At 33.6% G+C, this 281,863-nt stretch overlaps 54 protein-coding genes and 7 long non-coding RNA genes across 94 annotated transcripts in view; 34 read left to right on the top strand and 27 right to left on the bottom strand.

The window, feature by feature from the left end:
- The window catches only part of Gat (sodium- and chloride-dependent GABA transporter), an 11,517-nt gene extending 9,876 nt beyond the window's left edge, over positions 1–1,641 (bottom strand). For 2 of the 6 annotated variants that reach the window (XM_075730137.1, XM_075730131.1), the window contains exons 1-4: positions 1,278–1,641; positions 986–1,087; positions 342–905; positions 1–248 (exon numbers count right to left, since the gene is read on the bottom strand). The exon at positions 1–248 is cut by the window's left edge. The gene's annotated coding sequence lies outside the window, so the exon portion shown is untranslated. Of the gene's footprint in view, positions 249–333; positions 906–985; positions 1,088–1,186 lie in introns of all 6 variants that reach the window. The other 4 variants (XM_075730133.1, XM_075730136.1, XM_075730134.1 and 1 more) reach the window with 4 other exon arrangements.
- A 2,795-nt stretch (positions 1,642–4,436) lies between these two features.
- Positions 4,437–7,386, top strand: LOC124490459 (uncharacterized). The gene is made up of 4 exons (XM_075730140.1): positions 4,437–5,102; positions 5,158–5,731; positions 5,827–6,279; positions 6,355–7,386. Exons 2-4 carry the CDS (start codon positions 5,448–5,450, stop codon positions 6,584–6,586), a joined length of 969 nt encoding a protein of 322 aa, XP_075586255.1. The 5' UTR covers positions 4,437–5,102; positions 5,158–5,447; the 3' UTR covers positions 6,587–7,386.
- Positions 7,387–7,455: 69 nt separating this feature from the next.
- On the top strand, positions 7,456–10,171 carry LOC124490457 (uncharacterized). Its single transcript, XM_047052954.2, has 3 exons — positions 7,456–8,130; positions 8,192–8,538; positions 8,610–10,171. Exons 1-3 carry the CDS (start codon positions 8,015–8,017, stop codon positions 10,067–10,069), a joined length of 1,923 nt encoding a protein of 640 aa, XP_046908910.2. The 5' UTR covers positions 7,456–8,014; the 3' UTR covers positions 10,070–10,171.
- On the bottom strand, positions 10,032–12,060 carry LOC124491256 (A disintegrin and metalloproteinase with thrombospondin motifs 9). The gene is made up of 6 exons (XM_075730139.1): positions 11,443–12,060; positions 11,240–11,378; positions 10,979–11,180; positions 10,817–10,908; positions 10,455–10,750; positions 10,032–10,398 (listed from the first exon to the last, which is right to left on the bottom strand). The coding sequence occupies exons 1-6, from the start codon at positions 11,596–11,598 to the stop codon at positions 10,261–10,263; spliced, it is 1,023 nt and encodes a 340-aa protein (XP_075586254.1). The 5' UTR covers positions 11,599–12,060; the 3' UTR covers positions 10,032–10,260.
- On the bottom strand, positions 11,755–22,175 carry LOC142597455 (A disintegrin and metalloproteinase with thrombospondin motifs 20-like). The gene is made up of 7 exons (XM_075730130.1): positions 20,966–22,175; positions 19,338–19,945; positions 16,719–17,024; positions 16,199–16,656; positions 15,940–16,119; positions 12,151–15,873; positions 11,755–11,884 (listed from the first exon to the last, which is right to left on the bottom strand). Exons 1-7 carry the CDS (start codon positions 21,270–21,272, stop codon positions 11,767–11,769), a joined length of 5,700 nt encoding a protein of 1,899 aa, XP_075586245.1. The 5' UTR covers positions 21,273–22,175; the 3' UTR covers positions 11,755–11,766.
- Positions 22,176–26,936: 4,761 nt separating this feature from the next.
- LOC124491201 (uncharacterized) lies at positions 26,937–35,077 on the bottom strand. 8 transcript variants are annotated; one of them, XM_075730128.1, is made up of 6 exons: positions 34,257–35,077; positions 33,722–34,182; positions 33,112–33,648; positions 29,691–30,711; positions 29,135–29,623; positions 26,937–29,075 (listed from the first exon to the last, which is right to left on the bottom strand). In XM_075730128.1, exons 4-6 carry the CDS (start codon positions 30,658–30,660, stop codon positions 27,199–27,201), a joined length of 3,336 nt encoding a protein of 1,111 aa, XP_075586243.1. In that variant the 5' UTR covers positions 30,661–30,711; positions 33,112–33,648; positions 33,722–34,182; positions 34,257–35,077; the 3' UTR covers positions 26,937–27,198. The 8 variants fall into 8 exon arrangements, with proteins under 8 accessions (XP_075586243.1, XP_075586240.1, XP_075586236.1 ...); XM_075730125.1 differs by adding an exon at positions 32,405–33,028 and having other exon boundaries at positions 33,112–35,077; XM_075730121.1 differs by having other exon boundaries at positions 33,112–34,182.
- A 163-nt stretch (positions 35,078–35,240) lies between these two features.
- LOC124490934 (uncharacterized) lies at positions 35,241–38,769 on the top strand. The gene is made up of 3 exons (XM_047053522.2): positions 35,241–37,539; positions 37,612–38,028; positions 38,091–38,769. Exons 1-3 carry the CDS (start codon positions 36,454–36,456, stop codon positions 38,649–38,651), a joined length of 2,064 nt encoding a protein of 687 aa, XP_046909478.2. The 5' UTR covers positions 35,241–36,453; the 3' UTR covers positions 38,652–38,769.
- On the bottom strand, positions 38,759–41,033 carry LOC124500586 (uncharacterized). Its single transcript, XM_047064676.2, has 3 exons — positions 40,862–41,033; positions 40,173–40,759; positions 38,759–40,103 (listed from the first exon to the last, which is right to left on the bottom strand). Exons 2-3 carry the CDS (start codon positions 40,293–40,295, stop codon positions 39,189–39,191), a joined length of 1,038 nt encoding a protein of 345 aa, XP_046920632.2. The 5' UTR covers positions 40,296–40,759; positions 40,862–41,033; the 3' UTR covers positions 38,759–39,188.
- A 139-nt stretch (positions 41,034–41,172) lies between these two features.
- On the bottom strand, positions 41,173–42,773 carry LOC124490358 (methionine aminopeptidase 1). Its single transcript, XM_047052835.2, has one exon. The coding sequence runs from the start codon at positions 42,623–42,625 to the stop codon at positions 41,465–41,467; it is 1,161 nt and encodes a 386-aa protein (XP_046908791.1). The 5' UTR covers positions 42,626–42,773; the 3' UTR covers positions 41,173–41,464.
- A 214-nt stretch (positions 42,774–42,987) lies between these two features.
- On the top strand, positions 42,988–44,914 carry LOC124490356 (uncharacterized). Its single transcript, XM_047052833.2, has 5 exons — positions 42,988–43,144; positions 43,217–43,275; positions 43,347–43,388; positions 43,450–43,573; positions 43,633–44,914. The coding sequence occupies exons 1-5, from the start codon at positions 43,031–43,033 to the stop codon at positions 44,890–44,892; spliced, it is 1,599 nt and encodes a 532-aa protein (XP_046908789.2). The 5' UTR covers positions 42,988–43,030; the 3' UTR covers positions 44,893–44,914.
- Positions 44,555–53,694, top strand: LOC124490354 (methylcrotonoyl-CoA carboxylase subunit alpha, mitochondrial). The gene is given in 4 exon segments (XM_075730842.1): positions 44,555–45,975; positions 46,039–48,285; positions 52,119–52,665; positions 52,668–53,694. Coding segments are annotated over 4 exon segments (3,330 nt in total). The 5' UTR covers positions 44,555–45,931; the 3' UTR covers positions 53,160–53,694.
- GluRS-m (putative glutamate--tRNA ligase, mitochondrial) lies at positions 51,538–54,811 on the bottom strand. Its single transcript, XM_047052830.2, has 2 exons — positions 53,165–54,811; positions 51,538–53,105 (listed from the first exon to the last, which is right to left on the bottom strand). Exon 1 carries the CDS (start codon positions 54,789–54,791, stop codon positions 53,172–53,174), a length of 1,620 nt encoding a protein of 539 aa, XP_046908786.2. The 5' UTR covers positions 54,792–54,811; the 3' UTR covers positions 51,538–53,105; positions 53,165–53,171.
- A 72-nt stretch (positions 54,812–54,883) lies between these two features.
- LOC124490359 (ribosomal RNA-processing protein 7 homolog A) lies at positions 54,884–55,973 on the bottom strand. The gene has a single exon (XM_047052836.2). It carries the CDS (start codon positions 55,865–55,867, stop codon positions 54,932–54,934), a length of 936 nt encoding a protein of 311 aa, XP_046908792.2. The 5' UTR covers positions 55,868–55,973; the 3' UTR covers positions 54,884–54,931.
- A 77-nt stretch (positions 55,974–56,050) lies between these two features.
- Positions 56,051–59,384, top strand: IKKepsilon (I-kappaB kinase epsilon). Its single transcript, XM_047052828.2, is given in 6 exon segments — positions 56,051–56,932; positions 57,000–58,183; positions 58,185–58,520; positions 58,600–58,914; positions 58,984–59,055; positions 59,127–59,384. Coding segments are annotated over 6 exon segments (2,553 nt in total). The 5' UTR covers positions 56,051–56,308; the 3' UTR covers positions 59,149–59,384.
- A 635-nt stretch (positions 59,385–60,019) lies between these two features.
- Positions 60,020–69,850, top strand: LanB1 (laminin subunit beta-1). Its single transcript, XM_047053232.2, is given in 16 exon segments — positions 60,020–61,911; positions 62,728–62,793; positions 62,924–63,073; positions 63,157–63,510; positions 63,737–64,660; positions 64,734–64,922; positions 64,990–65,279; positions 65,348–65,971; positions 66,040–66,232; positions 66,291–67,361; positions 67,434–68,490; positions 68,492–68,767; positions 68,836–68,977; positions 69,040–69,216; positions 69,281–69,437; positions 69,501–69,850. Coding segments are annotated over 16 exon segments (5,958 nt in total). The 5' UTR covers positions 60,020–61,763; the 3' UTR covers positions 69,641–69,850.
- Positions 69,836–79,754, bottom strand: LOC124490693 (uncharacterized). The gene is made up of 13 exons (XM_075730838.1): positions 79,375–79,754; positions 79,083–79,294; positions 76,806–77,788; positions 76,518–76,667; positions 76,327–76,449; positions 75,998–76,247; positions 75,835–75,929; positions 75,508–75,757; positions 75,191–75,438; positions 74,542–75,127; positions 71,084–71,941; positions 70,892–71,010; positions 69,836–70,826 (listed from the first exon to the last, which is right to left on the bottom strand). Exons 3-13 carry the CDS (start codon positions 76,812–76,814, stop codon positions 70,047–70,049), a joined length of 3,468 nt encoding a protein of 1,155 aa, XP_075586953.1. The 5' UTR covers positions 76,815–77,788; positions 79,083–79,294; positions 79,375–79,754; the 3' UTR covers positions 69,836–70,046.
- On the bottom strand, positions 71,923–72,898 carry LOC142597515 (SCY1-like protein 2). Its single transcript, XM_075730841.1, has one exon. The coding sequence runs from the start codon at positions 72,739–72,741 to the stop codon at positions 72,322–72,324; it is 420 nt and encodes a 139-aa protein (XP_075586956.1). The 5' UTR covers positions 72,742–72,898; the 3' UTR covers positions 71,923–72,321.
- A 116-nt stretch (positions 79,755–79,870) lies between the features above and the next one.
- On the top strand, positions 79,871–82,578 carry LOC124491298 (long-chain-fatty-acid--CoA ligase 4-like). The gene is made up of 2 exons (XM_047053944.2): positions 79,871–80,763; positions 80,835–82,578. Exons 1-2 carry the CDS (start codon positions 80,193–80,195, stop codon positions 82,484–82,486), a joined length of 2,223 nt encoding a protein of 740 aa, XP_046909900.2. The 5' UTR covers positions 79,871–80,192; the 3' UTR covers positions 82,487–82,578.
- An 84-nt stretch (positions 82,579–82,662) lies between these two features.
- LOC124491254 (bis(5'-adenosyl)-triphosphatase ENPP4) lies at positions 82,663–84,279 on the top strand. Its single transcript, XM_047053889.2, is given in 2 exon segments — positions 82,663–83,303; positions 83,305–84,279. Coding segments are annotated over 2 exon segments (1,356 nt in total). The 5' UTR covers positions 82,663–82,823; the 3' UTR covers positions 84,181–84,279.
- A 134-nt stretch (positions 84,280–84,413) lies between these two features.
- On the top strand, positions 84,414–87,151 carry WASp (WASP actin nucleation promoting factor). Of its 2 annotated transcripts, none has more exons than XM_075730840.1 (6): positions 84,414–84,890; positions 84,951–85,091; positions 85,153–85,239; positions 85,304–85,403; positions 85,467–85,610; positions 85,689–87,151. In XM_075730840.1, the coding sequence occupies exons 1-6, from the start codon at positions 84,774–84,776 to the stop codon at positions 86,858–86,860; spliced, it is 1,761 nt and encodes a 586-aa protein (XP_075586955.1). In that variant the 5' UTR covers positions 84,414–84,773; the 3' UTR covers positions 86,861–87,151. The 2 variants fall into 2 exon arrangements, with proteins under 2 accessions (XP_075586955.1, XP_046909902.2); XM_047053946.2 differs by having other exon boundaries at positions 85,467–85,619.
- Positions 87,009–88,253, bottom strand: LOC142597516 (uncharacterized). Its single transcript, XR_012832224.1, has 2 exons — positions 88,085–88,253; positions 87,009–88,024 (listed from the first exon to the last, which is right to left on the bottom strand). It is a non-coding gene; the product is annotated as an uncharacterized LOC142597516 (long non-coding RNA).
- A 6,894-nt stretch (positions 88,254–95,147) lies between these two features.
- LOC142597494 (uncharacterized) lies at positions 95,148–98,071 on the bottom strand. Its single transcript, XR_012832211.1, has 3 exons — positions 95,523–98,071; positions 95,242–95,441; positions 95,148–95,182 (listed from the first exon to the last, which is right to left on the bottom strand). It is a non-coding gene; the product is annotated as an uncharacterized LOC142597494 (long non-coding RNA).
- A 7,964-nt stretch (positions 98,072–106,035) lies between these two features.
- LOC124490401 (uncharacterized) lies at positions 106,036–122,401 on the top strand. The gene is made up of 3 exons (XM_047052890.2): positions 106,036–108,173; positions 118,777–118,835; positions 118,901–122,401. The coding sequence occupies exons 1-3, from the start codon at positions 107,645–107,647 to the stop codon at positions 120,827–120,829; spliced, it is 2,517 nt and encodes an 838-aa protein (XP_046908846.2). The 5' UTR covers positions 106,036–107,644; the 3' UTR covers positions 120,830–122,401.
- An 18-nt stretch (positions 122,402–122,419) lies between these two features.
- On the top strand, positions 122,420–123,905 carry LOC124490407 (histone-lysine N-methyltransferase SMYD3). Its single transcript, XM_047052896.2, has 2 exons — positions 122,420–122,718; positions 122,786–123,905. Exons 1-2 carry the CDS (start codon positions 122,603–122,605, stop codon positions 123,765–123,767), a joined length of 1,098 nt encoding a protein of 365 aa, XP_046908852.2. The 5' UTR covers positions 122,420–122,602; the 3' UTR covers positions 123,768–123,905.
- A 560-nt stretch (positions 123,906–124,465) lies between these two features.
- LOC124490406 (serpin B6) lies at positions 124,466–129,175 on the top strand. Of its 4 annotated transcripts, none has more exons than XM_075730835.1 (3): positions 124,466–124,770; positions 127,158–127,894; positions 127,952–129,175. In XM_075730835.1, exons 2-3 carry the CDS (start codon positions 127,174–127,176, stop codon positions 128,689–128,691), a joined length of 1,461 nt encoding a protein of 486 aa, XP_075586950.1. In that variant the 5' UTR covers positions 124,466–124,770; positions 127,158–127,173; the 3' UTR covers positions 128,692–129,175. The 4 variants fall into 4 exon arrangements, with proteins under 4 accessions (XP_075586950.1, XP_075586948.1, XP_075586951.1 ...); XM_075730836.1 differs by lacking the exon at positions 124,466–124,770 and adding an exon at positions 126,288–126,361; XM_075730833.1 differs by having other exon boundaries at positions 124,468–124,770; positions 127,158–129,175.
- LOC124490405 (uncharacterized) lies at positions 124,689–126,936 on the bottom strand. The gene is made up of 4 exons (XM_047052894.2): positions 126,584–126,936; positions 126,398–126,526; positions 125,670–126,326; positions 124,689–125,608 (listed from the first exon to the last, which is right to left on the bottom strand). The coding sequence occupies exons 1-4, from the start codon at positions 126,790–126,792 to the stop codon at positions 124,816–124,818; spliced, it is 1,788 nt and encodes a 595-aa protein (XP_046908850.2). The 5' UTR covers positions 126,793–126,936; the 3' UTR covers positions 124,689–124,815.
- On the bottom strand, positions 129,035–131,374 carry LOC124490408 (lysosome-associated membrane glycoprotein 1). 2 transcript variants are annotated; one of them, XM_047052898.2, is made up of 4 exons: positions 131,231–131,374; positions 130,425–130,689; positions 129,691–130,362; positions 129,035–129,622 (listed from the first exon to the last, which is right to left on the bottom strand). In XM_047052898.2, exons 2-4 carry the CDS (start codon positions 130,465–130,467, stop codon positions 129,483–129,485), a joined length of 855 nt encoding a protein of 284 aa, XP_046908854.1. In that variant the 5' UTR covers positions 130,468–130,689; positions 131,231–131,374; the 3' UTR covers positions 129,035–129,482. The 2 variants fall into 2 exon arrangements, with proteins under 2 accessions (XP_046908854.1, XP_046908853.1); XM_047052897.2 differs by lacking the exon at positions 131,231–131,374 and adding an exon at positions 131,004–131,206.
- Positions 131,375–131,788: 414 nt separating this feature from the next.
- Positions 131,789–133,132, top strand: MED4 (mediator complex subunit 4). The gene is made up of 2 exons (XM_047052899.2): positions 131,789–132,166; positions 132,233–133,132. Exons 1-2 carry the CDS (start codon positions 132,105–132,107, stop codon positions 132,993–132,995), a joined length of 825 nt encoding a protein of 274 aa, XP_046908855.2. The 5' UTR covers positions 131,789–132,104; the 3' UTR covers positions 132,996–133,132.
- A 13-nt stretch (positions 133,133–133,145) lies between these two features.
- LOC124490403 (uncharacterized) lies at positions 133,146–135,321 on the top strand. Its single transcript, XM_047052891.2, has 2 exons — positions 133,146–134,733; positions 134,795–135,321. The coding sequence occupies exons 1-2, from the start codon at positions 133,244–133,246 to the stop codon at positions 135,294–135,296; spliced, it is 1,992 nt and encodes a 663-aa protein (XP_046908847.2). The 5' UTR covers positions 133,146–133,243; the 3' UTR covers positions 135,297–135,321.
- Ddx56 (putative ATP-dependent RNA helicase DDX56) lies at positions 134,811–137,418 on the top strand. The gene is made up of 2 exons (XM_047052893.2): positions 134,811–135,620; positions 135,680–137,418. Exons 1-2 carry the CDS (start codon positions 135,434–135,436, stop codon positions 137,335–137,337), a joined length of 1,845 nt encoding a protein of 614 aa, XP_046908849.2. The 5' UTR covers positions 134,811–135,433; the 3' UTR covers positions 137,338–137,418.
- Positions 137,419–139,897: 2,479 nt separating this feature from the next.
- On the top strand, positions 139,898–144,765 carry IntS6 (integrator complex subunit 6). 2 transcript variants are annotated; one of them, XM_047053440.2, is made up of 5 exons: positions 139,898–140,565; positions 141,183–141,260; positions 141,323–141,746; positions 141,820–144,036; positions 144,103–144,765. In XM_047053440.2, exons 1-5 carry the CDS (start codon positions 140,449–140,451, stop codon positions 144,354–144,356), a joined length of 3,090 nt encoding a protein of 1,029 aa, XP_046909396.2. In that variant the 5' UTR covers positions 139,898–140,448; the 3' UTR covers positions 144,357–144,765. The 2 variants fall into 2 exon arrangements, with proteins under 2 accessions (XP_046909396.2, XP_046909397.2); XM_047053441.2 differs by lacking the exon at positions 139,898–140,565 and adding an exon at positions 140,621–140,941.
- Positions 144,766–145,609: 844 nt separating this feature from the next.
- On the top strand, positions 145,610–150,379 carry LOC124500578 (cytosolic purine 5'-nucleotidase). Of its 4 annotated transcripts, none has more exons than XM_047064667.2 (6): positions 145,610–146,110; positions 147,740–148,299; positions 148,393–148,539; positions 148,598–148,706; positions 148,771–149,574; positions 149,669–150,379. In XM_047064667.2, the coding sequence occupies exons 2-6, from the start codon at positions 147,947–147,949 to the stop codon at positions 150,137–150,139; spliced, it is 1,884 nt and encodes a 627-aa protein (XP_046920623.2). In that variant the 5' UTR covers positions 145,610–146,110; positions 147,740–147,946; the 3' UTR covers positions 150,140–150,379. The 4 variants fall into 4 exon arrangements, with proteins under 4 accessions (XP_046920623.2, XP_046920620.2, XP_046920622.2 ...); XM_047064664.2 differs by lacking the exon at positions 145,610–146,110 and adding an exon at positions 146,514–147,102; XM_047064666.2 differs by lacking the exon at positions 145,610–146,110 and adding an exon at positions 147,184–147,499.
- A 225-nt stretch (positions 150,380–150,604) lies between these two features.
- Positions 150,605–152,043, top strand: LOC124500580 (uncharacterized). The gene is given in 2 exon segments (XM_047064670.2): positions 150,605–151,205; positions 151,207–152,043. Coding segments are annotated over 2 exon segments (1,314 nt in total). The 5' UTR covers positions 150,605–150,651; the 3' UTR covers positions 151,967–152,043.
- LOC124500579 (RCC1 and BTB domain-containing protein 1) lies at positions 150,623–154,353 on the bottom strand. Of its 2 annotated transcripts, none has more exons than XM_075730829.1 (3): positions 154,218–154,353; positions 153,673–154,164; positions 150,623–153,601 (listed from the first exon to the last, which is right to left on the bottom strand). In XM_075730829.1, the coding sequence occupies exons 2-3, from the start codon at positions 153,678–153,680 to the stop codon at positions 152,047–152,049; spliced, it is 1,563 nt and encodes a 520-aa protein (XP_075586944.1). In that variant the 5' UTR covers positions 153,681–154,164; positions 154,218–154,353; the 3' UTR covers positions 150,623–152,046. The 2 variants fall into 2 exon arrangements, with proteins under 2 accessions (XP_075586944.1, XP_075586945.1); XM_075730830.1 differs by having other exon boundaries at positions 153,673–154,112; positions 154,166–154,337.
- Positions 154,354–154,406: 53 nt separating this feature from the next.
- On the top strand, positions 154,407–156,205 carry alpha-PheRS (phenylalanine--tRNA ligase alpha subunit). Its single transcript, XM_047053550.2, has 2 exons — positions 154,407–154,948; positions 155,021–156,205. The coding sequence occupies exons 1-2, from the start codon at positions 154,478–154,480 to the stop codon at positions 156,134–156,136; spliced, it is 1,587 nt and encodes a 528-aa protein (XP_046909506.2). The 5' UTR covers positions 154,407–154,477; the 3' UTR covers positions 156,137–156,205.
- A 262-nt stretch (positions 156,206–156,467) lies between these two features.
- LOC124490811 (uncharacterized) lies at positions 156,468–165,948 on the top strand. Of its 3 annotated transcripts, none has more exons than XM_075730831.1 (2): positions 156,468–157,239; positions 165,230–165,948. In XM_075730831.1, the coding sequence occupies exons 1-2, from the start codon at positions 157,032–157,034 to the stop codon at positions 165,946–165,948; spliced, it is 927 nt and encodes a 308-aa protein (XP_075586946.1). In that variant the 5' UTR covers positions 156,468–157,031. The 3 variants fall into 3 exon arrangements, 1 of the variants encoding a protein (XP_075586946.1); XR_012832222.1 differs by lacking the exon at positions 156,468–157,239 and adding an exon at positions 162,697–163,933 and having other exon boundaries at positions 165,230–165,349; XR_006958894.2 differs by lacking the exons at positions 156,468–157,239; positions 165,230–165,948 and adding exons at positions 162,697–163,933; positions 163,995–164,226.
- Positions 157,289–159,074, bottom strand: LOC142597514 (uncharacterized). Its single transcript, XR_012832223.1, has 3 exons — positions 158,473–159,074; positions 157,437–158,410; positions 157,289–157,347 (listed from the first exon to the last, which is right to left on the bottom strand). It is a non-coding gene; the product is annotated as an uncharacterized LOC142597514 (long non-coding RNA).
- On the top strand, positions 165,610–181,541 carry LOC124490787 (uncharacterized). Of its 9 annotated transcripts, none has more exons than XM_047053344.2 (12): positions 165,610–169,384; positions 172,757–172,929; positions 174,323–175,019; positions 175,104–175,395; positions 175,453–175,856; positions 176,041–176,367; positions 176,502–176,688; positions 176,757–177,997; positions 178,069–178,645; positions 178,715–179,553; positions 179,614–179,681; positions 179,736–181,541. In XM_047053344.2, the coding sequence occupies exons 1-12, from the start codon at positions 167,279–167,281 to the stop codon at positions 180,598–180,600; spliced, it is 7,776 nt and encodes a 2,591-aa protein (XP_046909300.2). In that variant the 5' UTR covers positions 165,610–167,278; the 3' UTR covers positions 180,601–181,541. The 9 variants fall into 9 exon arrangements, with proteins under 9 accessions (XP_046909300.2, XP_046909295.2, XP_046909296.2 ...); XM_047053339.2 differs by having other exon boundaries at positions 165,956–169,384; positions 172,760–172,929; XM_047053340.2 differs by having other exon boundaries at positions 165,956–169,384; positions 175,456–175,856.
- Positions 181,542–181,641: 100 nt separating this feature from the next.
- Positions 181,642–197,720, bottom strand: LOC124490786 (trio Rho guanine nucleotide exchange factor). The gene is given in 15 exon segments (XM_047053338.2): positions 181,642–183,162; positions 184,019–184,692; positions 184,747–184,903; positions 184,961–185,334; positions 185,423–185,836; positions 185,913–186,262; positions 189,080–189,500; positions 191,267–191,468; positions 191,532–192,151; positions 192,153–193,787; positions 193,789–196,480; positions 196,546–196,663; positions 196,757–196,831; positions 196,911–196,985; positions 197,330–197,720. Coding segments are annotated over 14 exon segments (8,487 nt in total). The 5' UTR covers positions 196,978–196,985; positions 197,330–197,720; the 3' UTR covers positions 181,642–182,474.
- mRpL40 (mitochondrial ribosomal protein L40) lies at positions 192,909–198,514 on the top strand. The gene is made up of 2 exons (XM_047053360.2): positions 192,909–193,007; positions 197,749–198,514. The coding sequence occupies exon 2, from the start codon at positions 197,850–197,852 to the stop codon at positions 198,408–198,410; it is 561 nt and encodes a 186-aa protein (XP_046909316.1). The 5' UTR covers positions 192,909–193,007; positions 197,749–197,849; the 3' UTR covers positions 198,411–198,514.
- LOC124490791 (myotubularin-related protein 9) lies at positions 198,419–206,095 on the bottom strand. The gene is made up of 5 exons (XM_075730828.1): positions 205,919–206,095; positions 205,058–205,864; positions 200,160–200,310; positions 199,638–200,084; positions 198,419–199,569 (listed from the first exon to the last, which is right to left on the bottom strand). Exons 1-5 carry the CDS (start codon positions 205,978–205,980, stop codon positions 198,511–198,513), a joined length of 2,526 nt encoding a protein of 841 aa, XP_075586943.1. The 5' UTR covers positions 205,981–206,095; the 3' UTR covers positions 198,419–198,510.
- Positions 200,393–201,276, bottom strand: ATPsyndelta (ATP synthase, delta subunit). The gene is made up of 3 exons (XM_047053362.2): positions 201,030–201,276; positions 200,819–200,972; positions 200,393–200,768 (listed from the first exon to the last, which is right to left on the bottom strand). The coding sequence occupies exons 1-3, from the start codon at positions 201,147–201,149 to the stop codon at positions 200,557–200,559; spliced, it is 486 nt and encodes a 161-aa protein (XP_046909318.1). The 5' UTR covers positions 201,150–201,276; the 3' UTR covers positions 200,393–200,556.
- alpha-Cat (catenin alpha) lies at positions 201,306–205,056 on the top strand. The gene is made up of 4 exons (XM_047053345.2): positions 201,306–203,794; positions 203,860–204,341; positions 204,410–204,529; positions 204,592–205,056. The coding sequence occupies exons 1-4, from the start codon at positions 201,760–201,762 to the stop codon at positions 204,754–204,756; spliced, it is 2,802 nt and encodes a 933-aa protein (XP_046909301.1). The 5' UTR covers positions 201,306–201,759; the 3' UTR covers positions 204,757–205,056.
- A 21-nt stretch (positions 206,096–206,116) lies between the features above and the next one.
- LOC124490802 (uncharacterized) lies at positions 206,117–207,579 on the top strand. The gene has a single exon (XM_047053359.2). It carries the CDS (start codon positions 206,215–206,217, stop codon positions 207,577–207,579), a length of 1,365 nt encoding a protein of 454 aa, XP_046909315.1. The 5' UTR covers positions 206,117–206,214.
- LOC124490793 (uncharacterized) lies at positions 207,553–209,453 on the bottom strand. The gene has a single exon (XM_047053349.2). It carries the CDS (start codon positions 209,001–209,003, stop codon positions 207,735–207,737), a length of 1,269 nt encoding a protein of 422 aa, XP_046909305.2. The 5' UTR covers positions 209,004–209,453; the 3' UTR covers positions 207,553–207,734.
- A 495-nt stretch (positions 209,454–209,948) lies between these two features.
- LOC124490799 (uncharacterized) lies at positions 209,949–215,497 on the bottom strand. Its single transcript, XM_047053356.2, has 2 exons — positions 213,942–215,497; positions 209,949–210,964 (listed from the first exon to the last, which is right to left on the bottom strand). Exons 1-2 carry the CDS (start codon positions 214,192–214,194, stop codon positions 210,309–210,311), a joined length of 909 nt encoding a protein of 302 aa, XP_046909312.2. The 5' UTR covers positions 214,195–215,497; the 3' UTR covers positions 209,949–210,308.
- On the top strand, positions 215,418–215,957 carry LOC142597513 (uncharacterized). Its single transcript, XR_012832221.1, has 2 exons — positions 215,418–215,524; positions 215,755–215,957. It is a non-coding gene; the product is annotated as an uncharacterized LOC142597513 (long non-coding RNA).
- A 1,794-nt stretch (positions 215,958–217,751) lies between these two features.
- On the bottom strand, positions 217,752–218,509 carry LOC124490809 (fatty acid-binding protein). Its single transcript, XM_047053366.2, has 2 exons — positions 218,280–218,509; positions 217,752–218,217 (listed from the first exon to the last, which is right to left on the bottom strand). Exons 1-2 carry the CDS (start codon positions 218,344–218,346, stop codon positions 217,886–217,888), a joined length of 399 nt encoding a protein of 132 aa, XP_046909322.1. The 5' UTR covers positions 218,347–218,509; the 3' UTR covers positions 217,752–217,885.
- Positions 218,510–221,991: 3,482 nt separating this feature from the next.
- Positions 221,992–224,205, bottom strand: LOC124490797 (uncharacterized). Of its 2 annotated transcripts, XM_075730823.1 has the most exons (5): positions 223,698–224,205; positions 223,474–223,628; positions 223,200–223,386; positions 222,781–223,106; positions 221,992–222,708 (listed from the first exon to the last, which is right to left on the bottom strand). In XM_075730823.1, the coding sequence occupies exons 2-5, from the start codon at positions 223,486–223,488 to the stop codon at positions 222,124–222,126; spliced, it is 1,113 nt and encodes a 370-aa protein (XP_075586938.1). In that variant the 5' UTR covers positions 223,489–223,628; positions 223,698–224,205; the 3' UTR covers positions 221,992–222,123. The 2 variants fall into 2 exon arrangements, with proteins under 2 accessions (XP_075586938.1, XP_046909310.2); XM_047053354.2 differs by having other exon boundaries at positions 222,781–223,386; positions 223,698–224,195.
- A 2,089-nt stretch (positions 224,206–226,294) lies between these two features.
- LOC124490796 (uncharacterized) lies at positions 226,295–228,215 on the top strand. The gene is made up of 3 exons (XM_047053351.2): positions 226,295–226,634; positions 226,708–226,896; positions 226,953–228,215. The coding sequence occupies exons 1-3, from the start codon at positions 226,623–226,625 to the stop codon at positions 227,979–227,981; spliced, it is 1,230 nt and encodes a 409-aa protein (XP_046909307.2). The 5' UTR covers positions 226,295–226,622; the 3' UTR covers positions 227,982–228,215.
- On the bottom strand, positions 228,037–229,287 carry LOC124490800 (uncharacterized). Its single transcript, XM_047053357.2, has 3 exons — positions 228,937–229,287; positions 228,605–228,880; positions 228,037–228,543 (listed from the first exon to the last, which is right to left on the bottom strand). The coding sequence occupies exons 1-3, from the start codon at positions 229,245–229,247 to the stop codon at positions 228,252–228,254; spliced, it is 879 nt and encodes a 292-aa protein (XP_046909313.2). The 5' UTR covers positions 229,248–229,287; the 3' UTR covers positions 228,037–228,251.
- An 826-nt stretch (positions 229,288–230,113) lies between these two features.
- Positions 230,114–231,973, top strand: Pgm1 (phosphoglucose mutase 1). Its single transcript, XM_047053346.2, has 2 exons — positions 230,114–230,356; positions 230,419–231,973. The coding sequence occupies exons 1-2, from the start codon at positions 230,114–230,116 to the stop codon at positions 231,865–231,867; spliced, it is 1,692 nt and encodes a 563-aa protein (XP_046909302.2). The 3' UTR covers positions 231,868–231,973.
- LOC124490795 (rRNA N(6)-adenosine-methyltransferase ZCCHC4) lies at positions 231,871–233,159 on the bottom strand. The gene has a single exon (XM_047053350.2). The coding sequence runs from the start codon at positions 233,122–233,124 to the stop codon at positions 231,883–231,885; it is 1,242 nt and encodes a 413-aa protein (XP_046909306.2). The 5' UTR covers positions 233,125–233,159; the 3' UTR covers positions 231,871–231,882.
- Positions 233,160–233,232: 73 nt separating this feature from the next.
- Positions 233,233–234,475, top strand: LOC124490798 (TIP41-like protein). Its single transcript, XM_075730264.1, has 2 exons — positions 233,233–233,933; positions 234,003–234,475. Exons 1-2 carry the CDS (start codon positions 233,302–233,304, stop codon positions 234,397–234,399), a joined length of 1,029 nt encoding a protein of 342 aa, XP_075586379.1. The 5' UTR covers positions 233,233–233,301; the 3' UTR covers positions 234,400–234,475.
- A 507-nt stretch (positions 234,476–234,982) lies between these two features.
- Pex16 (peroxisomal biogenesis factor 16) lies at positions 234,983–236,956 on the top strand. Its single transcript, XM_047053348.2, has 4 exons — positions 234,983–235,512; positions 235,585–235,703; positions 235,768–235,901; positions 235,966–236,956. The coding sequence occupies exons 1-4, from the start codon at positions 235,308–235,310 to the stop codon at positions 236,846–236,848; spliced, it is 1,341 nt and encodes a 446-aa protein (XP_046909304.1). The 5' UTR covers positions 234,983–235,307; the 3' UTR covers positions 236,849–236,956.
- On the bottom strand, positions 236,881–237,752 carry LOC124490805 (uncharacterized). Its single transcript, XM_047053361.2, has 2 exons — positions 237,636–237,752; positions 236,881–237,562 (listed from the first exon to the last, which is right to left on the bottom strand). The coding sequence occupies exons 1-2, from the start codon at positions 237,645–237,647 to the stop codon at positions 237,020–237,022; spliced, it is 555 nt and encodes a 184-aa protein (XP_046909317.1). The 5' UTR covers positions 237,648–237,752; the 3' UTR covers positions 236,881–237,019.
- A 1,805-nt stretch (positions 237,753–239,557) lies between these two features.
- Positions 239,558–240,739, top strand: LOC124490801 (uncharacterized). The gene is made up of 3 exons (XM_075730265.1): positions 239,558–239,717; positions 239,783–239,930; positions 240,009–240,739. Exons 1-3 carry the CDS (start codon positions 239,715–239,717, stop codon positions 240,635–240,637), a joined length of 780 nt encoding a protein of 259 aa, XP_075586380.1. The 5' UTR covers positions 239,558–239,714; the 3' UTR covers positions 240,638–240,739.
- Positions 240,740–240,993: 254 nt separating this feature from the next.
- Positions 240,994–242,045, top strand: LOC124490810 (uncharacterized). The gene is made up of 2 exons (XR_006958893.2): positions 240,994–241,152; positions 241,465–242,045. It is a non-coding gene; the product is annotated as an uncharacterized LOC124490810 (long non-coding RNA).
- A 23,427-nt stretch (positions 242,046–265,472) lies between these two features.
- On the top strand, positions 265,473–266,463 carry LOC142597499 (uncharacterized). The gene is made up of 2 exons (XR_012832216.1): positions 265,473–266,221; positions 266,278–266,463. It is a non-coding gene; the product is annotated as an uncharacterized LOC142597499 (long non-coding RNA).
- Positions 266,464–275,791: 9,328 nt separating this feature from the next.
- Positions 275,792–276,167, top strand: LOC142597500 (uncharacterized). Its single transcript, XR_012832217.1, has 2 exons — positions 275,792–275,925; positions 275,982–276,167. It is a non-coding gene; the product is annotated as an uncharacterized LOC142597500 (long non-coding RNA).
- Positions 276,168–276,372: 205 nt separating this feature from the next.
- LOC124498584 (uncharacterized) lies at positions 276,373–281,439 on the bottom strand. Its single transcript, XM_047062362.2, has one exon. It carries the CDS (start codon positions 280,676–280,678, stop codon positions 278,108–278,110), a length of 2,571 nt encoding a protein of 856 aa, XP_046918318.2. The 5' UTR covers positions 280,679–281,439; the 3' UTR covers positions 276,373–278,107.
- Positions 281,440–281,863: the final 424 nt, after the last annotated feature.

The following is a 281,863-nucleotide window of genomic DNA, read 5'->3' as shown; positions in this document are numbered from 1 at the left end:
CAGCAACAACAAATCCGGTGGACTAATTTTTTCTCTCTTTGTGTGTGTTTGTTATTGTTTCTCTTGTAAACTTTGCATCATTTGTTTGTAGACAATTTGTTCACACCGAACACACAAGAGAATCCAAGAAACATGTAGTGAATCGTGAAACTATCGAGTAAGCTTTTAGCGCATCCAACATTATTCTTCTTGTTCTATATACACATCGAGACAATTTAGCTTATAATAGAATCATTGGATTCTCTAAACTAGAGAGAATATGAAGAGAAAAAATTCCATATCAGTATGTCAAAATGAAAAGCTAAAATCAAAATCGAAGGTCGGACTACATACATACATACCATCATCATCATATATTTCTTTGGGATGATGGTTCCAAATACTGCTGCTGTAGTTTTTCATTCGAGATGGCGAAAGCAAGAAATGTATCAAACAATAACCGTAAATTTCTTCTTGTGTTCAAGTTGATTCGATCCGGGATATTACTATCCATACAGTCCTGCGCAGCAGATATATAACAATAATAATACTTCAATTGTATTGAGTCCCTGATAATAACAAGGAGAGAATGTACAAGAAGCTTTTTCTTCTATTTCGGATTCGGTGATGTGATATGATGTTTTTTTTCGTTCTTATTATTCTTCGGTTTGATTCCTGTATTTGACTTTGAATCGAATGAATTTTTGGCTGCTTAACTTTACTTGAATTGATGGGTAGTATTATTATTGTATTCGACTAGGCCAGCGTTTCCAATGGCACACCCCACACAATCCACCCATCCAACACAAAATGACAATCAATGTATATACATCAAAATCGTATATTCTTTGAGAAGAGGGGGTAATATATAATTCTTTTTTTCCTCATCATCATCATCATCATCTTTACAAACATTTGGGCTGAACCTAATTGAATAGTAAAGAGAAAAGAAAGAGAATCAAAAGATTCGAAAATAGAAAAAAAAATGATTCATTCAGATACATACATAGATGTAGGCTTTTTTTGTTGGTTTCTGGATACTCACATGCTCATCATTATCATCAGAACATCCGACGGAAGAAAAAACATACTAAAAAAACAAGAAAATCTAAGAAAATAAATAAAAAAACAAAACAAAAGAAATTTATCAGAAAAAAAGATAAAAATTTTTCGATGTTGTTGTTGGAGAGCAGAACATATTACATACATTCGAATTCGAACATTCGATATAGAAAACAAAAAACAAAAACAAACAAACAAAAAACATTCGATTCTATAATGACATAAATTGCCGTTACCGATTCGCGTACCACCGATATTGGCCAGAATTGTTTATTTATTTTTTGTTTTCTTTTGGTCCATTTTCGATCCAAGAAAGAAAATAATAATAAATTATTATCATTTTGTTTGAAGGAGGAAGCAGCAAGCTGCTGTTTCGACAATAACAAACGAAGACAAATAAAATTTTCCTGGCTTTACAAACACACACACACACACACACATGATGATGAGATTCAAATATCGATGATGTTTATTTTTATTTTTCTTTTGGCTGGTCAGAAGTTTGGCTTCTCGATGTCATGGAAACTATTAATTTCAGTATGTTTTTATGTAGTTTATTGGCTTTTTTTGTTTGTTTGTCTTGTTACACACGAAATTTACTTTTGGTTTTTTTCATTCATTCGTTCATCAATTGATGATGATGATTTTTTTTCGGTCAAATTTAGGTGTATATAGCCGCAATCTATTCGTCAAGTTTTTTTTTCATTTGTATTTTAACACTTTTACTTCCATTGAAAATTTTTTTTTCTTCTTTCTTAAAACTTTTTTATTTTTATAATGCTCAATATTATTTGGGGAGAAGAAAAAACCTCAGGGCAGCAGATTCCATTCAGAATTTTGTTTGTCAGAAAAAAACAAAAAAAAAATAGAAGAAAAGAAATGATGGCAGAATTCTGTTTTTGAAACGAAATTTCAATTTTTTTTCGCTTGTTCATTATTATTGTAAAATGGAAAAATAAAATTGATTTTTGAATCTTTTTTTTATGTTCTTTTCAATCAATTTGAATGAATTTTTTTTTTGTTGAACCCAGAAAAAAAATTGGAAAAAAGAAGATGAGTAGAAGGGAGAGAAGAAGAATATTCTCCAAATTCAAATCCATTGTTGTTGTCGTTGTTTTTGAATGTTTTTCTCACGCCCCTTTTGCACATGTGATTACCATGGTGATGATGATGATGATGATGATGATAGAAAGTGAATGAATGAAAGAGAGAAAGAGACCTTGACCAGAAAGCACAAAGAATAACGACAAACAACCACAATGAGGAAGAAAGTTGGAATAAAAATTCTAAATTCTGATGATATGCGCGCATGTGTTTATTCTTTAAAGAGAGAGAGAGAAAAAAAATATATTTGATATGGAAAATTAAATTTAACAAAAAAAAACTTGGAAAAACCAGAATGTGGAACTTTACTAGACTACATCGTGACGAGGTGTGTGTGTGTGTGTGATGCACGGAAATGAAAAAAAAATTCTGGATTCTCTTTTAGCTGGTTTGACTGGTCGGTCGGATGGTTTGATTGAACATTAAATCCCAAAGAAAAACAATCCTGAAAACAAAAATAACGGCCATTCTTTTTTTTCGAAGAGAGAAAAAGAAAAAAAAGTTCAACAACAACAACAACAGCTAAACAGAAATTCAATCAACCGGAAGAAATTTCAATGTTCGATGAGAGAATAATTTCCGTTGATGATTTTGTTTTTTTTTCATTTGATCCACCCACTTAACCGTTTTTTTTTGTTTTCATTGGATCAGAATTTTCAAATTAGCCAAAAAAAAATTTTTTTTTTTTCACTGCTAATTAATCATCTTGCCTCTCTCATCCACCGACACATATTGAATGATCAATTTTTTCCGCTGTTGTTGTTGTTGTCGATTTTTACATTTTTATTCGTAATTTAATTCTTCAGCTCTTGAACTCTTTTTGAATGTGGTTTTTTTTCCCAACCAGGATCAGTTATCTCTTAATTTATTACCACCATCATCGTCATTGGTCATCGGGTAAAAAAAATTGATTTTGTGAGAATGAATACAAGAAAAGGGCAAAAAAAAAATAAATTGATTTTTCTAGCTATAAATCGATGGCCAGAAATTTGATAGTGGCAACACCAAAAAAAAAAAAAAAAACTGTCGCCGGTCAATGGTTTAGGATTTTGAGGACAAAGAGAGAAAAAAAAAATTCGGTTTAAATTATTGAAAATTATCGATTTTATCAATATCGGTCATCAATGTATCGATATAATGACGATGATGATGATGATGTGTGTGTGGTATTATCGATTTGAATCAAATCGAATGAAATGGATTTCATTGTGTGACCACACAACACACTGGATAAAAATTCAATTGAATTTCGACAAATCTGCTCGGTTTTTTTCCTGATCCATAGTAGCAGTTTATTTATTTTACATTGGTTCTGAATTCAGTGAATGCTTGAAGGGAATAGAAAAAAAAGAAAAATTATCATCATCATCATAAAAAAAAAACTGAATTCAATTCAAAACAATCATGGGTCTTGTCTTGGTGGTGATGATTTGTGGCCTAGATTTTTCTTTCATCATCCACAATCCACAACCCAATGAATTTGGAAAAAAAAACACGAAACAGAAAAAAAGAAAACAAAATTTTCATTTCCAAATGATGATGAGCAATCGTTGGAGCAAATTTTTTTTTTCATTTCGGTTTCATTTTCTCTAATATACAGCAAACATTACGTTCGTTGTCATCATAGTTTCAGTCTATATCGATGTAGGATGTTGTCGTCTTTGTTGTTGTTGTTGTTGTTGCCGGATATTATTCAACTGGAACATGTAAAACGAAAGAGAGAGAGGGGGAACGAAAAATGTAATTCTCTCTCTCTCACTCACAACAACAACAACAACAACAACTCACTATCACAATCATTGTATCCCATTTTTTTTCTTTTTGCTTGGATATCAGAAGCAGACGAACCAAATGGTGGGAAGGAAAATTCCATTCCAATGATGATTATGATCGACGAGCCATGAATGAATATTATTTGCACACACACATATAAACACCAAACATTCATGAAGCATCGATATGATATATTTTAGCGTTCAGTGGATTTGTGAAATTCGTTTGTTGGAGCGCGTTTATTCATTTAACAATGATGATGAGAAAAAATTCCATGATTTTCATCTATGGGCGTTTGTGTGTGTGTGTGTGTTGTGGCTGTAAATGAGTATTTTTTTGGCCCGTTTTGAATTCTAGAATCCAGGTCACTAAGCTACCGCCCATATAGTATTTTAAAAAAACCGCCAAGCAAAAAAAAACCGAAATGTTTTTTTTTTGATGATGGAGATGACTTCCTAGAAGATTTAAAAAAGAAGAAAATTTAAAAAGAAAAAAAATTTCAATGACTAACTTGAATTTTTGAATTTTTTTCTTTGGCGCATGTATGCAAGTTACATCATTCGTTAGTTGTTTGGGTTTCTGAAATTTGCCAACAAAAAAAAGAAGAAATTAGGGCCATCATGATAGACAAAGTTATTGTTGACCAACGACAGTTAATTTCGTCTCAAAGTTTTATGGACCTTGAATTTTTTTTCCTCTTTGGTTCGGCTGCTACAGTATCACACATTAAGATGTAATTAATAATCGATTTGGACAGTCAACAATATATCGATCTTCCGGTTTGTCGATATAATGAGATCAATTTACGAGTTGCGATGATAATTAACATGATAATTGAATGAATGAAAAAAAAAATTATTAAAATTTGAATATCACTTAATTTCGGGAATCAAAAAGTTTTCAGAAAAAAACGAAAAAAAATTACTTCAGTGCATTCCTTTGAATCGAACAAGCAAACACAAAAAAAAATTCATTCGAATCTATTTCAACGCAAAGTTCATAAAGCACCGTCGTCTATTGTCACCCAGCTGGTTTCTGTGATGAAAACACAAACAAACATTGGTGAAGTTTTTTATTTGGCCTAAAAAAGTCATTTTCGAAATTGTAAACATTTTGAATTTGTTGTTTACATCATCATTCCTATCATTTGCTCTGTCGTTTGTAGAATCTTTAGTAATAAAAAGGTTTGTTTACAAATTATTTATGATTACAAAATATTTTGATTTTCATTATTTGTAGCCAAAAAATAAAAATAAAAGCTCTGGCAAAAAAAAAAGATGATTTATTCAACATAATGATATTGATGATGGTGATGATATAATGTAATGACAACTGCCAAATGGATTAATTGTGATTTATGGCCTTTTTGTGGCAAATTTTCCGATTTGTTTATAGTTTGTTTGCCAATCTCGGTGTTTTCCCTGTTCTAATTTAATTTAATTTTTTATACACACACTCACACTATAATTCCATTCATTCATTCGTCATCATCGATTGATTGTTTCATCATCATCAATTGAATTCAAAAAATGAAACACATTTTCCATCAATTTGCTTTCAAATATCTAATGAAAATGAATAATAATAATAACGATAACGATTTCTGGAACGGATTCATCGAAATACTTGTACCACCAATACTATTATGTACAACGATTGGTCTATCAACATTTAGTCGATCAGCAACAATCATATTTCTAATTCTATTATTGCCATTATCATTACTATTATTTGATCGTTTTATTTATTATGGAAGAAAACATCAAACAAATTTTTTCATATCATGGGCAATTTCATCATTTCTCATACTTTTGTAAGTGTTTCATATAAAGAAAATTGAACATTTATATAATCAATTAATTAACATGCAAAATTTCTTTTTTCCAAAAAAATCCAAACATACAATAGATCTGTATTTGAATTTATAGTTGTACCATTTCTTGAGATTACAATATGGGAAAATTATTCGTTATTATCCATGGTTACTATTGCTATTTTGATGCTTATTTATCTACGAAAATGTTCCAAAAATCATCATTCACATGACATTTGTATCGATGAATTGATAATGAACGAGAATAATAACAACCATCATCATCATCATCATCATGATTATCGTGATCGAAATGATGATAAAATATTGTTTTCAATGAATGATTGGTGTAAATATTGTCATTGGATTGGTGCAACAATTCACGGTTGGAATGGTTGGCATATCTATCTAGCAAGCCATGTCTGTTTAATATTTGCCTTATTATTTGATATTTATTTAAATATAACAACAATTTGTCATACAACATATACCTTCAATGATATCATTCTAATTCCGGACGATTGTAGTGAAGTTTATTTTGATATCAAGTAAGTATCGTCATTATATTTATTGTAATCAAATATTTACATTTTCTATTTTTGTTTTTTACAAATTCCTTTTAGTTTATCATTATCATTCATAACTGCAATATATGCTGGACAATTGGTGATATTATTATCATACTCATTGCTCAAATTATTATTATTATTATTGTCCACTACTCGAACGTCATCATCGCCATTGCCATCATCTTTGAATTCTTCAACAATGACCACATCAACAACTTCGGCAATGGTAATGACCACAAAAATGACCAACAAACATAATAATTGTTCTTATCACCTGCTTCAATAGAAATTAAAATTGATTTAGAGCAATAATTTTTAATTTAATCAAGATTCAGATTGAGAAATAATAGATTTGTGATAACTTCCATTATTGCTTCCACTCATGGTTTAGTTACAAAAAAAAATTTTTACTCAGTCCGCTATTTCCCTCTTCTCCACTAACACATGATTCTTGAATGAATCGATTTTATTTCTTCTTCAGGTAATCGAGATAGACAAAAAAAATGAAATTCAAATTCAACTTTCGATTTTTTTCATCATCATCATCATTCCTGGTTGTGTGTTGCCATGAAACAAGTTCTTTTGGATTCGATTTTCACTCTTCTCTCAACAATTTCGCATAATTTTCAACAACGGCAATTGTAACCACCACACACACAAGACAAGAAACAAAAAAAGAAAACGCAAATTATTATTGTTGTCGTTGGAAAAACTCCCATAAAAACAAGCAAAACATTCGAATCAAAATCGGCCAATACACACAGACCAAACACACCTTCTATTTGCTGTTTTTTTCCTGTTTTCTTTTTCTACTTCTGCCATTTATTTCATAATAATAATCATAATATTCAACAAATAAAAACCTAACTCACTCACATAAAAATACAGAAAGAAATAAAATGTTGTCCTTTTTATTATTTAATTGATATATCGTTTTTGTTTGTTTTGCTGTTGTTGTTTTGTTTTATTTATCACAATAACTTTGCCATACACACACACAAACACAAGATTAAATTGTTTGTCATGATTTTTTTTGGGCTCATTTTCATATATATGAATAAATTGATTATTTGACTTGCGCTCAAATTTTTTTTCTCTTGATTTCTTTTTCAATTTTCTTTTTTAAAAAATGAAAACAACTTGTAATTGATGATCACAATTCCCGGGAAATTTGAGCTGTAAAGTTTTTAAATGTCAATTTTGTTTGTTTGTCATCATCATCATTCATAAGGTTATTGCATCGTTAATCCAATAGTTTTTACTACAAAATTGATTTTTCGTGTTTTTTTTCTTGGCCATGAATTTCATTTGAATATGTTCAAAAGATAATATCGTCAGATGATAAGATAACATTGTGTGTGTGTGTGTGTTTCACATGGACATGTGTGTTACAGATACGAAAATAAACGAATATATAATATATGATTGTCATTGATGATGGAATATGACACGAAATTCCTCGATTCCATCGTACACAATTGTCATTTATATGAAAATGATTAATATGAATTGCTTGAACCAAAAGATAGAGAGAAAGAATGAAAATCATACATGCAAATAATTTTGTGTAAACAAACACCTTCACAACGACGTCAACAAAGACTAAACAATTTCATTTTTTTTTCCAGAATTATCATTTCAGTGATCATTTGTCTTTGTTGTTGTCGTCGTCATTTGTTAAAATTTTTTTTTTCAGCCACCACCACACAACATAATGATAAATTCAATAAAATTGAATGGTCTAAATGTTGAAGATCAGCTACCACCAACGTTACCGACATCATTACATCAATCAATCAATTCGAATAATTATAATCGAACATCAGTTAGGTATGTGACACAGAAAAAAAATCATCACGTTCGAAATTTTTTTTTGTTTTTTCTCATACAGACACAATAAATTGGCTGAATTATTACGTCGTTCTACTAGTAATCAATTACAATGTTCAATGTTTTGTGGTGGCCGTCGCTGTAAATATGATAACCGGGATGTGTGGCCAATAAATGATCGTGCTATTGAACCATTGTATTCACATTGGATAACGGACAATATATTGGCAATGGCACGGCCAAATTCAGATATGATTCACAATGATAATCTTATTGAACTGTTTCATCAAAATGGAATTCGTACCGTTATCAATCTACAGGAACCAGGTGAACATGCAAACTGTGGACCGCAATTAGAACCGGAAAGTGGTTTTACATATGATCCAAAAATATTTATGGATAATAATAGTAAGTGGAAAATTTTAAGTAAATTTTTTTTTTTTGATTTTGATTTTGATTTCTCCACCAAAAAATTCTAGTATATTTCTATAATTATAAATGGAAAGATTTCCTCGATATCAGTGAAGAATCATTGACCGATATGGTCAAAGTGCTGACATTTTCCCTATATCAAGGTCGTGTAGCTATACATTGTCATGCTGGCCTAGGAAGAACCGGAACATTGATAGCCGGATTTCTTATCTATACATTTCGTTGTCGACCTATAGATGCAATAAATTTTGTTCGATCACGACGACCACATTCGATTCAATCACGTAGTCAGATAACTAAATTGTTTAAATTTGCCAATTATATTGCACCCTGTTTTATTGTTTATAATAATGTAACTGCATCGATACAATTCACACAGAATACATTGGAAGAATTTCTTCGACGACAAAATCGTCTATTACATGGACAGGAATTACGAATATTACGTTATATACCGAAAATTGTGTTTATTATTTGTGAAAAACTTCTTCAGCTTACAATAACAACATCGGCAGAGGATAATAAAATAAATCGAATCGATTCGAAAGAAGAATGGGAAAATTTCACCAATAATTATCTAAGTCATCCACAAAAATCTTTATTAGAAATTGATTGCGATAAAATAATGACTATGGGTGATCCAAATAATGGCACCAAAAAGAAAAGTCCAAAAGAACGACGATCAAGAGCACAAAGTGAATCATCATCAACAACAATGACATCACGACTTCGAACAGAAGAATCAATGGATGAACAACGTTTAATTGATGCATTAACCGATAGTGTTACAACTACTGCCCGTATACAGATGACAGATTTGGAACGAAACATTAATGATTCAATTCATATGGACGAATCGAAATTACTTGCCGAACATCGTGCTAGCTTAATATTTGACTCAGATTTATTTCATTCATCATCATTTGATAATACAAATGATGATTCAATGAGAATATCACGACAAATGATAATTGAAACGTTGATTGAACAACCAAAAAATAATGATCGTCAATGGATGAAGAAAATTTTCGATTATCAACGTGAAATTAACAATAAACCAAGTGGCTGGAATCGATTACGATCGGAAACAGATTTGGAAATATTATGTTCATTATTAATGACTTGGTTGGAAAATTTTGATGTTCCAATATTGAACAATAGAATTATTGTTCAATTGAATAATCGAAAGATGGCAAAACAAAAATTTCTTGATAGTTTTCATTCAATCAATATCGGCACACGATATACTTTGGAATATTTGGCACGTTTTCTTATTAAATTATCATCATCACCATTTGATATGGATAATTCACGGTTGGTAGCTCGATTTGTTGCTAGTTTGGCAATGAGAAAAATTCGTTTTACACCAACAGAAATATTACCACATGATGCTAAACGTACATGGATATTCATTGATTGTCGTAGTCAAATTTTATTGGATTATTTCAATGAATTAATCCGAATGATTATTATTCATGATCGTAATTTATTCAATGATAATAATTAGAAAAAAATGCACTATTTAGCTGGTGATGAATATCGAATGTACAAACACGGATAATAAGACTAGTCCATTTTGATGAATAAACGAATTTTTCACTGTACAAAATATATTTACAAAATATCGTACTAAATGTGATCAATTAATAAAATGTGTGATATATTACAATCATTTGGAAAAGAAACAAAAGAGCTAGTTCATGGTATACGCATACGAATGATATCATTGATTGGTCGACATCCGATACGACAATTTAATGATGGTGGTATGTTCGTGATTTGCATTGGCAGTTTTTCCGTTTTAAAGCTACAATATCCAATTATTTTTTCACCATTCTGGAAGAAAAAAAATAATTTTAAAAACATTCACTAACAACTTAATAAACACTTACTGGACTAATTTGAACGTTTTTCTCCAATAAATCATTATTGCCATCATCAATGATCCATTGATCAATATCATCATCGATAATTAATCCAGTCTTTTGTAGATTAATACTGAACATTGATTGAACAAGATTAGTATTAGGATGATAGGGATTTTGTTCAGGATTTGAAAAATAACAATTAGTAATACTGTTATGATGATGGCCATTTAATGGACAGCCATGTATGAATGCTTGGCCATAACCGATTGGTTGCGTGTCGAAATTATTACTATCGGTCATTGAAAATCGAGTATCATTTACTATTTGATATTCGATAAGATTATTAATAATGAAAACATACAGAATGAATACAACAAAATACATACCAAAAATTTGCATAGACAATGCATCGAATCGAACATATTTAAAATGTATGGATGATTTTCGTCTTTGTTGTTGTTGATATCTTGAACAATCACTAGAATAATAATAATTTTAATCAGATCATGATCAAAATGTATACAAAAAAAAATAATTTAGAAACATACCTTGAACCATAAATATTTGATGATTCAGAATAATTATCATCATATGTATTCTCATTCAATATTAGGTATTCCAATGGTTTTTCCAGGAAATTCATTCCATAACAATAGACACGAATCATTGTACCTTGTATCCATAATTCATAGATACCATCATTATTTATTCGTGCACGATCACGACGATCTTGACATGAGATTACTTCGCCTATTTCAGAATCAATTACTCAATGATTAATTAAGGAAATGAATTGATGAGAAACATACAGCTACGTAGATTACATTGGCGGCGTTTTTCCGGCTTTGATCGTACATCACAATGAGAACGATCAACGCGTGTTTTCATACGTTGTGAATAACAATATACTTTACGACGTTGATAGCCAAAACCACAAGGTGATGAGCACTAAACAAAACAAAAAGATTAGCTATTCAAATCATTAAATTAAAATTGAATCATTAAATCATACAAATTGCCATTCACCGGTACGCCATACAAATGCATCGGACAGTATCGATGATGATTGTTGAAGACATGGACCCAAATTACAGGTTTGTGATTCCGATGGTTTATCATTTGGATCACACCAATAATCATCATCATAATCTGAATTATTATTATGCATTTGATAGGAATAATAGTAATTTTGATTTCGATTTAATCGTCGTTGCCGTCGCCGTAGTCGATTTTTTGTTCTTTTTCGTTGTTTATTACTACTTCTGCTACTACTATTATAAAACTGTTGCTGTTGTCTTGTTCGGAAAACGTTGTCGTTTACGTCGTAATATTGAATTCAAATTATGATGATAATGCTGGTGATCCAATGGTCTTGGATCAATAATACCAAACTTATTGATACGATGACAAGTAACGGTGCGTAATTGTTCACCAAATCCGCATGATTTTGTACACTGTATTTGTGGTTGATTTATTAGTTGGTTGGTGAAGCAGCAAATTCAAAAAAGCAATCGATTATGGTAAAGCAGATGTTGACAGCATATGCAGATAGTAGCGGCAAAAAAATTGCATTCATAAAACAAACAAACAAACAAAAAAAAAGAAAACAAAACAAATTTTAAAAAATGAGAAAAAAATTTAGAGGGAAGAACAAGAAAGAGAGAAAAAATTGTAGAAAAAAAAATTTTCATTAATTTTTTTTGAAATAATAAAATTTAACCTGATTATTGAATTTTCACTTTCCACTACCTCTGACCATTGACCAGTACGCCAAACTAGTTTATTACAATCCATACGATGACATTGTTCTTTTAGAATGATCGATGTCGATTGATGTTGATCAAGATTTTCACAAAAATGATCCGAAACACGAGTGCCGGTCCAATCATGACATTCAGCTTTTCGTGTACGGATACCATTTTGGCCACATTCAGCTTGACATGGTGACCAATCTGAATAATGCCATTGAAATAAATCACACATGCGATAACAGGAACGATATTGTCTTTGTGGTCGTTGTCGTTCATCACATGATGATGATGATTGATTGGATTCAATTATCGAACATTTTGGTTCACGTGTCTGTACGCCATTACCACACTTGACGGAACATTCACTCCAATCATACCATTCTGTCCAACCATCATCATCAATGATGGATGGTGATGATGTTGTTGTTGTTGACATTTCAATAATTGAATTCTGAAGATCAATTGTTGAAGAATGAAGAATCGATTCAGATTTAGTTGAATGATGATCAAATGAATTTGAATAATGTTGTTGTTGTTGTTTTTGCTCCTGTAGTGTAGTTTTAGCAACAGGCAGTATAGGCGTCTGTTGATGATGATGTGAATGTTGAACATTGGAAGATGTAGTTTTAAATGAATCAAAAATAAAGGAAGACATTTGTGGTGGTTCGGTGGTAGATGTTGTTGTTATCATGGACGGTTTTATCGAGGTAGTTGACGTTGATCGAATGTCATCATCATGATATCGATAATTTATTGTTGAATAATTGGATTGATCAATTTCGGTTTGTTCTTGTAACATTTGTCTTGAATATGGATCACATTCATTCACAGCTGCTGTCATCATCATCATCATCGTTGTACATTCTTCAATTTCATTTGGTTTCATCAACAGTGGCTGATTATGATGACAATATTCATCACGAATATTGTTTCCATCAGCCAATCGTATACAATAAACTGAACGTTTACGTATATAACGTCGTCGATTTGGATCACAAAAACACGCACTCCATTCACTGGTATGCCATTCCATTTTTTCAATATATCGTGGTTGTTGTTGTTGTTGTTGATATGGATTCATTGTGGTTGTTGTCGATGATGATGGACAAAGATGAACATTAAATTCTGGCATTAATCGAAGTAAAGATTGTTCAATAGGACAATATTCTTCAGATTTTGGTTTTAGATTCTCATCACAATCATTATCGGTCATTACTTGTTGATTTTTCGTATTAACACATGCAACATAACGACGGCGTTTTAATTTTGCTTCATCTAAACCAAGTAAATGTGCAAGATCTGTATAGGCGTGTGAATATAGACTATTATTTAGATGAAAAAGTGGAATAAAACGTTCACGAAGTATGTTAACTTGTTCAATAGAATCAAAACAATTGGGTAACTGAAAATTTTCCGTAAAACGATTATGATATTCTTTAACATATTGTGTAAGTATATCACACGAAGACCATTCACCCGATTGCCATGATGATGACGATGATGATGCAGCGATATTATGATGACGAGATTGATGATAGCCATAAATTTCATTATGGTTAATCATTGATTCTTTATCAATGAATCCCGAAGTAAAATGATAAGCTTTAGCTTCATTTGTTCGATTATCTAATTGATGATATAAATCTGTCATCTTTTTTTCCGATACTCGACAATCGATTAATTCACATGATGTTCGTTCCGATGGTTTTGGTTCCAATATTCGACAATAAGCATCAGCAACTTTTTGTTCACCATGCATACAATCGACTTTTCGATGTCTTTCACCGTTATTATCGTTCGCTGTACAGCTTCCTTTACATTCACTCCATTGATCAACACGCCAATGTGGACATTCAATTTGACATGATTGTACAAGTATGATTGGTTCAGATAAATGTTGTTGACAAAGTTCTTGACCAACATTTGTATGTATAACATTTGTTGGATCATTATCTAAATATGTAGTCGATATACAATGTGCAATACGATTCTGTTGTCCTTGGCCACAAGTATGGTGTTGATGTTGTTGTTGTAAAATTGTACATTGTGACCATTCTGAATATTGCCATTGATAAGTGATGATACAATCATTTCCAGTACAATTTTGTACATCAGCTGGTTTGGGGCCCAAATGATGACAATAAAAATCATCAATATAAATACGTTCATTATGATTAATAAATGTTTGTGTACAATTAATTTGTCGTTGCAGAAATCCATGACCACATTTCGATGAACACTGGCCTAGTTGATGGATATGCCATTCTAATTCACAATGTACATTACAAACACGATATTCTGTTGATGGCAGTGATTGTTGATCACAATAATCATCGATAACTTTGATTTCATTAATCTGTGGTTGTGAATTGTCCATTAGCCATGATGACCGCATCGTAGCCACACAGAATGATTTACGTTCCTGTTCACCATTACAAGCTTTACTACATGTTGACCAATATGGATCAATCATCCACTTATAGCTAATAAAATCATTATCGGAAGTAACGGCAAAATGATAATTAATAATCGGTATATGTAGTTCACCAACACAAAGTATTTCCAAATGTAATGGGTTATGTATTGCACGTGTGATTTTAATACGTTCATAGCCATGTGATTTTGTCCCGGAATATTCTACTGTAGTGCCACCATAATACCATTTACGTTCATAAACATTGACGGTAAAATGACCATTTAAAAGATAATTGCCATATTCACCACGTAATGCGAGCCAATTATCTGCTGAAGTTGATGATGGTTCTTTTACGATTTCAACATTAGTTGCACCAGGTGGAATCGATAAAACAAATGTATAACCATGTTGAACTGTTCGCGGTTTGAATTGTCCATTTATTTCACGACATGTAGAATTATTGCCACCACAAACACCACAATAATCGATACGAAGATTACTACCCAAGATACGATCACAACCGGCCATTAAACATTTTCCATTCACACAAATATCGAATGATTCCGGTGAACAAGGTGTTCCATCGATTACTCGTGATTTCAATTTATGTGATTCACCAGAATTTGATTCACAATATAAGGCACAAACATCCGATGATGGCATACCATCATATTTAGGTGTCCAAGTTATATTATAACGATTATATTCGGCACATTGTTGTGCACGTGAATCTTCATTACGTGATTGATGTTGACATGGTTCTAGATTACATGATTCATAACGTACACGTTCACCAATACAAAATTTTCCACCATATCGTGGACTTGGATTCGTGCAATCACGTCGTGATCTTTGAATACCACCACCACAATTTAATGAACATTCGGACCATGGTGACCAATCGCCCCAACCACCGTCGATTGGATGCAATGCAGCATGATCAATACGCACACATTTGCCTTCTTGACACCAATAACCATTTCCACATTCGGTACCATCAGCCCATGGCATATGTTGTGTACGACAACCACCAACCGTATTCGATGTACACCATAATTTTCGACAATACGGCATATCCAGACAGATACTTGAATTACGATCAAATACAAAACGACATTGTTCATCGGCATTATACAGAGCACCGGCTGGTAATTTTGAATATTTAACATCAATAAACGATCGTCGACGAAATGTTTCATAGACACGTGAATCATCCGTTGATGATTGTCGTATATCCACGGAATTATTATCCAAAAGACAATCTCCATGTCCTGAACTGTTTTTTTTTGAGGGAGAAATTGTTGAAAATAAAATGTTTTCATTGAAAAGAAAAAAGTCTTACTCAAGAAATTCGGTTATAAAATGTTTTGAACATGATGACCAGCTCCACATATGGCTATTTGAATCAATCATTCGGACCATAACATTAAATTCTGCTCGTTTATTAGCTACTTGGTGATCAGCATTGGTTTGTGCATAGAATCGTTTACATTGTTCCTCATCGTCATGTGGTACACCAAGCCTGTTGTTGTTGAAAAATGAAAAAAGAAAGGAAATTAACCAAAAAAAAACTTTTTTTCAAATGAAAATCATCAACATACAAATGTCCCAATTCATGAGCTATAGTAAATGCAGCACTAAGGCCATTATCTTCGACAATTGCACAACTAGTTTCTGGATCACAAATTTGTCCCGAATGTGCTAAACCTAATGTATCACACGATGAACGTGGTTTTTTTGTCATTGTTCGTCGATTTTGCCAATCATAATAATAATGATGATGATCATGATTATCCATTTCATTGTTATGATGATTTGAATTATAATCATTTTTACTGCATAAATCAATTTTTGTCAACAGTATAGCCGTATCATAATGAAGTGGATTATCATCGGCTGGATGATTATGTTCAAATTGCCAACGACAAAAATGCCTTAATGTTTTATGTGCTGAACCATACCAATTTTTTTCTTGTTGTTCATCGATTAATGATGTTAATTTGACTAGTTTAATATTGATTTCATTACCAATACTTGAATGTTTGAATAGATGTGATACCTATTGGAAAAAAATGATGATCAATTAAAACACGTAACCAGTGTTGAACAACGACGACTTACCATTGCAATTAATGTAAAAACATAATTACGTAATGAATTTTCATGATATAAATACATCGAAAGATCAGTAACAATGGACATTTCGATTGTACGTTCAGATGAATAGGATCTTTTCAATCTTTGTCGTTGTTGTTGTTGTTGTTGATTAAAATTTCCAATAAATTGTATTCGATGTTCACATGATGAATATAATAATGTTTGAACATCAACAACAATAACATTCATATGGTGGCAGTATTGTCGTTGAGCATGTTGTTCTTCAATCAAAATATGACCATCCATATGATCAAATGTTATGATGCCATTCTATTCAGTAAGACAAAGAAAGAAAAAAAAGAAAACATTTTCGTAATGATTTTTGCATAACAATAATCTGATGTATCTGCATATATATTGAAATGAATTCGAATGATTGATTGATTGATTGATGAATGGATGAATGAATGAATGAATTTTTTTTCCATTGTAAAACTATGTGTGACTATTATTATCACCATCATTATATATTATTATTATATTATGGCAAATTTTATATTATTATTTTTATTTAAATTTGATTGATTGATCGATCGATTTGTTACTTTCAACAACAACAACAACAACAAAAACTTTGAAAGCCACCCACTAATATTTTATAAAATGTAACAATTTTTTTCATTCTCTCTTTTCATGATGATGATGATGGGAAGTAATTGTTTTTTTTCTAGAAATTCTTCTTTTAAAAGGGGTCATAAGGAATGGTAACCATCATCATCATCATCATCGAATGATCACATAAATCAGTCTTTGGAAAATTCATTTATCAAAAGTATTGAATGTCATGGCAAAAAATGATGAAAAGAATGAATGAATGAATGGGTTTGTATGAACCAGAAACCAAACAACAAACTAATCACCATCATCATCGATAAATAAATTGAAAATGAATGATACGGGAAGAACAAAAGAATCATTTACGTAGATTGGGTGGGTGGGTGTTGTTGTTTGGATAAAAATAGAGTTCAATTTCAGTTGTGATTGAGATTTTTCTGGTGTTTTTTTTTGGTAATTGTAAAAATCATTTTCATGATTTAATGTTGATGGTGTTTGGTGGTGGTTATAAAAAGATGTGGGTGGGTGGGGGATAACAAGGGGTAACAAGTAGCACGAATATGCAAAACATGAATTCAATTTTGGGTTAAATTGATCTTGAATTTTTTTTCCTCGTTTTTTTTTTTGTTTAATATCTGGTTATTTTTTCAGACCAGGAATTCATATTCACTAAATGGGTGGTTGCTTATAATTGGATTGTAATTAACTTTTTAATTTGATCAAATATAAAGACAGCGGGTTTGAAAAAATTTTGTTCAAAAAATTCATCAGATCTTGATGATGACAATGATAATGATCATTGACCTTGTTATTATCAAATTGGACAAATCATTAAATTTTTATAAATAAATCATTCAATCAACTTATCCGTGGTTTTCAAGAATGACAAATTAAATTGAATCGTAAATAAAACAATCACCATCATCATGATATATGGGGTTAATTTATTTCAATTAAAGAATGGGTATAAACAAACAAATTTGACAAAAATTGAAAAAAAAATCCATTCAGGCCATTGTCATTGTCGATTATTGATTGCGATTATATAGAATATATCGAAAAAAAACAATGACATTAGAATGACTGAATAATGTTTTTTTTGTTCTTTTATAAAACATAAAATTCAATCAATCATAGAATGAATAAATACACTCCAGACAACAGAGAGAATTACAATTCATTACATTCAATTCATTACAATTCATCATTTCAGGTCAAAGTTAATGGCAATGGTGAATGAATGAAATGTGAACATATCGATAATATCAAAATTTATTGGACATAGCCATAAGAATTGTAAAAAAAAAATTTCTAGATTCCAACTCGATTTTCATTATTTATTTGCGCACACAGACAGAATTATTCACATCCAATCAATGAATGTGAATAATTCTCATTCGGTTCAATATAATAGACATGGAAAAATAGACAAAGACAACCGGCAAAAAAATATTGGCAATATAATTAAAAATTGTCTATGGCGTGTATATATTTGATTTGGGAATTGTGCCAATCACTACGACAACCGCCACCGCCACCACCACCAACACCACCAAAGAAGATGATGTTTGAATATTTAGGAAAAAAAATCCAGAATCATTAAAAATAGAGATACCAAACACACACACACACACACAAGATATTCTTATTCATTTTGATACAGCATCGAACACAACAAACGAAAAACAAAAATCTATTCATTTACATGTCTGCTGGTCTGGTCTGATCTGGCATGGCCTGGGATGGATGATTGGTGGTGGTGGTGGTGCTATAAATGTCCTTGGATACAAAAAAAAAATACACTGGCGCCTTTTTTTGTATACATACAGGAAAAACTAAACTCTACTGTTGAGTTTTTCTTCGACAAAAAAAAAGATTTTTTTCCGTATGTCTAGTAAACAATACACGATTCTCACTAAATAAGAATTTTCAAAAGATTCTGAGATACATGTCTATTTGTTTTTCTAGTTGAACAAAATAAATAAATTGAGGAAACACAAACACAAACACAAAAACAAACAAACTTACCATTGAACCATCTGTACATATTGTTATTGTTGCTGTTAAATTATCATTGCTGTTGTTGTTGATCATTTGATGACCAATGAATAATTGACATAATTTTTGTCGTTGTTGTTGTTGTTGTTGTTTGGCTGTTTGATGTCGATAATTTTGAAACGTTTCCAATAAATTATCCGTATAAAATGATGAATAATTATAATGAATTTTTTGTTCGATTGTTTCATAAAAATCATTTTCATCAGGATTTTTTTGTTGTACAGCATAGATCAAATGTTGATGGTGATGATGATTTTGTTCGATAAATTTTTGGGCAGTTAAATTGATTGATAATTTGAAAAATTTTCTATCGGCAGTCATTAATAATAATGATTTTGGCAGTGTCATTGATGATTGATTTTCTAGTTGTATGATCAATTCTAAAGAATTTGTCGTCGTTATCCTTAATCGTGGTCGAAACAAAAGAATTCGATTTCTATTTTGATCCAAATGATTATTTGGAAATTGTTGTTGTTGTTGATGATAATGATGGCTATTTCGATCAACACTGTTGTTGTTGTTGTTGTCGTTGCTGGTAGCGGTGTTATCATCATTCGAATTTATTATCGGCCACCAATCTTGAAAAAATTTGTTAAAAATTTTAAATTAAAAATTGTGGGTGTTGAGTGTGGGATTAAATGAAATGCAATTAACATTGATTAATATATAGCTAAAAATGCGTTAAAGGTTTTAATCAAATCAATCAGATCAGAAATGATTATCACACATCTCATTATTTTTTCTATTTCTAGTTAAACACTGCTAATCTGCTGTTGCTGCCGTGCAATATGTGAAAAAAAAATTAATTTCAAAAATAAGTCCATTAATTTTCATTCCGGGTGGTGTGTGTGTGTGTGTGGTGGGTGGGTATTTGTCATTCAAAATGAAAAAAAAATTCGGAAATTAAATTAACCACTATCCATCTGTTTGACCTTCGTTATCGTTTGTCATCTTAGTATTAAATAGAATGGGTCGAATTCCAAAGTTTTTTGAACCTCGGAAAAAAAAATTAAAATTCAAAACGGCCAATGGTCCCGAATATTTTGCATTATTAATTCATCACATCATTCTTTGTTTGTTTGTCTCTCTGTGTATGTTTTATTCCATTCATTCATCATTGTTTCTAATTCTAATTACTGTCTGTGTCTCATCTGTTTTTTTTTGGCCAAAGACAAATAAACAATATTCATACACTGACAACACAAGACATCCATTCAGCCCATTCAGACAGATGAACCGAGAATTTTCTTCATGCAATTATTCTTGGTGTTTATTGATGATGAGACCCGGAAATATGGAATAATTTTTTCTTCTTGAACATCGTTTAACTCAAAACAACAATAACAATAACAACAACAACGAAAAAGTGACAAATTAACACATTTACACAAATTAAGACGAAAAAAATCATAATCATCAAACTACGGCTGTCTAAGTAATTACAAAGTTTGCATTTTTCATGTTCTAATGCTCATAATAATCCTTATTATTCCTTAATGAATGAAACGTAATGAAAATTTAAAATCAGGCTAAAGTAGGTCGTTGACATCGATTTTTTAAAAAAAAATTCATCAATTTTTAATTCTGGACATACATACCATTCGAATGTTGATCAATCGATTTTTGTTGTTGTTGTTGTTGTTGTGGTAGAATGGTGGTGAATAAAGTTGTTGAACAATTTCCAATAAACATCAACAACAACAATATCGATAATAAAAAGGAATGTTTTGATGATGATGATGAACGAACATTCGAATTATTCGAATTAAAATGATGATGATGATGGACGAATTTTCGATTATATCGATTATCGATCATTCTGATAGCTGCCATTATCATTGAATGATGATAGGCCGATAGCCTTGTTGTTAATAATACTATCCTTTTTGTTATTGATTCAAACATTGTTGTAAGGGAAAATTTTTTGATGATGATTTTTGAAACAACCGGACATAACAAACAAACTAGAAATTATTTTTTTGTGTTGATTTCACACACACACACACATTTGAACACAATCAGATGACAGATCGGATTTCCGATCAACAAATCAATATCATTTTGATAATGGCATTTTCTTTTATCAATCGATCTAAATCGATCGATTCAAAATCGAATCCAGTTCAAGTTCAGTGATGATTTTGATGAAAATCGATACTATCGATATTTATTAAAACATTCGAATTCCAAACACCGGATTTGTGTGTGTTTACACAAAAAAAATAAATACAAATTTTTGATCATCATCATATTTACCATCATTTCAGAATAATCATCAGAATCGGAAAAAACAGTCAAGTCATAATTTATGTGTCAACGTACTGTCAATGGCCATCACCATCACAACCACAACCATCACCATTATCATCATCATCGTTTTTGATCAAGAATAAAGATAACCAAAGAATCAACACACATTTAGAAAAAAAACTTAAATTTCTACAACAACCACCACCATCATCATCACCATCATCATCAACAATCACCGAACGACTAACGAACCAACAACAGACACAACAACCAGACAAAGATGAAAACCAAACAGACACTGGAAGATGAAATGATGAAAAAACATAAAATAGAAAAATGAGACGCCCGAAACAACATCATCGTCGTCGTCGTCGTCGGTTAGACTTGCGCGAATCACACAAACACACACACACACCACACTAATATACAGACGAATATTCGGTACAAATTTTGGTTTTATGATGATGATGATCATGTTGAAGATGTCGATGTCGTCTTCCAAAGATGATCATGATGACGATGATGATCTTTTTCAATGATGGATTTTTTTTTGTGTGTTTTGATAGAATTTACAGTTGAAAAAGAAAACGATGAAGATTTTTTTATTTTGATTGGTGGTACTTAAAAATTATATTTTCAATGCAGCAAAAAACAACAACAACGAAAGAAAGACTTAAGATTTTCTCTCTGTGTGTGTGTGGTTTGTTTATTATTATGATCATGGTGATGGCGTAATTGAAATCCATCAAAAATTTACGATGATGATCGTTTTTATGAATTTTTTTTCAAGCAACAAGATGATAATGAAAACTTATTGTCAATTTTTTTTTTTGAAAAAAAATTATTAATCGTTTTTTTTCCTTTTTCTTTTCTCATCTAGCAAGGAATTTTGGCGAATCAAAATGGTGTTGAACAAAACAAATAAAAAATCAATTAGCAAAAACATCAAATATGGAACCAGATGTGTGTGTATGTGTGTGTTTGATTTTGATGATTTAATCTCTCACAGTAGGATTAATGTCGTGATGATGGATCATAATCAAAAAAAAAAAAAAAAAACGAACATGAATGCATGTGGTTGATGATCTGGTTTTTTTTTGTGTGTGTGTGTTGGGAAAAAACTCTCATCAAAATTCATAGAAACCAGACGATATAGAGAGAAAAGAAATTACCATCATCATCATGCTGAAATTCAATTCATTTGTTGAATGATAAAAATCGATTGACCAGAACTGAACTGGTCAATCGACAATCGGTCTAATATTTCATCAGAGATTGATCGATTGAATTGAATTGAATTGAATGCTGATGATGATGAATTTTGCTCACAACCACCAGTTTCAATACATAACACACACACACACACAGACAAAAAAAAACACGAAATGGACAAATTACATTGACACAAACACAAACACACGCACACACATTGCTCCCATCAGCCAGAAATGGCTTTGTCAGTTAATTTTGGCGTCTGTTTTCAGTTTTATTTGTTTGTTGTTTGTGTGAATGGAAATGATTGACTGACTGAGTTAACTAGATGATGATGATGATGATGCTGGTTTTGCCCCGAAGATTTTTTTATTCTTTTTTTTTAATTTACAAAAATCAACATGATGGTGGTGATTGAAAATCAACATCATCACGATCAATCAATGAATTGATAATAATTATTATTGATCATCATCAAAATTCATTTCAAAACTCTTTCCTAATGATGATCTAATGATATTCAATAACAAGTTCAAGTTCAATCAATTTTCATTCATTTGTAGACAGGTTATTATTATTATATTTCATAGTCACAAACTATTACAAACAGACATCAGACACTTGTTGTTGTTTATTCACAATACGGGAAGTGAAAAAAAAATAAAACAAAACAAATCAGGAAATCCAATATCGATTATGGTAATCCATGAATCTTCACATCCCAAAAAGATCACCAATTAATTGAATATAACATTATGTGGGTGGATGATGATGATGATGATTATGACGAATCAAAATTTTGTGGTCGTCGCCGTCATTGTTGTTTTCAATCATCAATGATAATCAGGAAACACAAATAACCAGAAAATGATATTGTCATTTTTTTCTGGTTTCTCATCATCATCATCATCAAACATTATCATGGTGATGATCTTTTTGATTTTTATATATGTGAAAAAAAACGTCATCATCATCTGAATGAATGGGAAAAAACAACAACAACAACAATTTACACAAACAAGGGCCATATATGAATTTTACGATGATGAAATTGCTCATTTAAAATCAATAATTGTTCCAGTTTTTTGTTTTGTTTTTGTTTTTCTTTGGAAATCCTTTTTGTAATCAAATCAAATCAAATCGATCGAATTGATTGATGAAATTCGATTACAATTTTATGAATGAAATCATTTTTTTTCTTGTTTGATTTCATTTCCTGTTTTTATTACGAATGATTGATTGATTTGAACACCACAACAATACGATGATGATGATGATGAGTCACAATAAAATTTGACAATTGAAAAGGATTTTTACACACAAAAAAAATAAAATTTCGAAATTCATTCCTGTGTGCTTTGTCTGAATTCTTGAAATGGTCATTTCATTTTGTCCATGCAATAATAATGATAAAATGGATATAATTCCATTTCGTGTGACAATCTTATCATTTGTTTGACAGATTTATTGCCATCATATGCACACATGCACACACACACGTGAATAATTCATTATGACAATAATGATTACAATCTGCTCTTAAAAAATTAATTTTCAACAAACAAACAACAATCTAACCTGAATAATACAAAGTTCACTGAATTGGAAAGGAAATTATGAATGAAATTTGGCAATTAATTCAGGAAAAGATACATGAAAAAAAAGATTGATGAGGGACACACACACACACACACACAGGCATTTAGTTAATAAATCGTCTGGTTGTTAATTAATCGATGTGATGATGATGATCCACTCTTTGTCCATTTATCGATGGGGCTAACCTAACCTACCTATTTTTTTTACTATGCCAGATAATGATGTGCAATGTATTTTTGGAGAACCTCTTTGCCACTTTTTTTTTATTCTTCTGTCTAGCCTAGTCTCTTATTGTCTAGTCTGATCTGGATGTAGTTGTATATGTGTGTGTGTAAGCGGGAAAAAAATCAACAAAACAATTTCGCAAATTCGCAAACAAGGTCGGTTGGTTGTTACCTTGTTATCATTCATCATTGTTTTTAGCAACAACAAATAATTGAAAAAAAGATGAGGCCAAATTGCCTAACGAATAAAATGATTGGGATGTCGATGATTTTTTTAAAAAAAAAAATCGTGATTTGTTAATTGTGAATTTGGGCGCCGGAAACAACAAACTTTGTTCTTTCTTTTGTCTCTGTTTTTTGTAAAAAAAATGTCAGATAGTAAGTTGTTTCAGAATAAAAAAAATGAAATTCAGAAGCCAAACGTTCGTTTGTTTTTGTGTAGGTTTTTTTTTATCATTTTCCAAGAAAATATAATCTTTCTTTCATCATTCAAATAAATTAGCTGTGTGTTTTAGTTTTGGAGGGTTTAACAGGATTTTATCGTTTAAAAGAAATTTTTTTTCTCTTCAACAAATCCAATCTTTACCACCGCAGGTGTCTTTTGGCTTTTTTTCCTTCTGTGTGATAAATGTTAAATGGTGATGAAATTGATTTTTTTTTCTCAAACAAAAAAAAAATTAGAGATAATATTCGATAATGACATTTTTGTGACAACAATTTGTTTCGGTAATTAATCGTCGAATCTTTTTTTTCTCTGTTTCCTTATGGTTTGTTTTGTTTTGTTTTTTTTTTGTTCGTTTATTTGTTTATTTGTTTATTCTGCAAAATTCATTGGCATGGCTTTCAACAGGCTATATCATCAGGCCAGTGGCCGATAATGATCATGATATAATCATCATTGGCCATAATTTAACAAACAACAACAACAACAAAAAAAACAGTGAAAAAACTACCACATTTGTATGATGGACACGAACTTTGAGTCATAGCTGTATTGTGTGTGTGTGTGTTGGTGTCAATGGCACCCAAATCAACCAGAAACAAATTGACTGACCAAAAAAAAAAATTGAACAAAATTTTCCTTTGATCATAAATTGTCAGAAAAGAAAGATAAAATTAACCGTAAACAATTTTGAATGTCAAAAAAAAAAAATGAAATGAAATGAAAACAAAACAAAGAAAAATTTCATCAAAAATGAAAAATGTTGACTTGTCATGAAAAGGGTTGTTGTTGTTGCTGCTGTCTCTCTCTCTCTCTCTCTTTTTCTCGGTTTTGACCGAGTCGTCATCATGCACACACACACACACAGATGACCTGAACCAGAAAAAATTGCAAAATTTGCATATTTATCGTACGTAAATATTTCATTTCTTTTCCTCGTTGTCTAATCACACACACGAACAAATAAACATAAAGATGATCCAAATGGGTCATTCGCCTCTTTATGTTTATTGTTTAATTAATTTAGAATGAAAAATCACCAGGATGAATGTGAATACAAAACATGATGACATAATCAAAACTACCGTGCATCTGTGCTTGTATAATAATCATATATATGGAAATCAAATGTGTCAACCATCCAAATATCCAGACTAAACACTGAATGAATGAATCAACTAAAAATCAAACCATCATTCATTCATTCATTCAGCAAAGATCAAACACATTTTCTTTGATGAAAAAAAAATAATAAAATTATTACCATTGCCATTCAATGATCCAAAAATAATTCTCCTACCAATCACAACATAGAACCGGCAAACAAATATATGCAGACAATTCAATAGACTACACTAAATTCTAGTTATTCGTTTTGATTTTGAAATGATGAAGAAATGAAAAAAAATAGCCATAGTATGTATGAAGAGCCATAATAATAATAATAAATTACAGAACAAAAATGCCAACAACCAACCAACTATATATACACAACATACTATATGATGATGAATGGTAAAAATTCCATCCACCATTTGGTGGTTTTTTTCACAATGTCATTCACCCTGTGTGTGTATGTATGTTTGTTCATCATCATCATACTAGAAAATCAAACACTGAAATGGATTCACTTTTTTTTCTGGAATCTATAGACATATAAATTCTGGAAAAAGAATATTTTGCATTTGTTGAATGTTTCTTTTCTTTTCATTTTTATTTTTATTGACATTATTTTTGTGTGTGCGTGTGACCATCATTTGCTACTGGCGTCATCTATCAATGAAAATGGGCAAGCAAGTTATTTTAAATTTCGCGCTTTTTCTCTAAAAAAAATGTACAGAATTTCGAAAAAAAGGAGAAATTTTTTTTATATATAAAATCGTAATTGTACAAATGAGACAAACAATAAAGAGACAAAAATGGATTAAAAAGATGGTAATAACATGTGAATTCAAATATGAAAAAAAACGGAAAAATGGAAAAAAAAGAAATTAGAGCTGCGAAAGAAAAAAATCACGGTTTTGTTTTTGCGAAAAACACAAGTAAAAAAAATGCTGCCCAGTGATTGTGGTGAATTCAATGTGAAAATATACACCACTCTCATTTACAAATCGGTAACAGGAATACCACCACCATTTGATGTATTCTTTGTCATAAAAGTTGTTGTTGTTGTTGTTGGTGGTGGTGGTGGTGATGATGGTGTATCAAATAAATCAGTGGACATTGGATCAAATGTTTGACTATTCATTGTTTGATGATTATTGTTGTTGATATGATTACCCGAACTTAGTGTTCGTTTTGCAACATTAACATCTATCAATGTTGTTGTGGATGTATTACTACCAAGAATATTTAATGGTAATGAATGTTGTTGTTGTACCGCTGATGATGATATGGGAAATGTAGTGGATCTATAAACCGATGTAGGTGAATAATCATTCATCATAATATCATCTTCATCATCATCATCATCATCATCGTATTCATCATCTTCAGCACAAGTATCATCAGCAACATATGTTGATATAGTACGGGCACGTTCCGATGTTACTGTTTCAGCTGTTGATTTTAAATCGGCTGTTGCTTCATCTGCCGATGAAAATGATGATTGTAAATAACCGGCAACACCAGTAGCATTACCAGTACCAGTGCTATTTGCTAATTTTGAACGGCTACCCCGTTGTAATAATCTTGCATTTGATGATGATGATGATGATGACGATGATGCACCACCATTCAAATTCGAACCGATTGTAATGGTAGATGGATGTCCATTTGTCGAAGTTGTTGTTGATGATGATGATCCACCATTCAAATGGTGATGATGATGATGATTACTACCAAAATGTGTAGATAACATGATATTTGTTTTGCTTTGCCGATGATAATAATGACCAAAATATCGTTGCCAAACTTTACTATTCATTCTTCGTTGCCGCCAACGACAAAAAGCAATCATGGCAATCGTAATGATAATGAATAATAAAATGAAAATGATGATCAACAAAACCAGCAATGTATTTGAGATTGCTCGTTCTTCATTATCCAATAAGTCATCATTATTATTGTTGGATTCGGATAAATGTGATGAACTATGATGTTTAGGATCAAATGTAGTCGAATGACGATGATCATGATCATCAGTCGATATAATCATTCGTACAACACATCGTGGTAATGGAGCACTCCATACACCGTTCGCGTTACAATTAATTGTTGTTGGACCATCCAATTCATATTCATCATTACAGGTGAATAATGCACGTGTTTCATTAACAATTTTTACTGTTCCATGTGAAAATGTTGTGATAGGTGCACATTTAAGTGTGGAAAATTCATTCATTGGACAATGTGGTATTCCCTGGGACCATTCACCATCATCACGACATTTTGCCGTTAATTTCATACGATTTGACATGCAACTAAAGATGATTATATCGCCTGGTGTGAATACATTTTTGTTCATTCGTTGTTTACGATTTACATCGACAATTCTCAAGCCATTATGTGGCCTTACTGGTATTGGACATGTGACAGGCAAACATTGATATGTTTCTGTAGTTGAATTTTTAGTAATAGCAATGGTAGAATTAATGCCTACTGTGGTTGTTTTGAAATATTGTTCCAATGGACTCCAACGATCATTTGAACCACAGAGACGTGTATTGGAAATGGCATTTAAACGATAACCATGATCACAATAATAATTAGCACGTGAATGAATTCTTCTTTCCGGATCTGAATATGAAATTCTTCCATTTTTCAATTCTGGTAATTGTGGACATTGTTTTAGTCGACATTCCGGTGGTTGACGATTCCATGTACCATCGGCACGGCAAGTAAGAACAGGAAATCCAATTGTTTCATATCCTTCATCACAAATATATTGTACATTTGAATTGAATGAAAACAATGATGTTGCACTTTTATTATAAACCATTGTAGAATGTGGAATTTCTAAAGGTTGGCTACAATTTACCGCTAGAAACAAATAAAACAAGAATTAGATGATGTTGTCGTTGTCACAGTCAGGAACTTACGTTGACAATTCAATGTAACCAATGGATACCAATGTGCACGTTGTTGTTTATTATTAATATTAGCCATACTATCTAGATCATCAATATCATCATCATCATCATTTTTACGACTCATTTTATGTTTATCACCAAAAAATTTACTATCATCAAATCTTGATTCATCTATTGTTGCTGAATTTAAATCATGTTCTTCATCATCAACATCACTTAGACGTTTACTATTTTTCGAACGATTCGAACCATTTCGTCGTATGTTTGGTGAATTTGAATGATCCGCATTAAAAACATCAGGAAATAAAACATGACCAGCACTTGGTAAATGTATACCATCAATTGTACAACGGGTTTGTGCAATACCATCATTAATAGGTCGAAAACCTTGTTCACATTCATAGCTAGCTTCTTGTCCAATGGGAAAAACAAAATGTTTTTGATGTCGATGAAGATTAGATTGAGCATTCGGGACTAGTGGTGGATCACCACAAAATACTATCGAAAAAACAACAACAAAAATCAGAATTTAAAGTTAAATTATTATTATTATAATTACACTTACAATGAGGACTATTGAATGCATGTTGTTTGATTGCCTGATTATAATCATTGAAAGTATATGATGGTTGTGTTGGTGGTTGCCGTTTAATACTCATCGTAGTCGTCGTCGTCGTCGTAATGTTAGAATCAATTTTCAATGTTGCTGTGGTCGTAGTATTTTGATTCGAATCAATTGGATGAGTATTACATTGCAATGCTAATGATAATATCATCATTATGAAAAATAGCTTGTTGAATGTTTTGCATGATTGTTTTATCATCATCGTCATTGAATATAATTTCTTTGGACTATAAATCTTGTCGAAATCATTGAAATGTTGATTTCGATGATAAGAAAACGTTCGCCAATAATCACTATCTATTCGTATCATCTGTCTCATCATCATCATCATCATTATGAAGATCATTGTCAATGAAATAAAATTTGAAATAATAAAATCACATGAAAATGGAAAATAAAAATGTAATATGAAAGGGTAAAATATCATCATCATTGAATAATAAGATGACATTGGTGATGGTGATGATGAACAACAAGTAGATTGATGATAATCGTCATCATCATCTTTATGAGTTTGAGTTTTTAATTTTAAATTCAAGCTGCTGGTATCAATAATGCAATTGGAATTTGAATTTGACTTGAACGATTTTCTTTTTGTTGCTGCTACTGTTGTTGTTAATGATGGTGAATATGAATCATATTGACCAATAATCTTAACATCAAAATCATCATTTAGATGCAGTTGTTTTTGTTTTTGTTGTTGTGGTTGGCAACCATAATCATGATTGCTACTTGTTGAGATGTTATTATTAAGATACAACGACAAACACGATAATCTTGTGTGACAAAAACCACAAATATTTAATAATGATGATGATGATAATTTTTTTCTCTTTACATTGCAACCATTTGTGATTATTCTTTTATTTTGTAACGATTGAGCTGCTGTTGCTGTTGCTGCTGCCATCATTTTCTTATTTATTTATTTATTAATTTTCATTGATAATTTCCAATAATCAACCTAAAAAAAGAGAAAAGAAATTTTCTGATAAATAAAATGGTTTCCCCGCATTTTTTTCTACTTAAGAAAATCATAAAAAAAGTGAAAATAAAACAAAACAAAAAAAACGTTAAATATTTGTTTTCGTCAAAAAAACAAAGAAATAAAATGAAATTTACGACATTGTCAAAAATGTCAAAGTAAAAAAACAGTGAGTGAAAGGAAAGAAAAAAAAGGTCATCACTATTCACACACATAATCTTGTGACAATGAGTAAAGTACAGAAGAAAAAACAAACAAACGAACCTTAAACACATAATATTAAACATAACGCAAAAGAAATGATGAAATCCAAAAAAAAAAAATGAAATGAAATAGACAAATACAGGAAATTCAATTATTGTGTATATGAATCAATCAATCAATTGTGATTGTGATATGGTTTTGTAATCATCGTCATCAGGTCAAATCAATATATATATGTGAATAAACACATAAACACACGAAAAAAAATGAAAATGTTGTTGATTATAATAATAATAATTTGTGAAATTTGTTGTTTTAGGATCGTATTGTATATGTGATGAACAACAACAACAACAAAACACAAACACGCACATACTTGACAATCATCATCATCACCATCATCGTCGTCGAAGCCAAAACATGTGGGACAAATTAAACTTTTTTTGTTCTGTTGTTGTTTAGTGGTTGTTCACTTGAAATGTAGAAATTTTCAAATGAAAAAATTCTTTCAAATATTCAATTCAAAACACTGACAAATGATGAAAACAGAAATAAAATGAGCTGTGTCAATGATGAAAAATGGAAATTTTTTTTTCTCAATCCAGATTGGAAAATAGTCGAGAAAAAAGGTGCGCCTAATATTAATGGCGGGCGTCACCACCATAAAATTCGGACAAATAATCTTGGGATTGGTATACACTCCGGGAATCGACAATAAAATTTGGGACTAAGTTTTTTTATTGCATAAATTTCAAATACAAAAAATCGTGCAACACAAGATCATCAGAATCCAATATATGAAACCAGACAACTCGTTTGTTTGTTTGGGCGAAATCTAAACATTCGCAAATCAATATCTATCTATCTATCATTTACAACACACACACCATTAGATTAGAATAAAGAAAAAAAACTGGTCGCCATCGTGATGGTTGACAAAGAACCCCCCTCTCTCTTGCAATGTCTCGGGCGCAAGATGTGAATGACATTTTTCTTTTCATTCTCATATTCATAGTAGTTGGGTAGTTTTTTTTCTAAATGAATAATAATAACCGGACTACAACTACATCATCATCGTGTGCATTGTAATGGAACGCGAATTATCATTTTTTTTCATCGTCATCATCATCAATGATGTTCAATGACCGGAATATAATATAATTATTTATATTCCAACCACAACAAAAAAAAAATGAAATTTCAAGATTCATCATGAGAATCTAAAACAGGTAATGTTTACATATATCACACACAGAATGTTGTTGTTGCAATGTAAACAACCGATCACAAATCAGTGTGTGTGTGTGTGTGTGTGTGTGGTTTGAGCCAAAGGTAAGATATATGAATGTTAAAGGGTTATGTGACACCAAAAAAACGTTGACATTACGTTTTTGACAACGAAAACGAAAAAATTCCATTCTCACACAAAACAGATATTTTTGTATATGGTAAAGATCAAATAACTTACACATTATAAAATGATGATGGTAATAATAGTGGAATTTTAAATATTCAAAGAATAATCCAGAAACACAAAGAAAAATTGGAAAATTTCAATTGTGACACAAACACATTTTGATTCAAAAGAAAATATGCGTTGAGATCAAAAGTCAATTAAGTTGATGTGCTCAATCACACATTGTCTTCGTGTTCATATATATAATCAATGTGGAAAAATATAGAAAAATCTCTCTCTCTCACCACTTCACTTTTTCATTTGCTGGCCAATTGTGCCAATTGCACATTGATGGATAGAATTGAAAATTAAAGATGAGAAGATCCGAAATATGCTACGCATTCAAAAGAAGAGAGAAAGCTACGAATATGTCTGTGTGTTGTTGTTGTTGTTGTTGTTGTTGAAAGACGGGTTTTTTTTTTGTTTCTCTCACCAATTCTTCAATTTTCCATTCTATCTAAATGGCAAGCCCAACCAAATGTGTGTGTGTATTGGATCACATGCACACACCACTGTGTATACCTTCAAAACTAACCATTTATACCATACCACTAGAAGATAGCTTGAATTGCAATCCAAACATTTTCAACACAAACACATTGCAATGATTGAATGACAGAGACTGACTTAACCATTCTTTTGTTCAAAATTGGATCCATCCAAAGAAATAAAACAAGAGAAAGAGAAGGAAATATTTCCATGAACAACATAACACATACCTGGTGCGAGGGATAATTATGATGATTAGTGGATGCAACAATCTTTTTTGATGAAAAATAAGAGGAAGAATTTTGAAGAAAAAATTGCAGCAAATGACCTATTGAAATTTTGTGAAATAATCAATGAAAATCACCACTTGTTGATGATAGCCATATGCTGCTGTAGCTGGTTATTTTTGGACGGGCGGAAACCTTTTCATTTCACAAAAGTATGCATCTTTGAACGTGTGTGTGTGTGTGTGTGGTATAGATTGTGCATTTCGGGTATTTGAAATAGTCGATGGTGGTTTTCTTTGCTTTCTTTTCATTTGATGTGATTACAAGCTGGCTTTTTTTTCGTCGTTTACAAGTTTGGAAAGTCCCAATGATGAATGGGTGTCACACAAACGTTGATTGTTGACCATATGTGTTGTTGTCGTTGGCCTAGATTTTCATTTTCATTCTCCAAGGTCTTTGCACAATATGTGTTGTGTATGTGTACCAAACAAAATTAGGGTCGTCTACAAAACGCGGATGTCTTAAATTGAAAAGATGTGTCTGTGTGTCAAAGGGAAGCAGGATTAAAATCTGGAAACAATCCAATACTCAAGTGTTCTGGTGAATGACCCACCGTGACGTGACGAAACGAATTTTGTTTTTTTTTAACAAAAATCGAGCGAAAAAAAATTGTTCCGTTTCAATGGAAAAAAATGATGAGTGGATGAGTCATGATTCATGTATGAATTTTTTGTTTTTTGTTTTGTGGTATGTTTAGTTTACTTAATTAAACACAGAAAATACGCACACACACACACATTTTATGGAAAGCAAGAAAAAAAAAACAAAACAAAGATAAACACCATCAAACGGTTCATCAATGAGATAGAGATAGATGATTTGAAGTGGTTTTGAAACGATAAAAACTGAGTGAGTGAGTGAGTGCAGAAAAAATTTAACCAACCAAATCTTACTACTTGAATAGGAAAAAAAATTGTTTGATAAACGCAGATAAAATAAAATACACTTGGGCAAATAAAAATAGAAGTGTGTGGTAATTTGCAAAAATTTTTTCTATTGAAATCCGATTTCCACCTAGAAAACGAAAAAAAACAAATGAAAAAAAATTGATTTTCAGCTGAACGAACAATTCATTCGAATATTCGAACGTTTTTTTGTTGTTGTTGTTGATATCCGGCCATTAAAATAGGACGTAATGATTTTAAAATCCGATTAATTATCACAAAAAAGCGATCAAGAAAGAAAAATGATCCGAAGATTCGTTTCCAAGTAGATGATGATGAAATGATTCACATACAATTAATTATGATTATCTTGATTTGTCATATGATGATTATGATGATGGATAAACATGGTATTTGGATAATAGAAAAAGATTCGATTCGGGAATCATTAATATGTTTGACATGTTTGAAATACTTGACCGACGACGTCGTCATCCTTTTTTGATTGATTATGATAAAGGTATTGTTGTTAATGGCAGCCACCACAAACCAGCATTCAAACCAAATGATGAATGAATGAACTGTGCTGGTTGAGAATGTGCAAAAAAAAAAATTTAGAAAATTCAAAAGACGACCGTTGAGGTGTACCGAATTTTTTCAATTTGACCACCAATACCACCATAAAACATGAGCATCATCATCATCATTAATTTGCATATATGTGCTATCTTATTGATCTTTGACCTACTTGTTACTGTTGTAAAAAAAATGTTGCCGTCGTCTTTCGGGATTTAAAAAAATCTATCTAAAACCGAGAGAAAAATAAAATATAACTGGACACCCGATAATTCAAACTACATTGATGATGATGTGCTACCCACTTTAGTTCACACAACGATGATGATGTTGATGTTTTTTTTTTGAAATTCGAATAAAAAGAAAAACAACAAAAAATTGACGACCATGACGCGATATTCGTGATATCGAACGTGATTATTTTGATGAAAAAAACGAACGAACGACCGATATACATCACATTATCGATGGATGAATGACTTTTTGAAAATGAATAAATTCCGAACAATTTAACTCCTTTTTCCCTCTTTCTCTCTCTCTCGAAAAAATGTTGAACAACTCGACCCATGTATATATGGCCGGAATTCAAACATTCGAATTGACTGAAACTGGGAAATTTCCCGAAAGAGTTAATTTCTAAAAATCAGAAAAAAAAATTTTCCCGAAATTTATTTCATTTTCAGCGATATCGATGTTTTTTTTGCAGCTGATTTTTGTTTTATTTTAATCTAATAATTTGAAAAGAAAAATTTTTTTTTTTTGACGTAATATAATTATTATCAACAAATTAATGACACACATTATCTATTTCAACGAAACGAAGCCAATCCAAGTGATGGGATGATTTTTTGTTGATTGATCGTTCGATTGATTTGAAAAAAAAGGTTCTGATAAAGCACTTTTTTATCTCTCTCGAAAAAAAAGATTTAACAAAACCCTTCCAGACAGACACGTGGCCTCTACCACCATCATCATCATCATCAACAACAAGAGCAACAAAATTCGAAAAAAGCAAAGAAGCAAAAACATATATGGCCCATTTGGTTGGCATATTCGATGACAAAAAAAACCTTTGCCAGATTCATTAATAACCTAATCATAATCTTGGCCAAAAACAACAACGAAAAAAAAAAAAAATCTCAGCCACTTTTTTTAATAATAATAATAATAAATATTCCTCATTTTTATATATCAAGAATTCAATCAAAATCTAAAAATAAATTTTCAACCAACAAGCAACAGCAGAACAAGAAGAAGAAGAAGAAACGAAACCACCGTATGCAGATGATAATCACCATTTTCTATATATTACATATTAACTACTATCATCATCTGAATCAATTTTAACCAAGTCGTCATTGTGTGTGAATGAATAACTAAAAATTCATTCCAATTCATCTCTCTGTTTGTGTGTGTGTGTAGTTGTTGATTAATTCTGTTGAAGAATTGAATGTGTGTGGCTATATATCATGTCTTGAAAAAGTGGGAAAAAAAATTTTCACCGCATTATCATCATAAGCAAAGAAAAACTCCTGGATGGTGGTGATGATATTCGCCATCAATGCCATCATCATCATCGACAAAACAAAACCACGAATCAAATCAACCAGCCAACTACTGTGTGTGTCATTGTTGGAATAAAATAATTTCAATGCCAATTCAATACACAACCATAAAATATACCAAGTCGAATCCTTTTATAATATTCTTTAACAACAACAAACAAACAAAAAACAACAGCGGAAAACTTTTTTGGGTATATTTATTTAGTTTTGTAAAAATACCACATAGCTATCCGGATTGATTTTTTTTCTGGTTTTGAATTATGTTCCATAATAATCATCATCATCATCGTAGTCATCATCGATCATCATCACTATTGAAAATAATCTCAGCATGCACTACTACTACTGTGACGACGACCATATTGATCATCTTGATGATCATCATCATATCAACAACCACCACCGCATCATTCATTGTTCAATGCCAAAATATTGTTGATAATAATGATATTTCTATGCTACAATCGTCATCACCACCGATAACGAATAATGATCAACCATCGTCTTCATCTATTTCAACATCATCATCATCTATTTCGACTGATAATGATGATCAAAAGGTTGTTGAAAATGATCAACAACAACAAGAACAGCTAAAATCAATATCGGAATCGGAAACATCATCCATCATCATCACCAGTAAAAATATGTCTAATTATTATTATTATGATAATTTCATTTCAATAATGTGGCCATCCATTGTTGATATTGTAAATTTTTCATATGAAAATTTTCATTATTTTCTAACAAGAACGTTGACATTTTTTTCACCATCATCAACAACAATCAATGATTATTTGCCCGTAGGAAATAATAATAGTGATAATAAATCATATAATAATTATACAATGATAATCAATAATCTATTTGTTGATCCATCAATAGCAACATTGACGGTATTTATGTTTCGTATGGAAACAATATTTACCATAATCATTCTATTCATTCTATCGTCATTCATTATTCATCATCATCATCGACGAAATGTGATCCAATCACCATCAACATCACCATCACAAACAACAACAACGGCTCAATCTTTAAATCAAAATCATTCACCAACAACGACAATGACATTTTCATTTAAAAATTTTCTATCGAAATTATTTCATTATCTAAACGTGACGATATTATTTGGTTATCTATTCACGGCGGTCGATTCGACAATTCGATCATATTTTGAACAACAACAGACCGTTGTAAATCAATTTCATTCTGGACAGGCTGGTGCTTATTCAATGCAAGGTCGTCGTCATAATATGGAAGATTGTTTTTCCATTCACAATAATATTGGCCATGAATTAGGTATCGAATATTATGCCGTATTCGATGGTCATGGTGGTCCGGTATGTTTTTTTTGTGTTCGATTTTTATCCAATGTTCATAAATGACATATCATTTATCTATTTCCATTTCAGAATGCCGCATTATATGCTGATAAAGAAATATTCGATTCAATTGTCAAACGAATTAAAAATCATGTTTATAAGAATAATGATAATGATGATGATAAACTGCCATTACAATCTTGTACAATGAATGCTTCTTTGGCCCGAAATTCCGATAAAAATACCTGTGCAAAAAACAATCGTTTTGAAACATTAACAATGTCAACAATGAAAACAATATTGAATGATGAAGTAATAGACGTCGATAAACGTTTATTGGAAACATTTCAACGGCGATCCGATATATCTGGTTCTACGGCATTGATTGCCATTCGTTTATTACATACGAATAAATTATTAGTTGCAAATGTTGGTGATTCACGTGGTATATTATGCGATTCAAAAGGCGCCACCATACCATTGTCATTTGATCATAAACCCTATCAGGTATTGATTTTAGATTTGTAATCATATTTTTTGTTTGACATTTTTTTTCATTTTTTAAAAAGTTGAAAGAATATCGCCGCATACTTGAAGCTGGTGGTTATATTAGCCTCAAAGGTGTTTATCGTGTAAACGGTATACTGGCCATTTCTCGGGCATTAGGTGATTATCCATTGAAAGATAATCGATTAATAATACCAGATCCAGATATATTATCATTCGATTTGCGAGAATTGAAACCAAAATTTATGATTATGGCATCCGATGGTTTTTGGGATACATTCACCAATGAACAGGCCGTACAATTTGTTAATAATGAATTATCAAAATATCATGATAGATCATCATATGATTCGAATGATATTTCATCATCATCATCACAATCATCGATTGCATTGGCAATAGCAAAAAAATTGGCCAAAGAATCATATAATCGGGAATCATATGATAATATAACCGTCATTGTTGTTTTGTTTGATGAAAATTATGATGTCTGTTCAAAAGATTCTGTTTCTTTGTCATCATCATCATCATTGATAAAAAAATCTAGTCCGATAAAGAAAAAGTTTTCATCGAATCAACAAGAATCATCATCATCGAAGCCGGCCATTCATGAAGAATCATAACCATGAATCATCAGCTATTTAAATTGTTAAATTATTTCTTTCTTTTCATTTTTGTTGTATTTTTTTCGTCAATTGTTTTTAGCAAAAGAGAAAACATTAAAAAAAAATTTCAGAAAAAGGTATTCAATTTATTCAATTGGCAAAAAAACAAAACAAGCAAAAAAAAAATCATTGATCAATCAATAAATCATTACCCCATTGAAAGAGAAAGTAGATGAGAGATATGCATTAAAGTTAAATTATCAAATTGTTCGATTTGCAGATTATCTTGTTCTATAGATTCGATATGTGGATTATTATTTATCGGAATGAAAATTGGATATGATGTTGATGGTTTTTTTTTGAGAGCGAAAGAAATTGTACGATATGTTTGTGTGTGTGTGTGTGTGTGTTTAGCTGAAACAAACAATGTTGGACAACAGGGAGTAAAATACGTATGTTGGTGTGGGTCGGAGGCTGGTTAGAAAAGAGAAAGTTAATTCAATTGTTGACATGAATGTTGGCACATAAAAGTAGTAGTCGTCATCATCATCATCATTATCGTTGATCATGATGATTCGATGAAATTAAAAGTTCTTTAACCTGTTCACAATGGCTGAAACCAAGATTTTTTTCCAATTCCAATATCTTTAATTTCATATAACGATTTTTCAGTATTTTATTCTCAATCTCCAATTCAAGTAATCTTTGTTCACTTTGATATTCATATTGATGATCATTATTAATAACATTTTGGATTATTGGTTTCGATGATGATGATGATGGTTTACCATTACCATTAACCATTGTTGTTGTACCATTATTATTATTATTACGATGATGAATAACGTGTGGTTGATTTTTAACATTATTTTTCATATTTGATGATTCATTGTTGGTCATTGAATTAGATTTATTGTTTGGATGATCATTGATGACAATTTTTGGTATGAGTAACATTTCATCCATAATAAATTGCGAATCTTCTTCATCCGAATCAATCATGTATTCATCATCGGATTCAATCATTTCTTCTTCCTCTTCTTCATCAACTTCATCTTCATCGTCATCGATTTCATTGTTATTTTCATGTTTAATAGTTGTTTTCATTTGTTGTTGTTTGAATCCATTTTGAATTTTTTTTATCATCGATTTATCTGGTGTTTGTCCCAGAATATCTGATATAAGAAATTCACATTCATCCATATTCAGACGATAACCATTGGATGCCAGATATTTCAAACGTTTATGTGCACGTTTACGCCAATTTGAGAATGATACATCACGAACGTAGCGCCAATCTTTTTCCGCTGATACCATGCCAGAATCACGCATCATTATGAATATTTCACGCCATATATGTTCTTTTTCGATTTTGTATTTTTTCTTTGTGAATAAAATGTCTTTTTTTTCATTGATAAATGTCAAAATATTCAATCGTTTAAGTTTATTTTCACTCAGCATTTTCATTATCTGTGGGGTGGAGAAAAAGTTTTTTTTCAAATTTCAAAAATGTAAAAAAAAAAATTCGAATAAACTTACTTTTGGTCCTCCTTTCGTGGTGGTGGTGGTGGCGGTGGCGGCGGTAGTGGTAGCAGTAGCGGTTACAATCGAATTGATTTTATTATCATGATGATGATGACCACCATTATTGTTGTCCATCATTGTTGTTGTCGTCAAAAGAATTTATTCACTTTGATTAATGTCGAGAATTTATTGAAAAGAATGATATGAATAGATTTCGATGATGAAAGGATTGGAGAATTTTTTTTTCCCCAATAACAACGGCTAGTCACTCATCATCATCACTCATTACTAAATATCCAATCGTGAATAGATCACAAAATAACATTCGAGCACACACACACACACACACACACACAATACACATTCTCGGGTTTCGTCACTCGATAGGTTTTTTTTTCTTCACTTTGGTCATAATAACCGAATCCGAATAACCATCGCATAGTGATGAATAACAGTGGAGCAACGAAGAAAAAGAAGAAGTGAAAAAAATGAACCAGCGATTAAAATCCAAAATATTCTATACGCATCCACAGAAAACAGGAAAAAAAGTGATGGAAAGTGAGAGAGAGAGAGAGCAATCTGGAACCCCATAACATAGAATTCTGAACCATAGAATTGAAAAGGCGAGAGTGAGAGAGAGAGAGAGAGAGAGAGAGAAAGAAAAAAAAACCAGAGCGAAAAATAACAAGTAGAAGCCGTCTTACTTGACTAGGTAGAAGTTGAATTTTTGTGACTGGCACTCTGTGTGCGTGTGTTCCACAGAATCCAATGAAAACAGACCAAAAGCATCCATCTCATAAAATCGCCTATAGAGATGGAATGCATCTCTCCACTATATCTGAAATAGAAGAAGAATAGTAATGTAATGTAATTGTTCGAATTGCAAACCATTCGATGATGTTTGTTCCATCCAGGAGGATTTTTTTCTCATTCATTTTGGACCAGAATTGAGCAATAACACACACACACACACGTAGACAGACTGCAGCCATCGAAAATAAAATTTTAATCAATGTTAATCGTAAAATGGAAAATTTTATTCAATTTATTCACATGAATCAAAAAGAAAAAAACAATTCAGCACTAAAATTTGGCAGAAAAAATTCACAATCAACAAATCTTAAAAGTGCGAGGGTGATGATGATTTTCATATGGCTAAAAAGCAAGACAGACTAAATAATTTTTTTTTCAAACACTAAAAAATATTCAGATGAGACGACTTAATCAATCAATCAATCATTTTGCTTTGGGACTAAAATATCGATTTTCTTCATACACACACAACCACAGACAATCGATAGATTCGTTCATTTTTTATCCATAAAATACGGTTGTCCATCATTTTTCCTTCGACGAGTCATTATTTCACAGCCAATATCTGTGACTAAAAATGTTTGTTCAAATTGTGCCGATCGACGACCATCCATTGTAACGGCTGTCCATTCATCGGGCCATGTTTGATCACGCCAATTACCTTCCGATATCATTGGTTCAATAGTGAATGAATGACCAGATTTCATTATACCACAAGCTTTATTCTTGGCATAATGTGGTACCTGTGGTGCTGTATGAAATAATCGATGTATACCATGGCCACAATAACTTCTGACAACAGAATAGCCATGTGCAGATACATGTTTCTGTATAACATTGCCAATTTCACGATATTTTTCACCTGGTTTTATAATGGCAATTGCTTTCTGCAATGCTTCATACGTAACCTGGACCAATTTTCGATGTTGTGGTGCCACTTCACCGATGAACATTGTTTCATTCAAATCACCATGAAAACCACGATGATACACGGTTATATCGACATTTAATATATCACCATTTTCTAATGGCCGTTGATCGGGTATTCCATGACAGATGACTTCATTCACCGATGTACAACATGATTTAGGAAAATTATAATAGTTCAACGGTGATGGATAACATTCACGTTCAATACAAGCTTCGTGAACAAGACGATCAATTTCATCGGTAGTAATACCGACATCTGCTGCTTCATAGGCAACATCCAAAACTTCACGTGCCAATTTACATGCTAAACGCATTCCTTCGATTTCTTCATCATCCAACACACGAATCTGTGTACTGCCCTTGACACTTTGTTCACATGCTGATTCACCCAATGGATGATCAGCATAATCTGGACGCATTATATGTTCGGGTACCGTACGTTTTGGTGACAATGGATACATTGGCCGCAATGGCCCGGTAAAGCTAAACATTGGCCATGGATTATATGGACAATTCGTTACTGTTGCTGAAGCTGTTGGTTTCGTTTGATTTTTCGATTCTTCATCCGGAAATTTTCGGTGTAAAAGTTTATGTTTTGGCCATGCTGTACGGAAACAATCCTGTGAACAAAATACCGATGTTTCAATACCTAATTTCAAACATTGTGGGCATTTCAGTGTCGATGCTTCACCACCACAACCAGAACATGTAATAACAGCCGTCATTTGTTGATCGTTTGAATTGTGTAAAATTTATTTTTCTATAGAAAAAAAAGACAAAAAGGACACTTGAATAATAATTTGTTTAGGAATTAAATAGTGAAAAAAAATTGACCGAATTTTTCTCGGAAAAATCATGTGCAATACATCTATCGTATCGTTGTATCACGGTTACAAAACACGGCAAGCTTGAACGAAAAAAAAAACAAATAACGCCATTCATAATGAACGGAATCTTTACTTTTGTCAATGTTTCGAATTTTAGAACGATGATCGCGTGAATGAACGGTATACATTTTTTTCACATCCATGCATAGAATACGTTACATTTAAGTGAATTTTTGTTTTGTGAAAGAAAAAGGATTTATAAAACACTTTAACCAAGTCAAGTCTTTTATCATTTGGATAACGATGAAACAAAAAAAATTGTCAATATTTCGTCTATTACAAGAACGTGAATTAGGCAACTATCACCAAAGTCCATGGCTATTTCAGGAACATGTGCAAAAATCATTGATTCGAATGGTGCGTTGATTTTTTTTTTTTGGATTTCGAAATTTCAATTTTTTTTAATTTACAAAATCTTTATTCATACAGCCTGGTCATTACAAATTCAGCAAAAAACAACAATATTACAGTTTGATTGTGGTTGATGAGTGAGTTTTTTTTTTGTTAAATTTGAATCAATTTTTTTCATTTTAATGTTTTTTCCCGAACAAAAAAAAAGTTTATCCATTTATTCCAATCGAATGGCTGAACGTTATACATTGTAAGTTTTTTTTGTTCTCCATTTTAAGGTTTTAAATTTTTTTCTGTTTTCAAATTTCCAGAACAAAAAACCCTAATAATAATGATATTCAACTGCAACCACTTTATCCGTCAACAACGACAACACAACAATCATTTCCATATAAACGTTTTTTAGATTATATCCTCATCACTTCATTGTTATGGGTATGTTTTCATGATTCTGTAAATTTGATTGAATTTCAATTTTTCAACTTTTCAATCAGTCCTGTGATAAAGTACCGTTACCGAAACAAGATTTTCTTGATGGTTTTTATTGTCTTGTATTGAAAAGAATACCTGAATTGAATACAATGTCCACCATTCTTTATATACAATCACATCGTACAGGTGAAATTCTTCAATCATTACCATTAACTATTGATTCCAATCGTCAACACAATTTTCGTGAACTTGAATATGATTTCAATAATCAACAATTAATTATTCATACACGAAGTACTCAAATTCTTTCAAAGCGTTTATTGTCAACAACACAGACCATTATAACATTTTCATTGATAATTTTCAAATTATTTCCATTTCGATTACGTACATTTATCGATTTTACACGAAAAGCAACTGGCCATATAACCAAATGGATGATTTCCATACAAAATAATCTACTTATGTTCATTACGGCCAAAAACACTTTTTCCATATATGATTTGGATGAAATTCTTAAACTTAACGGCTATGATCCTTCAACATTAATGAATATAGATTATCAACAACAGCAATTTCTAAAACCAAATTGCTGTGTTCAACAAATGCCAACATGTTTATATCGGTTCAAATGTGATCATATTGAATTCATACCGCCGATACCATGGTTATTTTTTGCACAAATACAAAGATCTGGATTTTCATGTTACTATGTTTATGAATTTCCGAAAACCGGAGAACATTACCGAGGTTATCGTCAATATCTTTTTGATGATAGTCCTAGTCTAAATGCCGAACTATTTGAACAACAAATTTATTTTGATGGAATACAACGATTAATTTATTATGTAACAAGTGGTTATCTGGCCATTTATCGTCATCATCCACATGATATTCAGCGTATTTATGTTGTTCCAAAAGAGATTGACATGGAAAAAATACAAAAGATAAAGGTATCCGAATTACGAATGAACAATTATAATGATAATTTCGAACAAACAGAATCCTCATCATCATCACTATCTATAATTATGTCCGATTATCTGGATCAATTGGACACAATGTTATTGTTGACAATTGATGTAAATCATTCAAATAGTATGCAGCTACATATCGTCAATGATTTATCATCGTCAACAATAACAACAATAAAAACCAGTCAAATTCGTCATATAGAATTGAAGGAAATTGAATATTTTGAAGATCATGAATACAAAATACATTGGCGAAATAATTTTTTAATAATGATCAGTGAACGACGACAATATACACAATGTTTATATGTTTATCAATTTGAATCAGATTCAATAATCAATCAATAAAATCTTCCCCATTATCAAAATATGAATCCATATAATCATTATCTTCTTCCATTGAATCGGGATTTGCCAATTCTTCATCATTATCATCATCATCGTCATCATCGGTTGTTGCTTCTCCTTCTTGTTTGGTTTTTGTTTTATTCACCACCGTTTGATCATTTCTTTCAATTATATCACCCACAAGTGTTGGTTGATCATCATCATCATCATCAATGTTATATCGTCGAATAATGGTTTTCTTTTTTTTGGCTTTAATTTTTTTCTTCCTTAATTCACCATCACCATCATTGATTGTATCGGAATATTGATCTAGACCTAATAATCTTGTCATTAATCGGGCATCATCATAAAGACTTTTTCGTTGTTCAATTACATCGGTCATAAATGTAGATGTATCATCAATATTTAAAATATCTAAACGTTCCAATTTCAATGAATATGGATCATCATTATTTGAATCCATAAGCATTGTTGTTGCCGCTGTTGACGATGATGTTGATGGATTAGCATATCGTTCCATTTTTCTACCACTCATGGTGGAAAAATATTTTTAGATTCGTGATTCAAAAACAACAACAACAACAAAAAAATTGAAAAATTTTTTAAACACGTGAGTTATCAACGTATAAACACGACGAATGAAGAAGAACCCGGTTTATACGTTGATAACTGGTTTTCGATTTATTCATTCGCGAAACTGTGTGTGAAAATTTTTCTATCCAATATTCAAATCAAAAATCGACTTGTTGCTTGTTTGCTGTCACGCCATTTGAAAATATCTTGATTATCGATACTTAATACTCACTCACATAATGTATACATTGCTGATAAACGATGATGAACATCTCTTTACTGTTGTTGTTGATGATGTTTATGTAAAGTGTTACCTCAAGGCTATCGATGGGCATCAACAACAACAATTTATCGATTTGAAAAAACCTCCTGATGATCATTGCAATCATTAGCAAGGAATTTTTTCTCAAAAGTTTATTTGAATTCAATGTCCAAATTAAAAACAAAAACCTAAATCATCATCATCATGATGTCCGGTATAATTCGAATGAGAAATTATTCATTTCTGAGGTAAATGGTGCAATGGCAATTCATTGAGTTTTTCTCTTTTATCATTCAAATGTTTTTTTATAGGCAACCATTTTCATCGATTAAAAATAGAATTCAATATTCGCAATCTAAAGTTGAATTGGAACATATTGGTCAAAGGCCAGAAACGTCGACGGTTAAAAATATTGGTAAATTATTGATTGCGAATCGTGGTGAAATTGCTTGTCGAATCATACGTACAGCACGACGTTTAGGTGTTGAAACGGTTGCCGTTTATAGTGATGCTGATCGTCATTCAATGCATGTTGCTATGGCTGATGAAGCCTATCATATTGGACCATCACCAGCAGCTAATAGTTATCTTGTGAAAGAGAAATTATTGAATATCGCTCAGCAATCACGGTCCGATGCCATTCATCCGGGTTATGGATTTTTATCGGAAAATTTTGAATTTTCACAACTTTGCACTGATAATAATATAATATTCGTGGGACCAACATCTGATGCCATTAAATCGATGGGAATAAAATCATTATCGAAATCTATTATGATCAATGCTGATGTTCCAGTGATACCAGGATTTCATGATGATCAACAACAGAATAGTGAACGATTATTAGAACATGCTAAACAAATTGGATTTCCCGTCATGATCAAAGCAGTTCGTGGCGGTGGTGGTAAAGGTATGCGTATAGCATTGACAGAACAAGAATTTCTCAATCAATTGGATTCAGCACGTCGTGAGGCAATGAAATCATTTGGTGATGATATTGTTCTATTAGAAAGATTTGTGCAACGTCCACGTCATGTTGAAGTACAGATTTTTGGTGATAAATATGGCAATTGTGTTTATCTTTTTGAACGTGATTGTTCCAGTCAACGTCGTCATCAAAAAGTGATTGAAGAAGCACCTGCACCACATATAACCGAAGAAATTCGCGAAAAACTTGGTACATCAGCTGTAAAAGCAGCTAAAGCTGTCGATTATCATGGTGCTGGTACCGTGGAATTTATTTTCGATAATCGTGATCAAAAATTCTATTTTATGGAAATGAATACACGATTACAGGTTGAACATCCTGTCACTGAAATGATTACCGGTTTAGATCTTGTTGAATGGCAACTACGTATAGCTGGTGGTGAACCATTGCCAAAACAACAAACCGATTTCATTAATGGTCCAATTGGACATTCATTTGAAGCACGAATTTATGCTGAAGATCCAGAATCGAATTTTGCACCATGTACCGGTTTTATCGAATCATTATCATTACCAAAATCATTTATGCCACATGAAATTCGTATCGAAACAGCCGTACGACAAGGTGATGAAGTATCTGTCTTTTATGATCCAATGATTGCTAAACTGGTTGTATGGGCACCGGATCGTTCTACGGCCCTTAGAAAATTATGTCAAGCATTACGTGAATATCATCTGACTGGTATGAAAACCAATATTGATTATCTATTACGACTGGCTATGCATCCGAAATTTCAATCTGGTGATGTATACACAGATTTTATAGCCGAACATCAACAAGATCTTTGTCGACCGGCCATCAAGGATGAAAATTATCGTCACCTGATTCAGTCTGTGGCTGCCATAGCATTTGTGTATAGACAAAAATCGCGTCATCAACAATCATATCGCCACCGTAATAATGATTGGACATCACCATTCAATTCGATTGAAGGTCCATGGATGAATGGTTCAATAGATTCATATAGTTCTATTCATGATATTCAATTGAATTCGATACAAGGATTTGTGGATGACGATAATTCTAAAAATTCAAAACTTTGTATTCAATGTCGTGGTCATAATCGATATCAAATCGATATTTTCGATGATGGTGGTGGTGGTGATAACAAAAAACCATTACAAACATTAGCTATTGAAGCAGAATTTTTGAATGATGAAACAAAAAATCCAGTATCGATTATAACAATTGATGATGATGGTCATCGTAAAAAATTCGATATTTCGCTACATGGTGATCGTTCCGTTTCGATTTATGATCATAATTTTGGTACATTCACATTTGAATTACGATTACCGGATTTTATTCAACAACAACAACAATCATCTGATTCCTCAACGACAATTTTTGATGGCAAAAATATTACCAGTCCAATGCCAGCTGTCATAGAGAAAATTGCCCATAAACCTGGTGATACAATTCGTAATGGTGATATAATTGCCATTCTAACAGCTATGAAAATGGAACATGTAATTACTGCCAAATTTGATGAAAATCAAACCGAAAGAGTTGTGGAACAAGTTTTCTTTAAACCAGGTGATAGTGTGTCGAAAAATGCCGTTATTTTACGATTAAAATCGATTGAATCGATCTAATAAAAAAAATCAATTATCAACTGTCTTTCATTTTGTCGTTTTTTTAAATAAAAATAAATTTTAAAGTTTATTGAATCGAAAACTAAGAAAAAAAATTGGGCCCAGCCGAAAAACACCAGAATTTTTTCGCTGTAAAAAACAATTTAATTTTAAAATGTTTCTTTCAACAATTCAATCACGATTAGAGTCCGAACTTCGACCTAACTTTGTTTCAACACAATTTATCTTGAATCATTTTTTGAGATTAGATAATCGTTCATTAAAGGAAAAAAATTGCATTTTTTAATTAATGAATTACAGTATTACCCCGCTTAACGCGGGGGGTTACGTTACAAAAATTCTGAACGTTAAGCGAAACAGCGCTAAGCGAGGCTATTTTTACCCTTCATATACAATGTAACAATGTAATGTAATGTAGGGTAATTGTACAGCGTTATATCGAATCAGCGCTAAACGGGGCAGCGTTAAGCGGGGTATTACTGTAAAAAAGAAAACGGGGCCTAGCCGGGAATTGAACCCGAAACCTCACGCAAATTAGTGGGCGGAAATCGGGATTAGTGTGTGTTGCACATAAGCCCGAATTATTTCTTTCTTGATATTTTTTTTCTCTGTGTTCGATAACATAACACATAAAAACAACTTGCAGTGTATAAACCCTAAGCATGAATCATACCATTAGACCACTAGGCCGAACATAACGAAAGTAAGCACAGAAAAGAAAGTAGGGTTAGCACTCCCCGAATTGGTTAGGGCAGTGATTCCCAACCGGTGGTTCGCGAACCCTTGGGGGTTCGTAGGATATGTAAAAGGGTAACTTTGTATTTACTCGTATTTTTATTTTGGTTCGCGAAGAAAAAAAGGTTGGGAAATACTGGGTTAGGGCTAACCCTAAAAACTAATCAAAATGGGTTAATGCTAACCAAGAAAGGTTAGCACTAAACTGCAATGCTCACCCTCAATGGTTAGCACTAACCAATTTGGATTATTTTCATACACACCATACAAGTACTTTTCATGTATAAACCTATCAAAATAATTTTAAAAATTGATAAAATAAAATTTTACACTAAAGTTTGCAAAAATCTATATTCTGTGGCGCTCTTGGCGTCACAGCCTTGATGAACGACCCGTGAGTCGGGCATGTTTTAATAAAGTAAGTAATCATTCTTCTTCCTCAAGTGATGCATCGCTACATAATTGGTAACTCAGTGATTTTTTTTTTAATTTTTCGTTAATAATAATCAAAAATGATGAAAAAACGGTTACAAACAAAGTTGAATCCGTATCGGTCAAATTACAAGAATTTTGGGAATCCGATCCCGAAACATGGTTGAAAACAGCTGAATATCAATTCCGTTTGGCTGGTATCGTAAACGAAGAAACGAAATACTATCATATTGCATCACGATTACCAAGCACATTTTACAAAATTGTAAAGATTATGAACAATCTCTTTGTTTGATCTGCATTGAATTAGTGGCTCCAGAGAGTATAGAAACATAAAGTTTAAAACATGTGTGGATGATTTTACGTTGTACTGGTTTTAAACCATCCATCAAAGATGATATTGATCGTCCATTTTTCATTATACAGAAGGCTAGCAATGCCTTGCAGATGAAATCTTTGTAGGAAATCTCTCGTGTATCCTGTTCATAAAGCTGGATTTTATTTATCCAATTAACAGGATCTCGGCAACGTTTTTTAATTTCTTCTTCGATCCAAATTCTTCAATCATTCCTTTTTTTTACTGAAAGCCATTTCAATGGCATCATCATCATTGTTATCCATATAACATAATTTTATTCGATGTTCTTTAATATTCGAAAAATATTTTTTAATATCATTTTCTGCCACTCCCCCTAAACCTATAGACAAACAAATGATTGATAATGAAAAAATAGAATATTCAGAAAGAAAATCAAAATCAAAAAAAAAAATACCTTTATTATACTTTGTTTCGTATAATTTGATGTTTTTTTGTCCATTGTTCATAATCCGGTAAAGAATAAAATTCGCGAATTGAACTTCCTCTACTCACTGTAACAATTGGTGTTATAAACTTTTCCAGAAAATGTAATCTTATCAATGTAGGCCAGTTAAAATGAATGGCATTTATAATTAGCCCGGCAATGTGTGTTCCATCATGGTCTGGGTCAGTCATAATCAATTTGCTAGAAGTTATTTTATTACATGATATCTGTAATTAATCAATTGCAATTATTGCTTGAAGAGGATTATTGTCAAGAAGATTTTGAATGTGAAGACAATTATTGTGATTTGAAATTAGCACTGGATAAAAATATCATTAACGGTGATAATTCATTTGAAAATTTATTGATTTGCGACCTTACAGCGACAACGTGTGATGCAAATAATGTTAAAACTAAGCCAAGCCGCTGAATTTTATAAGATACGGAGGCGCAACCTTCGTCTCGCAGTTTCAGTTTTACACTCTCAAAACACCCTCGGAAATGATAAGTATAGAAATGAACGTTCAGAAGATTCAAAATCACGTGAAATAGATAGATCAATCATCAAATAGTGAACGAACGTATGTGTACATTCGCCGCAATATCTATATACACAGAGAGAAAAAATCGAAAATGATTTACCCAATATCCTGTCAATGAACAACGTTACCATTGAATTTGTACGCTGTTTATTGACAGGATATTGGGTAAATCGAATTTGATTTTTTCTCTCTGTGTACTCGCAATTTTTGCGTGTACTTTGATTATATCCACACAAAAAGTCGCTAAAAAATAGCCGAACCGTCAGATTCTGGTTTTAAAGGCTGAATCCGTTTCCTGATGTTTTATGATTATGATGAACAAAAATTTCGGTTGCGATATGAAATAGCAAAAGCCGAAATTCCTTTTTTATTTTATTTATTTCATTCTTATGTTGAAATTTGCATTGATTAATTTAAATTAAATTGATTGATTGATATAAAAATTCATTTTTTTTTTTATTTTGTTGTCAAAGGAACATTCATAAATAAAATCATAAGTTTATGTTTGATCACTTTCGCTCTTTTCGTATGCGTATTTTCATTCGCTATTTTCGTCAGTCGCTATTTTCGGCTATCGCTATTTTAAGCCATCGCTATTTTTTTTCGCTGTTGTTGGTCGGAACCTGAAGAAAAACATATATGTTGTTGATGTTATTGGCTATTTTGATCCATTCGAACCTAATGGTGTTGAAATGAGGTGATGATAACTCACGTGTTTCAATTTTTAGAATTTTGACGATCTTGAGGATTGATTGTGTCTGTCTTTGTCATATATAAATCAATCCAGGAAAAAATGTCACGAACTGTACCAAATTGTAATCGAAGTTTTTTGATCGAATCACTTCTTGAAAACAAACGAATCGATAATCGAACATTTTATCAATCACGTGATTTACAAGTAAATTTTGGCCTTACATTTGGCTCATGTTTTGTTCAACTAGGCAATACAATTATATATGCATCGACAGAAGCAACATTGGATGAACCACGAATTACACGACCATCGGAAGGGCGTTTCAAAGTTATCATCAACATTGGTGCTGGTGGTAAAGAAAAATGGCTTCGAAATATTGAACGTTCACAACCAACCGAAGCAATATTGACGACAAGATTGTTGGAGAAAATTATTAATCGTATCAATGTTCTTGATCTAGAATCGCTATGTCTTGTTACCGGTAAAATGGTATGGTGTATTTGTACCAAATTGGTATTGCTGAATTTCGATGGTAATCTCATTGAAGCTGCATCTATTGCTACGATAGCATCATTAATGCATTTCAAACGTCCGGATGCAACCGTTTCACCTGATAATGGTGATATTATTGTACATTCATATGAAGAACGAAATCCAATACCATTGACATTATTTCATTATCCACTGTGTGTTACATTTCAATTTATGGATCGTACACATTTGAAAAAAATTCTGACGGAAAACCAGGAAATTTTACCTGAACAACATGAACATTTGGTACGTAAAGCAACACAACTGCTTATATGTGATCCAACTGAAGAGGAAGAAGATTTTCTTCACAATGTATTGATAATATGTGCAAATGTTTATAAAGAAATTGTTGCCATACAATCAATTGGACCATTATCATTACGTTCATTTTCACAACGTTTATTACGTTCCTGTACGGACAAAGCATTTGAACGTGTACGATTTGTAACCAATTATTTAAAACAAACATTGGAAATGCATGTCAATACCAGTGGACAAAAACAACAACCATTTGAACGGTATGGTTTCTATGAAGCAATGCTCAATGGTGATCTATGTATCATACGTGATTATGATCGACATCCAGTTCTTGGTGATGAACAACATAATGATCATCATCAAATAATGGTGAAAATGATAATGAAATTTTGGAAAAAATTCACAATATTGATATTGGTTTTGGTGGTCCATCCAAATGGGCTATACAGATAAATGAACCATTAGATATGGATGATGATGATGATTATGAGGACAAGGAACATGAAGAGCAATCAAAAATTGAAATAATTCGTACTGCACAATTGACTGATCCACGAATGGAAAATAATGATGATTATGATATGGAACAAATAAAGTCAACAAATCGAAATAAAAAAACGAATAACATGAATAAACAAAAATGGACAGTGGTGGATAAGAAAAAAGCGGCAACCGATTCAGATATACGAACAACAATCAAAAAATTTAATGAAAAAACGAAAAAAGAAAAACGAGCTATTATAGCAGCAGCAAATGTTGCCGATGATGATGATGATGATGAAGAATCTGCAACAGTACAACTTCAATGGGAATTTAGTAAAAAAAGTGGTAAAAATTCGAAAAAGAAAAAATAATTTACCCATTCATCATTGATCGTTGTTGTTGTTGTTTTTGTTTCGTAAATGCTCAATCGAATTTGTAATATATTGAATGGTACGATTTTTTCCAAGCAATGATATTGATTCAGCAACAGGTGGACCTTTTGTTAGATTTGTCAACGATAATCGAAGAAGTTTCATGTATGCACTGAATTTCATTTGCTGTTCATCACTACTATTGAATATTCGAAGTTTTTGTAAAATTTCATCTTTATCATCAAAATCTTGTTCATTCATTTGCCATAATAAATCAATTGTTGCCTGTAATGTTTGCTGAATTTGTTGTTTCGTGCCACCAAATGAAAAATTGTCTTCCATCACCCATGTTGATTTTGGTTGTGACCAAAGAAATAGAAAATCATTTGTAATCAAATCATTTATCGTATATATCCGTGTTGAACTCCATCGAAGACATTTATCGAAATAATTTTTATCTTGATTATCGAATTGTTGTAATGATTGAAATTTTTCTCGATTCCGTTCGAGAAGGCAGATTAAATCATTTCGTATACGATTTGGATCATTTTCAATTAGATTCCGTATGTGTAATCGATTTAATAGACGAATTTTTTCCACATCTATTTTACAATTATTTTGATTAACTGATTGTAGATCGAATGCAGCGGCTAATTTATCAATTGGATAGATTTTATCACAGTCTGCTGTGTTCAATTGACCAAAACCGCCACCCATTTGTGTAAGGTAATTTATTACAACTTCTGGATAATAACCTTGATCACGATAAGTAGAAATACGAATATGATCATGACGTTTCGATAGTTTTGATCCATCTGTATTGATCAACAAAGGAAGATGTGCATATTTTGGCCTAGGCCAACCGAATGCATCATATATCATTAGATGTTTTGGCGTCGATACAAGCCACTCAACACCACGAAGTACATGTGTGATTCGCATATGATAATCATCGACAACATTGGCAAAATGATAGGTTGGTAATCCGTCGGATTTAAATAGAATAGGATCACCTTCAATAAGACTAAGATCATATGTAACACGACCATACACCAGATCATTGATATCCATTGGTCCTGGTAAAAGTTTTAATCGTACCGTATATGGTATATTTTCGGCTAAATTCTGACGAATTTCTTCATTACTCAATGATCGACATCGATTATCATATCGGGGTGTTTCACGATTTTTCACGGCTTCACGACGTAATAATTCCAATCGTTTATGGGTGCAAAAACATCGATAAACAGTATCGGTTTTCAATAATTTTTCAATCATTTCTCGATACAATTCTACACGTTCTGATTGAATATATGGGCCATAATCGCCACCGAATTCAGGACCTTCATCTGGTTGAAGATTGGACCAATGTAAAATATCCATAATGCTTTCTAATGATCCAGGAACTATACGTTCACGATCAGTATCTTCAATACGTACGATAAATTTACCACCATGTTTACGAGCAAATAAATAATTGAACAATGTAGTACGTAAACCACCAAGATGAACGAAACCAGTAGGACTTGGTGCAAAACGTAACCGTACGGTTGATGAACATTCGGATCGAATGGATAAAATGGTCATCCATTTTGGCCGTAATAACCACAATTGTGTCTTTTTTCGAAACATTTGAAAACAACAAAATTCAAACATTCGAATTATAAACATGTGACAGAAAAAAATCGGTCGTTCATAAACGACATAACAGAAATTCAGATTCAAAAAAATATAATAAAAAATTTTATTATTTTACAAAAAAATTTCAATTATTAAAAACTGTTGTATGTAGCACGAGGATTTTTCTTTTTCTTTTTCATCGCTGCTTCAATGATTGGTGCAATTTGTTCATCAAATTTTTGTTCCATCGATTTTCGTTTCATTTCACGATCTTTATATTTTTCTTCAATTTTTTGATCATGTTGTTGATTTGCGATTAATGCACGACGATCACGTCGTAAACGACGATTCACCGTAATCCATCCATCTGATTGTCGTTGTTGTTCATTCAATTGTTCAGCTTCCATCTGTTTCTGTTCGTCTTGTTCATCCGAATGCATATCACATTCAGCTACAAATTTTTCAGCAATTTTTACCAGATGATATTGTTGAGCTATTGAATGATTATATTGTGATTGCCATAATTTCATACCAGTGAGCCAATGGCTATCACTTGAATCATCAATTTCATCCGGTACAAAAGTATAAATTTGATCATCAGTTTGGGCCATCTCTAAAGCATTCGAAAGACCACTTGATTTACCAAAAACAACATAACAAATTTTATAGGCAATGATTTCATTTTCTTTCGTGAAAAATTCTGCAATTGATGGTGCTGCTGCTGATTCATTCGATTGTTTTCGATTCATTGTGGTGGAATCTAATTTTTTTATTTTTTCATACATTAATGTAGCTGTTGAATATGATGGCTTCTCTTCGAAATAAACCTTTACAATTTGTCCACAATTACGGAATAAATATCGAATATGATGTTCATTTATGAATGGTGGTATATTCAACATGAACAATGTACGATTTTCAGGTTTACATTCATCGTGTTGTTCTTGATCAGAATTTTTCTGTTGTTGTTGTTGCTGCGATACGGCATTTAAAACAAAACGTTTCATATATAAATGTCGTATAACCGATGAATTCTTGTCATACTTAATCTGTAAAACATTGAAGCCTTCATTTTTGACAATCTGCATTATCTGATTTTTTATTTAAATTTTTTTTTGTCTTAAATCAAAATCAAAAAAATTTGAAACACATCATCCACACACGTGAGTTTAATATTCCACTATTTTCACACAGTTAATGTTTGTATGTTGTCTATAATGTTAAAATGGGTGAAATTAAGAAATTCATCGATTCAACCTGTTTGACAGGTCGAAACAATTGTTTTGTTTTGTTTTTTCGTTTCACTAAACATTGACAATTTTTGTCGAATGAAAACAAAACAAAAATAAAAAAAAAATCAATTGCTCCAATTATCTTTTAATTGTTATGACGAAAACAATGATAATTACGGCTCGTTGAAGAACGATATAAAAAAACGAAGAAATGTAATCGTCATTTCTAATTTTGTGTTGTTCTGTGTGCGTGTGTGTGTGTCAAAATAATATTTGGGCCAAATAAACAAATCCAAGATGTCTAAACAAACGATGAAACAAAAGATTGCCCCTACATCTACCGGTAGTGGTTTATCATCATCATCATCATCCTTATCAAATTTTAAAAGTTCACAAAATTATTTATGGAATACAAATGCTGTCCTAGGTAAAGGTGCTACTGGTGCTGTTTATTTTGGCCATAATAAACATAATGGTGAAACCGTAGCGGTTAAATGTTTCAATCATCTTAGTCATATGCGTCCATATGAAGTACAGAAACGTGAATTTGAAGTGTTGAAAAAAGTGAATCATGAAAATATTGTCAAATTATTGGCCATTGAAGAAGAAAATGATACAAAACAAAAAGTTCTCGTGATGGAATTGTGTACCGGAGGATCATTGTTCAATATTCTTGATGATCCAATGAATAGTAATGGTTTAGAGGAGAAGGAATTTCTTCTCGTTCTCAAACATCTTGCTGCCGGTATGAAACATTTACGTGATATGAATATTATACATCGTGATCTTAAGCCGGGTAATATTATGAAATTCGTATCCGAAGATGGTACCTCGATTTATAAACTGACGGATTTTGGTGCTGCACGTGAATTGGATGATGATCAACAATTTATGTCACTATATGGAACAGAAGAATATTTGGTATGGTTTTTTTTTGTTGTTGATGAAATTTTCTCATTTTTCGATTTCATTTTTTTTTCTTTGATAGCATCCAGATATGTATGAAAGAGCCGTATTACGAAAACCAGTGGGAAAATCATTCAAAGCAAATGTTGATCTTTGGAGTATTGGTGTAACATTGTATCATATTGCAACTGGCAGCCTGCCATTTCGACCATATGGTGGTCGTAAAAACAAAGAAACAATGTATAAGATAACCACGGAAAAAGCATCCGGAATCATTTCTGGTACCCAGACATCTGAAAATGGTGAAATTAAATGGAGCAGAAATCTACCGGATTCTTGTTTGCTTAGTCCATCCGTACAACCATTGGTTACGGAATTATTAGCCGGTCTTTTAGAATGTGATGCACATCGTATGTGGTCATTTGAAAAATTTTTTTCAAGTGTTACAAAAATTCTTGAACATAAAGTAATATTTGTCTATTATGTTGGAACATTATCGTTGCATTCAATTTATTGTTATCCAAATGAAACAGTTTTGGATTTGAAATCAAGATTTGATTCATTGTATAAAGTGGCACCAAATGATCAGATTTTAATGTGGCCCAATGATAATCTTAATCATCATCATAATCTTGTTGGTGGTCGTCACAATGACCGACAACAACAAATGCCATCGATGATAAATGAAACAATGTTGGCACAACAAACTAAATTAATTCCATTACTACAATCAAATCAACGACGATCATCATCCATATCGACAGTAATTGCCATTTTATCTGATGATTTTATCATCACTGATATTCATACTACAGAACATTCACCACTGTTTTTACTAAATGGTCAAATGAATTCCAAGATTCGTTGTACAACTGGTCCAATTGCACCGAGTAAATTTCCTGATATTGCTACCACAATTATAAATACAGATGTTGATGCACAATATGCAAAACTTTGTTCATCACTTGCATATTCAACGTTGCGACAAATTGATAAATTTATTCACAATTATAAATTAGCCTGCCAGATTCCTTGTCATATGCTCCGATTAATCGATCATAATATGAAAATTTTGGACGAAAAATATGGTTATTTTAATTTTCATTTAAATATCCTGAAAGAACGTTTAGATAATCTCATGCAATGTAATAGTTATCTATCACAATTGATAAAACTGTTGATTGATTCAATTATTAAGCCAAACACGGCGATCACATTATTTAATTTCAATGTAACCGACCAGATATTGAAACAATATGATAAAATTCATTCCAAATTTTAAAAGTCTTTCATCGTCATCAATTATGGATGAAAAATTGGAACAACTACGTGATCTGTGGCCAACATCTAAAGAATTGGAAAGTATTCGCCACTTGTTGTCCATACAATCTAGAGCTAAAATTTATACAGCGAAAATACGTGAATCATGGCTAATGTTACATAAAGATAAACAAATTAAATCACTGAATCATCACCATGAAGAACAGCTACATCAATTGGAAAAATTAAAATTGGACAATCATTGTAAAAAATTGAATGATCTTGTTGCGAAAGAAATAAATCCACGTGGAAGTATTGCCGATAAATTGGAAGAATGGTATCAGTAAGTAGGCTATTTTAACTTGAATTTGAAACTTTGAATTTTTATTTTCATTATTATTTGATTGTCTGTCAACTGTCAGAGGTGCACAGGTTGCCTATGTTAAACCACAGCTAATCATTACTGAACTTTATGGTTTTCTTCCCGTTATTGCTGAAATTGAAATGAATATTTGTTCAGCATATGAAGATCATAATAAAATGTGGATGAATCTATTTAAAGAAGTGAAAAATTTCGAAACAGAATGGTCAGCAGCTGCAATCGGTTCATTGGAATCGACCAACGTTTTACCATCATCATCAGCGATGGTTAATCCAACGGCAGCAGCAGCAATTAACCATACTCATACAACATTTGAACCATCCAATCTGTCACTTACATCGACCATTTTTAAAGAGTATGTTGATCTGTTTTTGATTTCTCTTGAAGAAAATTAAACGATTTTTTTTCTCTTTGATTTTTACAGATTAAATAGCCTACATGAAGATTCACAGAAACTGAAAGAAGCATATAAAGATTTTGTCATGATTTTTTCCGAGTAAGTATTTTATCTGTAAAATTTTCATTTGTTTTCTAATTTTTTATAATTTATTAAATATACACACTTAGAGTACAATCGATCAACAATTGATGGCACCACGTGTTTCGTAAAAATTTTTTTCCATTGGAATCATTTTTTTTTAAAATCTTTTTTGATTAATTTTTTCTCTTTATCATCATCATTATGGAATGTCTCTCTGATGTGTGTTTGTGTGAGTGTGTGACCACAAAAAATTTGATATATTTGGCAATATTGCCTTATTTATAAAAATGTTGAAAAAAATAAACGAAATATATCATGCATGCGTGTAGGCGGCAATATCAAGTTTATCGTCATTTCATGGATGTTTTTGTTGTTTTTTCTTTCGCTTACAAAAGCTGGGCTTGTCCATATGGTCGATTTGTGTTTTGGCATCGATACATCGCTAATCATCTTTGGGAATTAATTTTGAATTTATTTAACGAATCGATAAAATCATTGATGAATGGGATTCATTTCAATTAAAATTTTTTTTTTTGAGTGTTGTGGTCATAACTGGTTCGCCCACACACACACATTATCCATTGAATTTTGTTGTTGTTGTTGTCCTTATTATTTTCCACCATTGAATGTCTGACCAAAAAAAAACAAATTCTTATTCACAATTTCTTATTCTGGCTGACTGAATAAATTTCAAGTTTTTTTTTGTTTTGAAAAATTAAAAAAAATTTTAAATTTTTCCTATACTTTATGAATGGGCCACCACCAATACTATCCGGCATTCATATTCGATCGAATGTTGTGTGTGTGTGTGTGTGTCTGTGTTTGAATATGAATATTTTTAGCTAATTCAGATCAATAAACTATTTTTGTTTGTTAGTCCAAAAAAAAAAAAATGATTATCAATTGATTTTCGCTATTTATATAATATTATCATCGTCACATTGTCACTTTCAATAAAATCGAACGACGACAATCTTTGTACGGACTTTGGTTCATTTATTTTTTTTTCTTGTTGTCCCTCATTTTTCAATCAATCCGTCTCTAAAAAGACTAGGATATATCATCGAAAACAAATAGACACTACACGACCATTATTTTTTTTGTCCTAAACTAAACAAGAACCAAATGTTGGAAATTGATACTACTGAACCATCATGGCTTTTTTATCATCTTCAACAAAATTTCACAGTCATCGTTTGAACGTCGTTTTCACCCACATGTGTTCTCGTCACATTCATTCATTCATTCATGGTGTTATGCTTCAAGCAACAAATTCGACCAAACAGATTTTCTTCATTCATCAAATATATACAAACCATTTCTTTCGAAAGTCAAGACAAGACAAGACAAGACCATCTTCAAGTGAGAAAAGCGAAAAACAAAAAAAAAAATCAAATGAATGTTTTGGTATACACAACATATTAGACACAGCCATTTTCTTTTCGTTTTATATGTGTGTGTGTGTTTGTGCATATAGAATCTTATTATATTCATCACAACCATTTGAAACGTATGGCGTGGTTTTGTCGTCATGTTCGTCGAATAATCAACCAAATCTTTATACAAACAGTTTTTCCTTTTTTCTTTCTATAATCCAATAATAGCGGTTTAGTGTGGTAAAATTATCTTGTTATTATTGCTGCTCTTTTTTCTCTTTTTCTATTAATGATTCGATGATTTGATTGATATTCTCTATTATTTATGACACGCCCGCGTTCAATATCCCATTATGATCCACTACGACCACGAAATGATTTTGTACAAAATGTATGTCTCTTGTGTGTGATGTGATAAGTGTGTGGATTCAACCGACGCCTCCATAAATTTGTTTCTCTATTTCACTAATAATCATTGAGATGAATATTTTCATTTTAAAATTTTGTTCAAAGTCCATACAATCTTATCTATACACATAGAGGCTATATCATCAAATAATAATATACAGTTCACACACTCACACATACACCGATATACAGACACCTACACACCCACTTTGATTGATTGAACAATCGGTAAAGTTCCATAAGAATAACTGTGAGTATGTGTGTGGCTGTGGCTGTGGTTGTTGTTGAGGATGTTAATACCTGTTTGATGTATCTGTTTGGTTTATTTTGTTATTGAAATACCAACAAAGGGTGTGTATGCGTGTGTGTGTGTCTATCAATCAAATGGTGAACCCGTCTTCTCGGGAATGGTTAAATGTCACATTTATACAATAATACACCCACCTATCTAGGTGAATGACAATAATTTCATCATCATCATTATCAGCAAATATTCATCATTTTGTGCAATTGTTAACAACAGCCATCCAAAACTTTGACAAAATGACCATACGATCTCATCAATAAAATAACAAATCGACGATAATAATATTCATTCTGTTCCATTTGAATCAAAAAAAAAAAAAAAAAAAATAGCCCAACGATACTAGCCAGAAAATTTTTTTTTCAGTGTGTTCATTTCATTCATCAAAAAAATAAAATATATCTCCATTTTGGGTTAAAAGTGAATCTCCCTCATATCTTGATTAAATCATCATCATCATCATAATCGCATCATCCAATTATAATAACGTTTTCTAATCATTGTTTATCAAACACACACACACCCATATTGTAAAATAATTTTTTGTACACAACATTCGGGTTTTATTTGATCCGATTTTTTTTCCTAAAATTCTAATCACATTCATTCAACAAATAATCATCGAATTAATATAAATGTCAACTATTAATAATCAATTAAAAATGTCATCACAGACAACAACAACTACTCCAAGTACTAGTTGTAGTTGGTCATCATTGATCCATTCATTTGGAACCAAATTTATTCATCTATTTATTGTGTTCTTGTTTCTATTCTTGTCATGTGAGTTAATTATTTATTAATCGATTGAAATAAAAAGAAAGAATTTATTCAACATTGAGGATAAAATACACAAGTCATTGACATGTTGGATTGACATTTTAGAAAAATACCCAAAATGTAACAGCCAAATTTCGACATTTTATTTGAAGAATTTTTTCTGAAACAATTTTGATAGAATTCCAAACATATATAGAGATTTGTAGTTATAGAGCTAAGTGAAAAAACAAGGTAAAGCCATATCCTTATCCGGCAATGGAATGAATGGAACAATGCTGTTGATACTGTTGATGATGATGATAGGATTGCCTTTTAGGGCATTCTATACATCATCATCATCCATGAAAAACGTGTTTAACATCCACAATTTAAAGTTGCAATTTTTTTTCTCTCTCTCTTCCATATGGCTGAAATGATTAATGAAATTGAAAAAAAAATACAAAAACAATCAAAAGAGGATTGGAAAGATTTACCTAATGTAGAAAATAGCACATACACATGCACATAGTAACAAAAAATTTTCCATTTTGCATTCGGAATTCAATTCCAAAATTAAAAAAAAAAAAAATAAAAAGGAAAAAGAAACAAATCTATTTGAATTATGATTTTTCTGGTTCGCTTTACTTTTTTATTTCATTTATTTTTAGACTAAACAAAAAAACGAAAAGAATTTCTAAATTTAGATGTTGCATGCACACACACACACACAATAAAAACATTTGTCCTTAATTGAACTTTGACATTCATTCAGGTCATTCCATTCCATTTTATTAATTTTTTTTCTTTTTTTTCATTTGAATTTTGTATAAAAATTAACAGTAACATTATGCCAAAGGTATCCTGACCATCATCACCAAAGAGAATATGATGAATATGATCGTAATGGTAAGCATAAATATTCCAAAAAATAATTTTTTTTTCCAATGGTGAATGGGACTTTTTGTTGCAAAAGTGGATTGGGTTGGTTTTGTTATATATAAAAAAAATGAATTTGAAATTTTTTCTTGGAGAATAGCTAGACAGCAACGTGTCGGCTATAATAGTAAACCATATTCACATGATGTTTCATATTTTAAATTGAATGAAACATCCATCACCAGTACCAGTAATGATCATCATGATTCACAACAAAAACAACGACCAGTGCCCATAAATCCTGTGAATGGTAGGTTTGTTTTTGTTGATTTTTTTTTTGCTTTTTTTTCTCACTTCTTTTTTTTCTTTTGGATTGTTGATAATTATTAATAGGTCGTTCATCATCATATGAATGGTCACGTAATAGTGGTTATCCACAATCATCATTAAATCATCGAAATTATTATGAATCACATCATAAAAGTCGTGTTACCGATGATAATCGTAATCAACAGATTGTATCTAATCGACCATCGGTTATTGGTGATGGTGGTAAACATATGCCCGGTCCATTTATATGGTATAATGATACATTTCATTGGGCTGAAAATCGTTCTCGTGGTTATGATCCAGATCTGGATGGTCCAACACTGGCACCACCCACAATTGAACATACATATGATGAAGAAGATTGGGATGGAACCGACCTCAAAAGTCGACATAAATTCGATGATCGTCATCCGATGGGTTTGATTGTTTTTTCGGAAGAATTTCAACTATTGTTTTGGGGTCCATCACTAAATTTTTCATTTTATTTTCCAACTAATTCTTTTTGTGGGAAAATGGGAATCACTTTTTTATTCTTAAAAACTTTTTCTTTTTATTTATTTATTTTCTGAAAATATTTCTGTCACTTGAAATTTACTAATCAAGTTTTTTTTGAACATTTTTCATTTTCAAAATATTTTTTTAGCCATTTATCCATCTGGTCGTTGCGATGATTTTCAAGCTTGTTATCCGGCAACCGGTAACCTATTGATTGGTCGTGAAGATCGATTAAAAGCATCATCAACATGTGGCCTACGGCAACAGGTCCGTTACTGTGTCGTTAGTCATTTGAAAGAGAAGAAAAAATGTTTCTATTGTGATTCGAGAGATCGATTCAAAGGAACGGCAAGATATCATGGAATTGAAAATGTTGTATCACGTGTTGGACAAAAACGGCGACAATTCTGGTGGCAAGCAGAGAATGGTGTGGAAAATGTTTACGTACAATTTGATTTGGAAGCAGAATTTCATTTCACACATTTAGTAATGACATTTAAAACATTTCGTCCAGCTGCAATGCTTATCGAACGTTCACATGATTTTGGCCGCACATGGAAAGTATATCAATATTTTGCCTATGATTGTGGTGCATCATTTCCTGGCATACCATTGGGTCCTCGTAATCGTATTACCGATTTGGTTTGTGATTCACGATATTCAAATGTCGAGCCATCCACTGAAGGTGAAGTGATTTTTCGTGTGCTGCCACCGAACATTCATATCGATGATCCATATTCGAAAGAGGTTCAAGATATGCTTAAGATTACTAACCTACGAATTAATTTCACACAATTACATACATTGGGTGATAATCTATTTGATCCACGTATTGAAGTGAAAGAAAAATATTATTATGCTATCTATGATATGGTTGTACGTGGTTCTTGTTCCTGTTATGGTCATGCTAGCCGTTGTATACCAAGTAATCATGAAACCATACCAGATATGGTTTATGGGCGTTGTGAATGTACTCATCATACAAAAGGATTGAATTGTGAACTTTGTGAAGATCTTTATAATGATCTTGAATGGAAACCGGCTATCGGACGTCAAACAAATGCCTGTAAAAGTATGTTGTTGTTGTTTTTAATATTCTTTCTCGAATAATTGAATTTGTTTCCATTTTTTTTTTGCTCGTTCAGAATGTGAATGTAATAATCATGCAAGTCGATGTCATTTCGATATGGCTGTATATCAGGCCAGTAATAATATTAGTGGCGGTGTTTGTGAAGATTGTCAGCATAATACAATGGGTGTTCATTGTGAACGATGTAGGCCTTCGTTTTTTCGAGATCCAAATCGTCGTCTCGATGATCCTTATGTTTGTCAACGTAAGTTTCGTATTGTTTTCCGGATTCGAATGAATTTTAATTTGATTTGATTCTACAATTTGTCTAGAATGTGATTGTGATCCACGTGGTTCGAAAGAAGAAGGAAATTGTGACCCATATACAGATCCAGCTTTAGGTCTAGAATCTGGTCGTTGCAGCTGTAAAAAAAATGTTGAAGGTCGTCGTTGTGATCATTGTAAACCGGGTTTCTGGAATCTACATGAAATTAATCCAGATGGCTGCGAACCTTGTTCATGCAACCAGATGGGTACCGTCGGTAATCATGGTTGTAATATCAACACAGGTGAATGCGTCTGTAAACGCAATGTTGTTGGGCGTGATTGTAATCAATGTGCGGTAAGTGTATTTTTCGGCTAGTTTCAAATGGTGGGGTCTTATTTTCTGAGTTTTTTTCCTCTTTGTAGCCTAATTATTATGGTTTGGGTGTGGATGAAGAAGGTTGTAAATTCTGTGATTGTGATCCAGGTGGATCATATTCACCGGATTGCGATCAGGAAACTGGCCGCTGTAATTGTCGTCCACATGTAACCGGTAGACGCTGTGATCAACCTGAACCTGGTTATTTTGTTCCATCACCGGATTATCTTACATTTGAAGCTGAAGACGCTAAAACAATACAAGGTTCACCGATAATAACACCACGAAATTATGATGAACGTATGCATTGGACTGGCGAAGGATTTAATCGATTACCACCATATTCAGGAATTGAATTCACAATCGATAATGTACCTATTTCGAAATATTATGATGTAGTTGTTCGTTATGAACCAGAAACATCGGGTCGTTTCAATAATGCTCAACTTATGATCAAACGGCCATATGGTACAGATGTATATGGACCATGTGGAAATTATTCCACAACAAATGATATTCGTACCATAAATTTATTGTCAAATGAACGTACAGCAATTGCCGATTCTATTTGTCTGGAAAAAGGTCAACGTTATCAGATGGAATTGAATGCAAATGAATTTGAACGACCATCATATGGTAATGAACAAAGTCCTTCCATTCTAATTGATTCGGTATGGTTATCAATTGTGTGTTTTTTTTAATGAACAAATTTCTAAATTTCAAATCATTCATCGGCCAGATTATATTGATTCCGAAAGCAAACGATATACCATTTTTAAGTGGTGGTACACCAGAAAATCAACGAAGACAATATGAATATGAACATCGTTGTCTAATGCCCTATTATAATTTGAATCGTGCACCAGAAGTTGATGAACATTGTCGTAAAACATTGATGAGTGCTGGATTCTATACGTTCGATGGAGCACAACGTAAGTTGGCTATTTTCATATTTTCAAATCTGTACTAATGATTTTCGTAATATAATAGCATGTAGTTGTAATCCAACCGGATCATATAGTGCTGATTGTCAACAATTGGGTGGTCTTTGTCAATGCAAACAATATGTATCACCACGTACCTGTGATCGTTGTCATGTTGGTTATTATGGTTTTGGTCCCGATGGCTGTAAAGCTTGTGATTGTCATCGTATTGGTGCATTAGATAATGAATGTGACCCAATTACTGGACAATGCAATTGTCGACCGGAAACATATGGTCGGCAGTGTGATGAATGTCAGCCAGGCTATTGGAATTATCCGAATTGTCAACGTTGTGATTGTAATGGAATGTCTGATATGTGTGATTCGAAAACAGGAAGCTGTATTGATTGTCGAGATAATACAGCCGGTGCTCATTGTGAAGAATGTGTTGCCGGTTATTATGGGGATCCTTTAGGTCGAATGACCGGAATGGTCGTTCCTTGTCGCCCTTGTCCTTGTCCAGGTGTTGAAGATTCCGGAATGTCACATGCACATACCTGTCAATTAGATCCACGTACACAGAATGTTATTTGTCATTGTCATCCGGGTTATGCTGGGGAACGTTGTGATCGCTGTGATGAAAATTATTTTGGGGATCCCAATTTACCTGGTGGTCAATGTGTCGCCTGTAATTGCAGCGGTAATACTGATATCAGTCAACCTGGAAATTGTGATCCAAAAACAGGTGAATGTCTTCGTTGTTTGTACAATACGGGTGGACCAAATTGTCAAGTATGTAAGCCAGGCTATTATGGTAATGCACTTGACCATTCTTGTGCCGAATGTGTTTGTCATCATTTGGGAACGGATCCACGATCTGCATTTTGTAACCAAACTACTGGACAATGTTCATGTCTGCCCAATGTTGAAGGAATTTCCTGTAATCGTTGTGCCGATAATCATTGGAATTTAGCCTCACAACAAGGCTGTGAACCATGTGACTGTGATCCACAAGGTGCTTTATCAATGAAATGTAATGAAATCGATGGACAATGTCATTGTAAAACAACATTTGGGGGCCGTGCTTGTAATGAATGTCTTCCTAATCATTATGGAAATCCAAGACTTCAATGTAAACGTAAGTTATCCATGCCGATATTTATTTTCCATTTTTTTAATTTATTTTTTTTTGCCCTTCCTTTATATATAGTTTGTGAATGTAATTCTGCCGGATCAAGTAGTATGCAATGTCATAAAGTTACAGGCGATTGTGTTTGTATTGATGGTATATCCGGTGCAAAATGTGATCGATGTGCACGCGGTTTTACCGGTATGGTACCATATTGTGAAGCATGTGGTGAATGTTTTGAAAGCTGGGATAACATAACGAACATATTGAAAACGGAAACATTCCATTTGTTGGATAAAGCACGTCAAATTAAACAGACTGGTACTACCGGAGCATATACAAAACAATTCACACAGATTGAATTGAATTTAGATGAGATAAACAAAATTCTTGAAGGACAAAATATCAATAAATTCGATTTGGAACGTGTACAGCATATGATTGAAGAAGCTAAATCCAATCTAGCAAATCTACAGGAAGCATTAAATAATCATGAAAGGCAACTTGAAGATACAAAAACGAATATAATCAATGTAAATTTCAAATTAAATGCATTGGCAAATAAATCCATGGAATTGGAATTGGAAGCAAATCAATTGAAGAATGAAACATTTGCTCTACAAGAAGCAAATGTTGAAGGTGCATATAATATGACAAAAGATGCACAACGTCGTAGTCGTGCATCAAGAAATATGGTTGAAGAATCAAGTAATATATTAACCGATTCACAAACAATTCGTCGTAATACTGAACAATTGATTGATCAACCAAAAGGACAACATAATCTAACCTATCATGAGAATGATCGAATTCTTCGTAATATTCAACAGGAAATATCAGAAATGGAAAATGGCCTACCAAATATTAATAATCTTGTTTGTGATGGATTCTCTACCATTGATCAATGTGACAATCTTTGTGGTGGTGCTGGTTGTGGTCGTTGTGGTGGTATAAGTTGTACACATGGTGCAACAACAAAAGCATCAACAGCTGTTGAATTAGCGAAAAAAGCGGAAAAAGATTTGCAGGAAAAAGATCGTCACGTCAAAGATGAACTCCGTCGTATTAAAGAAGCACGTGAAAAATCCGATGAAGCATTGGAAGAGGCAAAAGCTGCATTCGAACGAATAATGTTGGCTAAAAACATCAACAAATACGGCTGTCGAAGTGAACAATCTGTTGGATCAGATTCATAATTTCCTCAGCGATGATGTTGCACAGGCTAAAGATGTACGAGAAATTGCCGAAAAATGTCGACAAAATACAATATCATTGGATGAGAATGAAATTCGCTTACTTGCATTAGAGATTAATAAAACTATTGCCGGATTAAAAGATATTGATCGTATATTGATAGAAACACGTGATTCGTTGGAAAAAGCTGAACATCTCAAAATCAAAGCCGATCAGGTCAAGTAAGTTAAATCAGAGTTTCAATCCATTTTTTCATTCAAAAAAATTTTTTATTCAATCAAAATTTAAGGAAAAAAGCCAACGACATTCTATCCGTTGCTGAATCAGTGAAACAAGAATTGAATAAAGCGTTGGAAGCACAACGAAAAGCAAAAAATTCAATTGATATGGCAAATAAATCGATTATCGGTATCGAACAGGATCTAAAAGAGGTAAGCAATATTCATTTGGGTATCCCCGATCGAATTCAATCATTCTGTTATTATTTTAACAGGTAACAGGTAAAGCTGAAGAAGCCAAAGATAAAACAGAAGAAGCGAAAGGCAAAATTGGTTCCCTAAATGATCGATTGAATAATTTGACGAAAAAATTTACTGGAAATAAATTCAATATTGAAAATGCTGAAAAAGAAGCAATGGCTGCTTCAAGCAGTGCTGAAGATGCTAACAAAGTAAAATGAATATAATTTAATTTTTTTATAAATTATTAATTTATTCCGTTGATTATTAATTTAGTATGTCGATGATCTGGAACGTAAATATCGATTAGCAGCACAGAAATTGGATCAAAAATCTAAAGTTAGTGATGATCTAAAGAAACGTGCTAAAGCTTTAAAAGATAATGCATCAACATTGTTGAATAATGTATCAGTGAAATTAAAATCAATCGAAGGTAACCACGACAATTATTCTCTTCATTGTCTCATTTTTTTTTGTCCATTTTGTTTTACCATAGATTTCGAAAACGATATCGCTAATAATGATCAAAAATTGGATGATCTACGTCGTAAGATTGAAGAATTGGATAATGAAATGAAAAATCATCTAGAAAATATTGAACGACAATCGAAATTTTATCGTGATTGTCAAGCTTAGATGATAATTATTCCAAAGAATGCAACAAAAAAAAATTTCAATGTTTCTTCCGACCAAATAAAAACAAAACACACAACCTATACATCGCCATACATATAAACTTTTTTTTATATCTATTCATCTTATCAGCTTATCTTTTTTTTATATCATTATATAATGAATGATGATTGATTGACTAAAAAATAAAATGACAACTTTTTTTGTGACAAATTTTTTATTTCGTGTTAATTAATTAAAAAAGTTTATTATTTGAGTAAAAACAAAAATGACGATGCAAAGATGAAACAAAGAAAATTTATAATAATAATTATAAAATCCATATCAACATGCCGAGATCAAATACTTGAAATGTTTTCGAGGCCATTAATAAATTCAGAGATTAGAAAGAAAGAAATTAAAAAAAGGATTAATTGAGAAATTCTTCCAATTCACTTTTGGATAATTGTTTTGTCGATTTTGATGATTGAATGTTGCTTTGAACGGTATTCATTGTTTTCATCGTTCGTATCGGACTTAATGATTGTGTATGATGATGATGATTAATGGTCGATTGTTTCATTGAATTTAATGTTTGTGGCGTAGATTTTGAGCCAATATTCGGTATGGAAATATTATCCAATGCCGAATAATTGGGTTTTTGTTGTTGTTGTTGTGACGGTGGCTGTTGATTAAATTGATGAGCTGGAAATGATGAAAATACATTACTCAATTGTCCATTAGTTGGAAATGATTGTGTCGAAGGTTTTGACATAAGATTAAGATTCGAATTGATAAGCAAATCGGTCAAATCTTTTGTAGGTAGTGGTTTTGAATTTTGACTAGATTTTAATGGTTCAGAATTCTGTGCCGATACATTGTCCCCCATCCATAACATTGTATGTTGTTCATTCATTTTTAAACGTTCCGATTGTTCTTTTTCAAATGCTAAACGTTCTTTCTCATCCAATGAAAGCGGTCCATGACTATTGACAGTTGTTTTATCACCATTATTATTAGCTGGTGTATCATTCAATTTGAATGGATCAAATGATTTTTGATCACCTGTTCCATTCACTTGTTGTTGCTGTTGAGCGGTAAAAAATGAATCTTGTTGCACTTTAATCGAGTCCAATTGTCGTATTTTTGCTTGATGTTCTTCTTCAATTTTATTCAGAATTTCTCTTATTAAATTCATTATCGTTGTATACTATGGAACAAAACAATGGAAAGTGAATGAATGAATTTGAATGGATCTGGATTTTCAAAACTTACCTGCAGTAATGATAATCCATTTTCAATGGATAATGGAACCAGAAATGGAATAATTTTCGTGGCCAACATTTCTTTAGGTATACCAAGCTTATTACTATTCATTGTTAATGTGAATATTCCTGCAATGTAAAGAAAATGAAATCAATTAGAAAACAGGAAACAAAACAAAACAAAAAGTTGTTTAAATCATACCAACTGAACACATAATGACAGCCGGTTCACGTGATGGCATCATCATAACCAATGGTAGCACTTCATCCAATACAAGCCACTTATCTAGATGTTCCAATATTTTTCCCAAACAAATGAGACAATTTACTCGTACAGATAATAATTTTGTTTCCAATGCTAATCGTTTGATTCGAGGTAGAAGCATATTCTTCGATCCAGAAAAATCAATCAAATGTATGATACTTGGTACGACACTTAAACATAATTCCTGTATTTGATAGGCATCCGATTCAAGAAATCGATATATCAATGGTATAATATGTTCTTTTAGTGCATCGGGTTTGGTTTTGAATTTAGCCACAAGAAAATCCATATTTTTCAATAAAAATAGACCAATTTGAATTGGTTCTTTATAACGAAAAACCGGTATCAATTCCGGTAAGATCCACATATGAAATTCTTCATCATCAGTTTCTTTAGCTATTAAAAACATTGGTGGCAATACGAATGGTACCATTTCTGGATTGACAAATTCTTTTGCCAAACCATTGACAATTCGACGTAATTTTATACGTTTCGGTATTCGTTGTAAAACTTCAGGAAGATTTCGATAGAATTGTGTTTTCTGTGCACTATCCCATTGAAATAGACAATCAAAATATTGCAATGTTCGTACGAGAACATCTTGAAATATTTGTAATTTCGATAATTGTTGTGCATCAGGCCTTAGTTGTGGATCGATGCTTAATAATAGCCGAAAATGTTTACGAAAATCTTCCGGTATGCAGGATAATGATGTGGTCGTGGATAATTTATCCCTTAAATCGGTGACAAATTTTTCCGGACGATATTGATATGATCCATTAAATGGTAATAATGGTTTCCCTTTATTATATAATGTGAATGCAACCATACCCAAAGAGAATATGTCCGAACTTGTATCGATAATCGAATCGGATGATGTAAAATGTTCTGGCGCTGAATAGGTAAAATTTGCCTGAATTTCTAATGATAAATCTGCAATAACTTTGAGCACCGGGAATTTATATGGCTGTTCATTTGGATTCGTTGTTTGAACACTGAAATCGAATCCAGCAATTTTCCATATACCATTACGATTGACGACAATATTCTCTGGACAAATATTTCGATGAAGAATACGAGCATCTTTATGAAGAAATTGAAGTCCTTCAGCTATCTGTAATAGGCCATATTTAATTTCAATATCATAAAATTCAAATTTTCCATCTTTCGACTGATCACGGACAAAAGGATTGGTCGAAAAAATTTGCTAAACTACCCAATACAGGTTCGGTAGCGAATGCAATTAGATCACGACTTTCTTCCAGATTATGTTGTACGGTAAGCATCGATGGATGACGTAGACGTGTAAGTTGTGGTACACCATGTCTGATCGTTTCGAATAATTGTTCTTTCTCTTTCCGTTCGAATCGATCGGTTTTCTTTTCCAATATGAACAATGATACCTGTTCTTTGGTACTTTTTTTCATTGCTTCATAAATTTTAAAACATAAACCCGGACCAGCTGAACCAATCTGTCGTAATAGTTCATATTCTCTTGTCAATGGATTACCCGGCAATGCAGTGGATAGATTATTGGTAACTTGATAAACGGTTGCCGATACTGTATCACGTAAACGATTCAACATTGATTCCATTATTTTCTTTTCGATTAATTGATTGACGATTTATAACATATCTAACGAAGAAAAAAACAATTTAAATAATTTTCTTTTCTCGCAAATTCGTAATCATTCAAATGGATTGTATCGTTTGATTCACAAAAAATTATCGACAACAAACGAAACAAAACAAAACAAAACAAAACAAAACAAAACAAAACAGGTGAGCTTCTCTCTCTCTCCCGTTGAAAAAACTGTTTATAACTGTTCTTTTCATTGAAAAATGTTGCCCCTGGATGGCAGCATTATTACCATCAGATTCAGTCTTTTTTTAGATTCGAATTTGATTTTTTTGCGAAAAAATGAGATATTCCAAAAGGGATTATTTCACAATTTTTTTTAAATTTTAAAATTTTAATCAATTAAATGCATATTTGTGTCTGTGTGTGTTTGTAAATCTTTTGAGTAATAATGAAACATATGGAAGAATTTTTTTTCTTTGCTTAGAAAGCCGAAAATGAATGAAAAACAGAAAAACAACAAATAAAAATTTAAAATCAACATTTTTCAAATAATTCACAATGAATAGATAATTTCAACAATGGATAAAGTAGCAGAAAAAAACAAACAAATTTCTTTTTTCATTACAAGGTAAATAATATAACGACTGTGTTCAATAGGTGTGTTGTATGTTTACGGAAGCAGAAAAATTGAAGAAAAAAATTGGCTGATTGTGACCATCATCAACAGAGACACAACAAAGCAAATAAAAACAACAACAACAACAATAAATATATGGTAAGTGATTCAAAATTGTCAATTCATTTAAACAATAAATAAAGTAAAACATGAATATAATTGAATTGAATGATGAGAGATCGAAACATGTTCAATAGATATTCTGATTATAGATAATTATGTTTGTTTAAATTTTTCAGTTTAAATCGATTGAAAAAACAACAACAACAATTTATAAGGCAAAATACAAATATTTAGTTGTTGTTGAATTAAAAAACATTTTGTTCTGATCACCATCATCATTATCATTATAGCAAAAAACATATGATCGAACAATCGATAGACCGATCAAAAATTAAACAGTGTGTGTTTTCATCATTGACATGGGTATATATGACTAGAACACTTTGAATTTGATTGATAATTTAAAATCTGAAAAAAGTTTCTTATGAAACAAAACCAAAAAAAAAAATCCAAGATAATTTCTATGAAAAACTTATTTTGATTTGGCAAAAAAAAATTCATCTATCATTTCTAAGTTTTTTTGAATTTTGAAAAAAAAACAGAAAAGTATTGCAAGTAGTGGGTAAAATTAAATTCCTAATTCTGGTTGTTTCGTTTCGTTTTCGGATCTCATTTCTTTATCTGAATTGCTGTGTTTTTCGATGTTTAAATTCAAAAAAGGAAAATTCAAACTTAAACACACGCACATAGTACACACTCAAAATAGATAAATTCGTAAAAAAATTATCCAAAAAAACACACCAGGATAAGAAGGAGACACAAAAAAGAATCCGAAAATTTACAATTTCATTTTTGGACCAACGAGAAATTCATGCCCTTTTCGCCAAAACAACAACGGGAAAAAAGACATACATCAAACGCTCGATAAACAATCAACAATAATACCTCCACATCATCGAGAACAAAAAATGACAGGAAGAAACCCGTTTTTTTAACTATGTTTATCATCACCAATATATGGTGGTTGTAATTTTGGCGGTGGTGATGTTGATGTCGATGACGATGATGATGTCGATGTTGGTGGTGATGGTGTATGAAGATCAACGGCCAAATGATGATGATGATGGTGGTGATTGTTATTATTTTGTGTATCCATATAATGATCATTATTACGGGTAATAATCCATGCATTAGGATGTGATGATTGTGCGATCGTTGTTGTTATATGGTTATGGTTATGGTTATTATTGTTGTTGTTTGTAATTGGTGAATAATTGGAAAGTCTTGAATCATGAAAATATGATGATGACACTGAATCATCGTTAGTCGTGGTCGTTGCCGTTGTTGTTGTTATTGTTGATGTTGGGGAAAACAAAAGATTCGTTGATGTTGGTTGTGGTGTTGTTTGTGCATCCATTGCATAATTAACATCCATCGGATCAACCGATGGACCATATGCACTGAAATTCAATGGATATGACATGTAATTATTCGGATCATATGTAGATAACATTGTTGTTGGTGAAAATATTGTTGGTGGTGGCATTGATGGTGTAGTTGTACCACCACCACCACCGCCACCCGAAGCATCCATCATTAATTGTGGTTCAAATAATGTTGTTGTTGGATGTGTTTCACGCCAATATTGTTCCAAATAATCGGCTAAATGTTGACATGCCTCTTCAAGGTGATTTTCATCCAATATTACATCAAACATTTCCTATATTTGAAATTGTGAAATGAATGAAGATGAATACTCATTATTATCACCACTAAACTTTACCTTTGGACATTGTGCCAATTTTTCAGCTGCAATCATTTGTACGTTTAGATTTTTACTTTGTCCTTTACCACGAGATTTAATTAAACGTTGTAAAACTTTTGGCGATGATACTTTTATATAGACAAAAATTGGTGCTAATGGAGTTTTAGCTAAACGTGTTGGATCATTGATTGTATCACAATCAAGTACAACTAGCTGCATCGTACGTGCTAATTCAAATATTCGTTCAATTTCTGCTTGTACTTGAGCTTTAATTGATTGAATAAGAAAGAAATTGGAGATTAATCCTGATAGACATCATCAAAACACACACTTACCAAGACTGGCACGATTTTCCATTTTACCATATTCAAGTAAATTTTTCTTTGCATTATTTGCCGATCTTTTTGCCATCGATATATCGATCATAACACGTGTTATAATTATACGTGATTCAAAACGATGTTTAAGAAAATCAAATAATGCTTTTTGCATCATATCCGTCACTTCATAACCTTTTAATGATGGACCAACTAGAACCACTGGTCGCATTGATGGTACAACATCATATGGTGCCATATGTTCAGACTGAATTTTGGGAACAAATTTTCATCAAAAAAAAAAAAAAAAAAAAATCACTGGAGAATATTCCATTGATTGCAAACCTTTTTGAATAGAATTTTTCGCCGCTCTTTAACAGTAGGTGTCGATACTGATGATTTAAAATGTTTCAACTGTATATCGTTATCATCGGGATTTTCTGGAAACAACAAATTTGAATCATTAGAAAAAAAACATTAAAGATGAAAACCAATGAAGAAAGCTTACCCGAATTAGAGGCATTAGAATCACTGAGATTTGATTTCGAATGTGAATTCGAATTGATCATTGAATTAACGAAATTTGTACCGCCACCACCACCACCACTTTGTGATGATGATTTTGAATGTACTTTTGCTCGATTCGTTATCTGACTCTGCTGGGTTCGAAGACCTTCCAATTTAGCTGGACTTGGTATAAAACCGATATCACAATTCTCTTTCACTAGACGTCCAATCCACCAATCATTATTGTATTTCTAATTTTTGTTTAGAACAAAAAACACGCACACAATCAATCATTGATCGAAACAAATCGAATCGAAAACAAACACATACCTCTTTGATATGAAGAAAATCTTTAATACCGAATGAAATGGCGTATCCATGTATGGGCGAATCATCATCAACACTGCCATCGTATGAAACATTTGTACGAACTGCAAATGCAACCGGTTTTGTCTGGTTTTTTTAAAAAAAAAAAATTAGTTAAATTTCATCATAAAAAATTCGATTAAAAATTAACAAACCTTGGCTTTTTCCAATTGTAACAATGCTAAACGTTCATTACGTGCACGTTGTTCACGATCATCAGTCGATTCATGATGATGATGATGTCCATGATGGTGACCATGATGATGATGATTATGATTATTATTATAATTCGAATTGATTGGATCCTGAATCATTTTTTTATGGTTATCGATCAGTGGCAATTTTCGGGTACATCCGTTCATCATCATCAAAAATTAATTAGAAATTAAAAATTAAAAAAAAATCTTTATAATTCATCATCGATCATTAAAAAAAACACATACCAATTTCATGATGCCAACAACAAAAATAAAAGAAAAATTATTTAGTTGTTTCTTAATGATTAGGAGGCATTTAGCTGTTGTTTGTTTGTTTGTTGTTCAAGATCAAGGGAAACAAATTCTTGGAATTTTCTTCTTTTTTTTTGGTTTTTGCCGAAAAAAAATGAAAAATTGATCGATTGATTAGATTCAATAATAATAATAATAAAAATCCCAATGATTCTTGAATTTGGATGATGGCCAAAAAAACACAAGTATTCGAGATTCGATTCACGAACCACCCATGGATGGATGTGGATAAAAATCAATCAATAATTTGTAAAGAAGAATGAAAATCTAATCAAATCTTAAAGATTTATTACCATTGTGAATGAATCTGAAAACACACAAACAATGGTTGATTATTAAAATGATGATGATGATGATGTTTCAATTCTCGTTCTTTTTCATCATTCGTACCCGCCGTTCACTTACACAAACACACGAACAATTTGATTAAAAAAAATTTCATCAATCCATGATGATGAACACACACACACACATTAAATAAGTAATAAAAAGAATGCAGAGCAAGAAAGAGTGAGAGAATTCTGTATATAAAGATTTTTTTTCTAGCAATGATGGCAATGAATTTCAATGTTGCAAACAAAACAAGAGAATAGAGAATTTCAATGCCAATATCATTCAATAAATGAATAATGATGATGATGATGATGATGGTAATGGCAATGATGTTGATAGTGGTGGTGAATGAAGAATGAAAATTCAATTCAATTCAATTGTATTACATGATTAGATTTTTTTTTTCACATTTTCAAAGTCGAGGTTTTCTCTTCATAAAGATATGGCAAACCTTCTTCTTCACCCCAGATGACTATTGTATTTTGTTTTTGTGTCTATAGAGATGGCTAGAGAAATTCATGTATTTTCATCATTGTTCTGGGCATCATGTTTCATTCGTCGTCATTTGTTTTCTATAATTTTCACTGGAAAGAAAACAAAAAAACAATCAAAACAAACTTCATAATAACCAAGAAAAACAACAATAACAAAAATAAAATTGTTTAAAACTTTCTGCAAAAAAAATAATAATAATAATCTTTCAATTTTGCTCACAACAAACAAAAAAATTTGTTCAACGATTCGTTTTCGTTGTTGTTGTTGTTGTTATTGAATTCTGTGTCTGTCTATGTGTGTGTGTTGCAAAATGTTCAGTTAAAAGTGTATATAATTTTTTTTCTTGCTTGTTTGTTTCTTTTTTTTCGGTATATTCTCTGGATGCCCGGATATATTCTAGTTTTTCTTTTCTTTTTTTTTCATTTAAATCTACTATATTCTTCACATACACACACACACAAGCACATCTTACTGCTGCTAGTTTGCTTTTTTGGCTTGTTAGCCTGGAGTGTATATGTGTATTCTTGCCCTAGTTCAATTCATTTATGATTCTGCTCGAATTCTTTAGTAGTAATTCTGCATATATAAAAATTTACCCAGAATAATAAGTTAAGAATGGATTCAATCTGTGTCTGTGTGCATGGAAAAAAAGTTCTGGTTTTTTTTCGAATTCAACTAGAAAAATAAAAATAAAAAAATAAGTTTTATTCGAATGGTTAACCCTTTTTTATTATCGGGAAAAAAACTTTTGAAATAAAAAATTCATTCAAATGTATTAAAGAGAAAAAATCTTTATGTTTTCAGAAGAAACTTTTTCGGGTAATGATATCTTGAATGATGATGATATTCAGGCAAAAATCTACCAAACACCACCATCATCCTATCACCAATGACTGATAAAAACTATTTTTATTTTTGTTTTTTTCTTTTGGTCATCATAAATGATTGATAAGAATAAGAATGTTTATAGAGTTTGTTTGTTTGTTTTTGGAAACAATGTTTCAAAGTCAGGTGATGATCACATGATCACAGTGTGTTATAACTTGGGAGAAGCTAATTTATCCGATTAATTTCTAAATTATTCATTCATCTGTATCTGCTCTGTTGAATCATCATCATCATTTTCAACATAATCATCAAATGGAATGACATGGCCACATATTTTTGTTTTTGTTATTCCATTTCATTTGAAAGATACGAAACGAAAACAGACACAGAAGCAAAACAAAAAAAAGAGAAAAAAAACGATTCTGAAACAAACAAAAAGAAAACAAAAAAATGATAATTTCTATATGACCTACTTTGATTCTAATATGTGTAGAATATACTATAGAATTTACTGTTTTGTTTTGTTGTTTCTCGTTTTTCACTCACAAAACATACCTGCTGTATTGATGACGATGCATATAGATTGTTTATTTGTCCATCATCATCATATTTGAATAAGATGAGATGAACGTAAGAAGAACATTCCAGATAAAGATTTTTCTTTGATTTTTGAACTTGATTGTCGTTGCTGTTATTGATCATTAGCATTCTAATGAGATGGTGTGAATAGTGATCCGTTACCACCACCACAACTACTTTGAATTTACCTTGAAATCACAATAATTAAATGGAGATTGAAATGGGAAAAAAAAATTTTGTGGTATTTTTTTTACACTTACTTACTTACCTTACTTCGTCGAGAATGGAAAAAAGGGAAATTAAATTTAAATTAAGCTTCCAGTTAAAATTACCTTGATCGATCAGTTGAGTGTGTGGAATAAATTCATTCATGATGGTGATTGGGTAAATGTACTGTAAATTTTCATGATTATTATAAGTACATTCCTATTTTGCTATTTTTTCATCAATGTCGTTGTCGTCGTCGATGAAAAAAAAAAATTCATTTTTGTGGTTGTTGCTTTTGTTGCAATATTGTAAATATATCGAATACCGGAAATGGTGGATTTTTGTTAAAATGATAAAACAATCAAAATTGATAAATAGTTGAAAACGACAACATTTCCGATGATTTTTTGATCATAGTCATCGCTAAAACAAAATTTGATGATGAATATAATAATAACTGCTAATTATGGATTAAATCTATCTATATAATAATAAATACTGATGATGATGATGATGATAAATATTAAAGAATAAAGAAGACAAATCCTTTGATTGATTGATTGATCAATTAAATAATTTCGTCAATCATTGAATGGGCTGTGGCCATTCGTTATCAGCTGCCCATTGCTATTGCAACAAGTTATTTTTTTTTGTAAATTTCATTTTTGAGGCAACCACCATTACCACCATCACCTCATACATTACCAGGAAGATGTATTTGTATTTCACGTTTTGATTTTGATCATTGGATAGATTATAATAAAAAAAATTTTCATTCATCCATTCTTCATTTCATCGTCGTCGTCGTCGTTGTTGTTGTTGCAAAAATTTTTGTCATCATCTTTGTTTTTGAATAAATTAACCAGAAAAAACGAAACGATGAAACCTAAATTGAATAATCAACAAACATTATTCATGATCTTATTTAAGATTATAATACAATTATATACATGGATTACATTACCATTGTATTTTATCATACAACAACCATGGAATCATCGTCGTCGTAATGAAAATAATCGTCTTCGTATTCATCGCCATGAATCGGACAAATCAGATATGACAGATATTTATATTCGTAATGATTCCGGTGTTTATGATCATCCAATATTTGAGCTGTCAACATTAACAAAAATGTTTCAAGAAACGATACGAATAAATCGTCATGATCAACCATGTCTTGGTTATAGAAAAATTCTAGAAGAAATTCCTGATGAAAAAAGCGGTGGTGGTAAAGTCAGAAAATATCGTCTATCATCATCATATAAATGGCTTACCTATATGGATGTGGATAAAATTACCAATAATCTTGCACAAGGTTTAATGGCGAATGGTGTACAGAAATCCGATCGTATCTTAATATTTGCTGAAACACGTGTTGAATGGATGATTTGCTTTCAATCTATTTTACGTATCGGTTCACCGATAGTGACTGTTTATGCGAATATGGGTATGTTTTTTTTTTTGGATAGTGTTTTTGAGCATGGAGAATATTCCAAATTTTTCTTCAAAATTCTTCAGGTATCGAAGGTTTAAAACATGGAATTGAAGAAACAAATGTTCATACGATCATTACATCATTGAATTGTGTGCCGATGCTTATGAAAACATTGAATCAATCACAACAAAATTCAGTCAAACAAGTTATCTATATGGATGGTCATCAAAAACCGAATTCCACAATTGATTTTGGATCCAATATTCAGGTTTTGCCTTTAAGTACCGTAGGTGATGTTGGGAAAAAAATTATTGAAAATAATCAACAACAATCATATCCTGATGCAAATATTGATGATCCATTAGTAATAATGTATACATCGGGTACAACCGGCACACCGAAAGCGGCCACAATAACACAAAGACAATTTTGTGCATCAATTCGTGCATTATACACAATCGTACGAAATGTTGCTCATAGTGGTCCATTGCATACATACGTTTCATATCTTCCAATGGCACATATTATGGAATTAACATTGGAAATATTTTTCACATTATTCGGTGTTCGATTAGGCTATGCAACACCATTCACATTGATAGATTCGGCTACAGGTTTAGCAAAAGGCCAAAAATCTGATCTTCAATCACTTAAACCAACAATAATGACATCGGTACCATTAGTATTGGAAAGAATTCTCAAACAAATTGATGAAAAACTTCGAAACACTTCGACAATATCTCAAATGGCCATTGAATATCTGATTGATTATAAAGCTAATTGGACTAGTCGTGGTTATCAAAGTCCATTGATTACGTATTTAATTTCCTCGAAAATTCGTGAAAAATTTGGTGGAAATCTTCGTGTAATGATATGTGGTGGTGCAGCATTAGATCCGATTGTTGAATCAAGAATTCGTGCCGCATTAGATGTTATCTTAATGCCTGGTTATGGTGCAACAGAAACAACCGGTGCTGCATTCTGTATGGATTTTCATGGATTAGATTATGGATTTGTTGGTGCACCAATGGGTGATGTTTACTTTCGATTACGTGATTGGAATGAAGGTGGCTATTCTGTACGTGATAAACCAAATCCACGTGGTGAAATTCTTATCGGTGGTGATCTAATTGTTATCGAATATTTTCGTAATTCACCATTGACTTCGGAAACATTTCAAACCGATCAAAATGGAATTCGTTGGTTTCAAACCGGTGATATTGGTGAATTATATCCAAATGGATATCTTAAAATTATTGATCGTCGAAAAGATTTGATTAAATTACAGAATGGTGAATATATTTCATTGGGTAAAGTTGAAGCTGCTCTAAAACGTAGCCAATATGTAGAAAATATCTGTGTATATGGCCACATTATGTCCGATGATCTGGTTGCATTAATTACACCGGAAAGAAATTCCTTGAAACAATTGGCTAAAGATCTGAATAAATCAGATGATGTGAATATACAAGATTTATGCAATGATAAAGATATTGAACGCACCGTTTATGAGGATATCACGAAAATGGCCATACAATCTTTGCTGGGCCGAAAAGAAATTCCACGACGAATACGTTTAGTACCAGATGTTTGGTCCAATGAAACCGGTGTATTAACAGCAGCGTTAAAAATGAAACGTCGTGTTGTTGAGAAAATGTATCGACAACAATTGGCTGATTTATATTCCAATCATGATAATAATAATATTGATGCAAATAATAATGTTGCCAAATAATAGTCTGTTTTTTCGAAAAAAAAATTGTACAAGATTAGATTGATAATTGATAATTATTTTTGATGAATAAAATTGATACTTTGAAATCAAAATAATGATAAATCGAATGGTGACATAATTCATGGATTCAAATTACCATTGTCATTGTCAATGCTAAAAGGCAATCTTTGTGTGTGTGATTGAATTTCGGATTTTTGAAGATTGTCGATTGATTGATTAATGAATTTGATCGAATTGACATTGTTAAAACATAACATGACATTTCCTCGTTGTTGTTGATCAATCCAAAATGATGAATATGATGATGGTTTCAAGATTTTTATCCATAATTCTCATTATGGTCATGAACATTTCGATTCGAACAATTGTTTTCATATCTGCTATTTCCACTCAATGTTTGGAACAACAACCACCACCACGATTAGTTGTAATATCATTTGATGCATTTCGTCCTGATTATATGAATACAACGATAACACCAAATTTGATGAAAATAGCTGTAAATGGTGTGCAAGGAAAAATGCGTTCAACATTCGTTACGAAAACAATGCCAAATCATCAATCAATTGCAACTGGATTATATGAACCATGGCATGGTGTTGTGAATAATTATTTTATCGATCCGATGAATCTAACCAAATTACCATTCTCTACCGATACGGGTGCATCGATTTTCTATTGGGATATGTTCAATCATACGGTACCAATTTATATTGCTAATCAATTAGCCAATATTGATGATGATAATGGTAATAGTTGTAGATTCAGTGGTTCAATGCAATGGCCTGGTTCAATTTCATCATATACTGATGGCCTAAAACAATGATCGTCGTTATAGGATTCATTATCAACGAACATTTCATCCAAAATATGATTGGCAAAGTAATATTGAAACCGTTGTCAAATGGATGAACGATGTGGATCAGCCGGCCAATCTGATAATGATGTATTTTGACCAACCAGATAGAAAGGCACATGAATTCGGACCATTCAGTATGGAAGTACGGGAACAAATCAAACATATCGATTTGATTGTTGGACATTTTTTAGATCTATTGGATCAAACAAATATAACATCCGAAACAAACCTGATCATACTTAGTGATCATGGTATGAGCGATATAACGATGAATCGTGTGATTTACTTGGAAAAATGTCAACATTTATATCCAGGTCTAGATTTTGAGTTGATCGGTCGATCACCAGTATTTTCCGTCATACCATTGTCAAAACCAAATAATAGTGATAATGATGATATCGAACTTATCAATTCAGTACAGCAAGCTCTACGAAATTGTTCACAAAAATTATATGGAAATCATTTTCAAATCTATCAACAGAATGAAATACCTGAACGTTATCATTATCGTGGAAATCGTCGCATTTTATCATTGTTTATGATTGCCGATGAAGGTTATGAATTAGTGGACATGAATGCAGCAAATGATTGGCAACCACGTAATCATTCATGGGGTGACCATGGATTTGATAATTATCTTGAATCAATGAGACCATTATTCATTGCTGATGGACCAGCATTTCGTCATGGATATATCCACCCAATCGAATTCGAGAATATTGATCTATATCCACTTATGTTGACCATATTGAACATTCCATCGGAACGATTCTTAAATCATAATGGTACATATTCGAATGTTAAACAGATGCTTAATGATGATGAAAAATTATAGAATTTTTTCAAATTTTCAAATTAATTAATTATTTGAATTAATCAAGAATAACAATAATAATGAACTATATTAGGAAAATAAAATTTTTAAAATAAAAAATTTTCATAAAATTCTAAATCGACTCGACAGTGTTCAGTTCGGTAGAAATAGCCGTTACAAAAACAAAGGCGGAGTCGAGAATGGTATTGAATGAATGAATGTAAAAAAAAATATTTAGGTTGCCTAATCATTGACGTCTCGTTTTTTTCTTGATGATGGTTGCGATTATCATCATCAAATCATAAATCAAACAGCAAAAAAAAACATACAAAATTTCATTGAAAATTTTGAGCTGTTTTTCCAGTTATTTTTTTTCTTTTTTCCGTTGTTGTTTGTCGAGTGTTTTGATTGTCGTCGTTGTCAAGCTCCAAATAGCCACAAATTAAAAAAAAACAAGTGCTGATCATCATCATCAATTGATGACGAGGACAAATAAAATCGATCGAAATCTCAATTTTATCATTGAAAAAAATTTTTCAATCATCAGATCAGATTTTTTTTGAAACAGATGATTACGTGTGGATAATTCAAATGATTCATCGAAAAGTATTCAAATGACGAAACTAGAACTGCAACAACAACAATCAACGATTGTTGAGAACCGTAAATCATTACTATTATATGATGATGAAAATGAATTGGTATTTAGTCTATTAGGACGAAAATGTCTGGTATGTTCATCATTTGATTGTTTTTTTTTAAATTTGAATTTGAATTAAAATATTTTTCAGTCACAATCAACAGCGGTCATACAATTGTTGATAACACGACCACCGGATCATATACGATGGCAAATCAAATGTACGGGTGTTGTTTGTTTCGTCAAAGATAATCCAAAACGTTCCTATTTTATTCGTGTTTATGATTACGATGTAAGTGAATGTTTTTTGTTGAAAAAATTTGAAATTTTTCAATTTTTCAATTTGAAATCAGAAAAAGACATTGGCCTGGGAACAGGAATTGTATACGACGTTCGAATATAAAAACGTTCGACCTACATTTCATATGTTCGAAGCACATGTAAGTGAGGGTTTTTCGGTTTTTTTTTTTGAGAATCATCAGTTTTTTTTTCATCTGAAATTAGGATTGTATGGCTGGTCTATATTTTGCCAATGAACAAGAAGCACAACATTTTCTTGAAACTGTTCAAGGAAAGTTGGAAAACCGAAAAAAGAAATCTCAAGGTTTGGAAATTTGTCTTTTTTTTGCTAATCATCTAATTATCGATATGTGAAAAACTTTGTTAGAGAAAAAAATGACGATGAATCATCCAACAATGGCAATGCAATCACAATTTCAACAACATTCATCACAGAATCAACAACAACGACGTCAACAACAACAACATCAACAACAACAATCGTTACATAATCTACAGCCAACTGATCAAGGTGTTTCATGTAAGATTCGGAAAAAATTGATTTTTTCACAAATTTGACTTCAAATTTCTTTTTTTTTCTCATAACTAGTATCAAGTAGTCGTAATAAATCATTTAATCGTATCTATAAACCCTACAAAGATAAACAACAACGTAATCGTGATAAAAAGAAGGGAATATCCAAGACGGATATTGGAAATCCAACAAATTTCCAACATGTACAACATATTGGTTGGAATTCACAGACACGTTCATTTGAAATGGATAAAATTATTGATAAAAATCTTATATCATGTTTACAAGCACAAGGAATCACCCAAGAACAATTGAAACATGAAGCAGAATTCATTAAACAATTTGTTCAAGATTGGAATCATGGTAATAATAATAATGGTACGATAATTAATCAACCACAACAACAACGGCCAAACGTAACTGGTGGACGTCCAGTTGGTGTACCATTACCACCACCACCACCACCATTATCGCCACCATCGATACCATCAGTGCCTCCTGTTGTAGTTTCGCCTACAACAACAAATTCGAAATCTAATTATAATAAAAGTCAACATCAGCAATATAATGGTGGTCATCATAATAAACAACAACAGCAACAACCGGTAGTTCATTTTCCACCGCCACCACCACCATCATCATCATCATCATCATCAAGCCTTTCAACAACAATGGGTAATAATAATCGAAAACAAACAATGGCACCGGCTATTCCTGCTCCAGCTTTAGCGCCAGCACCACCGCCACCACCTCCTCCTCCCCCTCCATCATTGAATGAAATGACATCGTCACCGGCTGCAGTACCACCACCGCCACCACCACCTCCACCACCGCCTTCATCTTTAATTGGTCCAGGTGGTGGTGGTGGTGGTGTTTCCGTTAATAAGCCATCACCATTACCATCAACAAATGATAATCGTTCAGCATTATTGGAGGAAATTCGTCGTGGGGCACAATTGAATCATGTAGATCCAACGGAACAACGTCAAAATGGAAATGGAAATAATAGTTCAACCACTGATGTACGTGGTCAATTATTAGATCAAATTCGTCGTGGTGTTGATCTAAAAAAGGTTGATACAAACGCAAATGCAAAACCTAGCAATGAAATGATTGGTAGAGGTGGTGCATTGGCCGATGCATTAGCACGTGCATTACAGGAACGTGCACAAGATTGGAATCAAACAAGTGATTCAAGTGATAATGATTCAAATGATACAGATGATGATGATGATTGGGATGATTAATTCGATTCGATTTGATTTGGATCTACTTAATTATTATTATTATTATCATTATTGTCATTATTATCATTATTAACTACCTACCTACCTACCTAAGTAACAACAACACCAATTGACAATATTCAATTTTGAAAAAAATACTGCAAAAAAATTTATTATTCAGAAATATTTATTCATTGTTGATCACTTGCTCTCTCTTTCTTTCCCGTCCTTGCTTACATTTATCATTAGTTTTGACAAATGAAAAAAAAACCGAAATTTTTTTTTGGAAATAAAAAAAATTCCAATGTTAAAGGATTTTTTCTTTACAATTTACACACTTGTTGCATATGCTGTCCATAAAAAATGGATTTTGCTTCTTTTGTGTCAATCCTATTTGAATGGTGAGCTGGGCTAATTTGGAATTTTCACAATTCAAATTCATTGGAAATGTGAATGAACTGTTGCTGTTGTCCACCACCACCACAGGTACATAGTGGAGGTTCATTGGACCATTGTTGTTGTTGTCGATGGCGGTGAAGGTCTTTTTTACTAGTCTAGTTTTCATTTTGTTTTCTTTTAAATGTTTGACCATGGTCTTTGGTGATCTGAACAATAATGAAAATATTTTCACATGAAATTAGAACCAGCCAACTGGTCCATTCGTAGTGGGTCGCGTTATTTTTTTTCGCGTGTGCGTCGGTTGTATGAAAATGTGGTGATGACGAAAAAATATATTTACTCCTCTGAGGCTTTTCAATGATGAGAAAAAAATTATTGCCGCTGAATGAATTTGAACATGTTCTTTTTTGAATGAAAAATTTAAATTCGCTCTCGATCTCGTTCATCAATGAATGAATGAATGAATGAATGATGATGATCGAGATCGTGTAATGGGGGTCACTGGTAGTTGGCCATGGAACACACCTGCTGCTGCTGTTTACGGTTTTTTTTTGGGCAAAAAGATCCTGATAATAACTGCATCATGTCAAAGGTCGTTTTACAGACGAGGTCAATCATTAATCTAGTTTAGGTCGTTTTTTGGACAATTTTTTTTCGTTGTTGTTATCGTAGGAAAGCCAAAATTTTCAGTGGGAAAATTTTTATTTAGCCGTGGTGTTGGTGTTGGTGGTGGTGGGTGTAAGATCGATTGATGATTATACAGACCAAAAATTGAATCGGTCGACTCTATTCATAGGAAAGAAAAATTTTTTGGGAGAAAATATTTTTACTTTGACTGTTCCTTACCCTTTCTCTTTTGGCAAAAAAATTTTTTGCTGTTGTTGTTGAGAAATTTCATGAGAATGAAATTTTTTGCAAGCACAAATTTTTTGGTTAGTCAAAATTCAAAAAAGATCCAATCCACAAATAAAATTCGAATATCAATAATGATATTGTTAAAATCGTCCGATGGAGGGCGCTGGTTGTCCGATCATTTTTTTAGTTCAAATAAAATTCGAATTCGATTCCATCCATTGATCTATTATTTGTTGACCAAATATTTACTTGAATTTGAACTTTTTCAGCAATTGAAACAAAAACCAAAGAAGAAACGGAATTTCATTGGAAAAATAAATAGATGATATGTGATAATGTCATCAAAAAAAAAAAATTGTTCCAAAAAAAGAAAATGAAAAAGTTTGTCCCGGATTTTCCCAACAGTTTTCAAATTCAACTGAATTGAATTTCTCAATGAATGATGAAGATCATAGAAAGTACCAAATGATTTGTTTATTCAATTCAATTCAAATGTGGTTGTAAACGGCAAAAAAGATTTTTATTTCTGAATTCGTGTAATGACGTATCAAAATTAAACATCGTAAACACATCAAATGTGTGTAACCATGGTCATGGTCAGACCAAACAACATGACATTTGGCCTTTATTTGTCCGAAACAAATCTTTTACAATTCTATAGAAATCCAATGATGACGATCAGATTTAATGTGATCGGCTTTTTTTTATTCCAAAATCTTCACTTTGTTTATATAATGCACACATCTACCATACTTTGCATGAATAGCCAACAAGTTTTTTTTCCATCGTTAAATGTATTTGATTAGCAAAGCAAAAAAAAAGCAAACGAGAAAAAAAAATGATCACCATCTTCTTTTTCTTCTTATTAAACACAAACACATCTCTTAAGTCAAGTGTTTGACTTGAAGAATGTGTTTATTATATATTCAATAAGCCGGATACGACTGAAATGATTATGTTGGCCATTGAATAATGGTGATTCGTCTGTTTCTATCTAAAGGTTCACCCAAATTAACGAGCAAAACGAAGAAATTTTTTTTTTATTTTGAATTTTGCCTGCCAAACATGTATTATATTGTGAAAACCAACAAGAAACCTTCGGTCAATATGTTACGATTACGACGAAGAAGAAAGACAATGAAAAAGGATTTTAAAGAGAAAGAGAGAGAGAAAAAAAAACCATTCACTCAGCATTTGCCAGAAATTCTGTTACAAGATTAATTTGAATCGTGAAAATTTTCAAATTAAGAAAAAAAAATTCAAAATTCTCAAGAAAACAGAATGGTGAATCTATTGTTTTTTCTTTTGGTAGGGTGGTATATAATCTCATGTTAACATTCTCAATCTATTTTTGTGGTTGAATTTTTAAGAGATTGAATAAAGTGAATGTAAACAACAAAAACACCCACCACTATATTCTAGAATCTAGATATATAAATAAACATTTGAATCTTTTCACAAAAAAACCAGCAAAAAATGCCATCATTGATTCAAATCATTCATTTCCAATTGATTCACATAACATAAGTCAGTCAGTAACACACACACACACACACACACATGGTTCATTCAGAGTAAGAAACACTGAATGAATGATGAAGAAAAGAAAAATCCCGAATATTGCGAATCCAATTCTTGAAAAATTGCTTGTCATTGACTTTTCATCTGTGATTGTTGATGTTATATATGTGCGAACATTATTCTCCTCTAAATCAGAATAACGCTGGAACAATGGTTCGTTTAGCATATAAAATTATTATTTAGAGAGAGAAAGAGATTTATTAAGAGCATTGAATAAATTGAAATGCGGGAAACAACAAAAAGCACCCAAAGAAACCACTATATTCTAGAATCTAGATAATATAAATAAACATTTGAATCTTTTCAATTGAAAAATAAACACCAGCAAAAAAATGCCAATCATTGATTCAAATTATTTCATTCATTTCCAATTGATTCACATAACATAATATTGCAGAAAGCCACAGCGGTTGACGATTCAATGTCTTCATGCGATACAAGGTTATCACACACAAACATCGAATGGTTCCATTCAGAGTTTAGAAACAGCTGAATGAATGATGAAGAAAAGAAAAATCCCGAATATTGCGAATCCATATTCTTGAAAAATTGCTTGTCAAAAATCCTAATAATCTGAAGATTTTTGTTTAGGAAATTGAGGGGAAGATCAACAACGACCACAGTTCTATACAAAAAATATCTATTTCTTCAACTTATCGATTAGCATTAAGTTTGCTGTTCGGTGTATGTGAAAGGTGTTGATGTTGCAATGCACAAGTGATGGCTCCTCTAAATCAGAATAACGCTGGAACAATGGTTCGTTTAGCATATAAAATTATTATTTAGAGAGAGAAAGAGATTTATTCATGTTTATATTATTCGCATGTTACAATTCTATTGGAATAAATTCTTTTCATTTTTTTTTGGTACATCAAAACAACCACACACAGGGTTAATAACCCTAATCATAATCATAACAACTGGATAATGCCAAATGAACGAAATGAAATGCAAAAAAATCGGTTAATAGAAGAATTTCGTCATTTTTTTTAGTGCATTTAGTTGGTAAATACACGTATTACATCCAGGCCATGTAAAGTATGGAAAATAATCCGTTTCCAATGTATAGTCAGTAAAAGAAAAAACTAAAAAAGCCCAGAAGCTGATGCATAATGACAACACATCAATCAAGGATGAATCCAGGTGGACTATAACTGTAGTGAATTATCTTGGTTTTTGTTTTCAACCAAGACAAGAGTATGGTAATAATGAAGATGGTTTTCAACCAAGCCCGTATTTCATTCATTCATTCATTCAGTTGAATTTTTGTTTCTTCAATTTTCTTTTGTTTTTCATATTGCACAATAATAAACAACCACATAACATAAGCTTACCACCCTAATAAATGTGTGTGTGTGTGTGTCTGTGTGTTTAAGTTTCAAGTCTAAAGTTTATTAAATACAATGATGATGATGGTTATTATCATTCATTCATTCATTCAGAAGAAATTAAATCTTTTCATCATCGCCATTATCATTTTAGACATTGTATCTGACAACAGACAATGAAACAAAAAAAGATGAATGATGTAAGCATGGTGATGTATGTGGACAAACAAAACAAAAACAAAAAAAACACAAATAAAATAATGGACAAAGAGATCGGAAATCTTCATCATTCTACAGAAAATCATCCATTTGATTGTTGGCTGCTGGCTGATGATGAAAATAATCAGGTAAAATTGGGACATGATTTTTTTTTGTCTTGTTGTTCATCAACATCATTCATTCATGTATGATGAACTTGTTGTTTTTTTTGTCAACTTGAAAAAAAATTAAATTAAATTAAATTTAGCACCCACGACCAACCAATAATTAGTCAAAAAATAATCATTCATTCGTATCAGGCGAAAGAATCGAGAAAAAAAACACCGTAATCAAAAAAAAAAAAATAAAATGATGATGAATTTCACTGTCATTATCGAACCACCACATCTCATCATCAATGATGGTGTGGTGGTAGCATGCATGAATAGCCAATATCGAAAATAAATTCATGTGTTTTGTGTGTTCAACCATGAAAAGTAGAAAAAAAATCACACATCAATAATCAGTGAACCATAACATTATTATCATCATCATCATCATCATTGATTGATCAATGTAGATCGATTATTTTGATCGAAATAATAATAACAAAAAATAATTATTAGTATTGAGAAACGAATTAAAGATGAGTAGACTTAGTTGTCATTGTTGTTGTTGTATCACACGTTTTTTTTTGTCTTTTTTTTTATCATTGTTATATATATTTTCTTTCTTTCAGATTCATAAAAATTTGATTCGATTGATTTTGATTTACGCTTTATATATGTTTATAAATGGACAACTCTCTCAGTAGAATTGATACCCCTCTTTGCCTGGCCATGTATATAGAAATGGAAAACTTTTACTTTTGTTCGACTTTTCCACAGTCATCATCGTCGACATTTATAATTTTTTTTTCTCTCGTTTTTTTCAACTTTTTCATTAAAACGATGATAATAATGACATGATGATTGTCCATTTTTTTTTATCTTGATAGATGTTTGGTGCGAGTGAGTGGGCGGTGGTTGTTTTTTCAAAAAAAAAAATTCTGCTTCATTCAAAGAATTTAAAAAAAAAGAAAATTGAAAACCAAATTAAGCCTAAAGCTATGATAATTTAGTTTTTTTTTTTGTTGAAAAAAAATGAAAACAAACGACCCATAAACATCTCATCATTGGAAATGCAATGGATCATATATGCTCTGCCTTGAACTTTTTCTTTCTTTCATTTTTCGATGATTTTTGTTTGCATCAAAAGAAAAAAAAACTTTTCAATTTATCCCCTTATGGAACAAACAAATCCAATCCAATCCAGCCATCATATTCAAATATTATTTGGAGGAAAAAAAATCTTTTTGTCTGTGTGTGTGTGATTGGATTGTTGATTTCAGTGTCAAATATGTGATGATGATGATGATTTGATTCCAATCGTTTTTTTTCTTCATTGATCTCAATTTCCATTATACACATAACACACACACACACACACAAACATTTGATAATTTGATGACACATTGCTTCAGGTCTCAGATTTCTTCCTTTTTTTAAAAAAAAATTTCTGTGTGTGTGTGTGTGCTATATGCTTGATACAAATGTTTCGGTTTTTTTTCGTATCTTTCTGGAATAAAATCTAAGACCTAAGAAAAATGAAAGAAAACAGAAATGATTTCGAAACACTAAATAAGTAAATGATGATTAACATATGTATGTGTTTAGTGTTGTTGGGTGTTGCATCAAGATTACGGTCCATGGACCATGGTTTCTTTTTTCTTTCTTTTTTTTGTTGTTTTACATGGTTTTTTCGTATGGCAAATAATAATAATTTTATGGCTTTTTTCTTTCTCTCTCTCTCTGTGTGTGTGTGTGTGTGTTATTTGGTTAATATAAGAATCAATAAACAAACAAACACGAAAAACGAGCATACATAATCAAATAATAAACACGCATGAAACATTTAGGAAAAAGAAAAAAGACAATTTTCGAAATGAAAACAAAAACAAAAACACAGAAGAATCTTCTCTTGTCACCAGAAAATTTCAATCGAATTGAAATTCATAATGATGATTATACCGGGCCCAAAAAAAATCGATTCGATGAGGCCCGAGAAAAAAACTTTAATTTCAAATTAGATTACTAGGGTACTCACTTACTTAGTTTTGAATAAACCATATGTTTGAGAGAATCAATATCAAAATATACAACACCAACATTATCATCATATCAGATGACTTGATTAGGATGAATGGATCGAATAAAGAGAAAGAAAAGTTTTTTTTTTGTACATATCCCACTTGTCCGATTCGACGACCAAATGATGATGTTCTTGATTGGTTTAGTTGTATTTTGACTTTTTTCACTTATATTTCATTTTCCAAACCATTCATCCACTTGGCAAAAAAAAAAAATTTTTTTCTTCTCGCTGTGTTGATATGATGGTCGTGACCGTCTTCTGCTTCTTCGTCGTCGACGATATATATGGCCACATGTTGAATGACCTTTTTTCATTCATCCATCCATCCAGGGGTTATTCATTCATTCATTCACTAACTCTGTACATTTTTATTGTGTTTGTTCATTTTTTTTTTTTTTTTTTGAACAAAGTTCAATGACTATGCGTTGGTGACATCGTTTTTTTTCAGTGTAAATCTCAAAGATGATCTTTCATCAGTTTGTGATTGAGAAAGTTGAACAAGAGGAAAAAATTATACACAAAGTTGTCGTCGTCGTCGTCGTTGTCATGGAAGTTTTCAATATAGTCATTTGCACTTGTTGTCGTTATTCTATGCAGTAGACTTCTTGGTAATAAATAATAATCATATGTTAAGTAAACACAGAAAAAACTGACAAACCAGGAAAATAATAATAAAAAAAAACTTTGAATTTCGTCTCATCATTTATAGTTTTTTTTTGAAAAAATTTGAAATCCAGTGACCAAAAAAAAAAAAAAAAAAAATAAAAACAAAAAAAAACAGTGACCAAAAAAAAAAATTCGAACCTAGCAAAACATTGATAAATATCCAAGATTTCACAAAACAATAACAGCAACTATATGGAAATAATACAATCATGAGATAATAATTAGAGATTTATGAATTTCAAAAGAAAAAAAAATTTTTTTTTTGTTACAAACTTTTCTTTGGACAATCATTATTTGAATGAAAGGCGTTGGCATGAAAAAAAATTGTGTTTAGTTGGTAGTTGTGTGATCATTATTTCTGGAATTAATAGAAAAAAAGCCTCTATATTAATCTGAAAACAAACCAGGGGAAATGAAACGTGGAACATGGAGAAAGAATGGGAAAAAAATTGTAATAATCATAATCACAATGATGATGATGATGATGAAAGATTGAGTGATCAAAACCCAACAGATTCAGAGATTATTTATTATTATTTTTGAACTATGACACTTTTTTCTCATTGATTTCTTTCTTTTCTTTCATTACACACACACACCCATGTTTTCATCACCTATTGTCGACATTTTGAATATATTTATATTATGCTCGTTTATAATCTGTTATTTATATCAAATGATAATGTATCGAAGAACAACAAATGGGCCTAAAAATGAATTTGTCAATGTGACATTTTTCATTATCATTGTGTTAGTGGATCGGAAAGAAATTTCTATTTTCTTTCATTCTGGTTTTCTATCATCGATAATGATTTTGTATTTTGTTTTTCTCGATAACGTGAAAATATCAAGAAAGAGAAAAAAAAGATCAAAGTTTCATTTCATCAATTGCATGATTATCCGGTTGATTAGTAAAATTAAGTGTGTGATGTGGGTGTGAATTTAGATGAAACACCTACACACACACATTGTGAAAATGTAACATTGACAGTGATGCAAAAAAAGTTACAAAGTAACCAACATTGAAAGAATTATCGAAGAAATTGTATAATTTATAAATCGTGATTGGAAAAAAAATGTAAAAAACGTCATTTTCCATCGAAAGGCTGATGACCAGAACGAAATTCTGGCAAATGGGCAAAAATTTAATTTAATTAAGACTTGAAATTGAAATGGAATACATACATCATCATTACAGATTAAAAATGTCCATGTTGATTATAAACACATTATGACGGTCGTTTGATTTTATTTGTTTTTTCGAATTAAGCTCGAACAACATTTGTTACATTGATGTTTTTTTTCTTCATAATGAAAAAATTCTCTTATAAAATTCAAGCAGATTAATCAAAAGGTGAAAATTCTTTTCTTCAATAAAAATCCTCCTAAATGTTTTAAAGTGAAAAGTCAAGTCAAGTCAAAACAAAATGATATTTATTTTGATTTCTATTTAAAAAAAAACTCACCAATTTAAATAAGCTTATTATAGGCAATCAATCAAATGGAGAGAATAAAAAGTAGACAACAACACAGCAGCACGATAATCGGATACCTGAAAAATTTTCCGAGACTACAATGTTGTCTTATCGCCATCATCTCGATCTTATTAGAGATGCACACACACACCCGGACAGAAAAAAAAGCATTCGATGAAGTCGTCATATATGTCGTAACAATAAAAAAAAAGATCAAAATGATAGCTACATCATTTCATTGGTTATTGATGAATAAAAGAAAAAAAAATAAAGATTATGACCCTCTGTTCATTCATTCGTGTTTAGAATCGATTTTTTTTATGACCATAGTTTAGTTCTGCACCAACGACACAACATTCCGATACAAAATCCGAGAAAAATAAATAATAAAAAAAAACGAAATTGAAATTTGATCTACAGAGGAAAAAAATACAAAAATTGACACATTGAAATTGATGTTATTGATAGAAATGTGAAACAAAAATGTAAAGTTCAATGATTCAATGATTTGGTGATGTTGTAATGATAATAATAATTTGGTCTAGTGCTTGATTGGAAAATATTTTGACATTCAATGACAATCTATGTCAAAACAGAATCGAATTCGAATGGAATGGAAACGAAATTCCGTTTGGTGTTTGATTTTGATTCGAAAATCACTTATTTAAAGCGTAAAAAAAATTTGTTTTTCGTTCAATTCGAATGAAAATGTAATTAATTTCCATCGTTGGTCGTTTCGAAAGTAAAACATCAACATCATCAACAAAGTGAAACCAAAAATGAATCTCAAAAGATTTGATGCCGTCGTCTCCGGCTGTTTTTTTTTCTTTTTCTTCTTCTCTCGGATGATGATGGTTGATGTAAATATATAAAAAAAAACATTTACATTGCCATGGTGATCATCATTATCGTGATCATGATGATGTTGATGAAGATAACCAAATAAAATTTTTGATTTCTGTTCATTCATTGCACCAACAAACAAACTCAGTGATGATGATGGTATTTAATTTCAAATAGTACCGAATAGAGAAGTTTTCTTGGCAATTAATTTGATTTGAACATTGAAGCATCACATTCCATTCTATGGTCAATTACCTTTGCCCTTTTCACCATCGCCATCACTATCAGTGTAAATTGAATAAAGTTGATGGGGGAGGTGATCGAATCATAAAATTACAATTTGTTACACATGCAAGCAGGTAATGGTTCGAAATGGAGACATTTTAAAAATTGATTACGATTTTTTCTTCTACTTTTTATCGTTTTTGGCCATTTTATTTTCAGTTTTAATTGCATCCATTCATTTAGGTATGTGAAAAATCAAATTCATTGCCATGAATTTTCCCCTTCACCTCGATTCAATCAAATCGATTATTAGACAATCGACAACATAAAAAACCTAAATGGCGACTGACTGGCTTAGATCACACACACATACACACAAGGGGAGAGATTGAGTGATTTGAAATTCAAAATTTCCAATCAATCAATCGATCAGTCCACCAACATAATCCAGCAGACCCTACGGTGACTTTAGATTCAATCAAGTCCGGTTCTGTGTGTGTGTGTGTGATTGAAAACAACAAAGTGTGAATATTTGAAACGAAAAATAAAAAACAAAATAAAATCTCAGCATGATCCTTGTGGCAACAACAACAAGTCAAGTCACCAAAGTCACATTCTTCTATTGTTCTCCCGGTTAACAATCATGTCTCATGTCTCGTCGAATTTATTCAAAAATTTCAAAAAAAAAGAAAAAAAACATTTAAACGTCGTTATCGCTTTTTTTGTCGTTGTCGTTGTTGGTGATTTTGGAATGAAAATGGAAAACCAGACTTGGCCATTGTTCATTGATGATCAGATCTCGATCATTTGATGACCACTAACCGAAAAAAAACCATAATGGAAGAAAAGACAAAAGACAATCATTATCAAGGTCCTTAACTACCTCGGTCCCTATATGTTGCAACAAGTTTGCAAAAACAGCAACGTCATTCGATTAGAAAGAAAAAAATGTTAATTATGGAACTACCACCACCACCATTGTTCACAAAAAAAAATTTCTCAATCCACTTTAAATTCGCTGAAAAAAATGTGAAATGTCATTCTCCAAAAAAAAAACATAATCGATTTGTCATGAGATTATTGCACACACACACACAAATATACAAAAATTCTGCAAAAAAAATCGAGAAAAAAAATGAAATCAATTCAATAGTCAATACACCAAGATAGATTGATGGGAATGTTTTTTCTTTTTTCTTTCTTTACCTTGAATTTTTAATCACATGGAGGCGTGTGTGTGTGTGTGTGTGTGATTGGTAAAAACACTTTATTATTCCAAATACACACACAGGTGCATTACCTACCTACTAAAACAACGTCATCACCGAAAAAAAAACATCAATCGATAAAAGGAATCAACAATCGAAAATAAAAAAAAAAAAAATAAAAGAAAGAATTTAAATGTAATGTAAAATGTCACTGAAGAACAGCAACAACAAAAACAGCGAAAAAAATGCACGTGTTATCTTCTTCAAATGTATACATTTTCCACTACAGTTGGCCATAATTATTGTTGTTGTACTACAAACAAAGTTTGTTCAGCTGCGTGTGAGAAATGGAAAATCTGTTCTAGATTTTTTTTTTATTGTGGTGACAATTTAAGTTATGGCACACTCACACTCACACAGAGACACTAAAGGGCTATTTTTTTCGAAAAAAAAAGAAAATTCACTTGATTTACACACAGTAGCAATGCGAATTTTTTTTTACAATGTTTACAAAGTCTTCATCACATTAGAATCATCATCATCATAATAAGTGAAGACCTTGAAGTTTTGAGATCTGAAAAACGGGCAACAAACAAAGACCATGCTATAATCATCATCATTGGTAGTAGAGAAAAGTATGGATCATTTTTTTCTGGTTCATAGATCAATCAATCGATCGTTTATAATATCAAAATTCAAGATGACTATTGGCTACTGTGTGTGATTGACCTTTTTTTTCTAAATTGTTTTAATTAGTTTTTTTTTGTTGTTGTTTTCCCGTCATTCATTCTTTCATTCATTCACATTCGTTTCATATTGTATCATCTATGTAGAACATGAAATGTTTCGAGGTCATCAAGAAGAAAAGAAAAGAAAATTGGCTAGCAACAACAAGAAAATAACAGCAAAACTAATTACCATAATGCTAACGTTGACAAATTGAAAATTGATAGAAAACAAGAGAGAGAAAGAAAAATGAGAAAACAACTGCCGGTCTATTTTTTGCATTCTTTCAAGAATTCAAAATTTGATTTCAAAGAAATTTCACAAGACTAATCGTCTTTTGTTATTTCGTCAGATTAAGGTTCTAGTAGAGAATGCTAGACATTAAAACATTGACGTTAGCAAAAGTTTCTAATTTCAAATAATCTTTGAGAAGAAAAATATGAATTAAATTTCCACAAATTTGAAAATCAATCGGCAGTTCATTTGATTCAATCCAAAATAAAAATGTGAACAATTCACACCCACACACACTCTTCCCATTTCAATCGAGAATTGAAAAAATCATTCCAACAGTCAATTCTGAACACACACACACACTTACACGACAAGCATAGACACATCAAATTATAACAGAAAATGATAATTTGGCAGGGTAATAAAAAAAATACTTCAAGATCAATCTCACCACCAACATCATCTTAATCATTGATGGCTTCAGGGCACATCGATCCTTTTTTCCTGATGACATCTTTTTTCAAAAGATAATTAGCCTGAAATTTGAAACAAGATTTTTCATGTGTAATTAAATTACCCTCCCTCCCATCTTTATAAATGATTTTTTTGGAAATATTTCGGGAAAAAATTTACTGGAAAATTTTTTTTCTCGTCAAAAAAAACACACTGACCACAACATATGTGTGTATGATGAATGAATGGCTGAATTTATGGTTGAATTCATCCAGGTAAGATTCACAGATTCAGAGGGTCGAGGGTTAGTGTATGTGTGTGTGTGATCATCGAACCAAAGATCCGTCTATAGCTATTTAAATTTTCATTTTCATTCAAAAAAAAAAGAAATCATCATCTAAGGAAAATGAAAAAAAAATTCTATGAATGGAATACGAAACGAATTAAACACACGTGAATATCACGTACCATTCTAATGATGATGAGCCAATCTTGGTTGATTGTCATCAGAAAGTCTTGTGTGCGTGTGTGTATCACATCTGTCATAATTTAACAATACATAATGATTGTACACGCGACGAGAGTGGTTTTTTTACAGCAACGAAACAGAATTTGTCCTTTTAAACGAAAATCTTATTGTTATTTAAATGTTTTTTCCATCTATCTATCTTTGATCATTACCTGCACCAGAAAAAAGGTCAAGACCTGGTGATCAGTTTGGTCGATATGGTCGAACGAATCTGAGAAGAAATGGGAGAAACTTGGCCTTTTAAATGACATCCGGTTGGTTGAAAAAGAAATTGATGAACAAAACAAAACAAAAAAGAAAAAAATTCTTGAATTAAGGAAAATTAAAGGAATTTTTTTCCCCGAGAAATTTCTTGTTATTTTTTCATTTTTTTCTTATAAAGTGATGTTTTCTTTGGTTGGCCTAGAAAAACCGAGAAAAAATCCATAACTATCATATATCACAATGATTGTCTTTCAATAATCCATTGATCATCATTCCAAATGTCACACACACACACAAACACACTCGGTGACATCATTTCATTTCATTCAATGCAACAAAACAAACAAACAAACAAGTGACAGAGAAAAATAGCCTGTGTATCATTTCATTTCATGGTTTATTTTCTTCGAGAAATGGAACAAAAAACGAAAACGTCAAAAGTCAAAGGTAGCAAGCGTCATCATTGAGTGTGTTCCAGAAAACGTTTTGTTTTCAAATTTGTTCATTTGAAAACAACAATAACATGATATAAAACATCTGCATCTGTCATTAGCATGTTTTTGATCCATCACACAAATCACGAAGTTATGTGTGATAAATATGCACACATTATTGATGGCCAATGACCGATATTAAAAATAGTGTTTCTCTCTCTCTCTCTCTTTTTCTCTTCTAATCACCAGTTCAATGTCCATTTTAACGTTTTTGGATTAACATTTGGTCCACATTGACACCTGATGATGATGGCCGGTTGCGGTATCGGATGATTACAATGGCGTCCTGGAACAAAATAATGAAACGTAAATGGAACGCACATTAGAGAACAACAACAAGTTTGGATCATCAGGTTGACCTTGAACAACATAATGGTGATCATCACAGATCAATGTCATCACGACATTTCATTTTCAAAATAAGCCAAGTTTTGTTTTGTTTTGTTTTGTTTTTTTTGTTTTGTTTTTTTGTTGTTGTTGTTGTTCCATTAAGGATCATTTCAAGACGTCTCTTTTTTTTGCTCAAAATTCCATTTCCATCATCATTAAGCAGGATACATTTTAATGAAGAAAGAGAGATTCTTTTCAAAGGAAATTCAAAATTTGAATTTTAAATTTTTTCTTGTTATAGAATAAAAAACGACAACCAGAAAAATCTAATCTTCATTTGTCATCGTCATTATCATCATCGGCTTATTTTTTTTCTTTCTTTTTTTTTCTTGTTCCTGAAAAAAAATTTCACTCAAATTCTCGGCATTAATAATCATGATAATGAGACCAAAAAGAAATGAATTCGTATGAAACAAAACAATAATAACAACCAAATAGAAAGCGAAAAGCAAATTTTCATTCATTCGTACGTCATTTGATACCTGAAAGAATCCTGAGGAGAAAAAAAAACAAAAACGAACAACAACAAGAATTAATGACGTATTGCACAAATTATGCAAACACAAACATAGACAAATTGAAAAACAAAGATTTGGGCAAGTCACCCATATCATCATGAATAAAAAAAAGTGATAACATTCTAGTGTGCTGCTAAAAAGACGTCTGTAGAGAGAAAAAAAAACCTGAAAAAAGTAAAGAATTTTCATTTTCATTTTCATTTTCATTCAGCCAATCAATCAGTAAATGAAAGCCACAATTTTCATCCAACAAAAAAAATATAGAGCAAGCATCTACAACAACAACAACATCATTTTCATTCATTCATTCGATCAAAGAAAACATGACAAAAAAAATGATGATGACGATGACGTCAATCTTTGTTGTTTGATTATCATCATCATGATCATCAACATCGTTATTGTCGTCGTCGATTATAAAACCAGGACATGGGTAATAATAAAAATAAATAATAACAATATTGCAATCACATGCAACAACAACAACCGAAACAACCAAAAAAAGCATCGCAATAGCGCACACACACATAAGGATTCACAAACAAACGAACAAACGAAAAACAGTCTATATGGACATGACTGTAAAAAATGGGTATTGCACAATAAACCTAACCAAAAACAAAACGAAACGAAAAAAATCTCAGCAATTCTATACATTTTATATACACTAATAACAGGAATAACGTCATGATCATGATCGTCATTCGTGGAATAGCAAAAAAAAGATCTAGCCAACGACAATACACATGTTCCAAAATGACTTTGACATTGATAAGAAGATAATGGATGGCATGTGCAGGCACAACATTGAAACTACTAGAAAATTCTCTGGTCCCAATTCTGTGCACACATGAGCATACCTTTTTTTGTTCTGCTGTTGCTGCTGCCATTCTATATAATATAAGTGTGTTCATTGAATTTAGAATTGCACGATAGATCCCAAGACCTTGGCCATGAAGGTGGTGTTTGCTGCTGCTGTTGATAAATAATTTCAATGTCAATGTCAATTATGATAATAACAAGTACATCGTTGTTGTTGTTTAGTTCATTTTTTTCGGATCATGTTCATCGTTATTACCGTTTCGTAATGTTGTTGTTGTTATTCAATTTTTCACTTTCTAATTGATCGTCAATGGATGGATATGTTGCACTATTAAGATGAAATTCAAATTATTTATTAGTTGCAGTTAGTTAATAACATGAGAAAATCAATAATCAATCAATCGATCTATCGAATGAATTATTCTCATTCGGAAATAAAAATCCTGATAACAGAATCTGTGGTTTTTCGTTGTTGTTGTGGTTGCGAAAGAAAAATAAATTAAATTCCAGTCGTGAATGAAATGAAAAACATCACCTGAATTAGCCATCCGAAACCAGAAAGCGAAACGAAAAAATACGGACAACCCGGTCAATGATGCGTGTTTGCGGGATTTTGTTCATGATTTTTCTTTAAAAAAAAATTCAAGACAATGAAAAATTGACCAAAAAAAAAATTGAATTAAATTAAATTTTCAATTTGAGAAATCGCATTTTTTTCTCATGAAAACAATAATTTCATTTCCAACACTAGAACCAACATAAATCAACAACATGTGCACTGTGTCAATTAGATAAATATAATATACTAGTAGATTTGTATGAATCTCTCGATCTGAAAGTCAATATCAATGTCAAATGAAATGGAAGATTCGCCACCTAGTAAATAAACACGAATAATTCTCAAAAGAATAAATCCACACCAAACACACACAAAGTAATTATGAGTGCAACTCGAAAAGAAAAGAATATCCAATAATCCACATGTCTGCCATATATATTGCAAGAAAAATAATAATTTTATTTATCCTCTATCGATTGCAATTATTTCATTGAACATTCATTTATGTGACATTCAAATTTAACAAGATGACGAGAACGATATCAATAATTCAAAATACAGACAAAATGAAAACTTGTGATTTATCTACACACACACACACATGGGTATATGGTCATCCGAGTATTGCACTAATAAATTGATGCTGGTAATGATATTCATTCTCCGAATAAAAAACATTCACTAATCATTGATCATCATCTTTACTAATTTGATTCGATCAAATGATGAATATTTCATCAGTAACACAAAAAAAATTGTGCAATAAGGATATAGAATGATATAATATTTCTACCCAAACACACACAGACACAGACACACAAATAGATTAGACTATTGATTAGGTGTAAATAGTCCAATCAAACAAACGAAAAAAAGAGAAAAAACAAATAGCCAATTTTCTCACACCTTTCTCAAACACACATACGCAACAATAACTGGAAAAATGAAGATTTTTTTCTTTTCGGTTATTTCGGTTATTCCCACCAAAAATAAAAGAAAGATTTCATTTCGTTTTTTCTTCTTTTTTCTTTAATATTTCAACAAAACCGTCTTCGTTATCGTTGTTGTTGTTGTTTCGAGGTTAAATAGTGCACAACCATTATATAACACACACTCATTTGGTTGTTGTTGTTGTAACACTTTGGATTTCCTCCCGTGTTTTTTTCTTTCTTTCACCCCTTTGTTGTTGTTGTTGTTGTTCCATTGGCATTCATCATTTTCTTCTCTTCATCATCAAATGATGGTGTGACATTTTTACATTCTCATTATCATCATCATCATCTTTAACAACAACAACAACAACACGAGCAACGAAGCGAAAACTTTTTTTTTAACGAAAAAATCAAGAGCAAAATCAAAACCTTAAAATAAAATGTATCGCCCTGATAATGATGATTCAAACATATTCATCAAATCAATCGATTGATCTGGCCAAAAAAACCATCGATCACTCATACACAACACACACACATCAATTAATCCGAAATAATGAGAGGGATTCGGGATCAATCGATAATTGTCACGCAAGTTAATCACCAGAAAACAACTAAAACAACAACAAAGAAGAAGAAAAAAAGAAAATTCTTGTCATGTCGATAGTGTGACATATGTATGTCATTCAAAGAAAAAAAATGACAACAAGAAATCAAAACGATAAGACACCTTTTTTTGTTTTTTGATAGCCGAATTACCGAATTCTCACGGGTTTACACATGGATAACTTTCGTGAGTGTGTGTTGTGTGTTTGTATCTGATTCATTCATGGATGACTTACTTTTTTTCACAACAATCGGTCGGACACCATACCATACCATACCACACACATACGGATCATATATTACCGCAATCATATAATTCACTGAATCTTCACATGATGATGATGATTACTGAAGCCGAGAATCTAGGTGAATCTCTCTCTCTCACTCACTCAGTTTATTTCAATTGGAAAGTTTTTTTTCTTCTGTCCAAATGTGACACATTCACAAACAGATATTCTAAATATCAGACACTAGAAAATAAAAACCAAAAAAAAACCAATGAATCCAATAAAAAAACATACTAACTTTTAGGTCGATGCGACGAAATATAAATACCATATCGATCCAAATGTCCTGTTACTGGTCCTGTCGTCAATCGATCGATCCAATAAAGATCACAAATGAAAGAATCGAATGACCAGGTTGACAACTCAATTTAATTTTTCCATTATCTCTCGATTCTAGGTGAATAGAAACAGAAACAAGAAAAAAAAATGATTAGACCAACAAAAACTTGACAACGAAAAAAAAACATTCACATTCAACGAAAAAACGAAAAAAAATTAAGGTGAATGACAATCGGTGTGAAAACAATGTCAAATGATACAATTGGCTGAACACATACATGCAACCGGTATAAACAAAATGTGTATGTATCGAATGAACCAGAAAAAAATCGAATCCTATTTACCCCAATTCAATTCTTTCGAATTATTGATGAACGTTGAGTAAATTCATTCATTTCTGGATCGATTCATTTGTTGTTCACCATGTTATTGAATTCTTTTTTTTTTGTTCAATTGACTGAATGAGTTATGAATTATGGAATGGAAATATCGATGTCTAAAAATAGAACAATTTGTTCAATTTGATGATGGTGTTGTTGTTGTTGTTTTCGAAAATGGAACAAGAATCAACGAGTGGACACACACAGAACCACATTGAATGATGATTGTCATTTGAAATTTGTTTTCATTTTTGTGGTCATTCTTCCTCGATGATTGATCAGGTTTTTTTTCGCTGTTGTTTTGTTGTTTATAGTCGTGAATGATTATCAATTATTTTTTTTTGATAGTTATCGTGTAGGCGTATTGTTTTGTTTTCAGCTGCGTAGGTGTTGTTGTTATCATTTCGGGAGGAATAAATAATTTTTTTCCTCTTGCCATCAATTCATTGATGTTTGTCCGAAATTTTGTCTCATTGCTGGAACACATAAACAAGGGCAAAATTCCTTGTTTCTGTAGAAAAACAAGGAAAAACTCAAGAAAAAAAATAGAGTTCGATGATCCATACAGACAGTACGTACACGACACGCCAGTCGAATATCAAAACACGAGATGTTTGTTTTTTTTCCTATTTCCTTTTTTTCATAAGCGACAAAAATAAGAATTTTTCTATCCAATCAATCAATCATTAATCATTCGATCAACAGAAATGACAAATCGAACATCAATCAAGCAGCTGTTTCTTTGTTTTATTTTTTTTACTTGAGAAATTTTTTCGGAATTTAATCAAGAAATATGAAATGTTCCAAGGAATCAACAAAAAATTGTTGTGATTCATTAATCGAACAAATCGAATGACGATGACGATATGATTATTCTTCTCTCTTTTTTTTGGCTCAACTTTCAAACATTTTCTCTTTCCAACAACGACAACTACAACATTGTCTCTGTCGTTGTTGTGGCTAATGATTTTTTTTTTGTTTCCAATTGTCAACAACCGAAAAAACAAGAAACAGCAGCAATAAGAAAATGAAACGAGGAAAAAAATTTTTTTTTTGCTCTGAATTTCATTTCTGAATTTTCTGTTTTCATTCATTCATTTTGTGTTTGAGTGTGTGTGTTTTGTGTTTTCTCAAATCTCTAAAAATCCTGGTTTGGTGGTACAATGAACATTTTTTTTTTGATCATCTTCATCAACCTGCGTTCCAGCAACAATCAAACAAGAGACAAGCCTTTCCTTTCTCTCTCTCAATTTCATCAAATAACTTTGATCCATTAACTGTTGACAGAGACACAGACACGATTTAGGTCGATCCAAATGGAATCATCCCATTCATTCATTCATTCATTCAATGATTCGAAAGTCAAGTTCATTGGCAAATTATTTATTTGTATGATGATGACCTAAGATTGATGTGTGTGTGTGTGTGTGTGTGTGTGTGTGATCTCAACAGGATCCATCATCATCATTTATTTGGAACCTTTGTCTCTCTCTTTTTTTATGGTGCTGTTCCATCATCTTCCATTCATTTCTCTCATTCAATTTCTTTCTCTCATCATCATCATTATCATTCAAGTTTCGCTTACATGTTTGTTTACTTGTGTTCTACATTTCTTCTGCTTTTTTCATCATCATCATGAAAAAGATTTCGTGGTCAAGTTCGTGTCCATGAGATTTTGTTGTTGTTGAAATGAAATATTTTTCAAATGGATTTAAACACAACAGTTATACAGAACAAGAAACGACAAACGACAGACTGTCGGATCATTGGATTTCTTGATTTTTTCGTTTTTCGCTCCAATCCGTGAATGATGATGATGATCTGATCATTTGAAATCATAGTGTCAATGTGTCTGTGTGGATGATGAATTTGTTTTTTTTTTTGTTTTTTTTGGTGTAAAAAATGATTAACACCAGAAATGAATTCATTTTTTGTTGTTGTTGGTTTTATTTTGTGCTACTTACTGATTCTGGCTGAGTGACTGGATCTTCTGTTTTTCAACATTTGAATTGTGATTTCTGATTTTCATGTGGATAAGATCAGGTTTTTCTGTGTTCACTAAGTGTCGAGAAATTTCACATTTTTTTCTCTCAATCTTCAATGTCAATAATAATGACGACGACAGTGATGATGATGATGATGATGATGATAATTAATCGATCTGTGATGGATTGATCCACATAGCAGCAATATAACATCACACATTTTGTGCAAGAAAGAATGATTGCAACAAAAAACGGAACATTTTTTTATAATTAATCATGAAATCTCCAAATCAAATGTGAAATTCAATGCCAATCATCATCAATTGACATTGACATTGATCTTGAATTTCGTTTCGATGAAATCGAACAAATTCGAATGTTTGAATCGTCAGCTACATCATCTATGAACAAGATACAATAATCGATTCTTTTTTCGAAAATGTTTTCGCCACAATTACTTCCGTATGCACAATTGCATCCATTTTTATTGAAACAATTTTTACATTCATCATCAGAGTATTATCGTAAACATTATTTACAACAATCATTATCACTTGATCCCCAACAGAATCATCATGAATCCTCATCATCATCATCATCAACAGAATTATTGGCTGAAGCCGCCATGAAATTGTCATCATCATCATCATCATTTAAATTTGATTTATCAACAGCAATGGCTGTTATTCAACATCAGCAACAACAACAACAACAACAAATCATATCATCAAATGGATCATCACCATCGCCACCATCATCCACATCATCGCCACCATCATCATCATCGATAAATGATAACGATGATGGCTCACCATCAATTCACCACCACCATCATCAGCATACTCACCATTCAACACCAATACCATCATCTTCATCATCATCATCAATAATTGGTTCGAATCTAACATCATCGATACATCATAATTTATATGGCCATTATGGCAATGGTCACCATCATCATCATACAAGTAAGTGTTGGACAAAAAGTAGATTCCACCAGATAATTATCATCCGACACTCACACCCGCATTCATTAATTATGTCCAATTAGTTTCAAATTACTTTGAAACTTTTTGTCTTTTCGATTGTAAATTAATGAATGCGTGTCCCATTTGGTTATTGTTGTCATTCAAATTACAGTATTATATATGGATGATACACGAATCTAATTAGAATTTGAATGGCCCAACAAGATTTGTTCATAAATCTTTCGTTTGTTTGTTTCATCATTCAGGATTTTCAGATGATGATAATTGTTTTCAAGTGTGTAGTGTCGTTGTTTTCACCTTGATCATTATCATCATCATCATCATCATCATGATCATTATTAGGATGATTATAATTTGACCATTGTTTTTTGTTCATAATTTACAGATAAGATATGGTGATGGTGATGAGATTTTTTTTTTTGTTGACGCAATCAGACTCGGTCATTTTGTATCATCATCATCATCATGATCATTATCACGATGCCTATCTCCTGTCTGTTTTTTCTTCCAGCTAACACACACACACACTAATCCAGGGCATAAATAATTTTATTTGGCACGTGTTACACGTGTTTTAGTTGTTTGGTGGCCTAAAACAATGGCATATTGATTATTATCATCTCAACCACTTTTTGTTCCATCGTTTCAATTGTTTTCTTGATCATGGAATAATTTTCTTGTCTCACACTCTCTAACTTTTTGTATTCGGAAGAAATGGCATGAAAACTGAAACTGAAAACGCCTTAAAAAAAAGTAAAAAAATGGTCCAAGTCAAGCACACACACACACGCACATACTTTTCCTTTTCCTTCTTTTATATGTTATTAGTTTTCTTGGATTTCATTTTTTTTCTCTTTGTGATGCATGTGTGATATTGCAGTTGAAAATTGCAATAATAACGTTATGTTGACGATGCAATATTAACACATTGGTGGTGGTTTTTTTTTTGCTTCTGTCTGCGTGTGTCATTGTCATGTTTTTATCATGATTATGGAATACAGGTAGCTATGTGCCTTCCCATTCGTGTGTGTGTGTTCCAAAAACATCATTCCATTGGACAATGTCAATGTTTTGTCGATTGTTCCATCGTGATTTGAAAAAGAAGAAGAAAATAAAAGGATTTTTTTTTTGAAAGTCAAGTTCAACTATGAAAACAATGAAAGAAAAAACACACGATGACATCTTGAGAAGAGAAAAAAAAACTCGGTCATAATCATTATATAAAGACAGACATAGTGAAAAGGATTTGGGCGCCATTTTTTCCCTAATTTTTCTTTTGCCAATAATCCTCTCGTTGATTTAATGATTTGAAATAAACGGGTATTTCTTTCAATTTCAATTCGTTTATTGCATCATTTCGATGTAAATGTTTTGCTAATTAATTGATTTTTTTGCCAAGATTTACATTTATTTTTAGAATTTCATTTCCAATGATTATTGTAATCGATTAGATCACATTGATAGATTTATTATCAGGAGGATTATGATAATTTAATTCAATTTTTCGCTGTTGTTGTTTATTTATTTCATCCATCTTCAAACAACAACATTGAATGTCCATCCTGTGTTTGTGAGTGTGTGTGTGTCCATTTATTTTTTGCCAAATATGATACAACACACGCACATTTATATATAAATACATAGGTCAAGGGCATTATTATTATCATTGAAATCGAAATCAAAAACGACCACGACACAACAAACATTCAGCAATCAAAATACCACTCTTTTTTTCATCATCATCATCATTTTGATTGTGGATGACTTCGACAGACAGACAGATGCAGATGCATCCCATTATTATATGTTGTTGTTTTTTGATCGATTTTCACTATCGTTTCGCTGTCTTTATAACGAAAGGAAAAGCAAGTTTTCAAATGAGAAAAAAATGAACTTTTAAGAGACGGAAAATGAAAAACCAGCTTTTTTAGGATCGTCATCATCACGATGATGATGATGATGGAATCATCCTAAACATCATCATTCATAGGTTATATAATCATTCTGTCCTGTTTGTGTGTGTGTTGCGACAAGTGTTTTGTATTATGATTATAGTAGTGGCTGATGTGTGTGTGTTGACCTTAATCTAATCTTTCTCGCTCTCTTACTCTCTAAGGATGACTGAATGTTTTTACTTTTTCTCATTTTAGATTTTTACCTTTGAACTTTGTTATTGTTGTTGTTGTTGTTGTCGATCATCATCATTAGAATCGTGTTTGATGATGATGATCGACAACAACACACACCCAGATTGGAGAAATGGAGGAAAAAACGAGATAATTTTTTCAGAATATCAATGTCCATATATTTAATGTAGTAGTCTGTTTGTCTGATCATTTGAAGAAGAAAAAAATGATCAAAAACACGAACAAGCCATTTTCATCTGTGCATTGTTTGTATCTACGATGGATCAAAAGCGAAACAAAACAAAAATCCATGGTCTAACATATCACACACACACACCTGATGAACTTGGAGCTAGTTTTTTCAAAAAATTCAAAAACTTTTTTTTTTCTTTCTCATCATTATTTATAATCATCTCACCTGGCCTTGATTTACTTTCTTTTTTCCCTTTGTGTGTGTGTGTGTGTGTTTCAGGTTTCTATGTCAATGTTGATTGTATGTGTCGGAACTTGTTGTTGTTGTTGTTTGTTGTTGATTGATCCCGAACAAGAAACATAAATCTAGAGAGTGAGATAAAGACCGAGAGAGAAATGCAATACATCCACACACAGGTTTTTCTCTCAATCTCACTGTGTCTGTTTTTTTGTGTTTTCCGTATTTTTCTCATTTTTTGTTGTTGGATCATACACACACACACACATCCATCGGACAATTGGTTTTTGGATCTCAATCGATTTCAGATTTCAAATTTCGTTTTTTCCTTATTTTTCATAATTGATCAAGATGATTATGAAGAAGAAGACAAGGTCAATGTTTCTCTTTGTATCCAATCATGATGATGGTGATGATGAAAATGAATAAAATTACTTGACCTTGATGTGTGTGTGTGTGTGATTATGGATGAAAAAAGAAAATTCAAAAAGGAAAGGAAATTTTCTTTTTTCTTTTCCTTTCCTTTTCGTTTTCTTTTTTTTTCATTCATTTGAACTACCATTTGTGTATGTAGGTTTCTGGAACACCTTGTGTCCTTGAATAAATGTTTCTCTTTGCCTTTTGGACTTTTTTTTCGTTTTACCTTGTGTGTGAATTGTTTGATAACACACACTCTGGGTCTGTTTATGTGACAATGTTTACGAGGCGTTTCTGGTGGTAATGACCATTTGTTATTGAAAATCATCCCATCTTCCTGTTTTGTCCAAGTTTTTTCCCTTTCATTGTAAATATTCCTTTGAATTTTGTCCCCTTTTCCTTTTCTCCACCAGTGATATTTATCTCTTTTTTCAGTAAATATTACACACACACACACACAGACAATGGAAAAATCAAAATTGACCAGAATTTTCATCATCATCCTCTATAGAGAATGTGGAGAATCAATGTAGATCACACACAGAGGATATACCACATTTTTCAAAATGAATCATACCATTAATTTGTGTGTATGTGTTGGTTCGATACGTTTGATTTTTTTTTTGCCTTTCATTTGTTGATGTATGTAATAAAATGGTTTCAGCTATTTAAATGGTAATATATTGTTGTTGTTATTGAATTTCTTGATGTTTTTTTTCTCTCTCTCTCTGCCATTTCCGCTTCCGTTTTGTATGTGATCATTGTTGTCGTTGTTCCTCATTTTCTTGTTTATTGTTATGACGTTATAGTCGTTTTGTTATTATTAAATTTTTTGGCCCAACCATTTTGTCGTTATATCCCACCTACGCATGAAAATCCCCCCCTCGCGTGTCTCACTCAATGATCAGGATGTTGACGATTAAATGTTTTTTTTTCTTTTTTTCGTTAATATCCATATATATTAAGTATGTCGATGGCGAATTTTAGATTTTTTCGGATTTGAAATGACAAAAAAGTGTTAATAACTGTATGATTAGCCTGATTGGTCATTTTTTTCAATGCATGCATGGATGCCAATCATTTTTTTCTGGTAATCAAAGAGTTGTACGCAGAAAAATGATAAAACACTTTGTATTGCTTCATCATATCACAAGATAACCAAACACAGTCAATTTTCGATAAATTTATCATTTTAAATGTGGGTGGGTGTTGTGCGTTGTGTGTGTGTGGGTGTATTTTTCATTCATTCCATTAACATACAATGAGTACATTTGGGAGAGAAGAGAAAGAAATGATTCCAATGTTGTTTTTGTTGTTGATCATCATTATCGTTTTTTTCTTGTTTGTCTTGGCCGTTTTGGTTGTTCACATTCAATTTTTAATTAATTATATTTTTTTCTTCTCATTGGATCTCTTGATCCTCTTCATTCAGTTGTTGTTGTTGTTGTTGTTGATCGGCAACAATAATTGCGATTTTTATAATTTTTTTTTGGAAATTTTCTATTTATAGATAGAATCAATTTATATAAATAGATGGATAGATTCTGTTTCTGTTGTTGGTATTGGTTGTTTTTGTTTTCGTTGTTTTTGATCATAATGATGAATGGGATGTGCAGAAATGTGGGGAGTGACACCGGTAATTTTTTTCGTTTCATCAACATTGAAAGCTCTTTTTTTTAATAATTCTGATGATGATGATTCGTGCTATTGCATTGATAAATTTTATTAAGGACTGGCAGCGGTTTTCTGTTTTTTTTTCTCTCTAATGATGATGGTTGTGTATTAATTATGCCATGTGATGTTTATTAGTTGGTTCGGTTTTGTTTATCTTTTTTTTACATAATAATATTTTTCAATCAATTTCGAAAAAATTCGAATCGATTACGTTCTTCCTTCTTTCGTTCATTTTGTGCATGTGTGTGTGTGTGTGTGGAGAATACCTGGCCAATTTTTTTTCAAAAAAAAAAAAAAAACAGATCAAGGTAAATTGGTTTCTTTTTTCGCTTTCAACCTACTGTATATTTACACTCACGCACACACAAATACAGGTGAACAACTACAACAAGATTCAATCATTAAAAATCTTGAATCAAAAAAAAAAAAAAAAAAAAATGCTGCCCGCTGGGCATTCTAGAACTCCTGATAGATACTACATACACTTGTATATGCACCTGACCTTTTTGTGTGCATGTGTGTGAAAGGTAAGTTTCTTTATTTTTTTTTAATTTTGGATTCCCATGGCCATGGCTGCTGCAGCTTTACATTTCAAACAAACAAACCAGGTTGTAATTCAAGATTTTTTCCCTAACCTTTCGCGATTCAAAATGATGTGTTGTTGTGACGGTGATGGCCTTCGTCCTTCATTTTATTTCGTTTTTTTTTCATTGGTCTATCCCTCGGGCCATACCATTCTTGTTTTTCGTTTTTATTGTAAACTTGAACTTTTTTTCTGTATTTCACTTTTCACGTTCGAATCATATCATCGATCGTCTTAGTTTTTTTTTGGCTTGCTTGAATTCGATTTACCTGTCCTGTGTAATTGTTGGTCGTCGATATTTATACAGTATATCCTCACACGCACACACACACACAGAAATCATGGATTTTTTTCGGTTAAATTGTTTTTTCTCTAGTCCATCCATTATCGATTTATGCATTTTTGTGTACATATTGAAAACAAAGATAACTAGCTTTTTCTGGTTAAAAAATTTTTTTTTCATCGAACGGCTGAAAAAGATCTGATTCTTTTTGTTGTTAACCGATTTGTTGCTTTTCTGTGGATAACGATGATGATGATGATGATGACGACATCTCCCAATAAGTGAACGCAAACGCAATTTGAAGAATTCATTTGATGATCATCATTGACAATGACAATGAAAATGAATGAGAAAAATATATAATTCTCATCAATACGGCCTTGGAACATACACACACACACACTAACCAAGTGTAGTTGTACTGTAAACGCAACACACACGAACACAGACATTGAAGCATTTTTTTCATGAAAAAGGGACAGTTGTTGTTATTGGACCCAGAAGAATTGATGACCAAAGAAGAAGAATAGTGAATGAGGGGAAAAAATGGTAAAGAAAATGAACCGGCTTCATCCTCTCACCCTCTTTGTGTGTCTCACTGTCTGGTTATTCAATGCTACTACTACTACTTGTATTTGAATGACTGAGGAGGAGGTAGAAGAAGACGTTCAATATGAATGATGAGATAATTGACGTCATGTGATAGTTTTGTGATATACCACTACTATACTACCCCTTTCAATTATTAACTTTACATAATTACTGCTTCCAATTTATTTTACTTCTACTTCTTAATGCTTCTTTCTTCGTTTTTTCTTTCGGTATTGACCCCGCCACCATTACCACCACCATTCAAGTAGCAGCAACACTTGTGTGAACACCAAAAGCTAACTTGAGAAAAAAAACAAACATTTTTTTCGATTTTATGTGTGTTGTGAATGTGAAATGAAATTCATGCACTCACTACATGCATGTTGTTTTGTTGGTCGATTATTTTTTTTTGGTTGATGTATGAGAAAGTTGTATATGGATACAATACACAAAAGACACACACTGCATTTTCATTTTGTACTTTGTTCTGTGCGCATACTACACACACACATTATATTTAATTTATACGGTAAAAAAATGTAATTCATGTTTTTTTTAACAATGAAAACGATTGAATCATCATTGATTGTTTGTGTATCTACCTGAATCGACAACCACCTAATTTTTTTGATAAATAAACATCATCATCATTCAATCGAAAAAAACCGAAAAGGAAATATCATTGACCAGAATTTGGTAAATTATTCTTTTGCTTGAAAAAAGTCCATTTGTTCAATCTGTGTGTGTGTGACTGTGATGTTATTTTTGTTTCATTCGATTCTGTTGTGTGTGTGTGTGTTTTATCCACCTGTGTGTATAATGTTTTAATTGAAAACAACAACAATAACTAGCAAAATTTCCTTTGGTTCACTGTGAATTTCAGGATTTTCTTTGGACGTCGTAGTAATAGCATCAACTGTATATGTTATTCTGGTGTGTTTTGTTTCTAAAAATTTTGTCTATTTTTTTCTGTTTTGTCTCTGTATGTGTGAATGTCCCTTTTGCTTGTCGTTGTTGTGGCTCGAATTTCAAAAAAAAAAATTCATTTGGTTAAACTTGAAATCGAATTTCAATCTATCGATTCGATGATGATGATGTTCGATTTCTTTCACCCCTTGTTGAACAAACCCCAAGTTGTTCAATTTTCTATGCTTGAAAAAAGAAAATCAGCATTGTCATTGTTGATCTCAATTGAAAATTCTTTTTGTTTTTGTTTTTTTTTTAATTACAATTTTGCACCGAAAATTCTGCTCACCCATCCATCCATTTCATTCATTCTTTACACACAATGTATGTGTGTCGTCTTTGTCGTTTGTTTTTTATCATTTAATTTCAATTTGAGTGATTATCACAATTACTACGACACATACATGACATATGCACACTATATTGAAGCATGTGATTAATCAATAACCAATTACTTGTGTGTTTCTCCAATAATAATTCTTTGAATAATTTGTCGTATTGTTTGGATTAAATCAATTCATCAGCTTCTACATTACATTGTTTTTTGTCTTTTTCAATGTGTGTGTGTGTAATTGAAAATTATGACAGATTTTTGACGATAAAATGTTTTTTTCTCTCTCCTTTTTTTTATGTTCGATTGATTGATTAATCTGAAATCATCAAATGTCAGGATCTATTGATGATGACGATGTTTTTGGCATCATCATTGAATTCCAAATTTTTTTCTGGTTTCTGTTTTTTTTTGTTGTTAAATTGAGGGTATATCAAATTAGTATTAGCGTGTGAATTATTTACATTTTTTCTTTCTCTTTATCATTTTGGTTTGATTTTTTTGTCATTTTGATAAAGAACCAACCCATTGGCTTAGTACAAATCGATGCTGTGTTTTGTGTGTGTGTGTGTAAAAAGATATTTTTGGAATAATCGAACGAAAATTATTGACTTGTTTTTTTGGATTTTTTTCGATTAGTGATGATGATGATATGATGAATCTCGATACATGTGTATGCGTGCGATATGATATGATGATATATTAAAATTTAGTGCGCTTGATGGATCAGATTTCGACGATGTTTCGATTGTTGAGAGAGAGAGAGAGAGAGGAGTATGGATTTTGTTCTTGTTCAAATTGACAATTGTGTTTGTTTTTTAGTTTTTTTTTTCGAATAAATCATTTGGTCATCTTGTGTGTGTATCGTTAATTGTTGCGCCATCTAGTTGTTGTCAATTTCATGATTTTTTTTTATTAATACACCAACCTCACCTAGGATCCGGTTCATATTTTTTTGGATTGAAAAAAATTAAATTAAATTTAGTTCTTAGTTCCTGTTGATTGATTGATGACGGATAACCAATTAAAATTGATCAAAATTGAGGGATTAGTCATCAAAATCATCATTAACCATGATCTGAATGGATGGCAATTTTTTTGTCTTTTTTCTGTAATCGTCGGTATAGATCGTACTTTCTTTTTGTTCTCTCTCTCCCTCTCACTGATAGTTACCACGGACATGATAATAATGATGATGATGAAAAACATTTGGTGATGAGAATTGCATTGTTCCAATATGTTTTTTTTTCTAGTGTTTTTTCCGTTTTTTTTTCTTCAGAGAGATTTTTTCTTGTCATCATCTAGTGTATGTTGACCACAACACAATAAGCAACAAGTTCCGTTGATTCAATGTATTGTATGTTAACCAAACTTTCTTTTTTCCCTTGTTTTTTGTCGATTGGATTTGATTTTTATTCATCATTTATTACCTCTGTCGTTTTGATTTTGCTTTGTTTTGTTCTGCTTGTGTGGAATATTTGTGGGTTTCGATGTTAGCTGGTCGTTGTTGGGGGCTTTCAATATGATTGAGTGAAAGAGATTGAAATCATCTTTGTCATCACCCATTGGATAATGGGTGATGATAATTGGATATGTAGTGAGAGGGAACAGAGAGAGAAAGAGAGATTGATGATAAAATTCAATTTTTCTTTTTTTGGTTGGCTGGGTTTTCGGGTTTGGTCGCGATTTCTTCTCTTGTGTGTCGTTATCGTTGTTGTGGTCGGATTGATTAAGATTAGGATTTTATTATAGAATCATCATCATAATAGGATGGTGTGTTGTTTAAAGCCAAATATTGGATTTTGTAGCCTGCGTGTCTATTTTTTTCTGTTTTTTTTTTTAATATTTTCTCTTCCTTTTTTGTGTGTTTGGTGTGTAAATATGTAACACAGACACACACACAAAACCTAAGATAACAAAAAACCAGCCTGAATTGGAAAAAAAAGACATAGACAAACATACACACACACACGTCGACATTTTTTTGTTTGCAAACCAGAAAAAATAGGAAGATGATGATTTCTGGTTTCTCTGATTACCATTTCATTGAATGATTGATTAATTTGATTTGTTGTCCCAATATATATTGATAATGACAAGAATGATGATTGAATAATTATCGAATATGTTTAATCACCAGCATCATGATTTAGTTCCGGTTTGTTTTTTTAGTGTGCGTATGATTTAAATTGTTGTTCTGGAGGAAAACAAAAAGATTTCATATTTTTGTCATTAAAAAATTTTTCATCACACCAGACTAGACGATAATAATAAAAGAAGATTATCATTTTTTGTGTTTGTGTGTGTGTAATACAAAAGATTTTCTTTGTTTTTGTTTTGGTGTTTTGGTGACTGACTTTTATTGTATTGGCCTATGACAAGAATCATCATGAATCATCATGGAAATCAGTCATTTTTTTCAAGAAAAAAATTCTATTTATACAAATTAAATTATTATTATTATTATAGGTTAATTGTGATTGATTCTTTACCACACATTTTTTCGATGTTAATCACTTGTTTTGTTTGTTGATTAGATTCCATTCATTCATTCATTTAAAGAATAGCTTGTTGTTGTTTTTCTTCATCATTCTATTCCGAAGGTTCTTTCCTGTTTGAGGCGCCAAAAAACAAAACAAAAAGTGATATTTCTATGATGATGATCGTAGGATGTGTGTGTGTTTGTGTTTTTAGCTTGTATGATGCAGTTCTTGTTGTTGTTTTTCATAAGTTAGTTATGTGCTTAAGATGGATATATATTGATGTTGAATCATTCGATGGAATGGTAAGAAAAAAAAAGACAAGTTATGTGTGTGTGTTGTGTGTATTTTCCCTATTTAGAAATGATGTTTGTGTGTATGTTGTGGATAAAGAGAAAGAGAAGGCTAGCCACAACCACACCATCACCACCACCAAAAAAAACACGTTGAAATCCTATTTGGATTGAATTTTCAATTTTGATTTTTTTTTCTAAATTCTGTACAGTCTGGTTTTGATTTTGTTTAATTGTTTTTTGTTTTTGTTTTTTTTACTTGATCTCTACGGATTCTCCGATTCCTCGCTTGTGTGTGCGTGTTGTTGTTGTTGTTTGGTTGATTGAAAATTGTACATTCTTTTTTGTTTTTGTTTCAATTTTTCTAATTGAAAAAATGTTCTTTTTTTCTCGTTCATTTTGCAATAGGAATGGAGACCAGTATAACATTATGGCAATTCCTATTGGAATTGCTTCTCAATCATGAGGTATGTGGATGGTCAATTTTTTTGTCATTGAAAATTTTAACTTTTTGTTTTCATTTTACACACAGTATAAAGATATCATAACATGGACAAACAATGATGGTGAATTTAAATTGGTCAACGCCGAAGAAGTCGCCCGGTTATGGGGATTGCGCAAGAATAAGCATAACATGAATTATGATAAATTGTCGCGAGCATTACGTTATTATTATGACAAGAATATTATCAAAAAAGTTTTGGGACAAAAATTTGTATATAAATTTGTATCATATCCAGATTCACAAAAATTGGATACGGCTGCAACAGCTGCAGCGGCAGCCGCATCAAACGCTGCAGCAGCAGCGGCGGCAAAAATGGCTGCATTTAATCAGGCCGCACAAGCTGCTGCCATGTCGAAAACATTATCACAATCACCATTGAATCCATATAGTTATTTAGCCGCGGCTGCCGTTGCGTCATCATCGATTCCACCATCGCCAACATTGGCACAATCATTTCCGGATATCAAACTTGAACCACTATTAACAGCAACATCGATATCATCTGCCGCATCATCGTCGACAACAACAACAGCAGCGGCGGCAACATCAACGACATCGATTAAAAAAGAGCCCAATTTTTTCAATTTTCCTGTTTTACCAACACATCATCATCATCCATTGTCACACCATTCACATCACCATCATCATCCATTGAACCATCTTCCAATATTTGGTCAACAAACAACAACCACAACGACGTCAGCTTCGACGCCAGGAACAACCACAATGTGTGAACCGAATAATAATAGCATTTATATGCCATCAATGGAACCTACAGATCTTTCATTTAAAACTGGAAAAAATTTATCCAAAAAACGTAACAACAATGAAGCAACAACCGATAATAATGAATCACTATCATCTGAAAGTGGTGGTTGGACAGAAAATTCTGACAATTGTAATAATAGTCATTTCAATTATATGAATGGTTCATCAATAATAAAATCCACCAATGGTGGTGCAAATAATAAAAGAACTAAATTGATGACAAATGATTATAATTTAAAAATACAGTCCTCACCATCGAACATTTCATCATCTGCATCTGCATCATCGCCATCACCATTATCGATACGTTCACCATCGCCATCATTGACAGATGTATATTCAAATCTATCGAATGATTGTTCACCAGTAAATCTAAGCCAATCGGCACATTCTTCTGCATCATCCGCATCATCATTGTCGGATCGTGATTCAGATAAAAATCCTGGTTCATGTTCATCGATTGAATCGATGGCAATGGCAAACAGTGGTAATAATAATGATAAATTGAATGATATTACATCGTCACCATCGAATGTATCATCATCATCATCATCGACAACAACGTTGATGAATAAAATTAAGCAAGAAGTTATTATTACAAACTCACCATCATCAGCATCCAATTTATCATCAAATGGTGGTGGCAGTAATACCAACAATAGTGGTAATGGTGGAAAATCCAAACATAAACCACCACCAATATGTGCTATACCAAATAGTCCAACACGTAATAATTTATCGTTTGCACAATCATTACAGACACCAATCGTAACATATACATCACCATTTTTGGCTAAACATACACCTGGTTTGTTTAATTCCACATATTCATTTTTCAATTCATTAAGTCCATTACTGTTACAAAGTCCAAGATATGCAAGTGGTGCTAATCTGTTTCAATTTCCACCACATATTAATAGTAGTATTGCCAATAATAATAATAATAATAATAATAATGGTGGTGGTGGTAGTTCGACCACAGGAAATATTGGCAATGGAAATGTAATTGGTAACAGTGGTGGTAATAGTGGATCATCCTCGACAACAGCAACAACTACAGCACCACCATTAACACCAACAATACCGATTCCACCATTATCACCATTTACACCAGCATCATTTTCATTTTATGACCCACAATTTTTATTGTCACCACAATCAACGTCGATACCTGTATTGCAAAGTTGAAAATTTGATCGAATGAAACAAAATTCAGGAAAATGAATATCGAATCAGTTGTGCTCAAAAAAAAATTGAAAAATAATCAACCACATCTACATACACAAAAAATCGCTATTTTTTTACCATTTTTCAAACACACAAAAGTGATCTCTTTGTATTTTTTATTATTATTAATTCATTCTTTTTTCTCTTTTTTCCCTTTTTCATATTCATTATCACTCACACACGCAGACAATTGAATTATTTTTCTACAACAACAACAAATTCTCTTTCTGTTCCAATGATATGATACAAGTCCATTTTTTCTGTCCCTTGTCCACAATGATCCAGATTTATCCAAACAAATACACACACACACACAAAGAAGCAATAGATGCCTGATTGACCAAAGTGCCTTTTACTTGCCTAGCTTACCTAATCTACCTACCTACCTTAAAGACCTTTCAAATGATGTTGTTGTTGTATATCAAATGCCTACCTTTGTTACATTTTTTATTAGAGATTAGAGATCCACATCAACAAGCAAACACACACACATGACAAGCGCGTGTAACTGGCAAATTTGCAAAAATTTGCCTTCGACAATTGTTTGGTGTTTTGAAAACTTTTTTTTTGACAATTTGTGATGATTGTGTGTGTGGTTGTGTCATTTTCTTTCCACACACATCTTCTTCGAATTCATATATGGGCGTATCGCTCTGTTAATTATACTGACCATTTTCTTTTTCTTTATTTTAATGATTAATTTGTTATATTTTTTCTTGTTTAATTTCTCTTTTTCGCCACAAACACACACTTTCCCTTTCATACAAATGATGAGCATACACACACACACACGCAGAGCATATTTTTTTCAACTTCATCATCTACATTTGCATCAAGACTTTTTTTCGAATCAATACTGATGATGATTCAGCTGATTTTTTCTGTCTCATCATCATCCACACACATAATCAAAAATCATAAAGTTAATTTTGTAGTTCTGTGTTTGTTTGTCTGTCTGTTTTTATTTTTGTTGTGTAAATTTTTTTTTCTTTACTTTTTCCCTGTTCCAATAATTTTTTTTTGTTGTATAAAATCGCCTATCCCCATTTTGTGTAACACATTTGCATTTGCCTTTCAAATAATGAATCTTCAACATATAACTACTATCCAATCACCCGTTTGAATGAAAAATGATCATGTAATCAAATTCGGTGAGAGAAAGAATATTTCTCTCATAATTCTGAAAACCTGGAAGAACCTACTTTTCTATTCAACCAAGTGCTGCTTTTGTTGTTTCCATTCAATTTCACTTTCCCTCGATATAATTCATCATTGTAATATTTTTTTATGCAAAACATTTCACACAATTTATTTATAATATAAACACATTTACACACACACACACAAAAAATATATAAACGGTGATGTTTATTTAATTTAAAAATAAAGTATAAAACACAACATTCAACTATTGCCACAAATATAAATTGACATACCACATTTAATTATATTTTAATATGATCATTATAAATTTGAGTTATTATTATTGAAAAACAAATGAATACGATGAATAAACAGAAAAGAAAATTTAAATTTCTTTTGACAAATTCAAATCAATTTTTCGAATGATGTAAAAGATTTAAATGATGTAAATTTAAAAAATAATGAACGATGAACGAAACTATCGATTATGAATTTTGATTGTTTCTTTTACTGTTTAATTTCTTTTTAGACAAAATTTCAATTTTTTCCCTTTATTGTTTGAATGTAATTTTTTTTCATCTGATAACGAAAATGACAAGTAATCGTGATTATAAAATTGGTGATATAATCAACGTGGATACGCCATTCGTACATGTTTTGAATCTAGATCAAAAGAATCAATATTGTGATTATTGTTTTTCAAAATGGTATGTTTTTTCTTTGTTGTGAATGTATTCTGGATTCAATCCAAACAATTTTCATTCTTTTCTCTAGTTTCGAACTGAAAAAATGTAATGAATGTAAACAAATGTATTATTGTAGCAAAACATGTCAACGAAAAGATTGGAAAAAACATAAATTGGAATGTCGAATTTTTAGAGAAAATTTCCCTATCATCCAAAAAGATTTGGATCGTTTTTTATTGCGGCTATATTTGTATATCGAAAACAATCCTGATTCGTTATGTGAACGAAGAAAATTTCATGATGATAATCCAGATTCCAGTCGATGTTTCACGGATCTAATGACACATCGTCCACAAATCGAAATGGACGCTATTCGAACCAATGTTTTTCAATCATTATTTGCAAGATTTAAATCGTTGAATCAAATCCAACTCAACCGTAATAAATTATTCGAATGTTTCTGCCGGCTATGTATCAATTCATTTACGATAACAAATTGTGAATTGAATGAAATTGGATCAGGCCTTTATTTGGCTGAATCCCAAATGGATCATTCCTGCATACCGAATGCTGCACCTGTATTCAATGGTCATCGTGTTGTAATACGTGCTATAAAAACAATCAAATCTGGCCAGCCGATCACTATCAATTATGTGGACATGAAACAATCGACAAATATTCGTCAGAAAAAATTAGTTAAACAATATTATTTCACCTGTAAATGTAATCAATGTGAATCGAATGATTCGATCGATTATGAGAGACTTGGCCATCTGATCACCAAGATGGATGATGCTATCGATACGAATAACTGGATCGAAGCCTATGAAATGGGTATTAAAACAATGCCCATGTTTGAAAAAATTTATGGTGATTGCCACCCAGATCTAACCGTACAAATGATACGTATGTTAAAATTACATTTACAATTAATACCAGATAATAATGGTCAGATTGATGCGGAAATTTCGAAAGAAATCCAACAAGTGAAACAAGCAATCGAACGTACAAATCTTTATGATGATGAACTTTATAAAATATTTGTGTCAATAATCAACGATATTCAATAACCATTTGTTGCATTCTTATCGTCGTTTCTTTAATAATGAAAATCAAAAAGGTAACTCAATTCCAACCTTGTCACCTGGAATTTGATGTTGTTTCTATTTTCAAATTGAAATAAAACATATCAAAACACTAAACAAAAACAAGTCTCATTCAATCCATAGCTATTTTTGGATCAAAAGTAAAAAAAAACTTGGAATCATTTTATTGTATCTGAAAATTTTGCTATTTTCTTTGTGAAAAATAAGGTCATTCCTATTGTGGTGATTATTATGATAGTGTCCATCATCATTTGATCATCGATCTTATCATTTTTTTCATTTCAGGGCTGAAATATTTTATTTTCTCTCGCTATTGGTTTTCACCTAATTTTTTTTCTCTCTCTTTTCACATATATCATTCCTAAAGATTATCTATCGACGTGACTGAGTCAAAATTTAGTCCTCGATAACAACAACAACAACAACAAAAACCCGAGAGAAAGATTATCACTCGGGAAACACAACCAGAAAACCTCCTCCCACCACAAATCTTTTCAAGAAAATTTAGAAAGAGACATAGATTCCCTAAGACAAGACAAGTAAATCAGGTTTCATTGGGTTTTTTCTGTTTTTCGTTCGTATATTTCTTCTTCGAGTTTTGTTGTCTTTTCTCATTCCCCCCCCACACACACAGCAAATCAATGGATTTGATGATGATCATCATTGTAAATGATATCTCTAAACAAAAATAACAGAAAAAGGAAAAAAGAGAAAAACAATTTCAACCATCAAGCATTATCGTTCCTGTGTACACTGTTAATAACCACTATCAAATGGGAAAATACTACTGAATTGATCAACAAACGGGAAATTTCTTTCTTTTACACTTGTTATTGCAATTCATAATTGTCAACAATTTTGAAGAAAACAAAAAATTCATTGTATGTGTTTTTCATAAGTTTAATTCACGTAAATTCTTTGACAAAAAAACGAAACAAAAAAAAAGAAAATAACATCAAAGTGTGAGGTAAGTTTTGTTGAGAATATCCATAAAGAGAGAGAGAAAGAAAGACTAGTCATCATTATCATCATGATCATTATGATGATCAGAATCGCCAAATGTTTCTTCACCATCATTTAGATTTAGACGCCATTTTAATTGATTCGAATCACGCATTGCTAAATTGAAATCAAATTGAAAATTCAATCCCATTAATGGTGTTGTTGATTGCTGTTCATGTTGTTCGAGAAATTGAGAATTGATTGCTGAGGCTGTTGTCATTTGATGATCATTATCATCATTGATCATTAATTGTTTTGGTATCGTTTGATTATCCATCAATGATTGACGATATTCATTCTCAATTTGTTCACGATCCAATTCAATTCCTTGTGCACGTGCTTCACGCATACGATGTTCAATATGTTTATCTTTAAGTGCTGTTCGTAATTCAAAGAACATATTATTTTCAGCATCTTTCATTTGCACATCTGTTTGATCGTCGTCGTAATCATAATCGTTTTCCCAAATAGTATTTCTAGATCTAGAATCTTCAATAAATGCTTCGAATACTTCATCTTTTGGTGGTTCACATTCATTGATTAAACTACCACTAGTACCGGGTTTATTATCATTCGAACCGATCATTTCATCATTGATGGTAGATAGTTCCAATTTATCAGTTATATTTGCTTTACGATGATTGTGTTGTAGTAGTGATCGTCGTATAGCCTGAATCATTTCATTGGCCATTGTTGTTGTTTCAATCATTGTTTCAAATTTGCAATCTAAATTTTCCTTGATTTTCTGATCCAATATTGCTGTGGTGTTTGATTGATCTAGTATTGTTTCACAATCATCGATTCTAAAATTTTTTTTTTAAATTTTAAAATTAAATCAATAAAAAAAATTGCTTTTTAACTTACATTGCCATTGATCGATACAAGGCCTTACGAACATTACGACAATTTTGCCATAGCATTCTGTTTTCATTTTTCAATTTATCTTGATTATCATTATCATAGCTTGATGATAAATAAAATGATTTATAAAATGATAAGATTGTCATCAATTCCTGTTGTCGACATTTGGAATTTTCCAACATTTTTCCTAGAATATTGTTCAGAGTATCGATTATAATCTGATTGGAAAGTTTTTCCGGAAAATTCGATGGAACGTCATAATAATTTTGGACATAAATTAAAAGCAGTCGTTTGAAAAATTCCGATATCTGTAGACGTATCAATTGTCGTAATGATTTGATTATTCGAACATTATCCACATCACAATTATTATATGAATCATATAGGTCATCTGGCATGGATGAAATAAGATTGTCATCAATATCAGCTTTCAATGGTAATAATTCTTTCAATGCTAATGTTTGTTGACGAAAATCCTTGGCACAACGGATGCCAATATCCCGGAAACTTGTTGCCAATTTCGATATGGCTGTAATAACATTGAATACTTCAAAATCATTATCTTCAATCAATTCTTTTAATTTTGTCAATAATTGACGTTCATCATCAATTTGTTTGGCTAATTTGATTATTGATTCATCACATTGACAAGTTTGATTTCTATTTCATTGTTGATCATATATTGGTTATAAACTGTAAGTGTTGTTTTCATTATAATCATCGAATATTACCTTTTTAGCCATAGAATTGTGATTGAAATTGAAATGGCAAACAAAATGATCAAGGAACTAGTCCAGGTTAATGGGCCGGCTATAATTAATGCAGCAAACGCGATCACAGCAGATAATGAGTATATTTTCCTTCATGATAATGAATCGATAAATATTTAGTTTATAAAGAAAAATAAGAAAACTTACTTGCAATTATCAAGCAATTTTTTCGAAAATGTTTCTAACAATAATGAATCATGATGATCATTATCGAAGCGAATTCGATCCAATTCTATTTGATGTTTGAAAGCACTATGAAGTAATGACAAATCTTCATTGATAAATAATTTTTTCAATTTTTCATTGTTTCGAAAATACTGAAACAATCGCATTCCCGTACGATGATTAAGGCACATTTTGTTTTATATTTCTTTTATTGAAATTCTTTTGTTGTTGTTGTTGTTGAAAGAATTCCAATAGAATACTCATGTGACAATAAAAGAAAGAATCATTCATAAAGTACTGTGCAATAGCCTTGGCTGAATCAACAGTTAATTAGAATTGTGTGCAAATTGAAATGTATTTCACAATGATGACATTTTAACTTTTATTTCTATATACAAACTCCAAAATTGATTGATTGATTGACCATGAAATTGTTGACATTAATTTGACGTCATTTTTTATTTTTCAATTTTTTTTCTGCTGATTCATTCACAGTAATTTTTTTGTCATTTTGTTTTCAACAAACATTTTTTTGTGTTTTCATTAAAAATCATAGACCATCATTATTGAAAATGGCTGTGAAAATTTATCCCGTTTTACTATTGTTAATTTCAACGTTTGGCTCATTAAATTGGATCATCATCGTTTCCTGTCATCCGAATAGTGTGGTGTTGTCATCACCTATGATGGATGATTCTGGTGGTATGAATCTAACCAAAATGTTTGGTGGTGAAGAAATTGCCCGTTGTTTGATTCGTGGCCAACAAACAAACCAAACAAAAACGACAACAACGGATCTTATGATGATGGCAAATATTGATGATGTTAGCCGTATAATGTTGGATGGTGCAAAATTTTTTGCTATTCGTTTATTCAAAACATTGAATCTATTTGAACCAAAACAAACATCAAAAGGTCTGATCTTTTCACCGGCATCAATTTGGTCGACAATGATTATTGCATATCTTGGATCCGAAGGAGAAACAGAACAAGAACTGAGTAGCCGTTTGAAATTGAATCAATTGTCCAAATCACAGGTTGCATTAGCATATCGTGGTATTAAATGGTGGAAAGATTTAAAAATGATTGCCAATAATAAAAATAAAACCAACGGTAGTGGCGTAGGATCAACATTAGTATCAAGTGCAAACAAACTTTATATCGACGACCGAATTCCATTGAATGATTGTTTTGAACGAATTTTTCATGATGAAATTGAAATCAAACCATTCTCATCACAACCAGATCAATGTGTACAGGAAATAAATTCCTGGGTTTCTGATCAAACTAAAGGTAAGTCTATGGAATTTTTTCGTCTGAAAAAAATATCAAAATTATTTTCATTTTTAGGAAAAATAAACGATCTAATCGCACCGGGTACAATAACACCAATGACCAGAATAATGATGGTTAATGCCATTTATTTCAAATCATTCTGGGCACAACAATTTGATTCATCACGTACAAAACGACAATTATTTTATGTTAACCACGACGAGCATTTAGAAGTCGATATGATGACAATGGATTCAGCTAGCATTATGTTTGGTCTATCCGAATCGTTAGGTGTTACCGCTGTTGAAATTCCATATTCAAATCCTGATTATTCAATGTTGATAATGTTACCGGATCAATCACGATCATTGGACACGCTGATTAGGGATTTATCATTACCAAAACTTCAAGAATTATTCGATCAAATGTATGATGATGAAGTTATGTTGATGATACCACGATTCCATGCTGAACAAGAATTCGAATTGGCTGGTGCATTATTTTCTTTGGGCATAAAAAAATTATTCGATCCACGTTATGCGAATTTGGCCATGATATTTGCCGGTAAATCAAATCAAACATCTTCATTGAATAAGATTGCATTAGATTCGGTTGTACATAAATCATTTATCGCCGTCAATGAAGAAGGAACCGAAGCTGCAGCTGCAACCGCAATGATATTTGCTCGTAGTGGAAGGCCAGCATTTCCTACGGAATTTATTGCAAATCGTCCATTTTTATATATGATACGAGATGTATCCACTAATATGATTCTATTCCTTGGTACAGTTCGACGGCCATCATCATCATCTTGAATTTCTTTATTTTCTCTCCCATGATTTCTGAACATTCCATTGTTTTTTCTCATTTATTTCGCTGTAAATATGACACACACCCACACACAAACACAAACAAACACACTTATTCAATTTCTTTACGTTTCGTTTAAATCTATCTATAAGTAGAAAAGAGGTTGACAATCCGATGATGATCATTATTATTCATTTATTTCAAAAACAAACATCACAATGTTCACCAAAAAAAAATATGAAATTGTCAAAAAATCTGTTAAAAGATGGTAGCACTTTTATAAATTGAAATTGAATGAATGAAAACTGTCAAATTGAGAATCATAAATTCAGTGAGACCCCTTGTAAATCATTTTTATCACAGTTTTTTTTTATTTTTTTCAATGTTTTTTGTTTGTTTTTTTGTCTGTTTACTTTTCACATTATTAAAAAATTATTAGACTAATTGAAATAGATTATTATGATTAAAAAAGAATTTCGAATCATGTAATAGATGTGTAGCATGTATGAATATAGAAAAAATCGAGGCCAAGCATGTAGTGTGTCTGAATTTTTACGTTGATTTATACGACAATGATTATGTGATAAAATTAAAGCAGGTATATGGGTGTATGTTTTAAGGTAATCGATAATAATATGGAAAAAGATAAAAATAACTAAAGATCGATAAGATGATGAAAGAGAATAATGTTGGTTGATGTTTGGACAAAATGGTAAAGGATGAAGAAATCATCCTTAGAGAACAAAAACGTTTTTCCCATTTATCCATTCATTATTATGGATCACTGCTACACACATTAAACCGATTGGTAAGATAAACGTCGGCTAACACGACGTCCAATAAAATAGGCAATCATCACAATAATAACCAATACAGTAAGTGCAGCACCAACAGCAATCGGTACAACATCATTGATTTCATTCTGGCAATTGTGTTCTATGGGTTTAAAATTGAAATTAATTTAGAAAAAAACAAACAATCAATCAAAAATCAAATCAACTTACCTTCACTGAATGAACCTTTTTGTGATGGTTTCATGAATGCTTGCATGGTAAGATTTGAAAAAAGAAATTCCGATGTAGTATGATGATCATTATTATCCCATTTGATTGTAACATTATTGGCACAAACATATGAATGGGATTTATCCACGTTAAAGTTTGGATTCGGTTGTGTAATGTTGACACTAACCGTTTCATTACTTTTTGGTAATTGTACACTTGCATAGATGGAAGCAAGATAAACGGAAGCTTCATTTTGTTCAAATGTCAAATTCAATGTAGAATTATTATCGAATACAAACCAAAATGATTCCGATTTATCACGGCCACAATGATCTGAATCGACAAGAGCACTTTTCGGTAACCAAATATCTTCTACTTGTGTCTTATTATTTTTATCCATATAACCAAGACGCATTAATAAGGAGAAATGATAACGTAAACAGATATCATTTTTGCCATTAGTAATATTTCCTTCAATCAATGGCGGAGCAATAACGGGTGGTTCCGGTTTCTGCGTTGTTGTTTTAGGTGGCTCCGTTGTTGTGGTCGTGGTAGTAGTAGTCGGTTTTTTCGTAGTAGTCGTTGTTGTTGTTGTTGTAGTTGTTTTATTATCCGGATGGCCATTATTATGTGTCAAATCAATATCCGATAATTGACATTGACACAAAGATACTATACATAAAGACCAAAGATTTTTTAAAAAAATGAAAAAAATTCAAAGTTATTAAACTTACCTATGACCGTGAAAACAATATAAAGGATGAATAAAGTTTTCATTTTGCTCACTATTATATGATTGAAAGAAATCGATTATGAGGTAACCAGAAAAAGAGATATCAATGTTCACTTGATAAGAGCAAAAGCGAGAGAGAAATGTTTGTGGAAAATTTTTTTCTTCGTTCTACGTTCACGAACAATATTTCTCTGATCGATGATTTGAAATTGCTAATATTGGATTGGTTCGTTCGTTGATCAAAAAACTCGAAAATGAAATGAAATCTGAAAAAGAGAAAATAAAATTATTGGGTTCAAAATGCTTAGTCATAAAAACATCATCATCAAACAAAGATTAGATTAGATCGAATCAGATTATAATCGATGGATGAATCAATCAATCAATGGAAAGATTTGAATGGAAATCAAGTGGCAAAAAATGAATCATCAATGACAATAATTTGAAATAGTTTTTTCATTATAAACAATGTGTAGTCGAGTGTATATACACTTTATGGATCAAAGGTGAAACCAGCAACAACGAAAAAAAACCCAAGCAGTATCAGGTCATGACATTCATTCAGAGCAAATAAACTTACGTTATTTTACCCAAAAAAAAAGAAAAAAATCGAATCCACAATTCGAATGAATGAAACTTGTATTGATTGTATATGATCGGCTTTTGTCGATTTTTAATATAATCAATCCATTCGAAATAATCGATATGCAAAACAGAAATTAAATGTCTTTACGTGTGTATGTATTTTGTCAACGTGAACAAATGATGATTGGAAATGAAAATGATGAAAATAATTATCGAACTTACCAAGAGAGCAGTGTAAAAAAAAAAAAAAAAAATTTGCCTTCGTCGTTGTTGTTGTTGTTGTTGTCGATCATCGAATGATTATGATGCTGATGATGAATTGAAAGAAAATGAATGCGTCTCACACACACACAAAGACACCACTTTGGAAAGAAGAAACACAAAGATAAATGAAACAGCAGTGGTGCCACCTGTAATCAAACTTTCACTATATTATCATACAACAGAGCATGTGTGGATAGAAAATTCGAGTTTTTTGATTTTTTTTTGCTTCTTTTAAACGCGCGTCATTTGATTTTTTTTTTTTTTGATTTGAATCAACTCCCACCATCAATGATGATGATGATGTCACAATTTTTTTTTACTTTATTTTTGTTGATTATAAATTCATTCATTCATCATTCATTAATGCGTTTATTGTTGTGGTAGATGATGATAACCATATTGTTATTTTTGAAAAAAATAATTCAATTTGTCAATTTGAAAGGTTTTTTTTGGATGTGCTAAACTATACTATCAAATGATGATAATGATGATGACAAATTCATTCAGTCTAATGATAATAGTCATATGATCGAAAGATGATGATTAAAATTTTACAAAACCATATGATGGGGAAAAAATGGAATTGTTTTGTTACAAATTGAATACGCTTGAAACGCCCCATTCATTCAATCATTGATGATGTTAAAATCATTGACAATCAAATAATTACTGATATCATTAATGAATTGGCAGAAAATTCAAATTATCATTACAAATACGTACTATATTAATGGCTCTCAAAAAGTGCTGTCATTTTTTCTGAAGCTCAGGTGTTTTATTTCAAAATTTAAATTGAAAAATTTGAATTTTAAATAATTTTTATCGAAAAAACATGTCCATCTGTCCTCGCGAGCGTTTATTGACAATTGTCAATGATATCGAATTGATATCCAAGTAAGTGGCTGTCACCGTTTTCCATTCTCCATTCATTTGATTAATTTTTTGTTTGTTTTCACAAAGAGAAATGTTTGAACATTTTCTTTTGCCAAAATCTGCTCGATCTAATCTGATTGATCGTGTACAATTAGCTGAATTATTAGTACGAAAAGATCAAGAATTACGTCAGGCAATTAAAGCGGCTGAAGAGCAGGAATTGATACAATCAAAAATTGATCAATTACGTCGTGAAGTACAGGATCATGATGATGAATTACAAAAATTGCAACAAAGTTTCAAAGAAGCTGAATCCATATTGTCGACAGCAATCTATCAGGCTAAACAGAAATTATCATTAATCAAGAAAGCTGATTCACATTCAATATCGATTGATGAACTAATAAAATATGCACATAAAATTAGTGCCGATCATTCGGTTGCATCACCATATAATTGGGAGATTGGTGATCCGCGACGGCCATATCCAACTGATTTGGAAATGAAATCTGGCCTATTGGTCAATTCAAATGATGCTAATCTATCAAGTCTTTTACAGCAGCAGCAACAACAACAACAACAATATCATCATAATCAATTACAAGAACAATCATCACAATCGATACCGATGCGACCATCGTCGGCTTCTAGTTCACCATATTCATGGGCTAATCAACAACAACAACAACAACAATTTGCCACAGATACAAAACCAAATATAAATTCTATTAATTCAGGTGGTCAATACGGGGATTATAGTGATGTTAAAACACAACAACAAAGAGATAATGATGAAGTAGAAGTCATGTCCACTGATTCATCATCAACATCATCGAGTGATAGTCAATAAATGAATTGATTCGTTATCAACAAAAAAATTTTTATTCAGATTTCCATTCACTTGCATAATCTTACTTTTCATTCCAATTTTTTTCGAATTGTAAATAAATTGATGATAAATTGAATAAATCTTTCAATTTTTAATTGTAACATCTTTTATGAATGGCTAATTTGAAAATTCATGTGTTCGAATCAAATTTTTCTTTTTGAAGATTCAGAATGTCAATGATTTGATTTGATTTGATTTGATTGTGAAAAATGTATCGTCAACATTTCTTCACAACATTCATCTCATCAATAATAAGACAAAGATGTCCAACGCAAATAATATGCCGTCATTTTGCTAATAATCAATTGGAAATTTCGTCCAAATTACAGACAAAGATTGAAAATCGATTGAAAAATTTAATTGTCGAAGTAGATCTTGGCCGCGGACCAGTACGTTCGAATGATGATATCGTGGATAACGTTAATGTCCTCGAAGAAACCATAGTAAAAGCATCGAATATTGATCAGATTCGTGAATTGATTCGTTATAATTATCGACAATTCGATGCTAATCATATTGCACAATTATTCGAATCAATTGATAATATCGTTAAATATTCTACTGATCCGGATACCATAAGATTGGATATACTTGGTTCGAAAGAATTTGAAATTCTCGCTAATCGTACATTGAAAATCGTTCGTCATTTAGAAGCATCCGAAGCATTGAACACGTTGATCGTTTTGAATAATCTTGGTGTATCAATCGATACCGTATTAAATCAGGCATTAATGCAAATGGTTCGTGCATGGATTAATGATTATTCTATTGATGATCTATATCGATTGGTTCGATTTCTGAAACAACGTGAAAGCTATAAAAGTCGACATAGTTTAATGCAAGCATTGCATCTAGCATTACCGTATGCATTGAAGCATCGAATCCAATATAAAGAATTAGATTTCTTTCATGCTCGTACATTGATGAAATCAGTAGAAATGATTGCCCATTTTGGTATCGATATTTTTGGTGATATAGATTTGGTGGAAAAATGTCTACATTATCTTTACAAACAATTGGATCGTTTAGGTCCACGAGAATGGCTAAACATTCTTTCATTTATATACGCAATGAATATTCCTGGTGATGAATCATCATCACTCATCTCTAGAACTATTCGTTTGATGATTGATGGTTGTATTGTTCGTATCCGTAATAGTAGTGATAAAACATTTGAAGAATTGCCATCACATTTTTTCCTAAATGTTTTGATGAAAATTGATCGTTCTACACCTGTGTATTATGATAAACACTTGTTTGATTTAATAGCTGAACAGGCATCTAGTCGCCCGGAAAAATTTGGCCTTAGAAATCTGTACTTATTATCGTGGAAACTTGGTCAATTCAAATACATCAATCATAGGATGCTTAGGTTTTTCGTTGAACAAATCGACAATGGAACCAACTCAGATTTATTGTCCAGCAATTCATCCATATCACTAGTGAATTTATTTCATTTAATTGCACAATCTTCAAATTATCACGAAGAAGTTCATTCAGATTTCACTCAACTTGCCAATAAAATTATTGAATCAGATCGATTTATCGAGGAAACGGCACGATCAAAAATGAATTATTTCAATTTTCTTCGAAGTTGTCTTATTTTAAAGGCTCAATTAGATGAAGATATCATTGTCGAATGGTTTGGTAGTGAATATTTCAACAAAGCATTGGATATCCTACAAAGTCAATCGAAAAGGTTAGAAATATTTTCTCTGCATTTCTCTAACGAATTTCTTTATTTTTTTTATAAATAATAGGGTTATATTCCTTAAAACAATGGCCATAATTTATGATGGTTTATTCATACAGAAAATCATCAAATTAAATGAAAAAAATTGTGATTACATCAAACGAAAATTACAACCATTCATTGATGAATTTGTCGATGCCATACGAAATGGTATGGAATATCAACCAAGATCATTTGAAAAAGAACAGATCAAATCGATTCTCGCGAGACAGTCATTTTCAGGACAAAAAATATCTGAAGAAATGATTAAAATAAATCAGGTAACACAAACAGGATCTATAATCGATGTGGAAATATGCGGAAAAAATCAAAAAATTGCCATAATTTTATTGAACCGTAAAAATTATCTACGTAATCCATCGATCATTGATGGTGAAACAGATTTTCAAATCAAATCATTATATTGTCAAAATTATCGATCTATTGTAATCGAACTAGAAATGTATAAACGTTTAACCGAATTTGAAAGGGAATTATTTTTGCGAAAAGAAATGGAAAAAAATATTTAAAAAATACAACACTATTTTAACCCAAGTTATTGTCAGTTGCATATTTACACCCAAATTGTTGTCGTGTTGAATCGAATCAAAACCAATACACACGTGCTGTGTTCATTTGATTTCAATAGCAAAAATTTTATTTTTAAATGATGGATGACGATAATCAAAATGCGAATCTGATACAAGATGATGGTGATGAAGAGGAAGACGAAGAAGAAATTGAATCATTTGAATCGATGGGTTTGGATCAGAAATTATTACATGCTATTGCCAATGTTGGATGGCGAAAACCGACGCTTATACAGGCTAAAGCTATACCATTAGCGCTTGAAGGTAGGAAAAATTAAATTTTGTAGAGAAATTAAAATATAAAACTTTGTGATGATTTATAGGTCATGATATATTGGCACGGGCACGTACAGGTACGGGTAAAACTGGAGCATTTACAATTCCGATTGTAGAAAAAATTTTAGCTGCTAAAAAATTCGCCACCACCACGAATACCGTTTCACGAATTCGAGCATTGATTTTAGCACCATCCAAAGAACTTTGTAATCAAATTTGTAAGAACTTCGATGAGCTAACAAAATTCTGTCGACGGGATATAAGTGTTATGGACATTTCTCATGGAAGCGTTGAGGAGAAACGTGATTTTCTCAGTATCGAACGGCCAGATATATTGATTGCAACACCGAAAAAAATTGTCGAATATTTTCAAACAAAAACATTGAATGATATAAAAAAGCAATTGGATTTTCTTGTCATTGATGAATCGGATCTAATGTTTTCATTTGGTTATCATGAAGATTTGCTTCAAGTTTTCAACCATATACCATCGACAGGCGTACAACGTTTTCTAATGTCAGCTACATTGAATACGGATGTGAAAGAATTGAAAAAACTGATACTAAATAATCCTGTAATATTGAAGCTAGAAGAACCAGACCTACCAGAATCGGATCGTTTACAACAATATCATATTGAAGTGTTTGATGATGAAGAAAAATTTGTCCTTATCAATGCTTTACTTAAATTAGGTTTAATTGTTGGTAAAACAATCATATTTGTAAACGATGTTGATCGTTGCTATCGTCTACGTTTGGTACTTGAACAATTTGGTATTCGTACCTGTGTACTGAATTCTGAATTGCCTATTGCATCAAGATGTCATGTAGTGGAACAATTCAATAATGGACAATATGATATAATTATTGCTAGTGATGAAAAATGTATAATGGATCCTAATACACGTGATATAATGATGAAGAGGAAAAAGGTGAAAAAATTGACAAAGAAAACAACTACTGCCACTGCAACTGATACGAGCAGTGAATCAAGTGTTGCACGTGGAATTGACTTTAAATTTGTATCAAATATTATTAATTTTGATTTCCCCACTACTATCGACTCATATATACATCGTGTTGGACGTACAGCACGTGGTCCCTATTCAGATTCTGACGGAACTGTATTGTCGCTAGTCAGTCCAACAGAACAACAATATTTTCGTCGTGTTAGCCGTAGATTTCAACAACATCGAGACGGTAATGGAAATCTACGTCCATATCAATTTCGAATGGATGAATTGGAAGCATTCCGTTATCGTACAAGAGATGCATTACGTGCCGTTACGACTATCGCTATACGTGAAGCAAGATTACGAGAACTGCGTCGTGAAATGCTTCAATCCAAACAATTACAATCATTTTTCCAAAATCATCCAAAAGATCATAAACTATTAAAATTTGACCGCCCATTAAATGTAATAAAATCCGCTCATGGTAATCGGTCACATTTACGAGATGTACCTGATTATATTGTACCGAAAACATTGCAAACAGCCGTACGTAGTAAACGTGAAAATCGCCGTATCGAACAACAAGCATTAATGAATTATGAACCGCCGAAACGAAAGAAACGGAAATCAAATCGAATGGTAAACAAAAATAAACAGCAGACAAAATCCTTGAATGATCCATTGAAAACATTTCGAATGAATGCCATACAACGATATAAGAACAAGAAACGAAATAAATCACGAAACAAGTGATGATTTTTCGACATTCGATTCTTTCAATGTTTTTCATTTGTTCATTCTTTTTAATATAATAAAAAAAAATTCAAAGAAAAAGAAGTGAAAAACACATAACCAATCGGTTGGAGTGCCAACCGCTAACTGAATGATTGAATTCGATCAAAACAAACTCAACAACAACAAATACACAAGATTAACAACTCGACTCCATAACGACGAACCATTATTACGATCGTTTCGTTTGTTGTTGTTGGTTTGATGATGATAATGACAATTTAGATGGCCAAAATATACAATACATCAATGGTAGTGGTGGTGGTTAAAGATTATTGAGTTTTAGGTTTGGTTTTTTCTTTCTCCATTTCTGGGTGGCGCGAATACAACTTGCAATGTAATGTAATGTTGTTGTTGAAATGGCTGCTTGGCACTGACGATGATGGTTTTTCAATAATAAATTTCATTATTGTTGTTGTTGTTTGAACTAAAACACACTTGATCAGGAGAGACAGTAAAACAGCATTCATCCACCACCACCACCACGGTTTTTTGATCAAATCAATGGGCGAATCAGAAAAAAGTTTTGTAAAAGCTACTACTGCTGAGTAATAATAATACGGAGTTTTTTGGCTATGCATTTGGTTTTTAGGTAGTTGGGTTGACGATGGACCAGATACAACAGACATTGAGAGAAGAATATATAGCGAAAATATACACACACCATACTCCACCATCATCATCAAGCCACAGTTGTATTATATTGAATGGATGTGATACAGGATTTCCGCCGTATTAGGATTTTTTTCGGTTATGCGAGATTACAGAGACAATATTTGATGCAAAATATATGAAATTATCAACTTGAAAATTTAAGAATTAAAATTCTACATTAGAAAATTACCGGAAAACTTCGGTTTTATCAATAAATGTGTGTGTGTGTGTGTGTTAGTAGCTTTTTTCTTTCGTTGCTCGTTCATTGCTTGTCGTCCATCATCGTATAAATCGTCGTCGTCGTCGTCGTTTTTTTCTTTGATCATTGAAGAAATGTTCGTGCATGTAACACACGAGACGACTCCATTTCAGTATTGGGATTTTCATTTTTCAGCCTTTTCCACCTACTTTTTGCAAGTAGTTTTTTTTCATATTTTTGTTTTTCTTCAATCCTTCTTTTGTTATCGAAGTTAAAGCATCACCATCACATCTCTATTTGTGTGAAAACAAATTCATTTCATTTCATTTTACATTTCGCGAATGAATGACATATTCATATTCGATGCTTAATGCTTAATGAGATGATGATGATGAGGTTCCATATATATTTTTTGTCAAATTCGTTCATCACCACACTTACTTACACACACACACACATCACACATACAAGGCAAGGACAATCGAAAGGGCCTATCGAATATCGTAATATCGATTCGAATCTTTTTTCTCAACATTCGTTCATCGAATGATGATTTTGATACGACACCTTGATTCCGTGTTAAATGTGCAATATAAAGATAAGATTTTTTTTGTTGTTGTTCCAGATGATCCAGGAGCATAAAAAAATTGATTCGGACTTTAAAGAATAGACTATTTCACATTTTTTAATCATTTGAAAAAACTCAATTTTTTTGTATCAAATGGATGATGAATTTTTTTCCAACTTTTCTCTCCCATTAGTATTGTTCATTTTGTTGCCGCGAAAAGGAAATAAAGCAAGAAAGAGAAATAATGGAAGGAGAAAACGGAGGTGTTTGCATATCGGGTCATCATATGAATACAGGAATCATTCGATATTTTTTTTTGATTAAAATTTCAAACATGAATGTCGAAGATATACGGTTCATTTTTTTTTCTACATTTCATTTGAGAATTATCTTTTGCAAGTGTGTGTGTTGTATTTGTAATAATTGGTATCTCTCTCTCTCTTTTTCTCTATTTGTTTCGCTTTTTGATATTTTTTTTGCACAAACACACATCAAACATAAAATAAAAGAAATAAATACAAGTTTTTGGCTTGAAGCAGAACGACGACAAATGATGAAAATGATGATCATGCGCAAGTAATCGTCATTGACCAACACATTTTTTTAGCTTATCAAATGTAATGTAATGTAGTCACAATGCATAATATGAAAGAACGTATTTAAAACCGTAACGTAGCAAGAAAATACATTTTATTCAATTTTATGAATGATGCAAAAGCATAAAGTTCAAGTCACGATGGTTAATAAATATAGTTTTGCCCTAATTGTGACCAATACAGCATAAATATGAATGTATCCATTCACATATACATGTACATCAATTTTTGTATTGGCAGTTGTAGCAGTATGCATTAAAAGAAATGCTTACAACCACAGCTTTGATCATCTTATGCTTCACCAATTATATATATATATATATTTAATTTAATCTCTTTTTTCCATCCAGTATCACACCACCACCACTGAATGAATGAACCACTAGTACAAAATGAGGAGTATGTACACACAGCAGTGTAAGTGAATAAAAAAGGCCTGGCCATATCGCAAATGATGATGATGGTGAAATTGTAAAATGAAACAAATATCGAAACGAACAGATTTCATACTGCATTCGTCGTGATCATATCGGCTCTCTTTCCTTCACTCTCTACATCAGTACTATTTGTGTTTATTGTGTCGAGATAGTCGTCGTCTTTGTCAATTGTTTTGGTATATGCGCATATCATCATCAAACTCAAACCACAATATTCGAATTGAAAATATTGTTCTGTTTTCAGAAAAAAAAAGTTTTTTTCCGTTATTTCATCATCGTTGTTTTTTGTTATCAAAAAAAAAAAAAAAAAAAAAAAAAATTTGAATTGCGTGGTTTTTTTCTTTGTTTTTGTAAATTTCTAATTTTGTCCTTTTTAGAAAAAAAGGATGTGTGACATTTAAAAGTTTTTTGTATGTTTTTGTACGGGTGTGTTATGTTTGTTTTGGCTGATCTAGGTCTTGATCAATCAAAATGTCTATGACCACGAATTGAATATATATCATTGCATTTTTCATATGATAAAGTATCTTAGGAAGATATTTCAATGTTATTATCATCATCATTATTTTATTATTATTTTCATCATCATTACCACAATAATCATCATTCAAAATCGTCATGACCATTATCGTATTCTTAATCGATACAAGCGGTTCGATGAATCAACGTGCCCATTCGGGTGCTAAACAAACATTATTAGATATAACAAAAGAAACTGTCGATCGTTTTATAAAGGTATGCAATTGTTTGATTTTTTATTCAATGAATTCTTCTTATTATTATTTGGCTCCAAAATGACATTCGAATTTTTAAGGTTCGGTAATTCCGTGGCAGATGGCGCTGTTTAGATTTTGAATTTTTTTTTGTTTGTTCAAAAGTCCTGTTTTCATCCAATGGAAAAAAGACATTTTCATTCTGTGATTAAAAAAATTACATTATCTAATGCTAATGTCAATTATGCATATTTGATTGTGATCACAATTACCTCATTTTCACGTTCGCTCATAATTCGCATTGAAAGTTTTTGTTTGAAAAAATTATCCGGCAAGATTACCCGCGGGGTATTAGCATGAAAAAGATGCAGATTAATTGCCGTACATCAAAGCATTTTGTTAGTCTAATAAATTTTTTTTTTTTTTTGATCATGGTATTAGGTATGATAGGATTATCTTGTTTGTTTGTTTTAACCGAGAAATAAAAAATGTAGCAAGGCTAAAAATATAATAAATTAGATGAAGATAGCATAGTAGACTCTATATTTTTTATATATAAAAATAGAGCCAAATGAACATGAGTTTTGTGTTCATGGTGTGTATATTGTATATTCACCTTCTTGTTTCATTCACATTTAGAATCGACAAAAAGATATTGCAGCACGTGGTGATCGTTATATGTTGTTGACATTTGATGAAACGCCCTATAATATAAAGGTTTGTTGTCGTCATTTCGGATTTTTTTGGTTGACCAATTTTTCTTTTTTTTTTCTCTCAAGGCTGGCTGGAAAGAAACACATGCGGTATTCGTAAATGAATTGAAAAATCTATCAGCCACCGGTCTAACAACAATGAATACGGCATTGAAAAATTCATTTGATTATTTAAATGTAAATCGAATGCAATCCGGTATCGATACATATGGTATGGGTCGTTGTCCATATTTTCTTGAATCGGCTGTCATTATATTGATAACGGATGGTGGTCGATTTTCAACTGTAAACAATGTTCAAGATGAATTAATCATACCGGCATCAAATTGTCCCGGTTCAGAATTTACAATTGAACCATTTCGTTGGGATCAACGTCTATTTTCCATTGTACTTCGCTTTAATGGCATTTATCGTAATGATCAAACACAGACAGTTACATCGGTTGGCTGTGATCCATCATCAATTAATCAACTTAGTGAAGAAACTGGAGGTAATTTGTTTTTAACATTTTGTTGTTGTTGTTGGTTTGACATTTTCAAATGTTTGTTGTTGTTAAAAAATAGGCCGTTCATTTAGTGTGACATCGAAAAATGAAATCTATTGGTCGATAGATTATATTCTTGCACGGTTACATCATGGTGTGATGGTAAAATTTGAAAAATTTGGTCCCGATCCGCCAATGATACCACCACCGATAAATGGCTGCGGTGGTAATGATGAATCAAGAGCTAATAATTTTGATCGTTCATGGCAATGTACACGCAATATGATACTTGTACGACCAACAACAAAAGGTTATTCAATGGGACATTGGCCAATACCTGAATCATATTGGCCTGATCCAAACATTCCAAGTTTACAACCACGAACAGCACAGCCAATTATACGTTACACTTGTACAAATTCTGAGCCAACTGTGATTGAAAATTTGCCTTTCGATAAATATGAACTTGATCCAAGCCCATTAACGAATTTCATATTAGCGCGTAAACAACCAAATGTTGCTTGGCAAGTATTTATGGCCAATAGCCAACGAAATTCAGAATTTGGACAACCATTCGGATATTTAAAAGCCAGTACGAATCTTGCTTGTGTTAATCTATTTGTATTGCCTTATAATTATCCCATGTTATTACCATTGTTGGAAGAATTATTCAAACAATTACAAGGAAAACCAACTCGTGAATGGCGGCAACAGTTTGATAATTACCTGAAAGGTATGCCAGTCTATTATGCTACATCGTTGAGACGTGCATTGCAACGAATGGGTGCACCAAATTTAATACCGGATAACATGGAATTATATGCAACAGTTAATCTGAATAATATTATCAAAAAACAGAAACATAATGCAAAAATTGAATTCGATAAGCTAACATCGTCGATGGGACAACATAAACCGATCAATATTGAATGGCCACGTATATCTACCAATCATTTTAGTTTGATGTATCACAACCGAAAAACAATTGGTGATCTTTTCTGTTCAAATCCATCATTGAAACGGACATTTGCACAACGTCCATATGATTTTCAAGATTTTAATGGGTTTATTGTGCGATATAAAGATCGTCCTCATTCTGAATATAAAACATCATTCTATCGTAATCCAGCAGATATTCCACGTAGTGAATTGTTACGACAAGCGGTTAAAATACGGCAAATATTTTTCCAGAAACATATGTCACTTGCAAAATTTACTATGGATGAAGATCAAACATTCAATCTGCCAGTTAGTCAGATGGGTAATTATCAGGAATATTTGAAAAAGAAACAGCCACCATTGCGAGAATTAGAAGCGGCTCCTAGTCGGCAGCACATGTTTGGTAATCCATTTAAATTGGATAAGAAAAATCCGATGATTATTGATGAAGCTGATATTGAATTATCAAATAATGGTGGTGGTAATGGTGGTTCTAATAGTGGTGGTGATGGACAATCTAAAGGAATGAAACGATCACTTTCATCATCGGCATTGGCAGCCGGTGTACAAGGTGGACCACCAAAACAAAGACGAAAACCAGGTCCATTACCAAAAGATTATTCCTATTCACGATCTCGTTCGCCATCACCATTGATGTTTAATCAACCACCACCGACACCTCCTCCTCAATATATGATGTCACCGCAACAACAACAATCATCATCACCAAATTCATTTTATGGTGTTGGTAATTATCATCCAAATTCTAATAATCAAATGTATCAAACAGTGAATGGCTCAACATCATCATCTCAGCAACAATTAGCTAGTAATCTAGTGAATCAAAAATTATTGCAACCATCACAGATTGTAAAATCTAATATAAAAACAAACAATAATGGCAACTTTAAAAATAATACCGGTGATCCAACAATTAGAGGAGCTTTCGGTTATCAACTTTCTTCACAACAATCATCAATTAGTAATTATCCTGGTCATGGACAACAACAACCTCAATTATTTAAACCTATTACTAGTAGGCCAACAGGATTCGGTGGTTCACTGCAACAACAACAACAACAACAACTGTCAATTTTCCAAAATCACAATCAACAACAACAGACTAAACAGATTCAAGTAATATCGAATGGAAATGGACAACAGCAGCCATTCTCAACCGGTTCAAATCCATTTCCAAAATTAAATCAACATTTAGTTAATGGTAGTAGTGGTGGTGGTGGTAAACAATTGGGATATTTTGCCACAGGAAATAATTTTAATCCACATCGAGGATATATGTTTAGTAAAGAGGAAAATGAGAAGCTAAAATCTGTTTTACATTTTGTACGAATGAAAGGTAAGTGAAACCTGAGCATTCTATTTTCTCATTATTAATCCATTCCATTTTTGTTTTTCCAATTAGATTCCAAATCATTGATACAGATTGTATCGACACAGAAAGGTGTGTTTGCTGATCGTTTATTGTTTGAAGCTGTATCATATGCACAACGATTCAAGATGACATCAATCACACAAATATTGAGCAATCATTTTGGCATTCGTGTACAATATGCATTGGATATCATTGCTAATAATAATCCACGAATGATGACCACAACTACAGCAAACAATACGACAACGGCCGTAGCGGTCACTACAAGTACTACTGCTAAATGATTTGTGTCTGTGTTTGGTGTGTCCGTTTTGTGCAACCGTGTTTATTACTGTGATGATTCTGATCTTCATTCATTTATTCGATCTTCATTTTAAACTAGAATTTATTTATTTCCTTTTTTCCCTTCATGATTGATTGATTGACCCCCCAAAAAATGGATAAACAATGTGGAATATGAAACCGAAATATTCGACAACAATTTTATCCACTTTTGACATATTGTTGAGATATATGTGGCTTGTTACATTTCATCTTATGATCATCAACATTTTATTTTGTTTCATATCCATCACGCAATGATCACCACCATGTTTATAATAATATCAAATCAAAAAAAAAAAACATTTTTATACACATTTTAATAGTTGTTCATAATTTTGAATAATAAAAAAAGAAAGAATATCGTAAGAATACCTTATTGATTTCACTCTGGTGATCTTCGATGCAATTCACAGAAAAGAAAAACCACTCAAACAAATTCAGAATGGTAATAATAATGGCGCTGATGACCTTGATGATCTCATCAAAGTGTTATTGCATTCGTAAATTTCATAATCAAAATCACGGGTGAATCAATTGATTGATTTGTTGAAATGTTCACCATTCTCATATATAAATGTCATAAGAACAATTGAATTTTTTCCAATTAAACTAATAGAAAAACTAAACTAAACTAAACTAATTTAATTTGATTCATTAAATAATTTCACTGTGATCTCAAAAATCTTTTTCATATTATTCAATTTGTATAGAAATTGAATTTGTAATAATAAAAATTTTCAATTTAAAAAAAATGATTTAAATATCCAAATGAAGAAAGAAACAAAAACTAAAAAAGGCTTATTTATTCAAAGGAGATGAATATAGCGGACGATAATAATTCAGCTATTATTACACCATTAATGTTCATATCATCATCGACGACAAAAACAACAACAGCGACTTCATATCCTCATCATAATCATACGACGACGACGACAGAATTACCGAATAGAGAAATCAATGTAGCAATCGTTACCGTTGGATTAATATTATCCGTTTGTTTTGTTATAATGACAATCATATGTTTATTTTGGATTGATTCATTTAATCGTTCGACAACGATACCATCATCATCATTGAAGTTGGCTAATAAACAACAACAACGATCATCACCAACATCATCATCACATAATAGTCAATTTTCGAAATAAATAAATGTAAATTGTAAAATTTTCACCCATTTTCGGGTGTCAATTGAGAAAAAAATGTTGTTAGTTGATGAATAAAAAAGAAAACAAGTTTGCCACACACAAAACCATTACATAAAAATGTCTACATTGACATATCGCGATAAGAAATGAGCAATGCAAATGATGAATGAATGCATGTGCATGATGACTGGTAATAAATAATGGTAGTAGGAGTAGAGAATGATTGCTATCCTTGAACAACAAGTGGTGAAACAAAAGAAGAAAAAAACTGATCCATGTAGCATCAACGATCAGCTGATGCGACATTTAATCAAATTTTCTAATCCGTTCGAATGTTTGAATATCCACCAACACACACACACACATTCCGGATACTATGGTTTTGGTTTCTTTGTTTTTTGTGTTTTAAATGTTTATCAACAATAGAATGATTCTAATAAAACTGGTGATTATCAAGATGATGATGAAAATGAAAAAATCATCAATCCTTATTGAATTAAGAAATCATCATCGTATATCGACCACGACAACGTTGATGATGACAACAACAACATTATTACCATGTGAGTATTGGATTGTCAAAAATTAAGCAAAAAATCTAAATCCAAAATCTTTATGAACCACGACACACACACACCTCTATATATCTCTAGTCTCGAGCTAATAGAATATTTTCATTGAAAATAATTCAATTTGATTCGCGCGGAATCTGTGTACACATTCACACCAGAAACTGCGATTGTTCTATAGCACCCAAATGCTTCTGCTTCTGTTTTTGACAACAACGACAACGACGAAAATATTGTTTCCCTCTCTCGATTTCCTATTACACAAATACACATGCACACACACCCAAGATTCAGATGAAAAGTACATTTACAAAACATTTTGTATATATATTTTCTCTCTCTCTCTCTCTATGTATTGTGAGAATGGTCCATTCCATAAGTTTCTCTCTCTCTCTTCACGATTTTTGAATCTGTTATGTTGGTCTGTTCAAATCATCTTGTTTGTTTGTTTGTGTGTGTGTGTGAACATTTTCTTTCATTCCTCTCTCTCTTTCTCTCCTTTTCATTCAATTCAATTCTTCAACTTTGAATATTGATCACAATTCCGCTATACATCACACACACACGCAAAGTATCAGTAAAACGAAGAAAATAAAATAAATTCAAGCAAATCTGTTTCTTCCATCATCAGCTGAGAGTGCAAAAGAGAGCGAGTTTTGTTTTTCTCATTCCTTTTTTTGTTTCTTGCCAAATAAAAACGCGTTCCAATACGTTTTTTTTCTTTGGTTCGCTACGTTCAACAACAGAGAAAAAATACATAATCCAATAATTGGCCTTGTGTGTGTGTGTGTGTTGCAAATTTGTTTATTTATTTATTTTCGAAACGGTCAACAATTATATTAATAGATGTTTGTCGTTGTCGTTGTTGTTGTTTTTTCTTCCCTGCACTGAACTAATTGATCGTGTTCATTTCCATTTCAAAAATTTCATTCATTCATTTGATCGACAAATATTGAATCCTTTTCATCATAATAATCGTAATAAAGGTAATAATGAAAAAGTTTACAAATTTGATTCACTTGGTAAACTCTACGTCGTTATTATGAATTAAAATAGAATGTATGTTTTTTATTTATTTTGACAAATTATGAAAAATTATTTCATAACCATGTCTGCGTGTGTGACGATTTTGCAATCCACATCACCTATGATCGTCATTAGCATTCTAAAAATATTTTTTTCGCTCTTTCTCAGTCGTTAACAGATTCTTTTTTTTTTTTTTTTTGGTTCAATATGATGAGTTTTTCAATGAAATTCTTTTGATTGCAAAAATTGAATTGATTATTTTTTTTACAGCTAACGGAGGGGCGAACAACAAGAGAAAACGAGTTTTCATGATTTTTCCCACTTTGCTGATCAATGATGATGATGATGATATCTGTGGTATTTTTCCATGATTATCCTTGACAATTTTCGTCTTTTACGAGAGAGTGAGAGAAAGAGAAACTTATCATCAATGTAATTAATTTGACAATATATTTCAGGTGTCTTCTCTGATCATGACCATATCACATGCATTCAATCGAATATAAAAAAAAATCAATTTCAATTTCCAATGAATGAATTGAATTATTATTATTATTATTTGAATTGATTCATTTTTGTTTTTCATTTTTTCAACAGTGTTCATCACTAAACATTCAATCAAATCATCAGCGGATGATCCAAAATCCAATATAATGGATCCGAAATGTTTATATGCACAAAATAATTCTACAACAGCCAACAATAATACTAGTGATACCAATGATTTAATGATATCGACGGCTTAACAATAAATTGATAAATGGTGGTGGTGGGGGCCATGCAACCACGGCAACAACAACAACAATGATGACCGGTGGTCTTGTTGCTAATGCATCACGAAAACATCAAAGACGTTTCAATATGCATCGTATATTCGTTAATCGTTCAATGCATTTGGAAAAAATTAAATTTTTTGGTTTCGATATGGATTATACGTTAGCCATTTATAAAAGTCCAGATTTCGAAGCACTTTCATTTGATCTGGTTAAAGAACGATTGATCAAAATGGGTTATCCAGCCGATATTGATGCATTTATTTTTGATCCAACGTTTCCTGTACGTGGTCTTTGGTTCGATACTGAAACTGGTAATCTACTCAAAGTTGATCCATATGGTAATATTTTGGTTGCCGTTTTTGGTTTTCAATTTCTCAAAACGTAAGATTCATGGATTCATTTTGTATGGCAAATCATTTTTTCATCAATCTATGCATGTGTTCATCGATTATCGATTTATTATTGTTATTCTAGATCAGAAATATATGCCATCTACCCGAATAAATTTGTTCAACTGGATGAATCAAGAATTTATGTATTGAATACATTATTCACACAACCAGAAACTTACTTATTAGCCTGTGTCATTGATTTTTTCTCCAATTCACCTGATTATATTAGGTGAGTGAAGCGACAGCGAAGTTTTTCCAAATCAATTTCCTTGATTACTTTCTTACAGAGTCAAAGAAAATCATCATGGTGTTAAAGCTAAAGCCGGTAATTTATTCATGTCATATAAAAGTATTTTCCAGGATGTTCGATCAGCATTCGATTGGGCTCATGTTAAGGTAGATATTTTGTTTTTTTTACACTTTTTTTATTCTTAATTCATATATATTCCGTAATATCTAGGGCTCGTTGAAAGAGAAAACCGTTAATAATATTGAACGATACATACATCAGGATCATCGTCTTCCATTATTGTTGGATCGGATGCATGAAAATGGCAAGAAAATATTTTTACTCACAAATTCTGGTTATAATTACACGGAAAAAGTAATGAATTATCTGTTTCAAGTCCCATCGGCAAAGAATCGGCCATGGAAATCATATTTCGATTTCATTGTGGTTGATGCACGAAAGCCATTATTTTTCGATGAAGGTACTATATTACGACAGGTAGATGTAAATACGGGTGCATTACAAATCGGTACACCAACTGGCCCATTCGAACCGGGACATGTTTATTCGGGTGGCTGTTGTGATGTATTTACCGAATTAATCGGTGCCAAAGGTAAAGATGTTCTTTACATTGGCGATCATATATATGGTGACATTCTTAAATCAAAGAAACGACGTGGTTGGCGCACATTTTTGGTCGTACCAGAATTACAGAAAGAATTGGACATTTGGATGAACAAGCGTCTGTTATTCGAACGTTTAAATGAATTGGACGTAAAATTGGGCGATATGTACGTGAACATGGATTCCAGTTCACGAGATAAACCCGATACAAAGTATGTCCGAAATCAAATTCGTGAAACAATCCATGAATTGGATATGAGCTATGGCATATTGGGCAGTATATTTCGTTGTGGCTCTCGTCAAACACATTTCGCCAATCAACTGTGTCGTTTTGCCGATCTATATTCAAGTACATTTCTCAATCTAATGTACTATCCATTTAGCTACATGTTTCGGGCACCACCAATGTTGGTAAGTTTGATTAATTATTCAGACCAAACAAATAATTTGTCAACCATTTTTGTTTATTGAAAACTTGGGTAACTAATAATACATAATAAACAAGATGGCACATGAATCAACTGTTGAACATGAAAATGATGATAGCCTCAACCTTTGGGATAGTAATTCAATGGATGCCAGTTTTGATGGAACAACTACATTCATCAATTTTAATAATAATAACGAATCATATGCACCACCAATAACGACAACGACAAATATTATCGATCGCAATAAACAATTATTAGAACAAAAATTGGAGAGCAATGAATCCCCAGGTGAAATGAATGGCAATAACAATAATAATAATAATGAGAATCGTTCAGGCTCGCCATCAATGTTTGATCGTTATGATAGACAACGATCAATTGGACAGATTGTGGAAAAAGTACAACTGAAAATATCACATCAGAATTCTGTACCACATTTATTTGCTGAAACACCAAAAGCTGTTACACATCATCATGATACCGACGATGAAGATACGGATCATTCATCCAATTCGGATCAAAATGATGATTTCAAAGATAAATGAAATGAAACAACAAACAAACTACAGACAATATTCCCGTTGATACTATCGTAATATTCTTGACATGCTGACTGAAAACAAATAATTTTTATATAGTTGCTCATTTCCTGTGTTACTAATGCTGGTTGTTGTTTACTCAATCATTTTTTTTCGTTGTTGTTGTTTTTGCTTATTTTGTCAAATTCTTTTTTTTCAAAAAAGTTGAAATTAATCAATAAATTTATCAATATTTTTTTGCTTTTATGATGGAATTATTCTTTGATTTTTTTTTGTTGATTCGAAATAGAAACAAAAAAACGTTCGATTCTATTTCTACATTCAAATGAATATTTATGTTATGGTTAACTATTTGGTGATTATCGTTATCGACATCGATTAGGATAATTGATAATGATGTTGGCGACGGCGACCTTGAATTTTATTTTTTTTTCCACAAAAATTTTGATTAATTGTCAAGTTATTAATCAACTGATGATGACTGCTCACTTGTTTGTTGAGCATTTGTTGAGCATGAAATGATGGCCTGTTGTGACTGTTTGAGAAAAATTTTAAATTTTTGTTTCAAATATTCATTGGTATTTGGTGTGATTGCCATTGCCATTATATTTGCACCATCTGCCAATTATCTATTGGATATTGAACCACGACCATTAACCGTATTCTTACCCGATTCATTACGACAATTTGAATCGAAAAAAGTGGAATGGAAATCTTTTGAAAATGCTGCATCGATCGTTGGACCCGATTCAATTGCTTATGATCCGAAAGCTAATCGATTAGTCACCGGTTCTGATGATGGTTACCTCTACAGTATCGATGTTGATGATGATGGAAATTTTAAAAAATTGTTCCAATTAGTTAATGATGAATTAATGGCACGATTTCAATATAAACGCCGTCCACGACCATCTGGTTTACGATTCGATTCTAAAGGACGATTATTCGTTTGTGAACCAATGTTTGGTGTGTTCAAAGTGGAAAATGTATTCACTGACAAGCCAAAAATTGAATTAGTCTTTGATATTGAAAAAACTTCGAAACTTGGCCCTACCAGCGTGTTTTTTGATGATCCATCAGGAGAAACCATCAGGTGGCCACATAATTTACGTGTCGGATGTTAGTTCCAAATTTTCCTTTCAATATGTAACAGCAGCAATTCTGAGTTCAGATTCAAATGGTCGTGTCCTTCGTTATGATACTGAAACCGGTAAACTAGATATTCTTATGTCAAATCTTTTCTTTCCAAATGGTTTAGAAATGTTACCAGATAATCGTGGATTTTTACTCACCGAAACTGGTAATCGTACCGTTTGGAAATATACATTCGATGATCGAGAAGCACGTGTATTGATGACTGCATTACCGGCCGAACCGGATAATATCCGTCTCAGTTTGGATGGTAAAACATTTTGGATGGCATTATTAAGGCCAAGAACAAGAAATGATCCACTTCTAATCGATCATCTGATGTCATTTCCAATGTTGCGAAAATTATTGGTTCGTTTATTCGATATGATTGGCACGTTATTCGAATTGTTACATCGACTGACGACGATTTCAAAATTACAATGTTTATCTCGACAATTTCGAACAATGGAAATTTTAACCAAAGGAAAAGATGAATTTGCCACTGGTGGAATGTTGATTGAATTCGATTCGAATGGTCAAATTATTCGAACCGTTTATCAAACGGAAGGAATCGAGAATAATCTGGCTTGGGCAACTGAAGTACGCGAAATGCAGAGTAAAAACCTGAATGAACGTTTACTTTATATTGGTTCATTTCGACCAGGTTATCCGATTCGTAAAATTACTTTAGATAAAAAATAGAGAAATGTTTCAAAAAGTTTATTGGTTAATAAATAAAATGGTCCAAATTCATAATTGGATCAATGTTCAATTATCAATTATCAATTATCAGCATCGATAATTTGATCAATGTTAAAATGTTGGAAAAATTCTTCCAATTGTTCATCACTATTCAATTTCAATTGACAACGATTCATGTATACATGATGTTTACATAGACGCATCAATTTATCATCCAGAAAACATTGTGCTAAATCCAAAAATGATTCCACATTTGTATTGTCAATATGAATTTGGCCGAAATATAAAAGACGAATATATTGAAAGAATATATCATACGATATGGTGGTAATCTTCACTGCATTCTTTCCATTCCATACAGTGGATAACATGCGTTCAAAATATGGAGATACCAATCGCAAATACGAACGTTGGACATGGATGTATTTGCCTGATTTTTCTTCAGGAAATTCAAATCGTAAATCATTCAATTCCAAATCCTGACGATCGAATGTATTGACAATTGATTCAGTCAATATATGATGATAATGATGAATGGTAAATCTTATTGGATTCACAGACCAACCAAATGTAAATGGTGTTTGAGAGAATTCTCGGATAACTGCATCCATAGTTGCACATGGACCAGCTTTTCGTGTCCATGGTTTATTCGAATCAAATGATCCGTAAATATGAAATTGTGAATATTTCTCATTCAAATGAAGGGTTATATTTGAAGATGGAATTGAAAGCAATTGTCTGGTACCATAATCCATTATCGATTGAATTTTGAGAAATTTATTTTTATCACATATTCCTCCTCTACCATACGTCTTTTGCATGAAATCATAGTATTTTGTTCCCCAACCAAATATTGATCGATCGGATCTAATAGCAAATGTATGACCATCACCAGCCGTAATGGCTGTAAATATGTTTTCATGCAGACTCAGACCCTTTTTCATCAGTACTGGCCTGAAAAATTTCCTTCCGATTAGAGCATCTAGTTGTCCATATTTATTTTGTCCCCATCCATATAATTTACCACCATCGACGATAGCCAATGAATGAAACCAACCACATGCGATGGCTTTAACATTTGTCAAGCCAGTATCAATAAGATTTTCATAATCATAATCTTTCTCCGATGTACATTGGCCATAATAATTCCAACCAATGGCATATAAATGTCCATTATCTTCCAGACAAAGTACATGTGAATGACCACAAGCAATATCTGTGAAACGTTTGGTTTCCGATAATAATCGCAATGTCGTATTCGATGATGATGCCGAGGCTGGTTTTGGCCAATATGAACTATCACCAGCCAAGTAAATTTGGCCATAATTTTCGGTCAATAGGACAACCATATTTGAACCATATACCACTTTTTTAAAAGATTTTCTAGCCAACATTTGGATTTCTTGTGGTTCATCGAATTTATATTTCAATGATAACCAACGACATACAGTTAATCCATATGCATAGGTTTTTTTGTGCATGGTCGTAAAAATGAATCCATCACTTTTAGGTTTTTGGTGAACAAATTGAGTCAATTCAATGAAATGTGTTACTGATCGTAGAAAATGTTGATCAATCCATCGTAATTTATCGTTAAAAAGATTAAGACTGACAACAAATGGCGATTTCTTTGAACTGAAAAGCAAAAAAAGCAAAAAAGAATTTGATTATAAATTGGCAAAAACAAAATATTCAAACCAACTTACACTTGCATTTTGGCATAATATTAATTCAACAGTGACATTAATTAAATTTTTCTCCCAACAATTCAACAGTATGTCACCACTGCTACAAATGACCATCACAAAAAACTGGCCATTGCCATGCCAAATGGCAACCACATGTTGAGCACCATAACTTTACGCACAGTCCTTGTAATATCATATCATATCTATAGATTACTTTTATATAGTGGCTCAAAGCACCACGTTTTCATTGTTGACCAATAATTTCGACTGCTTGGCCGCTGTTTGCTTGTCAGGAAATTTTTGTCTTTTCAATCGTTGTATAGCATTATAGATTTATCATTTGTTTTATTGATTGATATCCATTTTTCTTTAAAATTGTCAAGATTTTTCTTGGTGTATAATCCTGTTTGTTGTTGTTAGAGAATTTTCATTTTTAATTTAATGTTGTTTTTGATATTCTAATGTTTCAATTTATCGTTATCATTATCACCATCATCATTATCGCTGGAACTAATGTTTCAATTTATCGTTATCATTATCACCATCATCATTATCGCTGGAACGGTTCATGATGATTATTATGAACAACAATGGAAACCGATTATCATCAATTCATGAAATGAATATAATGATGATGTTGTTTAACATAAAATTCACTTTGATTTTTACACTTTCACAGTATATCGAATGAACATGCAGCCTGTAAAGACGACATTTTTGAACGGCATTTCTGTTTTTTTTTTTTTTGATTTCATTTGTTTACACCTGGCAACGTGGTCAAAAATATTTTTTTAATTGTGAATAATCAAATAAACAAAAAAAAATGTCCGATCAAGAATTAAGTCAACTTTTACTTGAAAAATTAAATCTACTACAATCACCAGTGGTGAAGATAAATTCATTGGATTTTGCACAGGAAAATCAATTGGATCATCAAAAAGTTGTTGGTGCCGTTAAATCCTTACAATCATTGGGCGAATTAATCAAGGCTAATCAGGTGGAATCAAAACGTTTTGAATTATCCAATGAAGGTGGTCAAATTGTTGAGAATGGTAGTCACGAATTTCGTGTATGGTCAACAATACCAATGGACGGTTCAATATTACAATCTGATCTAATGAAATCAATACCGGATTCGAACGTTGCGAGATTAGGTTTTGCTAAAGCCATGTCAAACAAATGGATTACGTTGGATAAGTCATCGGGCAAACCAATGGTTAAACGAAATGCTTCAAATGTTAAGGATGAAATTCGTGTTTTACTCAAACTTGTGCAAAGTGGTGCCGCTACCAAGGTATGTTGTAGAAATGAAGAGAATTTTAGAAATTAAAATTTAATTTTCGCTATATTCATCCGAATTCAATAGCTAAATGACGCGCAACGAAATGATCTGAAAAAACGTAAATTAATCCAGGAAATTGTGGAAAAAAGTTATGATGTACATCGTGGTTCAAATTTTCAAACGACCATTGAAAAACCAGAAACAGATTTGAATGCAGAAATGATTGCGAAAGGTACATGGCGAACGAAAACATTCAAGGAATATAATTTCAATGCACTGGGCATTGCACCGGATCGTGGCCATCTACATCCATTACTTAAAGTTCGTGAACAATTTCGCCAGATATTTCTTGAGATGGGTTTCGAAGAAATGGCTACGAATAATTATGTGGAAAGTTCATTCTGGTGTTTCGATACATTGTTTGTACCGCAAAAACATCCAGCGCGTGATCTGCAGGATACATTCTATCTTTCGGATCCAGCCGAATGTAAAGATGTACCATATGACTATATGGAACGAGTTCGTGCCGTACATGAAACCGGTGGTGATTGTGGATCAATCGGTTATCAATATGAATGGAAAGAATCGGAAACGCGGAAAAATGTTCTTCGAACACATACGACTGCCGTATCTGCAAGAATGCTTTATAAAGCTGCTCAACAATATCAAAATTCTGGTTCGAAAAAATTTCGACCGATCAAACTATTCAGTATTGATCGTGTATTTCGTAATGAAACATTGGATGCCACACATTTAGCTGAGTTCAATCAGATCGAAGGTGTTGTTGCCGATCGTAATCTTACACTTGGTCATCTAATGGGTATGACGAAAGCTTTTTTCGAAAAATTAGGCATACACGATATTCGATTCAAACCAACATATAACCCATATACGGAACCCTCAATGGAAATGTATAGCTGGCATTCAGGTCTAGGAAAATGGGTTGAAATAGGTAATTCTGGCTTATTTCGACCTGAAATGCTTAAACCAATGGGATTACCAGAAGATATTAATGTATTGGGCTGGGGATTATCATTGGAACGACCAACAATGATAAAATATGGTATCTCAAATATTCGTGATTTAGTTGGACATAAAATTGATTTACAAATGGTTTATGGAAATCCTGTCTGCATCTTGGAGCCAAGACAACAGCAACAAAAACCAGTAGCAGCAGTAGGAGCAACCTTATCATCATGATCTTTAATGGGGGTTTTAACATTGTGATTTAAAGAAAACTAATTGATTAAAATTTATCTTTCTCTTGTCGATGGATTGATTGGTTTGAAAAATTTTAATCAAACCAAAAGAATTGCAATGTATTAGATTGTTTGGGAATGGTAAAACATGTCGATTTGGATACAGACCACTCGGGAGGTAGAGAAAAATTTTTAAAATTTTTTCGAGAAAAAATAATTTGTATCACACACACACACACACACACAATTGAATGGATTGATTGCAATTTTGTGAAATGTGAGTGTTTTATTTTGATTCATAAATTTTATGATAAAATTTGTGTGGTAAAACCATCTCATATCTCATATATAAATCCAAGAAAAAAACATTAAGATAGATAAGAAAGTAGAGAGGAGAAAACGGGTGATTGATATGCACTCATTATTATTTGGTCGCTGGTTGTTGTTTATGATTTATGTGTGTGGTGTGTATGATGTCTGATGACAAAAAATTTTCTTGTTGTTGTTGGTGGTTATTTTATTGTTTTATTTTGTTTTCATCGTGTGGATGTCATGACGCTCTCTCTCTCTCTCTTTTCTACAATGTGATTGAGAATGACATTTACCTTAGAAAAGAATTCCTTTAAAACAAATGGATCGTTGTCGTCGTTGTCTGTGTTTTTGTTTATCTAAAAATCGATTATTATTATCGGAATCCATGGATGCAAAATGTATCAATCTGACAATTATGGTCGTATATATAAAACACAAAGAAAGACAAAGAAATTTTCATTCAATTGTTTTTTCCACAGAATCGACTTGTTTTGATATTCTTGAAACGAATTGATTTTGTCAGTGTGTGTGTGTGGTTTGTTTGTTTTCTTTGTAAAAATTCATTGTTTATTCCAATACTAATAATGATGATGAATCAATCATCCACAACCACATCATCATCGCCGACAACATCTGCTATTATGATGATGATGATTGTTGAAACAGCCCAACAACAACAACAACAACAGGCAACATCGACAACAACTTCTTCTTCCGGTTGTTCTGGTTTACCAATTTCCTTAATACCATTTGATTGTAATGGAAATATTCCACCGTTTCATCTATATGAATGTAAGTGTCTCATTTCTCATTAAATGTCAAATGGTTACAAGTTCATGGCCCGTGTTATACCGAATCAGACATTTCTTGAACATGTGGAAAAAAAGCAAACCAGACAGGCTAATGAGTGATAACCATAAAATAAAAAATTGAAACAATGCATCATTATTTATCAAACGAAAAGGAAACAAAAGAAAAAATTATATTACCTGTGGTGACGTTATTATTATAATGACACACACATACACAAGTCATTATCAATACGATTATCATTCATTCATGCGTTTATATCGTGACTTTTTTACACTTAACCATCGTGATTAGAGAAAGAGAAAGCGTTTTCTACTCATTTCAAGTAGTTCACATATTGCGATTATACATCTATTTGGATTGATAATGATTTTGAATTAATCAAAATCATAAACCAAGTGATTTGATGAAAGGATGACAATGATGACAGCATCTACTTCCGGACCCATACACACACACTCATATGGATCCAATAAATGAGGTTGTAAAAAAATTTTCCATTTTTGTCTAATTTTCAGCCAAGTCATCCATGATTATAATAGATGTCGGGTGCAGATTTCAATTTAATTCAATTTCGAAATTCATTGTTTCATTTTTTCTTTTTTTTTCTGATGATTTCGAAGAACAAATCATGTAACTAAAAATAGATTAGATAGATAAAATGTACTGAATTATGTATTTATTAATGGTTGTTGTCAGGTTGTGTTCGATTTGATGATCAATTAGATTATCAACTTCCGGTGTTTGTTTACGCGTTGTCGTTGGTTTCGAATTTCTAATGTTTTTCACTCTTTACGTTTGTGAGTGATATATAAACGTCATATGATTAGATTCAATGGCATTTCGTGAAAGAAAGTTTTGTTGTTTTGTTTTCGGTTAATATCCAATTATTATCGAGTAATAAGATAATTTGGGATTTGTAAACGTTCGTTCGGTTGGATGATTGGTTGGTTGTTTTTTGTCAAATCAACGGTATATGATTCTTCTTAGAACCTATATATTGCGATTGCTCAAGCTGATTTTTGGCATTGAAGAATGGGGAATTGAAAATGATTGTTTGTTGTTGTTGTTGTTTTTGATACATTGTTATTACCGATGGATGAAATAGACAGTCTACGTGAATATTTCGTTATTTTTCAATCCTCATCGTCATCTATTTTGAATTATAATAATAAACAAATTGCCAAGAAAATCAAAACAAAATTCTATATGTACCTGTGTAGTAGTAGCAACATAGATAGAATTTCCTACGATTCTTACGTGATTAACATGATAATTTGAATTAATCATTTGATGACGAGGACTAGAATATTCTTAGTTTCTATTGCCAAGAAAATCAAAAATCAAAAACAACAACAAATGATGATGACGACGACTGATGATGACATTCTTTCATTTTGGTGCAAGTACTGTTGCGTTGCGATTTATTTGTTTTATTTTCTGTGAAAATATAAAAAAACAGCTACATGGTAATCAGGATTTTCGAGGTCAACCAATCATCATCAATCTGATTTTAGTTTTTTGTCGGTTATTGATCAATAAATCATTAATTTTGTCATTGTTGTTGTTTTTCATCATTTGAGTGCACATTCCATAACCACAGTGTTTTTTGGTGGTGGATATCCTTGGATCGATCGAATGATTGATTGATCACTTATAAAGTAAGTGATAACACAAACGATTAGAGAGAAAAAGCGTTTGTTACATTCGAAATGATGTTGATAATCTTATAAATAACATAGCAAACATTCTTGTCAAGTGAATGTCAATCCACTTTGATCAATCAATCAATAAATTGTTGATCAATTTTTTTGGGGCGTCCTTCCAACTGAATAGCTATTCAATAACATTCGATTCTATTTCCACACACACACACACAAAGATTGATTGCCCATGTGAGTCATTATAGATGATTAACATGATCATAACAATTTCCGATCATCGAACAAAACAACAAAAACATCGATACATGAAATGAATGGAGAAAAAATTGCAAATCATGATTGCATCGATTGATTAGCTTCTTCTTTATAAGTGTCTTGTTGTTATCTTTTCACTGATTACAAACAACGAAAATGTCTAACAAATCAAACAAAAAAAAATGATATGATGATATTACCGATCATTCACAGAATGAAAGAGCAATATATCGTGTCTGAGAACTTTGTTCTTTGCTTTCTTTTTTTTCTGTTTTTCCTTTCATCACAATCATCACATGATGAAATTGAATAATCTAGAAATGAAGAAAGGAAAGACAATATGTAACCTCGTTTTTGTTCAGATGCTACATTATCATACAATCGATTGTCTTGTTTAACATTGATGATAATTTTTCTTTTTTGTAAATTGATTGTAAATGAGATTTGATCATTAGCAAAAAATTTACAATAGATCGGGTTGAATAGAAAGAGCCTGATCATTCCGAGATGTTTGAGAATTATCGGAATCGATTGGAATATCACCATGATCTCATGGATATGGATACCATATGGATACCAGATAGATATCAATCGAATCGAATATCAAAGAGGGTGTTTGGTTTGGTTTGTAGAAAAATTGATTTCAATCATATTTATCGTCGTCGTAGTGGTAGTGGTATCCCGAATTACAATTGTAATCTGGTTAATATCATAAACACATCCTTGGTTGGTCGGTTGGGTAATTTTCAAATTATCATCATCATCATCAACATCATTATCATTGTTGTTATTTAATGATCAAAACAACACACACACGCACACAGACACATTCGAATGTATTTTTCTGGTTAGTCATTGTGTATGATGTTGTTTGGTGCTTGGTTTTCAGGGGTATATATCAGGATTCATCATTATCAGATATCATTCGATTCGTGTACATTGGTTTGATGAACAACAAAAAACTGTTGTTTGTTTGTTTATTTGTGTTTATCTTGGAAAAAGTTCAAAGTTTTGTTTGATGGCCAACTGTATAAAAAAAGCCAGACTATCAAATATATTTTTCATTTTGATTTCCATTGTTGATCACTGAAAAGGATGGTATAATTTATTTACATCAACATCAAAATGTGTATGTTGTGGTGGTTGTTGTTGTTGTCACATGTCCACAAACTTATATACGACGACCACATATTTGTGATGTAAATTTAGTGATAAAAAATTTTGATTGTTTTTTTTCATCAAATTTTCTCTGGATATTCTTCATTGAACATATATTCATATGTCATATATTATTACTATTACTATAACCAATTCATTCGAATCATACGAATGTTTCAAATTGAATTGTGAATAAACCGTGATAAAAAGTGAGTAACAGTTTCTCATTTTGATTTTGCCCAACTATTCATGTTGTTGTGGTTTGAAATCATCATCATATTCATCATATTCACCATATTCATTCATTATGTTTCAATGTATCAATGTATGATTGCAGTCGAGAATGGAAATTGATTCCAAATGATTCAATTCAATCATCATCATTCGGGTTTCTGAATTTTTTTTTTGTATTCAAGGTCAATTCTATATATCTGATATAACCATCATCCGGAATCAATCGTTCATTGTCAATGATAAGATTGTGACTGTTTTGTTGTAAATGTCAAACTCATCATCATCAGCATCAATCGTAATCTAATGCATAGACACACGCACACATATAAACATGAACATGAACATCATATCGTGCTATTTTTATGTTTTGCCATCATCCTATAGTGAAGAATAGATTAATTTAATCCATTCATTCATTGTTTACCTATGTCTGTGCATGTAGGAGTAGATTGAAACATTGACATATTGTGAATGACGTTTTTTCTGGTTAAATTTATTTATAGAGAGAAATAAAAATAATTCACACAGTCTTCATCCAATCAATCTATCGATTAAGATGATGATGATGATGATATTCCGGTGTTGGTTCATTCAAGAGAATTTTGGTCATTTTTTTAATGATTTTTCTGATTCTCTTGGATTAACCTGAATAGATCATTCAACCAATCAACCAATCAATCAATCAATCCTATCTATAAATGTATTTCCTGTACATTTTCATTCTGTAACACTGTTTTTTCTTTCTCTTTCTTGTTCACTCCTGGTACTAAATTTAGAATCAGAATGACGGTTATAACCCGAATATCCATTGTATGACTGGTATACATCGTCGGGTTAACCGGGTTTTTCAGTACATTCTTCTGAATGAGTGACAGAGAGAGAGAGAGAGAGAACATCAAAACAAGTCAAAAATGATTTTGATCATCCGATTATCATCGTCGTCTGTCAGTTTTCTCTAAGTCAGTCAGTCTGTCTGTCTATATAGTTTGATTTCACATAAATCATGTATATCACATATATCACTAATCTACATTGATGATTATAATCTATATAGATCTTATGTCTCTTCCAGACATGAATGTGGAAAAATGAATGAATGGAAAATTGGCCAAATTTTACTTTATTTTATTTTATCTTTTATGTTTGAATCGAATAGGCAATTCCGGAAAAGAGAATGAATGAATTATGTGTGAGAATCATTCATAATAAACACATCACAGAATCAGATAAAGATTCTAGGCTATTTAGGAATTGTGCGTTGTGTTGTATTAGATAAATTATATAAAAATTCTAAAAGAATTTTCTCCGCTTAAATGACGCTAACGGTTTTGTTGTTCGGGGGTGGTTGTCGAATCGAACAATAAAACCACAGCAGCCAGACCGGATTTTTTTGTCTGAACTACAGCTACACCGATGAATGACGAGGGAATTTTTTTTTGTTTGACTGCATTAAATGAAGCAAGCGCATTCCCCAAAAAGTATTGGTTTTTTTCATGTTGATGGTGCATAACGAGATTGGTTCGGTTATCATGATTATATCATTATAATTGTAAAGAAATAAAGAAAAATTACCGGATTCATACGGTTATTATGTCAAATAAATAAACGGTCGTAAAAATAACAACGGGTATCATGACTGTTGATGTGAATTTTATTGTGTCACCATCATCGTGAAACAAACATATTTTTCGCCTCTCCTCCACATAATAAAACGGGTGCGGTATTTGTCACACGAAACACATCCCCCTTTTGTCGTAAATCCCAGAAAAAAAATTGTTTCTGGATCAAATTGAAACACGTCATTTATGATCGACCACTACAACCGTTCGAATTTCGTTTCGTTTCTCATTCGCATGCTTCATATATGATCATGGTACATGTATACAATGTACAACCCTACATACTACTACCCTTGTACTTTTCTACTCAGAAAAGTTTATCGAACGTTACTTTAATCTTTGCTGCTACTACTTTTATTCACCAATGTATGTGGCATGTACGGGTACTACTACTACCATTAATACTACTACACTATTTTACGTATTTTATGTGATTTCTGAATAAAACTTTTTTTTTTTTTTTTTACTACTTCTATCTTGATGCGTGTATGTATGTGTGTATGGTTGTCTGCAATCTGCAATTCGGTAAATTGGTTTCATCATTCAATTCTTATCTGGATTTTTTTGTTTTGTTTTGTTTCAGGTAATTGTTTGTTTGATGTTATTATAAGAAATGACAAACCAACAGTGATAAGGATCAAAAAATTATTATGATTTTTGTCATTTTGTCGACTAATCTCGAATCTCGAAAATCTTAATCTTGTGCTTGACAACGAATAATAGTGAACTAGAAAACAAAAAGGTTTAGGAAATTTTTCGAATTTAATTTTTCTGGTTTCGTTGGTCATAGTGAGAAAAAACATTCGTTTCATATATCCAGTGGTTAGTGGTTATTTGTGTGTGTGTTTGTCTTGTGATTGCAGTTGAAATTCGAAATCAAAATTGTCATATTTTGGGTGTGTGTCTCGATTCAATTCGATCTACAATCATCACCATCTGATAATTGAAATTAATCGACGTTGTTGACGTGATATCGTCACCATCAGCACCACCACCCGAAAACCGATTGATTGATTGAAATCATCTGGAAATCGAATCTTGGGGTTCGAATTTGAATATATCAACGGGCGTCGTTCGAAAAAAGCACAAAATTCATGAATGATCCCCCATATCATATCATATGATAACGAATGCAAGAATTGGAAATTGTCATTCTGATTGTCCAAACTGATCTGAATTTGTTTTTGTGTTTAGTCATTGCACCATTTTGGAATTATTGATTCCGAGCCGCGAATTGAACACCAAGAAAGTTTTTTATTTTTCAACCATTTTTCAACGCCTGTGTCATGTCTGTCAAATTGTTGTCATCAATGTTTACGGAAATAAGCAATCATGATGAATATCGACGGCAACAATTTTCATCTATTAAATATTATTGAACAGCAAAACGAATTTATCATCCTCATCCTCATCATTTTATTAAATCCATCAATATTGAATCGATTATTATTGATTAAATGTCCAAATCATAATAGACAGGCTTTGTTTTCCATCACAAAACATCATCATCGTCGGCATCATCATACAATATTGAATCGAACGGGAAAATTGAAAAATTTTCTTCAATGGAAATTTTGGAACATCGACAACAACAGCAAAAACAAAACTAATTTCCAGTGTGATAATTATTTTATCAATGTGATTTTTTAATTTTTTAATTTTCAAATTTATTTTACCAAATAATTATCGTCCACATTTTCAACCGTTTGTGTGAGTGTTTTTTGTTCGGTTGAATTTCAAATTACGGTTAGTCGGTTTTGTTTGTTTTTTCTTTTCAAGTTTTTTCATTATCTATACTGTATTGTAGTTTTGATCATTCCCCCCATCACCACCACAATCACTACAATCTGGAGTTATTTGCTTGATATAATCTCTTTTTGTTATTTTTTGCTATGGTTTTTTCTGGTTGGCATGATGATGATGATGACGATGACGGATCAATGGGGGTGGGAATGAATGAATTTTCTGCCACACAATTCAATCTCATTGATATATCTGTGTGTGTAATCGAGATGAATTTTGTCATATTTTTTTCCGACTCATCTAAATATCTGTCTATACTTTGACTGTCGTTTTTTGTTGAATCTATTTTTGGCTTTTCAATTATATTAAATGTGAATACAAGCAATTTACTTTTAGTGATTATTGTGGTTTTAGCAATGATGGCAATAGTAATAATTGATTCATTTCGGAATAAATGCAATTCTTATGTAATAATAATGATATATATCAAGGGACATTTGCTGTTTTACCAACTAGTCGCAAGATTTGTTGATGCGCCCTTGATTTTCTCTCGTTTGATTTATTCGAAAAATGTATTTTATTTCCGGTTTTGGCCACCATGTGGCGTAATATTTTTATTTTTTATTTGTTTTGAATTTTTTTTTTTATGTTTTTCTAACTTGGTCATATTTTTGTGGTTAGTAACAATGATTAGCTTAATGATATATGACATTGTCCCTTGGGTTTTTTTTGGTGGTTTATGTTTTTTTCATTTCGTACATATGAGAGGTGTTTGTGTGTGTAGGTGGTGGCTACATCATATCTCATTTTATTATTCCGAATCGAAGAATTTTGTTAGAAAAAAATTGATTCCTTGGAATCTTAGATATATAAAGAATTGTGAATGAAATGAATAAAGTGGAAACGGATATTTTTTTAAAAATAAGGTTTTTCTCACCCGAATGTTCTAATAATAATCATTTCTATTTTTCTTTTTCTTTTTTTTCTCTTTTTTTCATATTTATAAATGTTTTGGAAACTCGCCGAACTACAACGAAACTACAAACGGAAAAAAAATTCCATCCATTTCAACATTGGACATTGGAAACTTTTCCTGGTAACTATATATCTCTGTATTGTTTGTTGGTTTTGTGTTTTTCTTTTTTTTTGGGCCAAATTAATTTTAATTAATTTTTTTCATTTTGTCAATTACGTCATGAAATCTTGGAATTTTTTCAATTTAATTTCCGCTTGTTTGTTATATGGAAATTTTCTTTTTTCTCAATTCGCTGGCTTTATTAAATAATTTATATGTGTTAGTGAGTGGTTATTATCAATTTGTCATTGAAGGTGTAGGAGGTAGTTCTTCTGCTGGTGGTGGTAGTAATCATCAAACTCAAACTCCACATTCATCACCATCATCGTCTATTTTAGATAATAACGGTAATAACAGTAGTGCTGGTGGGCATCATCAAACATCGACCTTTTTGACCTATCAACAACAAAAACAACAGCAACAGCGACGACAACTACAGCAACAACATTCTGGTAGTAAGTATATAACACCAACGCATCATCATCATAAACAACGGTCATCATATCAACAAAAAAGTGGGAAAGAAGATCAAGATCAAGATAAACAACTACAAGAAGATGATGATGAAGAATTGTTACTATCCGGAAGTAGTGATAATAGTACAAGTCATCCATTGATACCAATACAAAAAAGACGACGACGTTATCAACAACAACAACAACAACAGCGAACAGCAACAAAGACTGTTAATGAACCGCACCGACAGAATCGACGGCAAACATCGCAAACTGAAGATGAATCTAATGATTATGACTATGACGATGATGATTATTATGATGATGGTTTATTAACAACAAGTCAAGAACAATATTCAACAACCAATTTGGATAGTAGTTTTCAACTTGGTGGTGATTATTATAATTTAAATGATCAAGAGCAACAGAATTTATATTTGAATCAAGAGTCTTCATCACATCGAACCAACTATCATACGAATACATAATCCAGGTTTAATCTATGGAAGTCGGTCAACATTATTGAATGCTGATTCTGATTTGTGGCGTTCGAATAATCAAAATTTAAATGAAACAACATTCATTGAAGAATCTAATGATAATGACCATGACAACGATGATGACGATGATGATGTTGATGTAAATTTATCGAATGTTAACTATCATCATACGATACATTCATCGGACGGACATCAATATCTAGAACAACAAGAACATATACCACAATTTAATCCACGTAGACGTCAATCAGCAACACGTTTATTAACCGAAACATTGATTCGTAATCATCGCGATCGTTTAAATTCAATTAGTTCAAATTCATCATTAATATTGAATGATTCACCACCATCATCACCATCTCCATCGCCATCATCGACATTGTCAAAATATCAACGAAGACGATCAGCCAGTATTGGCTATGTCGAAACAAATCTATTGCCATTTGTATCGAATCTAAATCGTTTACGTGAACAATTTATTCGTGAACACAATCAACAACAACAGCAACGATCCACACAACCAACAAATCAAACTTGTGATCATCATCAGCAAAAATTGTTGATTCGACGGTCATCACCACCGCAAATTCATCATAAACCTAGGCAATCATTGGTTAATAACTGTTCCTGTATCAATCATTCAGATGAAAATATAAACGATCGATATCAACAACAACAACAACAGCAATCATCATCATCGATACCACGTGTACGATCATTTCAAAACAAACACCAATTGGATTTTAATAATAATCAATTTCACTATCAACATCAACAACAACCACCACCATTGATACGATCAACAACTGATCCACAAGAATTGCTGTCATTGATACAACAAAAACAACAAACAAATCCTTCGATCAATAGTGGACATCATCATCATCATCATCATCCCATAATACCATCGATTATAAAATCCGATTATTGTGAAGCACAACGAAATACAAATCAAATACTATCATCACAACCGAAACGAATATCATCATCACCGACTTTACCATTATTGGTAAGAAACAATCGACGTACAAAATCACCATCAAATCGTTCACCATCATTAAGTCGATCACCATCAAAATCACCACCATTTGATTCATTTAGTGGTGGTGGTGGTGGTGGTCATCATCATTATCAACAATCACAACATTTTGGTCATTATCAGCAACAATATCAACAATATTTGACATTACCAACGAATTATCCATATAGTGGCCACCAAAATCATCATTATCACCAGCAGCAGCAACATTGTCCTTCGAGTCATTGTCATCATCGATTATTAAATTGTGAGAAAGATATCTTCAACAACAATCGATATATGATGGCAAACAATGATGATGATGATTATTCCATGATGGATGTTTCTGGAGATAATAGTGGTAGTGGTGAAGATATCAATGATCATAACCATGAAAATATTGAATCTTTTATTAGTCACCATCATCATCAAGAATCGAATCAAATGATAATTCCAATAATCGATAATGATTGTCGTAGTAGTGGTGGTGATGGCGGTACTTGTGGTGGTTGTAATCATCGCCATCCTCATGATCAGGATCAAGGAGCCATTAATAAATATCAACGACGCCAACCAATTAACACTGGTAATACTATGAATACCACTACTACTACAACAACAACAACAACTAGATGTATTACAAATGATGATAATGGTATTAGTAGAAGTAGTAGTAATAGTAATAGTAATAGTGGTTGTGGTGGTGGTAATAATCAATGTGAATATTGTATGGATGCTAGTATAATCGGCAACAATAATGATGATGATGGTGATGGTGATGGTAGTAATGTTCGAAATAATAAATGTACTAATCATCATTTGGTTATGAACAACGATCATGTTAGTAATAATGATGATGATGTTGATGATCAACAGCAACAATCAGCCATTATAAATTGTATTGAAACGAATCGAAATAAAAATCCATCGTCATTTGATGATCATCATCATAATCATAATCATAATATTAGCCATCAACATCAACGACAAAAAATTATTAAGAATGATTCAACTAAAGAAGACGAAGAAAACGATAGATTTATTAAACAACAGAATTGTGATTGTGTTGTTTGTGTTGATCAACAACAACAAAATATATCAAACAAAATCAACAGTTTTAGGAACGAAAAATTTATTAATCAACAATCATCATCATCATCATTAATGGCATCATCAGCAATGGTGGTTGTTGATACCCAGCAACCTTCTTCTTCTTCATCATCAACATTGACCAGTGGTCATAATAATAATAATAATAATAATAATTGTCAAAGACATTATCATTCTCATTCTAATCATAATTGTCACCATTATCATCATAATAATGAGCAATCAACAAGTCGAACATTGACAAATATACATCACCAACAACAACAGGCATCAAATGCTGCTATATCGACAACTACAATGAAGATGATGATGGATGACGACGAATCATCATCAATGATCAATAAACAACAGCAACAACAATGTTCACCATCATCATCATCATGTTGTTCATGTTCAACAAAATCTGTGATAAATTCAAATTCAAATTCAAATTCAAATATTACTACTACAAATAATAGTAATAATCATGTTCAACAGCAACAACAACAACAACAACAACGAAAATCAAATTGTTCGTGTTGTCAAACGATGAATGCTCAACAACAACAACCATTATCATCATCAATGATTGGTGTTGATGAAACAAGATCAATAACATCGACGACAGCGATGATGATGGATAAAAATTGTCATAATAATAATGTGAAGAATATGTATTGTGATCAACATTGTTATGAATGTCAAATGAAAGATAACAATATCATTGGCAATGATAATGATAGTAGTGAAGATCAAGGGATTGTATTCGAAGCAAACAGTTGCCGTAATGATGATAATGGCAAAGAAGATGTAAAACTTCGCCATCGACCTGGTCGTCGTCATCACCATCATCATCATCGACATCATGATAATGATGGTGGTCATTCTAAATTGTCTTCCACAGAATCTGCATCATCATCATCGTCATCATCAGCTGGTTCATCATTAGAGTCATTACCATCATCTTGTCGTCAAAAAGAACAGCAAGACAACAACAACAACAAACAACGACAAGAATCATCATCTTCAAAATGTGATGTTAATTCTCATACAAGTGATAATAAATCTGATTCAACATTATCGAATGTTCAAGAATCGAATAAATCAAATATTATAGTGAATAAATCAACAACAGAACAACAACAACAACCGAATTCATCGAAAACAGCAAAAACAGTTTGTAGTGAAGATGTTTTGGATCAATCATCGGATGGTCGATATTTGAAATTAGAAGAGATTGGTCGTGGTTCATTTAAAACTGTCTATAAAGGATTAGATTCAGCTAGCGGTGTTGCTGTTGCATGGTGTGAACTTCAGGTTAGTAGTTTATTTCATTTTCAAAAGACAGACACTATATATTGCAGTTACAGTAGGTATCCATTTACATTACATAAATTTATTATTTATTATTTATTATGATTATGATGTGTAATTGGACTTTATCACACACCCACACCCATTACTTTTTGAGAATGTGAGATTGCTATCATAAAAAATGGAATGAAATGTATCAATTGTGTCTGTGACAATTCATCCACCCACGCACATGTGATGCATGCATATGAGATATGAGTTGAGTGCAAATCAATCAAAATTTTTCATTTCTTGTGACTTTTGTTACTTGCTTCTTATAATAATTTTTTTGTTATGTTATCTATTTAGTTGGTTTTATTGGCGATGATGATGATGATGATGATGCTAACATCCGTACATGCCACAAGGTTGATTTCACATCACATTCTTTGTTGATAATGATTGTTTTTATACGTAATTATCATCAAATATTGAGACATAAGTGTAAACAAATGTGTTATTGGTTGTCAGTATCGGTGAGTGATCGGGAAACCAACCAGACAAATAAAATGATTGAGAAATGAAAGCGAATGATTTTTTTTTTACTAAACTGGATATATCCTGTGTATGTTAGTTTTCATCATCATCATCATTATTATTATTATTAGCCATGTAATCAGGATTTCCAGTGAAATTTTTTTTCAATTACAAAAATATTTATAAATTATAAATATAGTCATGTTTTTTCTCTGATCATAACCTATGATTTTTTTTTCTTGGTTGATATCGATATTTGATATGATGATTTGTTGATTTGTTGTTCATACATTGAAATGAAACATTTTTTCGTTGTTTAAAAATTTTCTATTTCTGGTTTAACAAAAAACTTTGAGTTTCCTGGTTTGTTTTGGTTGTTGATGAATGTGGTGATTTCTGTACCGAAATGACCTTCAACTTTTTGTTTTTTGTTTTTTTTTTTTTTTTTATTTCGGTGTGTTTATTTCGTTTCCATGTGATGGATGAATTTTTTTGTCGCTACAAGCTTTAAAAAATATCGCAAATGTTTATGACCTTTAAGCTCTTTTTTCGTTTGTTTGTCTATTTGTATCCATGGATAGGTTGAATGAAATTATGGAGAGTATGTATTTATTTGGTTTTTTTGCTCTCATTCTCCCATTGATGATGATGACGACGAATTCAATTCTCGGCCCTATGTGGAAGCATATAAAAAAGGAAAATTTTCGTTTCTTTTGTATATTTACAAGTTTAATAATAATGGCCATTTCATATGTGCGTGTGTGTATGTTGTTCTTAGATGTAAACAATGTTATTCATTTCAATTCGATTCAATCCGATTGATTGATTGACTTGTACTAGCATTTGCACTTGAATGAATTGATCGGTAATTTCCTTTTGTATGGATAGGCTGTTGATCTTTTTCTTTTTTGTCTGTTTCTGTTTCTGTTTATCAGATAATCAAACTGAACTTTTTTTTTTGGTTAATAAGAATAAACAAAATATATAATATATATCGAAACCCATATGATGATTTCTTTTTTGCTAAATTTAGTTTTTAACAAAATCAAAATGATGATCGATAGATCGATATTTGTAGACCACAAGATTACTAATGAAAATTGCAATATAGAAAACTATCGATGATGATGATGATTACGATGTTTCATCCTCATTTCTAATTTAATCTGTCGATAATAACTTTTACCATCATTCCTCGATGGTGGTAGTGAGGATATTTCACTTTTTTTTATTCATCATCATCATCATCATTTCATTATTATGATTATAACCTGAAGAAACTATGATTTTTCAATAGTGTCATATAGAAATGACAATTATGTCATCATTTTTTTCCCGAAAGATTTGTCACCCATTACCATCAGCACCACCACGTCACACAGATGATGATGGAGAGAAGAAATTGACGATGTCACACATTATTGATGTGTGCTTATGTATCATTTTTTGTTCGATGGTTATGAATTTCGCTTTTGTGATTGCACAGAATATTGCATTTGTGAGATTGCCCTATTTGGTTTATTTCCAACAAACAGATTTATTTTGACACTTTTTTTCGGATGATAACTTTGTTTTATTTTTTTTTTTTTTTCATTTTTTCTGTGTCTGGAGTTTTTGCTTGTTCTAGTTGGAAAAGATTTTTCTGCCCCAGCGGGTTAATTGAGCACATCATTTCACAGTGGTGATGTTGGATTCAAATCGGTGAATTCTGAATTTATGAAAAAATTTTCAATCAATTTTTGCCCATTTTTTATTATTAGATATAATGTTGCATCAGACTTTTCGTCGTCATTATCGTTGTTGTTTATTTTTATTTTTAGTATTTATTTGATGTGTGTAAGAAAATATATATAGTTTTCAACATTGGATTTAGATTATAACAACGAGACAATAATGGATAACAACAACAACAACTATTGATGATGATGAATTTCTTTCTGCTGCAAAACAGAGAGCAAAAAAATTTTGTTTTTTTCGATTCAAGGACATTGTTGTTTTAAATTTAACACCAACATCATATACAATTGGCATTCTCTAGTGATCCTCATGATGATGATGATGATGCCTATAATTTTTCCATCATTCCACATCAAACATCATAATATTCGTCACACTCTGTATTTTTTGGGATATCATAATACAATTTTTGGTTGTCGTCGTAGTTATTTGCACTTGATCAACTCTTTATCTCTCTTTCTGTTTCTTTTGAATCTATTAAATTTTTTCAGCATTTAAATTTTTCAGTTTTTTTATCGTGAATTTGAACAAACAAGAAAATAATGTTTCGTTTGAAAATCGATTGTGGTTTTTTTTCTATCACTAATTAATCAATAAAAGTAAATAAGTTGTGCTGTGTTTGAATGGTGGTAGTTGTTGTAGACAATCTAAAAAACCTTGAATATCAATTTTAAATGTTAGATGTACGTACTTGATTATAACTGTAACTTAATATATATAATAATAATATACAGAAATGATGACAATTTGTTTTCGTTATTTTTTCCTGCTTTTTGTGCAAATATTTTGTGTGAGGAAATGGGAAAAATTGTCATTTAGTTAATAATAAATTGGCCATAATAAATGATGGAATTGACTATGAATATGAATGAATGAATGAGTGAATGAATGAATTTTTCACTTTCAAATGAAAAAGATCATATGACGGATTAACATATCATATGTCATAGCATGTGATTTTTTTTCTTGTTGTTTGATAATGGAATTCTTTCGTCTTTTTTGTGTTTATCTATTGTTGATTTTCGTATTATAATTTTAAATTCTTTTTGTCTCAATAATCCATCAAAATGTTGGAATTTTTGTCTTAATCTTGATTGTTTTTCTTTTTTTTGGGAAAAAAAGCAGGAACGATTGAATAAAAATGAACGACAACGTTTTCGTGAAGAAGTTGAAATGCTCAAAGGTCTACAGCATTCAAATATTGTACGTTTTTATGATTATTGGGAAGTCAATACACCGAAACGTAAATACCTCGTACTCATTACTGAATTAATGACATCGGGGACGCTAAAAACGTAAGTAAAATTTGATTTTTTCGTTTTTGCATTGAATGATATTCTGTTTCTGATTGAAGAATCCGGTATGATTTCGATAATCTCATTTCAATTTTCCCTCATTGACTAATTACCGAAAATATCTGTCTGAGCACTCACACAACTTTTCGGTTGATTAATTTTAATAACGGTACCCCATGCGGCATTCATACAGATGTATTTTTTCGGTTTATTTTTGATTATGAAATCCCTTTCGGTGTGCTTTTACCCCATTTTTTCTTTTTATTTATTTTCATTCATCCATCAATCAAATTTTCAGGTTATGAGGTCGACAAGCTCAATCGATTTGTATGAATGAATGAATGTCGAAATTCAAATGGGTTATAAATATGAGATGATCATGATGATGATATTATGTGTCAAGACAACAACAACAACAGCAGCAGCAATAGAAAGCCAGACTACACAACTCTCAACAGGGTAGTGTGTGTGTGTGTTTATTATATATTCCATACAGGTCAATGAAAATGGTCATTGGCCTTCCCTTTCCAACAACAATCATTTGTTGTCAAGGGTTTTGTAAATATTTATCCGGGACCTGAAACAGAAAAACCGGTCTCCCTATCAATGGCCAATGACCAATTTATTATATGGATTGATGGAATTATGAATGACGATGGTTGAAGTGTGTGATGATTTAACCCTTTTTTCTCTCTTTAGATGTTTTTAGATTTTGTAGTGGGCGTTGGCGTTTTGTTGCAAGTCTGGCGTCTATATCATAATTTGTGTTGAGATGTCTTTTTGTTGTTGTTGTTGCTGTTGTTGTCTGTTTGTTTGTGTGTATGCATGTGTCTGTCAATCAAATGAAGAAAAAAATTTCCATTCGAAACATTTTGTTTTCTTTTTCTCAGTAATAGGCTGTTGTTTTGCCCTATAGTTATAGACAAGTCAGTTAGTTAGTCAATTCATTGTGAACTTGTTCTTTTTTCACTCTGATTTTTGATTATGAAAAAAACTCCATTTCAGACATGCAGAAAACAAAACACATAGTTATTTAATTGTAATGATTTTTTCCTCATTCTGGCTGCAGTCTGCTTCCTTGATTTGTTTTTTCTTCTGGTTAAATTCCCGTTTTTTTCGGATGATGATTAAGGATGAATAAATTTTTTTCAAGATGATGATTGTGTGTGTGTGTGATGAATAGTGGTGGGGGAGGAAGAAAAAAATAGACTAACGAATAACCGTTGTTTGGAATTGTTTGAAACACAGTCATAGACAATTGAAATGCTGATTATGATTATGAGAATGATGATCTTCATACCGGAACGGATTTTATTTTCTTTATTCGGTCATCAACCTCATTGTCTGTTTGTTTAATAAATTAACTAATGACAATCACCATTTTATAATTCAGTTATCTACGACGTTTCAAGAAAATAAATCTTAAAGTATTGAAATCATGGTGTCGACAAATATTGAAAGGATTGAATTTCCTTCATTCGCGAACACCACCTATAATCCACCGTGATCTTAAATGTGACAATATTTTCATTACCGGTACAACTGGTTCAGTCAAAATTGGTGATCTTGGTTTGGCTACATTGAAAAATCGTTCGTTTGCTAAATCAGTAATTGGTACGCCGGAATTTATGGCCCCTGAAATGTATGATGAACATTATGATGAAAGTGTCGATGTCTATGCATTCGGTATGTGCATGTTGGAAATGGCAACCGGTGAATATCCATATTCGGAATGTTCAAGTGCAGCACAAATCTATCGTAAAGTATCATCTGGTGTGCCACCAAATTCATTGGCGAAAGTTGAACAATCCGAAGTTAGGCAAATAATTGAAATGTGTATCAAATTGAAAAAAGAAGATCGTCCCACTGTTAAGGAATTGTTGCAGCATGATTTCTTTCAAGAAGATACTGGATTCAAGGTGGAATTCGTCAACCGTGAAGAAGCAGTCGCTAGTTATGAAACACAAGTTGAACTACGAATATTCATTACTGATGCTAAAAAGCGTAAAGATAAATATAAGCAAAATGAAGGATTGGAGTTTGGATTCAATTTCGATAAAGAAGCTGTTGAAGTTGTTGCTAAAGCATTGGTAAGTTTTTGTTTTGAATTTTTCACATTTTTTTCATTGATTTTTAATTGATTAATTGTTTTTTTATTTTCTCTAATCTCTAAGGTCGATAATGGATTCTTGGCCGAAGAAGATGTACGCATCGTATGCCTGTTAATTAAAAATCAGATTTCATTGCTATTGAAGGATCGACAACAAATGTTGCTATCGCAACAGCAACAAGCAAACCAGGCTAATGGCAAAGAAGGCACAGACGATGCTGATACAACAGCAATGACAGCTGCCGAAACAAATATTCGTTTCGAAATGATACAAAAACAACAGAAACAATATAAACACACGGAAATACCTGTAAATCTGATGGAAGAGTCGGTTGCCGTTTTTGCACCCGGTAATGGTGAGTGTTATTTCTAGAATTTTGCACTTTTGATCTTACATTTTTTTCATGTCACAGTAGAAGGTTCACCAGAGAATACAGTGGTACCTGGTCAACAATCTGCTGTTAATTCAGCTGCTAATTCGGTGGTCAATGTCCAAGTGAATCAAGATCTACAGTTGAATCAATCACAAGCAGCGACATGCACTAATAATCAACAACAACAACAACAGCAAACAACACAATCATCAGCAACTGACTCATCACCTGTTACATCGACTATTCCAGAATCAAATTTTTCGACCAATACTACCGTAGCCGTAGGTGAATCACAAACAACATCATCATCGGTTGGTTCGATTCCATCGAGGGAACAATCATCAACGTCAGCCGAATCGACATTATTATCAACTACGGCTGTTGTGGGCAATTCTAGTGCCATTTACAATCAACAACAGCAACCTTTTTTAAATCAAAATGAGGTAAGAATATTTTTTTCATCTCGAATTAATGTTTTTTCCTAACTCTTTTATGTTTTTGTCCATTTTCCTACGTTGATTCTGTGTGTGTGTATAATTGTTTTCGAATGTTTTCTATTTGTATTGTCTCTCTCTCTCTTTCTCTGTCCTATTTTTTTTATTGTAATTTGAATTCTAAAACAAAAAGCTTAAATTACCGCTTACAAGCGTTGCATCATATCCGATCATATCATCATCAACGACAACAACATCATCGGTTCCAAATGGAACTCAACAACAGCAACCTACACAAACGACTTTATCGCCAACATTATCGATGCCACCATCATCAAGTGGACAAACATTTACATCTGCTGTGACAACAGGTCAGCAATCGTTTTCAACAACGACATCTTCGGTACCGGGTACACCCACAATGAATACGGCTGCTAATCTATCGAGACCTCCATCACCAACATCTTCGTCGAATCAACCACAACAGCCAACAACGGATTCTAATCATCCGATTGGATTGGTAAACTTTGAGATTTAGTTTTTTTTTCATTTTGCTTTTTTGTTTTTGTTGCATGATTCTTTTTTGTTTCATTTTAATCATCGAATTGATCGGCTTGTCTAATCTTTTGAAATTGTATTTTTTTCACTAAACAGTCAAATAATTCCAGCCAGAGCAATATGATAGCTGCTGCTACTGCACAAGCATCGACAATATCGGTATCACAGCAAATGGCTAATCAACAACAATCATCGGCAATTGTTGTTGGACAAACTAAACAGCCATTAACATCAACTTCATCATTGACAGCTGCAGCCGGTTCCAAATTGCCATCCACTAAAAGTATGACACATTTTATGCTGTATAATGTTTCAAATTTTAAATTATTCATTAAATCCATTCACGCATAGAAGATCAAGATCATATTCAATCGAATCTAGAATCTAAATTAACAGAAATTTTCGCTCCAACATTGGCATCATCATCATCGGCTAATCTTGTTCGAACATCAGAAATGCATTCACATTCAGCAGCACCAACACCTGCACCGGCTACTGCACCACCAGTTAATAGTAATCAATTAACAAATCAATTGAATGCTCATCTGATGAATGTACAGCCAACACCATCACAACAACAACAACAACAACATTCATTGACACAATTACAACAACAACAACAACAACAGCTGCAGCAGCAGCAGCAGCAACAACAACAACAACAACAACTTCAACATCCACCTCCTCCTACCAATCAACAACCACAACAACAACAACAATCGAATTCATTAGGTCATTCAGATACCGAATCATTGCGACCATCTTTAGTCGCCCAACAACAACAGATAATTGCCGCTGTATCAAATCCAGTTACAATAACATCCACCGCTACTTCGGTTAGCGCAGCTACAACCACAACAACAGTACCAACATCATCAATAGCATTGGAACAATCGTTAGCCAGTATTATTTCAACGACGAAAACAACTGCGGCTATAAATAAAACAATAACAACGATGGCTACGATAAATAATACACTGCCCAATAATACAATGCAATCTGGTCAGAATGGTAATAATCAACAAGCTAATAACATAACAGCTAGTCTAACAACAACAACATCAACAACAACATCATCATCATTATCAACTGCAATTGATAATGGCCAAACTAATAATTCTGTAGCTACTAAAAGATTTTCAAGATTTTCCGTTACACCGGTAACGGAACCAGTACCAATACAAGCAATACAAGCACAGCCATCACAATTACCACATATGCTTTCAAAATCACCGTCTTTCGATATGATGACATCTCAACAAATGCCAGCTAGTCACACACAAACACAACAACAGCCACAATCACTGGTCGTTGATTCGAATAAAATTGATTCTACATCCACTATGATAACTAATGGTGGTGGTGGTGACAGTTCATCCACAACATCATCCTCATCATCGTCACCGACACCAACCGGTGTTAATGACACTAATCTTGTACCACCAACAACATCGGCACATCGTACATCACGTTTTATTGTAACACCAGCCGAAGTTCAATTACCAACAACAACAATAGTGTCATCAACAACGAATGTTGTTGACTCAAATTACAAAGATTCTTGTTCACAAACCTCACCCGGTTTACTCAAGGTATTTTCAAATCTGATTTATAACAATGTAGATTTGATTTCGTTTTGTTTTGTTTTGTTTTTTTTATTTAGAATGAAAAGAAAGTACCGAATTTAACGGACGCTGATGCTCAACAGCAACCATTAGTGAATGAAGTTAGCCATTCGGATAGTAAATGTTCACTTAGTTCTGGTTCATATGAATCTGCTAGTTCAGCATTATCGGAAAATGCTGATGGTGGTTGTCCATGTTCACCAACGGCTAATGAACCGGTAAAACCATTTGGTCAACCGAATGTACCATCCTTACCAGTTACAACGGCATCATCATTAACATCGGATGAAGATGAAGAAGATGATGGTCATCATTCTGATGGTTGTCTTAGCGGTACAACCGGTGGTTCTAACAATAATGGTGCATCTCTTGATCCAAATGTCAGTCCTGAAATGACCAATTCAACTGGTGATAGTAGCTATAATACATATCCATATGTTTCACTTCGACGTTATGCTTCGGCATTGGATCTTTCCAAACAAAACGATGTTGTTGTCGTTGTTGATGAGAATGGTGCACCTACACTGGTAAAGACACCAATGAAATCATCAATTGTGGCACCATCAACACCGGTCGTTTCGAATCAAAATGAAGTTTTACAACAATATTTGACCAGTATGTTATAAGAGTTTAATGATTTATATTTATGATTTATTTATTATAATTATATTATATTATATTTAGATTATCAGAATTACATTGATCCAGCAAATGTGGTGACTGAATCAACACCAAATAAAGATAAATTAATACAACAAACGGCAAAACCTACACCAATGTTGGCCGATTGTCAGCAACAGCAATCATCATCATCGTCGTCGTCGTTACCATCATCACGACGTCCATCGACAAATTTCGCACCAAGTCAATTAGCATTAGCATCACAATTGGCTAGCGGCCTTCATCAACCAACTCGAGTTTTCATACGTATTCCTGTCAAAGATGTTGGTATTCAAGTTGATCTTGATAATAGTAAATCTATCGTTGGAAACAATCTACAAGATATAGGAACCATAACTGATCATTATGATAATGAAACTAATCCACAACCACCAACGACACTAACATTGTCGCAATTATCAGTGAAAGATCAACAATTTCTGTTACATCAAGCTGTACAATATGTATTGATGAGTCTACAACAGAATATGGGATTCTTAGCACCACAACTCTTGGCTAACGCTCAACAGCAGCAACAAAAAATTTCATTACAAAAAACTTCATCAGCATCTATGGTGCCTACTACCTCGACAATAGATCATCAATTATTGTCGGATTCGAATGCGGCTAAACAAAATCGATCAGTTTCTGTTGATAATGGCCAATTAAGCAAGAATGCACATCAAATTTGGCAACAGCTTCAACAACAACAACAACAGCAGCAGCAGCAACCACAATTGATAAATACTCAACCACAAACGACGAATCGATCCATAGGATTGGAAAATTTTGTCAATTCATGGCCAGATTCATCAACCACATCAGCTGTGATTAATGGAACATTTGATTTTTCCGGTTTAAAGGTATGAAAATTGATAGAAATCTTTGATGTATGTTTATATTTGATTTTTATTCTTGAATAGTCATCAACAAATATGGCTCCAAATCAAACCGATTCTCTTGATTCGGAGTTTGATTATCTTGTCAAAAGGTAAAAAAAAATTGATGATTATCATTGAATGGTGATTATTTATCTGGATTTTAGACATGAATTGGAGCGTAAAGAAATGCAACAACGACAACAGGATGAGATTGACAAACTAAAAAATCTACAACATAAACAACTTAATCACCAGCAACAACAACAACAACCAGCAGGGGAAGTTAGTAAGAAACCACCATCGGGAACTCAACAACAGCAATCGGCTTTGACGTCATCATCGAAATCATCAACACCACCACAACAGCAACAACAACAACAACAATCTGGTATAAATAGTCCGAATTCTGGATCTATGACGACAACTGCATCTGTATCGAATTCTAATGCAAGCATTACAAATAATAATAACAATAACAACCTTATGAATGATGAATTATTGATGAGAATGTTGCAAAAATTTACGATGAATTCAAATCCAACCGGAACACAGGTATTACAACAAACTCAACCAACAGCATTTACATTGAATCAGATACGTGAAGAACAGAATAAAAAATGGATGAATTCACCATCGGGAACGGCAACACCGATAACAACGACCAATAATGTCATATCATCATCATCATCATCGGCATCATCATCACCGATAAAACGTACAGTTAGTTTGACCAATGCTGTTGCTTTGGCTCAATCAAATTCACAATCGCAACCACAACAACAACAACAACAACAATTGAATATGACCGGCAGCAGCAATAATTTAGCCCAACGAACTGCATTGAAACAGACTCGATCTTCAAATACGGTTAATATGGTTAATAATAATGGAAATGGTGCACGCAATTCAACTTCAACCAATAACAATAATCAATCGTCCCAACAACATTCCAATCAACAATCGACAATCCAACAACAACAACAACAACCACAAACTGCTAATAACAGTACGACGACATCCAGCACATGAAGTTAAATTTTTTAATTGAATGAAGCTGAGGATTCTTTTCATGAAAAACATTATCCACATTCATTCTATTCATCCTTCATCGAGACCCATCCATCATCTTTTGCATTACAATTTAAGAAAATGCCTAACATTTACTCATGATTTAAGATTGTGATGATTGCAATCGGCAAAATTTTTTTATCCATTATAATAATAACATTTCATTCGTTTCATCATTTCTACATAAGAAAAACATGGCCACCAGTTCAACAACAACAACAAACACAAACATTGTTTCACTTGTCTTATTTATTCTTATTGTCATTATTATTAATTTTTCACTGATTCATCAACATTCATTCAATTCACACACATATTTGTATTTTTGATCATTTTTATCCATTATTATGCATTGCATTTTCGTGTTTTTTTAAGTGAAGATATTCATTCATTGTGGTTTTTTAAAACAATTTTGCAAATGAAGAAAAATGTTTGCAAAAATAATTTATTAACAACACACACACACCATACAACTGAAATTGTAAAGAAAGATGAAAATTCTGAATTTTAATGGAAAAAGGAATTCAATTTAAAATTAGTTGTAACAACAACAACAAACAACTTTTGCTTTGCTTTCATCAATGTTTTCTTCCATTAATATTGAAACACTTACGTAAACACGAATCATACATTTTTCCTCTATTATTTTGACATCTGTGATCTGTAAGTCGATTGTATTTGTCGTTTGAAAAAAGACAAAACCTATCTGAGAAATGGAAAATGATAACTTTCTCGCACTTTGTGTCTCTTTCTTTAATTTCTAATTTGCTCTATTTATATTGATATTCATATATTTCTTTATCTTTATTATTATTAATATCTTCTCATTCACTGGAATATTGTTCCAACACACTCACATGAAAATCGAATAAAAAAGCTTTGGTGTTGTTGTTGAATATAAATGATAAATGGCTAAACATGATTTTTTGAAAACAATTTATCATTAGAATAGACGAGATACTCTTTTCTCTGTTGACTTCCATGAATTAACAGTAATAGAAAAGACCGACAATTAAATTGATTTATTTAATTTTGTTTGAAAATTTGAAAATATACAGATTTGTATGAATATGAATTTTTTGGTTTAAATTTTATTGAAAAATTTGTAAGCCATTATTTAATTGAATCAATTTTTCGATGTATTTAATTTGAATCGTCATTTGCATCACATCACAGGAATTAAGAGAGCGTTACGTTTCGAAAAAAAAAATTTCATTTTGTTTTTTTTGTGTCAGAAAATTAAAAGTGAAAAAAATAGAACAAAGTCCCATGCTAACAATTGAAGCAAAAGAAAACAAACATAAAAAACTTGAAGAAAAAAAACAAACCAGATAAATTTGCTGGCCAGATCTGTTATATTCATTTCGATTCGGATAGAGGTTGATGATATGATATTTACATTCGGTAATCGAAAGATTAGAGGGTGATGATCATGATGATGATGATGATGATGATAGGGTTAAGTCCTTTTTCTCATTCATTTTTGGCAGCTGGAATATCTGTCTGTGTGTTAGTGTGTGTTTGTCTAGTTGTTTTTGTTTTGTTCAATGTTCATAAATTTATAAATGATTTTTGTCTTGTTGCACATTTGATTGATGAATTGAAATTGGTTGATAAATATAGAAAAATATGATTCATCTTTGTGTGTGTGTAGGTGTTAATCATAATCTTGGTATTTTGCATTCTGTATATAGGAATTATCATTCTATATGAGAGATGTGAGATCATGAGATCAGAAAAAAAGGTTTATATAACAAGTGAATTAACCCAATTTGTTTTGCGTTGTTCGACACTACACGGTTGAAATATTTAAAAAAAAATTAGGCAAATCATCATTATTTGTTCTGTGCATTCGATGATGTGCATTTGGACGATTTAGATGATGATGATGATGATGTAGTAGTAGTAGTAGTGGTCTGTTCAGACCAACGTCTTATTGATGGATTCATTTTGGCAAGATATTCATTTGTTAATGATGTTTTCTTAGCAATGGCTGTAGCATCAAAACTATGACTAGATGTTGTATGATCAGATGATAATTTATCGAATCCACCACAACCGCCACCAAGTAGATCATTACGTTTACTTTTGAATGATTTTTTGAATCCATCAATAATCGAACGTTTCTTTTCTTTGAATGGACTAGGCTGTTTTTGTATAATCGATGATGATGAAGATGATGATGATGTTGGATCACCATTTTGATTCATTATCGATTTATCAATGTTGGATGAACCATTATGGTGATTATGTATTCGTGGTAGTTGGTGTTTTTCATGTTTAATTTTTGTATTGGATGTAATCCGCACGGATTTAGATGTTTGTGTCGGACCAAGTGTCGATGATGATGTTTTTATTGATTTTCCATTTGTCGATATTGTCGTCGTCGTTGTTGGTGTCGTTGTTGATGACGATGATGTTGATGATTTTGATTTCTCTCGATTGGCAGCAATATGAGCTGGTGGATGTGATAAGGTTTTTCTCAATGAAGGATTCCACAATGAACATAGTTCCGGCGCAGAACTAATTCATGTCAAAGTAAATAACACACGCAGCAAAAAAAAACATATTTATAGAAGTAAAAGAAAAAGTAAACGAAAGAGGAAAAAATGAATGAATTAGACACACAGACACACAAACACACACACACATGTAAATCGAAAAGAGATAAAAAATTGAAAGAGTGAAAATGAAACGGAATAGGGGTTAAATCATAAAATGGATGAATGATGGGTGAGGAAAAAAAATTCATACATAATGCAAATATTGAAAGAAAATCAAGGGAAAAAATTACCATAAATGAATGAATTTCATTGGAATTATTATGATTTCAACGGAATGAATGAACGAAAATCAAAACCAGTAAAGAAAATCAAACATCACACACACTAGACACACGCGCATAAATGGACAGATTGACATTATTTATATAAATGGATGGAACATGACAACCAAAAAAGAGAAAAAACTCGAAAACTGATGTAATTTGTGTCTCTGTGTGTTTAGTGCGTGATGTATCTGATTGTCCAGACAAACACACCGGATGTTTGTTTGTGGCAAAGGTTTGTTGGTGATTGTGGCAGTGGTGGTGTTGGTGGTGGTGGTAATGATGGAATTTTCTTTTCATAATAATTTCAGGATTATAAATGGGGAGAAATAATCAATCAACCAAAACGAACGAACGAACGAATGATTGAAAGGGGTCCCCGAAAACATTCAGGTTCTTGATCTGACTTCTGAAATCTGGTATTTCATTCACTATTTCGGTTTCTGGTTTCATTACAATCAACAATCAATTTCATGTTTGTTTCATATCATTGCAAACAAAAAACAAGGACAATATTTTTAGGCATTTGAATTGGCATTTCAAATTGCTCACATTTCTTTGGTCAGCTCTTTTTGATATGCAATAGGCGATTGAAGTGCACGTAGAAAATCTTGTTGTGTGTCAAGTATGGCACGTATATTGGATACCCATTCGATTGAATCCTCTTTTGTGAGGCCTTCACACAGAAATGCAAGACCATCTTGTTGAGGATCTTTTGATTTCAACAAGAATTGCTTCGAATCCAATGATGATGATTTTTCCGTCAGTGACATTTTGTTCACTTGTAAATGATTTTTATAAAGATAATTCGGATTCGAAAATTGTGTTTTTTGGCCCACTTGTTCACTGAATATAATAATTTGTTCAAACAGAAACACTTGTCGTTCTTTGAGCTTGACCGTTTGTAGGTTTAGATTCGTTCCATAATGTATAACGACATCGGCAACTAACAGTTGACCTTGTTGTAGCAATTTTCCTTGAGCAGATATTTTTCCATCAAAATTTTGTAACCTTGATACCATCATCATATCATTGGCTGTTTTCGGTACGACAATCATAATTTGGACAACTTTTTTCAGATCATCAATCTCTTCACCAGTGATACCGGCCTTTTCGGTGCAACGTAACACGTCTTTCAATAACAATTGATATTTCATAATACGTTGAACTGGTTTGATTAATAAATCACTCAAATGTAATTTGTGGCCAAGTTTTAATCGTACATCCTTTATGAAACAAACAATCAGTCAGAATGGTAAATCTTTAACAAACAAACATACCTCGAAAAAATCAAAATGATCGGAAACGACAGCTTCGGACAGAGGTTTGTTCTGGCAATACACAACATACATATTCAAACGTCGTTCATATTTACGGAAAATTTTCCCCAATCTAGCTGGTTGTTCAATACATTTATCCAATTCGGGTAGAAAGTAACTAATGAGGATGCAATTTTTAAAAAATGTGATTCCATCAATCAACGAAACAACTTACTCTTTGTGCCATTCATAAATATTTTCTAGATTGCCGAAAACAATTTTATATTTACCACCTTTAAGATCATCTGGGATCTGTATCATAGTATCGTTGTCTGTATTGCGAAACATTTGTATATAGCCATCGACAATCATGCCTAAATGCTGTACATAATCTCTTTCTGTATCGATTAATTCAAGCAAAACAAATTTTCTTTTTTCTAATGCTCGATCTTTTTCTTCGTCCAATGTATTGCTATTTTGTTCATTGATTGTTTTGTTCGTTACATCATCGCCATCGTCGTCGTCACGACCAGAATATTCTTGTTGTTGTTGTTGTTGTTGTTGTGTTTGACTATCGTCAAGGCTAATCCTATTCATCATTTGTTCAATCTAATCAAAACATTCAACCAATAAGAGAAAATAGAATGAAATGAAATTAATGGATTCTATCAAGATAATCCTAAAAGTAAAGACTTGCATTTGATCCTTGTTGTTGCTGCTGTTTTGTTGCTGGTAATGAAGGCTGTTCATTATCGATCGTCATTACTGTTGAATCTTGTGCTGCTTGTGATGACGACATAATTGTTTGATAATTATGTTCCTGTATAACAGCCATTGGTGGTGGTATTTCAATTTCAGTTAAATCACAATCCTCTTCACCGGTGCCACCACCACCACCACCACCAATGACATTAATATCACTTATTATAGCTGGTGATGCGTTATTCACATGATTATTATCATCATTAGTATTACTAGCTATTGTTGTATTGACAACAATCATTGTCGTCGATACAGTCGGATCGATGAGAATTTCATTTTGATTAGTTGGTATCATTGTCGATGATAATGATGACGATGATGAAGATGAATTTGGTGATAATGGTAGAATCTAAAAGTTTAGAATAAAGTAACCAAAAACCAATCAATAAATGATGATGACCCATGTAATATGTACGTGTACATACTTGTTTATTATTAGCAGTAGGGGAATGTGTAATTATGGTCACATTATTTGTATTCGATAATGTAGACATGGTCGTAGTCGGTTTATTATCATTATCATTATTATGATGATTAATTGCTGATTTGTCTACTGGTTGTTGTTGCTGTTTATTACTACCTTGACTTAATTTTCGTACCGGATTTGTAATCCATTTTAATACGCCGCGTTTTTTATTCTGACCACTTGCGCCACCACCACTCGTATTGCTATTTGATTCGGCCATTGTGACCGTTGTGGTTGTTGAATGATTCATTTGTTGTTGTCGTTGCTGATGTTGATGATCATGGAATAATACGGATGTGGAAGAATCAGCTAATGAATGAAAAAAAACAAACTTTCAATTACTACCAGAACAAAAAAAAAAACAAAATTTCAGATTCAAATTCAGAAAAAAAAATTTCCCAGGAAAAAAAATCAAAATCTCTTCTTACAAACAACATTGAAACGATGATGAAGAGGATGATGATGATAGGAAACATGATCATCATTCAAAAATTTTGTACCATTCGTTTTCTGAATAAAATTCGATGATGGTTGTTGTGATGTTATTATAGTATTCAACTTTGAATCAACTAAATCATCATCATCAGTATTATTATGGTAACCAATATCATTATCACCACTACTTGAAGAACAACAACAACAACGAGAGCAAAACATTGAGTAGGCGTATTGGTTGTGCGTGTATTGGCAGAATTGAAACAAATTTTTTTCGTTTTTTTTTGTCAACCAGAACCGAAAAATAATTATGACGTTGGAAATTCTTTTTTTTTGAACACAAACACAAACAAGAAAGAAAGAAAAAAGTCATAGATCATGCAACAAACTTCATTGATTTGAACGAAGACGACAACGACAGCAAACAGACAAACAAGATGAAGAAATGCTGTAATTCGAGCAACTTTGATGACTATGATCAACTATGGATGGAAAAAAACGAGAATCTGAAGATTAGTTTGTTGTCAAACGTTTTCGTGTTCACAAACAAACACATTGAAAACCATGGTGCACCACATTTATTGTTCTCATTTTTTTCGGGATTTGTTATTCCAACTTTCATCAGATTTCAAAAGAAAAATTTGTGCTTTTTTCTCAACAAAAAAGAAACTTTACAGGATTATCAGGCAATCGTCGTCGTTGTCGTTATTTTAACGATGACAATGTACTGGAATTGATTCAACCACCAGGAACTAAAAAGAATTTTTGTCAATGATGAATAATGATAATGACTATTATTAAATGCGATTATCATCATTTTGTCGTTTGAAAACTAAGCCAAGTGATTACTAATTGAAGTGAAATGGAAAAATCTGGTTAAGGCACTTTTAACAAAAGAAATTTTGATCATCAATATCTCGTGATTCACAGAGGTGCAATTTGGTGTCAATCATTCACATGACAATTATCATCAACATCATCAATAATTTGATCAATAAATTTAATTTAAGAAAACCATTGCTGTCAATATCGATTGTAATGATCATCACCAATCTTATCATTTTATTGATTCTGACTGATCGGCCACGACACATTTATAAGAGAGAAAAAATATGATTATCAAATTGAATCAGATCAAAAGTGAAAATGGCTGGAAACACACTCAAGTGGCTCAAAAACCACAGCAATAACCAAAAAATAAAAATCACTAAAATTTGATCGGCAAAAAATGAAATCCACAAAGGAATGGACAAAATTCAATCAAATTTAATCAAACACACAGACACACCGGACAGCAAACCGAAAATTTTATTTCATTTTTCTCTTGACTTTGTCATTTTTCGCTGGTTTAAACACAAACACAAACACTCACACACATATAACATACCACCAGCAGCAATTGCAGCAATACCACAAACAACAAAAAACAACGACAACAACAAATAGAAAAAAAAGACGCACACTAACCGAATATGATGATGATGGGGAAGAAAAAATGAAACTCAAAGACGCAAGACAAGAACAAAAAAAACAGAATTTTGGTCCAGAACAACAACCAAAAAAAGAAAAGAAAATGAATTCTTCTTATGAAAAAAAGTATAGCGCTCATCATCATCATCATCATTCAAAGGAAAGGAAACAAGCAAAATCCCTGAAAAATGAGGTTTCCTTTGAAAAAAGAACCAGAATCTTGGCATTCCAAACATACACACACACACACACATATAGCAAAAAACAACCCTAGACAGTAACAGCAACAGAATCGAGATGGTGGTAAATGAATGTTTTTCGTTTCAATTTCATATGCCACCATCATCATCATCGTCATATGTGAATCCAATTGGATCAAGTTTCAGTGTGGTGAAAATAAAATAAAATTTCAAAACCCGAGTGTGTGCGTGTGTGTGTGAATACTGATTATATATGCGGAGAGAGAAGAAAACACGATAGTAGACGCCGTCATTATCAAGTATGCTATGCTTCTATATGATATGTGGACATTTAAAAAAAATGGCAATCATCATTCGTGGTTGTTATCAACAACACAAATCGACCGAAGATCAGTCGAGCGAATAAATTGTTCGTCATATGCAAGCCATACCATTAATAATTATGAGAAAAAAGAATTTGTTGACGAAAATAAAAGAGAGAGAGAGAATCTACCCTTAATAGCAAATGGTTAATCGTGAAAAATTGTGAATGAAAATTGTTTTTTGCCTTCTGTATTCCTCATTCCCTGTATTTTCAATTGATGAAATGATGAAAATGATAATGTTTTTGAGCAGTTGAGATTTCATTTTTGTTTTGTTTGGGCTAGAATAATTTAGTCGATTGGACAGAGGGAGAAAACTAAACATCAACAATTGTGATAGACAGACAAAGAATATTCAGGACTAAGAAAAAATTTCGAAAACACACACAAACATCATGACATTTAATGTCAACAAACTAGAGATATAGAAAAGAAAAATTCCATTCCCAATCAATCGACAGAAATGTTTGCACAATGCAATCAAGCAATGTGAGCATAGTGACATAAAAAAATAAATGAAATTCATTTTAAAATTGCTGAAAAAACAAACTTTTCCAGAGAAAAAAACGAAAATGTTTGCAAAATTCGAATGCTAAATATCACTTTAGTAAAAATAACTGAGAAATAATAGAAAAAACAAGAACGGCAACTATATTTACCTTCACCAGTTGTTGTTGGTGATTGTGATGATGATTCGAATGTTGGTTGGGCCGTTGTCATCGTTGACATAATCGATGGACGTTGTTGAGGTTGTTGTAATTGATGATTTATCGATGATGAGGATGTTGATGATAATGATTGTTGTTTTTGCAAAGGAAATCGTAATATATTGATTGGTACAAGACCTTCTTGCAATTGTTGATGTTGATGGTGATTATCATTCAATTCGTTTTGAATCGTTTTGACAAGACAAAAATCACCCAAATGTGTTGTTGGTGAGGAATGTATACGTTGTTCAATAATTTCTACTTTTTGTCCAATTCGTACTGATAAGAATGGCCATTGTTGCCGTTGATGATCATATGATGAAATTTTTTGCTCACTGAAATCTTCTTTTATCCATGCATAATCATGGATTGTCTGTTTCATTTGTTAATGTAAAATGGGCAAAAAGAAAGAAAACGAAAAAATTTCAAACATTTAATCAATCATGTTCACAGAACAAAAATCAACATAAACAAAAAACGAAACAAAACAAAATGAAATGAAATGAAATGCAATGCAGTGTAGTTGTCATTTTTTCTCTCAAAACAACAACAACAACAACAACAACAATCATGATGATGATGATCATGAATTATTATGGTTATCATTAATAATGACAACAATTGCATTGAAACAAAACAAAAAATGAAAAACAATACATCATACTACATCATACGTCAACAAGAACAACATTGCAAACCGAAAACAAGTTGAAATTCATAGTTCAGCATTGTTGTTGTTTCTGTGTTCATTATCAACTTGGACCAGGATTCTTTCGAATTGAAAAATAAAAATTCTATCAATCAGATGTGTGCATTACCTGCTGCTGCTTAGTTACAAAAGTGATTTGTCACTAAAATAGAGCATGTGTGTGAATGGTATCAACAGAGAGATACAAATCAATATTCAATGAGATTCAATCAAAAAATCAAAAATACCTCAACGACGACGATGATGATTTTGATGGCTGAGCCACCCACCCACACACATACACACACGCAAACAAATACCTGAACAATAATGAATAAATATCACAATTTCAAAGATTGTGGTCCAAAAAAGAAAAACAAAAACACAAAACAAAATCAGATTGAAAGATAATCATCATTGAAATTTTAATATCATCACTGATAAAGTATAAAAACTTTTTTTGCCAATCTCTCGTTCGCTGGTTTCTGGATCAAATTGAGAGAACTGGAGATAGACGATTTACAATCAGGAGCAAAAGGAATAAATGGCTACTGTAATGTGTGAGCTGTGCGCGTTTGGTGAACATTTTGATCTAATTTTTCTGCTACTACTTTTTTGTTTCACTATTTTTGACGATCATCACTCTGTATGTGAATTATTCAGAGTAAAAGTTATGTATCAAAAAGAAAAAAATTCACATTCCTATTGCCTCTTTGTTGTTTTTCTCCGGTATTCAGGGTATATGAATGTTTCTCTAAAATGATTGAAAGACAGACTGACGACAAATTGAAAAACGGAAAAACCGATAAAATAGAAAAGAAAACGAGAGAATTCTTATATCAATTTTTTCTTTTCAGAAAGTGACTGATTCGGCGTCATAATGAATGCTTTTCCTATTCTCATTCATCATCATCATGACCATCAAATATGCATACAACAATTGTATCATACTGAGTTGTATATATATCATTTCTATTTCTGTTTCTATTTCTATTTCTAAAATGTTATATTTGAGACGATAATTCAAACCAAAACAACTAGCAGCAGCAACATGGGCAAATTTGGATGTAAATATATTCATCACCATTTCTTGCAATTTCAAATTGCTATCTAAATAACAAGAAAGAATGGCATTTTCGTAGAATAATATTATATATTAAGAATTAAGCTACAGGCGTTCCTGGAATTCAGAAATAACAAACGACCACGGCCACTGTGTATTGGTGTAGAGAAAGAGAATGGAAAATTCAACATTCAAGCAAAGGACAATTTAATATAATCTTGGCTTATTTCTATCTGTCGGTCATGTGTATAATATAATTGCTTGGATCATTTTGGAACCAGGAATTACATGCTTCGATTGAATTTTATAAACACACACACACACACACACACAAACACATAGAAAGATAATCACACATTGATGATGATTGAACAACAAAAACACATACCTTGTCACTAGTATCAGTTTTATAACCCGAACTTGTAGTCGATATTAATGATGTATTTTCATCCGTCATTGTTGTCGATGATGATGATGAGGATGGCAGTGGCTGATGTTTTTGATGATGATGAGTATCACTATTGCTGCCATTTGTCGAAATTGAATTAGAAACGACATTCAAACATTCATCATCATCAGTATTAAAATCACTATATTTTTCAATTAAACAAAAAATTTGAAAACACAGAAAAATAATAAAAAAATATGCTCACCGGCTTGAGCGATTATTGTGGTTATTATTGATCGAGGAGGATGATGTTGAATTTAACAATTTCTGTTGATTAGATTTGGATTTGAAAAACGTTGAATACAAAAATGTATCCGTTTTTAGCTGATTCAATTTGCGAATCCAATTTTGTTTTGTTTCCAATGTTGATGCTTTCAGTGTGATTTTATAGTCAGACATTGATGATAATTTGCCAGTCCAAATGGAAAATTTCAATTCCGAATCGTCCAGTGTTTCGTTGATATTGATTTCGTTTGCCATTAATTTATTTTTGTATAGATATTTGGATTTACCACTTGAATCGCGGATTTCTTTGGAAAATATCAACAATTTTTCAAACAAAAATAAACGACGTTCACGTCCTTTTTTGAATAGTGATTTCGAATCAAACACGGTCATTACGTCTTGCAGTAAGACTTCACCCAATTGATCCATTGTTACATCATATCCTTCGAGCATTGAGAAATGCATTGCATCATTTGCTTTTTTCGGCACATTCAACATGACATCTAATCCATCTTTAATTTCGCCTTCTTGGCCTGGATCCGAACAGCTGAGTAAATCCTTAAGTAATAGCTGATATTTAGTTATTCGTTGCACCGGTTTTAATCAGATAGGCATCGATTGGATGTAGAATCGAATATCGTTGTTTGATTTCATCGAAAAAACTACCCTGATATTGTACAAGCAATAGATTGGAATCGGGTTTATTTTTGCAATACTCCACGTAGATATCAAATGATGATGACCATGTTACGAAACAATGACCAACATCTTCCGGTATTTGTTCATATTTCTCCAATTCACGTAAGAAAACCCGTTTATGGAAATCATGGATTTGTTCAATATTACCAAATAGTAACCGTTCTTTGCCCTGAAGAAACGGTGGCAAATGATTGTCACCAGCTAAACGAAATTCTCGTAGATATGTATCGATACAGAGCTTAAGATCTTCCACATAGGTACGTTCGGTGCGTAGTAATTCTTCCATAATATAATCTTTCTTCCTTATCGATCTCCGAACATTACCACCACTAGTGCTACTACTAGCGCTGCTAATAATATCTTTGACTAGATTTGTTGTTGGTGTTGATGACTGTTGATTAGCACTAATTGATGGTGATGGATCTTTGATAATCATAGTGGCTGCTGTTGCTGATGATGCAGATGCAGATGCAGCAGCTGATTCAATATTGAACAATGTTTGTTTTTCATTTAATCGTTGTTTAAATAGATCCAGTTGTTTATAGAAATCTTTATATGATTGTTCGACGAATTGGACCCATTTTTTGATAGCAACTTCGTGTGTATGTCGTTTTTGTATTAGATTCTGTGATAGCTGCGACAGTAGTGATACTTTCTCACGACATTCACCAAGATAATGGTTAAAATTATTGAATTCAATACAAAGTGATTCCAATTTTTCGCGATCAAACGATTGTTGTTGGTTTTGATCATCAAGGTAGGATTGTTTAGTTTGTATGAATGTGAGACCATTTTCATTGATCCATTTCAATGCTTGTTTGGAACTATGTTCCACCAATATGTATTGTTTACAATGATCCAGACGTTTTTTCTTTTCAGCCCAATATTCCAATACACGATTCTCTTGGGTTAGTAGATCGTCCATTATTGTCTTGATACGATTCTCGGCATTCGTGTAGGTTTGATTGGGATAATTTGCCGAATAATATTGTATGCAGCGTTGAATGTATTTGAGAAAATTTTCCGCATTTCTACGTGCATGTGTACATGCTTTGAGAAATGCTTCTTTTTGTTCATGATGTTTACTGATCTGACAACTTAATGCATATTCATCATTATTGTCCAGGTTTCGTATCGTTTCCGGCGTAATCACCGTTAATCGACTTGCACCACAAAAATCTTCATCGTGTTTATATTCATTTTGCAGGCTACTAACGACCGAACAAACTTGTTCGATTGTTTTGAAAAAATTTATGGATGCCAACACCAATTTATGACGATCTTCAGCATGTGTCATCAGATTTTGCCATCGTTTTGATAATTCATTCGAGATTTGTTCGATTGCCGAACAATTATAGTGGCCACATTGAATCAACGAATCAGCCTTTTGATGTAGATAGATGGCACGACAATGTGTCTTTTCGATTGCATCCTGAAATTGTTCATGATCGGAACGGAGATTTTCGGCAGTTTTCAATGAAGTAGGTATATAGAATGAACTTTTAAGCATTGAATCGCCATTACGTATCCAAATTGAAAATTTGTTCGGCATTCAATTGGAAATGACCGAATTGTATCATTTGTTCCAATTGTTTTCTACGCACTTCATAGATGTCTTCAAGGTCGATAATTTTTTCATTTAAAAATGTCGTTATCTTTTTCACTAGATCATGTCCAGTTTGTTCATTATTATTACCGCCTTTATTGACAATCAAACGAAATGGACAGGATTCTAAAAGCTGGTCCAATTCTTTTCCATAATGAACCGATTCAAATATTATCGATTGTAATTGGGTAAATTTTTCATTTGTGGCTGCCAATTTAGATTCATATTGTTGAAGATCAGCAAGAGTCAATTGTTGCATTTGTTGAGATTGTTGTTGTTGTTGTTGTTGTTTGGATTCATCCATGTAGATTGCACTTTGAATGTTTTCAATCCAAACATCAACTTGTGAAGTAATATTGATTGAATCTGTTTCAAATAGACGAATTTTGAGGCAAATTTCGTGTTTATATTGTTGGCTATTCCAAAGATCTTCGAATTCTTGTACAAGACATTTAAGTTTATCACACGATGTTTGTATGGTTGTAATGGATGATGACAATGAGTGAAATGATTCTTCTGAATAGTCATAATTTTCCTGGTGAAATGTCGAATAATTTTTCAATTCGTTCAATAGTAGCTGTCCTTTTCCGATTGCATTCGTAATTAGTGTATGGACAGATTTACGTTGCATGAGGTAATTATTGATGATTTTTTCTATCAAATCCTTATTTTCAGGCATATCCAATGGTGTTCCATTCACCTGATTCCGTAGTTCGGATACATAATTATTGATGTCTTTTTCAAGCGTATAGAAAGCGACGGCCAAATTCAATATGGTTCGACGATTTTCCACACGTTTAGCAAATGTTGATATGTGTGATTGCAATTGCCGAGCTACGTCGGATATTTCATCGGCATTACATTCACCAGTACGGGCTAATTCATCAGCTGCTGCCAAAAGTTTCTCAGCATTCGTATAGGTGTTCTGTGCAACGGTTTCAAAGTGAATATGACTTTTTTGTAGAATTTTTGCTTTTGCATAATTTTTTCCAATACCAGGATTTTTATTCAAAAACCCGTTACCATGAACATTGATCCAATCGAGTACCTGGCGTACATCATCCTGAAACAATGCCAATGCTAGACGTTGATGTAGTTTAATCTTTAGATAATGCCACTTTGAATCAATATTCTGTTGATTCATTACTAATGTTTGCAACAAGGACATGATATTTGTCATACTGTCATTATAATCACGGTAGAATTGATGTAAAAATGTATTCGAATCTTGATGAGGAAGATGATGATGATGATGATGATGATGATGATGACTAGCAATATCACCCGAATATTTTTTATACAAATGTTCTAATTGTGTAATTAATTTCTTACTACTTGAATGACATTCATTATAAAGATAAACAATTTTCTCATAAAATGATTGCATCTTTTTCACTAGGCTTTCTAATTCGTTGACTTTTTGTTGTTGCTGATGATATGCTGGTGATGATGGTGATATATTCGTCGTGGTCGTGGTCGTTGTGGTCGATGATGATGATGATTGTTGAAGAAGATTTTGATGATTATCACAAAATGTGGAGAAATTCTGCAGTTGTTGTGTATATTCCTCAACATTATTATAGAATGCTAATGCAATGGATAATAACAGATTTCGTTGATCCAGAATGGATGCAAATTCTTTCCATGAACGATCTAGCTGTCCAGTAATCTGTTGTATAAGCTGTACGGATGTATGGCCATTTTCAATCATATTACTGGCAACATGTTGTAATTTGGTGATATTCACATAAACATTGACAGATGCATTAGCAAATTCGCCATGTTTTTCCTGCAGTTCTTTGATGTCGGCCAATGTTGTTCCGATAATGATGAAACTACGCATAAATATTTCCTTATTGTTGCGTAACCATTCGAGCATTTTATTTGCATCCGATTCATATAATAATAGCTGAAGGTGTTGTTCATATTTAACACGTTTTTGATTCCAAAGTCTGAGAAGATTCTGTCGACAATGATGAATTTCATTTACGATTTGAAATATTCTTGCAATCGCTGTTTCAATATCTGGATTGAAGAATTTGTTAATGATCAATTCCCGGCTATATGATTGTTTCAAATGGATCATATTTGTATCGTGCATGAAATAGCTCAATTTTGCTAACAATTGTTGTACTTCAAGATCGACATCATCGACAGGTATTTCTGATATTTTCTTTTTCATCATTTTATGTTCCTCAATAATACTGTTTATCACTTGACTGTCATTGGAGAATGTTATCTTTTTCAATTCTTCCTTCATGCCGAGCATTATACAATAGACTTTTGCAATACGTTCCATGAATTGTTCGATAACAATGCGTGATTGTATCCAATTGATGTGATCATATGGATAGCTACCATTTTCGACATCATTTGTCAGCTGATTCAGTTGAATGTATTTGGCCAATGATTCGACCGATATGAGCACGGTTTCAAATTTATATTTAGTCGTGCCCAATGATGTTCGTTGTTTTTGCCAAAAATTATCCGGTTTTATGATATATGTCGTATGAATTTTGACGGGAAAGTTTTCGTCCAATACTTTCAAGATAGGTTTGACGGTTGACCATGTTGATCCACGCATATCAATTATGACACAAAATTCTAATGCTTTTGATTCATCACTGTGTGTGTGAGAGAGAGAGAGAAAAATGGTCATTACTTTCGAGGTTAATCGAATGATCATTACCTTGGTATCGAGGCAAAATAATTGAGTATTATTTTCAGATTTTCAATATTAAATTTTTCACTTGATGGTTGACGTGATGGAAAAAATATGATTGGTCCACCTCGTATATCTCGGCCTCCTATTATCATCATTTAGGTCATCAGTTGGTTTGTGGTTGTTCAAAATAATTGAATTGAATTAACACAAAAGAAAAATCATTATCATAACTTACCGGACAGGATGGCATATCGTTCTTCAAGCAATGATTTTATATCGTAAGCTTTAATCGTTTGTTTACGAAAACACTCTGAACAAAATTCAGTTGTTGTCAAGTGGGAAAAATGAAAAAATGTTCAAAACCATCAATCATTGAACTTGTTACTTACCCAATATGTTGCGACATTCATATGAATCATTCGAATCGATTGGACAATCCAAATTCCAATTGTCCATTTTTCTATCTTATAACAAAAAAAATACGTTATTCGACAAAAATGAATTTGATAATTTATTATTAATCGGTGGTACAGAACAGAACACAAGAAAAAGAATGAGTATTATTATTTCACACACACACACGCACACACACACAGATAGTTTCATTGGAAAGTAACAAAACAAATTCCAGGTGAAATTCGTCATGAACGATGATTCATACAATTACAATGTTTTCATCGAATAAATTGAATGATTGAATGATAATTAACCATCATCATCATATCACGGATGATTCAATCACAATTACATTTTTTTTTGTTCACACCTGGAGAAGATTCTTGGTCGAGTATTTTCCATTTCTAATTACCATTTTGTTGATTGAATTTAATTCAATGATGATGATCAATTTTTGTTCACATTCGACATGTAAACACACAAACAGACACATACAGAAAAAACCCATTCTAACTTTTGCTTATATAACTGGATTTGCTATGTATGTTTTTCACTGTGTTCGACGAACAATTTTTTTCTTCTCTTTATACTTCAGCAAAACTCCAATATTACCGGCCCCCTCATATATACGTGATATTGGCTATATACCTTTGTAGTCTCAATAGCACAATGAACTTTTGGCCATAATATCCACTTGTTTCAGTAATTAATGCTACTACTACTAAAAATATTCTGTAACTTTTAACAATAATTCATACTTCTATGATAAAACGTATATTGATTGTGACTAGATTGGTAATTTTTTGTTTTTTTTATTCGCTCCGCATGTAGCCTCCTCCCAGGTTATTTTGTTATTTTTTTCTTTGGATTCTATTTTGGGAATCTATGGTTCTGGTTGTTGTTTTGTAGAATTTTGATTCAATCACAAAACGATGTTGTCCATAATTCAACGATCATTATTAGCATCATCACGATCAATTCATTTATCAGCCATATCATATGCTGAACCATTACGAAAGAAAAAAATCATCAATCCATTGACAACAAAAAAACAATTCGAACGTAAAGTACGCCGTTTGGAACGTGAAATCAATCGATTGCAAGCGGTCCCATTGAAGTTGAAACCGATTCTTGAACAACAATTGCCACCACATGTTGTACGTGAATTAGATCAACGACAACGATCAATAACGGCCGAAGAACGGACCGAATTGCATAGAATGATAATTTATCTAAATAAAATCTGGTCCATCTATAAAGGTCTGGAAACCCGTGAAGAAATGCGGCGTATTAAATCGGTAGTGGATGCACAACAGAAAGCAATGGATATACTTGAACGTGATTATCCGGACCTATACAAAAAGGCAATCGAAATTGATCCGAATTTGATTCCATATCAGGTGATGAATGTCAAAAAACATACAGCACCTAATCCATCCTATCAATGTCCAGATGGTCGTGAACAAGATACAACAAAAGAATGGCGTCTTTAGCAATGATATGAATGATAATCAGTTTTTTTATTGTTAATAATGATTCATGTAAAATTTATTTATAAAATTATTAAATACTAGTAGACTAGTAGATCATCAATCAATTCTGTTGTTGAGATTGCTTTAAATTCTCCAACATACGACGAAGTTTTGTTGCACGATGTTTCAATGTAGATTCTTCTTGAATCAATGTTGCAATACGATCGAGATATTCTTCGGTGATGGTTGGTTCCATCACCCAACGTAGATACATTCCTTTCCATAATTCCAACGATTGTGGTGCAACCGATGGCCATAATACTGCGCTATTTGGTTCATATAGAGGATTTAGAAAATCTGCAAGTATCGCTGGACGATTCACATATGACCACAGTGAAACGGTTTTTTTGGCAAAATTCATTTCATTACGTTCACGAATACAATCGCCCAGAAATGTGCCGAATTGCGATGAATAGGCATTTTCGAACAAAAATATTAGAAATTTTTCATTAAATTCAAATGAACATGGAAATTGTTGATAGATTTGATAGACACAGTCCAAAAACACGAGAAATATTGGCGATTGTTCACGTGTACGTGCACTTGGCATCGTATATGCACTATGTTTACAACGTGTTGCAAATGGATGACCAGCCTGTAACCATTCACGTTCAATTAGCGCTTCAAATCCATGAACATTACGACAATCAGGATTCAATATGATCTGGGTTAATGAACAAACTTGAAGTGTCGAGTCCATTCCTTCGGATCCATGTACCAATACGGACACATTATCCTGGTCTAAACATTGTGCAACCAGACAGGCACTGCTTAGAACATCTTTTACATGTGATAACCAACCGGATGTTTCCAGTTTTGATAGCCATTTATCCATCGATAATGTTGTATCATTACAAGCTTCAATCAGCTTGCTAAGAGAATCCAACAACGTTGAATGACGATCAATAGGACGATGTACACGTTTCCATAGTGGATAATGCATTTCCAGTTCAAAACCACCACCTTTATTACGAGCTAATTGTGCTAGGTTTTGTGTCCGTGTTTCAATGATGAATCCACGTTTTCCAGCACCCAGTACAGTATTGATAAGTTTTTCATCATCTTTACATCGTTTTGAATTCGTACCAACCATCGGCTGTCCACTACGAAGTAATACTTTCTAATTGCAAAATGAATGAGCAAATTTCGATTCAAAAAAAAAACAAAAAACAAAAAATAATCACTCACTTTAGTCGGTTTATGATAATAGCTCAGCACAGGAAATCGACCCAAACAACGAAACTGTGCAATCGATCGGATACAATCATCGGTTATTGATTTGGGCACAATAACCGTTTCTGGATAGGTACGACAAACTTCAAAATTTTTATTCACCGTCGACAAACGCCACTCATCACTGGAATGTGTCAGATTGGTAAATTCCTGTTCAATATTGAATTGATACCATCCATTTTCAACGAATGTAAATTCAGGGTTATAAAAATATGGATACAATAATCGTGGTTCATTTAGATTCGACAATAATTCAATTGATGTGGCGATATTTATGAATTCTGTCCAGCCAACAATTTCGATTGTTAGAATGCGAAAATTTTTACATTTAAGCACGAGAACACCACCGGTTGCAATGGAATTTGGTCTTCGTTCGACCACATCAATCATCGAATGTAGTAGCTACATTTTTTTGATTGGGGTGGATACAAACACATTGTAAATTTAAATTTTTAAATTTTCAAAACAAACACTCACAAACAATTCGTTTAAATCATTTTTTCGAGATGAAATGATTAAATGATGACTAGTGATACACAAGGTTCCTTCGATTTTATTCTGAAACGTATCATACATAACAACTCCATCCAATTTGGGCGTTTTTATCAAATCGAAAAATTCCATTTTTGGAGAGAAAAAAAATATTTATCTGATCGAATCAAACAAAATTGACTATTTCAACAGGAACGAATCAACCCAAGTCATATTGATACTTTTTTCAATTTTTCCAATTTTTTCAATTTTATTCAAATTTGGATTTAAAATTTTACAAAATTCTGAATTAATCAATCAATCAATTGATTAATTAATTATGATAATCTAAGAATCATTATTAAATTGATACAATTGGCAACAAACGATTCTGACATAGATTTTATGCTGAGGCAGCAACAATAGCTTCGCTAACTTCAACGGCAATCTGTGCTTCGGCACGTGCTACTTCGTCCGATGCTGATGATAATTGCTGTTGAGCTTTATTTAATGTTTCACGAGCAGCTTGTCCATCAATATTTTCAACCGGTACGGCTTCTTCAGCCAACAACTGAACGGATGAATCATCATTGATTGATAATATGCCACTGCTCACTGAAAATAGACATTAATTTATTGGAAACAATTAGGTGATCAATAATTACCGAAAAATCGTTTAGCTGCACCATCATTTTCGAATACGGTAACGACACCAGGTTTCAATACGGCCAACAATGGCACATGTTTAGGTAGGATACCGATACTACCGCTAAAGGATGGAACATCAACTTGTCGAACATCGGCAACATTATAAAATACCTGAATATTGAAAGAATTCAATTAGACACAATGTTATGATGAATAAATTCGACATACCTCATTTGGTGTTGTGAAGGTTAATGGCATACCGCTTGTAGCAGCAGCCAAATTTCGTCGTGAAATCGCACCAAATGATTGCCGTGCTAGCATCGAACTTTGACGAATTAGATGATTCATTTTTTCAATAATTCAAGCCAGAAAAAAATTTGGAAAAATGCAAAAAAAGCCGAAACGAAACGCACAAATAAACAAAAAGAAATGTCCTTTGGACAAAAATGTTGAGACACATTGATCAACTATATACACTTGACGTTGTCGACCAGCTGTGAAAATAGTTGACTGAATATACTCATCACGAATAGTTCACACCCGCTTATTATTCATGCCTCGACTCATTATCCAACATCAATGACAGTACATCGTGGCAATATAACAGGTTCTCTCTCTATTCCCTATTTCGTTTGTGAGATGAAATTTGGACCAAAATTGAACTGAAAACTGAACTGCGCCACTGTATCTTTCTCTTTTTTATTATTTCATTTATCTCACATCTGACCTGGTCCCGCGGGATACTTGTTATTATTGGTCGATCGGTTTTTTTATATTTTGTGTTTTGTATTGCCATGATGTGATGATATGGCTGTACAACGTAACAACAAAATTGCTACGTTAGCTATATGTGCTCAATTGTTATTCGAGTTTGAATTCCATTTAGATTTTTTTCTGTTTTTGTTTCATCATTCCTATTATTGAAATTACAATTGCAATATTGCAAAACTTATTAAACATGCAAGCCATTCTTAACAACAACAATCATCATTATCATCAACCGCCACAATCTCATCAATTCAACGTGAAATGGGATCCAAAAAATCTGGAAATTCGTACACATTCGGTGGAGAAAACACTTGAACCATTGGTTATGCAAGTGACGACATTGGTAAACACAAAAGGTCCATCGAAAAAGAAAAAAGGTCGATCAAAACGTGCACATGTATTGGTGGCAGCCGTTGAAAAAGCAACGGAAAATTTTATTGTTCGTGGTGAAGAAATTGCTTTGGAAAATCCCGACATCAAAATGGACATGTTGGGCGCTGTTGAAGAGGTACGTAAAGCAGGTGAAATCATGAGTCAAGCATCGAGAGAATTTGCCGAAGAACCATGTTCATCAATCAAACGAAACAGTATGGTTAAAGCTGCACGAAATCTATTGTCGGCAGTTACACGCCTGTTGATCTTTGCCGATATGGTCGATGTACATCGTCTGATGAAATCATTGGAAATTGTTGAGAATGATTTGGATAAAGTGAAAAATGCCTCTAGCCAAGCCGAATTGGTCGAATCATTTCGACAATTTGGTCGTAATACAGCCGAATTGATTAATCTGGCCGCTAAACGTCAAGCTGAATTGAAAGATCCCAAACTAAAAGAAGATCTAGCTGCTGCACGTGCTGTGCTCAAAAAGAATTGTATGATGCTATTGACCGCATCCAAAGTATATGTACGACATCCAGAAATTCCTGCCGCACGTGAAAATCGTGATTTTGTTTTCCGTCAAGTTTGTGAGGCAGTCACTACTATTAGTGATGTTGCTCAAGGAAAATCCGGTCCAAACAATATCGTCAATTCAATCTATGATGGTCCAGGAGAACTGGCCTCAGCATTGGATGAATTTGATGATTCCATCTTTATGGATCCGTTGGCTTATAATGAGGCCAAAACAAGACCAGCATTGGAAGAACGTCTAGAATCCATCATAAGCGGTGCAGCATTAATGGCAGATTCGTCGTGTACCCGTGATGAACGTCGTGAACGTATCGTTGCCGAATGTAATGCCGTACGACAAGCATTACAGGATCTCCTTTCGGAATACATGGCAAAGGCATCGAAAAAACAACCATCCGAGTCGTTGAATAAAGCAATTGACCATATGACGCAGAAAACAAAAGATTTACGACGACAGCTACGTAAAGCCGTTATAGATCATGTGTCGGATTCATTTTTGGAAACGAATGTACCACTATTGGTGTTGATCGAAGCAGCACGTAAAGGTGACATAAACGAAGTGGAAGAATTGGCCATCGTATTCAACGAACATGCTGGAAAATTGGTAGAAGTTGCCAATCTAGCCTGTTCAATGTCGAATAATGAAGAAGGTGTGAAAATGGTACGATTTGCAGCCAGTCAAATTGAAACGATTTGTCCCCAAGTTATAAATGCTGCACGAATACTTGCTATACGTCCGAAGTCGAAAGTAGCGCAAGAAAATATGGACTCATTCCGTGATTCATGGAATAATCATGTTCGCATATTAACCGAGGCTGTTGATGATATTACCACCATTGATGATTTTCTGGCCGTATCAGAAAACCACATACTGGAAGATGTTAACAAATGTGTGTTGGCATTACAGGAAAGTGATGCCGACACATTGGATCGTACAGCCGGTGCTATACGAGGACGTTCAGCAAGAGTTTGTAATGTCGTAACAGCCGAAATGGATAATTATGAACCAGGTGTTTATACTGAACGTGTACTCGAAGCAGTCAATTGTCTTCGTGATCAAATAATGACCAATTTCGCTGAACGTGTTTCAATGGCTGTGGATATATTGAAAAATGCTGCTGCCACTGCTTCCAATAATCAAAATGGCGATAAACCCGTTGTGGATGAAAATGAATTTATCGATGCATCACGTCTCGTTTATGATGGTGTACGAGAAATTCGTCGAACAGTCCTATTGAATCGAACCGTGGAAGAATTGGATTCTGAAACCGAAATTGAATATGAAGACAATAATACATATGAAACACGTTCGAAATGTAAGTTTTTCTATTCAGATTGCTCTGTTTTGTTTAATTTTGTTTTATTTTCTCACATCATACAGCAAGCATACATACGGATTTCGATGAATATCCCGAGATACATGGTATTAATAATGCTCGTGACGCATATCGATTGGTACCGCAAGAGGAAAAAGAAAAAATTGCCCAACAAGTAGAAACATTCCGTACAGAAAAGAATAAATTCGATAAAGAAGTAGCGAAATGGGATGATACTGGAAACGATATCATAGTGATAGCCAAACAAATGTGCATGATTATGATGGAAATGACAGATTTCACACGTGGTAAAGGTCCATTGAAAACAACGATGGATGTTATAAATGCAGCGAAAAAAATTTCCGAATATGGCACCAAATTGGACAAGTTTGCCCGTCAAATTGCCGAACAATGTCCTGAATCTAGTACGAAAAAAGATTTGATCGCCTATCTACAGATGATCAATTTATATTGTCATCAGTTGAATATTACGTCCAAAGTCAAAGCAGATGTACAGAATATTTCCGGAAATTTAATCGTATCTGGTGTAAGTTTTTTTTGAATTTGAGTTTATCTGAATCCAATGAACATTGTTTTCATGTTCTTTTTTTGCAGCTTGATAGCGCAACAAGTCTTATTCAGGCGGCCAAAAATCTCATGAATGCCGTTGTATTGACAGTGAAATCATCGTATGTTGCATCCACTAAATATCCACGTATCAATGGACAACTTAATGTGAGTGATTTTGACATGTTTTTTATTCTCATTTAAAAGTTTGCATTTGACTTTTCTATCAGTATCCAATATTTGTGTGGAAAATGAAAGCACCGGAAAAGAAACCGTTAGTACGTCGTGAACGACCTGATGAAATTCGGGCAAAAGTGCGTCGTGGATCACAGAAACGAAACATTGCACCAATCAAAGCGTTATCTGAATTTCAAAGTAATTCTGATCGAGTTTAAATGGACAAATGGACATAATCAACCCAATCCCTCCACTACTACTGCTACTACTATGCCTTTTTTTAGCCACTAAATTTCGAATGTAATCAAAACTAAAACACACATAGAATGGATGAATGATGTCGCTCAACAACTATGTGCCTGATGACTTTGGTATTTTATTTTTATATATTTAATTTAATAATATAAATCACTTATTACTTATTACTTCCAATGAAATTATTTTTATATAAAAATTTAATGTGTAATGAGCAAGTAATAATAATGATAATAATAAAATTATATATTGTTTCAATGTAATCGTTGTTTTGATGTGGATGGTCTATCGAATTCATTTTCATATTCAATTTCAACATGTGGTTTTTTCCTTTTCGTCGATTTTGACAATATCGACGGTGTTTTGGGCTTCTTTTTCGATGCCATTGTCGTTGCTTCTAGATCTTCAATGTCATCATCATCACTGCTTTCATCAAAATCATCGGCTGCTACATATTCAACTGTTTCAGTCGCTGGTTCTTCTTGTTCATCATCATCGGACATTAGTTCCAATTCGAGTTCACGTTCAGTTTCCCCATCATCTTGCATTTGTTCAACATCATGACTTAAGGCTTGTTCGAACGCTTTCTGGTGGAAATTATAGATATCACCATAGGTTCCTTTTTTCAATCGTTCCAACAGTTCTTTTTCGATACAATTCTCAAGCCTAGCAGCAATCAATGCTTTCACTTCACGACGTCTATCTCGACGTTCGATTTTCGATGCCAATGGGACAAGTTTTTTTGGACTTTGTAGCTCCAATTTTCTCATACGTATCAAATATTGAGTGATTTTCGTGAGTCGTTGTTTACATTTATGAATCTGATGTTTCGGCCAATACATCAGCTGTTCATCGATTTGCTCTAGAGCTTTTCCATATTGTCGAGATAATTTCACTTTTTCCCATAGTTTCGATGGAAATGCTGCCCGTTCAATGGTTTTGATGTAAAGGAAACATTGTCCTTGCTCTTCGCGTACAGTAGCATATTGACTATTGGCTAATGGACATGTTTTACGGCCACAAAGTCCCGATACATTGTACTCATTGCGGCAGAAATTCTGTGTTTTCGTCCTGATAGCGTCAAAATTTAAATACAAACCAAAACTTTTGATTTTTTTCACTTACTTGATCTGATATGAACAAAGTGAAGATGTTAATACGCTCCAGATTACATCGTCGTTTTGCATTTTGGTAGTTTTTTGCTTGAAAAAGTTATTGAGAAACAACAAGATTGTAAATGAAAAGTGTGCAAAAAAAAATAACACGTGCACAATGTTGTTGACGGTGCTGCCCTCTGATGGCCAAAATTACTGGATCATTCGAAAATTTAATTGACGAAAAGAAACAATGGCCATGAATTGGGCCATAACTAGCAATAAAATGTTTGATTAGATGTCCATTCCTTTTTTTGGTGATATAGAATGTCACGAAAACATTCAAAAGTAAAGAGTATTCGTCGACACTCACTACCACCATTGTCACCGACGGTGGAAAAATCCGACAAAAGGACTTCTCCTTCTGCCGATGAAATGGAGGAAAAATCGATGACCATCCATAAATCGGAGAAATCATCACGAATCATGCGAAAACAACAGCCAACGCATCCACGATTAGCCAAACGACAACCGACCATGACGATCAAAATGGCAAAGCATCAGTGCCATCCACAACTATTGCGGAAAAAATCGGTGAAAAATTCGACCGTAAAATTGTTGACAAAACGCCGTCAATCGACAGTGAAATCTGGATTTGAATCACGTCCACTTTCGCCCTCACCAAATGATTATTCACATAAAAAAATGCCGATGAAAAAAATATCGACAATGACCATGAGAAACAAACCGATTCAATCGATGGGTGTGGTGACAAAAACCACAGTCATCAAAACTGATGAAGAGAATAGTCGGATGAAATCGAAACAACAGCGAGATGATTCCAAACAACACCGGACCGCAGAGAGAACAGCAACAACAAAATCAAAACAACAACAACCAGGCAAGAAACAAGCAGCTGTGGCCACACATCATACAGAATCGATGGATCCAGCATCAACAAGAACGACAGCCGAGAATCCTATGTATGTAATGGATGAGAATCAAATGATTGAATTGTTCAAAAGTTTCCTGAAGAATATCAGCTATCAGCCGAAAATACAACCAGAATCAGAACCACCAACACCGCTACCATCAGCGACATTGGCAACACGTGAACAATTACCAATGGAAGATAAGGATGAACTTGAAGAATTGAATGCCGAAATGATTGAACTTTTCGGCCATATAAACACAGTACACAGTTCATATCAGGAAATTGTTCAATCATTGATATCGATACAGAAAAACAATCGCCACCGTAAAACGACCAATAGCAATCGAATGATGATAACGATCACTAAACAGCCACAACTATTGCCCGTGTGTGATGCTGAAAGTGGTGGTGGTGGCGAATCGAAACAGAAAAAAGAATCAATGAAAACTGAAAATCATCAGCAGCCACCAACGCTTGAGCCGTACATGAATCCCGCTACACGTAATGAATCATTCAATCAGCTTTTTCAACGTGTTGATCGAATTCGTTATGAAACGGAACAATTTCGTTCGGCTTTCACGCCCGATGGAACATTGAAACGAGAAATCTATGACAATAATAAAGTTACCTATGGCCAATTTAATCGTTGGCGTCAACAGATACAAGAATTGGCTGCCATTGTCGAATTAATCTTGCAGGAATATAATCGCGAAGTATTGGAATTGTTTCGCTTGTCACAGACTATGTCTGAATATTGAATGGAATCAATCAATTCGATTCAGACTATTATTATTATCATCATCATCATCATCATCATCATCATCATCATCAATCAAATATAAATAAATCAGAAATCAGAAAATTCGTAAACTTCTCAATCATTAGATGGCGCATCATTCTAGCGTGTTTAGCATTAAATTTCAATCTGTCGAACAGAAACAACTGATGTTGGTCGAGGTGAATAATCGGTCGCTGATGGTGATCGTGTTCTATGTTTGTTTGAAATTGAATAGTGATGCCTAGTTGTGGTGGCTGCTACTGGAGGCGACTGGGATCGATGTTGGTGGAAATGAAATCGTCTTGGAGGTTCATAATCTTTGAATGGTGGTGATGCCTGTGTATGTGATGCTGAGATTTGATCCATGTTGACACCGTCATCATTATCATCAACATCGGAATCAATGTGTTTGATACGAGTGTTGGATTCAACATTTCGACCATGACCATTCGACACTCGACGTGTTGATGTTCTAGGCGATGATCGTCGACGAGATCGATTCAGTTGTTGTTGAGTGTCACGTCGTTCAAGATCATAATCAACATATCCACTACTGCCACCGATAGCAGTAGGTAAAACATTTGCATTATAATCAGATCCTTTATCATTTTTGTTTCTCCATTTTTTCCTGCAGACCAATGTCCAACAAGCAACACAAATTGTAACTGCAATGAAGATGGCCAGTATGATGAAAGCGAGAAGAAGAATCCAATTCTCCTGCATGCAACTAAAACTTCCGTACAGATGATTATAGCATAATGGATTCGATTGAATACGTGCTACATAGTCCACTCGGTTACGACGAAATATGTCGAATGAATAACTACATCGTCTTCGTATTGCTTCTTCCATACAATCGACAAGATCCCAAAGAAAACAACATGTATGCTTGGTCGATACCGATGATGATGATGATGATGAGGATGAGGATGACGACGATTGTTGATATTGAGGATTAGCCAAACCTTGATGCCAATAAACGGCTGCATTCGAACGACAACGATGAAATTCTGGCTCCAACATCAATGATTGATCACACTGAGCACTACCAGTGGCGAATGGCAGTTGATACATCCACGATGATGGTGAGGATTGAGCCGTTATAAAGGGCATTTGTTTCATGGTTAATAATCGAAATGGATCCGATACATATTGGTTGGTGTAGATAATGGAATTCTTATCGTAATGATGGCCATTCAACAGATGGTTGTTGGCTGTTGTCGATGTCATTCCGGCCAATGATGCAAGTAAATTTTCCGTCAATGAACGTGCATAATATGGATTGTTGTTGTTGTTGTTGTTGGATAATTTATATGGATAAAGCGATTCAGATGTTCGATTCTGATTTAGTAGACCAATCAGAAATAGAATCAATGATGTTTTACTCGCCAATAACATTGTCATTCTGATACGAAAAAGGGTTGAAAAGGTGAAACTATACCAGATGCAGATGTAATGATGTCATCGTCGAATCGAAAGTTCCAAATGATTGCCACACCGCATCACCAGTCGTGTCTATACAGGCAGCAGCAGCAGAAATCATTTTTCCTATTATGATCACAGACACACGCACTCACAGGCTGAACAATTGAAAACCCGAATTCATTAAGAGTGTGCATTCGATTTCTCTTTATCGTCATCAATCGTTTAACCAGGTGTGCACCAATCACATTGACATATTGTTTTATTATTGGCTTGTTTGTTGAATTGTTCGAATTGGAACAAAACTGTCTATGATGATGATGATGATGATGATGCTACAAAAACATTGACAACGAGTAAATTTCATTTTGATTGCCAATTGTGAATGGATGTGAAATGAACCAATTCGAGAAATGGGGAAATGTTGCATGTTTTGTATGTATAATAATAATAACCCAATTATAATATAATGATGATGATCATCGAATAGAACATTTATTCATTCACATCATGAATAATGATTATGGATTGCCGGCACATCAACTAAAAGTGTTGCCATTCTTTGCTTGGAAACGACGATACAATTGAATGATTGGATGATGATAATAGTGAAAGTGAAAATGTCATACAATCATTCATCGCTGTGCGATTTGAAATGCAATCAATTGATTTGATTTGATTCATTCGTTTGTATGTATGGTAGTAGTGTTCAATTTCTAATCTTTGGTCGTGCAATATTCTTGACTTGTCATAATCAAGTTAATAAGTGGTGCCCATTTCAAAACTAAACCTTGAATCAATCGAATATCGATCAAAAACGAATCTGTGTTTGACAAACGGAGAACAACATTCGAACAATCAAATCCCATGAGGTCAAACAACGACCATTGTTGTGTTGACAACAATGGAAAGACGATTTTTGGGAGATTTTTTTATACGAAACAAAAAAAAGCTTTACTATTTATTTATTTGTTATGTTATGATGACGATTATATCCAAATACAGATTATTATATACCACAATTTGATTTACAAAGGTCAATACAAAGAATCACATTGTGTGTTTGTGTGCGTGAGTGTGTAAATGGGTGATATTTGGCACTTCTAGTTATGGATATTATGTGTGTGTGTGTGTGTGTTGTTGTATCGATAATTGATTGATTGATTTGATGATGAGAAATTCGAGATCCACGAAAAAAGTACAAATAAATGAGAATGAGAGAGAGAGAATGATAAATTAGAGCTCTCACTAAAGGTGTTGAGCAAATGGTTGAATGGAATGTGACCATCATTGTTTAGGTTTCTCTTGGTGATGATTTTCATTCAACGTCAAGGTGGATGTGTTACGCGATGTTGTCGTTGAATTTGTTGATGGTGGTACAGCCGAATCGGGACTAGATTTCCCGGATGAATCCACTTGTGATTGATTGAGTCGATCAATGGGACGTTGTTTCATTTCTAGTCGTCGACCTGGAATCAATACCTTGAGATTATTGGTCCAGTTTCTTCGCTTCGTCGAATGTGCTTTCTCTATTGCATCATAATGGTCCTGCAGAAAGACATTCTTTTCGTCTGAATCCAGATTGGTTAATTTGAGCCGTAATAATTGTTGATATTGACGACGTGATCGATGCCAACAAACGGTGGCCATACAACAACCCATAACCAACAGCAATATCAACAGAATGATCATGACCACGATGAATGTTATGAAGGCAAACAAACGTTCACAGGCAGGTGATCCTTCCGGATATTTTTTACAATCCAATGTATCATCACCTAGAATGGAATGTGTGAATTTGCCATAGATAAGCTCGTCGGTCATGAAATCATCGAATACACGTTTCGATTCATGGGCATTTTCACACACACGATCAGCCGTGTCCTTCATGAATGTTTTCATTTTCCATAAGCCGCAACACATGAACATGTTGTTATGGTGTTCTACATTCGATTGGAAACAAAGAAAAAAATTAATTAAAATGAAAAAATCATAATCATAATGCTGAATTAATTGAAAAAAGGTCAGTTTCAGTTTGCTTTTCTCTAGCTATTTAACAGCCATTTCAATTTGATTGTTTTTTTCTGGTCATCAACATGGATACGAAATTCTTACACTTATTGCATGCTCATCGAAAACCTGTTTGATTTTTATTTATTAGCATTTGGTCATCATATTTTTATTGTCGGAGAAATCAGAGAAATCGGAGAAACCAGGAGCTAATTTCTATTCAAACAAACAACCACCAAACAAGACAGAAAAAATCCACAACAGAATCATAAAATGATAATTTGGTTCTTCACACATTTCCATTGGCAGCACGTTGTTTCTGTCCATCAATTTTGTGTCAGAGAAAATAACTTTTTGCCCAATTACAAAAAATTGACAAAAACAGGGTCAATGCAATCATACACACACAAATCAAATCAAAATGCAATCGAAACAAATTTTTTTTCAAAAAAAATTCGATGCCGTCAATTTAGCTAATTCACACCAATTCATTTTCAACAAAATATCCTAATAGAAAGCGAAAAAATTACTTTTATTTTGGATCATCAAAATCCAATTGTCATCATCAACATGATCGAAGGAGGACATCATATAACTAGAGAATGATCAACATATAATTACAACACAGCGCCAAGCATCCGCCAGGCAAGACAAAAGAATTTGCATAAATGAATGAATCCAAGAAAAAGAAAATCCTTGACAATGAATTGGTATTGTTGTGATGAGTGATGAAACGATTTGCAACATTGCAGGTGCATCATCATTATCACGTGGCCATTGGCCATCATCATTATTGTTATTTTAATATTAATATTAATATAGCTCTCTCTCTCTCTCTCTCTCTCTCCTAGCTACTGGATGCCACTAGAAGATGATCATCACGATTATGGATCGAAATCTGTTGTTGTTGTTGTTTTGTTTTTTGTTCACGCAACTATTGCACATTCACTTGAAAAACAAAACCATCAATTTAATAGATGTTTGTTATCGAATAATAATCAATAAAACTGTCCAGTGTGTGTGTGTGTGTGTGATTATTATTGGTTCTAACGAAAATTGAATTCTTCATATCATCACCAATGATGTGTTTTATCATTATGGTTATTCAGAGAAAATGGTTGAAAAAATTAAAATTCCAAATCAAGATCAATGATAACCTTGAATTTGGTGTACTGGCATAGTTATCGTTAGCAACACGTAGCAACACGTTAATTAATTGACAGCAAGTGGTATGTGGAATTTATAATTTTCCATTCCATCACATGTCATCAATATATGGAATCGAAGCATACTTGGTGTTTTCGTGTTTTGTTTTCATTCACCACTAAATAGTTTGCTTGACAGGTTGCAATGTTGGTAGACAAAATTGATATATTACTACCATAGTAATAGAATATAATAATATATTCACCAGTGTGGTAATATCAATTCTGAAAAAAACCACCAATTATTACTGCCAATGATAATGGACATCCTGTTGCTTTGTTTATGCCACAATCGATACGATGATGAAATATGCCAAAAGGCAATACAAATTTGACTGATGATCAAATAAATAAATACTATATCCGCATTGATTCAAATAGAATGGATTAGAATGTTGTTCAGCCATAAGAAATTGGAGTGAGAACGAAATTAATTTGTTCAAAACCTTGGTTATTAATTACAGAAAAAAAATGTAAATCTCGTTGATTAATTCACCGTTTACACACACACAATTTCCCTCGATTAATTGACTAAAATAACGAAATTTCAATTATTGCAACGATCATCAGGCGATCATTAATGGTCGATAAAAAAAGAGCCAGATGAATATTAATTATGATCAATAATCAAATTGCCATTTCATATTTCATTCATCAAGGAAAATAAAGTACATTGAAACACTGAAACATTGAAACATTGAAACACACATGGATTGATTTGCATTTTTTCTCCAAAAGTTCACCATTTTCCTGTATATGTAGAGAAAATGTCATCGTTTAAATATGTGACTAATTTAAACATCAAATGATCCATTCGATCCAATCATCATCATTTAACATCATCAACAACAGGGAAAATAAAACACATTATGACACAGAAACCACATAGATTTGGATATGATCTGAATTTCTCAAAAAAAAGAAAAAGAAAAAGAAACAAACTATGCCAGATAATTATCCAATCTATATGGCTTGTGTTGATACAAATAGTTTCTGATGGCACATTTGTTTGCTGTAAATGTCCAAATTTGGATGTGAAGAGAAAGAGAGAGGAAATAGCCAATTTATAGACAAATCTATGACAATCAAAATATGATAGATAGGTTTGCGTGATAGAACGCAATCATCACCATGGTCAATAAACGATTTGGTCAAATTGAAGAAAAAATCAAGTGTTGAGACAATCAAATGATTGTCACTTGCCTTCAATTATCATCATCATTGATGAACTTGTCTGTGGATGGTCTGTTTGTCAATTGTTTGTTTAGCACATCCTAATTGGTGATCATCAATTGTGTGGTTCCGCATCCGATCATCGACTTCAGACTGACATTTCAATATGTTGCCCTTATATGAAATAAAAAAACACTTGAATTTTAAAGGAAAATTCACATCCAACAAGTGATTTTGAAGGGTTCATTGATCAGACACATGACACATGTGTGTGTAGAAATGCTGAAATCGAAATTCAAATGAATGAAAAAAAAATTGAATTTGAAATTCAAAAAACAAAATTCATAACCCGGCCATCAGTAATGATTATGATCAGATTTTGAATGTGTTGAGATATATAGAGAGAGAGGTCAATGAAACTGTTTCTTTCTAGCATAATGATCTATGGCTTGATAAAACAAAATGTTGAAAATTTACATGGTTGGATTTGTTAAATTTGTTAATATTGCATCAACTAACGAAAAAGACATACCTGAAACTTGAAGTCCAACGATTCGTAGAGCACATTTCATCGCATTCAATGTGGCCTCGAATTCTGGTACCGATCGTTGTGATCGTTGATTATGTTGTGAACTTGAATTGAGACTAGTGAAATGTATCGATGATTGATTATCATCATGATGATGGCATGTGGCGTATGAAAATGATTGATTCATCAATAGCCAACACAAACACAGTGGCCAAAAATAATTTAATGAAAATTTCATTCCGATATTTGCACACATTATGGATGCAGCAGCATTAGCAGCAGTCGTTCAAATCGATAATTCCATTCGATTGTCACTTTATATATTGGTGGGACATGAGAAATTCGAATGGCAATGTTTTCTCACTTTACTTTTTTTATTTACTATCTCTTTTCTTTATTATTCAAGTGACAAGTGTTTTTTTGAATTTGACGATTTTCGATATTCACAGAAAAGAATTTTGTCACCGTGTCTCCAGAAGAAAATCATCAACCGATGAATAAATTCAAAATTAAAGCCGAGAAAAAAAAGAGTCACCACCGTTATATACAACTACAACTACAACGATCACAGAGAGATTGTCAAAAAAGAGTTGGCGTGGCGTTGGGGAAATAAAACAAAACAAAACAAAAAAATCAGTTTGGCGGTCTGGATACGACCGATTGTTGTTTGATTATAATAACAATGATGATGATGGTGGTTGTTAATGATGATAATGGTGATGGAAATTCGAACTGGCAACAATTTCCAAATGAAAAGCAGACTACTACCGACCAAACGAACGATTCGAGATATTTGGATTGATGATGACTGAACACAAGTTGAGTGTGATTAAAACATTTTTTCAAACATTTCAGACAGATCAACAGATCAGATCAGCAGCGATCGAAATTTTTTTATTTTATTTAGGCTGTGCAGCACTACTAACGAACGAACGAAACGAAACGAAAAATAGAAAGAAAAAGGATCAACAATTCAATATATGTGAAATGCGTTCTGTTCATGATGATGACCAAATTGCATTTATGTGTTGTTGTTGTTGTTGTTGTTTGTGAAGTAGAAGAAGAAGAAAGAGAAAAAACAGGCGCAGCTATAAAGAAAAAAAAATTGATAGTCGGATGGATGAATTAATAAATGGATAAATGGATGGTAGTCGCCTGATCTCGAAGGCTAAAAATGTGAGGAGAGAAAGTATGTTTGATTTGTTTCGTTTTTTATTTGATTTTTTTAATTTTGTTGATCTCGACTTTGAGACACTTGCACCAAAACAGCAACAGCAGCAAGCACATGCACAACACTACACACACTTTTGCGTGGGAGCTCTCAATTTAAATTGAATTTTTTTCGTCGAAAACCGAGTGTGTTATGGATTAGAAAATTGTCGAATGTTCTACCACTTGTAGACATTTACAATCTATGGCTATCACCTGCAGGTTGCCCAAGAATTTTTTTGACAGGGCCTGCCATTCAACAGAGGATAATGAAACAACGGTTTTTTGCGAGGCAAAACAATTCTTTATCTGAGTTACTGCTATTGTTGTTGCTATATTGACAGTACACTGCCTACCACCACCACCATCAAGGTCAGGTACTGCTACCAAAAATGAGAACGCCCATCCATAAACTTTGACCCAACCACTGTATATTTAAATCCATTGATGGATTGAACGATTGTTGTTGTGCGGTGGTGGCTATCATAAATCAAGTTTGAAGATGGCCAGTGGTGATAAATATTGAAAAAATATCAAGACAAAGATAAGAAATGTTGGACGAGTCTATTATTTCTGTTTTTTTTTTTGTTTTTGTTTCACCCCGCAGGTTTAATTAATCAATCGTTTTCTTTGGGAGAAAAAAATTGGTTCGGATTTTTGGAAAAATTACGACGCATGATCCTTGCTGAGCATTCCTTTTCCGCCTTTTTCACTTGAATGATCCAACCGACTGAATCGGTATTGCCATTTTTTAGATAACCTTGTTGACTTGAGTGGTGATGATAATAAAAAACTGCTGATTTTTTCTGATTTCTGATTTGATTGAATGATTGTCATCTGAATTCATCTTTAATGACACATGTTGTTTATTGCTTGTCATCATCATAGTCAACAATCATGGTGGAAATGATGATGATGATGTTTGCATTGACATTAATCGACGACTATTGTATTAGTCGATATTGGGCTGTAATAAACACATATTTGATGGATTCAGTCTATTCAGTTTATATTTGTGTGCCATAAAAAAGCTAATTTGGAAACGAAATTATCCATTGGATACATTAACTATTAACTATATGATGATTTGCCATTTGATTTACTGCATTCATGTTCGGAATGAGCTTGTTGTTAGTGAGACATATTGATTGGTAAGTGTAACAACAGAAGCCTCTAAATGAATGAGCAATGAATTAATTATCCAAACTGGAATGGGCCAATGTCGATGGATATTGTGAAAGGCCAGTCGTCATCATTATCACTAAATATTCGCCAATCTAAACTTGTTTCATTTTCTAGGATCAAGTTTTCTTCTCTGTTACCGTATGGATATGATTCATCGTCATGTGTCACAATTTGGGCAGGTGGATCATTCATATTTGCATATCATGCAACAAACGTGGACTGCATCGGTCAATCAATCAATCACTCGATAATTACTCAATATAATTAGTCAATATGTCATAAACTAAAGAATCGTAGAGAAGAAAGGGAAAAATATTTTACTTTCACAATTCCGAACACACACACACATTGAATACATCCGACCTTGGATGGCTGGAATCAAACTGGCAAATTATCATTCATTATTATCATCATCATCAACGTTAATTGTGTGTGTGTGTGATTAATTTTGATTCAACTTGTTGTTGGTAATGAATGAAATGAAATGTCGTCACCAGCTCGATAATTATTGTTGGTTTTCTACATTTTTTTCCCAAAAAAAACTTGATGTGAATTTTGCCTGATTGATGTGATGATCAGTGCGTTGACCAAACAAACCGAAAGAGCCCAAAGCAAAATGTTTTAACCAGTGCTGAATGGGTATATTTGATTTAAGGGTTAAAACACAATCAACATGGATCGATTGTAATCGTTGTGGTTGAGAATGATTACCAATCATTATTATTATCAGGGTGTGTTGGTCTTGTGTGATTTTCACAACTTTCTAAATTTCCCTTTTTCACATAAACATAGACCTGTTGATTACTTTATTGATTGCTGGATTACGTGAACAATTTCCATTTCGGTTTTTGTTTTGTTATGAACCACCACCACCACCACCATCATGAATGAATGAATGAATGATCATCATTAGTATGGTGATGACGAAAGTGGATTCGATTGTACCCTGACAATGAAATGGCGAAGAAATTATTTATTCATCTCAGATGCCAACTCGTTAATTAACAATGAACACGCAAACAACAATTGGAAATGGCATTGTTTTTGTTGTTGATGATGTTGTTGTTGATGTTGTTGTTTGCATCGAGTGAATGTTCCAGAACATCGAGACAGAGATAGATTGATGGCCAAACCCAACACTGAGAATGAATGGCAATCGCCATACCTACATCTTTTGATTGATTATTGTTTGATGTTCAATGTTTGATCATGGGATGACAATTCGGATATGTGCATTATGGTGTTAAATTCACATTGCTGTGTCAATTTCCACACATCCATTGTTCATCATGATATTATTCATTGTTTTGTTATACAATTTAAATCTACTAGTTTTTTCAATTAATAAATAATTTCGTTTGCCGAAAAAAATAAAGTAAAAATCAAATTCGCCATCTGACGGTGGCGAATGCAATTGAATTTTTGAAATTCGAACGAAAAATTTTATTCTCATGCAGAGAGAGAGAGAGAGAGAGAGAGAGAGTGAAGAATCTTAAAATCCCAAATCAAATAATAAGCCAATGATGGCTCGATTAATGTGCCATCATCATGATCTACATGCGTTTATAGACACGAGTCCAAGTGACAGTGTTGTAGGTGGATTTCACTGTACAACCGGCATCAGTGAATTCTCTCACAACATTCACCACTTTGCCACCATCGGCCGATGTTTTCTTCTGCACCATTTTGTTATCACATTCCATGGTGACGACATTCTTGAATTTATGTCCATTCATGTCGTCTTCGAATTCTTCGCCCACTTTGAATTTGATCTCATGAGCAATGCCGGCCGTTTCGCTTTTGATGTGATACACGTCACCATCTTTGCAGATTTCCATGGTCGAAGTTTTCGAGAGATCAACGTTGGTCATGTCGACGTCAAGGCCTAAACACAAACACATTAACCAAATTTGAAGCCACATCCGACAAATCACTACTTGTACTTACCCATTTCTTTGACAAATTCTTCGAAATGTTCCGAAGATTCCATTTGATATTTTCCTTCGATGGCCATTGTTGTCGTTTGTTGTTTCGGATGAAAGCAAATCAAAAATCAAAGTCGAAAAATTTATGGTGGGCACGAGAAGACTGTTATTTATTATTCGGTGAATGGTTACCGTATGAAGCACAAACTGGAAAATGCGTCGATATTTATAGAGACTGAGAATGAAGCAACCCGATTCGTAATCTGAAATCGGATATACAGATATGTAGATACGACAACAACGACAACAACAGGGCGGAGACCTCTGTGTTGATAAATTTGTCGTCAATTACAACAGTGAGTATGGTATGTGGTAAGGATTCAAGAGTGGGACGCGATGATGGTCACGTCCGTTATTTGATCATGGTTTTCAGATTTCCATTTTTTGAAATTTGATTTCCATATCTGCGTATGTGTGTGTGTATGTGTTGGAATGTTCGAATTGCTTGCATGTTTCGATGGTAGATTATTATCTCACTGAAATGACACATGTAACACAATGTTTGATCTGTTTTCGTTTTTGTGAAAAACAATTCAATGAATGAATGAAAGAATGATAATGATGTTGTTTTCGTTATCGTTTTGTGATTCATTCATTTGATCATCGATATACTGATATACTGATATATTAATCCATCATGCGATCAATGGATGATGAAAGGGTTCTTCTTCATAGAAATGTACTGAAAAAAGAGATTCAATTCAATGATGATTAGTGTATGTGTGGTTGCATTAATCAAATTAATATCACCATCATCATATCGAATACGTCTGGCGGTTTGTCCTTCGAATCAAGTTATCACTCTGTTGTTACACTGAACCCATCTTGATTCGTTCTCGAGTGATATGAAACTTTATCATTCATTCGGATAGTGTCAAAATAAACAACCAAGTCGTATCGTATTATTTAAGGTGTCAAATCGGAAATGAATGAAAATCTGGACAAATTCACAATTTTCATTATGCACAGTTATCCGACTTTTCTTCGGAAAATTGTTGAAAAAAGACACAAATCTGATTGTTGAATGATTGATCTGTTTGTTTATTAGTCTGATGCTTTTCATTTATTGATTGATTGATTGATTTGTTCTGCATTATGTCGGCTGTCTTGTGGACCTGTGTTTTCGAATGGATAAGTTAAAATTTTATTTAAAAAACAAAGTCAAAATGATAACGAATCTGTTACTTGGAAATGGGGGGTGTTATTGCTTTATTGCATAGTGGAGCAAACAATTGATTTGATCAAAAGCCAATGATGATACATGGTGATAAATCAAACTATTTGTTGATCTGAGAAACTAATCAAAACATTCGAAATATGCAATCGAAGCGAATAATTTCTTCATGTTTCACATGCATAATCATGATGATGATGATGATCATTATCAAGGCATCATCATTACCAGCATCGATAGAACAGCCAAATGATTTGGTTCTAAAATGTTTTAATGGACAATTGGATCTGATCCAGCAATGTCAACAGCATGCAGCCGGTGATTTCAGTCCATTTGGCCGTCATACATGGATATCAACATTATGGCAAACATGTTGCATCATTTGGGAACAATTACAATGCTATCAATTGAATGCCCGACGTTGGTGTTCACCATCATTAGCATTACAAGTTATTTGGTATGCAAAGCTTCGATATCAACAAATACAGCAAACATTATGCCGTCAAATTGAATGGGTCAGATATTGTGATCATCATGATCCGATTCCGGTACCGAATAAACATCGATTCATATGGCCATTATCGAAGGTCACAGCCAGAACTGAACATTGTTTACAGCAATTAAAAACACACGTTATTCGATTCAAGAATGGCACGAAAATCACCGTGGATCTTGCCAACGAATGTAATGATCAAATTGTGGACAAATATGAACAAAAAATTCAAACAATGAACATAACATCTGAAGATACGTGTTGCGCCATCTATGAACTATTCGGTTGTATTGAGCATCATGTTCAAACGGTATGCACGAAAAATGATCGAAAAGATTGGCTTGATTACCAACGACGAATTCTGGACACAATTTCCGCAATGACCATGTGTCGACTGTATCCATATAATTCGAAGGAATTGAATCGATGTCAACATCGGAAACCTGATAATAATCATCATCACAGCCACCATCGTGATCACTGGAAAGGTAATAAATTGATCAAGCAAATGGCATTGGTTGCATTCGTCATCATAATGATGATTATTTCAATCATCCTATACATTTCGTATAAACGACAATGTTCACATTGAAACGATGAAATTAAACGTTTTTATTATTTATTTATTATTATTATGGGGTCATTCAATAAATTTGGAAATTATTTTTGGAAAACAAACAAAATGACAAAATTAATGATGAATGCAATCGCAATCTGGCTTTTGGTTTAACGACCCCATTTTTTCTTACCAAAACCTTTTTTGTATCCGCCTTTACCGTAGCCAAATCCGCCTTTACCATGGCCAAATTTTTTATATCCACCACCAAAGCCTTTCTTTTTGGCCTCAACACCAGTTGGTGACGAAGCGATTGCCATGATGATCATGGTTACGATGGCCAATATGAATGAAATCGATGCAAGTTTCATGATGCTGAGGAGATTTGTTGTTCTTGAAGAATCACTTTACTTTTCGACAACAATAATGATAATTCTCCGTTGGTCAAGCTGGCCCTTTTTATATTTATTCTTTGCGAAAGAATCCATTTCAGACCAGGAAAGGGGAAATCCGCGAATCAATGAAATGACTGTGATTTTCCCTCGAAATGCTCGAATCTGTTGTGTGTGTGTGTGTGTGTAGGTATAAAGCAATGGATGGATGTTCATGGTCATCCTGTGTTTTTTTTCTTGTTTCTAGTTAATTCATTAATCTGGCTGATTTGTCTGAATATTTTTTTAGGATTACATAAACAACATTGGTTGGTTGGTTGGTTGTGAAATGTGTAATTCATTGGAAATTACGTTCTTAATGGACATTGAGTTTTTGAGTTTTATTGTTGGATGAATGATCAAGAATTAATTAACGATAAATAATAACTACAACAAAATTTTATAGGAAATATTGACGTGGATGCATTGAATTTTGATAAAACAGACAATTTTCAAGGATTTGACATTTGTAGTATGTGAATGCGCATTTTTGATATTTCATATTCAACGGCATACAGGATGAGTTTGCCTTTCTACCTTTCCGGCTTTTACCGATTTCTGGATGCCACTTTATCGATAATGATGTTACTTGGCTTGGTGGTTAATATAATCATCAGGAAGCAATCCATCACCAGCACTTTTTCCTTTTCCCTATTTTACGGGTGCTAGGCTGAATGGATGTAGCTGGAGCAATGATATTTGTAGCAATCACTTCTGTTGGTTCAGATTGGAATGGTTTCTTTTGCTCATTGTTTAGAATCTTTGCCATCTGCACGGTGGTCATGACTATCATCATGATCAATAGAAACCATGTTGAATTGAATTTCTTCATCGATAATGAATTTTCAAATGAAATTGGTTAATTGGTTGCTTGGTTGTTCTTATTTATATATGTAATGTTGCCAACAATTCTATATTGACAAACTTGTTCATGGATGATTCTATTCAATGTCATGATAATGTGATTGAGAAACGAAACGAAACGAATCAGAATCAGAATAACGAAGAAATCACATGGGATTAATTGAATTGTAAATATTTAATCAAAATGAACAGACATGAGAAATGTTTTTTCTATGCAGAGAAAATATATGGACAAAAAATGCATTCAAACAATGTTTATCTGTATATGTGGCACTCAATCCTATCAATTTAACCCAAATGCGAACCCCAGGTTTGTGGTTGTGCAACGGCAGCTGCAGGTTGTCCATACGATTGATGAACAGGACCAGCGGATTGACCAGCACGTACGGCAATGGCAGCAATTGGTCGAATGGTCAACGTATTCTGATGGCCAGCAGCGGCAGCTGAAGGTGAAGCAAATTGGGCACCACCAGGACCTAATTGCAATGTGGTCATGTGTTGTGTTGGAACGGCTGGTGATGCTGAAGCAGCAACAGGCGAAGCAAATCGGGCGCCACCAGCACCCAATTGTAATGTGGTCGTATGTTGTTGTGGAATCGATGGTGAAGAATATTGGCCAAGTGAAACAGCGGCAGGCTGATGAACAGCAACTGGTGGTGTAGCACTTCGAGCAACTGGGGCCGAATGAACAGCAGCAGCAGCAGGTGCGGCACCATCGCCACCCAAAACTTGAAAACCACCGACACCAGCTTGATATTTGACTACACGTTGTTTGCCATCAGCATCGACGAATCCATATTGACCTTGCACAGTGCCATCGGGCAATCGCGATTCTTCACGGAAACTATTGCCATCACCAGTTCGATAACCAAACTGTATTTATTCATCGAATAGAGATAGTTAGTGGTGTTTGAAGAGAAACGGAAAAAATTCTTGAAAACTTACTCGATAATCACCTGCTAGATTTTCGCCAATCTGAGCATAATGGACCGAAGCTGGACGATGTAATGGAGTGGTTGGAGCAGCAACAGCATATCGTTGAAGTGCAGCATTAGTAGCAGGTGCAACACCGGAAGCGTATTGTGGAGCTTGTGCTGGAGCAGCTGCTAAAGCTTGTGGTTGTGGTTGCGGTTGTGGTTGCAATGTTTGATGTTGAACTTGCCAACCATAATTGGAAGGAATGGCCGAGGCCGCTTGAACTTGCGGTTGAGCTTGGTATTGGGCTTGTGGTTGCGCCGAATACTGAGCTTGCGGTTGAGCCGAATACTGAGCTTGTGGTTGAGCCGAATACTGAGCTTGCGGTTGAGCCGAATACTGGCTATATTGACCAACAGAAGCAGCAGCAGCAGAAGCGGGTGAATAACCGGCAGTGGGCGCCGAACCATACACTCGGATTGGTTGACTCAATTGTTGTGGCGATAGATTATATGCTTGGCCCAATGTAGCCGAAGTTGATGGCGTTGGTGGTGTATAGTATTGACCTTGGCCAGCTTGGCTCAATGCATGTTGACCATTTGCTATGGCTAGGATGGCAGCCAATATCGTCGTTAACTATAGGTGTAAAATGAATGTGCAGAATGGAAAAGGCAAAATTAGGATGAAATTCAATGTTCAATAAATGTTTCATATCAAATTCACCATAAAATATTTCATCGTTTCGTCTCGTTTTTTTGATGGCGATGATTTATTCACAATTGGTCACTGTCAAAGTTGTGTGGACCAAACAAACCAAATGAACGAATGAACCATTCATGTTTATGATCATTGGATTTTTATGATGTCCACAATGGCCACTATTAATGTGATAGAAAAGAGAATCGAAATGTTTAACATGCTTTTTTATTGAAAGTTTTCTCACTTACCATTATCGTGTGCTGAATTCAATATTGAATATCAATATGGAAAATATGGCCAAAAAATTATGAGAGAGACAATCTTTGAGATCGAGAACGAGAGAGAAGGATCATGTGTTTTGGAAATTAAATTTGATCATTCATTCATTCATTCATTTAGCATTTGGATCAAGTTTGATTTCTGATGGATTGATCTAATTTTGCCAACAAACAAAATGAAATCAGGCCAACATATTGCTGGTGGAAAATTGTAACAAAATTTCACACTTTTAAATTAGTTGAGCTTGATGAAAAAATCGGCCAATCAATCGATTAATTCCATTCGAATCGAATATCAATAATAATAGGGCGGTGATAGATTTGAACTTGTGGTGAATGGTCTATTGGGTACTATTGTATTTTCTGGATGTGGACTGTCACTGTGAATGGAATGTGTGCATCCCGCGTCGTTTACCTTGAGAAATTATCAATGCTTTGTTCCACCAGCTGCATTTCGATTGAATAAATTGGCCATATTTTGTGTTGATGGGCGCCAAATAATCAGGGTCAACGCACACACACAAAATGTGTTTTGATGGAAAATTTGTTTTTATTGCCCTGATGATGATGATGACAGGAGAAAAAGACAATGAATGATGATCCAGGTGGGTGTGGCCGACAATGAATTGGCCATTCACAACACACATGTGATACAGTTTTTTTTTATCGTCGTCAGTTATCTGCAGTTTTTCATGCAGACAACAAAACAGGACCATCAAAGTATTGTTTTGTTCACAGGCAAAACTTGCAATTCCGATTGGAAATTCTTGTTCAATTTCCAACACGAAGGACGATAGATTAGTTTTTTTATGCATCAAATGGGCAAACAATGTCAGTCTCAATGGTCAATGGTGTGAGAGATGAATGGAGGTTAAGGTCATCTCATTATCATCATCACCGATAATCGATCGTTTGTTTGTTTGTCATGAATGCGAATGGCCATTGATGATGATGATTGAAAATTGGAAATCGATAACCACAAGCACCTTGGGCCAAAAAACACAAACATCAATTCTTTGTTGCCAACAAGTCTAATGAGTTTATTTTTTCAACACTTGTTAATTACACACATGACAAGTGAAATCTAAATCTAAATCCAAATCCAAATCCAAATCCAAATCCAAATCCAAATCCAAATCCAAATCAATATAGGATTCGAATGTAATCTAGTCATGTTGAAATAGCCAACATGATGAATTCGAATTGGACAAAAAGTTTTCATTTCACTTCATTTCACTTTCATCGGTGGTGACAACATGTGATGAATTCAATTCTATTCTTGGAGATTATCCAATCCTGTAAGTAGAAAGACATTTGCATTTGTTTTCATGATTTATTAATCACATACTGATCTGATTTATTTATGGCTGTGATATTTGATCACAAATCGGATTTTAAAGATATGCTGTTAATCTGGCCACAATCAATAAGAAATCAACACATACAATTTGCTGAGTTTGGAAATGATAATAAAATAAAATTTCTTCTCAATTTGATGGAAAAAGAAAATGCAATTTGAATTTCATGTTCATCACCATCAAGTTCTATGTGATATGGCACACGATTTTATGATTTTCCAATGCATTGAGGATCAAACGCGTGATTACAATGTTACTTACGCCCAACAACAAACAGACAAACAAAACAAACGAAACAAACAAAACAAAACGGCCAACAACAATCGAAATTTTCGTTTTTGGGCTTCAAATTTATTATTCAAGCAATCATCTGATATCATCATGAAGAAGCATGAAAATCGAATCAAATCAAATCGATAATCATGGTCCATTTGGACAAAAAAAAAATGGTAAACGATCACGATGATCACGATCATGACACATGGAATCACATGGTATGGCCATTGGACATTATGATTTTTTAAATGTGTTTGTTTAAAAACTTGTTGGTTAACGAATGTCAAACGTAGTTTTGACATTTATGGAAATTTTTCTCTGCCTTTTCAAATTCACAAATATTTCTGTGGCCCATGCACATGAATAAAAGAAATTGGGCCAGACCTATTCGGTGGTGTATCATCGATCAATCATGCAATGATGATTTATAATATCATTATGTACGTACAAATTAGCCCTGCATGAATTAATCAATCAATCAATCAAATCAATTGATGGATCGTCGATTAGGCCATGGCCATGGCCATTTATGAATATCAAACAAATCTATAGCCATGATGGCCATCACCACCACACCTATGATGTGACACCAAATGCTGTTTGTTTCCTTGCCCCACACTTGGACAATTAATTTGATCTAATTTAGAGTGAGTTTGATTTGTTCTCGATTAGTTAGTGTTGATCAACAATAACATGTCCATAGGGTATATCTGACCCAAGTTTCTGCTTTTATCATCGTTATCCGTATGAATGAGAATCACAAATGTCACGATCTCGATAAAAGAAAAGAAAAAAAATTGCCTAAATTACTTAATATCAAGCTACAAAGTATGGGTGTGTGTGTGTGTGGTGATGATAAACATATGATTATGTGATGATGGTGGAAGTCATAGTAGAAATGTTGATCGAAAACTAGATTCGAACACACACACAGACACTAGGCATAACTTTCTCTTTCTCGAACGAAGGGAAGCGATCGATTTTGAAAATCAATTGAAATCACAGCATAACAATAATATTCAGGCGCCCTGATTGAGTTCTCTCTCTCTCTCTCTTCTATTCATGTCGTGGTCATGTTGGTGGTGGTTGTGGTGGTGGTTCCGAACGAAATTACAAGTTCATCAAAGTTCAAATTGGTCACCGATCCCCCGAGTATATAAGACACAATTGTTCATTGATCATTCGACTCATTTTTCGTTGGATCAATATACCTCTTGTGTTTGTTTCCTGTGTCGATTTTGATTAATTTCCCCATTCATTCATGATGCTCATCGTAAGTCATTGTGATGTTGAAATGTATCTGATATGATGTATAATGAAATGATGATTCATTTGGTTTCATTCAGGCATCGTTTGCCCTGACAATATTGGTTGGCTTTAGTCGTGGTCAACAACAACAACAGCAACATGTGCCATCATTGAGTCCATATCAAACGGGATCTCAACTACAAACAGCCACAACGCCCAAACCATACTATCCACCAGCACAGGTTCATTATGTGAATATTGGCGAAGATTTAGCTGGCGATTACAAGGTTAGTGGTCACAAGAATAGCAGTGTCAATTGTTATTCACATTCAAATACATGTAGTTTGGCTATGATACTGGCAAAAATGGTGCTGGACAAAGTTTCCGTGAGGAAACACGATTGCCCGATGGTACAGTGAAAGGTGCCTATGGATATATCGATGCCGAAGGCAAACAACGCATCGTCAAATATAGCGCCGGCATTGAAGGTTTCAAAGTAGAATCGGATGAAGAAGCACCCGGACAAGCAACTGGTACGGCTGCAAGAAATGCAGCAGCAGCAGCAGCTCCCGTTGTACGAACGTATTCACCACCACCACCACCACCAAGACAAGCATCTCCATTGGTCACTGCAGCACAACCACAACAACAATTATCACCGATAACGATAACACGAGGCGATCCACAAACCCTAACAATACGTAGCGTAGCCAGTGGACAACAATTACAACCAATTTCTATTCGAACCTACGTTGCAGCCAATGATACGAGCTACGCTACAACCAACAATGGCCAATCGTCGATTTATTCTGCTGCCACACCAATTTCAGCATCCGGTTCACCAGCTTATCGAATCATAACGTCACCTGGTTCATCATCATCAGCAGCATCGGCCTATCCAGGATATACAACTGTAGCACAGACAACAGGGATGAGCCAACCACAATACATGTCTCAGTCTCCTAATTTAGCAGCTGGTGGCACCAATCAATATTCATCACCATCATCATCATCGTCATCAGCAGCAGCAGCAGCATATCAACAGCCAACAGTGATTACTCGGACAGCATCATCACCCGCAACAGCAATGACATTGTCCGCTCTATTGGCACAAGTTGCCCGATCATCACCAAATCTAAGTAGTGTTGGTGGTGGTGGTAACACTCAACAATTATCTTCATTACTTCGACAAGCGCCTGCAACCGCATATAGTGGATCGCCATTCTCGTCGGCTTCAATTTATGGAAATCAACCAGCTTCTCTTGCTTCCGCTGCTGCTCAACCGCAACCCGAACAGGAAGCTACCACATGGGGACCACCGGTCATCAATAAAGAGCTCTTGAGTTATAATATAGGTGTTCAACAAGGTTGATGATGAGTACAACATATGCCAAATAATGAATTGTACAAAAGAAAACAAAAACACATTTCTTGTTCTCATCACCATGACCTTTTTTCATTGAAAAAACGATGATTCATTTTCTTTATTCATTTGATGCGCGATTATGGGTTATTTCATTATGATAATCGATTATTTACATTCATTCAAATTGTGAGCAATTTAATTTAATCTATACTTCTATACTTCTATTCTCTCGCTCTCTGTGTATGTGTGCGAATTGTGACAGGAAGGACAAATTTGTCAGGTTCGGGTGGAAATTTCGGGAAATGTGTCGAAAATTTCTGCCACTGTCAGTGATATTGATCGTAGATATTTAGGTCTCGATTTTCTGCCCGATTTTGATGGCACTTCGGGCATTGGGCCCAGTTTTTCGCATTTATCCGAATCTTCGGCATATTCACCACAAAAGAAATTCAATGCATTCGAACTGGTCGATTCAATCAATTCTTCGACCGTTTCCATTTCTTTATCCGAACATTTTGCCTCATTACGGCCACCGTCTTGGAAACATTTCCGTAGTGTGTAGTATTCGCTATGAGTGATATTAGAATTGAGAGTGTGAGTAAATCATGACCATCACATATTACACTTACCAACAAGTGTAGGGAATTTTCTTTTTGTTTTCACTGAATTTGATCCGATGTAGACGTTGAATCAGATTCCGGTGACATTGGTCGAAATGTTCGGATGCTCGTCGAATGCAACCAGACGCCGAAAGAAATTGCCGTGCTTTTTTCGAATTCTTTTTGCAGATACGTGACATTGATCCTTTGATCGTGTAGACGAGAATGTTGAAATATTGCTTGGGCAGACCATGTTGACATCGTTTAGCGTATGATTCGATCAGACGAATATCGGAAAACTGTCCTCTGCAATGAATCAACCGAATCAACACTCATTCACAGCTGAAAAGCAATTCACTTACTTGCAATAATCGTTCAATTCCTGTTGATTGGTTGGGAATGGTCTGGATACATTGCCATAGCCACTGATGCGACCGAATACTGTATCAACTTCACCTTCGGCTCCTTTTTTGCACGGTAATTCGGCGTTTCGACGACGGATTCCTTTGCTCTTATGAGACCGGTGGTGACTGTTGCTTCCACTACTACTACTACTACTACTACTACCACCTCGTTTCGAATGTTTGGACCGTCTTGCCTCGATGATGTTCATTTCGAATAACAGAATGACCATAATGGCCACAATACAGAATCGAGATAATTTGGGCAACATTGATGAAATGTGTTTACTCGGCAATCAACTGATCGGAAATGAAATGAACATTGAACATTGATATTGTTTGGCAACACATTCGACGAAATCTCCATTGAGTGAGAAATTTCTCTCTCTTTCTCGTCAGTTTTTTCCATTCAATTTTCGTTGAACGATGAGACGGAAATCAAAGATTAATAAGTAAACTTAACTATGTGTTGATGTTTATCCCGATATAGTAGCAATCCGATTCGAAAATAGCCACCTGGATGCAAATCAAAGCGACGATACGGATGTTGTGATGATTTTGAAACTCTGTCCACATGATTGTTGTTGCCGTATCGCGCCAAACGAGGAAGTAGTTAAATGGATCATGACTTGTCTGATGTTTATCATTTCATCATTATCTCTCACGTTTGCAGTGTGTGTCGTTTATTATGTGTTTTCTTGTCATTTTTCCGTTTTCGTTTTTTTCTTCACGAAAAGCACGGGCTGTGACTTGTTCAGTTTATTAGTTATATTTCTAGATTTCGATATTTTCCTCCTATGATTCGACTATTGAGTTGATCAATGGTTGATTGATTGACTGATTGATCAATGGTCAATCGACGGATGAAATTGAAAATTGTGTTTTACAGCTGACGATGCTGCCACCATACACTAATCGTCTGTTCAGATGTGTTGTGTTTGTTTTGTCGATGCACACTCTAAACTCATATGTGAATGAAATTTTTCTGGCAATCAACCAAAGTGATCAACATTTCGACCTTGATATCGATATATATCAACAAGCATAAACGATTATTATTGGCAACCGTCACTTTATCAAGAGGAGCATTAAGCGATACAAGTCTCTTAATAATAATTCCGATTCCGATTCACCGGCAATGATCAAAGTGGTTGAAACGAAACCATTCGAAGGTCAAAAACCGGGTACAAGTGGCCTTCGCAAACCGGTACAAACATTTCAGCAACCAGGTTATCTGGAGAATTTCATTCAATCTATTCTGGATGTTTCGTTGGCCGATGTAAAGAACAGAAATGCCGTACAACTAGTGGTTGGCGGTGATGGCCGTTACTATTCGTCACAAGCGATCCAGACAATCATCTCAATGTGTGCCGCTAATGAGGTAATATATATAGCATATATGGTTCATAATTGATTTGATTCCATTTATTTAATCAACTATAGGTTGGCCACTTGATTGTCGCTCACAATGGCATAATGTCAACGCCGGCCATATCAGCCGTGATTCGCGCACGAAATGCACACGGTGGGATCATTCTCACCGCTAGTCACAATCCAGGCGGCATTAACGGTGATTTTGGTGTCAAATACAATTGTGCAAATGGTGGTCCAGCACCTGATCAGGTGACCAATGAAATCTATGCACGTAGCAAACAGATCAAACAATACAAACGTCTGGATCCTTCGATGCCCGATGTAGATGTTGGCCGAATTGGGCAGCATGTCGTCAAGCATTCCGGCGGTGAAATGATGGTCGATGTGGTCGATTCTGTTGACATGTATCTGAATCTGTTGAAGGCAATCTTTGATTTTGAATTGTTGCGCAAATTTGTCTCCTCCAAACGATTGCTGATTGATGCAATGAACGGTGTGATGGGTCCTTATGTTCGTCGAATCATCGTGCAAGAGCTAGGAGCCAGTGCCGATGCAGCCATACGTTGTGATCCTCTGCCTGACTTTGGTGGCCACCATCCTGATCCGAATCTGACGTATGCAGCCGATCTAGTGGACAAGATGCGTAACGGTCCGTATGATTTGGGCGCTGCGTTCGATGGTGATGGCGATAGAAACATGATTCTTGGTGCCAAAGGTTTTTTCGTCACTCCGTCCGATTCGTTGGCCGTATTGGGCGAAAATCTCGAACGAATTCCATATTTTCGCCGTGATCGTGTCAAAGGCTATGCCAGATCGATGCCAACTTCGAGAGCAATGGATCAGGTGGCCAAAAAAACCGGTCTGAAATGTTATGAAACGCCCACTGGTTGGAAATATTTCGGCTCACTTTTGGATGCAGGGCTTGTATCGATTTGTGGCGAGGAAAGTTTCGGTACCGGTTCCGATCATATTCGAGAAAAGGATGGCCTGTGGGCTGTACTTGCTTGGTTGTCGGTTATGGCAACTATGCCTGATGATCAGTCGAACAGTGTCGAATCAATTGTTCGCCAACATTGGCGTACATATGGCCGCTGTTATTATTGCCGTTATGATTACGAGAATTGTGATGCCCGATCTTGTGAGACGATGATGTCTACTTTGGCTGCGAAAATTGCTGCCAATCAACTGCCCAAAACAATCGAATTGGACGGGACAACATATCATGTTGATGAGGCCTTTAATTTTGGCTACACTGATCCTGTATCAGGTGAACAGGCAAGCAACCAAGGTCTGGTCATTCAGTTCAATGGTGGTGCATCTCGAGTTATGTTCCGGCTGAGTGGAACAGGATCGACCGGTGCTACCGTGCGATTGTATATTGAACAAATGGAAATGGACTCGGAAAAAGCCATCAACGGTAACCAAGAGGATTATATCCGACCATTGGCCAAAGTGGCATTGCAATTGTCTTGTTTGTCCGAATTTACTGGTCGACAACAACCAACAGTCATCACATGAGAATTGTTTTATTGTTTATTGTTTATTGATTATTTTATTATTAATGTGTTTATTGGGCAAATGACATGAATTACATCGATTACAATGCGATGAGGTTATTTTCGCACATCGTCCACAGTGGACACAATGCCATATTGGTTTTGTCGAGTCTCTTGCGGGACATTGGCCACATCGGTTGCAATGGCGATTGTTTAGAAATATTGTCCGCGAACATTGGTCACACCATCGATATTGGTCGGGATCGATGGCGCTGAAATTGGCCAGATTCAAATTGGTGAACATACGAACCGGTGATTGAGCCACGGTGGACGGTTTCGATGATTGTCGGCTGCCGTATTTCGTATGATTGTCGTATGTAACGATGAAATCGGTTATTTGAACTTGGTCACTTTCGAACGCCTTCCGGATCCAGTGTTCATTGAAATAGGGAAAGAACAGTGCTATCGAGATTTCGGTCATCCGTCGGTTGCACATTCGGTGTACGGTCCGAGCTAGACATTCGATGAGTCCACCGAAAGGGGGATCAATCAGAATGAGAATCGAATTGTTGTGTTGTATGAACTGCTCGAATGATTTCAGGCCATGTTGGTCGAAAAAGTGTCCATTGAACATGTTGAATCGAGCGAATCGATCGGCCTCATAGAACTGATGATATCTGGCATCTAGATCCAACAGGAATGAATTGTGGGACAACGACAGCAGTTGCTCGTGAACGGTTGGACATCCAATGCATAGTATTTTGTCGAAACCGAATGGCTTCACTAGATAATCGCGGATAAACAGCAAAGTCTGCGCGGAGAAGAAATATTGTGCCAGATTCTCATTACGAGTTTGAGGTGTGAGTAGATTCCGACATGGCCGTTCGACGAGTTCCTGGAATTGTTGGTCATCGATACGATTCTTGCATTTGTCATGTTTCGATTCATAGTGTTTGGCCAATACTTGCTCATCTTTCACCACAGCGATCAACACACGACAACAGTCTAGGCAGTAGCCATGTCTGGCTGGATGGTTCAACAGATACTGATAATCGGGTTTTATTCTTTCGGGATTTTTGATCAGATTCTTTGAACTGGCCAGACGTTTCCATTTTTGTGCCGACAATTTGAACGGACAGAATTGATGATCCCGGGACGCTGAACAGGCATAATAATGATAGCTCGTAGATTTATCGTAAAACAACAATGTCGGCCCATGAGGACATACGGGCGGCATATGATGGCCAAAATTGCCTGGTGGATCCAGCACGAGAGTCATGTTTTTTTTATCATCATCAACATTCGTAACTTTGTAAATTGTTTACATTGTTTACATTCTACAATCTGGCATCAATGCCGCCATCTAGTATGGAACGTTGATTTGATTCCGAATTGTCAGCTGCAGCTGCATGCAATGCTTGAAATTAAAAGTGGAAAGTAAATTCAAATTGGAGAAATGGACGCTAAACAACAACAATCGGCGATGCGACATTGTCCGTTTTCTCCTGGAACGATTGGATTGTCGGCCGACCATCAACATTATGAACAAGATGAATGGTTGTTCGAGACGAATCGATCACATATACTGAACTCCAAGTGTACATCATCGTTTGTGTGCAACAAGACACGTGCGTCGATGATGAAGATGGCCGGTGATGATCAATCGAAGAATGATGCTGACCAACAACAACAACATCAATCAACAGGTACACCGCGAAAATCGGTGGCTGAATATTTGGACCTGAAACGTCGTGTCTATTATGAACGTAGTCTATGTGATTATTGTAAATACGATCTCATCTTATCGATGGCCCATCTGCCCGACATGACATACGCATCGAATCATCTTCGTTTGGTGCATAAACAATCCGGGTTGGTAATCGAATTCAATGCATTGGATGCTCTCGCTCCAATCGTGATCAAATCGTATGGACTACCAGTGGGTCTGAAAGTTTCAGCATCAGAAGCATGGCTTCGCGCCAGAATGAACTGTGAATACACGCAGAATGTCTGCAATGCTGATTTCGATTGGACATTCTCCACCGATTATTCGGGTACGATTCGTCTGCATTCGTTGGATAAATCATCATCACCAATGGAGGCAAAAGAACTCCGGGAAGACGAGCCACCGCTGTCGGAATGGATCATCCAGCCGACCGACGAACGTATCGATTTGGAGAAGCTGAAAATTCACAAACAAATCAACTTTTTCGATGAGATTGAATTGTTTGAAGATGAATTAGCCGATCACGGTGTCGCCCAGTGTTCGGTGAAGATTCGTGTGCATCCAGATTGTTTTTACATTCTATGTCGATTCTTTCTTCGTGTCGATCGAGTGTTTGTTCGTTATTTCGACACCCGTCTCTATCATGAATTCGGCAGTGAGTATTTGCTTCGAGAACGAAGCCAACATGAATCTACGGTTGCCGATCTCAATCTACCTGTCCATACAGCTCAGGCATTGTTGATTCATCCGCAGGAATTGTTTGGTCACGTGCCCGTCAAAAATTTGCTGGTCGATAAAATTCATTTATCACAGATCAAATTGAATTGATTAATGATTGATTGTTGGTGAATTTTTTTTTTATTCCATTTTATTATTGTAATTAAATGTAATACAGAAATGACAATTTTATGAGTTTAAATTAATGTGACTTTATCATGATGATGTGGATGTGGACGGCGGATTAGTGGTGGGCTGAATCAATTCCTGTTGTTTCGATGACAACGACTGCATCTTGGTTTCCACGTGTTCTTCGCGCAAACGATTGGCCATTTTCGTTTTCAAATTTTCGGCCAATTGGTTGAGGTCTTGAGTGAAAACGGTAACAATGGAACTGAACTGTTCAACATCGGCCGGTTCCCAATGTGTGTGATAATCAGTTTCGCCACCATTGGTGGTGGTTGCATTCGTTGGATTCGGATCGTTTGTTGGTGGATCCATTGATTGGATTAGTTCACTTAGTTTTTTGAATGCGTAGCCAGCTGCATGGAATATCTCGGCTACATTCGATACGGTGACCATGTTCTGAGGAGCGTTATTCTCCCCTTTCGTTCCAGCATCCGGATTCGTCGTAGTCATCGTGGTCACAATATTTTCGTCGATTGGTTTGTTGATTGAAACAGTGGCATGCATGCATCAACAATTCGCTTATTTGTTTTAGAACACAAAACACAAATGTCAAAATATCTTGGAACTCTGCACAAAATGGGCGGGCTTTACTCGTAATCACGTGACTCGAATTGCTAGAAATTAATTTTCAAAAGATACCTCGAGATGTAGCAGCATGAGTCAAAGTGGCAAATTATTGGTATGTGTTATGCATCGATTGTTTTCAATGAAATTGCTGAGTTGAAGATGCATTCGACTATGACCAAGAAGAAGAAAAAAGGAAAATATCTTGTCATCATCATATCACACACCTGTTGATTGGTGACAAAATGACCAATTGTTGTTAAACGATGGGCAATACTCAGTCATTACCGGATGATGGTCCATTGAAAATGTCTGCTGAAGTTGTGGACAAATATCTGCGACCAACAACAGAATATTCGTTGAAAATTTTGCGCACTTACTTTGAACGGTACCGGTTATTTGTGAAACACAATCCACTGCTCGTTTCGGAAATTGAATCTGCATTGTATTGGATCTCATACCTGTTGGCAAGTAAGATGTTGATATGATTTGGTTGGTGATTTGTTTACTAATCTAATGAGTAAATGTATGTGTTGATCGTAGCTACCAAATTTCATAATTCCCGCATCATATCCGAATTGCTGTCATCATGTTCATCACTGCTCACATTATTCGACGACAGTCTACTTCGTCGTTCATACGGGTTGGCCACCACCAATGCGGTAAGATTGTTGTTGATGAAATTTAATTTTTAACTTTAAAAATTCATATACAATTGATACGCAGAACACGTCGGTTCACACATTCCATATGGTGCTGCAATTCATTGAGTACATTCAAGTATTTGTCGAATTGACCGCCGTGCAATTGTATGGCCGTTATGGCAAATGGTTGGTCATATCGATCATCGAGATTATCAAGTGAGTCGATTGTTGAGTGAATGATATTGATTCATTAATTGATTGATTGGTGCTGTTATTGCAGGGCGAGCATACGTTTACTGTTGCTATTCTACTATCAACAGGGCCTCACCCATCATCAGTATTTGATGCCATTGAATCGGCTACATGAATTTGAGCAATATCAGATGAAACAGAAATTTAATCAACAGCAACGACAATCGCAGAGTGCTGTAGATGCATCGTCCAGGTCCAGTGTTGACGAGGCAATCGTCATGCAGGACGATGAAGAGGAAGAAGTGGTTGTACCAGATGATGGTGGAAATAGTCACAACCACTCATTCATAGAACCAAACGAAACGCAGCTCTTTCGGTTGAAAAGTTCAGGTCGCCTCATACGAAATATCGGTCAAGCGCCTGCGAAAGAGAAACGAACTTGGCTTACACCACAACAACAACAACGTTTACAGCGTTTGTTGCAGAAAAATCATCGATCATCGCCAACGGTGACACAACTGAATCAAAGACGATTGATTGGCGAACTGTTGCATGTGCTGAGGCCGGTCATTCATCTGACCACTGGAGCCATAGTGGGTGGTGTCCAAGACCATTGGACACCGTATCTAGTGTCACTTGGTTTAGATGTCATATCGCTACGTCTGTTGCGGAGCAGCAGCAGCAGCAATGATAATAATCTGTTTGGTTTAATCATGAAATTCAACAATGGCTCATCGAATGACGTTGATGAGATGTGGAATTGGTCCGAACGTTTGGAGATTCAACGTCGCCATCTTTTGCTATTGATGTATCTGTTGAGGGGGCCATTCTATGATCAATACACCAAACAACGATTACTGCGGTTAATATCGTTGTTTGCCAACTACATTCCACTGTTTGGCCGATTGTGTCGGCCATTGATTCGGGCGTTGCCCGAATGGCAACAAGTCTACTTTTATGTATGGAATTGATTGAATGACTTGGTTTGGATGAATGAATGAATGAATGGAATAGAATGGATTTTATTATGAAAATTAAAGTAACCCACCGAGTGGTGGTGTGGTTGCATTATATATAAATATTACTAATTGCTAATTACTAATTACTAATCAGCAGATAGTATAGCAATCCTTCTTGGCTTATTATCTGTAATGAGCCAATGGTTGATGCGCCAACTGTTGCTGATGGTAAGCTCCTTCATGATCCAATGGCCCCAAAGGATGGCCGTACGGCAGTCCAGCCGGATGATAAGGTTCGGGATGTGGTGGCTCAGCTAGAACTGGTGCTGCTGGACCGTGATGCAAAACTGGTGCCACTGGACCGTGATGCAAAACTGGTGGAGCATGAACCACCGATTTAGTGTAGATTGGTGCAGCTTGTGCTACCATTGGAATCGGCACAATGCGTTTTACTTGGACCGGAACCGGTCTTGGAACTTCCACTGGATATGGTCGCGGTACTTCATACGGTTCTGGAACTGTATATGGTTCCGGCACGGGAACACCTTTGTAGATGGGCGCAGGAACTTGCACCAAGTGATTCACGTGACTGCCATAATTGCTCTGTGTGATTGGAGCATACAGCGTTTGGTAATGTTTGGCAGTGAGCACTGTTGCTGGAAGGTAATGTGGTTCTGGTTCTGGTTCCGGGATAGCCTTTACGGTGGCAATCAGTGCAGCTATTATCTAGATTAGGTTAGGTAGAGTATAGTGAGAGAATGAGTGAGATTTAGACATAGAAAAAAGTGAAATTACAGACCAGGAATTTCATCTTGTTCAATGACAAAAGAGTGTAGTATTACGAAATGAAAATGAAAATGAGATTTAGCTCGGCTTTTTATAGAGACAACAAGTTCACTAGTGGATGCATGTCAAGATTGAAAAACCTGAAAATAGGCTTGGTCCGATCCCACTGAAATGGTGATGGTCAAATTCAAGTTTTCTCTTTCTTTCCAGTCCAAATGTCAACGGTGAGAGACGCGTTGATGTGTTGATGTTGCCGTTTTGTTTTGCTGATTTTGTTGATCTTGATCACACACGCACACCAACAATGGGAGAATGTTTGAATTGATTAATTGTCTGTGGCCATGATAATGATCGCGAACCACATGATGCACGATTGGCCGAGTGGCCAACGACAAATAACTGTAACACGATCATCAGGAATCATGCACTGAACGAACTTTGATTTGTTGTGGACAAACTATTGGTTCGTTGGTGGGTTATCGGTGTGTGTGTGTGTGTGTGTGTGGCAATTTGAATTGATTGGTTGTTAGCATGTGTGTTGAAATCATTCGATTCGAGTGATGATTTTCACTGCGGCGAATTTAAATTTAAATTTGAACGTTACGAAATGTTGTTGCTTCACACGTCGATTTAAATCCCTGACAAAGATTAGTCAACTGGTTGTTTGTTGTTTGTTTTGTTCATTTGCTCAATTCCATCAAGTCCATCATCATGAAAATGATTTCAATTTGCATAATTTAATCAACATGACCCAACCCTAACCTTAGCCCATCTATTCAGTTTCAGTTGCAATTCCAATTAGGCAACAGAAAAAGAATCGATAACATTTCAAAATCCAAGGCAGTGTGTTTCAAACGACGACAAACAAACAGACAGACAGACAGACTGACTGGAACTAGTGCATGTTGATACAGGCCAACTGAATTGAATGTTTTGAATATATTAACATCGATTGTTAAATATTGATATTGGGTGAACCAGATGATTGAATTTCGAATGACAAGCTCCAATTGCAACTTGATTCATTCTTCATTCGGTGATGTATAAATTTGCCCTTCAATTAAAGACAATGGCCAGTCCTCCCACTCGATCGATCATTATGATCATGATCATTATGATGAGATAGTGATAAGGCAAAGAAACGTGACATTCATGATGGCCACATGGATATGGATTCAGTTCACTGGAATCGTCGATGGATTATGATGTCTAATAATTGATGTAATCAAGTCTATTCACGTTGTCTGTCTAATCCATTGTCAGTGGTGCAATGGTCATCAAATTAAAAGTGATGTGATGTTGAAGTGATGTCGAAATGTGTGTGTGTGTGTGTGTTTGAGTCTTGGCTAATGTTTCCACAGATTCGATATTCCATGATTCCGAGTGGTTGGATTTCATTTTGATTTGATCATATTCATTTATTCAGTGTCAAATGAAACATTTCATCTATGTGTGTGGTGGTGATGTATGCATGCAAGTTATCTGAACCATCAATGTCATTATGTAATGAGCACGAACAATTGATGGTCATCAGCAGTGAATGGTGAGCGGTTTTAAATTTTGCTTTTGTCTTTCAAATGAATCCCATTCGTCCTATTGTCCATGTTTATTGCGTTTCATCACATAATGCCTGGGAATCATAAATGGCCAATTATGTTTACAATACATGATGACAATACATGATGTGGCCGATGATAAAACATCCATCTACTTTCGTCAACGAATTCTTCTCTTTAAATTGGCTCGACATGACAATAACACAATGCACACACACACGTGTGTTGTTTCTGAGAATAAATGAAAAATTTTTAAAACGAAAAAGACAAAACAAGTGTGATGGAAATGCGTTGACAGCGATGATAACGTAAGAAGAGTCAATGCTTTGTTGTTGTTGTTGTTGTTATTGTTTTTACAAGGAATATTTCGACTATAAAATACGACAGTCCACTGTTTCTTGTCTTTCATTTGGTCCGTTTCGTTTCGTTTTCAAATTTTCATTTTCAAGTGTCAATTGTCAACTCTACTTGTCCAATGCCAGGTTCTCGTTGAATTTGTCAAGTTGTCTGTAAATTTGCAATTCACCAAATTCACCATGGTAATACTACTGCTGATGATGATGATTCATTTCATTGTGTTGGTAACCATTTGATTTGCTTGTAGATTAAATCATTGTTGTTGTGGTCACTGTGGACGGTCCATATGGCAATGGCATTCATGCATGGTGACCATTTCGACGGTGCACTTGGTCATCAACTTGTTCATGGTAAAAATCAAGACGAACTCCATCCCGAGCCATCAGCAATGATTGGCTACCACGACTCGCCACACCATGAATTGGTCATTAAATCGTATCCACACGCCGAACCACCAATCATGCACGGTAAATATTCACATCATCATTTGCCCGGGTATCTTCATGATGAACCCCATATTGGTCATCCGGTTCCGGAACCAGAACTCTATGACCATCAGATTGGTCATGAAATTCATCCTGAGCCGTATCATCATCTACAATTACGATTCGATCCAGCCAATTTGGCCGTCCATGGCTACGATCAATTACATGACAATCATCATGTGGTTCAGGTTCAGCATGCATATCCTCATCCTCATCCTCATAATCATCCAATTTCACTGGCTGAGCCTTACAAACATGAAGAGCCGGACAATTCGCTGGCACATTATGAGCCATCATTCTATGGCCATCGTAAACCTGGCGATGGATTTGGTCCAGGCGGTCATTACTCCACGATGCCGCATCAGGAGATTAAATATTTCCCAGTGCCAGAGCCGGTTCCAGTTTACAAACCAGTGCCTGTAGAGAAACCATATCCAGTTCCAGTGGACAAGCCGTATCCTGTGAAGATTGACCATCCAGTGCCGGAGCCGTATGTGGCGAAAGTGGTGCAACCAATCATCCATAAGCAGGCCATCATTAAATCGCATGTGACACATCAGACGTATGACATTGCTTACCCGCATCATCATCACCATGCATCGTATAAAAAGGCTTAGAATTCATTTATTCATTTATTTATTCTTGTTTGCTCTGTTTTTCCGTTTGTTTGTTCGGTATATTCAATTAAATATCGATGATTTGGAACAAAAGGTCAAAAATGGTAAGCTGCTGATCACTGAAACCTGTCTCTCTGTCTCTGTCTCTGTCTGGCGTGTATGAGTGTGTGTGTGATGGTCATTATCTCTAGACAATCTCTGAATGTTTTCCAAGCATCACAAAAGCAGACACACAGCTTCAATAAATAATACGAAAGAGCCGGTGTAATGTGCAGAGCACTGTGCATTATGGCTTGTTTGTCTAATGATGATCATGCAGATGTTCACTTTCTATTTCTATAGAGAGATATCACAGGAATGTCATTCAGCAATGTGGCTGCGATGTTGATTCTTGTTTGTCAGAGATTCGTAAACGAGATACGGCCATTTTTGTACTATGTACGTGTGCGCGTGTATGCATATATCAAGATAGAAGCATTCCAACACCATTCATCTCAGCACAGCATTGTCGATCGGTAAGTTTTATCGTTCACTTTCGTTTTTGCGAATGCATTCGACAATTTAGTTTTGATTTTGGTGGTGATGATTGATTGATTGATATATGGATTTATAGCATAAAGATAAGGCGACCAGAAATAAGACTAATCAACATATTTGTTGATCGTCGAATGAACGTTATTGGTTACGATCAAGGCAAGACTTGATTATCGTGAGCAAGCAACCCACGAAAACAAAACTGTTGCAGCTCACTATTTGCTATTTGTCAATCATCATGTTGATGACGATGATATTTGCTCTAATCAATTGTTGCCATTTCTTTCAACCAGACTAATCAGACTAATCACCATCAATGATGCGATTGTGGTTCATATTGGTCATTGCATCAGTCACATTGGCATCATGGTCATCTGCCACCAATGGCAGCACAACCATGCATGGTATCCTAAGCAAATATAGTCTTTTTCCGGGCATTTTCTCATTCGAATCCATAGAACGACCAGCATCGAAATTGATTGAAACAGACAACAACATCATCAACAACAACAACAACAATGAGGCGTCATCGACACTTGAACCTACAAGTAAAAAAGAATACCCTCAGCAGAGTGTCTTGCAATTTTCCCGTTTCAAATTTGTTCCATCATCGATCGAACCTCGATATCAGGTTGAACGCACAGTGCCACATCACCAACAAGTGATATTCACATCACCTATTGATCATCAGACTGCTCAGGATGATCGGTCGGTGAATGAAAATGACAGATGACTTTATTTCGTTCTCATCATCTCATTATGTATTTATTAAGGTGGAATTTTAAGCCGAATTTTCACAATATGGACTTGGTGATTATGGAATAATGAATTGTGTGGGTGTTGTGTACAATTGATTAAATAACTTTAACATTAACTTGATTCCATTCTGAGATTCTCGACTTCTTTATGCTTAACCATTGATTGTAATTGTAACATTGATCTAATAGTGACCGTAACCAGCGCCAAGACCAGCACCAAGACCACCGTAGAGACCGTGACCCAAGGCCATTGGAGCAGCGTGGTAAGCCGGGGCGGCGGCAACAACCGATTTGGTCACAATTGGAGCAGCTTGAGCGACCATTGGGATTGGAACGGCACGTGGAACATCGACTGGAACTGGTCGTGGAACGCCAACTGGAACTGGTCGTGGAACAGCGTATGGCTGTGGAACGGCGACTGGGTATGGTTGTGGAACACCTTTGATGATTGGAGCTGGAGCAGCAACAAGGTGGTTGACTTGTGAGCCGTATTTGCTTTGAGTGATTGGAGCGTACACGGTTTGGTATTCTTTGGTGATCAAGGTTGGAGCGGCAATAATGGCCGGACCGTGGCCATACATTGGAGCAGCATATGGTACGGCAGCGACGCACGAAACCAAGGCGGCAATGATCTGTTTGAATTCATTGAATCAGGTGCAATCGAATCATCATTGTTATATTGATATATTGTATTAGTTATAGCTAACGGACACACGACTTACGAGAAATTTCATTTTGTTGGTTTTGATCGTTGGATAATGTCAGCGACAATAGTGGTGATGGATTCCGTTGTGATAGGAATCGAATAAAGCTCAATGTCCATTTATATATGCCTCATCGTTCTCATTCATTCAACGATAATTCAATTTGAGAGCGAGAGCGAGAGCAAGAGAGAGATTGAGAGAAGCACGTGTTGGCATTTCATATTTTGAATAGAGAGGGAGACTAATTTCGATTAATAACGACGTTACACTTGAATATTATTTTAATATTTACATTGGAAATTGGCGTTTTTGGGCGAGAAATGGAAATGAAATGAAGCGTTGAGTAGCCATTTTGGCCCCAAGCTTTTGTTGCATCTATAAATATGATACAAGTATCGAATCAATTTGCCTTGAAGTTGATTCGTTATTGTTAATCGTAATCAATTATACAAGCTACACACACACACACCTAATAATTTGATGACGATGAAAATGGAAACCATGATGACATTGACCATTGACAGTCATTGCAAAGAATGGTTGGTCGTCAGTGTCCAGTTTTAGATTACGATTTCGTTTGATTCAGTCCAGTTTGTTCCATTTACAATTGGATCAGTAGAAATGTGTCCATTTCCATCATTCATTCGCATACCAATGATATGGCCGTAGGCTGTTTTAGACACAATTGGAATAATTTAAACGAAATAATTCAGCTTGCCGTTTTGTGTTTTGTGATTGTGTTTGTGCTCGAGTCCAGCACCTTGATGATGACAACGCCCGTGGCTTGCATTGATCATTGTTTCGAATCGATCCATTTTTATTATCATCCATGATGAAATCAACGAGGCTTAATTAGCCATCATATTAGACCATCACACCTCAGCATCAATTTCCTTTAATTTGTTGGCCAAAACAATGGTTGCATGTCATAATCACATTCAATGATGGTTCAAGGTAATTTCCATGAATCAATGGAATTTCCCTCGCTACGCACTTGACAAGATTGGAATGCAAAAAGAGGGAAGGGTTTTTCTTTCCATAATTGTGCAGGGTGTTGTCTCGACACAAATGTGTGCCAATCACAATTCGTCATTGGCCAATTCAATTGATTGATCGATCCAAGTGGTGGTGGTGGTGGTGGGCAATTGATGGTCAATTGCAATCGATTGACTGATTGGCTGATTGATTGGAAATTTCATAATCGCCTAAAGATTTGAATAAGCCAAATTGAAGGTCCACTCTATTAGTGGTGATGTTAAAATTCACGCAACGGACGGAAACTTTGCAGAGCATCCATCGTCTAACATGGATTGTCAATAAAATGGTGAAACATTGTGATCATCGTAATGGGATGGAGAACAAAGTTGGAAATGTCACATCGTGCAACAATAATAACTGTGATAATAATAGCAAGTGATTATGTCCATCTGCGCCTTGTGATTGTCCATCAGCACCTATTGAAACAATTGATAGTGACCAGTCCACATCCAACAACATGACGAATCTCGGTCAAGGTCACACATACACACTCTTTTTCACTCTTCTCACACAAAGGGATTGGTTGCTGAAGCTGTCAAATCCTGTCACAACATTCACTTTGATTGATTGCAATATAATTAAACTACTAAACTTGGACGTCGATTCAACTATTAATAAATACACACATCATAGACATCATAGACATCATAGACAACACAACAGCAATTTATTCCAACTTGATCGTGTTGGATGAAATGATTTAAAGCCATCCAATGGTATGCCATCTGCTGTGTATGTGAATAAACGTTTTAGACAACTGATCATCAATCAGTTGCTCCATCTACATTGTAAAATGCAAAATTGATTCAGCATCAATCGATATTTGTTTTTCGTATACGATTCATTTATTTTCAAATCATCATTTTCTCCAAAGACTATTTGAATACAATCTGAATGTAATTGGAAATGGAAAACGCACATTGAGAGGAAAAGAAAAGAAAAGTAAAGTTGATTCTCATTGCTGAGTTTTTTCAAGTTTGGAAATTCCATAGAAGGATGAAATGAAAGGTGGATAGATGGCATTAGTGGGAAAAGGTATGCGTTTGTTGTGAACATCTCTGAGTTGTTTCTCGATGGAAAAAGGATGTGTAGTGTGTAGTTTGTACATGCATTTACATTGAATGTGAGTAAATTATGACTCATTCGTGTGCGATTGTTTCATCCACAGTGAAAAGCACGTGTTTTTTGTCCTTATAAAAATGCACGTTGGTTTTTGCAGAATTCATTTCTATATTATTGCCTGTGATCCCTCTGTGACAATGAAATTTTTTCATTTTTGTTTTTTCTTATTTTGTTATCAAATCAAATTTCGTTTGGTATTTGGTGAGTTATTATTTCGATTTCGATTTCAACCTAATAATGATGATCAACCCTATTGTTTAATGTAATGTATAATACTTGATTGTCAATTTGAACAACAATGACTGTAGTGCTGTTGGCAAATACATGTCAACCTTGCGATATAAATAATTAAGTTAAATTAAATTAAATCTTAAATTGTATTCTATGCTACATTTCCTGATCCTGATAAATATAATATATTAATAATAATATTGTAGTGATATCATAATATTAATATTAATGTATAATGTATGTATGTATAATGCATTTCTACCTAATGCTAATTTTAACCCTGTGCTCAGCTACGGAAGTTGGCCTAACCTCCGTCACTTTTGTTGTAATAATCTTATTGTGTGGGCGTGTGTTAATAATGCTGTAAATTCGATTGTAATGATTTAGAACTATTTCAATAATAGTTTGAGAATGTTTTTTTACTTAATTAGAATATATATCATGTGTATATGTGATGGTAAACTGTGTTTATCATTCCATTTTACACTTTGAATAAATATTAGTTGGAGAAACATTGCCAACAATAACCAATGAAAATCAACGGATACTATGGGTATCAAAGAAATTTGTCAACTAATGAAATTAAGAAAGATAAAGTGTTAAATGAATGTTTGATCGCAAACCCGGATCAATTGATGGGTTTTTGGCTCTCTGTATACCAACTGAAATTTTGAATGTTGTTATTAAAAGTGTTCATGAAGAATTATGTATATTCTGTTTTTGGTGTTTCATTCTGTTATAAATTGAATTATGAACCAATGGTGTATTTAAGAACAAATTTGTTGAGTCATAATTACTAATAACTTTTTTATTATTTTATTTTTGGCAATTATTATTAAACTTTTATTTTTTGTGTCATTCTTTTAATTTTGTTTTTCAACACATCCCAAATTCTTTGACTCATGTCCATGTATGATTTAATGAATGATTGGATGACGAGATAAGATAAGCAATAAACAATAAACAAACAAAATTCATGTTGCCAAAACGGAAAAAGAAACGTTTGGCCTTTCTTATTTTTCATTTTTGTGTTCACAAGCGCAAACACGATTTTTTGTGTTTTTGTGAATTTTTTTTTTCAAAAATTAAAATATTTTTTTGGTGTTTTTTGGATTTTTTTCAAAAGCAATGTCCGTCATTGTTGAGATGGTCGCATGTTTCTTTTCGATTCATGCGACGATACTGGTGACATCAGAATCACAGCATTCGACGTTGAATGTGATGGCTTGTATGAAATTACTTGAAACCAATTATTGTGTTCTTTGTCCATGGCCATTGTGCGGAAAAAAATTTCCTAATATGTGGAAGTATAAAGAACACCAAAATACCTACCATCTTGTTATGATTAATTGTTGAATATGAAATAATGTATTCATGTTAATTAAATTATCGAACTATTTCGTGATTCAATATATTCTGACAGTATCCAATATCATAGGATAGTAAAATGAATGTGTGTAAATGTAAAAATGAACAAAAAGATTATAGCTTAGTAGTAAAATGAATTTATGTGTATGCATTATGTGTGATGCTATATATTTGTGATGACGAGATAAGATAAACAATAATCACGTTGCCAAAACGGAAAAAGAAACGTTTTGCTTTTTTACTTTTGAACACTGCACTGCAATACATGTGCTTTTTGTTTTTGTGCTTTTTGTGCTTTTTGTGTTTTTTGTTCTTTTTGTTCTTTTTGTTGCAGTTTTTTTTTTTTTTTTTTTTGCTAATTTGTTTGTTTTTGGTTTCGTTTTGGTTTTGTTGTTTGTTTTTTGGTTTTTTTTTTTTGGTTTTGGTTTTGGTTTTGTTTTTGTTTTGTGTTTTTTTTTTTGTATTTTTGTTTTGTGTTTTGTGTTTTGTGTTTTGTTTTGTTTTTTTTCCTTTTTTTTTTAATCATCAATATATTTAAACTGAAAAATGTTTAAATTATCAAATTCAATTAAAAAATCCACAATAACCTGTATGCAGTACAATTGCAAATCGTCAATGGCTGTTACAGAATAAGCGCTTTATCATATTATCAACAATAATATCGATATTGCGCTTCTTTGTGAAGTTTATTTCATGTCCGACATGTTGCCGGTATTTTGTACGAATACATACGAAATATTTGGTACAGAGTCGTACAACAATCCATCAATCATCCTCACGGATTACATGCTACAATCAAGAAACATAATCTTGATGATTAAAAAATCAAATCACTTGAAACCAATACTGGTCAGTGATTTGAGTGAAATCAATTATTGTGTTATTGTGTTATTTTTTTTCTTTCTTTTCGTTGTCCATGGCCAAACTGTAGGAAAACATTCCCTAAACTGTGGAAATATAACGAACATTAAGAAACCTACCATAAGGGTAAGAAGTTTCTGTGCCCTGGTTGTGAAAAGACCTATTTTACGAAAGGTAGTTACGTTAGACACATGAAACAATCTCGTCATCAATAGTTAATTTCTTTCATTATCACACACACCCACACACACACATATTATTATTCTTTTTTCTTGTTACATTATTACATTACTAATCATCATTATGTTCAACAAAAAGAATTACACCCTCAAAAATATTCATATTTCTTTTGTTCATTTTCAGTTTTAATTACTTTTTGATTACATTTTCACTTTAAAAAATAAAATAAATATTACCACTTTTCTAACATTTGTTTTGGTTCTTTTTTTTGTTGCATGAATGAAATCGTTAGGGTTAGGTTGGTTAGGTTTTTTTAAATTTAAAAATATAATTTATTTTTTCAATAATAAAAGAACCTAACTAACCTAACCATCATTTCTTCATGTCCCAGCAGCCTAGTTGGTAATGCTGTCAAATAGATCAACGATCAACGACAAATCAATCGTTGATCATATTTTTCTCATTTCATCTTTACCATCGCGATCATCAACACACGAAATTTTTTTCTTGTTTTCGATTAAACACAACACAAACAGACACACACACATTCCAATCACACACACACACACACACACACACTCACAACAACGCTGCACTGGATTAAGGCACACAACAATTACAGATGGAATGAGATGGCAGACGAATTGGCTAAAGGAGCCACAACACTAAACCAAACCAGTGCCATCTACAAAAACATACCAGCATCGTCATTTAAATATCTGTGCCGCCAAGAATCAAACCAAAAATGGATGATGAGAACAGCCACATCGAGCACTGGGAAATGGACCAGCCGTTTACTGCCAAACATTGATATCATCCAAAAATTCGATAAAAAAACAAAGCCCACCAAACAAATGACCCAATTTCTGACTGGCCATGGACCGACGAAACATTATCTACACCGATTTAAAATCGCAAACGATGACAAATGCCCATGTGATGGTCACTCACCTCAAACCATGGAACATTTAATTCAATATTGTGACGGGTGGGCCCGAGAGAGGCACCTGCTAATGACACAACACAGTATACAACCTAATGACCTATTGGACATCGGAAAAATCTTGGCGTCCAACGAACTGACTGAGGACTGGCTCGATTTCGTCACAGCCATTATGGACTGATTAACGAAATTCAATAATCAATCAACATAAATCACCACATATAAGCCTTCACACAAACATCAGACACAATTTACACACACACCCACGCACAAACACACACACAGCATAGGACACACACAAACAAAAATTATTACTATATTATTATCTTTATTTTATTTTAATTTTTACATTTTCAATTTTACACACTTTATTACACACGACATCTACACACATACGTTATTATTATTATTATCTTATTCACATTTTCAATATTACACACTTTATTACACACAGACGATCACACAATACACACAAACATATACTGACACATCTTTTAATGTTTCCATTGCATGAGATGTGGTTAGTGAAAAAGGAAAAAAAAACACACACACACATATTACAGATACTGACACATCTCCTAATGTTTCCATTGCATGAGATGTGGTTGGTGAAAAAGGAAAAAAAAACACATATTGGCTTCAACACACTTCTTGAACCAACTCGTTGGCAATCAAGCAAGTCGTGTCTTGTTTTCATCAATACCAATGGCCAACACACCAGAATTGTGTTCACTTTCCATCGGACACATACACAGAAAATGAACACAATTTAAGGGGGATAGGAACTGTAGAGGACGCAAAAAAAACGCATTTTTTGTTAAATGATTGCTCTTCAATGAAACGTCCGAAATTTTTGAAATTTACCTTTTTAATTTTTTATGATTTCTAGAATAATTTAACATAAACAAAAAATAAAAAATATTTATACCTCAATATGAAACAATCAGTTGAAAATCAGATGTTCAAAAAGCATGGTCGGTGTGATATCTTGAGAACCCTAGCTCAGAATTTGATGAAATTTTAGGGAATTATGGACAGGATCAGTGGCTATCGTGATTGACTAAATCGTTATATATCTCCAAGGAGAAGGGCATTTTTGGGCCAATTGAAACTTAGGGTTGAAATATTAACAGTTTTTTCTTCACATTCAGGCTAATATCAAAAAAAAAAATCAGGAAAGAAAAAAAAGAAAAAAGGAAAAAAGAAATAAAAGAAAAAAGAAAAAAAAATTAAAACCATTAAGAAAACAAAAGAAAATGACAATAACTAACAAATGACAAATGAACACAAATGAGCACTTTTGCACATTTGAATTTTGTTCGACTCATGTAACCCTTCGGTGTGTGTGTGTCTGTCCATATTTTTCAACGGTGTTTTCATTGATATTTGTATGCTTCATGATTACATGGCTTAATAAAATTTTCTTTTGTTTACCTTTTTGTGGTTATATTAGTTATATCGACATTTGTCATTTGTCATTTGCATTGTCAATGGCCTCTCCGGTTTTCATCCCTGGCTATACATACTGGCTCTCCCGGCTTTTGGACATTCGCTCGACCACTGGACATCATTGGCTTTCTCCTGGTATACCATTACTGGCATTGATTATGAATTGGTCTCGCTGGATGATTGTCACTCCACCAAAAATTGGCTCATTTACACGAACAACACAACTGCCGACATCTGACATGCACCGTAACGTGGCTCACTTACGGAGTAGGCAAACGATTTCACCTGGTTCGCTGAGTCGTGTATCACTCTCGTTCTGGGCCCTTCCCTCATGCCTCTGTCAGACTAAGCTGGTACACAATACAGACACCCACACAGGACACAGAAGCGGAAGCAGGTGATTGATTGATTAAAGCCTTTATTGATCTCACTCTTGTGTCTTCGAATATGATCGACAATATCAACAGGTGGTCCGTAGAAGACGACGTTCATAACAGTGATCATCGTCCCATCATAACAGTCATCGGCAATTCAAATTTGACCACATCTGGTAACGAGTCAACTGTCAAATGGAATACCAATAACGTTAATTGGTCTGAGTGGGCCTCTGTTGTGAATTCTAAACTGAATGAATATGACATGAACGAGAATTCCATTTCAATCATTGACAGTGAACAACAACTTGATTTAACAGTCTCCATCTTTACCAATGTTGTGCAACAAGCATGTGACAAGTGTTGTTCTAAATATATCAGCAAGAGAGCCAGGTGTGATGCTTGGAACAAAGATCAACAATTGTGCCAAATTATCTCTGAACAGAAAAGAATCTACAGAAAAATCCGCAGGAGCTACAATCAACTTGCATTACAGAGATATAAAGCTGAATATTTTCAACTTCGACAGCGATACCGCTCAAGGCTACAAGTGGTCAAAAGTGATGCTTTCAACAATCATATTAACGGCGAAGGACCAGTGAACTGTTTTCAGAAGGTCTGCCGATTAATCAAAAATAGTGGCCATATGATTACAAAAACAATTGAAGGCACATCTAATCCTGTTGAATCAACAACCAAATTGGTGAATGCTTTGTTCCCTAGTGATGATGAAGAAGAAGACAATGATGATCAAAAAGTGATGAGAAATTTTACAAGTCAGTGGCTCCGAAAGAACAACAATTTCAGTCGACCACCACCAATAACAACGTATGAGTTGCACAACGCCATCTTTAAATTCCAAGAAGGAAAAGCTCCAGGTTATGATGGCATTTCTCCAAAAATATTGAAAAATCTCTGGCTGTCTTGTCCCGAAATTGTGCTTGCCATTTACAACAAGTGTCTAGATCTGTGCCACTTGCCTTATATGTGGAAAACATCCATCATTCGTATAATTCCCAAGCCCGGCAAAGACGATTACTGTAAAACAAACGCCTACCGGCCAATTGAATTGATTTCAACAATGAGCAAGACGCTTGAACGGATTATGGCTCAGCGAATATCTTCACATTTAATAAATAATGGTCACCTTTCAACCAAACAATTCGGGTTCATTGCTGGTAAGTCAACTGACCATGCAATTTTTAATATTAACGAACAGATCGAATCGGCCTTGGCGACGAATGAATATGTTGTTGTGAATTGAATTATTATATTTATTGAATTATTGTTTATGTATTTAAGCACAATTCTTGTTGAGTCATTGCTCAGATTTCTTTTATTTTATTCTTATTAAAATTTGTTTATTTCGTGTTTATCCTTTATTTTGTAATATATGTTGCATTAATATCTCTGGATATAAGAGGTGCCTTTGATCATGCATGGCATCCGTTCATCATTGACCAGCTGATCAAATATCGTACGCCCAAGTACTTAATAAAAATTATGGCTGATTACCAGAATGATCGAAGAATTTGTACCAATTTGCACATAAACACGTTCATATTGACAACCGTATGACGCAATAGGTAATGAGAAATACATGTTATTTTTAATTTATTGGTAAAATAATCCATATTTTATCTTAGACTCCAATCGGAATAGCGCCTGTAATAAAATTATTATTATTATTATATTTTATCTTAGAAAAAATGAATAAAATAACAAAGAAAAGAAGAATTAATGACGAAAAACGAGAATTTAATTTAAAATTGACTTTTGACTACTTTTTCATTAATAATAATAATAAAGCTTGGCTCGTGAGGTTTTGCTCGATTGTCCTCCCGGGCATTTGGTCACCGATAATTGTGTAAATATCCGAGCAGTTCATTACATTAAGTACACTCATACCCCGCTTAACGCTGCCCCGATTAGCGCTGTTTCGATATAACGCTGTACAATTACATTACATTGAATTACATTGTTACATTGTATATGAAGGGTAAAAATGCATTATGTAAAAATAGCCCCGCTTAGCGCTGTTTCGCTTTACGCTCAAAATTTTTGGAACGTAACCCCCGCGTTAAGCGGGGTATTACTGTATCATTTTTTTTTTTTTTTTTTTTTGCTACAGTATCAATATTTTGTTACAGTATCTTTTTTTGCTACATTGTCGTTTTTTTGCTACAGTATCAATTTTTTGATACAGTATCGATTTTTTTTTTTGCTACAGTATCGATTTTTTTTTTTTGCTACAGTATCAATATTTTGATACATTTGTGTGAGGTTCATCCAAACCTCACCATAATATCGACAGTTGCGGCACAAATCACCAGTTAATGCCAGATTCGACAGTTTCGTGAATTTTTTTTGAAATTAATGTACTGTACTGATCGGATAGTTACACAATTATCGGTGGCCAGATGATGGGAGGACAATCGAGCAAAACCTCACGAGCGAAGCTCGTGACGGTTTTGCGATGTCCTGGAGGAGTGCCTTTCGAGCAAAACCTCACGAGCGAAGCGAGTGACGGTTTTGCGATGTCCCGGAGGTTGGGTTTGTAGGTTAGGTTGGTTTTTTTTTTTTTTTTTTTTTTTAAAAATTGAATTTATTTATTAACCAAATTAAATTTGATCGGCTATGGCCAATCATTAAAAACATGATATAAAAATGGAATCAAGAATTTGGGTTGACATCATGAAGCCAGAATGAAAAAATAAAAAATTTAACAGAATAGAATGAAAGAAAAGAAAAATAAAAGAAATTTTATCTGGCGAAAAGAGAAATGAATTTTGGTGTTGTTGTCGGACGTTTTCAGCATTCCCATTACCAACAATTGATTCGACATTACCCAGGTTTAAATATCTTTGGGCGGCCATCATTTTAACAATACGGGTGAGGACTTCTTGTTGAAAAGCCGAAACCGTTTGTAAGGCGGCAATCACACGTAGTTTGGTGGAATCCTTAATCGTGCCATTTACGTCCATGAATTCTTTAAGGGCCAATTGAGCCGGTTCGACATTCGTTATGGTGGTGGTGAGGATTTTTTTATCGGCATTGGATTCAGGAATGGATGAGAATGTGGCAGCATCGTCGCCGGAATCAGAAGTGTCATCGATGGTGATGAGTGGTTCATTCGGCTGCTTGCTGGTTCCCTGTGTCGAAGCTTTCCCGAGGGAAGTCACATTTGCATGATCACGTGGTTGCTTCATTCCTCGCTCCATATCGTCGTTAGGTGATCTGCCTTTTCTTTTGGTCTGGGCCATTTGCACCAGCCGACTCGAAGCACAAAACACAGGTGAAAGATCGACAAAATCACAATGTCAATGTTCAAAAAATCACACAGTAAATGGGAAGGTGACAGGACACGAAAAACGTAGGTCACAGCCACACAATTCGACGAACACGATCACAGATTAAAAATTAGGTTAGGTTAGGTTTTTTTTTTTTTTTTTTTAAATTAAAAATAAATTTTATTTTTCTTTCTTTAAGAAATAGGTCGGCAATGGCCAAACCAAGAACTTCGATCAAATTACAACTCAAAAAATAATGGATTCGATTGGAGATGAAAGTAAAAAAAAAAACACATATAAAATAATAATAAAAAAGTAACAAAAATAAAATTGAAATAAAATTTGATTTAAATTAATTTAGAGTGTGTTCATGTCATTGTATGTGAGGGGAGAAAGAAAATAGGAAAAAAGAAAAACCCTGTGTGTGCCGGTGTATATACCTGTGCGTGTGTACCTGTGCCATGCAGGTTAGACATATGTGGATGGCAATGTAATGATTGTATGTTTGTGTGGTGTGTGTGAAAGATTGTCGTGAAATGAAGAGAAAAGAAAACGACAAAAATACAAGGATCGACAATGTGAAAGACGATATGATTTGGTGTGGAAAGAAAACAAATCAAGAATGAACAAAATATCTTTCATCATACCAATAGGTTGTTCGAATTGCAAAGTTTTGCCGGTTTTGCAAAAATATTTATATGAAAAAAAAATTTGTATCTTGTTGTGGTGTCCTAACATTTTTTGTGTCGATAGTGGCATGTGAAATAGTGAGGATAACAATCTCATAATGTTCAATTTTCATGTCAGAGAAAAAGGATTTTTGTCTTTTGTTTTGTTTTCTGGACTATCCTGGTTGAATTGATTTGGCGGCAAAAAATGAACGATTATTTACATGGTTAGGTTTTTTTTTTTTTTAAATTAAAAATAAATTTTATTTTTCTTTCTTTAAAAAATAGGTCGGCAATGGCCAAACCAAGAACTTCGATCAAATTACAACTCAATAAAAATAATGGATTCGATTGAAGATGAAAGTAAAAAAAAACACACATATAAAATAATAATAAAAAAAGTAACAAAAATAAAATTGAAATAAAATTTGATTTAAATTAATTTAGAGTGTGTTCATGTCATTGTATGTGAGGGGAGAAAGAAAATAGGAAAAAGAAAAACCCTGTGTGTGCCGGTGTATATACCTGTGCGTGTGTACCTGTGCCATGCAGGTTTGACATATGTGGATGGCAATGAAATGATTGTATGTTTGTGTGGTGTGTGTGAAAGATTGTCGTGAAATGAAGAGAAAAGAAAACGACAAAAATACAAGGATCGACAATGTGAAAGACGATATGATTTGGTGTGGAAAGAAAACAAATCAAGAATGAACAAAATATCTTTCATCATACCAATAGGTTGTTCGAATTGCAAAGTTTTGCCGGTTTTGCAAAAATATTTATATGAAAAAAATTTGTATCTTGTTGTGGTGTCCTAACATTTTTTGTGTCGATAGTGGCATGTGAAATAGTGAGGATAACAATCTCATAATGTTCAAATTTCATATCAAAGAAAAGGATTTTTGTCTTTTGTTTTGTTTCCTGAACTATCCTGGTTGAATTGATTTGGCGGCAAAAAATGAACGATTATTTACATGTTCGTGTGCATGCGTGTATATTTGTTGTTGTGAATGAGACATGTTTGTATGACTTACATTGTTTTGACATTGATGATGACAAATTGGCCAAATTTTTGTTGTGATGTTGATGATGATGATTGGTTGGTCAAATTTGTTCATTATAATCGATGAGGTTAGGTTTTTTTTTTTTTTTTTTTAATTAAAAAATTAAATTTTATTTTCTTTCTTTTAAAATAGGTCGGCAAATGGCCAAACCAAGGACCTCAAAAATAATACAGAATCAAATAAAAGACTGATATCAATGGATCAGAAAAAAAAAACATAAGTAAAATAATAATAAAAAAAACAACAATAAAATTGAATAAAGAAAATGATTCCAAAAATAAAAATGTGTCCATTTCTTGTATGTGTGGGAAGAAAGAAAAGGAAAGGAAAAGAAAGACCCTGTGTGTCCTATGTATTGTGACATGTTTGAGCCAACGGGCCAAGACGTGTGTGTAGATGGCTGTGTAAATGAATGTGTGTTTTGTATGGTGTATGTGTCGATGATTGTCGTGAAGAAATGAAAAAGAAAACGACAAAGATGAAAATCGACAAGATTGGATACAATATGACGCGGTGTGTGGGAGAGAAAATCAAAGATTGAAAAATGTCTTTCATCACAACACTAGGTCGTTGTAAATCGCAACGATTGCTTGTTTCATCAAGATTTTTATATTGAAAAATTTGTAGCATGTTTTTGTGTCCTAGTGGTGTATTCGATGTACAAGTGGTACACAAAATAGTAAAAACTATGTCTGATAATGGTCAATTCGTATACAAGAAAATGGATTTTTGTTTCATGATCTATTTGTTGGGCGTTAATTGGCGCCAAAAAGAAAAGATTGTTTTCTTTGTTTTCTTTGTTTGTGTGCATGCGTGTACATTGACATTGTTATGAATGGACTAAGATTTTTGCATGACTTACGTTGTTTTGCTAGTGAGTTGGCCAATTTTTCTTTTTTTTTTCGTTCAATGTTGACTGTATGATTAATTGTTGATTGTAAATGCCACTCAGTTGTCATGATTATTGCAAAACGCCATTGTCATGTTTTGCCATGCTGGTTTTGGTTTCGTTGTTGCTACTGGTGTTGTATTGTGGTTCTGCCAGCCATATCCAATGTTGATGGTAAATTCTTGGTGTTCCATTTTAATATTCATATATCATCGTTCTGCTTGGTGCCGAGATCTGGCTATGATGTTCCATTAGAATCGTTGTCATCGTCATGTGGTTGTATCATTTCTTTCATCGCCAAAACCATCATTTGTCGCCCGGTAATATTGTTGATAATCATTATGATTAATTATATACCACATTAGTTTTCTTTACAGAATCTTTCTTATAGGTTGGCGGTGCCTTGTTGATTCCATTCGTTCGTTGTTGTTACTTTGTCAAATGAATACTGGTAAGTGTTGTTGTTTACTTGTTGATATTATTGATTATTGTTGTTGTTGATTTTATTTTTCAGATTTTAATTTAACGGTTTTATGCTGATTGTTATTGTTATCGTTGTTGTCGGTTATATTGTTGATTCTTGTTATTTAAATTATTGATTTGGATTGTGGTCGTTTATAATTGTTTTCATTGGTAATTATTATTATTCGTTGAATTTAAATACTGTTGATTATTTTTCTTTTTTTTTTTATCATTGATTTTAGTTGTTTGTTGGTTTCGTCCATGGTGATTTTAAATTAATTAATACTGTTGGTTTTTTGTTGGTTATTCTTGTTGATTTTTCGGTTTTATATTCTCGTTGGTTGGTTTTATCGTTTTTATAATACTGGTGATGTTGTTACTATTTTTGATAATTATAAATACTGTTGATTCTTGTTTTTTATTTTTCTCTAGGATTCTAGTCAATTAATGTTGAATACTGTTGTTTTCTTGTTGATTCTGTTGTTTTATATGGTGGTCGTATTCGTTTTTAACCTGTTGATTTTATCGTTCCAATACCGGTGATATTTGTTATTATTTGTCATAATTATATTGATTGTTAATTTCTGTTTTTTAATTGTAGATCCTGCGAGTATTTTGTTCGATTTGATGGGGCGTATGTTGTTGCTGTTGATGGTACCCAATGATTGGCCATGACGGATATATTCAAATGGATGGGCCGCAGAAATATGATATATACTATATTATTAATTTTTATGATGATGATCATTGTGCACTTGTTCATATGTTAACTTGATTTATACCATATTTAGGCCATATAGTCTGTTGCGTTTATGTGGCGGGAAACATACCATTGGATGAGCCATAGACGTTTCAAATTATTGGAACAGACTTCAATGATGGAATTGCATGTGAAGTTAATACTTCACATGCCGTTATTTTTTTTTTGACTCTTTTGTTGTGAAGTGCCACTACCATTGATCCGGTTGTTTTCTGTTGATTTTTTTCAAAATTTTCTTATACTATGGATCATGGATCGGAAAGCTGTGAGAAGGATGCAGGCCGCTGTTTGTTGTTGTTTTTGGACTACCGGTACATTATTTCATCGATTTACGTTGCTGTGTTGGAACAGACGATAAATTACGTTGCTATTGTTTAATGTTGTTTTTGTTGTTGACTAGTATGGCCAAATATGATGAGATGCCGTTTCATGTTGATTTTGATTTGCTCCAGCTTGAATCGTTAATACTTTGATTACTAGGCAACTGCACACAACAGTGGCTGTTTACGGGGGCCACCCTGGGACTGTTGGTGCGCGTGACCACAAGTGGCCCTATGTTGTGTTCTATGTGTGAGTGTAGGGTCTGGTAACAGGTGTTGTGTCCATTGTTTGTGTGGAACATTAAATTAAATTACTGTGGATTAATTCTTGTAATGATTGTTGTGTATGTGTGGTCACGCTGTTGTTTTGGTCGAGCTTCACGTCCTGGTCCTCCGCTGGTTAATTGACATAGCGATTTACGGGAGCCACCCGGAAATGTCAATTTGGTACTGCTGCAAAGTGTTTTTGTGTGTGTATGTAGAAGTCTGTTACAGATGTTGTATCTTATGTGGGTGTGTTTAACATAATAAAAACTGGTGTGTGTGTGGATAAATTCTGGTGTGTTTGGATAAAATCTTGTGTGTATGTTTGCAAGCAGATACCATACCATCCCTTCCCTAGCAGAGGCTAGGTTAGGTTAGGTAATGTCCGCAAGCCAAACCTCACGAGCTACGCTCGTGACGGTTTGGCGCTGTCCCGGAGGAGTGAACTCTGAGCCAAACCTCACGAGCTACGCTCGTGACGGTTTGGCGGGTGGTCCTGGAGGAGTGAGCTTCGAGCCAAACCTCACGAGCTATGCTCGTGACGGTTTGGCGTGGTCCCGGAGATCGGTGAGCAGACGCCATGCAATGTAATCAAATTAGCTGAGCATATTTGGCAACCACGATGCAATACCGGTTAATGATATTCATATGATTACGGTGGATGTAAACGATGAATTGATCTTCTATGTTGATCAGCAAACATTGCAATATTACCGTAAAAGACTGCTGTTAACCTGGTTTTTTCCCTGGCATCGTCGGTACTATTGATTGAAATTCGATAATCACGTCTTAGATGGTTCAACATTTGACAATCATTGATGAGGTGTTGAACTGATTGAAATCGGAAACCACAGCAACATTTTTTGTCATTCGATATGTCAAATTTTGATAGATAAGCACCAAATTGTCCGTGACCAGTTAACGTCTGGGTGACGAAATTGTTAACGTATGGGACGAACTTACGTGCGTCATGTAGATTCGGACATAGCTTTTTGATATTTGTGCCAAATCGATCTCTTAAATATCTATCGTTCCAGCTTATCATCATATTGTTGTGTTCATATTTTTTGACGAAGCTAATGGGCATCCTGGTGTAGTCGTAATCTCGTGAACGGTTGTTGGCTGTTATTTTTGCATATTTTTTGAGCCTGTGATACCATGGTTCAGCTTTATCCACTTTGTTCCAGGCGATCACAATATTATCAATGGATTTGTCGATTATTTCATTTGCTAATCTTTGCCTGTTTTTCCTGTCAATACGATTGATGTGTTGTACCGTGCTTATGTTGTTGGTGATGATATATACCGTTTGATTGTTGCTATTTTCATTTATCCAATTTGTTGCTTTCATTATGGCAAAGAGATCAGCTTGTTGTAGCATACAATAAGGAGCAAGACGATAATGTTTGACGCCAATAATATTATTGCTGTTAAAAATCATGAATGCAGCACCGACGCCCATTGTTGTTTTGATGGATTTAATTATGATTCTAAGCGGTGGTGATGCTGATGGTTCTTTGATGATGGTGGTAATTTTGCTCGTTGTATTGTTGTTGAGATCGTCATTTATATCTACTGTAATTGGTAAATCATTATATTTATACTGACCTGTTGTTCTTGCTGTCGCTATTGCTGCTCTGAATCCAATGAATAATTCGATAGGTGGGAAATCAGCCAATGCTGTAACCGATATGTATGAAGACGATCTATATGCTTTTACAACTTGTTGTGCCATTGGTGTGACCATTTGTCTGAGGATCTTTTGGATATGCTGATATTTGACAGCCCTACCGGTAATCAAGGCACCATAAGACATAATTGGCTCTGTGATGCTATGGTATATCATTCTTAGCACCTGAGGGCTGAGACCATGCGACTTACGAGCGATACCAGTTACAGCTCTGTTAATTCTCGTGGCTTTGGCGATGGCATATTTAATATGAGGCCGATAATCAAGCTTATGATCAATTATTATGCCAAGAATTTTTGTTTCTTTCACTGGATCAATAATTGCGCCATTCATTCTTACCGGTGGATATATTGGACGTGCAATTTTCTTTGAAACGTACATGATTTTGGTTTTCGATTCGGAAAATGTAAGCTTACATTTACGTCCCCAGCTGGCGGCCATTTCCAGGATTTTATTTATTTTAACCGGCATGTATTTGATGCAATCACAGGCCACGACCATGGTGACGTCGTCGGCATAGGCTTGAATTTTCACATCCAGACCGAAATTTTTGCGGAGAAGATCATTCACCACCAGATTCCACATCAATGGCCCCAGAATTGAACCCTGAACGGTTCCCCTATTGGTCGTCTTGTTGCATGTGACGCCTCCATAACTGGCTGTGATTCGTCTATCGTTTTGGTATGCATCAATCAGCTGGATTAAGTATTTTGGCGCACGATAATTGATCAATTGATTGATGATAAATGGATGCCACGTATGGTCAAAAGCTCCTCTGATATCGAGCGAAATTAGACAGACGTGCTTAAATCTGGTGATGGCTGATTCCAGGTCGTTGTGTAGATTCAGTAATGCATGATCAGTAGATTTGCCAGCTATAAAACCATATTGATAATCTGACATGTGGCCATTACTGATAAGATGATTGGTGATTCGTATTGACATTATTCGTTCCAATACTTTACCCAAGACGGAAATCAGACCAATAGGTCGATAAGCGTTGGTTTTGCTATAGTCGTCACGACCTGGTTTCGGTAATATACGAATAATCGAGCTTTTCCACAGGTACGGTACATATTTTAGTCGAAGACATGCATTATATAAAGCGAGCAACAGGTCAGGAAAAGAGAGCCAAAGATTTTTCAAAATTCGCGGTGATATACCATCGAAGCCTGGTGCTTTGCCGTCACGGAATTTATGAATGACATTATTCAGCTCTAGCAGCGAAACAGCTGACACACTAGTATTGTTTTTGTTTTTCTTCAGCCACTTTTCTGTAAATTGACGTATCTCGTGTTGTTCATTACTATCGTCAAAATCGTCATCAGGAAATAATGAATTGACCAGTTTGGTTGTGGATTCGATAGGGCTGTTGGTACCTTCAATTGTTCGAGCAACCATGACATCACTATTTTTGAGCATCCGGCAGACCTTCTGATAACAGTTCTCTGGTCCTTGGCCATTTAGATACTTGTTGAAATCATCATTTTTTAAAGATTGTGATATGTCACGATACTGCTGTCTGGCAATCATATATTCATTTTTCAATCTCTCTATCGTGAACGGATTGTGGCATCGACGAATTTTTCGATAAATTGCTTTTTGTTTCTTTGTGATGTCCAATAGTGATTGATTGCTCGTCCATTTAGCCGGTCGTATACGTTTGTGTCGATATTTACCACAATGTAGGTTGCATGCAAATTGAATGGATACAGTGATTATTGTAACGGCAAGATCCAGTTCGTTGGTGTCATTGATGTTGTTGATAGTGGTGGCGGACAAATTGTGATCATGCAACTGATACTCGATATCTGAGCTCCATTCGGTCCAATTTATGTTGGTCGTGTTCCATTTGGTTGTCGATTGGTTTTGTTGGTGATCAATACATTGGTCAGTGATGGTGAAGGTGATAGGCCGGTGATCACTCAGATGAATTTCGTCATGAATATGCCAATTGTTGATTTGATCAAGAAGATTGTCGTTTACTAGGGTGAGATCAATGCATGAGGTGAGTCTGCGCTGACCACGCACAGTGTCAAAAGTTGGCCTATTTCCTTCATTCAAAATATGAAGATTGCACTGAACTATCGTTAATATTATTTCGTGGCCACGTTCATCTGATGTTGGTTCACCCCAGTAAATTGATTTAGCATTGAAATCACCGGCTATAATGCATTTGTTGTTGTTGGCATAATTCGTTGTATTGATCACACAATTGATTGTATTGTTGATGTTGCCGTTCGGTTCACTATACACAGATGCTATGATTATGTTATTAATGTTGGCGACGATGAAATCACTGTTTGAAAGATGTGTTATGATGATTGACGATAATGATGGATTAAGTAAAATGATACAAGCACGAACAGCTGGTTGATTATTATTATTTGATTGGTCGTTGTTGGATGTTGATTGATTGTTTGAAGCACTTTGTCGTCGAGTGATGCGTTGATTATTCGTCGGTAATTGAAGCTGATTTGTCACATACATTGGTTTAAATTTACTGTTGATTGATGGTATGTTGTTTCGTAAAGGAGGTTCACTTATGATTCCTATGTCAATTTTATTATCGTCGCAGAAGGTTAAAAACTGTGAAAGAGCAGTCGGTGATTTATTGCAATTGATTTGAGCTATACGGAGGTTTTCGGTTTTGGATGGTTGATGATTAATTATATTGAATTTTGTTGGCAATACGCATTAGCATTCTGGTGTAGACGGGACATGTTTTACTCACACTGCTATGGAAGATGTTGTCCTTGATGCCAGTTTTCACACAGTTGGTGCATCGAGGCTCCAGATGCTTATTTGGACATAGATTAAAATGATGACGTCCACTACAATGAAAGCAGAGCTGGTCTTCCGGTTTCAGCTGGCATTTTTCAGCCTTATGATTAAATCCGTAACATCGGTAACACTGCCGCAGAGGAGACATGTCTTCGACGTGGACCATTGAGAAGTCGAGAATGATTTTTCCAGCCATATCGTTGATGATGATATCACGGATCTTGGGATCGACAGTAACACCGTAATTGATTAGCCGATCACTGTTACGAAAATTCGTACGTTCATTCACGATTTGAACCAGGTTTTTGATTTCCAGATTATTGCTGGTAACATGTTGTTCGATTAGGTGGTTGAAGCTCGCGAACATTTCTGGAATCATGTTTTTGTCAATATCTTTCCTCACCCCTTTCAGGAAGATCGTTGGAGCCAATTTTCTGGGTGGTTCAGCAATAATTTTGTTTGTAGCTACAGCGATGTTGTTGAATTTATTTTTGCTCTGCTCATCTCGGAAATCTAGAATCATCTTGCCATTGGATAGACCTTGAGCTCCAGTCATATCAATGCCGTGTTTTGCTGGTTGAATCAGGTCGGATAGCACTTTTCTGGTTATGGTGGTGTCGGTGTTGTCGATTACTGAAATCACAGTCTGGTGTCTAGGCGTGGATGCACTCTTGTTTTCTTTTACGATGTCGGCAAAAGAAACCGGTTTATTCACCTTGGTGTTGGTTACGTTGTTGTTCTTTTGGCCCATTATAATTTCGGTCAAATTTTTAACACTATGTTTTAGATCCAGGATACACATTTTCATTTCTGCAATGGAGTCGAGACTGTCTTCATCGTCGCCTAGAATACTTTCTTTTTCTTCGTCGTAGATATGTCGCTTACGCTTGGCGTTGGTTGACAGTTGCTCTTTTAATGCCTGGTTTTCGGTATGCAAATTGATTGCGATCTTCAAGGCCGTTATTGTTTGAAATTTTTTCTCCGTGCTGATGTTTCCTTTAAGATCCATGGCCATTCCTAATGCATCAGTGATGTAGTGGATGTCTTCTGTTATCACTGGTTGTTGTAAATTTGAATTAAGTGGGTTTGTGCGAGTGATGGTTGTCGTTAACGGTTGTTGTGTTGATAACGGCATGTGGGTGTGTGATGATGATAATTGTACAGGCGTCGGAGGTCTAGACAAAACTGTGGATTGTAAGTACCGATAATCAAATGATGAAGTGCCGTATGTCTGTGTGTGATGCGGGATTTGTTGTTGTGGCTGTGTGTATTGTTGTGACGTGTACTGTGTCTGTGATTGTGTCGGCATATAGATTGTGGACGGTGGCACTGTATTGGATGTATATTGGGCATTTGTTGATGTATTTACATTGCTTGTGATTATGTTATGTCTTGATGTATGACGTTGAGGCATAACGTTGACATTCATGTGTGATGTTGTTGCGATATTGTGTGAAGTGGTGATTGGTTGTGTAACAATATGTCTGCTGGTGGATGGTTGCGTAAAATCAATGTTTGTCATTGGTTGTTCGTTTGAGTCATCCTCCATGATTTCTATGGTTTGTTTGCTCATGACTGGAGATGCTGTTGACACTCTGATATTTTCTGTTATTGGAGATGCTTTCTCACTAACTTTTATGATTTTTTTTGCTGTCGGTTTACGGGTGGGGCCCATCAAGGTTGAATTGATTGATTTATATGAATGATGAGCCAATTGTTTATTAAACGTGTGATGATTCAATGTCAATGAGATGTGAATGATTTAGTCGAAGCTGTGATTGTGATAAATGATGATGACCCAATACCGAATTGATGTAAGGTCAAAAGAAGAAATAATGGTTTATGAAAAGTGAAAGTTGTGAATGGAATTATGTAATCAGAAAATAACATGAAAGTGTGGTTAATGTTGACAATTAATAAAGGATATGGTGTCGGTTCGTATGATTGTAAAAAAAAAAGAAATTTATTTATTTACCAGAAAAATATAATTGTATTTGATATGGTTTGTGATAGAATCTAACAAAGAAATTGGTTTGGTAAAGGTTATTGTGTGATAATAATAATGATTTATGCAAATGTGAATGTTATTTGAGATATGTGTAATTGAATAAAGAATGATAATTAATAAACAATGTAATTGGTGTATGGTGATAATAATAAAATGTGTGATGGGAGGATCGGCGATGGTGGTAATGATCGGCAATAAGAAAATTGAAAGCTTACGGAAACTGAATCCAGATAATGATATTGATGAGCAGAAAATTGTTGATATTGTTGAAAGCCGAAAATAAATAATAAAATTGAAAGCCAGGATGATAAAAAAAAAAATGAAAATAAAAGCCAGTTGATGAAATTATGATTTTTAAGCCAGTAGATGAAAGTGATGATATATAAGCCAGTTAATGAAAAAAAAAAAAAAAAAAAAAAAAAAAAAGAAAAGATGATGATTTTTAAGCCAAATGATGAAAAATGATGATTTGTAAGCCAAATGATGAAAAATAATGATTTGTAAGCCAGTTGATGAGAATGAATCCAATTAATGAAATAGAGAGCCAAGTTAATAAAATTTTGATGAAATAATTTGATGAAGAGCCAATTGATGAGAATGATGAGATTATAGCCAGTAGTGAATGAAAGAGATCACTGGTATAGAAAATCAAAAAGATATAAATGAAAGCTTGATGTGATGAAAAAGATTGTGAATTGAAACAAAAGAAATTTTGTGGATGAAAAAGATTGATGTAAACAAAGCTCGTTTGAGCCAACGGGCCAAGACGTGTGTGTAGATGGCAATGAAATGATTGTGTGTTTGTGTGGTGTGTGTGAAAGATTGTCGTGAAATGAAGAGAAAAGAAAACGACAAAAATACAAGGATCGACAATGTGAAAGACGATATGATTTGGTGTGGAAAGAAAACAAATCAAGAATGAACAAAATATCTTTCATCATACCAATAGGTTGTTCGAATTGCAAAGTTTTGCCGGTTTTGCAAAAATATTTATATGAAAAAATTTGTATCTTGTTGTGGTGTCCTAACATTTTTTTCGATGTCGATAGTGGCATGTGAAAATAGTGAGGATAACAATCTCATAATGTTCAAATTTCATATCAAAGAAAAGGATTTTTGTCTTTTGTTTTGTTTCCTGAGCTATCCTGGTTGAATTGATTTGGCGGCAAAAAATGAACGATTATTTACATGTTCGTGTGCATGCGTGTATATTTGTTGTTGTGAATGAGACATGTTTGTATGACTTACATTGTTTTGACATTGATGATGATAAATTGGCCAAATTTTTGTTGTGATGTTGATGATGATGATTGGTTGGTCAATTTTGTTCATTATAATCGATGATGACTGGATGACTATTATTGCAGCTACTTGAAAGAGAAAAAGAAAATTTTTGCACGTCATCGCTGCTCAAGTGCCATGCTGGTTTTGTGCTGCTTTTGGTCGATCGAGGTCCATTCTGATTCTGCCAGCCAAACACGATTGTTGTATTTGATCATGGATAATTCTCCAGGATGGGCCAGAATTCCGCTACGATGTGCCAGTTATGATGAACCAACTGTGATATACTGACTGTGATAATTCTGCTAATTATTTGTCAATTATTATTGTTTTGTTTATTTATTTCAGGTCTATTGGCCATGGACTCGTCGTGTTGGAATCTCGTTTTTATTCGTTGGTTTTATTCTTCATTTATACCCGGTGATATCATTTCAAAAAATTATTATCAATTATATTGCTTTTATCATATTGTTTTTCACCCAGGTTGGTCCAGCTGCCGTTGATTCTTGGTTTGGTAAAACGTTCGTTCTGTGATAATACTGGTAAATATTCCTGTGATATATTGTTGATTCTGTTAATTCTTGTTGATTTAATTTAGATGCGGTGGTTTTAATTCGTTGGTTTTATCATCCGAAATTTTGTTTTGAATACTGTTGGTTCGTTGTCGTTACTTGTTGGATTTTTAAATTATTTTTATCGTCTGTACATAATGTAAATATTTGTCGCAACTTGTTGATTTATGTTGTTTTTAAATTAGTGTTGTTTCAATACCGGTGATTCTTAATACTGTTGGTTGTTAATTCTTGTTATTGTTTTGTCCATAGTTTTATTTGATGTTGATTCTTGTGGAATTTTTATTCTTGTTGATTGTTGATTCTTGATTCTGTTGTTGTCGGTGGATGTTGCTATTGCTTACAAGTGATCGTTTATGATTGTTGTTGTCTGTTGTTATTTAGCTGCATGTTGCTTGTTGATTTTAATGTCACTTGTTAATCTTGTTGATTTTGTTGTTATTGAATGTTGATACTTTGTTTTTACGATTGTTGATTTTATGTACTTTTCCATACCGGTGATTATTTGTTATTATTTCCTAAAATTATAAATTTGTTGATTCTTGTTGTTTTATAGATCGTATCGATATTGTGGCCAGATTGGTAGTGCCGGTTGCCATTGCATGCGAATATTTGATTAAATGATTTGCCGCTGCTGTTGATGCTGTTCCTGAACATTAGAATGGCCATGGGGAAGACAACGAGTGGACAGGCCATGTCGAAACATTATTTACGTCATTTTTGATTTTTATGATGACCTTTGTACTCTTATTTGTATAATGACTTGATTTATGCCATTTTATGCCATGCAATCTGTTATATTCGTTTGGCGGGAAACGTACCGTTGGATGGGCCATAGACGTTTTGAATCGTTGGAACGTATTTTACTGTTAGGACGGCGTGTGAAGTATAATACTTCACACGCCACTATTTTTTTTTTTGACTTTTTTTGTTGCGACGTGCCACTACTACAGATCCGGTTGTTTCCCATTGATTCTCTTCATGATTTCCTTATACTATGGATCGTGGATCGGAAAAGAAAAGAAAAAAAAAAAAACTGTAACAGGGATGCCGGCCGCTGTGATGCTGTGTTTGGATTGCCGGTACATTATTTCGTTGATCTGCATCGCTATACTGGAACAGACGACAGTTGCGTTACTGTTGTTCAATGTTGTTGATTCTTGTTATGTATGCTTCATTTGTTGATGATGTTTGCAGACTGATACGGCCAATACTATGTGGTGATTGTTTTTTGTTGATTCTTGTTGGTACCGGCTTTTGACCGTAACTATTTGGACTTTGAGGCAACTGCACACAACAGTGGCTGTTTACGGGAGCCACCCTGGGACTGTTGGTGCGCGTGACCACAAGTGGCCCTGTGTTGTGTTCTATGTGTGAGTGTAGGGTCTGTTAACAATTGTTGTGTCCTTTGTTTGTGTTGGAACATTAAATTAAATTACTGTGGGTTGATTCTTGTAAAGATTGTTGTGTATGTGTGGTCACGCTGTTGTGGTGGTCGAGCTTCACGTCCTGGTCCTCCGCTAGTTAATTGACATAGCGATTTACGGGAGCCACCCGGAAATGTCAATTTGGTACTGCTGCAAAGTGTTTTTGTGTGTGTGTGTAGAGGTCTGTTACAAGTGTTGTATCTTGTGTGCGTGTCTAACATAATTAAAATCTGGTGTGTGAGTGGATAAAAAAATTCTTGTGTGTGTGTATGCAAGCAGATACCATACCATCCCTTTCCTAGCAGAGGCTAGGTTAGGTTAGGTAATGACCGCAAGCCAAACCTCACGAGCTATGCTCGTGACGGTTTGGCGCTGTCCCGGAGGAGTGAACTCTGAGCCAAACCTCACGAGCTACGCTCGTGACGGTTTGGCGGGGGGTCCTGTAGGAGTGAATTTCGAGCCAAACCTCACGAGCTACGCTCGTGACGGTTTGGCGTGGTCCCGGAGATCGGTGAGCAGATGCCGTGCAATGTCATCAATTTAGCTGTGCATAACTAGCCACCATGATGCGATACCGGTTAATGATATTCATACGATTACGGTGGATGTAAACGATGAACTGATCTTCTTTGTTGATCAGCGAACATGGCAATGTTACCGTAGAAGACAGCCGTTAATCTGGTTTTTTCCTTGGGATCATCACTGTTGTTGATTGAAATTTGATAGTCATGTCTTAGACGGTTCAACGTATGACAATCGTTGATAAGGTGTTGAACTGACTGAAATCGGAATCCACAGCAGCATTTTTTATCATTCGATGGGTCATATTTTGACAAATATGCGCCAAATTGTCCATGACCAGTTAACGTCTGGGTGACGAATTTATCAATATATGGAACGAACTTACGTGCATCATGCAAGTTTGGACATAGCTTTTTGATGTTTGTGCCGAATCGATCTCTTAAATATCTGTCGTTCCAGCTTATCATCATGTTGTTGCGTTCATATTTTTTGATGTAGTTAATAGGCATCCTGTTATAGTCATAGTCTCGTGAGCGGTTATTGGCTGTTACTTTTGCATATTTCTTGAGCCTGTGGTACCATGATTCGGTTTTGTCCACCTTGTTCCAAACGACAATAATATTATCAGTGGATTTGTCGATTAATTCGTTCGCTAATCTTTGTCGATTTTTCCTGTCAATACGATTGATATGTTGTACCGTGCTTATGTTGTTGGTGATGATATATACCGTACGATTGTTGCTATTTTCATTTATCCAATTTGTTGCTTTCAATATGGCAAAAAGATCAGCTTGTTGTATCATGCAATAGGGAGGAAGACGAAAATGTTTAACGCCGATAATGTTCTCGTTGTTAAAAATCATAAATGCAGCACCGACGCCCATTGTTGTTTTGATGGATTTGACTATGATTCTAAACGGTGGTGATGCTGATGGTTCTTTAATGATGGTGGTAATTTTGCTCGTTGTATTGTTGTTGAGATCGTCATTTATATCTACTGTAATTGGTAAATCGTTATATTTATACTGACCTGTTGTTCTGGCTGTTGCTATTGCTGCTCTGAATCCAATGAATAATTCGATAGGTGGAAAATCAGCCAACGCTGTAACCGATATGTATGAAGACGATCTATAGGCTTTTACAGCTTGTTGTGCCATTGGTGTGACCATTTGTCTGAGAATCTTTTGGATATGTTGATACTTGACAGCCCTACCGGTAATCAAGGCACCATAAGACAGTATTGGCTCTGTGATGCTATGGTATATCATTCTTAGCACCTGAGGGCTAAGACCATGCGATTTACGAGCGATACCAGTTACAGCTCTGTTGATTCTCGTGGCTTTGGCAATGGCATATTTAATATGAGGCCGATAATCAAGCTTATGATCAATTATTATGCCGAGAATTTTTGTTTCTTTCACTGGATCAATAATTGAGCCATTCATTCTTACCGGTGGATATATTGGACGTGCAATTTTTTTAGAGACGTACATGATCTTGGTCTTCGATTCGGAAAATGTAAGCTTACATTTACGTCCCCAGCTGGCGGCCATATCCAGGATTTTATTTATTTTAACCGGCATGTATTTGATGCAATCACAGGCCACGACCATGGTAACGTCGTCGGCATAGGCTTGAATTTTCACATCCAGACCGAAATTTTTACAGAGAAGATCATTCACCACCAGATTCCACATCAATGGCCCCAGAATTGAACCCTGAACGGTTCCCCTATTGGTCGTCTTGTTGCATGTGACGCCTCCGTAACTGGCTGTGATTCGTCTATCATTTTGGTAAGCATCAATCAGCTGGATTAAATATTTTGGCGCACGATAATTGATCAATTGATTGATGATAAATGGATGCCACGTATGGTCAAAAGCTCCTCTGATATCGAGCGAAATTAGACAGACGTGCTTAAATCTGGTGATGGCTGATTCCAGGTCGTTGTGTAGATTCAGTAATGCATGATCAGTAGATTTGCCAGCTATAAAACCATATTGATAATCTGACATGTGGCCATTACTGATAAGATGATTGGTGATTCGTATTGACATTATTCGTTCCAATACTTTACCCAAGACGGAGATCAGACCAATAGGTCGATAAGCGTTGGTTTTGCTATAGTCGTCACGACCTGGTTTCGGTAATATACGAATAATCGAACTTTTCCACAGGTATGGTACATATTTTAGTCGAAGACATGCATTATATAAAGCGAGCAACAGGTCAGGAAAAGAGAGCCAAAGATTTTTTAAAATTCGCGGTGATATACCATCGAGACCTGGTGCTTTGCCGTCACGGAATTTATGAATGACATTATTCAGCTCTAGCAGCGAAACAGCTGTAACACCAGTATTGTTTTTGTTTTTCTCCAGCCATTTTTTTGTAAATTGACGTATCTCGTGCTGTTCATTACTATCGTCAAAATCGTCATCAGGAAATAATGAATTGACCAGTTTTGTTGTGGATTCGATAGGGCTGTTTGTACCTTCAATTGTTCGAGCAACCATGACATCACTATTTTTGAGCATCCGGCAGACCTTCTGATAACAGTTCTCTGGTCCTTGGCCATTTAGATACTTGTTGAAATCATCATTTTTTAAAGATTGTGATATGTCACGATACTGCTGTCTGGCGATCATATATTCATTTTTCAGTCTCTCTATCGTGAATGGATTGTGGCATCGACGAATTTTTCGATAAATTGCTTTTTGTTTCTTTGTGATGTCCAATAGTGATTGATTGCTCGTCCATTTAGCCGGTCGTATACGTTTATGTCGATATTTACCACAATGTAGGTTGCATGCAAATTGAATGGATACAGTGATTATTGTAACGGCAAGATCCAGTTCGTTGGTGTCATTGATGTTGTTGATAGTGGTGGCGGACAAATTGTGATCATGCAACTGATACTCGATATCTGAGCTCCATTCGGTCCAATTTATGTTGGTCGTGTTCCATTTGGTTGTCGATTGGTTTTGTTGGTGATCAATACATTGGTCAGTGATGGTGAAGGTGATAGGCCGGTGATCACTCAGATGAATTTCGTCATGAATATGCCAATTGTTGATTTGATCAAGAAGATTGTCGTTTACTAGGGTGAGATCAATGCATGAGGTGAGTCTGCGCTGACCACGCACAGTGTCAAAAGTTGGCCTATTTCCTTCATTCAAAATATGCAGATTGCACTGAACTATCGTTAACATTATTTCGTGGCCACGTTCATCTGATGTTGGTTCACCCCAGTAAATTGATTTAGCATTGAAATCACCGGCTATGATGCATTTGTTGTTGTTGGCATAATTAGTTGTATTGATCACACAATTGATTGTATTGTTGATGTTGCCGTTCGGTTCACTATACACAGATGCTATGATTATGTTATTAATGTTGGCGACGATGAAATCACTGTTTGAAAGATGTGTTATGATGATTGACGATAATGATGGATTAAGTAAAATGATACAAGCACGAACAGCTGGTTGATTATTATTATTTGATTGGTCGTTGTTGGATGTTGATTGATTGTTTGAAGCACTTTGTCGTCGAGTGATGCGTTGATTATTCGTCGGTAATTGAAGCTGATTTGTCACATACATTGGTTTAAATTTACTGTTGATTGATGGTATGTTGTTTCGTAAAGGAGGTTCACTTATGATTCCTATGTCAATTTTATTATCGTCGCAGAAGGTTAAAAACTGTGAAAGAGCAGTCGGTGATTTATTGCAATTGATTTGAGCTATACGGAGGTTTTCGGTTTTGGATGGTTGATGATTAATTATATTGAATTTTGTTGGCAATACGCATTAGCATTCTGGTGTAGACGGGACATGTTTTACTCACACTGCTATGGAAGATGTTGTCCTTGATGCCAGTTTTCACACAGTTGGTGCATCGAGGCTCCAGATGCTTATTTGGACATAGATTAAAATGATGACGTCCACTACAATGAAAGCAGAGCTGGTCTTCCGGTTTCAGCTGGCATTTTTCAGCCTTATGATTAAATCCGTAACATCGGTAACACTGCCGCAGAGGAGACATGTCTTCGACGTGGACCATTGAGAAGTCGAGAATGATTTTTCCAGCCATATCGTTGATGATGATATCACGGATCTTGGGATCGACAGTAACACCGTAATTGATTAGCCGATCACTGTTACGAAAATTCGTACGTTCATTCACGATTTGAACCAGGTTTTTGATTTCCAGATTATTGCTGGTAACATGTTGTTCGATTAGGTGGTTGAAGCTCGCGAACATTTCTGGAATCATGTTTTTGTCAATATCTTTCCTCACCCCTTTCAGGAAGATCGTTGGAGCCAATTTTCTGGGTGGTTCAGCAATAATTTTGTTTGTAGCTACAGCGATGTTGTTGAATTTATTTTTGCTCTGCTCATCTCGGAAATCTAGAATCATCTTGCCATTGGATAGACCTTGAGCTCCAGTCATATCAATGCCGTGTTTTGCTGGTTGAATCAGGTCGGATAGCACTTTTCTGGTTATGGTGGTGTCGGTGTTGTCGATTACTGAAATCACAGTCTGGTGTCTAGGCGTGGATGCACTCTTGTTTTCTTTTACGATGTCGGCAAAAGAAACCGGTTTATTCACCTTGGTGTTGGTTACGTTGTTGTTCTTTTGGCCCATTATAATTTCGGTCAAATTTTTAACACTATGTTTTAGATCCAGGATACACATTTTCATTTCTGCAATGGAGTCGAGACTGTCTTCATCGTCGCCTAGAATACTTTCTTTTTCTTCGTCGTAGATATGTCGCTTACGCTTGGCGTTGGTTGACAGTTGCTCTTTTAATGCCTGGTTTTCGGTATGCAAATTGATTGCGATCTTCAAGGCCGTTATTGTTTGAAATTTTTTCTCCGTGCTGATGTTTCCTTTAAGATCCATGGCCATTCCTAATGCATCAGTGATGTAGTGGATGTCTTCTGTTATCACTGGTTGTTGTAAATTTGAATTAAGTGGGTTTGTGCGAGTGATGGTTGTCGTTAACGGTTGTTGTGTTGATAACGGCATGTGGGTGTGTGATGATGATAATTGTACAGGCGTCGGAGGTCTAGACAAAACTGTGGATTGTAAGTACCGATAATCAAATGATGAAGTGCCGTATGTCTGTGTGTGATGCGGGATTTGTTGTTGTGGCTGTGTGTATTGTTGTGACGTGTACTGTGTCTGTGATTGTGTCGGCATATAGATTGTGGACGGTGGCACTGTATTGGATGTATATTGGGCATTTGTTGATGTATTTACATTGCTTGTGATTATGTTATGTCTTGATGTATGACGTTGAGGCATAACGTTGACATTCATGTGTGATGTTGTTGCGATATTGTGTGAAGTGGTGATTGGTTGTGTAACAATATGTCTGCTGGTGGATGGTTGCGTAAAATCAATGTTTGTCATTGGTTGTTCGTTTGAGTCATCCTCCATGATTTCTATGGTTTGTTTGCTCATGACTGGAGATGCTGTTGACACTCTGATATTTTCTGTTATTGGAGATGCTTTCTCACTAACTTTTATGATTTTTTTTGCTGTCGGTTTACGGGTGGGGCCCATCAAGGTTGAATTGATTGATTTATATGAATGATGAGCCAATTGTTTATTAAACGTGTGATGATTCAATGTCAATGAGATGTGAATGATTTAGTCGAAGCTGTGATTGTGATAAATGATGATGACCCAATACCGAATTGATGTAAGGTCAAAAGAAGAAATAATGGTTTATGAAAAGTGAAAGTTGTGAATGGAATTATGTAATCAGAAAATAACATGAAAGTGTGGTTAATGTTGACAATTAATAAAGGATATGGTGTCGGTTCGTATGATTGTAAAAAAAAAGAAATTTATTTATTTACCAGAAAAATATAATTGTATTTGATATGGTTTGTGATAGAATCTAACAAAGAAATTGGTTTGGTAAAGGTTATTGTGTGATAATAATAATGATTTATGCAAATGTGAATGTTATTTGAGATATGTGTAATTGAATAAAGAATGATAATTAATAAACAATGTAATTGGTGTATGGTGATAATAATAAAATGTGTGATGGGAGGATCGGCGATGGTGGTAATGATCGGCAATAAGAAAATTGAAAGCTTACGGAAACTGAATCCAGATAATGATATTGATGAGCAGAAAATTGTTGATATTGTTGAAAGCCGAAAATAAATAATAAAATTGAAAGCCAGGATGATAAAAAAAAAAAATGAAAATAAAAGCCAGTTGATGAAATTATGATTTTTAAGCCAGTAGATGAAAGTGATGATATATAAGCCAGTTAATAAAAAAAAAAGATGATGATTTTTAAGCCAAATGATGAAAAATGATGATTTGTAAGCCAGATGATGAAAAATAATGATTTTTGAGCCAAATGATGAAAAATAATGATTTGTAAGCCAGTTGATGAGAATGGAGCCAATTAATGAAATAGAAAGCCAAATTAATGAATTTGTGATGAAATAATTTGATGAAAAAGCCAATTGATGAGAATGATGAGATTATAGCCAGTAGTGGAAAAAGAGATCACTGGTACAGAAAATCAAAAAGACATAAATGAAAACTTGATGTGATGAAAAGAAAAATTGTAAACTGAAACAAAATTTTGTGGATGAGAAAAATTGATGTAAACACGACTCATTTGAGCCGAGCAAGTAAGGCGTTTATAGATGGCAATGAAATGATTGTATGTTTGTGTGGTGTGTGTGAAAGATTGTCGTGAAATGAAGAGAAAAGAAAACGACAAAAATACAAGGATCGACAATGTGAAAGACGATATGATTTGGTGTGGAAAGAAAACAAATCAAGAATGAACAAAATATCTTTCATCATACCAATAGGTTGTTCGAATTGCAAAGTTTTGCCGGTTTTGCAAAAATATTTATATGAAAAAAATTTGTATCTTGTTGTGGTGTCCTAACATTTTTTATGTCGATAGTGGCATGTGAAATAGTGAGGATAACAATCTCATAATGTTCAAATTTCATATCAAAGAAAAGGATTTTTGTCTTTTGTTTTGTTTCCTGAGCTATCCTGGTTGAATTGATTTGGCGGCAAAAAATGAACGATTATTTACATGTTCGTGTGCATGCGTGTATATTTGTTGTTGTGAATGAGACATGTTTGTATGACTTACATTGTTTTGACATTGATGATGATAAATTGGCCAAATTTTTGTTGTGATGTTGATGATGATGATTGGTTGGTCAATTTTGTTCATTATAATCGATGATGACTGGATGACTATTATTGCAGCTACTTGAAAGAGAAAAAGAAAATTTTTGCACGTCATCGCTGCTCAAGTGCCATGCTGGTTTTTTGCTGCTTTTGGTCGATCGAGGTCCATTCTGATTCTGCCAGCCAAACACGATTGTTGTATTTGATCATGGATAATTCTCCAGGATGGGCCAGAATTCCGCTACGATGTGCCAGTTATGATGAACCAACTGTGATATACTGACTGTGATAATTCTGCTAATTATTTGTCAATTATTATTGTTTTGTTTATTTATTTCAGGTCTATTGGCCATGGACTCGTCGTGTTGGAATCTCGTTTTTATTCGTTGGTTTTATTCTTCATTTATACCCGGTGATATCATTTCAAAAAATTATTATCAATTATATTGCTTTTATCATATTGTTTTTCACCCAGGTTGGTCCAGCTGCCGTTGATTCTTGGTTTGGTAAAACGTTCGTTCTGTGATAATACTGGTAAATATTCCTGTGATATATTGTTGATTCTGTTAATTCTTGTTGATTTAATTTAGATGCGGTGGTTTTAATTCGTTGGTTTTATCATCCGAAATTTTGTTTTGAATACTGTTGGTTCGTTGTCGTTACTTGTTGGATTTTTAAATTATTTTTATCGTCTGTACATAATGTAAATATTTGTCGCAACTTGTTGATTTATGTTGTTTTTAAATTAGTGTTGTTTCAATACCGGTGATTCTTAATACTGTTGGTTGTTGATTCTTGTTATTGTTTTGTCCATAGTTTTATTTGATGTTGATTCTTGTTGAATTTTTATTCTTGTTGATTGTTGATTCTTGATTATGTTGTTGTCGGTGGATTGTTGCTTGTTATTTAGCTTTACAAGTGATTAATTTTATTGTCGATTTATGATTGTTGTTTTGTCTGTTGTTTTGTTTAGATGCATATTACGGTAATTTTAAATTTAAATTAATACTGTTGGTTTTGTTGTTTATTTTCGTTGATTTTTCGATTTTATATTTTCGTTGGTTGGTTTTATCGTTGTTATGATACTGGTAAGGTTGTTTTTATTTTTGATAAATATGCATGCTTGTTGATTCTTGTTTTTTATTTTTCTTTAGGATTCTAGTCAATTTTATGCTGAATACTGTTGTTTTATATGATGGACGTTTAGTTTTTAACCCGTTGATTTTATCGTTTCAATACTGGTGATAATCTATTGTTGTTTGTTATAATTATGATTGTTGATTATTATTATTTTAATTGCAGATCCACGAATATTTCATTTGGTTCGACGGGATTTTGATGTTGTTGCTGTTGATGGTACACGTGATTGGCCATGGTGGGTTTATTCAGATGGATGGACAGCAGAAATATGATATATATTAATTTTATGATGATCATTGTATTTTATTTGTATGCTGACTTGATTTGTACCATATTTAAGCTATGAAGTCTGTTGGGTCTGTATGGCGGGAAAAATACCATTGAGTAAGCCATAGACGTTTCAAATTACTGGAACAGACTTCAATGGTGGGAATGCATGTGAAGTATAATACTTCACATGCCGCTATTTTTTTTATTTTTTTTTTTTTTTTTGACTTTTCTGTTGCGACGTGCCACTACTACGGATCCGGTTGTTTCCCACTGATTCTCTTCATGATTTCCTTATACTATGGATCGTGGATCGAAAAAAGAAAACTGTAACAGGGATGCAGGCCGCTGTTGATGCTGTGTTTGGATTACCGGTACATTATTTGGTTGATCCGCATCGCTATACTGGAACAGACGACAGTTGCGTTACTGTTGTTCAATGTTGTTGATTCTTGTTGTGTATGCTTCATTCGTTGATGATGTTTGTAGACTGATGCGGCCAATACTATGTGGTGATTGTTTTTGTTGATTCTTGTTGGTACTGGCTTTTGACCGTAACTATTTGGACTTTGAGACAACTGCACACAACAGTGGCTGTTTACGGGAGCCACCCTGGGACTGTTGGTACGCGTGACCACAAGTGGCCCTGTGTTGTGTTCTATGTGTGAGTGTAGGGTCTGGTAACAATTGTTGTGTCCTTTGTTTGTGTTGGAACATTAAATTAAATTACTGTGGGTTGATTCTTGTAAAGATTGTTGTGTATGTGTGGTCACGCTGTTGTGGTGGTCGAGCTTCACGTCCTGGTCCTCCGCTAGTTAATTGACATAGCGATTTACGGGAGCCACCCGGAAATGTCAATTTGGTACTGCTGCAAAGTGTTTTTGTGTGTGTGTGTAGAGGTCTGTTACAAGTGTTGTATCTTGTGTGCGTGTCTAACATAATTAAAATCTGGTGTGTGTGGATAAAAATTCTTGTGTGTGTGTATGCAAGCAGATACCATACCATCCCTTTCCTAGCAGAGGCTAGGTTAGGTTAGGTAATGACCGCAAGCCAAACCTCACGAGCTATGCTCGTGAGGTTTGGCGCTGTCCCGGAGGAGTGAACTCTGAGCCAAACCTCACGAGCTACGCTCGTGACGGTTTGGCGGGGGGTCCTGTAGGAGTGAATTTCGAGCCAAACCTCACGAGCTACGCTCGTGACGGTTTGGCGTGGTCCCGGAGATCAGTGAGCAGATGCCGTGCAATGTCATCAGTTTAGCTGTGCATAACTAGCCATCATGATGCGATACCGGTTAATGATATTCATACGATTACGGTGGATGTAAACGATGAACTGATCTTCTTTGTTGATCTGCGAACATGGCAATATTACCGTAGAAGACAGCCGTTAATCTGGTTTTTTCCTTGGGATCATCACTGTTGTTGATTGAAATTCGATAGTCATGTCTTAGACGGTTCAACATATGACAATCGTTGATAAGGTGTTGGACTGACTGAAATCGGAATCCGCAGCAGCATTTTTTATCATTCGATGTGTCGTACTTTGACAAATATGCGCCAAATTGTCCGTGACCAGTTAACGTCTGGGTGACGAATTTATCGATATATGGAACGAACTTACGTGCATCATGCAAGTTTGGACATAACTTTTTGATATTTGTGCCAAATCGATCTCTTAAATATCTATCGTTCCAGCTTATCATCATATTGTTGTGTTCATATTTTTTGACGAAACTAATGGGCATCCTGGTGTAGTCGTAATCTCGTGAACGGTTGTTGGCTGTTATTTTTGCATATTTTTTGAGCCTGTGATACCATGGTTCAGCTTTATCAACTTTGTTCCAGGCGATCACAATATTATCGATGGATTTGTCAATTATTTCATTTGCTAATCTTTGCCTGTTTTTCCTGTCAATACGATTGATGTGTTGTACCGTGCTTATGTTGTTGGTGATGATATATACCGTTTGATTGTTGCTATTTTCATTTATCCAATTTGTTGCTTTTAATATGGCAAAAAAATCAGCTTGTTGTATCATACAATAAGGAGGAAGACGATAATGTTTGACGCCGATAATATTCTCGTTGTTAAAAATCATAAATGCAGCACCGACGCCCATTGTTGTTTTGATGGATTTGATTATGATTCTAAACGGTGGTGATGCTGATGGTTCTTTGATGATGGTGGTAATTTTGCTCATTGTATTGTTGTTGAGATCGTCATTTATATCTACTGTAATTGGTAAATCATTATATTTATACTGACCTGTTGTTCTTGCTGTTGCTATTGCTGCTCTGAATCCAATGAATAATTCGATAGGAGGAAAATCAGCTAGTGCTGTAACCGATATGTATGAAGACGATCTATAGGCTTTGACAGCTTGTTGTGCCATTGGTGTGACCATTTGTCTGAGAATCTTTTGTATATGTTGATACTTGACAGCCCTACCGGTAATCAAGGCACCATAAGACAGTATTGGCTCTGTGATGCTATGGTATATCATTCTTAGCACCTGAGGGCTAAGACCATGCGACTTACGAGCGATACCAGTTACAGCTCTGTTGATTCTCGTGGCTTTGGCAATGGCGTATTTAATATGAGGCCGATAATCAAGCTTATGATCAATTATTATGCCAAGAATTTTTGTTTCTTTCACTGGATCAATAATTGCGCCATTCATTCTTACCGGTGGATATATTGGACGTGCAATTTTTTTAGAGACGTACATGATCTTGGTCTTCGATTCGGAGAATGTAAGCTTACATTTACGTCCCCAGCTGGCGGCCATTTCCAGGATTTTATTTATTTTAATCGGCATGTATTTGATGCAGTCACAGGCCACGACCATGGTAACGTCGTCGGCATAGGCTTGAATTTTCACATCCAGACCGAAATTTTTACAGAGAAGATCATTCACCACCAGATTCCACATCAATGGCCCCAGAATTGAACCCTGAACGGTTCCCCTATTGGTCGTCTTGTTGCAAGTGACGCCTCCGTAACTGGCTGTGATTCGTCTATCATTTTGGTAAGCGTCAATCAGCTGGATTAAATATTTTGGCGCACGATAGTTGATCAATTGATTGATGATAAATGGATGCCACGTATGGTCAAAAGCTCCTCTGATATCGAGCGAAATTAGACAGACGTGCTTAAATCTGGTGATGGCTGATTCCAGGTCGTTGTGTAGATTCAGTAATGCATGATCAGTAGATTTGCCAGCTATAAAACCATATTGATAATCTGACATGTGGCCATTACTGATAAGATGATTGGTGATTCGTATTGACATTATTCGTTCCAATACTTTACCCAAGACGGAAATCAGACCAATAGGTCGATAAGCGTTGGTTTTGCTATAGTCGTCACGACCTGGTTTCGGTAATATACGAATAATCGAGCTTTTCCACAGGTACGGTACATATTTTAGTCGAAGACATGCATTATATAAAGCGAGCAACAGGTCAGGAAAAGAGAGCCAAAGATTTTTCAAAATTCGCGGTGATATACCATCGAAGCCTGGTGCTTTGCCGTCACGGAATTTATGAATGACATTATTCAGCTCTAGCAGCGAAACAGCTGACACACTAGTATTGTTTTTGTTTTTCTTCAGCCACTTTTCTGTAAATTGACGTATCTCGTGTTGTTCATTACTATCGTCAAAATCGTCATCAGGAAATAATGAATTGACCAGTTTGGTTGTGGATTCGATAGGGCTGTTGGTACCTTCAATTGTTCGAGCAACCATGACATCACTATTTTTGAGCATCCGGCAGACCTTCTGATAACAGTTCTCTGGTCCTTGGCCATTTAGATACTTGTTGAAATCATCATTTTTTAAAGATTGTGATATGTCACGATACTGCTGTCTGGCAATCATATATTCATTTTTCAATCTCTCTATCGTGAACGGATTGTGGCATCGACGAATTTTTCGATAAATTGCTTTTTGTTTCTTTGTGATGTCCAATAGTGATTGATTGCTCGTCCATTTAGCCGGTCGTATACGTTTGTGTCGATATTTACCACAATGTAGGTTGCATGCAAATTGAATGGATACAGTGATTATTGTAACGGCAAGATCCAGTTCGTTGGTGTCATTGATGTTGTTGATAGTGGTGGCGGACAAATTGTGATCATGCAACTGATACTCGATATCTGAGCTCCATTCGGTCCAATTTATGTTGGTCGTGTTCCATTTGGTTGTCGATTGGTTTTGTTGGTGATCAATACATTGGTCAGTGATGGTGAAGGTGATAGGCCGGTGATCACTCAGATGAATTTCGTCATGAATATGCCAATTGTTGATTTGATCGAGAAGATTGTCGTTTACTAGGGTGAGATCAATGCATGAGGTGAGTCTGCGCTGACCACGCACAGTGTCAAAAGTTGGCCTATTTCCTTCATTCAAAATATGAAGATTGCACTGAACTATCGTTAATATTATTTCGTGGCCACGTTCATCTGATGTTGGTTCACCCCAGTAAATTGATTTAGCATTGAAATCACCGGCTATAATGCATTTGTTGTTGTTGGCATAATTCGCTGTATTGATCACACAATTGATTGTATTGTTGATGTTGCCGTGCGGTTCACTATACACAGATGCTATGATTATGTTATTAATGTTGGCGACGATGAAATCACTGTTTGAAAGATGTGTTATGATGATTGACGATAATGATGGATTAAGTAAAATGATACAAGCACGAACAGCTGGTTGTTATTAGGTTATTAGGTTAGGTTATTAAATAGGTTAGGTTAGGTTAGGTTAGGTTAGGTTAGGTTAGGTTAGGTTAGGTTAGGTTAGGTTAGGTTAGGTTAGGTTTAGGTTAGGTTAGGTTAGGTTAGGTTAGGTTAGGTTAGGTTAGGTTAGGTTAGGTTAGGTTAGGTTAGGTTAGGTTGGTTAGGTTAGGTTAGGTTAGGTTAGGTTAGGTTAGGTTAGGTTAGGTTGGGTTAGGTTAGGTTAGGTTAGGTTAGGTTAGGTTAGGTTAGGTTAGGTTAGGTTAGGTTAGGTTAGGTTAGGTTAGGTTAGGTTAGGTTAGGTTAGGTTAGGTTAGGTTAG

The sequence above is a fragment of the Dermatophagoides farinae genome, chromosome 4 (assembly GCF_024713945.1).
Source record: "Dermatophagoides farinae isolate YC_2012a chromosome 4, ASM2471394v1, whole genome shotgun sequence".
NCBI lineage: Eukaryota > Metazoa > Arthropoda > Arachnida > Sarcoptiformes > Pyroglyphidae > Dermatophagoides > Dermatophagoides farinae.
This window is presented reverse-complemented; position numbering and strand designations above follow the sequence as displayed.

What these genes read in the sequence shown, in the direction of transcription:
- LOC124490459 (XM_075730140.1), top strand. Translation starts at nt 5,448, where the DNA reads ATGAAACACATTTTCCATCAATTTGCTTTCAAATATCTAATGAAAATG. An exon ending in TCATCATTTCTCATACTTTT is followed by an intron (nt 5,732 to 5,826) that starts GTAAGTGTTTCA and finishes AACATACAATAG; the next exon opens with ATCTGTATTTGAATTTATAG. An exon ending in GAAGTTTATTTTGATATCAA is followed by an intron (nt 6,280 to 6,354) that starts GTAAGTATCGTC and finishes AATTCCTTTTAG; the next exon opens with TTTATCATTATCATTCATAA.
- LOC124490457 (XM_047052954.2), top strand. Translation starts at nt 8,015, where the DNA reads ATGATAAATTCAATAAAATTGAATGGTCTAAATGTTGAAGATCAGCTA. An exon ending in TATAATCGAACATCAGTTAG is followed by an intron (nt 8,131 to 8,191) that starts GTATGTGACACA and finishes TTTCTCATACAG; the next exon opens with ACACAATAAATTGGCTGAAT. An exon ending in AATATTTATGGATAATAATA is followed by an intron (nt 8,539 to 8,609) that starts GTAAGTGGAAAA and finishes AAAAAATTCTAG; the next exon opens with TATATTTCTATAATTATAAA.
- LOC124491256 (XM_075730139.1), bottom strand. Translation starts at nt 11,598, where the DNA reads ATGCATAATAATAATTCAGATTATGATGATGATTATTGGTGTGATCCA. An exon ending in CCAATGTAATCTACGTAGCT is followed by an intron (nt 11,181 to 11,239) that starts GTATGTTTCTCA and finishes ATTCTGAAATAG; the next exon opens with GCGAAGTAATCTCATGTCAA. An exon ending in TCAAATATTTATGGTTCAAG is followed by an intron (nt 10,909 to 10,978) that starts GTATGTTTCTAA and finishes TTATTATTCTAG; the next exon opens with TGATTGTTCAAGATATCAAC.
- LOC142597455 (XM_075730130.1), bottom strand. Translation starts at nt 21,272, where the DNA reads ATGTTTGAATCAATAACAAAAAGGATAGTATTATTAACAACAAGGCTA. An exon ending in GCTCATGAATTGGGACATTT is followed by an intron (nt 16,120 to 16,198) that starts GTATGTTGATGA and finishes CAACAACAACAG; the next exon opens with GCTTGGTGTACCACATGACG. An exon ending in TTTATAACCGAATTTCTTGA is followed by an intron (nt 15,874 to 15,939) that starts GTAAGACTTTTT and finishes AAAAAAAAACAG; the next exon opens with TTCAGGACATGGAGATTGTC.
- LOC124491201 (XM_075730125.1), bottom strand. Translation starts at nt 30,660, where the DNA reads ATGATGGCAGCAGCAACAGCAACAGCAGCTCAATCGTTACAAAATAAA. An exon ending in TGCATTCAATAGTCCTCATT is followed by an intron (nt 29,624 to 29,690) that starts GTAAGTGTAATT and finishes TTTTTTCGATAG; the next exon opens with TATTTTGTGGTGATCCACCA. An exon ending in GGTTACATTGAATTGTCAAC is followed by an intron (nt 29,076 to 29,134) that starts GTAAGTTCCTGA and finishes ATTTGTTTCTAG; the next exon opens with CGGTAAATTGTAGCCAACCT.
- LOC124490934 (XM_047053522.2), top strand. Translation starts at nt 36,454, where the DNA reads ATGTTCCATAATAATCATCATCATCATCGTAGTCATCATCGATCATCA. An exon ending in TCGATGGTCATGGTGGTCCG is followed by an intron (nt 37,540 to 37,611) that starts GTATGTTTTTTT and finishes TTTCCATTTCAG; the next exon opens with AATGCCGCATTATATGCTGA. An exon ending in TTGATCATAAACCCTATCAG is followed by an intron (nt 38,029 to 38,090) that starts GTATTGATTTTA and finishes TTTTTTAAAAAG; the next exon opens with TTGAAAGAATATCGCCGCAT.
- LOC124500586 (XM_047064676.2), bottom strand. Translation starts at nt 40,295, where the DNA reads ATGATGGACAACAATAATGGTGGTCATCATCATCATGATAATAAAATC. An exon ending in CCACGAAAGGAGGACCAAAA is followed by an intron (nt 40,104 to 40,172) that starts GTAAGTTTATTC and finishes TCCACCCCACAG; the next exon opens with ATAATGAAAATGCTGAGTGA.
- LOC124490358 (XM_047052835.2), bottom strand. Translation starts at nt 42,625, where the DNA reads ATGACGGCTGTTATTACATGTTCTGGTTGTGGTGGTGAAGCATCGACA.
- LOC124490356 (XM_047052833.2), top strand. Translation starts at nt 43,031, where the DNA reads ATGAAACAAAAAAAATTGTCAATATTTCGTCTATTACAAGAACGTGAA. An exon ending in AGTTTGATTGTGGTTGATGA is followed by an intron (nt 43,276 to 43,346) that starts GTGAGTTTTTTT and finishes ACAAAAAAAAAG; the next exon opens with TTTATCCATTTATTCCAATC. An exon ending in ATGGCTGAACGTTATACATT is followed by an intron (nt 43,389 to 43,449) that starts GTAAGTTTTTTT and finishes TCAAATTTCCAG; the next exon opens with AACAAAAAACCCTAATAATA.
- GluRS-m (XM_047052830.2), bottom strand. Translation starts at nt 54,791, where the DNA reads ATGTTTCGAAAAAAGACACAATTGTGGTTATTACGGCCAAAATGGATG.
- LOC124490359 (XM_047052836.2), bottom strand. Translation starts at nt 55,867, where the DNA reads ATGCAGATTGTCAAAAATGAAGGCTTCAATGTTTTACAGATTAAGTAT.
- LOC142597515 (XM_075730841.1), bottom strand. Translation starts at nt 72,741, where the DNA reads ATGGAATCAATGTTGAATCGTTTACGTGATACAGTATCGGCAACCGTT.
- LOC124490693 (XM_075730838.1), bottom strand. An exon ending in ATTTTCTTCATATCAAAGAG is followed by an intron (nt 76,248 to 76,326) that starts GTATGTGTTTGT and finishes AACAAAAATTAG; the next exon opens with AAATACAATAATGATTGGTG. An exon ending in GGAAAATCGTGCCAGTCTTG is followed by an intron (nt 75,439 to 75,507) that starts GTAAGTGTGTGT and finishes AATCAATTAAAG; the next exon opens with CTCAAGTACAAGCAGAAATT.
- LOC124491298 (XM_047053944.2), top strand. Translation starts at nt 80,193, where the DNA reads ATGAAACCTAAATTGAATAATCAACAAACATTATTCATGATCTTATTT. An exon ending in GACTGTTTATGCGAATATGG is followed by an intron (nt 80,764 to 80,834) that starts GTATGTTTTTTT and finishes AAAATTCTTCAG; the next exon opens with GTATCGAAGGTTTAAAACAT.
- WASp (XM_047053946.2), top strand. Translation starts at nt 84,774, where the DNA reads ATGACGAAACTAGAACTGCAACAACAACAATCAACGATTGTTGAGAAC. An exon ending in TATTAGGACGAAAATGTCTG is followed by an intron (nt 84,891 to 84,950) that starts GTATGTTCATCA and finishes AATATTTTTCAG; the next exon opens with TCACAATCAACAGCGGTCAT. An exon ending in TTCGTGTTTATGATTACGAT is followed by an intron (nt 85,092 to 85,152) that starts GTAAGTGAATGT and finishes ATTTGAAATCAG; the next exon opens with AAAAAGACATTGGCCTGGGA.
- LOC124490401 (XM_047052890.2), top strand. Translation starts at nt 107,645, where the DNA reads ATGTTTTCGCCACAATTACTTCCGTATGCACAATTGCATCCATTTTTA. An exon ending in TCACCATCATCATCATACAA is followed by an intron (nt 108,174 to 118,776) that starts GTAAGTGTTGGA and finishes ATTTTGCAATAG; the next exon opens with GAATGGAGACCAGTATAACA. An exon ending in AATTGCTTCTCAATCATGAG is followed by an intron (nt 118,836 to 118,900) that starts GTATGTGGATGG and finishes TTTTACACACAG; the next exon opens with TATAAAGATATCATAACATG.
- LOC124490407 (XM_047052896.2), top strand. Translation starts at nt 122,603, where the DNA reads ATGACAAGTAATCGTGATTATAAAATTGGTGATATAATCAACGTGGAT. An exon ending in GATTATTGTTTTTCAAAATG is followed by an intron (nt 122,719 to 122,785) that starts GTATGTTTTTTC and finishes TCTTTTCTCTAG; the next exon opens with TTTCGAACTGAAAAAATGTA.
- LOC124490405 (XM_047052894.2), bottom strand. Translation starts at nt 126,792, where the DNA reads ATGTGCCTTAATCATCGTACGGGAATGCGATTGTTTCAGTATTTTCGA. An exon ending in AAATTGCTTGATAATTGCAA is followed by an intron (nt 126,527 to 126,583) that starts GTAAGTTTTCTT and finishes ATTATCATGAAG; the next exon opens with GAAAATATACTCATTATCTG. An exon ending in ACAATTCTATGGCTAAAAAG is followed by an intron (nt 126,327 to 126,397) that starts GTAATATTCGAT and finishes ACAATGAAATAG; the next exon opens with AAATCAAACTTGTCAATGTG.
- LOC124490406 (XM_075730833.1), top strand. Translation starts at nt 127,174, where the DNA reads ATGGCTGTGAAAATTTATCCCGTTTTACTATTGTTAATTTCAACGTTT.
- LOC124490408 (XM_047052898.2), bottom strand. Translation starts at nt 130,467, where the DNA reads ATGAAAACTTTATTCATCCTTTATATTGTTTTCACGGTCATAG. An exon ending in TATTGTTTTCACGGTCATAG is followed by an intron (nt 130,363 to 130,424) that starts GTAAGTTTAATA and finishes CTTTATGTATAG; the next exon opens with TATCTTTGTGTCAATGTCAA. An exon ending in AAAAGGTTCATTCAGTGAAG is followed by an intron (nt 129,623 to 129,690) that starts GTAAGTTGATTT and finishes TTAAACCCATAG; the next exon opens with AACACAATTGCCAGAATGAA.
- MED4 (XM_047052899.2), top strand. Translation starts at nt 132,105, where the DNA reads ATGTCCATCTGTCCTCGCGAGCGTTTATTGACAATTGTCAATGATATC. An exon ending in GATATCGAATTGATATCCAA is followed by an intron (nt 132,167 to 132,232) that starts GTAAGTGGCTGT and finishes GTTTTCACAAAG; the next exon opens with AGAAATGTTTGAACATTTTC.
- LOC124490403 (XM_047052891.2), top strand. Translation starts at nt 133,244, where the DNA reads ATGTATCGTCAACATTTCTTCACAACATTCATCTCATCAATAATAAGA. An exon ending in CTACAAAGTCAATCGAAAAG is followed by an intron (nt 134,734 to 134,794) that starts GTTAGAAATATT and finishes TATAAATAATAG; the next exon opens with GGTTATATTCCTTAAAACAA.
- Ddx56 (XM_047052893.2), top strand. Translation starts at nt 135,434, where the DNA reads ATGATGGATGACGATAATCAAAATGCGAATCTGATACAAGATGATGGT. An exon ending in TATACCATTAGCGCTTGAAG is followed by an intron (nt 135,621 to 135,679) that starts GTAGGAAAAATT and finishes GATGATTTATAG; the next exon opens with GTCATGATATATTGGCACGG.
- IntS6 (XM_047053440.2), top strand. Translation starts at nt 140,449, where the DNA reads ATGACCATTATCGTATTCTTAATCGATACAAGCGGTTCGATGAATCAA. An exon ending in CTGTCGATCGTTTTATAAAG is followed by an intron (nt 140,566 to 141,182) that starts GTATGCAATTGT and finishes ATTCACATTTAG; the next exon opens with AATCGACAAAAAGATATTGC. An exon ending in ACATTTTGTACGAATGAAAG is followed by an intron (nt 144,037 to 144,102) that starts GTAAGTGAAACC and finishes TTTTCCAATTAG; the next exon opens with ATTCCAAATCATTGATACAG.
- LOC124500578 (XM_047064667.2), top strand. Translation starts at nt 147,947, where the DNA reads ATGATGACCGGTGGTCTTGTTGCTAATGCATCACGAAAACATCAAAGA. An exon ending in GGTTTTCAATTTCTCAAAAC is followed by an intron (nt 148,300 to 148,392) that starts GTAAGATTCATG and finishes TTGTTATTCTAG; the next exon opens with ATCAGAAATATATGCCATCT. An exon ending in AATTCACCTGATTATATTAG is followed by an intron (nt 148,540 to 148,597) that starts GTGAGTGAAGCG and finishes ACTTTCTTACAG; the next exon opens with AGTCAAAGAAAATCATCATG.
- alpha-PheRS (XM_047053550.2), top strand. Translation starts at nt 154,478, where the DNA reads ATGTCCGATCAAGAATTAAGTCAACTTTTACTTGAAAAATTAAATCTA. An exon ending in AAAGTGGTGCCGCTACCAAG is followed by an intron (nt 154,949 to 155,020) that starts GTATGTTGTAGA and finishes CGAATTCAATAG; the next exon opens with CTAAATGACGCGCAACGAAA.
- LOC124490811 (XM_075730831.1), top strand. Translation starts at nt 157,032, where the DNA reads ATGATGATGAATCAATCATCCACAACCACATCATCATCGCCGACAACA. An exon ending in ACCGTTTCATCTATATGAAT is followed by an intron (nt 157,240 to 165,229) that starts GTAAGTGTCTCA and finishes TATATGTGTTAG; the next exon opens with TGAGTGGTTATTATCAATTT.
- LOC124490787 (XM_047053344.2), top strand. Translation starts at nt 167,279, where the DNA reads ATGATGGCAAACAATGATGATGATGATTATTCCATGATGGATGTTTCT. An exon ending in ACATCGGGGACGCTAAAAAC is followed by an intron (nt 172,930 to 174,322) that starts GTAAGTAAAATT and finishes TTTATAATTCAG; the next exon opens with TTATCTACGACGTTTCAAGA. An exon ending in CCTCACCCGGTTTACTCAAG is followed by an intron (nt 177,998 to 178,068) that starts GTATTTTCAAAT and finishes TTTTTTATTTAG; the next exon opens with AATGAAAAGAAAGTACCGAA.
- mRpL40 (XM_047053360.2), top strand. Translation starts at nt 197,850, where the DNA reads ATGTTGTCCATAATTCAACGATCATTATTAGCATCATCACGATCAATT.
- ATPsyndelta (XM_047053362.2), bottom strand. Translation starts at nt 201,149, where the DNA reads ATGAATCATCTAATTCGTCAAAGTTCGATGCTAGCACGGCAATCATTT. An exon ending in CCTTCACAACACCAAATGAG is followed by an intron (nt 200,973 to 201,029) that starts GTATGTCGAATT and finishes TTCAATATTCAG; the next exon opens with GTATTTTATAATGTTGCCGA. An exon ending in TGCAGCTAAACGATTTTTCG is followed by an intron (nt 200,769 to 200,818) that starts GTAATTATTGAT and finishes GTCTATTTTCAG; the next exon opens with TGAGCAGTGGCATATTATCA.
- alpha-Cat (XM_047053345.2), top strand. Translation starts at nt 201,760, where the DNA reads ATGCAAGCCATTCTTAACAACAACAATCATCATTATCATCAACCGCCA. An exon ending in ATATGAAACACGTTCGAAAT is followed by an intron (nt 203,795 to 203,859) that starts GTAAGTTTTTCT and finishes CACATCATACAG; the next exon opens with CAAGCATACATACGGATTTC. An exon ending in GAAATTTAATCGTATCTGGT is followed by an intron (nt 204,342 to 204,409) that starts GTAAGTTTTTTT and finishes CTTTTTTTGCAG; the next exon opens with CTTGATAGCGCAACAAGTCT.
- LOC124490791 (XM_075730828.1), bottom strand. Translation starts at nt 205,980, where the DNA reads ATGCAAAACGACGATGTAATCTGGAGCGTATTAACATCTTCACTTTGT. An exon ending in CCATCCACATCAAAACAACG is followed by an intron (nt 200,311 to 205,057) that starts ATTACATTGAAA and finishes TTTTTTCTCTCC; the next exon opens with AAAAATGGAATTTTTCGATT. An exon ending in ATGATTTAAACGAATTGTTT is followed by an intron (nt 200,085 to 200,159) that starts GTGAGTGTTTGT and finishes AAAAAAATGTAG; the next exon opens with CTACTACATTCGATGATTGA.
- LOC124490802 (XM_047053359.2), top strand. Translation starts at nt 206,215, where the DNA reads ATGTCACGAAAACATTCAAAAGTAAAGAGTATTCGTCGACACTCACTA.
- LOC124490793 (XM_047053349.2), bottom strand. Translation starts at nt 209,003, where the DNA reads ATGACAATGTTATTGGCGAGTAAAACATCATTGATTCTATTTCTGATT.
- LOC124490799 (XM_047053356.2), bottom strand. Translation starts at nt 214,194, where the DNA reads ATGTGTGCAAATATCGGAATGAAATTTTCATTAAATTATTTTTGGCCA. An exon ending in CGTTGGACTTCAAGTTTCAG is followed by an intron (nt 210,965 to 213,941) that starts GTATGTCTTTTT and finishes AATCGAATGTAG; the next exon opens with AACACCATAACAACATGTTC.
- LOC124490809 (XM_047053366.2), bottom strand. Translation starts at nt 218,346, where the DNA reads ATGGCCATCGAAGGAAAATATCAAATGGAATCTTCGGAACATTTCGAA. An exon ending in AGAATTTGTCAAAGAAATGG is followed by an intron (nt 218,218 to 218,279) that starts GTAAGTACAAGT and finishes GTTTGTGTTTAG; the next exon opens with GCCTTGACGTCGACATGACC.
- LOC124490797 (XM_047053354.2), bottom strand. An exon ending in ATCTAGCAGGTGATTATCGA is followed by an intron (nt 222,709 to 222,780) that starts GTAAGTTTTCAA and finishes GAATAAATACAG; the next exon opens with TTTGGTTATCGAACTGGTGA.
- LOC124490796 (XM_047053351.2), top strand. An exon ending in ATTTAGCTGGCGATTACAAG is followed by an intron (nt 226,897 to 226,952) that starts GTTAGTGGTCAC and finishes AAATACATGTAG; the next exon opens with TTTGGCTATGATACTGGCAA.
- LOC124490800 (XM_047053357.2), bottom strand. Translation starts at nt 229,247, where the DNA reads ATGTTGCCCAAATTATCTCGATTCTGTATTGTGGCCATTATGGTCATT. An exon ending in GAATTGAACGATTATTGCAA is followed by an intron (nt 228,881 to 228,936) that starts GTAAGTGAATTG and finishes GATTCATTGCAG; the next exon opens with AGGACAGTTTTCCGATATTC. An exon ending in AAAATTCCCTACACTTGTTG is followed by an intron (nt 228,544 to 228,604) that starts GTAAGTGTAATA and finishes TATCACTCATAG; the next exon opens with CGAATACTACACACTACGGA.
- Pgm1 (XM_047053346.2), top strand. Translation starts at nt 230,114, where the DNA reads ATGATCAAAGTGGTTGAAACGAAACCATTCGAAGGTCAAAAACCGGGT. An exon ending in CAATGTGTGCCGCTAATGAG is followed by an intron (nt 230,357 to 230,418) that starts GTAATATATATA and finishes AATCAACTATAG; the next exon opens with GTTGGCCACTTGATTGTCGC.
- LOC124490795 (XM_047053350.2), bottom strand. Translation starts at nt 233,124, where the DNA reads ATGACTCTCGTGCTGGATCCACCAGGCAATTTTGGCCATCATATGCCG.
- LOC124490798 (XM_075730264.1), top strand. Translation starts at nt 233,302, where the DNA reads ATGGACGCTAAACAACAACAATCGGCGATGCGACATTGTCCGTTTTCT. An exon ending in CATTCGTTGGATAAATCATC is followed by an intron (nt 233,934 to 234,002) that starts ATCACCAATGGA and finishes CATCCAGCCGAC; the next exon opens with CGACGAACGTATCGATTTGG.
- Pex16 (XM_047053348.2), top strand. Translation starts at nt 235,308, where the DNA reads ATGGGCAATACTCAGTCATTACCGGATGATGGTCCATTGAAAATGTCT. An exon ending in GGTTGGCCACCACCAATGCG is followed by an intron (nt 235,704 to 235,767) that starts GTAAGATTGTTG and finishes ATTGATACGCAG; the next exon opens with AACACGTCGGTTCACACATT. An exon ending in TCGATCATCGAGATTATCAA is followed by an intron (nt 235,902 to 235,965) that starts GTGAGTCGATTG and finishes CTGTTATTGCAG; the next exon opens with GGCGAGCATACGTTTACTGT.
- LOC124490801 (XM_075730265.1), top strand. An exon ending in CGAGCCATCAGCAATGATTG is followed by an intron (nt 239,931 to 240,008) that starts GCTACCACGACT and finishes TGCACGGTAAAT; the next exon opens with ATTCACATCATCATTTGCCC.
- LOC124498584 (XM_047062362.2), bottom strand. Translation starts at nt 280,678, where the DNA reads ATGATTGCCAGACAGCAGTATCGTGACATATCACAATCTTTAAAAAAT.